This window comes from Tiliqua scincoides, chromosome 1, assembly GCF_035046505.1.
Source record: "Tiliqua scincoides isolate rTilSci1 chromosome 1, rTilSci1.hap2, whole genome shotgun sequence".
NCBI classification, from domain to species: domain Eukaryota; kingdom Metazoa; phylum Chordata; class Lepidosauria; order Squamata; family Scincidae; genus Tiliqua; species Tiliqua scincoides.
Window position 1 is genome coordinate 159,783,674 of NC_089821.1, and position 288,358 is coordinate 160,072,031.

A 288,358-nucleotide genomic window follows, 5' to 3' on the forward strand; every position below is an offset into this window, starting at 1 on the left:
TTTGTAAGAGAAAGTGGAACGGACAATGAAGCCTCTCTGAATGCAGACTTGCTTTCTTTAACCCTTAGTTTTCCAAGACATCAGATGGAATGCTTAAAGTAGCAGAACAGAGTGAACCCCCTCCCCCAGTCTTATTTTTGCAGGTTTCCCCCCCTTGCTATTTTTTCCCCCATTTCCCAAATTCTACAAACATATGGAATCCAAGGAAGAGCCAGAAACCTCCTTTTTCTCTGTTGATGGCCCCATTTTGGCTGCAATCATCTTGACATGCAAGCTAAGAGTTGGCTAATACAGGCAGAGATGGTTATATTCCAGTTTTCCATCAAATATTGAAATCTCACAGTAGATTACAATGAAAAATTAAAAGGAGTAACAAAACAGTGATTCACATACAATAAAACATCACAGAAAGCAAAGACTATATACGTGACAAACAACTGACAATGATTGCAGTTATGAGCGATATTTTAGCTTAGGTATAACGGACCAAATCACACATTACTAGGAATACATAACATGTGCCTTTTGTATCCTGTTGTTTTCCTAAATAATGTGCTGGATGGACCCTGAAATAGCATAAAGCACTGTTTCTCAAACTGTGGGTTGGAACTCACTAGGTGGGTTGCAAGTCAATTTCAGGTGGATCTCCATTCATTTCAATATTTTATTATTAGCATATTAGACTTGATGGTATGTGGTCACATGGTATGTGACTGCATTTGGGGAGATGTGTACTTTTAACAGGCTACAATTTAAATGCTTTTAACAATGATAGTCAATAGGGCTTACTGGGTAAGTGTGAATAGGATTGTAGCCTAGGATAAGGTTAATGACATCACTTTCAGGGAGTCCCGACAGATTGTCATTCTGAAAAAGTGGGTCCTGGGCTAAAAAGTTTGAGAATCACTGGCATAAAGCCACAGTGGTGGAGATAAGAAGGTGGTAGACGATACAGAACTATTAGAACACGCACCACACCATTCTTTTTATCCTCCAGCTATAATTACATTGAATAAGGAACTTAAAATTACCACCAAAGAGGTGACATAATTTGTTATCATGCTCCTGGGCAATATGGATTTGTTTAATATTGTTTTTATATTATATGATGCATGTTTTATTGAATGTGTGGGTGAGTGTGCGGAGTGTGACTGATGTGATTGTTGTATATAGCTTTTTTATGTCCGTATCTCATTGGTGCATCAGATTTTGTTGTGCATTAAGCACAATGACAATAATCTAATCTAATAAGGAGTAAACTTTTTCTTTACCCTGCCATGGTTCCCCCCTCAGTTGCAGTCCCCTGCATGCTATTTTTATGGGGTGGGAGGCATCAACTGAAAGTCAATTGAAAGTTGTTATAAGCCCTCTTGTGTGTAAACATTTGTGAAGGTAGAAAGAGCTAAACAAATTCAGCTTAGTGTCTGAACTATTCATATATAGAACCTAAGAGGACCAGTTTATACTTCAGAATGAAGAGGGATTATATGTTTCATAATATTTCCCACAAAAATAATCCCCCTGAGCAAAAAAAAAAAAAAAAAAAAAAAAGACCATCAAGGAGCAGAGTTCAGCCTGAAAGTTTACTGATGCATATGAAATATGCATAAATAAAAATCATATTAAGGTTTTTTTTAGCAAACTGACTCCACAGAAACTTGTATGCATGTCTATAAAATGGGATGTGTTACAATGGGAATATTATTTCTTTTTCTTAAATATTGAGTTACTTCAAGAAGAGGTAATGAATTACTTTGAGAAACTGAGAGTGAGGAGAGAGGGAGGGCAAACATAAATCATTTCTACCTCATTTTTGCTTGATACATAGTTACACACAAACATACTTCAGTGAAATTCATGGGACTTCCAAAGAAGACTTCCAGAGGGGTTGCTGTATTAGTTTGTAGCAGCAAAAACAACAAAGAGCCTTTTCGCACCTTGAGGACAAACACATTTATTTCAGTACGAGCTTTCTTGGATGGGTCTGCTTCAACAGCTGCACGGTGTAAATAAGCCTGTAATTCTATGTACATTCACTTGGGAGCTGACCTTATTCACTGGGATATATTTCTGATTCAACATGTACAATATAGAGACGCACATGTATTTAGAAATTCACTAAATGTGTTTGGGATTGGAGTATAATAAAACACACATATTGTGCTTTAGAGTAGGCCCTGAAACATCATATATTCTGTTATACCAGAATCCTAAACACATTCAGGTTGCAATCATATACAAGAATACCCAAGAGTAGGTCCCATTGAACTCAGTGGGACTTACTTCTAAGTAGACATGCATAGGCTGCCAGTACACTTCAGTTTTAGGGAATGAAATGACTGCACTCTAGTGGAGAATAAGAAAACAAATCAGGTTTAAATTACAGTATCATTATGACATATGAATGCAGGTTGACCTGCCTCAATGTGTTATATCACACAGCAGTAGGCTGAGTGAATACTTTCTGCATTAACTCAGAACTGTGCTGAATAATTGCAATCTTCTGTTGGTATTATGACCATGACAAACCATTGTCAGGGAGATTTTTTTTTTTAATATGGAGCTCACAATGTCCTTTAATTGTCATTTAGTTATTAAAAAGCAACAGAAATGGGGTATCAAGCATTTTACTTGTAGGTTAATTATACTTTAATTTTCAAGAAATATATTTTGTTTTATAAACGGATTTAGACTGGATCCAGGCTCTTTTTGTTATGTATATGATACTCATACCATCCTCGGCATCACCTGGCAGGACAAAGTTCCAAACAACACAGTCCTGGAACGTGCTGGAATCCCTAGTATGTATGCACTGCTGAAACAGAGACACCTGCGTTGGCTCGGTCATGTCATGAGAATGGATGTCGTGAGAATGGATCCCAAAGGATCTCCTCTATGGTGAACTTGTGCAAGGAAAGCGCCCTACAGGTAGACCACAGCTGCGATACAAGGACATCTGCAAGAGAGATCTGAAGGCCTTAGGAGTGGACCTCAACAGGTGGGAAACCCTGGCCTCTGAGCGGCCTGCTTGGAGGCAGGCTGTGCAGCATGGCCTTTCCCAGTTTGAAGAGACACTTGGCCAACAGTCTGAGGCTAAGAGGCAAAGAAGGAAGGCCCATAGCCAGGGAGACAGACCAGGGACAGACTGCACTTGCTCCCGGTGTGGAAGGGACTGTCACTCCCGAATCGGCCTTTTCAGTAACACTAGACCAGGGGTGCTCACACTTTTTTGGCTCGAGAGCTACTTTGAAACCCAGCAAGGCCCGGAGATCTACCAGAGTTTTTTTTACAATGTTCGCGCCATCATAACATAATTTTTATGTGTACAATGTATGTTGGTGTACCTTGAGCCCCACTGAGTATAACAGGACTTACTCCTGAGTAGACTTGCCTAGGATTAGGCTGTGAGGCTGCAATCCTAGCCACACTTACCTGGGAGTAAGCCCCATTGAGTACAATGGGCCTTACTCCCGGCGTTTCCTCCCAGAGGCACCTGAGGGGGGGGGTCGGCACCGCGCAATCTACTCATTTTGCCTTGAGATCTACCGGTAGATCGCGATCCACCTATTGAGCACCCCTGCACTAGACGCTGTTCCAGAACCACCTTTCAGAGTGCGATACCATAGTCTTTCGAGACTGAAGGTTGCCAACATGAGGATGACCGCAGTTCGGGCATCACGATGCAAAACCAAAAGTGGTCGCAATTTCAATTTTGAGAATTTCTGCAGTGTGGGGAGCCCTGTGGAGGCTGGGGGGGCTCCCCACACCCCTGGGAGGCTGCTGCAGACTCTGGTAAGTGGCAGCAAGCCCCTGCGCCCCTCCAAAGCAGCACAATCCAGCGGGTCATGTCGCTGCCTTCCTCCACCCCCTTACACACTTACTGCAGCTCAAACTCTCCCTGAGAGTTTGAGAACCACTGTCACACCGTCTTGAGTCTTCAAGGAATGTTGACCTAGAAACTTCACCTTTAATTTCTCCATGCATGTGGTGACTTTTGTGGTGACTTTTGTATGAGTCTTCCCAACTGCACAGAGAGTATCCTAGTTAGATGTGTATGAGAACACCTACCACTGGCATGGAAATGTTTCATCTGGCTTTGCCACATTTAGGCCACAATCCTAACCAACTTTCCAGCACTGACTTAAGGGCAATGCAACTCCGAGGTAAGGAAACAAATATTGTCTTACCTTGAAGAGGCCTCCTTGACTGCCCCCCAACTGCAGGATGAAGTACATGGCCCAGTGGCACAGCCACGCCAGTACTGGAAAGTTGGTTAGGTTTGTGCCCTTAGCCATGCAAAGGTTTCTTGCTTTCTTAAATTCATTCTTCCCTGCTGCCCCTTCCCAGAGAACCTAGGTAGTACAACATCCAGCTTATTTCAAATACTTTGAAACTGCTTTGGCTTAACCCTTGACTTTAGAGTTCACACTCGGCTGAAATAAAGACTAAGGACATGCACCCGCATTTTCTTCTCATTCTTTATGACCTTTGCTGCTTCAGTGCTTCTTTTACCATTTTCCACTGCTGAAATTTAGATTGCAAACTCCTTGAGCTTTTTTGCCTATGTTACTCTGGAAATATGTTACCTTCATATTGTATTGTATTGGCAACCTTCAGTCTTGAAAGACTATGGTATCGCGCTCTGAAAGGTGGTTCTGGCACAGCGTCTAGTGTGGCTGAAAAGGCCAATCCGGGAGTGACAATCCTTTCCACACCGGGAGCAAGTGCAGTCTGTCCCTGGTCTGTCTCCCTGGCTATGGGCCTTCCTTCTTTGCCTCTTAGCCTCAGACTGTTGGCAAAGTGTCTCTTCAAACTGGGAAAGGCCATGCTGCACAGCCTGCCTCCAAGCGGGCTGCTCAGAGGCCAGGGTTTCCCACTTGTTGAGGTCCATCCCTAAGGCCTTCAGATCTCTCTTGCAGATGTCCTTGTATCGCAGCTGTGGTCTACCTGTAGGGCGCTTTCCTTGCACGAGTTCTCCATAGAGGAGATCCTTTGGGATCCGGCCATCATCCATTCTCACAACATGACCGAGCCAACGCAGGCATCTCTGTTTCAGCAGTGAATACATGCTAGGGATTCCAGCACGTTCCAGGACTGTGTTGTTTGGAACTTTGTCCTGCCAGGTGATGCCGAGGATGCGTCGGAGGCAGCGCATGTGGAAAGCGTTCAGTTTCCTCTCCTGTTGTGAGCGAAGAGTCCATGACTCGCTGCAGTACAGAAGTGTACTCAGGACGCAAGCTCTGTAGACCTGGATCTTGGTATGTTCCGTCAGCTTCTTGTTGGACCAGACTCTCTTTGTGAGTCTGGAAAACGTGGTAGCTGCTTTACCGATGCGCTTGTTTAGCTTGGTATCGAGAGAATGAGTGTCGGAGATCGTTGAGCCAAGGTACACAAAGTCATGGACAACCTCCAGTTCATGCTCAGAGATTGTAATGCAGGGAGGTGAGTCCACATCCTGAACCATGACCTGTGTTTTCTTCAGGCTGATTGTCAGTCCAAAATCTTGGCAGGCCTTGCTAAAATGATCCATGAGCTGCTGGAGATCTTTGGCAGAGTGGGTAGTGACAGCTGCATCGTCGGCAAAGAGGAAGTCACGCAGACATTTCAGCTGGACTTTGGATTTTGCTCTCAGTCTGGAGAGGTTGAAGAGCTTTCCGTCTGATCTGGTCCGGAGATAGATGCCTTCTGTTGCAGTTCCAAAGGCCTGCTTCAGCAGGACAGCGAAGAAAATCCCAAACAAGGTTGGTGCAAGAACACAGCCCTGCTTCACTCCGCTTCGGATGTCAAAAGGGTCTGATGTGGAGCCATCGAAGACAACAGTGCCCTTCATGTCCTTGTGGAAAGATCTGATGATGCTGAGGAGCCTGGGTGGACATCCAATCTTGGGGAGAATCTTGAAGAGGCCGTCTCTGCTGACCAGGTCGAAAGCCTTTGTGAGATCTATGAAGGCTATAAAGAGTGGCTGTCGTTGTTCCCTGCATTTCTCCTGCAGTTGTCTAAGGGAGAATACCATATCAGTGGTGGACCTGTTGGCTCGGAATCCACACTGCGATTCTGGATAGACGCTCTCTGCAAGTACCTGGAGCCTCTTTAGTACAACTCGGGCAAACAGCTTTCCTACAACGCTAAGGAGAGAGATGCCGCGGTAGTTGTTGCAGTCACCCCTGTCACCTTTGTTCTTGTACAGCGTGATGATGTTTGCATCCCTCATGTCTTGAGGTACTCCACCTTCTCTCCAGCAGAGACAGAGGATTTCATGCAGCTCAGTGACGATGATCTCTTTGCAGCATTTTAGGACTTCAGCAGGGATGCTGTCTTTTCCAGGTGCCTTGCCAAAGGCAAGGGAGTCCAGGGCCACGTGAAGTTCTTCTAGGGTTGGTTCACTGTCAAGCTCTTCCAGCACAGGCAGGCACTCAATGTTGTTCAGTGCTTCTTCGGTGACTACATTTTCTCTGGAATATAGCTCAGAGTAGTGCTGCACCCAGCGTTCCATCTGCTGCGCCCGATCCTGGATGACCTCGCCTGTGGCAGACTTCAGAGGGGCAATTTTCCTCTGTGTTGGACCTAGGGCCTGCTTGATACCATCATACATCCCCTTGATGTTGCCCGTGTCAGCTGCTATCTGTATCTCGGAACAGAGCTGGAGCCAGTAGTCGTTAGCACATCTCCTGGCAGTCTGTTGGACTTTGCTGCGAGCAGTTCGGAGGACCTGCAGGTTGCGCTCACTGGGACAGGCCTTGTATGCTGCTTGAGCTCTCCTGTTTTCCTCAATGACTGGTGTCAACTCCTCAGAGTGGGCTTCAAACCAGTCTGCCGCCTTGTTGGTCTTCTTGCCGAATATGGACAAGGCGGTGTTGTAAACGGTATTCTTGAAATGTTCCCATCTGTTGGATGCGTTTGCGTCGGCCGGGCCTGGAAGAGATTCCTCAAGCGCTTGTGCAAATTCCTCCACTTTTCTCTGATCCTGGGTCTTGCTGGTATCAATGCGAGGTCTTCCTTCCTTTTTCGTGTGATACAGTCGCTTTGTTTGCAGTTTCACTCTGCTGCACACCAGGGAGTGGTCAGTGTCGCAGGCAGCACCATAACTGCGTGTGATCTTGATGCTGGGAAGGCTGGAGTGTCTGGTGAGGATCAGGTCGAGCTGGTGCCAATGCTTTGATCTTGGATGTCTCCAAGAGACTCTATGTTGGGGCTTCTATGTTACCTTCATATACAGTGACAATAATCTGTAGCAAGCTGGTGTAATGTAGTCACAGAGTTTGCACTGTGATCAGGATCTCCCTGGTTTGAAGCTTCCTTCTGCTATGAACTTATGAGGTGGCCTGAAGCAAGTCACTCCCTCACAACTTCAGCTGCAATATGTGAACAGCAATATCTACTTATCATACACAGTTGTTGTAAGGATCACAAGATAATAAATGAGAAACAGGAAGAGAAGTGCAAATGTTAAGTACAGTACTGTTAAATAAATGAATTGACCATTTGTTTGATTGTCGCTACCATTGCCAGAGGAGTGTACCCAATGGTTGAGGGTTGGGGTTTGCATTTATGATTGTAATGGACATTGTGGGTTCCAATCCAGTATTGTATCAGCTAAGAAGGGGCAGATCTTGGCTTCTTGGATATGCCATTTATTTCTCTCTCTACATGTAGTTGCTTGTGTGAACAGAATGGACAAAGCAAGCTCTAGTCCAGTGTTTCTCAACGTTTGTCCACCGTACCACTTCACATGGTCCATCGATTCGAAGTACCACCAGAAGTAACTGGTGATGGCATCATTACCTGTTACTTCTGGTTGGGAAGCCAGATATTACATGACAAAGACCAGTAAGAAGCTCAGGATGAATGGGAAGGCTTTTTCAAGCATGGTGCTCTGCCGGCCAAGCCAAGCCTCCTACCGCTGTTTGTTGTGTTGCATTCCTGGCCTCACTGCCAGGTGTCCAGAGGTCCCACAAGTACCACCAGACACCACCTCAAGTACCACTGGTGGTGAAACACTGCTCTAGTCCAAAGGACCAGCACACCACACTCTGTTGCTAGCTTGTTGTTTTCTCCACTGAGGGCCCAATTCTATCAAATTTTCCAGTGCTGGTGCAGTTGCGCCAGTTGGGTGTGCACTGCATCCTGTGGCGGAGGGCAGTCACTGGGACATTCTTAAGGTATGGAAACATGTATTCTCGTACCACAGGGCTGCACTGTGTCTACACCAGAGCTGGAAAGTTGAATAGGACTGGGCCCTAAGGCTGTAATCCTATCCACGCTTCCCTGGGAGTAAACTCCATTGCCTCTAATGGGGCTTACTTCTGAGTAGACAGCCATAGGAGTGGGCTCTGAGGCTGCAGTTCTAGCCACACTTTCCTGGGAGTCAGCCCCATTGACTCTAACGGGGCTTACTTCTGAGTAGAAAGGCATAGGAGAGGGCTTTGAGGCTGCAATCCTAGCCACACTTCCCTGGGAGGAAGCCCCACTGACTACAAGAGGTCTTCCTTCTGAGTAGGCAGGCACAGCCTGGGCTCTGAGGCTGCCGCCCTCTCCACACTTTCCTGGGAGTAGGCTCCATTGACTGTAATGGGGCTTACTTCTGAGTAGACAGGCACAGGCCTGGGCCTTGTGGAAGCGAAGGGGGCTGCGGAAGGTGCGACTCCAGCAGCAGAGCAGGACCCAGAAGCAACCGCACAGCTCCCGAGGGAGAACCTCCCTCACTACTAGTGGGAGGCCCAGCCTCAGCCAGGGCGTGGTGGAGGCGAGGCCCTTGGTGGGCGTGGCCGAGGGCTGCACGCGGTTCCGATTGGCTGCGGGAGGGCCGGGGCGGGATTTGGGCGCGAGCACCGGGAGCGGATTGGCCTCTCGGAGGGAGGGCGGCGCCCGTTCTCCGCCTTCGCCTCGGCGGCGTCAACATGGAGCCGCTGCTGCGGGGCGCCTGAGGCGGCCTGTTGCGGACCAGGCCGCGGCGGTGGCTGGCCGGCCGGCCCCTCCTCTGGGCAGGGGGATCGGCTAAGATGGCCGCGCCCGGCTTGGGGCAGAGCCCGGAAGCGCCGCCGCTCGTCCTGCTCCCGCCGCTCCCCATTGACTTGCTGCAAGTGAGTGGCGGGGGGCGAAGCAGCGGCGGGGGAGGGAAGCCAAGCCGGCCCGGCCCGCGGCTTGCTGGGGAGTCGGTCAGCCCCGCCGCTGCGCTCGCGGGCACTGACTGCGCTGCCAGGGACGTCTCCCCGCTCTACTTCAGCGTCCCCGGCCTCGCAGCGAAGGCGAGAGGAGGACGCCCGGGGAGGGAAGCCCGCCCGCCCGCGGTGGGGTCTCCCCGGGCTGAGGCTGCAGTCCTGTCCGCACTTCCGTGGGAGGAAGCCCCGTTGGCTATGATGGGACTTGCTTCTGAGCAGACGCGCGTAGGAGCGGGCTCTCTGGCTGCACTCCTAACCACACTTTCCTGGGAGGAAGCCCCGTTGACTACAACGGGGTTTACTTGTGAGTAGACAGGCACAGGGCTGGGCTCTGAGGCTGCAGTCCTGTCCATGCTTTCCTGGGAGTCAGCTCCACTGACTACAATGGGACTTACTGCTGAGTAGACGGGCATAGGATTGGGCTCTGAGGCTGCAGTGCTACCCACACTTACCTGAGAGTAAGCGCCATCAAACACAATAGGACTTACTGCTGAGTAAACAGTAGATTGTGATCTAAGCAGCAGCAAGTACCGCTAGTAGCAGCATGTGTGGCGGCTGGTGCTGCTGCTGGTAAATAACAGGAAGGCACGTGAGGTGAGCAGAGAGAGAGCCCTGGAGGGAGGAAGGCTGTGGACAGTTCATGGCTGATATGGGGGGAGGACATCTGGGCTCATGTTAGCCTCTCTTGCTCTTCTCTTTATATTTATTTATTTGCCACATGAAAATACTTGCCCTGTATTTGACAGGTCAAGTACTCTTAGATGAACTTTGGTGTACTTGAACTGTTACACAGAGATTATTATTATTATTATTATTATTATTATTATTATTATTATTATTAAACAGTATTTATATACCACTTTTCAACAGAAAGTTCACAAAGCGGTTTACAGAGAAAATCAAACAAACAACTAATGGCTCCCTGTCCCAAAAGGGCTCACAATCTAAAAGGATGCAAAAGAACACCAGCCAACAGCCACTAGAAGAGACAGTGCTGGGGTGAGGAGCGCCAGTTACTCTCCCCCCAATAATAAAGGAAGAGCACCCACTTAAAAAGTGCCTCTTACCCAGTTTGTCAGTGCATGCCTCTTAAACTCTCTGTACCAATTTGTACTGCCACGCTTTTGTTTCATGCAAGCTGTCATAGATCAGCAGTATCGACACAAGAATTTGCCTGTTATCTGAATGTGTGAGTTGCCATTGTCTTTTCCCAAAACGGGTAACAGCCCAGTTGACCCCGTTCTCTTTTCTTTATAGGCACACATTAAAATTGAAAATGAAGATGATGTCCAGTTTGTGTCCATTAATCAGAAAGAGGTTGATGAGGATGAGCCTTTTGTGACTGTTAGAAGTAAGTTCTTGACTTGTGTTTTTCCATGAACACTCAATTGACCTTCTCTTGGTAAAATAAAAATCCTTTCAGAGGATTTAAACTTCAAAATGTTTAGGAGAAAAATCAAAAGATTTTTGGTTGACACCTAAAACTGCTGCTCTGTAACTGACATTCCTAAACTTTTCATTTCAAAATTAATGTTTGCTAAAGTAATGATTGCTGTCTGAAAGAAGCAATTGTCTGTTGCTGTCAGAACTTAATGATAAATGACTGAGTGCCAAATCCTATCCAATTTTCCAGTGCCTGTGCAACTGTGCCAATGGGACATGCACTGTGCCAATGGGACATGTGACTGCATGAAAGCAGTCACAGAGGTTTCCTCAAGGTATGGGAACATTTGTTCCCTTACTTTGGGGCTGCATTGCAGCTGCACTGGTGCTGGAAAGTTGGATAGGATTGGGCCCTCAGTGGCTGTCTCCCAATTCTTGGTATTTCCCAGTAGAGGTCATGGTTGTGAATTCAGGTTACAGATTTGCCTTTCCATCTCATTTGTGAAGGAGAATTTAACTATGGTCACCCAAACAAGTTGATGGAACACCTATTCTGTGACGCAAGATTATATAATTTGGGATTTTTAGTTTAGAGAAAAACGCAGCTGAGGGGGCAGGGAAAAGAATAACACATACAAACATGAGCTTTTTGTCTGCAAAGCTCAGGGCACCTATTTAAATAGATTAAAGGGAGGGCAGGACATACTGCATAATGGTTTGTAGTACTTTGTAGTGGTTTAGGGCAATGGATTAGTGGCCCCCTGACAATGAGATCAGGAATACAACACAAAAAACAGCAATAGGAAGCTCCAAAGCATGCCTTTCTGTGGTTGAAAAAGCCCTCCTGTCCACCCTTGAGGCTCTTACTGGTGTTTGTTGCATCACATCTGGCCTCCCAATCCAGAAGTAACAGGCAATTATGTCATATTTTGGGGGTACTTCGAATGGATGGACCATGTGAAATGGTATGGAAGAGGACAAATGTTGAGAAACGCTGGTTTAGGGGATTAGACAAACTCATGATATTGTTTGACACTATTCTTAATAGTAATTCTTAACAGCCAAATGTTATGTGCTAATAACAGTTCATCATTTTTGTAGGCACATGCATATCAATTGTGCTTTAAGGCAGAATAAAAAGCTGCTCTGAGGACAATCTTAAAGCAAACAAATATAAATCTACTTTGTTGCTTTACATTACTCATTTCTACAAAGCAGCTTAATTGATTGCTAAGTTGGCTTGATTCATCAGCACTTGATAGTAGGCATGAGAAGTTTCTTGCCTGTTTTTGACATTGACTGATGAAACTAATCTATCTTCTTGAACCTACACAGAATCTATGAAAAGCAGAAAGCCCCGATATGATGGGTCTCTGGTTCAGCTGACCAGGAGATTCATGGATCTTGTCAGAGATGCTCCAGAAGGTGTTCTTGACTTAAATGAGGTCTCTCGTACACTGGGAGTTCGAAAACGAAGAGTATATGATATCACTAATGTGTTGGATGGAATTCATCTTATTCAGAAAAGATCCAAGAACCTTATCCAATGGGTGTAAGTAGAAATGAAAATCAAAATGGTTAAACAATACCTGAGTCTTTGGGCTGATTCAGTTGATACTCTAAACTGGCAGTTCTCAAATGTTTTGGTCTCCAGAGCCCTTTGCACTTCTGAAAGCGGTCTTGGGGAGCCCTTCTACTACATGCATTGTGTCTCTCGGTGCCCCAGAACACCATTGCATGTGTGATGTGGTGCAGCACTGAACCCAACACCAATCGCCATTGAAGAATTGGAACAGGAGGGGGATGAGGAAGGAGAGCCTTGAAAAGGGAGGCGGCAGGGACAGATGGTAGACACTTATGGGGTGATGGTAGTGCCCCTGAGTTCCTAGGAGCATGCTCTGAGAAGTACTGCTCTAAACTAACCCCTGCTAATTGGGTAAGAGGCACTTTTTCAAGTGGGTGCTCCTCTTTTTAGCAGGGGGAGAGTAACTGGCCCACCTCACCCCAGCACTGTCTGTTTTAGTGGCTGTCTGCTGGTATTCTTTTTGCATCTTTTTGGATTGTGAGCCCTTTTGGGACAGGGAGCCATTTAGTTATTTGATTTTTCTCTGTAAACCCCTTTGTGAACATTTAGTTGAAAAGCGGTATATTAATACTGTTATTATTGTTATTATTATTATTATTATTATTATTAAACTGTGAATTTACCATGATAGATGACTTCACTGAAGACTGGCATGCTTTCCTTGTTGAGAAGGCTTGGAAACTTCCATTTAGAACTATGTTGGATATTAACTTGGAACAATGATTTATTTTAACCATTGTATTTTTAAGTTAACAGGCTACATAATAAACAGTGCTCCTAAGTTCTTGCATTATGCAGAACTGAGGTTTGTTCTACAGTGGAAACTTTTAATATTTCTCTGAATGTTCAGAGTGAGAGCCTGTTCATAGCCCCACAAAGAGGCTTGTTGATAATTTAAACTGCTCCAATCCTATCCTGCACTGGAACAGGCATGCTGACTGGCCTGTGCTGTATCCAGTGCAGGGTAGAAGGTGGCTGCTGTGCAACTTGGCAGCCACCCCAGTGGGGATCTACTACTTAGATCTGTAGTAGCCTTGTGTAATGGTCGGCTGGCTGGGAGGGGGTAGGCCTAGGTTGCCCAGGGTAATCTTACCCCATTTCTAGGCTCAGTCCACCCATCAGACCACCCTCCCCTTCCCCCTGCGCCAGCTGCCCTTGGTTGGCACATTCTTACCTTGGTCCAGCAGTGTGGAGACTGGATGCGGCTTCTGCAAATCAGCACACATTTGTGGGCTGGCTTAGCCTGTTCTCCTGAAGCCGCAAATGTGCTTTATGACATGTTCATGGCATTCCTGAGCCAGCATGTAAGGGTCTTAAATCCTGTATAATTAAAGCATAACATGGCTCTTATGACAAGGGTGCCTAGTCTCAGAACACTTGTTAGAAGAAGTATGATGCATATGAGTTAAGAGCTGATAGGCCCTACCTTCTGATCTTGGTTGGCCTGCAAACTTGGTAAGCTGCTGTCTCTTAGCACTGGCCTCCAATCTGTAATATGGCTGTTGTCAGACTGGTCTACTTTAAAAGGTTGTTGTAAGGATCAGTATAATGTATGTGAAAACTTTGGATTCTGATGAAAGAGAAGACTGGTATATCAGTGTGAGGCCGTTGTCTTCCAACTCCCAAGGGAAAAGGTTACAAACTTCTCTTGCGACAATCCTCTGTATGTATTTACTTATAAAGAAGCCCTATTAAATTAAAACAGCCATTTTTAACCACTGTACCGTGGCACATTGGTGTGCTGCGACTAGTCCCCAGGTGTGCCACAGGAATTTGGGAGAGGGTCATTTATTAGTAGAGCCAGTGGGGGATGTGAGTCCCCCACTAGCAGCATGGTGTGCCTTGTCAGTTGTCAAAAAACTGATGGTGTGCCTTGACCATTTTAGTGCCTTGTCAGTGTGCCATGAGATGAAAAAGGTTGAAAATCACTGAATTAAAAAATGCTTGTTGTTGTACATCCTATTATGTCATTGCACAAAAGTTTATGTGTAATAGCCTGATCCTGTGCAGATTGATTTCAATGACTATGAAATCTATAGCTTCCTGAGCTGGCAACAGCTTTAAGCAAGTTTCGTTCTTCCAAAAATTCAGTTAGTCATTGATAAGTCTAGCAATACTTTAGTGAAAGTATCCGCAGTCTGTCTGAAAACATTTTGTGTTCTATCTTAGTGGATCAGATATTAAACAGATTACTAAAAGGACACCAGAGCAGCAAAAGTTGAGAGATGAACTTTATGACTTAACAGCGATGGAAGAGGCACTGGATGAATTAATAAAGGATTGTGCTCACCAGCTATTTGACCTAACAGATGACAAAGAAAATGCGAAATATCCTTTCTTCTTACAGATTTAATGTTGACAAACTTCTTGATTTGCTGAAGGTGAACAGCTAGGCTTTATTGTTTTGCATTGCATAACTGAAACCTTGCACATTTGTATATTCCTTCAGATAAAGCATGTATTCTACTAAGGGCTACTATCAACCTTCCTTGACCATTGTTAAACACTAGCTTATGTAACCTATCAAGATATTCTTAGCATTCAAACTTTTCAAGAACAGATAGTTATTGCAATCAAGGCTCCTGAAGAAACCAAAATGGAGGTGCCAGCTCCTAAAGAAGTAAGCTCTACTTTTGACAAATTCCTTTGAATTTAAAAGGTGTAATGGAATAAATTTGTGTATTGCAGTATGTACAATCTATTTATAATCAGTGTTGGTGTTTCCATTCGTTTTTCAGGTTTCATAAAGAGCTTTCTTAAAAAGCTTTTTAAAAAATTGGTTAAGCATGTCTCAACATCAGAATACTGGCTGAACTTGTAACAAATATTTACAATAGTTTAGTAGATTTTCCCCTTCTTAGAAATGAGAGGTAGTTGAAATATGTACTAACAACTGAGTCTCACACACCTTACTTAGAACGAAATCACAGTGATGTAAGTGGGTCATATTATTGGGTAACTTATTCAGGACCAACTTGTAAGGCAGTGGTTCTCAAACTACCTGAGTTTGAGAGCCTGTAAGTTCTTATGGGGGCAGAGGGGGGCAGCAATAGGATCCCCAGGATCTCCAAAATGTACTCACCAGTCTCTGCAGCAGTGTCCTGGGGGTGCGGGGAGCCCTGCATGACCATCTGCAGGGCTCCCCAGCCTACTAAAAGTGAAAGTGCAGTGATTGTGCTCCACCTCTGCAAAACTGGAAGTGGAGAACGATCGCTGTGCTTTCACTTTTAGAAGGTTGGGGAGCCCTGCGGAGAGTCACGCAGGGCTCCCCGCACCCGCCGGAGGCTGCTGCAGGGATTGATAAGTACATCCCAGTTCCTGAAACCCCCTTAGCAACACAATCCTGGGGATCATGTTGCTGCCTGCCGCTGCCCCTTAGGGGGCAGAGGCCAGGGCCATCAGGCTGGGGCATCACAATGCCCCAGTTTGAAAAGCCCTGTTGTAAGGCATACAGACTTGTGGGGGATATGAATGGGAAAAAACCCATCTGCAGCATGATTCCAAGTTTTGTTTGCAAATAAGCACACAAGATGGAGGTCGGCAACTAGTGGCCCTAGTTGCAAACCTGTCCTGACTGGTATATATACATTCTCTCACATTTGGCAAAAGGGAGTTCCTGGGGGAACATAGATGATGGGTATCTGTAGTAATGAGAGTTGTCACAGCAAATTGCTTTAAAATGAACTTAGCAACATGTGACTGAAGCATGCATTGCTGTGTTAAGATCTCCCTTCTGTGAGAAGGGCTGCAGCTGGACAAAAGCATTTCTGACCACCAATGTGACCTGGGAATCCAGAAACAATGCCAGGTCTAGGAGCACACCCAAGTTGTAAACCTGCTCCTTCAAGGGAAGTATAGCCTTGTCCAGAACAGGCTGTGAACCCATCACAGAATCAGCTTTCCTACTGATTTATGTCAAAGTCTTGCAGTCTGGATTATGACTGTCTCGTATCTATACCCAATTTATTATTTTCTTTGCTTACTATGCTGTTAACAAACTTTGGTGTCTTGCAGAACCACATAGAAGTACGAATAAAGAGCACAAAGGGACCCATAGATGTCTATTTATGTGATGTGCCATTGGATAATCCAGATGCTGATACTTTGAAAAATTCGGGGAGCGTTTCATCTGAGACTAAATAATGGATGGAGGTAAAAGGCTTGATGCAGTTGTTTCCAAATTTTGAACCATGGCTCCTCAGGAAGCCACAGAAACCAGTCAGGGGAACTGCAGAATCCTCTCAAAAAACCACTGCTTGTACAATGTATAGGATTATAGCCCTAATGAGCATTGGCCCAGTAGGTCAAGGGAGCTGCCAATTGAAAAAGTTTGGGAACTCCTGGCTTAAGGGAATGAAGGTTGGATGTGTAAAAACATGGCAGTTGCTTTCTCTGATCTTCAGAAACTGAGCATAATGTATGTAGCCCCAACAACTGCCAGTTCCCTGTTGGTCTGCAGACACCGCATACCTAGACTGTTGGGAGACTAGTTGCAATGCGGCATAGAATGTTCTTGACTTTGAAGTTTTCAGGGCAAGCGTGTCTTGTTGGATGAGTGAGGTGGACAGTTTGGCTAAGGACAAAACCTTTGTGTGGTAGGTAAGGAGAGGCTGAGGGCTTGAAAACACTGTAGAAAGAGGGCTCTGAAAGTAGGGGAGCTAAAAGATGCGTCCTTTCTAGGACTAGTCAAACCAGGTTATGTTTACTCATGTATGAGTAATCTTAAACTTAGACTACTATAGCACTCTACATGGGGCTGCCCACAAAGACTGTTTGGAAGTTGTTTGAGAATATAGCTGCCATGTTGCTGATCAGGTTGTTGATGTGTGACCTTGTTATACTTGTTATACTAAACTGGCTGCCTGGATGTTTCCAGGTACAATTTAAAGTGCTGGTAATGACCTGAAAAGCCCTTAATGCAGCAGTTCTCAAACTCACAGGGAGTCTGAGCATGGCTATCTAGCAGAGGGGGGTGGAGGCAGCAGTGCAATCACCAGAATTGCGTTACTTTCAAGGGGCGCAGGGGCTTGCTTTGACTTACCAGTGCCTGCAGCAGGCTCCGGAGGGCATGGGGAGTCCTGTGCAAGCCTCTGCAGGGCTCTTCAGCATGTGGAGGCACTCAAAATAACGATCACAGCCCATTTTTTATTTGTGATTGCAAAACCGGAAGTGGGTCGCGATAGTTATTTTTACATTCTCTGCATGTTGGGGAGTCAGTCCTGCAGAGGCTCACATGGGCTCCCCATACCCCCTGATCTCTGGAATTGGCTCCCTTTGGAAATCAAAGCTGCTTCATGTTTGTAGTTTGGAGGTGGTTTAAGCTTTATTTTGTCTAGCTGCATTTGTGCGAGTTATACTTTATAATGCAGTTGATTTTATTAGGTTCTGTTTGACCTGCTGTTCTCCTGGGTGTGTTTATATCGTATGTGTTAACCTTTAACCCATTTTTGCCTGGCTCACAGGTGTACACTTTTGGTCCCTGTTGTGTATATGTAACATTGGGCAGAAATGGATTAAGCCACCTTGAGCTTCCCTGCTGGAGTAGAAAAAGTGGGATATAAATGTTTTAAGAATATGTAAGAGGAAGATGGGATAACTGTCTCAGAAAAGGAGACAGAATATGCATTGAACTGAGTTGTAAGAGCTCAGAGACATGTAGGGCAGAATCGGGAAGTTTAGTGCCAGAAAGAAAAGGAGGCCTACAAGTAGCCTTGGGGAAAAGAGGGGCTGAGAGCAAAGGGTTTGGCAAGGGAGTTTTTGGAGGCTGGGGAACTAAGGCAGGGAGTCAAAAGGACACAAGGAGTAGGGATTTGACTTCTACTGGTTAGTTTAAAAGAGAGTTTGGTGGAAGGTCATATGTACGTATTTCTCTATTATGTGCCACTTATATTACTGTCCTACAGTTTTGATATTTCTGCAATGTGAAAGACCTTGCTTTTCCAGTTGATTGTGGGTTCGCCATTCATGACCTTGGAACAAGGTACAGAAGTACAGTCCCAATTCAGTCGCCTCATGACAAGATACTGTTAATGTAATGTTGTCTTCAAAGGGCTAAAGCAGGAGCAGGCAGCATGTTCAACAGTGGTGTTCTTGCAATGTGGAATAGGGCTTTTCAGCACACCCAGCGACATTCCTTCTTCTATACTACTTTAGTCAAAACTGGGGCTCCAGTTCCTTTTAAATATTGTCCATTATCTATGAAACTAAACTTTTAGACCAGGGATGAAATGCTGAAGTTGAACTCTGTTTGGTTAGACTTGAGTGTGTACATGCATCCCACTTTTGTTCAGTGGAATTTACAGTAATAGTTTACAATCCCTAGAACTCTATCACTACTTCCGATTATCTTTAGGCTGGGGTTCTCAAACTTCTCAGGAGTAAAACTCCCAAGATACGTTTGTGTGAGGGTGAGCAATCCCCAGGATTATGCAGCTGCAATGGAAGGGGGGGCATTTTAAACAGACCTTACCTGCTGCCAGGGTCCTGGGGTGTGGGGAGCCCCATAGAGCTTTTTGCAAGGCTCCCTACAGGTTATAGAACATTAAAAAAAAATTACGACCCACTTCTGGCTTGCGATCATTAAACTGGAAGTGGGTTGTGATCAGGTTTTTTTTACATTCTACAACCTGCAGGAGCACTACAGAAGGCTGTGCATGACTCCCTGGACCCCAACAGGAGGTAAGTTCAGTTAAAGCCCTCCTTCCCCTGCAGCAGTGTGATCCTGGGGATCAGGTCGCTGCTTTCTCCCTTCCCTTACGAGGCTAGAGCCTGAGATCGGGGCGTTGTGACACCCCAGTTTGAAAACCTCAGCTTTAGGCTATTATATTACTGCAGCTTGTTTCTTCAGTGTATATACCTGCCCTAAAATAGTTTGCCTTCTGTTTTTTAGTTCTACAGTGAGCAACATGAAGACTATGGAAATGGCTATATTACAACAAGCATTTGATTTCTGAACTTCAGCTTCATGGACTTCCATGGATTTACTTCATTATGGGCCAATGGAGATGTATCGGGGAATGTCTTGACTACCTTGAAGAGATCAGGAGCAGCTTGAAGAGTTGAGACCTGCCCTCCCGGGAAGAAATATCCAAGTTTTCCATTTGGAATAGACATTATGTTAAAGAGAGAGGGAATGATGCTCAATTAGCCATATGTCCTTGCCATTGGATATTGAATTCCCAACTAAATGAGAAAATGAACATGGTCTGTAATGAATTATTTTAAAAAATGTAGTTCTTCAGAATTGAACTGAACAAAATGTGATCAGTAAATCATTTTTGAAGAAATGCACTTGTAACCCTCAAGCTGTCAAATGGAACAATCTGACCAATATTGATGTGTAAAAGAATTTGGAAGAAATATGACATTGCACAAGAAGAGTACAACAAATAACATTTTGAAAAATGCACCGTATGATGTCCATGTGATGCACATTGAGTTCAGTATGAATTATAGCTGTAAATCCTGAAAAAAAGCAAATTGCTTGACCCACATGTATATATGTGTATCATGTTTAAATAGTCACTAATGGAAACTTTTGCAGGACAAGGAAACTTTATGCATCTGTACAGCAAAATGGAAATAAACTTGTAAATATGAAAAATACCCAGCCTATGACCTAGTTTTATATAAAACTGTTCTAACTTACAGCAGGTGTGTAGCATTCATATATGAAGCTGTGCCTTGCAAACTTAAAATATAACAAGAGATATTTTGTCATACATGCAGCATTATGTATGCATGCACCTATGTATTGTTGTTGGCAACCTTCAGTCTCGAGAGACTATGGTATCGCGCTCTGAAAGGTGGTTTTGGAACATTGTCTAGTGTGGCTGAAAAGGCCAATTCGGGAGTGACAATCCCTTCCACAACGGGAGCAAGTGCAGTCTGTCCCTGGTCTGTCTCCCTGGCTATGGGCCTTCCTTCTTTGCCTCTTAGCCTCAGACCGTTGGCCAAGTGTCTCTTCAAACTGGGAAAGGCCATGCTGCACAGCCTGCCTCCAAGCGGGCTGCTCAGAGGCCAGGGTTTCCCACTTGTTGAGGTCCATCCCTAAGGCCTTCAGATCCCTCTTGCAGATGTCCTTGTATCGCAGCTGTGGTCTACCTGTAGGGCGCTTTCCTTGCACGAGTTCTCCATAGAGGAGATCCTTTGGGATCCGGCCATCATCCATTCTCACAACATGACCAAGCCAACGCAGGCGTCTCTGTTTCAGCAGTGCATACATGCTAGGGATTCCAGCACGTTCCAGGACTGTGTTGTTTGGAACTTTGTCCTGCCAGGTGATGCCGAGAATGCGTCAGAGGCAGCGCATGTGGAAAGCGTTCAGTTTCCTCTCCTGTTGTGAGTGAAGAGTCCATGACTCGCTGCAGTACAGAAGTGTACTCAGGACGCAAGCTCTGTAGACCTGGATCTTGGTATGTTTCGTCAGCTTCTTGTTGGACCAGGCTCTCTTTGTGAGTCTGGAAAACGTGGTAGCTGCTTTACCAATGCGTTTGTTTAGTTCGGTATCGGGAGAAAGAGTGTCGGAGATCGTTGAGCCAAGGTACACAAAGTCATGGACAACCTCCAGTTCATGTGCAGAGATTGTAATGCAGGGAGGTGAGTCCACATCCTGAACCATGACCTGTGTTTTCTTCAGGCTGATTGTCAGTCCAAAATCTTGGCAGGCCTTGCTAAAACGATCCATGAGCTGCTGGAGATCTTTGGCAGAGTGGGTAGTGACAGCTGCATCGTCGGCAAAGAGGAAGTCACGCAGACATTTCAGCTGGACTTTGGACTTTACTCTCAGTCTGGAGAGGTTGAAGAGCTTTCCGTCTGATCTGGTCCAGAGATAGATGCCTTCTGTTGCGGTTCCAAAGGCATGCTTTAGCAGGACAGCGAAGAAGATCCCAAACAAGGTTGGTGCAAGAACACAGCCCTGCTTCACGCCGCTTCGGATGTCAAAGGGGTCTGATGTGGAGCCATCGAAGACAACAGTGCCCTTCATGTGGAACGATCTGATGATGCTGAGGAGCCTGGGTGGACATCCGATCTTGGGGAGAATCTTGAAGAGGTCATCCCTGCTGACCAGGTCGAAAGCCTTCGTGAGATCTGTGACGGCTATAAAGAGTGGCTGTCACTGTTCCCTGCATTTCTCCTGCAGTTGTCTAAGGGAGAATACCATATCAGTGGTGGACCTGTTGGCTCGGAATCCGCACTGTGATTCTGGATAAACGCTCTCTGCAAGTACCTGGAGCCTCTTTAGTGCCTGGAGCCTCTTTAGTCCTATGTATATTTACTTGGTAATAAGCTGTTTCTTTTGCATACACTGCTGCATAGACAGGCTTTTATTTTTTCTAATTTAGATCCTAACAGATTACATTACATTCCAATCTGATTTTATGTTAAGAAATTATGGTAACTGACTAGTACTACAATGGGAATGTTTTATCCAGGTTTTGTGAGCATAAGTTTAGCATCACATTCATTGCAGTGTAGAACATATGTATGCTGAAACAGGTAACAAGTAGAGTTTTGTTGGCATTTTCAGGAAAATAGTATTGATTTGTATAATCACCTTCAAGTGCATGGGGTAAACAGCGAAGTGGTCTAGCGAATATTATTTTGTCCTAAGGCTTGGAAATTCCTGAAGGAAAAGACTGGGTCCCTTTTGTGTGTGTGTGTGTGTGTGTGTGTGTGTGTGTATGTGTTTTTTTACAATTTCGGAATCTGTTTTATGACCAAAGAGTTGTCACTTATTGTACTAGAGATTTTTTAAATTGCTGCTGCTAACTGGCACCATCAGCTATTTAAATAGGCTCTAACATACTAACAGCCCAGTCCAAAGCTGTGCTGGTGCATTGGGGCCACATGGCCTCCACTGTATCCAGCACTCGTTAAGAGCAGGCTGGAGGTCTCCTCGGAGGTAAGGGAATATTTCCCCCCACCCCAAGTAATGCCCCAGCCTGCCCTATAGGGCTACTCAGACCTTAAACAAATCTTGCCAGATTGCAATCTAGAGAACGGTCCTATCTCCAACATTGCGACTCTGAAAGAGAATGGGACTGTGAAGAGTGCTACCTTGCTCCACAGTCCCATTGCTTGTCTTTCCTTCCACTTGCTGGAGCAAACAATCTTATTTACCTAAGCATGGGAAATGGAGGCAATAGGTAGAGCAGGGCAAGAAAAACTGACTGCATCTTTCAGAGTTTCAAAGCTACTGGGGATAAAGTTGTTTGGGTTGCAACCTGGCAACCACTGCCTTCAGTAGATTAATGCAAGTGTATAATAGCACTCATGCAGTTTTTGATTACAACCTTATCTGTCCTAATTCAGAAGGGTTAGAAGTAGTGATTAAAATTCTGCCTCCTAGCTCTTCTCTTGATCCTCTAGGATTCAAATGTGCCATGCCCTATTTAGATTAATCATATTTCAAATGGATGAAATAAGTAGGACCTGAATCCAGAGAGAAGAGAGGTGTTGATGGTGATTGTGATGCTTTGGAGGGAACTATGCTCTGTCTGTGGTTGAACAGATGTGGAAGCTGATGGTTCTGCTTTTGAATGTGCTAGTAGTAACTAGCAGTATGTGTTCTTTAATCAAATGACTTTTTACAGACTTTGTACATTTGTACCTTTTAACTAGCAAGATCTATTTTCTATACCTCCCATTAGGAGAGAAGTAGGGCAGTCATTTTTGGAATATGATACTTCACAAAGTCTGATGTATACTGATTATGCTATAGAAATCATCAACGTATGAGAATGCAGCTGCATCGAAAGAAGCTTGTCTCACTCCAGGTGGCAGCCTTGTGCTTTTGAGAGAAATAAGTGAGGTAAGTCTAGTTTTTCGTGCCCTGAACTTAGTGGGGCTTGTATGATACATTTTCGTTTAGATAGCCAAATGCTGATTTTGATCATTTATTACATTTATGGCCTAATCCAACAAACTGAGGCAAAGAAGGAAGACCCATAACCAGGGAGACAGACCAGGGACAGACTGCACTTGCTCCCAGTGTGGAAGGGTTTGTCACTCCCGAATCAGCCTTTTCAGCCACACTAGATGCTGTTCCAGAACCACCATTCAGAGCGCGATACTATAGTCTTCCGAGACAAGGTTGCCAACAAATATGGCCTAATCCTATCCTCCCTCCCCCTGCACTGGTTCAGCAGGGGACAGATTGGGAGGTTTCAGAGTAAAAAAGCATTTAACCCCTTACCCCTCCATAAGCCTCCCACTCTGCAATGGGTCTTCTCGGACTGTGCCAGCTCTTTAGCTAGCCCAAGACCAAGGCGAGAAAGGGGGCTGGGAGGCTGTCAAATGGGATAGGATCCAGTACATGCCATTGCACCCATCCTGCTTCCACCACTTCCTTATCTGCTCTGGCTGGTCCCAGGGGATCTACCACCTCATGTGGCAGGCATTTTACTACAGCAGATCTCTGTAGTAAATGGATACAAGAGTGAGTCCATTTCCATTTTTCCTCCAAGCGTATGAAGTCCCCTGTCACTTATTCTCACAACCCCATGAGGTCACTTAGGTGGAGAAGACTGGCTCAGGGTCATTCATCGTGTTCCATGGTTAAGTGGGCATTTGAACCCTGGCCCATTCCTAGTCAGGTACTCTAACCATACTGCAAGAGTTTCTCCAAGTAAAATGTTAATCATCACAATCGAATTATTTGAGCCAACACACTGATCAGTGTGGAATTGTGTTAAAAGTGGCAATAAGATTAATATAGAAATAAAATCTGAACATATTGTACAATAATTGTGCAATCTTGATGATGCAGTTTGTAACTGCAAAATTTAACATAGATAAATACCCTTTTCCAATTAAAAAATAGAATATTTCTAGTTGGGAGAAGGCACATTTAACTTTGATTTTTGGCTACAATTCTGCACACGGTTGGCAGCCTACCACTGTGCAGGAGTATATCTGAACTTGTATTCAAGAAAAAATACTCATCTTAGCCCATACTATGAAGAACAAACAGTTATTTATAACAGTTTGAAAAGCCAGAATAACATGTCTGACAGCCCAATCCTATCCACACTTTCCTGGGAGTAAGCCCCATTGACTCAAATGCAACTTAATTCTGAGTAGACATGCATAGGATTGGGCTGCGAGCCTACAAAATAGCTATCTACTGCAAATGGTAGTTTTAAATGCATAAAACTCCTCTTATATTATAAAATGTTGCATTTTCTAGTGAGAGTTTTCTGGGCTTAGATTTCAGCCATGTTCTCAGAGTTGTAAGAATGCCGTGGCAAGGAGACAGGGATATGTCCAAATGTTCTCTAACTTCTAAAGATATCTAATTTTCTGGGTATCTTGTTGCCTGGAAATGAACACAGGACAACAAAAGTGGCTTGTGTACAGCTTAGCAGAATTTGGGTGTTTGGTGCTGCAGAGCCAGCAGAGGGAGCAATGAGTAGATAATTATTTCCAAAGCATAAGATAGGAGATAAGTTGGGATTTGTCTGCTTTTTCCTTCTGAAGGTAGGGGACTAAAAGCCAACAGTGTGTGATATCCAGTTGCCCATGAAGTTATCTTATGCTGCTTTACAGTGCAATCCTATACTTACCCTCAGCCAGCACAGCAATCCCTGTACCAGCCTAGAGCAGTGGGTTCCAAAGTGGTGGTTCATAACCCACCATAGGGAACCAAAACTAGGCCTTGGGGAGGGTCCGGGAGGCCTGCAACACCCTCTGGGCCTCCCAAATGCTAGAAATTTCTACCTTTGACACAAAGTCCAGAAATGTGCTCCAATTCCACAGTGATTTCTAGCATCAGGGAGGCCCATGGAGGGGGCTGTGGTTCTCCTAGACCCTCCCCAAGGCCAGCAGGACCCTGCAGGTAAGGAGAAAAACCTCTGAGTCCCCACAACATGGAAATTGCTGTGGTGCCATTTGGACACCCCCCACCTCCGGCCCAGCCCCTGCAAATACTTACTTTCGATTCCAAAGTCCAAGTAGAACTTTAGAGACACTCTATACCAGTAGTTCCCAATGTTTGTAGTACATTTGAGACAAACTCCAGAATAAGCAGTACTGGCAGGATGACCTGGCTCATCACTACTACATCCAGGCCTCCCAGGCATGGTGGATGTGGAATTTGCATTGACTGGCACAGGTTGGGAGAGGGTGGTGGGAGGGCTTTGTGGAGGTGGGGAAGAGTGTTTTTAGGCTGGGGAGAGCAGAAGGGGGGTTGGATCAGACCCAGAAGGGGGGTAGGATTGACAGAGGTCTCCTCTGCTATATCCTATTCTTTCTCCCAGGTCAGCCAGCCTTGCATGGGGCTGCTAAATACCTCACAGAGATCCAAGTAGCCCCATAGGGCAAGCTGGGGTATTACTTGGGGTAAGGGGAAGAATATCGCCTTACCCCATTAAGATCTCCAGCTGCCTTCTAACATACACTGAATATGGTGCAGGCCCTATGGCCTTGCTGTGCCAGTGCCAGTTAGGACTGGGCTGCCAGGGTGTTAGTCCATCTAGGTCAGTGTTGCTGACAAGAGGCTCACCTGGCAGGGTTTTTACCCAAGCACTGCTGGTTCCAGGGATTGAAAACAAGAACTTCTGCCTACAAAGCTGTCAGGAAAGAGACTCCTAGGAGAAGACAAAGAAGAGTAGTAGTCACTAATGATTAGTGTGCATACTCCCTTCCTGCTCCCTGCTTTCCCTTTCCTGAATAGGCTGATCAAAGTTTGTGATCTGAAACTCTGTAGCCACCATCCCAGGCAGCATAGACTAGGCGGGGGGGGGGGGGCATTGGAAAAAAATCTCCCCTCCCAGGAGAACACTGAACCCCAGGGGTTCTTATTAAAAATCAAGCCTACAGTAGCATCTGAAGTGCAAAAATTAGAGAATAAGCACAGAAATGGTGGTGGGATTGAGGGTATGTATCACAAAAGCAACAGCTCAAAGTCTAGTGATAGTACTGAAAGGTTTGTTTAAATAAAAAGGAATAAAAATTTAAAAAGCAGCAATTGTTCTTTTAAATGCAAATAGAATTCTACAGTTAGTAGTACCCTCTTTTCTGTGCACACCACCTTGGCTTTTAAGTGAATTCAGCATTCCTCAAGCCTTGCATCTGTTTGCAGCAGGTTCCCATTGAGATCTGGTTCAGCACTCAGAGGCTAAAACCAGGAGCAGAAGTTCACATGTAGATGTACCAAAAAACCTTGCTGGAGAAGCTTCCGTGGGTGGGAGGAAGGCATTTTTAAACTCAGATTCGGGCCTAGAGATATTTTTGTCTCAGCAAGTGTGATCCAACTAGCACATTTTGGCAGCTTTCAAGGCACAATTATTTGGCTTGGGTACTAGTTTGATTGCTTTTTCTGGCATTGCTGCCAAAGCTTGTTTTCCAAACGTTTATCTGGAATGGAATTATAGCAGCCTGCCTGTCCTGAGCGACCTTGAACAAATCAGGTAGTAGCTGACCCCACAATGCACAACACATGCCAATTAGACAGCACCATGCATCTTTTGATCAGTTTTTTTAATTTTTAAAAAATTTTTATCAATACGCACAAACATACACTACAAACACATACTCCACAAACAATAGAGGTTGCAAGACATCATCTACCAAATTATTTAATACATCATTCTACATTCCTAATCTGCTATTCTTCTATTTTTAACCTTATTAACCTAAAAAATAAGGGAGAAAATTAAATAATTAAGTATTTTCTATTTTTTGTTTATCTCTACATACCCTATATTATACTTATATACTATATATACTTATACTTTCTATATCATCATTTCTACCGTTCCTGTTTATAGCAACCTTCTAGACTCCTTCCAATACCTAACATACAAAATGTTTTATATGTTGCTTTATATTATATATAACATCCTTCTTATCTACCTTTCCCTTTCTAAAAATTAAACACTTATTATTTTACCACACTAATAACCATTTTTACTATCTCTAAACTTAACATCCCCAAGTATATTTTCAATTACATATATATTTTTAACATACAAATTTAACCATTTTTACTATCATATCATTCCAAAACAATCTCAAACTTTAATTCCAATTTTAATTTAACCTATAAAATACTAACATATCTCTTATCTCAAATATAAAAATATCTACCAAATCATTACTCTATTTTGAATATCAGTTCTTCTCCTTATCTCAAATTCTGTCCACTCATCTTAATATTTTACATTTCTTCCATCTCTTTTTCCTAGTAAACTTCACATAAATCTTTCTGCACAATTGGTGCTTTAATAAATGTCCTCTTCTTGCTACTTCGATCAAATCCAAATTCTGGCAGATCCTCTCCTTCTCTTGATCCATTTCTATGCCTGTCAGTCCAATTGTTTCTTCCCGCTCTGATCCGATAACATCTGAATTCTTGTTTTCTGAGCTGTTCCATCAGTCTGCAACTCTATCAAAGTTCCTCTTCCAGGTTGTTGATCAATAATCCTCTCCTGCATTATGCTTTTTTCTTTTGTGTCACTCAGTTTATTTATCTTTTGATTTAAGATTTCCACACTGATTTGAATTTGTAAAAATTGAATTCCTTGCTGACGACTCAATAGAATTAAAGTTTGTAATTTTTCTTCCATGAGGTTTCCCCATTCTTCCTCACATTTTTCCCTTTGCAACTCTCTTTTAATCCACTAGATGTCATAAGCAGCTCTTTTTACTGTGGAATGTGTAATGTGAAATACAAGACCTTCAGACTAAACAAAGTCAATTTGCTGCTCCGTATCCTTCCGCATATTTAAATAGTCCAAAATAGTTCAAGATAAAGTCTAGTAAAATTTGTATCCAATACCAATTTGCAAAATTTGTAAAGTTATATCAATCAGATCATAGTCCATATAATATCAAAATTGCACCATATCGTCTCAGGTTTAAAAAAAACACCAGTAAGTCAAGGGAATATCCCCCCTTTCTCCTTTTTCTCCAGAAATTAACCAAATCTACACAAATCAACTCAAATTTGATTAATACAGAAATTAACCCAAATCTACACAAATCAATCATTTGAAGCCGAGATTTGCATAATACAGTCAGCACTTACTTTGATCTCCCAATTTCCTTCTTTCGTAGATGGTATCACTGCGGAGGTTTTCACAGCTTAGTGGCGAATTTCGCCATTTCTCCTTATCTGCCTCAATGGCTATATCCTGGGAGGAAAGCCTCCCAGCCAGGCTCTGACCTTCTCGAGACATTTTATACCATCAGGTTGATAAAACCTCTCCTGGCTGTGTCCTCGGATTTCCTTGAATCCGCAAAAAATAAGGAGAAAAACAGACGAATTCCAAGAGCTCTGGAATCTGCTGCTCATGCATTGCTTGGCCCCGCCTCCTCATCTTTTGATCAGAGCTTTTGTGAGGCCTCATTACATTTTAAACTGCTTTTGTTTTTTTATTTTACTCCTTAGAAAGGGTGGCCACATTAATCAATCTCTAATTGCACAAGACTTTAGGTTTCAGTCACAAAACAAGCATATGGGCATGTCTGTGTGTGCCAGGCGTCTCTACCATCTGACATTGGTTAATGCCAAAACTGTCAATGATTGCTTTTGCAGCCCACTCTTTTATCCTCTAAGGTCTCAGGTTAGTATGTATGGGGCCATTTCATTTTATCCGTTCAGAAGCCCTGGGACAAAAACTTCCTAAGATTGCTCTAAATAAGTGTTTTGTTACTTTTTACATAAACTGCTCAAAATTGTAGAGGGAACTTCAGGGGCAAAAGACTTGCATTCTGGAACTTAACTGCTGGTGGATGACACACAGTGGCTGGGAATAATACACATCAAAACTCCCCAAGATCCCTGCTGCACATATTCACTGAAGGAAGGAACTACTGTTTCTGTTCTCTGGTGCAAGATTTTTTTATACAGTACATTATACAGTAAAGTACTTGATATCTATATAGGAGTAAAGGTTAAAAACAAGTGTGTCTTCCTCCCCAGCAAAAGGCCTTCCAAAAGTCTGCAAGCCTGTGTCTTGCTTCAAAGACCCTACCTCTTTCTGCATGTAATCATAGACCTGGGAAAACTGAGAATATCCTTACTCTCTTGAATGTTTGTGTACCCTTTCATTGGTCACCCCCTGTGACGTCCATGGCTGGCGGAGACCCCGCCCCTTTGGGTGTGCCCAAGCACGGGGGGGCTTACCCGGACGATGCGTGTCGGTCGTCGGCGAAAAGAAGACCGTGAGGCAGATATAGTGGATTTACACAGTCGGTTTACTCGGGTTAAGTTCTTCACACTCATGGGGCCTGTTACGTCACAGGCCCCTTTGTTTTACATAGACTGGTGGCGTCGGCGCATGCCCGGCCCGTTCCCCACGACGGCCTGACCCCTTGAGGCTTCAGGCCTGGCTCTCCCGCTGCTGTCTGTCGGCCAGGGGTATGGGTGCCCGAGAACTGCAGTACCTTGGCTGGGGGTCTGCTCAGCTGTCCTCAGGAGGGCCCCTTGTATCTCCGGTCTTGCCCCTCGAATCCCTGGCCTCCAATGGGGTTTGTTGAGAGGGGGTCCTGGCTGTTGTAGACTCGCCTCTCTGATTTCTACCCCAGGACCCCAGGCATGACTAGGGTCTGGAGGCTCCCAGCCCCTGGCCCTTCTCTCCAGGGCTGAGGTCTGCCAACTTTCCTGAGAAGCCTCAGTTGTCTGGATGAGGCCGGGGTGGCTACCCCCTTTCGCCTCCTCTGGGATCCCTCTCCCGACTGGAGAGGAGTGACCTCTCCCTAGGCCTCCCAGCCTCCTTATGAGGCTCCCCTTGTTCTGCTCCAGCCCCGCCCTTTCCACCCACGTGCCTGCTGCCTGCTCCCAGGAGGCACCAGGGCCTGCTCCCTGGGAAGGGACTTGGCTGGGGTCCCAGTCCTGATAGTAGTCCTGTTTTACTCCGGAGGAGGCCCTTACCCCTGAGGAGGACCCTGCTCCAGGTTGATTCCAAGCCACCTGGGCTGGGCCTAGGTGACAAACCCCCCCCATCAAGACCGGGGCCACGGAGTCAAGGGGCCACGGGTTCAGGGTGTCCTGCCGAGAAAGAAAGTCAGCGTTAGCATGCATCTTTCCCCTTCTATACTGCACCTTAAAGGCGTAGGGCTGTAGGGCCATGTACCACCGAGTTAGACGGGGGTTCGTGTCCTTCATACGGTGTAGCCAGGCCAGAGGGGCATGATCGGTGATCAGGGTAAAGGGAGCTCCCAATAGGTAATACTTGAGGGTTTGTAGGGCCCATTTGACGGCCAAGGCTTCCCTCTCGATCACCGAATATTGGCGTTCTGCTGGGGTGAGTTTCCTACTGAGGTACATCACGGGGTGTTCGTGCGGGGGATCCCCTTGGGCCAGTACTGCTCCCAATCCCACTCCTGAGGCATCTGTTTGCACCAGGAAGGGTTTGTCAAAATCAGGGGCTTGCAAGACTGGCTCGGCACATAACGCTGCCTTGATGCTCTGGAAGGCCCTTTCACAGTGCTCGGTCCATTCCAGCCTCCCTCCTGGTTTCCCCTTTAGCAAATCAGTGAGGGGGGCTGCCTTCGAGGCATAGTTGGGGATAAAAGCACGGTAGTACCCCGAGAGCCCCAGGAACCGACGCACCTCCCGCCGGTTTCGTGGCCTGGCCTGCCCTTGCAGCACTCGGACCTTGTCCATTACGGGCCGCACTTGGCCTCCTCCTACGATATGTCCCAGGTACTGGGTCTGTCTTAGCCCGACGGCACACTTGGCAGGGTTGGCTGTCAGCCCTGCCTGCCTCAATGCCTCTAAGACCGCCTCCAGGTCCCTCAGGTGTTGCCCCCAGTCTCTGCTGAAAACAATAATGTCATCGATATAAGCGGCCGCGTAGGCTTGGTGGTCCTGCAGCACCTGGTCCATTAGCCGCTGGAACGTGGCCGCTGCCCCATGCAACCCGAAGGGCATGCGTGTGAATTGAAACAACCCTTGGGGGGCGGCAAACGCCGTCTTTTCCCGGGAGGAAGGAGTCAAGGGGATTTGCCAGTATCCCTTGGTTAGGTCGAGTTTAGACAAGTATTGGGCACCCCCTAAACGTTCGAGCATTCCTGGGACGGCGGGCATGGGGTAGGCGTCGAAACGCGACACCTCATTGACCTGTCGGAAGTCGATGCAGACCCTGGTAGAGCCATCCGGCTTGGGAACCATGACGGGATGGCTTCTCCAGGGGCTGTGCGAGGGTTCAATCACCTCCAGGCGCCTCATCGCCTCTACCTCCTGGCGGAGGTTCTCTTCGAGATGTTTCGGCCACCTCCGTGCGGGCACCCGCACCACCCGCCCTTCCTGGGTCTCAATATGGTGGGTTGCTAGGTGGGTGCGCCCGGGGAGGGTTGAAAACACGTCCCCAAACTTGTTCTCGAGGTCCCTTACCTGTTCAACTTGGCTAGGCGTTAGTTCTCCCCCTGTGCCCACGGGGTGGACATTCCCTGCTTCTGTTCCCGAAGGCCCAAATTCCTCCTCCTCTCCTAGGAGGCATTCTTGTGCCCGCCAGGCCTTTAATAAATTGACATGGTATACTTGTAATTCGGGGTGGTGGTCTGGTCGGCGCAGCTCGTAATCAACAGGGCCCACTTGCCTTGTCACCTCGTAAGGCCCCTGCCACTGGGCTAATAGTTTGGAGTCAGTGGTGGGTAGCAGTAGCAACACCTGGTCCCCGGGGTGGAAGGACCGGGGCCTGACCCGGCGGTCATACTGGCCCTTTTGCACAAGTTGGGCTTCCCTCATATGTAGCCCCGCCCAGTCAGCTAACTGGGTCAGTCTCTCCCTCAACTCGGTCACATACTGGATGTAGGACTTGGGTTGCCCTCGTGGCCGCTCCCAGTCCTCCCTCACTAGGTCCAGTATGCCCTTGGGCTTGCGCCCAAACACCAGTTCAAACGGGGAGAACCCTGTCGATGCCTGGGGTACCTCCCGAACTGCAAACAACAAGGGGTCTAATAACTGGGCCCAACTGCCTGGTTGTTCTTGCACAAACCGGCGCAACATCCCCTTTAGGGTCTGGTTAAAACGCTCCACCAGCCCATTTGTCTGGGGGTGGTACACCGAGGTCCGCAATGGCCGTACCCGGAGGAGGTCCCACAGTTCTCTAAAAACGCGGCTCATAAAGTTGGTGCCTTGGTCAGTCACTACTTCACTTGGGAACCCTACCCGGGAAAATACCCGCAATAGCTCGCGGGCCACGGTCTGGGCCCCGGTTTTTCGTAGCGGGACGGCCTCTGGGTATCGGGTGGCATAGTCCACGATCACCAGGATGTGAGTAAAGCCGCCCCGGGCAGCCGGCAGTGGCCCTACCAGGTCTATGCCCACTCTCTCAAAGGGTACTCCTACCACCGGCAGAGGGATCAACCCCCCTCCGGGAGGGCCACGGGGTTGTACCCGTTGGCATTCCGGGCAACTCTCGCAGTACCGCTGCACTTGGCTGCGGATGCCAGGCCAGTAGAACCTCTGCGTTAGTCTCTGTAGTGTATTGCCTGCCGCTAGGTGCCCGGCGGTGGGGACACTATGTGCGATCCTGAGCGCATATGCACGCAAGGGTTGAGGTAGTACCAATTGGTCTACCTCCCGGTCTGCCTGAGGGTCACGGCCTACCCTGTACAGGACGTCCTGTTTGAACACGAATTTGATCCCCTCATCTCCCTGGGGAGGGTTGGCCGCCTGGTCTAATGCGGGACCCAGTGTGGGGTCCTCCCTCTGTAAGTCCCGCAAGTCTCTTTCCGGGGGGAAAGGGGCCTCGGCGTCCCCAGCCGCACCGTCCCTCACCTCTTCCCCAAGAGCCCCTTCTTGGGCCTCCGCCTGCACCAGAAGCGTGTTAAAGTGAGGCCAATCCCTCCCTATCACGGCCCCATAGTTAAGCTGGGGTACCACCCCAACCTGCAGGAACTGGCACGTCCCCTTGACCTGGACCTTGGCCCACCTCAGGCTATAGGGTCGGATGTCCCCATGGATACACCGGACGAACAGCGTGGCATCCAGGGGTTTGCCCCGGGCCTGTTGGACCAAGGTCCTGGTGCACCCCGAGTCCAACAAAGCCCACACGGGGCGTCCATCTACCCAGGCCTGCACCAGTGGGCGTGTTTCCTCCCGGGCCCCCCTTACCTGGGCAGCGGCCCACGTGTCTACGTGGGAACACTCCATGACCGGACAGTCCCTCCGGATATGGCCCGGCTGACCACAGGTAAAGCAAACGATAGGAGTGGTCCGGGCAGGTGGGAGGGTTGCTGTTCCTCCGAACCCTTGATCCGGTCGGTTTCTCGCATAGGGTGGCCGCGTCTTTGGTTCTGGGGGCGGATCTACTGGCCGGTGTGCCAGTCGCTCCTCACGGACCCTGCTGCGTATTGTAGGTGGTGCATTGGCGGCTCGCCCGCGGCCCGGCCTCGAGGTGGCTCCGGGGTTCAGTCCCTGCACGCCGCTGGCAAAGCTGGTGCTGGTAGCCGCGTCATAGGTCTCCATGAGGGTGATGGCCTTTTCCAATGTGGTTGGCTGGTTACAAAGGACCCAATTCCGGGCTGCTTGTGGCAGAATAGAAAGGAAGTGCTCAATCAAAACGAGCTCGGCGACTTCCTGAGCTGATCGGACGGCTGGCTTGAGCCATCGCAGTCCGTTGCTGCGGATTCGGTTCCCCGCCAACCGAGCGCTGCTCCCCTGTGGTAGGTCGATTTCTCGCAGCCTCCTCCTGTACGTCTCTTCTGAGATGTTCAGGGTCCCCAGTATGGTTGCCTTTACGGTGGCGTACGAGGCCGCCTCGTCGGGGGTAAGGGTGTCTACGGCCTCTTGGGCCACCCCCGTGAGGCATGGCGTCAAGATCGCCGCCCATTGCGCGGGGGGCCATGCTGCTGCTGTCGCAATACGCTCGAAGGTGTTCAGATATGCCTCGGGGTCGTCCTCGGGCCCCATCTTCATCAAGCGGATGGGAGGGGTGCGATCCGGCCCTCCGACGGGGATCGCCGACCCAGCCGTGTGGGGTCCATGCTGGGGTACTGCCGTGGCCAGACTGTGCAATAAAGTCTGTTGCTGGTCTGCCAGTGTGACGAGCAACTGCTGTTGCCCTTCTGCCAGTTTTTGTTGCTGGACCATCCACCACCGTATCCATTCCGGTGGTCCCTCCCCTGCAGGCGCCCCCGGTCCCGCGGAGGGAGTGCCCGCATTCTCCACCATTGTGACGTCCATGGCTGGCGGAGACCCCGCCCCTTTGGGTGTGCCCAAGCACGGGGGGGCTTACCCGGACGATGCGTGTCGGTCGTCGGCGAAAAGAAGACCGTGAGGCAGATATAGTGGATTTACACAGTCGGTTTACTCGGGTTAAGTTCTTCACACTCATGGGGCCTGTTACGTCACAGGCCCCTTTGTTTTACATAGACTGGTGGCGTCGGCGCATGCCCGGCCCGTTCCCCACGACGGCCTGACCCCTTGAGGCTTCAGGCCTGGCTCTCCCGCTGCTGTCTGTCGGCCAGGGGTATGGGTGCCCGAGAACTGCAGTACCTTGGCTGGGGGTCTGCTCAGCTGTCCTCAGGAGGGCCCCTTGTATCTCCGGTCTTGCCCCTCGAATCCCTGGCCTCCAATGGGGTTTGTTGAGAGGGGGTCCTGGCTGTTGTAGACTCGCCTCTCTGATTTCTACCCCAGGACCCCAGGCATGACTAGGGTCTGGAGGCTCCCAGCCCCTGGCCCTTCTCTCCAGGGCTGAGGTCTGCCAACTTTCCTGAGAAGCCTCAGTTGTCTGGATGAGGCCGGGGTGGCTACCCCCTTTCGCCTCCTCTGGGATCCCTCTCCCGACTGGAGAGGAGTGACCTCTCCCTAGGCCTCCCAGCCTCCTTATGAGGCTCCCCTTGTTCTGCTCCAGCCCCGCCCTTTCCACCCACGTGCCTGCTGCCTGCTCCCAGGAGGCACCAGGGCCTGCTCCCTGGGAAGGGACTTGGCTGGGGTCCCAGTCCTGATAGTAGTCCTGTTTTACTCCGGAGGAGGCCCTTACCCCTGAGGAGGACCCTGCTCCAGGTTGATTCCAAGCCACCTGGGCTGGGCCTAGGTGACACCCCCATATAGATATTTTCAAAGATTATATGCAAGAAAACTCCAATCTCTCCTTTGAACTTAATTTGAGATTGTAAGCAAACCATTTTTGAGGAAAATCTCCAGTGACAGAAGTTCTTTTCTAGAGTTCCATGCTTTCAGGGTGTATGGCATGTATGGCAATCTTTTCTCCATCTAGATAAATGTACTGAGTGGTATGTCTGGAATCTGATCCTGTTTTAGTCGGACCAGCAATGCTTTCCTTCAGCTCCTGCCTCCCATTAAATCAGGCGAGCTAGCTGGGCTGCTAGCTCCTGTATACAAGGATGGCAAAGAGGACACATTGATCTCTGGAGGTCAATGCTGACACAGAAACTCCCAATCTTTGGAACAGATTAGATTCTAGCAGTCTGTTAAGTTATTTTGTTTGTAAATATAGTAAAGCTTGTCTCTGTTGCTATAGCAACGGCACTGTCAATTTCACTGGACCCTGTTAGTGATGCCAGTTTCACTCCAAATGTTGTCAGTTTCACTAGAGGCAACAACAGTGTTGTCACTGGCACTTGGAATGTTGTTAATTTCACAACAGAGCTGCTTGGAATCCTCCTGAGTGGTATTTTTAGAGGTATAGCATTTGGCTATAAAAATGATGATACGAGAAGCACTACATATCAGGATCTGTGGTTTGTTTCTAAGGAATGGTAATTAGCTACATGAACATAGGTTCAACTGATTTCAGTGCCACTTTGGCTTAACACAGAATCCTTATAAATGTACAGGGAAATTTAATTTAGGGCTGGCCCGTTCATGAGGTAGACTGAGATGGTCACTTCAAGCAGCAGATTAGTGTGTGCATGGGGGGGGGCACCCATCTGCTTCCCCTGCTTCTCCTAATCCCAATCCCTGCTATGGAAAAGAGAGAAATAAATGTTAAGTCACACACATTGGGGCAAAAAAAAAATCCCACCTTCACATATACAATGATGGGATATGAGCTGTTTGTGGCTAACTGGGAAAGTGCTCTTAGAGTCATGTTGAATAGTTCACTGAAAATGTTGACCCAGTGCAATAGCTATGAAAAAGGCAAATCCTCACTAGAGATCTTTCAGAAAGATTAATTTAAACTGCTAATACAGTATGATTAGTATAAAATTACTAAGATCCTTATGGTCTTGTACAAATCAATGGTTTGGTCACAGTTGTATGCACTGTACACTTTTACATTACATCTTAAAAAGGGTATTGTAAACCTGGAAAAGGTGCAGAAAAAAATCAACCAAACTGATCAGGGGGCTTAACAAAGAAAGGCTACACCATTAGAGACATTTTTAGTTTAGAAAAAAATGGTAATGGAGAGTGGCTGAGGCTTATGCAATTATGACTGATGTGAAGACATTTGTCTCCCTCTCACAGAACACTAAAACCAGGAGATCATCCCAAGGAACTCTCGAGGAGAGTTCTCCTTTGCTGCAATGGGGTAGGAACCTATAAATGTTAAAATGACCAGTGCCCGGAAGGAGGACAGACCCCTGCAGCACTTGATCCTTCCTATCACCAAGTAAACAAGAAGATGCAGTGGAATGGTGAGGAATGGCATGGCACAGAATAATATGCATATACTGCTGTTGGCCAAATTTTGTAGGGAGGTAGGTAGGTAGGTCCTCTTGAGGCCTAATGAGGGTTTGTATGGCTGGAGAGGTGTGCAGGCAAAACAAAGGAGGCAGGAGATCAAAGTATGATCAACACAACAGGAGGTTTATTAGTTAAGGTACACACATATACAAGAACCTACAGTAATGACCAAGTTCACCCTGGGACAGCCCTCAAAGGACCAATCTCTGAATTATCAGCTCTTGGAACCTAGCTAGCCTCCAAAGGCTCTTAGACTGAGACCCTTAGCTTATCAGGAGTCTGGTCTAGAGGGAAGAGCCACCCAAAGATCACTGGAAGCTTCCATGAATGGCGAGACTTCAAGAAGCTGACAAGAGAAGTTGACTATTGGGTGAGGGACAAGAAGTTGGCTGCAGCTGTTGTCAGCATGGGAGGCAACATGGCCAGAGTGATTCCCAGACTGAAAAGAGTCACCTGAAATGTAGTTTGTTCTTGAAAGACAGAACTTCTTTGTTTATTGTAAAAAAACCTTCGGGAGTTTAGAGAAAGACTGCCTATATGAACCACCTTGAATTAAAGTCAAAGGAGTAATTCCAAGAAAGGCAGTATATAAATACCATTTATTGTTTTATACTCTGCCCTCAGAAGTATCTAGCAGCATGTCCAAATACAGGCATTCTGATAGTTGACTTTTGGCGGGAAAACTTCATGAAGCAGATTAGCCCTTTTACATACCAGTAACTCCCTGTACTCTGAGGGACTCCGAGGAGACTTTAACTATAAAGCCTGAGAAGACTTTAACTTCTGAATGTACTGTATACAGATAATATTTATAACATTATATTCTGCTATAATTTATCTCAGGTTTCCTCAGCACGGGAGCTCAAAATCCTAACACTGCTTTTCAAAACGAAGAAAAAGTTCATGTTGTTTTATTATTATTAATACATATTTATATACCACTGTTCAACAAAAAGTAATTCACAAACTGGGTTACATAGCAAAATGAATCAATAAATGCCAGGCTCCCTGTCCCCAAAGGGCTCACAATCTAAATAGAGATGGAAAAGAGACACCAGCATACAAACAATGGCCACTGGAAAAGAAGCCATACTGAGGAGAAAAGAGAAACCCCTCCACATCCCAAAAGGGACATGATTCCATGTCTCAAAAGGGCTCACTGACTAAAAAGAAATGCAAAGGAGACATTAGCAGCAGCCACTGGAAAGGACAATATGCTGGGATAGACAGGGACAGTTACTTTCTCCTACTTAATTGAGAAGAGGAGCACTACTTTAAAAGGGATTCTGTGCCAAGTTAACGGGCTATCCCTATGAAGTGCTGCCATTGTAAACATATTATAATATATTCTGTCAATTATCAATATGTGGAGAATCTCTTCATAATGTTCAAAAGAGATCTCCTCACCTTAACTTGGAAAGAAGAAGTAAATTAGGAAAAAAATTAAGTGAGAAAAACTAAATGTAGGAGAGCTGGGTAATCATTCATTCTGCCTGACACAAAAGTCCTTGTAACTCACAAAATTGCATCTGCATCTATCTAGATACATTCCAGAGATACCATATTTACCTACTGCAGCAAAGCAATAATGTATCTCCCAGCATCTTAAAGACTCACAAATCTTATTAGGACAGAAGCTTTTGTGGTTTTCAGCCCAATTGGCCAGAGCCATGATTAGCTGAGCTCTGGCCCACAATGTTCGTGCCAAATAAACCTGTGAATCTTTCAGAAGCACAAGACACTTCACTGTGTTCATTCAGATGCAGAGTTTACAGACGGAGGGTGCAATCCTAACCCCTTATGTCAGTGCTTTCCAGCACTGGCATAGCTGTGCCAATGGGATGTATGCTGCATCCTGCAGTTGGGTGTCACTCACAGAGGCCTCCTCAAAGTAAGGGAATGTTTGTTCCCTTACCTCAGAGCTGCATTGCCCTTACATTTTTTTAGCGGGGCCTAATACTATGCCTCTAAAAGTAATGTGCTGTCAAGCGAAGAGCAGCAATCATGTCCTTGCCAGGAACAAGCTTCAACAGTGATTTTTTGCAGATCAAACTGTATTAAACACGCAGGAGATTAATGTTTTGGGTTCCATTTCCCCCACAAATCGTTAACCCTAACCTTTTTTAGAGATTAGAAGTGTTGCTGACTCCTGCTAAGAAGCAGCGATTGGGATATGATCATATAATACTTGCCAAGAGCCTTCTAAGCCAGTATCATCAAGTCAGTACACTATCTTTCCTCCCTGCCAGTGGTGTATGAAGTTCATTTGGCACCCAGGGCCCATAAATTTTTGGCACTTTCCCCATGACAAAAATATTTTCAGCACTAGGTATGATGTGAAATGAATAAGAAAAATGGCCAGAGAAGAAGCTCAGACAGTGAACATTTTCTTGTACTGAACTTGTATATAATAGGGTTCACATATGTACTGAACATTAGCCATCATAATCCAGAACAAAACAGGGAAGGAATGCCCATCAAGATAATACACAGTGAGCTTATGGTCTATCATACATACATACTAAGGCAAAACATCATTTATGTTTTACCTTAGAACAGTGTTTCTCAAACTCTGGGTCAAGACCCACTAAGTGGGGCACAAGCCAATTTCAGATGGGTACCCATTCATTTTAAATGTGTATTTTATTTGTTAATATATTAGACTTGATGCTACCATGGTATGTGACTGCATTTGGAGAAAGGTTACAGATCAGTACTTTCAACAGGCTACTAAGTGTATGTTTTTAACCATGATAGTCAACAGGGTTTACTCCTGGATAAGTGTGAATAGGATTGCAGCCTTTGAGATGTTTGGGGAATTTTTTTAAACCGATCAGCAACTGCTTGGGAAGGTTAGGAGGGTTCTTTATTTTAAATAAATTTTTAAACTTCTGTAAACTTTTAATTTAGTTGATTTTATTTTGTCATAGGAGGGATGTTAAAAATTTTCCTGCTTGATTATGTCATTTCTTGTCATGACATCACTTCCAGGTTAATGAAATCTTTTCCAGTGGGTCCCAACAGGCAGGCAAACAGCCCTTCTAATGTGACTTCTTTTGGTGTCGTAAACCATACCAATGTTACAATATACCATTTAAAATCTTCCAGATACTGTACAAGACACAAATTCAAGAACTTAAAAAAGAATGTGAAGAAAAAATCAAACTTTGTGAAGAAATACAACAAAAGATACAAGAGCTGCAAGATGAGAGGTGAGAATTTGCAATTTTGTTCACATCCACACATATCAAAATGCCTGACGTTCAGAATCTCCAGGAAGACCTTCTTCAGTTCTGATGCTTTGTTGTGTTTATCTTGTAGGGATTCCTTGGCAGCAGAACTTGAGATGGCCCTAACCAAAACAGACTCAGACCAGTTGGCTAATTCCACTGCTGAGGAACAGTATTCCCATTTGGAAAAAGAAAAGATCATGAAAGAACTTCAAGACCAGCTGGAAGCTGAACAGTACTTTTTGGTATGTAACTGTAACTTTATTCCATTCCTGAAGTCCAATACAGACATTTTGCATCTTGGTCTTGGAGACCTATTACATATGTGTAAAGACCACTGTTCTCAGCAGTTAGAAGGCTACCAATTTGTTGAATGTGGCTGTACCACAGTTTTAAAAATGCTTCATAATTTGAGTGTTAACACAATGCAGTTTTTATGAAGTAAAAGGTAAATTACTACCCTTTTAAACAATAAGGAAAGGCAGTGGTTCTTAAACTCTCAGGGAGAGTTGCGTTTGCAAAATCAGAAGTGGTCGCGATTGTGATTTTGATTATCTCCGCCTGTTGGGGAGCCCTGTGGAGGCCAGTGCAGGGGCCCCCTGTACCCCCAGGAGGCTGCTGCAGGCTATGGTAAGTGGTAGCAAGCCCCTGCGCCCCTCCAAAGTGGTGCGATCTAGCATATTGTGTCACTGCCCCTCTTAAGGGGGCAGAGGCCAAGGCCCTCTAGTTGGGGCATTGCGACACCCTTGTTCAAGAACCACTGAGTAAAGGCAAAGGCAGAACATCATGAGTGGCTCTCCAGGGGCACATGGAAAGAATATAAGAGAAGGATGAAGTGTAGTATGTGGTATCTTAAATGCAAGGCTCACACTGAATAGGCTTTTTTGCAGTCCCACTCGTGATTGTGCCGGGAAGTGATCTGTGTATGCTCAATATGAAGGCTTGTTTCTGGCCTGTCAGAGACAAGAAACTATGAAGATTCTACAATGTGAGCAAGTCAATGCAGGCAAACAGCCCTTCTAATGTGACTTTTTTTGGTACCATTAAAAAACTTCCAGACACTGTACAAGGCACATGTTCAAGAACTTATAGAAGAATGTGAAGAAAAGACCAAACTTTGTGAAGTCTGAGCTGCAAGATGAGAGGTGAGAATTTGCAGTTTTGTTCACATGTAATTAAATGCCTGACATTCAGAAACTCTGGGAAAAAGCATCTTCATCCATGATTCTTTGTTGTGTTTGTCACTTAGGGATTCCTTGGCAGCACAACTTGGGATGACCTTAACCAAAGCAGACTCAGAACAGTTGGCTTGCTCCACTGCTAAGGAATCGTATTCTGATTTGGAAAAAGAAAAGATCATGGAAGAGTTGGAGATAAAGGAAATGATGGCCTTATGCATACAGGAACAAAGTGAAAAAGATGCCACAATTGCCTCCATTAAGTCTCTCACTTCAAACTATTATTGCAGATTGGTTGTGCCTATTTGCCTATAAAGCATTTATTTATCAAGTACAAGAAGACCCTCAGCATAGTGAGTTTGTCCTTAACAGTGTGAAACAATATTGAGTGGCTGAGTAATGCTGTTGTAAACAACTGGATATCTATTAGGATGAGAGAGAGGAACCTTAAGTGTTCAGAGAAGTTTCCTAGGATTGAAAGACTATATCTTAGTCAAAACCTAAAGCAACCCTTCTCTGCTTTGTAAAGATGCACCAGGTAGACATTCACAACCTACTTCCAGTTTCACAATGAACAACAGATCATAGTCTCTTCAGGGAGCTGTTCTGAAGTGTGGGGAGACTTCTCTTACACTTAGGGTGCAGTCCTAACTCACTTTCCAGCACCAACATAAGGGTAATGCAACTTCGAGGTAAGGGAACACACATTGCCATACCTTGAGGAGGCCTCCGTGACTGCCCCCCAATTGCAGGATGCAGCACCTGCCCAATAGCACATCTATGCCAGAGCTGGAAAATTGGTTAGGATTGCACCCTTAGAGGTTCTTTTACACTTAGGTAAAGGTTGGGAAAAACAGAGGTCTCTGAATAAACTGTCCTCCTTTCTTCTTGGGATCAATGGGAAAAATGTAAGTGACAAAACACTCTGCCAGGAACTAAGCAGTTTGGGATTGCATAATAAAACATTGAACGGGCCATACTCAGTAACCAGGTTACTGTAGAGATGCATCTTGGCCTCAAAACTGAGTTTGACAGAGGAGGTAGAGTGAGTCTCACTATTGGTTGGTTTAGAACAGGTGTCTCTAAACTTTTCAGCCAAAGGGCTGTATCAAATATCTGGCACAGTGTTGAGGGCCGGGGAAAAAAATTAAATATAAAATTTAAATACATTAGAGATGGAACTTCTCTAACTGCTCTGCTAACCTCTGCTGAGTAAGAGGCACTTTTTCAAGTGGGTGCTCCTTTTTTTTTTTTTTAGCAAGGGGAGAGTAACTGGCCCTCCTCACCCCAGCAGTGTCTTTTCTAGTGGCTGTCTGCTGGTGTTCTTTTGCATCTTTTTAGATTGTGAGCCATATTGGGACAGGGAGCCATTTGTTATTTGATTTTTCTCTGTAAACCGCTTTGTGAACTTTTTGTTGAAAAGCGGTATATAAATACTGTTAATTAATAATAATAATAATAATAATAATAATAATAATAACAATAATAACAACAACAACAACAACTTAGATGAATGAATGAATGAATGGGCTCAAATGTCCAGGATTTCTCCAAGCACTGACACAGCCCAAGAAATAAAGCATACACTTAAATGGACCCCCATTCCCCTACCCCACAAGTGCAACTCTGGTTGTGTTTGGTCAACTGGGCCAGAGGCTCTCAGGGGATCAGAAGCTGGCTGTGGGCTGGATAGAGGCTCTCTGCGGGTCGCATGTGGTCCCCAGGCTGGGGTTTGGAGACCCCTGGTTTAGAATAAGCATAGAGAGAAGACATACAGGCTTTCTTTCTGGGAGCTACTACTTCAGGCTCACTTCCTCCCTCACAGGTTGCTGACTGGTTGCTGTATTAACCCACGGCCAGGTCCCTAGGCTTTCGGTTATTTCCGGTCCTCCACTGGCTGGTCCCAACAGCCCAAGGGAATGTTCGAGCACACAATATCAAGGTCATTACTAGACTGTACTGTTCATGGAATAAGGGAGGAGGCGGCATGACGTCACAACCCTGATGCTAGTGCGCTACTGGTCTGCTGTCTCTCCCCCATAGTCTTAAAACAAACTTCAGCTGACTACAAGTGTACCTTGCAACTTCTCAGTTTTTTTTACATAATGACTGCTTGTTCAGCATATGGCTGTACAAAATGGGATCATAGGGATTTTATAACGTTCCACAGTTAAGTGGAGAAGTTTATAAAAATAAATATTTCATAGAAATGAACTAAAATAGGTGGAAGAGTGAAACATCTCCCATCTTTAATTACTCTCACCTGAATATTGGAATAGAGATATAGATGAAAAAGGAAGTAGTAAGAAATAACGCATTAAAGTAATGCACATAAAAATATATATAGTGCAGGTGTGTGCCCCTTAGCGATGTTGCCGCTAACACCGGGATCGCATATCTGATGACCTGATCTGCTCCCCTCACCTCCGGAGGGTTGTCTGAGCCTCCCAGAGCTAGCGCATGTTTGAGCGCTGCCTCTGCATGTCTCTTTCATGATTTCCAGTTTCCTCTATAAAACCGGAAGTTGCGCAAGAGATGCAGTTTCCCTCAGACAACCCTCGGAAGTGAGGGAGGTAAGGCATCGCCTTTCTTGCGGAGGTTCCGCATTGAGTCAAGCACTGCTAGACAATGGGGATTGCAATCCCGATCCCTGTCTTTGGGTGGCACACGACTGTATGTTATGTGAAAAGCCCCTTTTTCCTTAGTTGTGATTTTATATCTGGTTATGTTAGTAAAACATCATGCAGGCCACCCTTCTCCCAGCACACTTTTCCAAAAACCCTGGTCAAGCTACAAGCTCATGGATTACACAACCTCCATTTCCATGTGGTCACTGCATTCCTTGTATTGTTTAACCCAATCACTGTTTATGCAAAAGTGTCTCCTAATCCAATCACTGTTATGCAAACACATTAAACCTCAACACACAGGTCACAATCAGGTCAAGTCACCTCCACTTCCCTGTGGTTATAGGCATCTTAAATCCACCTCCCTGATCATACATTATAGGAAGAAGTCTGGCATAGTATCTCCTATTCATTGTATTGTCTTAACTCAATCACTGCTTAAGTACCATATGCAAAATTGAACTGCCTTCCGGGATTGCCAGAGTTCCCCCACCTAGGAAGCCAGCCATTGCTGATAACTGACTTCCTGATCCTTTCATTGTTTTACCTATTCCAAGTACCCCACTGTGTGTAGTAAGCAAGCACATCCAGGTCAGCTCTAGGTCGCATCCAGGTCAGCTCCAGGTCAGCAAAAACCCTTTTTAAGAGAGAGGCTGGCACATGCTCGCTCTCTGACTCTCCCCCCCAAGGCAGAAGGCCCTCCTCCCAGGACTCTTCCCCCCCCTCCCATCCAAATGCTTTGCAAGAAAGGTAACTATCTGCATCTGGAACCTTTTCCCTTCTCCCCCCCCCTTTTTCTCCCCATCTTTAGTCAGCAACTGGGTTTGGCAGATCAGGGACCCCTAAAATCCTTCCCTACAATCTTTCCCTTTTTCTAATCTTCTCGGATGCACCAAATACTTTTCACATGCAACCACCATAAAGCTAGGTACACTAGATGCAAGTACTAGAAACATATACTTATTTTTCCATGTGCATTATGTTTACCTGTGTGCTTTTGTAATAAAAATATAATCTTTTATTAAAAGTTATCTTTCTCTCAGTCTCCTCCTTAAGCTAAAAGGGAATTTCTCTGCATTATGCATCTTGTTATCCAGCCTATAGTCCTGAAATTTCCAATAAAGGCAGTGTAATTATTCCCCTATATAAAGCAGCCCTTTTGGTAACATGTATACTTATGAGAATATATATATGAATAAATATATATGTACAAATATTCCTACAGCGCAGAGTGCAAAATGCCTTTAACCATTAGAGTCCGAGGATGCAGGTAACAGTGCCTCAGCAAAAAAAGAAAAAGAAAAAAAGATGGACCCCTACTCCCTGCGGGGCCCTTAGGTTTCAGCCTAGTCAGCCTTATGAATAATATGGCCTTGACCAAAACCTCAGTTAATTCTGCTGAAGTAGGGTGCAGAAGCGTTGAAGTTCAGAAACAACCTTCTCTTTCAGTACACTGGTCTTTTCTTTGTGGTTGCTAATTTTCTGTAGCCACCAAAAGTGGCTGAAAGTTTCAGTCCAACATGGCAGCAATATGCTGTTGTAAAACTTCAAAGGTTTATCCCCCTGGCCTTGTGGCATAGGCAGCAAACCAGCAATTGTCAAAATGCCAGGGAATCTGCTTCTCTTCAGAACCAAAACTATATGGATGAAATGGACAGGCTGCAGATTGCAGACATGGTGATACAGTCCAACAGCCAATGGCACAAGAGCTGAAATGGTCACCTCCTTTTCCACTTGCACAGGATTGGTGGCCTCTAAAAATTGCTGCAGAACTTTGCTCAATTCTTTTGAGCTGGGAGTACTCCCTGACAGAAGGTTTCAAACTGGGCTGGTTCATTTCCTCCAGCACTGTCCTCAGCTGTTCTTTGTTGAGATCAAGAAAGGAATTGATATGGTGCAGGATACTGTTCGATCTCATGGTTTGTCAGTACCTTCTGTTACAGACACCCTCTTTCCCCAAACACCTGTCCAGTTTAAACTAACTCCATCTTGGTTTCAGAGTTGGGCAGGCCTCCCTGAAGTGAAAAGATGAGATTTTGCTGGCTCCCAAGGAAAGGTTCCTCTAAATCTGGGTGTTTGAGGTCTGAGAAAAGGTAGCGAGCAGGAACAAGTCCTGCCTGAATGTTAAACTGAATTATAGTTGCCCAACTGGGTAGTTCCTTTCCAGACTCTAGGCCAAGAAATCTTTCCACCTGAGATAACACACCCTGCCACACTATTGCTCAGCAGGAACTTCCTGGATGGGCCATCAAGCTCTTTTGTGTCCTCCTGGAAAACTCAATCTAGGCCAAGAAGCTCAGGAAGAAGCTACCTTTGTCCTGCAGATATTCCTTTGTTTCCTTTGTGAAAAGTCCTATAACTTCCCTGCTCTAGAAAATGGTCAGACCTTAGAGAGAGTTCTTCCACTCCAGAGGCAGTTGGGGAGTACAGCCTGGCATTTCACTTTGGAAGAACCTGGGAACTTTGCAGTCCTGCCTTGCTGTTCAAGAAGGACTTAACACTCAAGCAAACCAGCAGACTAGGATAGGTGATTCCCCCCCTTTTTTGATCTCTCTCTCCCTCCCCCCCAAAGATTGGTTGGCAACCTTCAGTCTCGAAAGACTATGGTGTAAGCCTACAGCACCCGGTATTCCCAGGTGGTCTCCCATCCAAGTACTAACTAGGCCTGATGCTGCCTAGCTTCCGAGATCAGACAAGATCGGGCATTTCTTTAATAAACTCCTTATCTTCTTCGAAAAGCTGTCTTGTGATTACTGTTAGCCTAATTTTGAGGTACTTTGAGATTGGTTGCACTGCTCATTGACGTCAACGATCCCAAACCCTGTCACATTGCTAGATTTGACCTCTCGCTTGCTCATTTCCCCATCATTGGCATCCTTCAGTCTTGGGAGACTATGGTATCGCGCTCTGAAAAGTGGTTCTGGAACAGCATCTAGTGTGGCTGAAGAGGCCAATTTGGGAGTGACAATACCTTCCACACTGGGAGCAAATGTATACTGCTGCTTCCTGTGTTGTTCCGACACCGTATGGCGAAGTTGGAGTTTCCTCTCCAGTGCGAGAAGCCTGGGTAAAGAAGGTATGGAGGATAGGCTGTTACCCATGCAGCAAATCCACCCACTCCACGTCGCTGAAATGGCCCAATGGAAAGGCAGAAGCCAATACGGTTGGTTCCAGCGGCGTCACAGGAGTTGCCAGAACATGACTGTATACAGCCGCAAACTGCCTCAGGGACTCCGGCTCCTGATTTTGCCTTGAGGTTGACTCCTGAAGCCTTTTCCATAACTGGATATAGCCACAAGGCAGTGGAGGTTTGAGATCAGAGTTTTCCTTCTCTTAGATGAGCTGCCTTCCTTGGCTAATGAGTCCCACCTACCCAGTGGCTGTTAGTCGCCTCTTACGACAAGTGTCATCCACTTGTCATCCAATTGCCTCTTTAGTCGCCTCTTACGACAAGTGTCATCCACTTGCCATACTGCAATTTCAGGTATTTGCGTATGTGCACGTGACACATGTAGGTCACATGCATACATGTGAAGAAGCAGTGTTGGTAACACTTCATAACCTCCAGGGTTTACGTTGCATATATACGAATGCACAGAGTATGGGAAATAAATAGGATGAGCTTGAACGTCTAGCAAATGAAGGTCAATTTGATAGGAATAACCGAAACCTATGGGATGACTCTCATGATTGGAATGCACAAATGGAAGGCTATCAGATATTAAGGAAGAACAGATGTGGTAAATGGGGAGGAGGGTGGCATTATACGCCAAAAATTTATACACCAGCTCAGAAATCCAACAAAATGGGCCAGGTAGCCCCATGGAGAGCATCTGGGTGAACGTTAGGGGGGAAAGCAACAAACACAACACTGTGGTGGTTGTCTACTATAAACTGCCAGGCCAAGGGGAGGAGGTGGATGATGTTTAAGTATGTGGAACTCCTTGCCACAGGATGTGGTGATGGCATCTGGCACAGATGCCTTTAAAAGGGGATTGGACAAATTTCTGGAGGAAAAGTTTGTCACAGGTTACAAGCCATGATGTGTATGAGTAACATCCTGATTTTAGAAATGGGCTATGTCAGAATGCCAGATGCAAGGGGCACCAGGATGCAGGTCTCTTGTTGTCTTGTATGCTCCCTGGGGCATTTAGTGGGCCACTGTGAAATATAAGAAGCTGGACTAGATGGACCTATGGCCTGATCCAGTAGGGCTGTTCTTATGTTTTCTTGAAACAACTGGCAGACACTGCAAGGAAATATGAAGTACTTGTAATGGTGGAATTTAACTATCTGGATATATGTTGGGAGACTAACTTGGCCAACCATGGGAGCTCCAATAAATTCCTGTTGTGCCTGGAGAATAACTGCATCTTCTAGAAAGTGAAGAAAGGAACAAGGGAAAGGGTCATCCTTAACCTGATCTTAACCAAAAAAGAGGAATTAGTTGATGAGTTCAAAGTAATAGGAAACTTAGGGAAAAGTGATCATGAACAGCTGGACTTCTCAATCTTATGGGGAACAAAAGGAATATGCAGTGAAACCTGTACTCTGTATTTCAGGAAGGCTGATTTTAATAAGCTCTGAGAAATGATAGGTAGGATCCCATGGGTTCATGAACTAATGGGAAAAGCAACCCAAGATGGGTGGGAGCTCCTTAAGAAACAACTTCTACAGGCACAGTCTGAAACAATTCCTATGAAAAAGAAAAGGGGAGGACTCCTCAAAAAGCCTGGATAGCTGCACAAGTATCTTAGTAGCAAGTTAAAGATTTAAAAGGACATGTATAGGAAATGGAAGATGGGACTGCGATCACCAGGGAGGAGTATAGATAGGTAGCTCAGTCTTGTAGGACAAGAGTCAGGAATGCTAAAGCTCAGTATGAGCTGAGGCTGGCCAGGGATGTCAAGAACAACAAAAAGCGTGTTTTTTTTTAAGATATGCCCAAAGGAAGAGAAAGAGAAATGAAAGGGTGGGATTGCTCCTTGATAAAGATGGCCAATTGGGGTCTGGAGACAAAGAAAAGGTAGAGCTGCTCAACTCCTACTTTTCACCTGTCTTTTCTCAGGAGGATTGTGCAGATGTGGATGCTGGATCCTTGACTGACGGAGGAATATGCCTCCATCCCCACAGAGGTAATGAAAACCTGGAAGATACAAGTCTGATTAGGATTGACAGGGAATTAGTTAGAAACCATGTAACTGGCCTAAATGAAGTTATTTGGATCAGATGAACTGCATCCTAAATAAACTTGTAGACGTACTTCCAGAGCCTCTATCAATTATCTTTAAGAAATCCTGAAGGGTGGGGGAGGTGCAGCTAGACTTGAAGAGGGCTAATGTGATCCTAGTCTTTAAAAAGGGGAAAAAAGAAGACCTGGGAAATTACAGATGTTTCAGTCTAACTTCAGTACTGGGAAAGATATTAGAACAAATTATAAAACACACAGTCTGCACGCATCTAGACAACAACTCAGTGATCAATATAACTCAGCATGGATTTGTCAAAAATCTTGCCAGACAAATCTCCTTTTTTGATTGGGTTACTAGCTTACTGGATACTGGGAATGTTGTGGATGTAATTTATCTGGACTTCAGTAAAACATTTGAAAACGTTCCATATGACATTCTAATCAGCAAGTTGGTAAAATATGGGCTAGATCAGGGGTGTCAAACATAAGGCCCAGGGGCCGGATGCGGCCCACGGAAGCTTTTTATATGGCCCTCAGGCTTTCAGCTGCTGAGTAGTGCTGAGGTGTTACTGCTGAAAGGGCAGCCCGCATGAAAATTGGGCTCTCCCATATCTTGAAATATGATCAAGATTCATATATTTTCTCTTTTGTTATTTGCAGCTAATGAGTTCCTAAGTGAGAGAAAAGTGTTTATTTTTGGTTATGGCCTGTTTAACGACATCATTTCTTGCCTAATGACATCACTTCCAGCCCTCAGCAAGCATCATGAATACTATGCGGCCCTCTGTATGAAATGAGTTTGACACCCCTGGACTAGATGATTTTGCCCTTAGGTGGATTCACATCTGGCTAGATGGCTGTACACAAAGGGTTTTGTCAATGGCTTCACATCAACCTGGAAGGTGGTTTCGAGTGGGGTACCCCAGGGCTATGTCTTGGGCCCGGTTCTCTTTAACATCTGATTTAAGACAGAGGTTCTAACAGCTTGGAAATCAGAAAACATAACCCAGTATATAGCTTTTCACTACATGCTTAGGATAAGTAGGCAAGGTGACATGGCTTTTGTGCAGGCCCCAGAGTCTTGCTCTTTTGAAGGGAAGTACCACCTAAAGATGCCAGAGATCAGTCTTGTTTCTCTTTGCTGTGTGTTGTTGCCAAAACAGGCTTCAATCAACCCAAGGAGGGGAAAAAATGGTAAATTTCCATAATTCCAGATCTAAAATGGATATCCCTGATTTCTAACAGCAGGGCTTGAAGAAAAAAATAGCCTTTATGAAACACTGAATTGCCCCTAACCTGCCTGGTCAAATCACTGCACCCAGGTCCTGTGTAACCCTCAAGCCCCTTATTCTGGGATAGTTTTATGGCAGTAGTTTGTACATGTGACAGCCTTAGGATGCACTCCTATACACATGTACCTAGGATTAAGCCCCACTGAAGTCAAATGAGACTTACCTCCAAGTAGACATGCTCAAGACTGTGCTGTTAAGCCCCCTTGTGCTTGTGGGTGTGCAAGCAAAAACCATTACTGCTTCCCCTTCCCGCGCTGTCAAGAATAAATACTGACACCAGTTTTGCTGACTCCAGTGAAGGGACACATGCAGCATTGCCATCTTCCCCAAATTTCCTTTATATGGTTTGTTTGCCATAATGCAAGCATTATTCAAGGGACAATGGCACCCGGGGCTAACATCTCTTGTGTCCCTCTGTCCAGTTGTTCATCCCCTCTACTTTTTATGGGGAGCCAATGTCCTGAAAAGAACTTAAATGTCCTTCATTGTTTGTTGTTGTGTATTTGTTGGCTGTTAACTATGTGTTTATGCCAATAAAGGTTCCATGTACATACACATAGGTGGAGCCTCATTATTCCTGTTCCAAGCACTCATACCAGGGGTGCCCAAACCCTGGCCTTGGGGCCACTTGCAGCCCTCGAGGCCTCGCAATGCAGCCCTCAGGGAGCCCCCAGTATCCAATGAGCCTCTGGCCCTCCAGAGATTTGTTGGAGCCCACACTGGCCTGACGCAACCACTCTCCCTGTGAGGGTGACTGTTTGACCTCTCGCATGAGCTGTGGGATGAGGGCTCCCTCCACTGCTTGTTATTTCACATCTGTGATGCAGTAGCAGCAGCAAAGGAAAGGCCAGCCTTGCTTTGTGTAAGGCCTTTTATAGGTCTTGAGCTATTGCAAGACCTTCATTCATTCATATAAGTTCATCTTTAATATATTCATTTATGTAAACTTATGTGAATTTATTCAAATTTTAAATGTAAATTAATTCTTCCCCCCCAGCCCCCAACACAGTGTCAGAGAGATGATGTGGCCCTCCTGCCAAAAACTTTGGACACCCCTGACTCATATGGATGGCAAAAAATGCACTATAGCAAACCAATTTAAAAAACAAAGTTTCTTTGCTCCAGTGATTTAAAAACAGCCTTGCTGACCTTTGTGATGTTAAGATAGAGTCAATGACAATCCTTCAATCAGTCTTTCTTAAGATTCTTAGAAAGGCTTCACTCCAACCCCTTCCTTCACCAATGCAAAGTGATCACCTTTCTTTCACATGCTCAGGGGGAAAGGAAGGGTCACCTGGAGAGAGAAGGATTGATGGATTGTCAGCCAGCTGCCCCCTCTCTCTCTCTCTCATTAAGGAGGCTACTGTTAAAGGACTGTTCAGTTTTTTAACCTGATTTTAAAGGGGTGCATTTTTCCCCTTCTCCAGGGATCAGCGCATTCTTTGCAGGGGCCATTCGTGTTGAGTCAAATCCATGTATAAAAAGGCTGGACCTGTACTTAAATGTCTTCCTGTTCCCTGTGAGCAGGCCTCTGCACGCAGTGCATAGCCTTCTTGTAATTAATAAATTATTAATATGTAATAAATTGTATGTAATATAGTTTTAAATGTAGTAAGTAATACAGTGTTTAAATTAACCACATTAAGTCCATATACAAGTGTTCTAGCCTTTCTTGGATGTCCCACATTTTGGGGTGCTTTGTCCTCTTCTGAAGTTATGAAATCTGGTCACCCTGGAATTACTCCCAGGAAAGTATGGATAGGATTGCAGCCCAATTCTATGCATGTCTACTCAGGAGTAAGTCTCATTATAGTCAATGTGGGGCACAGGATTGTAGCCACAGGGCCCAATCCTATCCAATTTTTCAGCTCTGGTGTAGCTACACTGCAGCCTTTTGGTAAGGAAACAAATGTTCCCATACCTTGAGAAGGCCCCAGTGACTGCCCCTCCACTAAGGATGCAGCACCCACCCCACTGGCACAACTGCACCAGTACTGAAAACCTGGATAGGATTGGGCCCTCAGTCAGCTGGAGGAGGAGGAGCCATCCTCTCCAGTGATAGAGGGAGGTAGGGAGTCACCTTGTGATTTAAGCTGGCCTGAGGGCAGCTTCTCTGTGTAGCAGCCACAGGTAGATAGATGTATAAGGTGACTCCTCCTGGGCCATTCTAGGCACGAGGTGTGGGCGTAGGACAAGGTCTGAACAACACTAATGGCACACAAGGCAGTTCTGTTCACACAGAGCGAGTCAAGGGGGAGTGGAAGTGGGATGGGGAGGAAACCCTGCGCCATAGCTGAGCGAAAGGAGCCCCACTCTCACAAGCAATGCATTGCCTATTAAGGCTGCCATCCCATGCACACTTACCTAGGAGTAAGTCCTAGAAGTAAGGAAGGACTCTAACGGGACCTGCTTCCGAGTAGACATGCACAGGCTTGCACTCTAAGGCTGCAGTCCTAGGCACTGACACTTACCTGGGAGTAAGTCCCGCTGCCTCTAACGGGAACTACTTCCGAGTAGACATGCCTGGTGAGCGCTGAGAGCGAGTCAGCCTCCGAGAACAGTCCTTCTTCCTCCGGGGAAGCCCCACAGCCTGCCCTGGGGAGACGAGCCCCCCCACAGCCAGCCCCCCGCCTTCCTCCGCGGTGGCGGCCGCCCTCAGGCTGCGAGCGAGCGGGGCTCGGGGAGGGTGGAGGCTTGTGGGTAGCGGGAAGCCATCGCGGCAGCCCGGTGGCGACAGGGAGCCTCTGTGAGGCGGGGGGGGACCAGAAATCCCCCGGGACGGGCGCGCCCCTCAAGCACCCCGGAGGGAGGGGAGAGGCGAGGCGGCCCTCCCCACACTGGGGGAGGGCGGGAGGAAGCCCGGGACTGGCCCGCCGCAAGATGGCCGAGGCGGCGGCGTAGGCTCGCTCTGGCTCCTTTTCCCGCCCAGTGCAGGCGGCGGAGGAGGGCGACGCTTCCCGCGGCGGCTCCCTGGGCTGGCCGTCGCCGCCCACCTTCCTTTCCCCCCTTTCATGCCTGGGAAGGGGGGCGCCCAGCGGGCGGGTGGAGCAGCGGCAGCCGCAGCGCCCGCCCCACTCGGGAGGCGACGCGCAGCAGGAGGGCGGAGGGCCGCCGTTCCCCGAGCCCCCTCTCCAGCCTCCTGAGGCAGGCCCGGCCCGGCCCGGCCCTCCAGACCGGGGCTCAGCGGCCCTTTCCCAGCCGGTTCCTCAGCAGCCGCCCCGCAGGCCCTGAAGCGGGCGCTGTCGGCGGGAGGTAGCGCTCTGCCGCCGCGCTCTTCCCTCGCCCGCCGAGCCTGCCTCGGTGCCCGGGCGAGGAGAGCAGGAAGGGTCCGGGGGGCAGAGGCCCGCCCGGGGCGGGAGGATGAACCACCAGCAGCAGCAGCAGGAGGGGAAGGGGGTGAAAATGTCCGCCTCGGAGCAGGGACTCGGGCTCATCACGGGGCGCCAGAGGAAGTTGGAGTCCATGATCCGCGACCCCCGATCGCTCATCAACGTGGAAAGTTTGTTGGTGAGTTCCGCTGACTGATGGGGTGGTGCCTGGGCTGGGGATGGAGCTGAGTGAGCGGCCCTGCAACCCCGTCCTGGGCATGTCTACTCGGAAGCAAGTTCCGGTGGGTTCAGTGGGGTTTCCTGGGGGTTGCCAGAATTGCAGCCTTCCTTGCCTTGCAGCCCTGCATGTACTGGGAGAGGAGACAGTGAGCCCAAGCCTGTGCCTGTCTATTCAGAAGTAAGTCCCATTAGAGTCAATGGATCTTACTCCCTAGAAAGTGTGGATAGGAGGGCAGCCTCGCAGCCCAATCCTATGCCTGTCTACTCAGAAGTTCCATTGTAGTCGGTGAAGCTTACTCCCAGGAAAGTGTGGATAGAATTGCAGCCATAGAGCCCAAGCCTATGCCTGTCTACTCAGAAGTAAGTCCCATTAGAGTCAATGGAGCTTATTCCCAAAAAAGTATGGTTAGGATTGCAGCCATAGAGCCTAAGCCTGTGTGTGTCTACTCAGAAGTGAGTTCCATTAGAGTTAATGGGGCGTACGCCCAAGAATGTGTGGGTAGGACTGGGCTGTGAGAGAGTTCAACTCAGTTTTTAGTGGTTGGGAAAAAGGAGGGAACGGCTGGATGCCTTGGAATGGTGTTGGGAAGGAGTGGAGCTGCTCCCACTTTTGCTTTGATTTGAAAGGGAGAATGGAACCAGTACAACTTCTTGGTTGGTATGGATGGGATTTGGAAAGGGTATGTGTTTAAAAAAAACACACAAATTCCACCCTGTATAAAAACACACACACACAAATCCCACCCTGTATTCACTCCCCCACCCGAAAATTCTTAAGAGTGAGAGATTTTTTTGGTTGGACTTGGTTGGATGGAGGATGCAATTAAGTGAACACCCTTTTTGAGAGGGTGCTTAAGGGAACTTCGGAGAGCAGCTGACATGTTCAAAGATTACTGAAGATTTTATTTTTCTTGGAAAATTGTAGGGGAGCAGGAGAGAAAAATGTGTAATCAAGTGTGTAAGTAAGTTAGAAGCAGAGAAAATTGTCTATGCCAGGAGTGCCCAAACCCCGGCCCTGGGGCCACTTGCGGCCCTCCAGGACTCTCAATGCGGCCCTCAGGGAGCCCCCAGTCTCCATTGAGCCTCTGGCCCTCTGGAGATTTGTTGGAGCCCTCACTGGCCTGACGCAACTGCTCTCAGAGTGAGGACGACTGTTTGACCCTCGCATGAGCTGTAGGATGAGGGCTCTGTCCACTGCTTGCTGTTTCACTTCTGTGATGCAGTAGTGGCAGCAAAGGAAAGGCCAGCCTTACTTTGTGAAAGGCCTTTTATAGGTCTTGTGCTATTGCAAGACCTTCATTCATTCATATAAGTTCATCTTTAATATATTCATTTATGTAAACTTATGTGAATTTATTCAAATTTTAAATGTAAATTAATCCCCCCCCACACACACACAGTGTCAGAGAGATGATGTGGCCCTCCTGCCAAAAACTTTGGACACCCCTGGTCTATGCTATAAAACACATTTTGTATTCTCTCATGGTAGAGAGTGTAGACTTTCATACCATTCTTTGAGTATGTGTAGTGTGTGTGTGTGTGGGGAGTTCTAGTGGAACTTGCTTTGAGTGCACATAGAGTTGCCACCTTACATTCTGATTCTAAAGCATTGATCTTGAAAAATCCATTGAATGGATTGGAAACCATCAAATTTAAATCAATTAAGGTCAATATGTTAGTCCCTGTCAGTAACTTTTCAATGTCATCTTTGATCTTTTTGTCTTTGGTCCTGTAGTGAACTTGGTTTTCTGTTAATGGGAAACTAATATTTACTTTCTGCTTGCAAACACTCTGTAGAGTGTTCAGAAACTACAGACATGCTCAGGGAGGAAAAAGATCATGGGTAGGTAGTGGTGTAGTAGGAATGATTAACTTTGTTAGTTTCACAAATAAGATGAAGTGTCTCTTTTATGCATGTGTGTATGATGTAAAGTCTCTGATGTTAAAAATGAAAAGTTGGACTGAGATTTTCCTAGGTCTGCGTATGAGATTGTGAAGGGTACAATTGGATAGATGCATGTATAGAAAAATAACTTTTGGGATAGCAGAGATATTATGCTTACTCTTGGAGAGAGAGGAATGGGATTTTTGTTTCTGTTCCAAGAGTTTCCCCTGCAGGCATGGGGAGTGGGGGAGGGAAGAGAAGCAGCTGGAGTCATTTGCAAAAAATGACTCAGTCTTGCTTGGCCTTAGCGCAGGAACTGACTAAACAGTCTGTGTGTCTGTCTCTGCTGGAGAGTCTAAGGATCTATGCTTGTTAGAGACGCACCACGGCATCATGATGATATTAATGACACATGAAGTATTGCAGCATATTTCAATGGGCTATGCTTGCTTTCAGCAAAAAGAGCTCTTGACTCCAATGTCCATTTATAGGATTCTTGTGTTGTACTTCAAATAATGAAGCTTTTGGCCAAAAAGCAGTTAACTATAATGCAGCAGTTAAACACAATGTTCAGATATAAATAATTTTGGGCTGAAGTGCTCCTCCCCCCCACAACACCTAACTTCTTTTACAATTTATTAGATTGTTGGGCTGTTGTAAAAATGGGCCTATGCAGTTGCATTCAAGGGAAGTTCTTTCAGCAAAAGAAAAGTTAACTTGCAGCCTACCACTAATTTATGTGCATGAATATGTCATGTAATTGTACTGTAGGAACTGTTTAGGTAAGGGGTTCTTCTGCAACCAGAAAGGACCGAACCCCTGTCATTCTTTGGTAGGATAGGATACAACCAATACTGTGTATTTATCTGATTTCAGCAGTTATCACTAAGTAATGAGATTCAGTGAGTATGCCTTCCTGTATCCTGCTTGTGTTTGTGATGTTGAATGGTCCCTGTCCCAGTAAAATATTCAAACTAGAGATTTTTGTTTGTAATGACTGTTCTTTGGATGAACAAGATGCTGATACCTTCAGGTTAAACATTTGAGACTTGGATATGTTCCATTATTTTGGTGGAACATTCAAGCAGGTGCATTAGGATTGCAGTGTTGTACACAGAAAAATAGTCACTTTAAGACAACCGTACTAAATACATAATAACAGTTATTATGTATCTTAACAGATACCTGATATGGTATGAGACTAGAAATTGAATAAAATTACCTGTATTATAAACTGCAGTTGATAAAGTTGCAACTAAATTGCAACACCAAGTTGTATTCCTTGTCTAAAATAGGAAACATCTCTCTTAAAGTGAATGTCAAATGATATTTGAAGTATATTTTCAGACTTTCCCCCTAACTTTTATTACGTTTGAGCACTTTTGAAATCCCATATAATATTACACACACGTACAGTATTTCCCATTGAAATAAATCGGACTTAATGTGCATAATTAGAAATGCAGTTATGTTAATTAACATTCCCAGTTTTAAAAAACACTTAGTCTAGGCAAGGATCTAGGGTCTATTATCTGTGCTAATAAAGGTTTACTTACTTACCAACCATGTTTTAATCTCGCCATTCTGCCCTAAGGGAACTGATTTAAATAGAACTGTAACAGAGACAACTTATTAATAGCAGAAAACCAAATTAACATTTGTTGTAATGAAACCATGAAACCTCTAAACATTGTACTATTGTGCTATTGTATCTGATGATAGTGTACAGTATTTATATATTGGTATGTGACTGCTGAACAGTAGGATGTCTAGTATCTGTATCCCGCTTCTCAAAGTGGCTAGTACTTCTAGGATTTTGTCCAAGATAAACCCAGCCATGGCAAAATTTCATTAAATGAAATTAAACAAAGGGCATATAGCTACTATAAAAGACAAAAGTCACTTTTGGGTGCAGTTATGGCAATGATGTAATGTGTGTGTATATGCACTACTGAAGCATATGTCTAAACCCATCTCCTGAAAAGAAGTGAGGGCTCCTCAACTTAGTCTTTCAGCTAGACCTGTGATGAAAAACTAGATTGTGATTGCAGATTCAACAACACTCCCCTCAGGAAACAATGTCATTTTTACTACTTGACTGTGATTATTATATCATAGTTGGGCTAGTCAATTGACCAAAGTTCTGTAGATGTTGTACAAGTTGAAACCTAAGTTTTACTTCTGTTAGTAGTTTGTATAATGATGGGTATTTATGTGATTGCAACTACTATCTTTATTTTATAGTTAAATGCAATTCAGTTTTATTCTTACTAACATGCAACAACACTGACTGCTGTAAGAAGTCATTTCTGCAGAAGCACTGGCCTTTGGCGCAGCATATGTATATTGAAGATGTGTCATGTATTGGGAATTGTGAAGGATGAGTTCTTTTGTCTATAGTTATCTCCTTAGTGAAATAAGTGTTATCAGTTTTCTCCAGCTGTCCTAACAGGATCCAGTTCTCATGTGTTTGCATTTTTGTCCTGAGCCCTAAGAGAGCTAAGAAGAATAAAGAACTGGTATGTGAGCACATTAATATTCTGCATTTCACTTGCATTTTTTAATGGGAAAGTAACTCACTGTTTATGAATATATCAGGATGATAAAATACCTACATAAGTTTGGCCTTTTACAACACAGTGGATGCTGAATGTGTGTAGCCAGGTGTTCATGACAATGTACTTTTGTAAATATGTTGTAGTTTGAAAGTTACAATATGTTGAAATAGGTTTTGCCACTTTTAGGGCTAGTGCAGATGTAACAGTTCAGGCACTTATCTAAGATTGAGTGATTTGAAGTGGGTTACGAACTGATCTCTGTACCTTTGTGTATGATGCTCTGTGTAGTGATCTGTGGTTAAAATATTAAAGTACTTAATAAATGAGTGTTGAACCTTGCTTCTTGCAAGGAAAGATGAGATGTTCATTTTCAAATCATAAAAGGCCAGTATAGTGTCACTTAGGGATAAATATGCTGTTTTGGCAAAAGAAGGCGTAATTTGAATCGGATAAACAAGGATTTCAGTGCTTAGTGCATATAACAATGTGATATACATAGATCTCTTTAAGTGACTTCAGAATTTTGTATCACCCATACAAGGTTCATTTTCCCTAGTATTGAGACTTCTAGGAGAGTTTAATAGTTACATCTTGCCTACCTCATTTCACTTGTATGGCAGATCAGTGGATAGGAGTGTGTTGATTCGATGTTAAGAAGTAAGTAAGTAGGTGTGCTTTTTTTGTGGGAGTTGTGGGAATTGGACCTTTCTGTCACCTCAGATGCTTTAGCAGGAGCCATGTTTGCACTTTTGTGTTTGAGCATCATCTTCCACAGATGACAGGTAAACAAAGAACTTGGCTTCAGCCAGCTCATTGGACTGTGAAGCCAACCTGATATCCAGGGGTGGGAAATCCTGGGGCTTGGTTGACTCGTCCAGTACCCAATCCCACAGCTGAAGCCTAATTATTAATGTCCACAGGTTATAAAAAACTGGGTCATGCAGTTCTCTTCTCATTTGCCTAAGTCCAGCAGGAGAAGCTGATGCTTCATGGTTGCTTGTCTGCCCATCCTGTCAGAGTGTGAGTAGGTAGGGTAGGAGAAGTGTCCAGAAAAGTTGCATCAACTTTTGTTTTCTGTCTCCAGTGACTCAGCAACATGCAAACAAAATACTTCCCACCAATAGTCTTGCATGGTGTAAAAAACGAAATGAAACACTTGTAAAGCAATCAGATATACATTGATTGAATTTGCTTTCTGTTGTATATTGATGCATTTAATGCATTTACAGATATACATTGATATACATTGATGCATTTGAATTTGAATTCAAATGCATTTGAATTTGCTTTCTGTTACTTATGTGTTTTTTCTGAGCACTGGATTAGGGTGTTAATTAAAATAAAAGCAAGATTAGGCACGGAGTCTGAAGTAACATTTATAAGTTAAGGGTGAACTTCTGAATCAGTAGTCAAATGACCATTTAAATGCCTCAGTAACTATACATGTGTATTAGCGTGATGAAATTACTGCCACATCAATGGAACTTATAGATTATTGACTCTTTTCTGTTTATCCTACTATTTGTACAATGGGTGAATGAATATGACTCTGACATGACAGCAGGAGGGTGCTGACAGTTTAGTTTCATGTTGTGTTGATTTATTTAAGTAGTTCACACCTTTCTGTTCTCCTGGGAACTACATACATATGATTATTATGAATGTAATTTTGAGCTACACCTTTACTAATATTCTATATCAGCGGTTCTTAAACTCCCAGGGAACTCAAGAACTGCTGTAAGTGTGTGCAGGGGAGTGGGGAAGGGGACAGGGGTGGAAGGAAGGGGCTGAGGGTTGTGCAGGGGCTGGCATGCACTTACCAGTCCTGCAGCAGCTTCCTGGGGGTGCGGGAAGACCTGTGCGACCCTCTGCAGGGCTCCCCAAACATCAGAAAATGAAAGTGGAGCGATCGCACCCCACCTTTGTTTTGTGATTGCAAACCGGGTCCTGGGTATAGTGTTGCTGCCTGTCCCCTACCCCAGTTTGAGAACCACTCTTCTATATGCTTGAAAAGACACCATACAAGTAAGGAGAGTAGCAAGAAGCAGTTATCTGTATTCTTGAATATCGGTGCCTGGACAATGTTGGTGCCTGGACATTGGAATTGTACAGAGTCAAATATTGTAAAACCATTTTGTATGAACTCCTTTTCAAGGGTTCTATAGAAAGTGCTGATGTGGAGAATCTTAATTTTGAGGTGTACCTTTTTACTAATCACAGGTGGTAGTTTAATTGTAATTACAGTATAATTGTGTTTGGATACTTTTATTTTTTTAAGTCTGCAAAAGTCACTATTATGTCATAGGAATGATAATAGATCTTGCTGTAAAACCATCATTTATGACCCAATCCTACCCAAAGGCAGCACAGCTCTTGCGTGCATTGCCCAGGAGGCTGCCAATGTGAAAGTGCTGTAAAGCACTTCATGGTGACCAGAACAAGGGAGGCACCAGCACAGAGGCTAGTGCAGGCAGTCTTTGAACCTACACGCTGGTTGGAGGAACCCGGGAGCTGTCACCAGTAAGTCTCCCACTGAACAGTGTGGGAGAGTTCTGGGGCGGGGAGGGGGTGAAACTTGGTAGGGGAGAGCAAGGAGGAGGGTGGTTCTGGCCTGGGATGGGGTGGGGTTAGCAGAGGCTGCTGCCGGATCCTATCTCCTGTCCCAGTCCTGAAAGCCCTGCATTGGGCTATTTGGTTTTGTGCCAACAATTGAGCTGATCCAGATCCAAGTAGACTCGTAGAGGCTTACAGTGTAAGGGAACAAATTTTCCTTTTCCTGAGGAGACCTCCTGTTGCCTCCCTGGTCATGAACGATATAGCGGTGGCTGTTTTGGCTCTGTTAAATCACTGTGCAGGCAGCCCCAATAGGATTGGTCTGTTAACCTCTTCTGGAATCAGTCTAGAATTAACAGATGTTCCTTATTTGAAGGAAATGTTCCTTCTTCTGATGCAGGGGTGCCCAAACATTTTGGCGGGGGGGGGGCACATCATCTCTCTGACAGTGTGGTGGGGGCTGGGGAAAAATTAATTTACATTTAAAATTTGAATAAATTTACACAAATGAATTTACTAGAGATGGAACTTATATGAATGAATGAAGGTCTTGGCAGTAGCTCAAGGTCTATAAAAGCCCTTGCACAAAGTAAGTCCAGCCTTTCCTTTGCTGTCACTGCTGCATCACAGATGCGAAACAGCAAGTAGCAGAGGGAGCCCTCATTCCACAGCTCAGGTGAAAGGTTGAACAGTTGTCCTCATGCTGAAAGCAGTTGTGTCGGGCCAGCACGGGTTCCAGCAAATTTCCAGAGGGCCAGAGGCTTATTGCAGACTGGGAGCTCCCCACGGGCCTGACTGGAAACCCCCGAGGGCTACAAGTGGCCCCCGGGCCAGTATTTGGGCACCCCTGTTCTGAGGGAAGGTGTTGCTATACAGCAAAGTAAAACTTTTTGTCTAGGAAATGCATCAACTTTAAAACACTTGAGAGTTGATAACGTGCAATCAGGAACCTTCTTCTATTGGATTTGGCCACTATCATTTTGCTTGTTCTTGACTGAATTACATAGCCAACGCTTAAATTGCATTTTATCAAAACTTTATTGCATAATCTTATTGCATTTTTGCGTTATGGATGGTCTAGTGTCAAGCAAAATTTGTTACCTAATTCTCAATGTGTTCTTCCACACATAAGTTGTGACTGTTTGAAGGATGTATTTTGTAGTCCATGTAACATGTGAATCTTCTGTCGCAAATAACAGCTGGCAACAATTCCCAGGATTGTGATGACTGGAAAAAGTGTACTGTGATTCTAGAAATCACTGCCATCTGTTACTTGTGATTGTTGATTCACATTTTGTTTGTCCATGCAAGTACATTCCCAGTAGCTGTTTTTCATATCTGGCAACCCTTAGCTTTCAGAAAAATCAGTGAGGTTCTTTTTAAGTTATAGAATATTGATATCTTGTTGTAACTCATGGGTAAATGACGATTTTTGTTCCAATCAATCCTTGTGCTGCATAGAAAGGATATTGACTGTTAGGCAATATTCAAACTATGGGACTTCTTCCAACTGCAGTTGGAAGAAGTCTGAGAGAATCCAAAAGCCTTATTTGTTCATTCTGCTTCAGGATGTGCCTTTTTTTTCCTCTCTGCCCCCCTCCCTCCCCTCTTGCTCATTCCTGATTCTTATGGCAGAAAACACTAATAAACTGCTTGTAGCCGCCTTCTTTTTTCCTCTGGAAATAATTTTTCCTTTTTTAAGTAAATCAGATATGAGTCTATGATGTTGGCTTTCTCTAGGAAATTAATTGTATTTTAAAAGATAACTTGTATAATCTAAGTGAACACTACTATTTTTATGCAGGTCAGAAAATTTTGATAGCATTGAAATATTAGAAAGCTGTTAAAACTGTGAAGATATGGTAGTTTTAGTAAGTGTTCTCTATTTGTATGTTTTAAAATATGGAGTTCATTTAAAAGCAATATAAAGTTACACTATAAAAAATCTGCTTGGTTTTAGTTGAGAGGTGCTATTTATTGAATTTCAAGCTAGGTGTATTGGTTCTTTCCTGCCTGGGATCCAGTTCTCACAGCCATTTCTTTGCTTTCTTTCTTCCCTGCATGGACTTTTTCTCCTTCCCTCTTCTACAAGTAGAGCAGTGTTTTTCAGAATGTGGGTCGGGACCCACTAGGTGGCTAGTGAGTCAATTTCAGGTGAATCCCCATTCATTTCAATATTTTATTTTTAATATATTAGACCTGATGCTCCCATGGTATATGACTGCATTTGGAGAAATTTTACAGACCTGTAACTATGTATATTCTTTTAACAATGATAGTAAATGATACTTACTCCTGGGTAAGTGTGGGTAGGATTGTGAAAAATTTCCTTGCTTGATGATGTCACTTCTGGCCATGACATCACTTCCAGTGGGTCCTGACAGATTCTTATTCTAAAAAGCGGGTCCTGGTGTTAAATGTGTGAGAACCACTGCTCCAGATACTGGATGCCAGACTCATGAACCAAACACGACAGGATTGCAGTGCTCCAGTACAGCCCCTACATGTTAAGGCAGGTCTTTTACTCTCCATCAGTCAATGTCATTCTAGCACAACAGAGAACAGTTACCCACACAGACTCAGAAGACTATACTAATTTGCCTTTTAATATTCTTAACAAAGATGAAAAGACAACTGCTCTAGAAAAGTGATTCCATTCAATTACAATTTGTGCTCCATAAAAATACCTTTATCCATCACTGAACCAAAATCTATGCCCCTTGACTTCTGAACTTAGCAATGCCACATACATATGCTGTGTGAAAGAATGCAGATGCAGAAAGGGCAATCGCTACCCAAAAGATTCTTCAATTTACATACAACCTACAATAAATTGTAACCTACACTGAATAAAGAGGAAACATAAATACATTATTTTCATTAATTTGCTTGACTTAACAATTCATTAGGTATATATTTAAAATTTGGGTATTATTTATTGAAAGAATTGTGCCCTGAGAAAAGCATTTGGAATGCCATTGGTCACAACATTTTACGTGGTTATCCATACATGCTATTTAAATGATGAGAAAAAATATACTGATTACATATTCTCACAATATCTTGGTACTGCAAAACCATAACGATGCACAATGACTGAGTGATACATCTGTTAAAGCAAAAACTTGCATAATAACAGGAACCCCATAAGCTTCTACTGAGGAACAAATTCAAGGGGCACTTTATATGCAAGAGCCCTTCTGTGTAGGAAATGGCATGCAACCTGTATGTTGATCAAACATGCCTGCATCCTACTCCCTTCTGATGGATCATGTCCCTCATAAGATTTCCATGAAGAAATCATGTGACTTCTGAAGTAGTCACAAGAAACTACACAATTAGTAGGCTGCTTTAAATCTGAGCATATTTTGGTGTCAGAAGACAGCTCTCACAGGGCGCAATCCTAACCCCTTATGTCAGTGCTTTCCAGCACTGATATAAGGGCAGTGCTGCTCCGAGGTAAGGGAATAAACATTCCCTGACTTTGAGGAGGCCTCCGTGAGTGACACCCAACTGCAGGATGCAGCACACGTCCCATTGGCACTGCTAAACCAGTGCTGGAAAGCACTGACATAAGTGGTTAGGATTGCGCCCATGGTTGTTCAATGCTAAGTTGCAAAAAGAAAAGTGGTTAACCTGAAACAGATTGCTAAAAGCTGAAAACAGAATTTATCCTAAATGTAATATAAATAGTAGCTTGTTCAAAGTACAGATCCATAACATTTCTTCAAATGCAGTCACATACCATGGTAGCATCAAGTCTAATATATTAAAAGTATTGAAATGAATGGGGACCCACCTGAAATTGGCTTGCGACCCACTTTGTGGGTCCTGACCCATAATTTGAGAAACACTGATCTATTCTAGAGGCTTCTTTGACCACCTTTCATGAAACTCCTTAATGATTTTAACATGTACTGTATCTTTTTGGTTGGACCATCTTGAGTAGCTTATTAAATTTAGAAATGGAATCAGTTTGGACAGTTTTATAACAGAATAATGGTTTCCATTAAGGTAGTAAATTGCCACACTGCATATTCTTTGGTCTCGGGAATATAATATTGTCACCCCCTCCCCAGAATACTGTTAGCATTAAATTGACATACAAAGCCTCAAGACTGAAAGTGCATGTGTTGTAGAATTTCAAGACTGCTTGCATGTTCTGTTAATTGGTAGCAAAAGAGGTTCCTGAGTCTCATGTAGATTTTTGCTGAGTGGATAACACAGACAACATGCTGGTTGGAAAACAAGACAATGTTTATGTAACCCTTTTCAGGTTGAGCCTTGTCAGGAAATGCAGTGCTGTGAATGTCCTTTTTTTTCTGTTGGGTGCGAACTAATTACAGTTCCTTGCAGTGTGGAATATTAAATGGCTTCTGTAAATTCTTTTTTTACTTCTATCTTTTTGCAAGGGGGTGTGTGTGTGTGTGTGTGTAAAAAGCTTCTAGGCTACACTGAGAAACCATTTATATAACAGGTGGCCCTGATCCATGCAAATAGTTTCTCATGTGAGCAGCATACTCATGAACTGTGTAATGTGAGGTAAGAATGCATACAGAAGATTGGTGAGCAGGGCATTTATCGTTCCAAGAACAGAATTTTACTGGAATTGTAAGCTACTTTAGTGATTCCTTTATTAAAGAAAAAAAGGGGTCTATAAACTGTTTAAATATGTAACTTACAGCAGTGGCTACTGACTCAGTGATTCATAAGCTTGCCTGTTGTTACTTAATAATAAGTACAAGGGGTTATGCAGCAAAACTGCATTTTTTTGAAATTTCTTTTAGATCTCCTTTTAGAAACACTTTTTAGGTGTTCCTCAACCAGTGGTACCTCAGCATGGTATCTGGAGGTACTCGTAGGACATGCAAACCCTCATTGTCTGGCAGTGAGACCAGCAACGCAATGTGATAAGAAGCAGTAGAAGGCCGAGCTTGGTGGGCAGAGCTCCAGTGCGTGCTTTTCACACACTCGAAAAAACCCTTCTGTTTGCCCTGAAACTCCTCCTGGGGTTTTTCTTGTTGCATCTGACCTTCCAGTCTGGAAGTAACTGGTGGTGACATCATCATCAGTTACTTCTAGTGGTACTTTCAATGGGTGGTAGATGTGAAGTGGTAATAGCAGTGGACAGAGGTTCAGAAACACTGTTGTAGATTATGATACTGAACAGCTGAAGACTCATATCACAGGTGGACTAGTTGTTCAGAATGACAGACACTGCTGCAGAAGTATCCTGAACAGGAAGACAAGGGGCTGTATGTTTTGTTGCATTATTCAACACAGTCCACATATTGCTTCTAAAAATGTGTTTGCGACACTGTCACAAACATGCCATACGGCCTGTTTGTGGCCCTCCGCGCCAGTGCTAGTTCAGCGCTGGCTGGTGCTGGGCTAGCAGCGGTGGAACACTGGTGCTCCACCACTCAGTGATCGTGCAGACCGCCAGGCAGTGGAGAGGTAGGTGGGAGCATGGGGGGAGACGGGAAGTAGGCATTCTGGGGCAGGGAGGAGGTATACCGGGGGAGGGAGGGCAGTGGGACCAGTGGAGCTTTGCTTCTCCGTAGACTTTTAATTCTATGCTGACCCTTGGGTTGCTGTAGAATAGAGTAGCCCTTTTGCAGGGCTACGCGCCTTACCTGGGGGAAGGCGACAAAAGTCCCTTTCTTCTGAGGAGCTGCCAGCACTGTCTGCTGAGTGCATAGGATGCAGCAGCAACCATTTTTGATGCTGCTGTAGCCCCGCGTGCTGGGAAGCTCAGGATTGGGCTGCCCGTCTCTGAATTATAGCCGAAACAGGAAAGGAAATGTGCTTAAGTGATGACTAGTCAAGCAAAAGACTCTAAGTGACATGTTTTTGTAGAGCAAGAAGGTAGATTTTTTTTAATATGCTATAAGGCAAGGCATTTAAAAGTAAGAAAACTTATTTCAGTGGGACTTAATATCAAGAAAATCAGTACATCTTCTGAGAAAACTGTTAGGATTGGGTATAAGACTTTTAAAGCTTAATATAAAAGTTGATTAGTTAGATGTCCACAACCATAAATGTATCTGTAAAAGCATCATGATGGAGATTGGTGTGTGTGTGTGTGTGTGTGTGTGTGTGTGTGAGAGAGAGAGAGAGAGAGAGAGAGAGAGAGAGAGAGAGACTGATTGGGCTGTGTCAAAAGTGTTGGTATGACAAGCTTCCTTTTTGGAATTTGAAGCATGAGTTAACTTTGTTCTGTATCTAATTCAAAAAATATTTTCCATTGCGTAGCTCTATTTCTGAAAGGTTGGGAACTTCAGGCTCGTTTCCTAGTATGTTAAAAGTTTTGGGAAGAAATCTCCATGGTGCTCTGAGTTTGAAAACTGCTAGCAATTTATCAGAGATTTCTCTATTTAAAAGTACTGTATTCAAGATACCAGATTCCATTTATGAAAGTTTGAACGTTCAGGGCTTTATTCAGAAATGTTTAAAAGTTCTCATCTGGTGTCATGTTTGTAGTAAATGCTGCATTTTATTCCAAGAACAGTGCTGTTTTCAGAGGGAGTCTTAATTTTTGTTTTGTTGATGGAAAAATATGGTGTAAAGGGACTTTGGTACTTAATGAATACCCAAGCTGCATTACTAAATAAAGCTTTGTTGTACTTCTGACATCACCAACCAGTTTGAAATTACTTTTGCTTTACAGAATCTGCTGCGTTGATTCATTCACATAGCCATTGCTGTCATGTCATATTTTTGTTAATTCTCAACGCTCTTGGCACTTTTGGATCTTAAGTTCATTTTTCTCTCTAGCTGGATGTGCTTGTCTGATTTAAAATGGTCTTATAAATTTCATCTTAGAATGTTCATATCAAGGGTCACATGCTTATCCTGAATTTGTTAAGCATGGTTGCATCCATTTAAGCTAGGGTTCATTTCCTATCCCTGTACGTACAGTAGAATAGTCCCAGCTTCTTCCATTATATATGAAGCAGGGATATATCTTGCTGTGCCTGGTAAAAATAAAGCATTAACATATAAAAGGAATATACCCCTTTTCCTCTAAGAGACTTTCTGTTCAGAAACATTTTCAATGCAGCAAGGTCATTTGACCTATTCCAGGCAATTTGACATGTTCTTTTTCAAAGGTAAGTATACTCTGAGAACTAATGCGCACATTCAGTAGTACACAGTCTACAGTCCTTGATGGCAGTGAATCCTGAGATGGTCTTGTGGGATTACATTTTCAATTTTTCTCCATGTTAAATCTTGTGCAAGACTGTGTTGTTTGCCCCATCCCATGCCCTTATGGAGTCTCCCAACCTTTGACTTGTCAGCAGGTACAGGGGACTGTTTTAGTGATGAGGGGCCAGGAACGCTCTATTGCATGAGTGAATTTCCACTTGCATATCTTAAGATCTGAGCCATAGATAACTAATTTGCAATTTGCAATTGCTTTATGAAATGCTATAATAGTTGCTTGAAATCTGCAAGAAACCGTGCTAATATTGTCTGTATTTCCTCTCTCTGTTTTCCCTCAATTTATCAACAGGGGAATAGTTGTAAATACTATCAAAGATGTTCAACCCGGGACTGGGCCAAATCTGGCCGAGTATTTCTTTGTGTTCTCTGTGCAGTTCCATAAATGAGTTCTATCCCTGCTTTGAGGCAGACAGGCTGGATGCGGCCCGCAGAAGCTTTTTATATGGCGCTCAGGCTTTCAGCTGCTGTGTAGTGCTGAGGTGTTCATGTAGGGCAGCCTACATGAAAATTGGGCTCTCCCATATCTTGAGGTACGATCAAGATTTGTATGTTTTCTCTTTTGTAATTTGCAGCTAATGAGTTCCTAAGTGAGAAAAAAAGTGTTTTTTGTTATGACTTGTTTAAGGGGCCTAATGACATCACTTCCGGCCCTCAGCAGGCATCATGACTGCTATGTGGCCCTCTGTATGAAATGAGTTTGACACCCCTGTTCTAGAGCTCTAGCTAGGGAGGTGGAGCTTGTACCCCCTATCCAAGCAGAGACTTGGAATGTCTCCTCAGGTCTTGTGGGATGGGACAAATGACACTTTGCTCAGTGTTCTTAAACTATTAAGCCTCCCAACCTAGAGTGGAGCATTTCCCTAGCACTCTGAAGAAATACCCAAACTGAGCCTATGCACTCTTGTAACTCAGGAAATTTTTCTAGTGGTTGTAATGCCTTACCAAAGCATAAACTGAGCGCTTTTTGCAGCACAATGTCCCTTGCAGGGTACGTGCATAAGGGCAAGGTTGTCTTCTGTCCAGACTTTGCTTTTTTCCATCATGGGATTAATCATCCAGTATGTCCTCCTTGCTCCTCTCTTCCCAATCACTAGGATGACCAGGAACATGCTGTATATTTTAGATGTATAGGAACCTTCATCTGGATTGGACAATGCACTTTGAAAAGGACAGCAATGTCTTTTTGTGCTATGGTGCACCAAAATGTTGTTATATGTGACTATTCCAACAATTGCTATCCTGTGAACTAGCTAAGCAGGCCATTCTGACTGTCATAGAGTGTCATTGCCTTGGAAACATGACCACCTCCTGCATTCTCTAGAGATGTTTGTTATGGGTTTGTATGAAGCTGCCCCATGGCCTTACCCTTTATCTATGCAGGGGTACATGCAGCTTTTGGAAGGAAATTTCTGTGTATCATGCTTTTCTTCAACAGGACACCAGCACCTTCTTCCAAGTGTATATGCTAGGTCAGTGTTTCTCAAACTGTGTGTCATGCAGGGCCTGCTCCGATGGCACAGCTGGATTGGGAGGGGGTAGTTAGGATTGGGCTGTCCATTACCCAGGTCAGATCTCTTAGGACAGTGTTTCTCAAATTGTGGGTAAGGATCCACTAGGTGGGTCACGAGCCAATTTCATGTAGGGTCCCTGTCCCGTCCAAATATTCCAACTCTCTTCTAATGCCTGCTTTTTGGCTAATTAATACTCTTTTAATGTTTTTATCTGCTATTTGTCTTAATTTATGTTTTTAAATGTGTTGTTTATATGTTGTTAGCTGCCCTGGGTCCCTTTAGGGAGAAGGGCGGGATATAAATAAAGTTGTTAATAATAATAATAATAATTATTATTATTATTATTATTTCCCCCCCAAGAACAGCAGCTGTGGTATGCAAAAAAATGAACATAGAACTTCTTATCTATAGCAATTAACCAAATTTATTGCTATAAACACAAATACTCCCTGCATTTCCTCTTGTCCAGAGGCTTCCCCCTCCCCAAAACTCCACTTAACTTAGTGGGTAAAGGTCTGAAGCCTCCAGTCCAAGTCCAGTGTCCAGAGCGTAGTCCAGTCTTCCCAGTCCAATCTTCTGCAGCGGAGTCCTCTGTATCCTCCCCAGCAGAGTCCTGGCAGTACCCTTCTCCCGTAGGTCGTGGTCTGTCCATGTCCTGTAGGTCTGGGTGTCCCTCTTGTTCAAGTCGCCCTGGGCTTCTTCTGAAGCTGCCTTTTATCCTTGGATGTCCCATAATCCAAAATGCAGCTCAGCTGTGAGCTACCTAGTTAGCCCCTTGTTAAGTCCAAGTTAGGCTCAGGTGAGCCATCTCTTCAGTTCATGTCCATTCAAAGTCCCATCAAGGTCAAATGCAGCTCAGGTGTCCATCAGACAGTCTCCATTGGCCTTGATTGATTACAGCTGTGGAGCTAGCCCTTCCCTTCCCAGAGCTGTCAAGCAGCTGTCAAAACATGAATCACTGTGAATACCACATCATCCACCTGATGATCTTCTGAGCTTCCATTACAGTCCCCATTCATTTCAATATTCTATTTTTAATATATTAGACTTGATGCTACCATGGTATGTGACTACGTTTGGGAAAATGTTACTGACCTGTACTTTTAACAAGCTACTATGTATATTCTTTTAACAATGATGGTAAATGAGACTTATTCCTGGGTAAGGGTGGGTAGGATTGTGAGAAATTTCTCTGCTTGATGATGTAACTTTTGGTCATGACGTCATTTCTGGTGGGTCCTGGCAGATTCTCATTCTAAAAAGTGGGTCCTGGTGCTAAATGTGTGAGAACCCCTGTGCTAGGTAGTCACCCATGGTTAGAGATACCTTTGCCATCATGAAGAAAACCAGGTGGTATGACTTCAACTGGAGTTTTTATTTAAATAGCTACCTGTGCACTCTGATGGCTTTCCTTGCTTCAGGGAACTCACAGATTTCTGCTGGCTTCTTTTTGCAAGGGTGCAAAGAAACTGAGACAGAAGGCATTTGTCTTGCCCCTTGACAGGCACAGGCACTCCAAACTTCTTAGAGGAAGAGGATCTAAAGATCAGCTACCTGACTAAAACTCTAGTCTATTCCTGGAGTTGATTCTGCACAAGTGCAGAATCTATATTGAAGACTGAACATCTTACCATGTTAAGCAACCTGCTTTTCTTTCCACATAGAGCAGCTCAACCCATTAGGGAGTGATGAGAGTACAGTACCTCAGTGTTAGGCACTTTCTGGATCATGTTTGTTACCCGAAATAAGAATGCATTAATCAAGCCATCAGCCTCATTCATTGTGCTCTCTAGTCAGTAACCTGTATATAACAGCATTTCAATTATATAGATTTAAAACTGCTTCTCCTTTTTTTAGTATGAACTTAACAGCAAAGCATGCATACAGCAGAATGTCGTAACATTTGCAGTTCAGAAGAATTTCATAATGTTCCTTTGTAATAATCTTTGTAATGTAGTAATATTTCTTTGTTGGAGTGGCTTCTTAATTTTATGGAATTAAGTAGAAAGAAATGCTAATACTTTGGAGGAATGTAAGAGGTTATAATTGCCCTTATTTAGTTCCATCCTTATACATGGCACTTTACATACAGTAAAAAGACAGGTTCCTACCCCTAGGGAATTAAAATTTGGAAATTGGCAAACTATGAACAATGGAGGCAGGGTAAACAGGAGAAGTATATATTATTGTTTAAATTATACATACAGTACTTAACAATATGGGATAGGGATTAAGGCATAGTGCCAACTGCTTCACAGAAAAGGTGACTTGCAAATTTTATAGTATGAAATACGTGAGACAGATTTTTAAAGAGACTTGAGTCTTTTTAATAAAAATCAAAGTTTTGAATCTTCAGCAAGTTGATGAGATAGATATGTTTCCAAAGCAGTATGGGTTGTATTTTCAGATTGTGTGTCAGTTCAAAGAGAGATTAATATTCTTAGAAATCCTATTTAAGTATCGAACTAGATGGTTTCCAGTGAGGATACCTTCCTTATGAGGAAAGGCTACGGCGTTTGGGCCTCTTCAGCCTAGAAAAGAGACGCTTGAGGGGGGACATGATTGAGACATACAAAATTATGCAGGGGATGGACAGAGTAGATAGGGAGATGCTCTTTACACTCTCACATAATACCAGAACCAGGGGACATCCACTAAAATTGAGTGTTGGGCGGGTTAGGACAGACAAAAGAAAATATTTCTTTACTCAGCGTGTGGTCGGTCTGTGGAACTCCTTGCCACAGGATGTGGTGCTGGCGTCTAGCCTAGACGCCTTTAAAAGGGGATTGGACGAGTTTCTGGAGGAAAAATCCATTATGGGGTACAAGCCATGATGTGTATGCGCAACCTCCTGATTTTAGGAATGGGTTAAGTCAGAATGCCAGATGTAGGGGAGAGCACCAGGACGAGGTCTCTTGTTATCTGGTGTGCTCCCTGGGGCATTTGGTGGGCCGCTGTGAGATACAGGAAGCTGGACTAGATGGGCCTATGGCCTGATCCAGTGGGGCTGTTCTTATGTTCTTATGTTCTTATGATACGAGGTCAAAAATACCAGATTGCATATAATGCTGCTAACATATGCTATGACATCTCAAATACCAGGGTATACCTATTGTCATATTTTTAGCACCGATGAGTACATTGATTTTATATATAGTAGTAAGCTCAGCTTTAATTTTGTAAGCATCAATGTGCTCTTGGCTCCTTATGCAAATACCTTGTTCCTCAGTCCCAGAATGGTTTAAGTGTGCAAAGCTGCTACTTTCATACCCTTCCAAATGACCTGGTCATGTTCTCATTGCAACTTCTCCTTGTTCTTTCACTTTTTCTTTAAAAAAAGTGCCAGTTGGGTAAGAGAAGCATTATGGGAAATAATTATATAAGTATTAAAGAATACCCTGCTTGCTTCAGAATTACTGTGCGCAGAATTTCTTTAACAAATACTATAAGGCAGAAGCTCCCAAACTAGGGCATTGCAATGCCCCAACCAGGGAAGTTCTGTCTTTGCCCCCCTTAAAGGGCAGGGCAGTGGCAAAGGCAGCTACACAGTTGCACTGCTGCCAGGCACAAAGATGTGCTTTAAACTTACCCCTGGCAGCACTGGCCTTCCTGTGGGTACGGGAGCCCACGAACCCCACTGCAGGGCTCCCTAAGTATCAAAACAGCTAAAAATAGCTATTGCGACCCACTTCTGGTTTGTGGTCACCTTTGCACTCCTTGCTTCTTATGGGACTTCTCACCAATGTTTGGCCTGTCCCACAAAGCTGTTCCTGGGGCTATGTCAGTTGTATTTCCAGCCAAGATAGCACCTTTCCCTTCTCACAGAATTTGGATTGCAAACATGATGTTACCTTTGCCCTTTGAGTGTGTTAATCAGAGGTGTGGTTGAGTCAGCCTGCCTGTTGGTTTGTATGCAAAACAGGTCCACCCACCACCCACCAAGTGTCTTCTACATACTTGTGGGACTTCATAGTATAAGATGAAGAGAAAGCTGAATAGCCACCCTAACCCCATGCTGGGTGAAAGACCTATAGGGAGAACCTGGACCACATCCCAGAAAGTCATAGGGGCACAATGCCAGCCTCCCTGGTTTTCCCTGTGCCTACTGAATGAGGAACTTGCAAGGGAGGTGAGGGAAGAGAAGAGTGTTGTTCCTTTTGGTTCTTAATCTTTCCCTGCTATGACTTTCATGCAGATCCCGCTTTATACAGATATATTTTAAAATTTGAGCTAAGTTGAGCCATGTATGCGACTGGTGATTAGTCATGGTATTTTAGAGTGCAGCATTGCCATTCTCTGTTCTGTTGAGGAAGGTGCTGTGACTTGGTTTTTTTGTCTCTATTGTTAGTAGCTTGCTTTTTCTTCTCAGTTACACTGTGTGGGTTACTTAGGCTTGCACGAAACCATCTGAGCTTTCTGACTGAGCAGTAATTTGAATTTTAATCTGCTGTACCCTAACTATTTTCATCAAATGTTGAGCATCACCTAAGAACATAAGAACAGCCCCACTGGATTAGGCCATAGGCCCATCTAGTCCAGCTTCCTGTATCTCACAGCAGCCCACCAAATGCCCCAGGGAGCACACCTGATAACAAGAGACCTGCATCCTGGTGCCCTCCCTTGCATCTGGCATGACCCATTTCTAAAATCAGGAGGTTGCACATACACATCATGGCTTGTAACCCATAATGGATTTTTCCTCCAGAAACTTGTCCAATTCCCTTTTAAAGGCATCCAGGCCAGATACTGTCACCACATCCTGTGTCAAGGAGTTCCACAGACCAACCGCATGCTGAGTAAAGAAATATTTTCTTTTGTCCTAACTCTCCCAACACTCAATTTTAATGGATGTCCCCTGGTTCTGGTGTTATGTGAGCATGTAAAGAGCAACTCTCTATCCACTTTATCCTTCCCTTGCATAATTTTGTATGTCTCAATCATGTCCCCCCTCAGGTGTCTCTTTTCTAGGCTGAAGAGGCCCAAACGCCATAGCCTTTCCTCATAAGGAAGGTGACCCAGCCCAGCAATCATCTTAGTTGCCCTCTTTTGCACCTTTTCCATTTCCACGATATCCTTTTTGAGATGTGGCGACCAGAACTGGACACAATACTCCAGGTGTGGCCTTACCATAGATTTGTACAATGGCATTATAATATTAGCCGTTTTGTTCTCAATACCTTTTCTAATGATCCCAAGCATAGAATTGGCCTTCTTTACTGCAGCTGCACATTAGGTCGACACTTTCATCAACCTGTCCACCACCACCCCAAGATGTCTCTCCTGATCTGTCACAGACAACTCAGAACCCATTAGTCTATATGTGAAGTTTTGATTTTTTGCCCCAGTGTGCATGACTTTGCACTTACTTACATTGAAACGCATCTGCCATTTTGCTGCCCATTCTGCCAGTTTGGAGAGCTCCTTCTGGAGCTCCTCACAATCACTTCTGGTCTTCACCACTTGGAAAGTTTGGTGTCTGCAAACCTAGCCACCTCACTGCTCAACCCTGCCTCTAGGTCATTTATGAAGAGGTTGAAGAGCACCAGTCCCATGACAGATCCTTGGGGCACACCGCTTTTCACCTCTCTTCATTGTGAAAATTGCCCATTGACACCCACTCTCTGTTTCCTGGTCTTCAACCGGCTCTCAAGTCCAGGAGAGGACCTGCCCTCTAATTCCCTGACTGTGGAGTTTTTTCAGTAGCCTTTGGTGAGGGATGGCGTCGAACACCTTCTGAAAGACCAGATATATAATGTCCACGGGTTCTCCCACATCCACATGGCTGTTGACCTTTTCAAAGAATTCTATAAGGTTTGTGAGGCAAGACTTACCCTTACAGAAGCCATGCTGATTCTCCCTCAGCAAGGCTTGTTTGTCTATGTGTTTTGAGATTCTATCTTTGATGAGGCATTCCACCATCTTACCTGGTATAGATGTTAGGCTGACTGGTCTATAGTTTCCTGGGTCCCCCCTCTTTCCCTTTTTAAAGATTGGCGTGACATTTGCTGTACTCCAATCCTCTGGCACTGTGGCCATTTCGAGGGACAAGTTGCATATTTTAGTCAAGAGATCAGCAACTTCATTCTTCAATTCCTGAATAACTCTAGGGTGGATGCCATCAGGGCCTGGTGACTTATTGATCTTTAATTTATCAATGTGGTCTGAAATATCTTCTCCTTTACCCTCTATCTGACTTAATTCCTTGGTTAGGAGGGGCCTTGGTTAGGAGGGTATCTGCCCGAGGTCTTCTGGTCTAGAGGGTTGAGGTCTGGTCTAGAGGGTTGAGCCTCCATTTGCCTGAAGATAACATCCACAAGGTCACCAGTTCGAGGCCACCGGCACCGTGCGACCTTGAAGCAGCTGACAAGCTAAAGCCAAGCCTATTCCATCTGCTCTGAGCCTGGGAGGATGGAGGCCAGAATGTGAAACCAGATCTGAGTGAAACATCTGGACTGCTGTGGTTCTTGAAAGATAGAACCTTCTTTCAATTGTAAAAATCCCTGTGGGGATTTAATCAGCCTGCCTATGTAAACCACCTTGAATAAAGTCTTGAATAAAGACCAAGAAAGGCGGTATATAAATACCTGTATTATTATTACTATTATTATTATTCTGCCGTGAAGACAGATGCAAAGAACTCATTTAATTTCTCTGCCATCTCTAAGTCTCCTTTTATCTCCCCTTTCCCTCCCTCACCATCCAGAGGGCCAACCGCTTCTCTGGCGGGTTTCCTGCTTCTAACATATTTGAAGAAGCTTTTATTATTCCCCTTAATGCTGCTGGCCATGTGTTCCTCGTAGTCTCTCTTGGCCTCCCGTATCACCTTCTTACATTTCTTTTGCCACAGTTTATGTTCCTTTTTATTCTCCTCATTAGGGCAAGACTTCCATTTATGGAAGGAAGCTTCTTTGCCCTTTACGGCCTCTCTAACTTGGCTGGTTAGCCATGCGGGCACCCTCCTGGACTTAGTGGAGCCCTTCTTCCTTTGTGGTATACACTTCCGCTGTGCCTCTATTACTGTTGTTTTGAGCTACCTCCATGCAGTCTGTAGAGACTGGACTCTTTTTACCTTCCCTTTCAACCTCCTTCTAACCAGCCTCCTCATTCGAGGGAAGTCCGCTCGTTGGAAGTCAAGGGTTTTTGTGAGTAATGAAAGATTACCTCATTAATTTTTTTCCAGTGAACTATATATTGAAGTGTGCATCATTTTCTACTGTCCATGGTAAAATTTCTTTGCACATTTAAAACTAGAATGTGTGTGTGTGGGGGGAGGGGGCACGGATTCTTACTGGGTCTTCCTCCCAGGTTTTTCACAGATAGTTTAAATTTTTGCTGTGAGGTGTTCAAAGGTGTGAGTTGTGCTTAGTTGGACAGGCCTTAGTAGGCCTTATCCACATTAACAAGGCTGCAATTTTTTTTATGAAGGAAAGCCTAGGAGAGACTGAGAAATTACCCTCTTCAAAGTGTACACAGTCTCTATATGAATTCTGTATATTTTATTGGTAGTATTGACAGTAATGGAAAGTCATAAACTATGAAGCAGCATCTCTTCAAAAATGTTGTTGAAAATAGACTGAAATTCTGTCTTGTTTCCTGGTATCCATCTCCTGTTAAGTAAATAGAAGTAACCTTGGTTCAGCTGATGGTGGGAAACCTTGAGGCCAAATTTAAAAGCCAGTGCTTTTGAAGGGGATCTTGGAGAAAGAGAGAGCAGAAATAAACCCTTGGGAATTCAGCTCTACTCAGAACTATAATCAACCCAATAGGAGTGTGGCTTGAAACCACTCTCTATTGAGAGGATATGCAAGATCTATGATGGGCATTGGATTTTCTCTCAAACATCCCACTCTTTCACTCACCAATAGTAGGCAGAGGACCCTGAATCTTGGATAGTTGTTTTCCCTCTGCATGTGCAGGAACTTTAGGCATCAAATTAGTATCTTTTTCCCTAAAGCTTTATTGAAGGAAGGGTGAAGAGCTGTCCAGAAGATGTCTTTGCCCCCCACCTGATAAAATGCAACTTCAGAGCGCTAAGGAATGCACACCTTAATGAAATGTGCATTAAAAAGAAAAACTCCATGTTCTCTCTTACGACTCTTTAGACTCCACCATTCAAAAATAGTTATTAATCTACTCTGTTGTATGGAGAGTTATGTAATTTTTTTAAAACTTTAATATCTTTGTAATGGTATCTTCTAAGATTCATTTCTCCTTGCTAATTTTCTGCAGTAAGGTTAGAAACTCAAACCAGCTAAAGAATTTGTAAATGAAATCCAGCATCTGTTTAGAACAGATTATTTTAGATAACAGTCTTTATGACTGAATTGCTGCAACAGAAATAGTCAGGATTTATAATATACTGCTTGACTGTGAGAAGAATGAAGCAGCAGATGAACAGTGGGAAGTAACAACTGAAGAAACTGAAAATGCTGAAAATTATTTTTACTTGCATACATAACTGTATCAAGGTAGTGTTAGTAATATGATCCTATGTAAGAGTGTGGTTTTATTTTATTTCTTAAAAGCTGACTAGAGTTTAATTTGTAGTACATAAAATTTGGTTTGACTATTTTTCAGCTTGCCTGTTCCTCACAAGGACCAAAGGATTGATGATTATTTCCTACCTGAGATATTTAGAAATTCAAAGCTTTTGTTTAATTTCTAATTATATTTTAATCTGTTTATATTGCTATTCACTCATATGCAAGCTGTCCACATCCCACTGCAGCTAACATTCACATTTTTATGAATTGATATATTTATAGCATATTTTCTGTGTTTTAAACTTCAGTATTGCTCCCATGTGAGTCTCCTTTTCTTGTATATTGTGGCTAAAGTTTGAGAGAGTACTATTTTGAAAACATTTTATAAGTTAGCAAATTAGTATTTCATAGGCCTTTTGTAGGAGATCCGATTCTGAACTCTAGTTCTCTCCGTTGAACAACTTATCCTATCGTGTTGCAATTGTTGTTTGATTATTCAGTTTTCCTTTATGACAAGTGCCAACATTATTTTAGGTTGGTGTGCTATGTTGAGATGGTCATGTTCATTGGGTTTGTTTTGTATTTCTTACTGGATAATAACTATATATTGTGTAATTTTATACAGGCAGTACCTAAGTGGGCAGTTTTTTTTCCTGCTTTTTAGAAAAAATTCCTGCTGAAACACAATTCCCCAAGGAATTTTGTCTCATTCGTGACCTAACATTCCTTCCAATAGTTCAGGTTGGCATACATTTTTGTTGTGATTTTATCCTCACCAGAATCCTGTTAGGTAAAATTAGACTACGGCGGGCTCCCGAATCCATGGATTCACTTATCTGCAGTTTGGGTTTATGCCCCCTCTGTGCATCCCCTCTGGAGGAGAGAGGGGCTCTGCTCACCTCACCTTGGGAGCGTCCTCTGAGCCTAGCAAAGGCCATACGTGTCTGTCCGTTGCATGTCTGTCCGTGGCCTTTCAGGCTCAGACTGAGCCTTATAGTAAAAAAAAAAAAAGAGACTTCCGGTTTCATGAAAGAGACCAGAGGTCACTTTTTTTACTATAAGGTTCAGTCTGAGCCCAGCAGAGACCACAGACAGTTGTGTGGCCTCTGCTAGGCTCAGAGGACCCTCTGCTCGCCTTGCCTCCAGAGGATGGAGGGGGGGAACCTTCCCTGGTATCAGTGGTTTCAGTTGACTGTGCCAGGGGAGGGGGGTTCTGGAACGGAACCCCCACAGATCATAATACATTGACCAGCCTAGCATCTCCTCCTGAATTTAGTCATTTGGTGAGGTTCCAATGCTATAATGACCTAAATGTATGCATAAAAGAATACCATTTTGGATCTTCCATACATTTTGGCTTTTTTTTTTTTTACAAAAAGTTAAAAAGACATTACAAATTGTTTGCCAAGTGCAGAGATCTCAACCTACGCTTCTTTGTTCTACTACAAAATCATACAAAAAATTATCAAATCCTAAAGATTCTATGCTTATTAAAGAATATTTTGCACACACAAAGAAAAATGAGAAAAACATAAAAGTTAACTCCCCTATCTATTCATCAAATCCATAGGTCAGTGGTTCATCAGACATTTAGCACCGGGACCCACTTTTTAGAATGACAATCTGTCAGGACCCACCAGAAGTGATGTCATGGCCAGAAGTGACATAATCAAGCACGAGACTTTAACAATCCTTGGCTGTAATCCTACCCATGCTTACCCAGGAGTAAGTCCCATTGACTATCATTGTTAAAAAAATATACATAGTAGCTTGTTAAAAGTACAGGTCTGTAGCATTTCCCCAAATGCAGTCACATACCATGGTAGCATCAAGTCTAATATATTAAAGATAAAATACTGAAATGAATGGTGACCCACCAGAAATTTTCTCATGACCCACCTAGTGGGTCCCAACCCACAGTTTGAAAAACACTGCCAAAGGTTATTTGGCCCATTTTTCCCTCGATGTGCAGGAAGTCCATTCATGAATGGTTTCTAATTGTCCATAAAAGTTTTTACTGACTTCTCTTTAAGAAGAATTGTAAATTTATCCATTGTCCATCAAAACTTCCTCCACCTGACATTGGTCCTGTTACACATCTTCTGATCTTCCCTCTTGTCCTCTTAAGTCCTCCTGTTCTTTAAATTTCTGCATAAAATGTCTTACAATGAATTGTTCACCTGTTTGCAAATACTTCCATACATTTTGTTCACTCTGGCATGCTGTGGCTCTTGTGTTTGCAAAATATGGAGGATTTATTAGTTTGTTTCTGCAGAATATAGTAAATGTTGTAAACATGATCATTTATAAAGTTGGGTGATGGCTCCAACAGCTGCTCCTTCTCATTACACCTCTCCCTGACTTTTCAAATGAGAAGGCATTGGAAGTAAGAAGGAAACTAGTGAGAGCAGTGGAGACTGGTGTGTTAGATAGCCCACCAAACCTACCCTCTATTGCTCTCCTTGGTTTCTTCCTTCTGTCCTTTGAAAAGGCAGGACAGATGGGAAGATGCCTGGAAAGGAGCAGAAAGTGGAATGCTCCCCTTACTGATGCAATGGAACTAGGCATTTTTCTGATGCTGGTGTTAAGTAAGCCATTTCTCAGTTGAAGCTGCAATACCACCAGTGTCTTCCCCGGCCAGGGAGATATCAATTTTCTGGAACCTACAACCTTCTGTCACCACTAGAGGAATTCCGCCCCCACCGCCCTATTTCCTCAAGTATACAGGACTATGTATTTCATTTCTGCTTCTCCATGGGGTTTGACTTGCAAGCTGCCCTATTGAGGCAATTGTTTCACTGTATTTGAAACCGTAACAATATAACTCAACCAAGAGGTTGATTTGAAATACAAGTTTCAATAAAACTCCTGAACCAGTGTATCCTCTTTCCATACTTCAGGCAGTTGTTCAGGAAGCATTTTCACACAGTTCCCTCCCTTTATACGGTTCCTTACTTCCCCCCCCTTTTCATTCTCCTCTAGAGAATGATTGCTCTTACTAGCAGTCACTGACCACCAGTCAAATTCTAATTGATCCCTCCTGCTCTCAACAAATCCTTCCCTTCATCACCTCTATAAACTAATCACTTGCCTAATGTCACCAGTACTAAAGGAGTTCTTCATAGCCAATAAGAATAGTTTGTGTTATATTCCTTCCACCTCCCATAACCCTCCTCTTATAGATGGGTTTACCTTCCATATAAATATTGCAGAGAAAACACTGCAGATTCATAGTTAAGTTGTTTAATAACTTAACTATGAGTCTATGTTAATATGTAATAGAGTTAACCACATGCTTTCTTTTCATAGCAGGTTCCAGAGAATTTACACCTGTGCAAATGCAGAGAGAATTTCAACATTGTACTTTCCATCTACAGTATTACTACGTAGGCAAATGTGTTCCTTGTGTGGTCAACAGGTAGAAACATGGCAGTATAGTTTGGCCAGTAAGGCCACACCAAAGATCCAGAAAGTCATTTTGAGCACATTAATACAGGTTGATATACTGCTCAGTTTTACTGTGATCTAAATGTCAAGACACACTTTCTATCATAACTTTCCTATTCCGAGCTGAGCCATCCCCAAAATGTACAATTTATAGACAGAGAGGTAGCTACATAGTGACCTGAGAAACTTTGACTGTTGGCTCTGCCATGGCATCCACCTGTACTATTATATCAGTCTGTTAAGCTGGTGTAAACGTTTTGCTCTAGTGTGTATGCCTGGAAAGTCTTCTAGAACCCTGGGAGAATTACACAAACACAAAGCAATAGTGTTCTATAGTTCAGAAAGTTATGTTTAAAACATTAGTTTGTCTCATTTTAAGCTTCTGTGCAAATATAGTTGTGCTGTGTTTGCCTTTGCCTTGGATGTATTTGGTTAGATAATGCTATTTTTAGTATTGTTTGGCTTTAACTTTTTGTAAAAGGGAAGAGAGGAAGTGAATAGTGAAATAACTTTAATAACACATTTCCTGCTTGAATTTTTTTTAATCTGTGAGGCCTAGACAGAAGACATGTCATTTCCTGAATTTCTTATCTTTTGTATGGATGTTGTTCTGCCAGATTCCCAATCCAAGCCTCACTTAGGGAACTTATGCCCACTCTAAGCTAATTAGCTCCCCTTTCATTCCTCAATAATGGCCCCAGTTCTCTATTGCAGTACTGCTAGACTCCACCACCAGGGTAGCTTGCCTTTTTAAACTGCAGGGGCCCAGTTCCTAAGGCAGCAGTCCTTCCAGGCATAGCAGCACACCTCAGCTCCCTAGCTTTCCACAGCCTGTTTGAGTAGTCCATTAGTCAGTGAGTCAGATAATCAATTAGCCAGAAGGTCAGTCCACAAGGCAGAGCCCTAAGTCAACAGTCCAATAGGTTCATTAGCTACAAAGTCAGTCAGAGTATCCAGGCCAAAGTCCAGAGTCAATAAGCCGAGTCACAGTCTGAGGTCAGATTCCAGGTAAGTCAGTCAGAGTTGCCAAGCCAAAGTCCAGCGTCAATAAGCCCAGCCAGTCCATCTCATCCAACCTGCACTCCTTCTACAACCCACAAACCCTTCCTGCCTTAGGTGCTCCTTATATCCTTAGGGACCTCATTGCCTCTAGTGGCTGCAGCTGTGCAGCACACCCTTTGCTGAAAGCCCAGGCCTTAACTCTTAAAGGGGCCACTGCAGACACCACATTCTATCTCCTCGCCAGATCTTCCCTGATTCCAATACAGATGGCCTGATGTACTACTATGTAAGCTCTTGACACCCCCTGCACCAAAACATTCATCAGAATTCATAACTGTTAGTACAGATATAGGCCAATGGCTTCAAACTTTTTCCTTACCAATTGTCCTCTTAAAATTTATCTTAGGCAGTACTTTTTAGCACACATTTATGCAGACCTAAATACCATTGAAACCAGAGGGACATTCTTCTAAAAAAGCAGGATTAGAGTAGTGGTACACATTCAACAGCAGGGTATTGGTAGGGTACAGTATTATCAAAAATCTAAAATGTTGCAAGATTAAATATAATGACTTTCTATGTTGATGGTGGTAATATTGTTGATTTGATTTTATATACTGTATCAGTTTTAAGTGCAAAGTGTTTTAAAGCTATTCATCTGCATAATGACTAGTGAAGCATGTCCCCAACACCTTGATTTGTAGTGGGTGTGGCCAGTACAAATTTACCTAATTTTTTTTAATATCTGAAGATAATTGACAGTGCTTTTGAGCCTGAGTTTGGGCTCCATTATACTTTCAGGGACATCATCACCTGGTAGATGATGGGATTAGACTTCTCCACTGGGTCTACTTCTAGTCTTAGTGACATGGAAAGTCCACTTAACCATTTTGATTAGCCTTTAACAATGACTGTATCTATTTAAAAAAATCTGTTGTAATATTGGCTCTTATGTTAATTATACATTATACAAAGAATTATTTCCTTTTTGTTTTTTGAACCTATACTGCATCAAATCTTGCTGCTGTTTTCCATATCTTGGCTGTCTTCCAACTGGACTATTGCTACATGCAATGTGTAGTGCTGCCCTTGAAAATTACTAGGAGTTGTAGCCGGTGCTGACTTCTTCAACTTGTCTCCTGACAGAAATGGAATGTAGAGAGCTCTAATTCCAGCGTATCTACAGGGACTCAGGGCAGGGCTTTTTGGTGATAGTTACCACCACCATCTACAGGGACTCAGGGCAGGGCTTCTTCAACTTGTCTCCTGACAGAAACGGAATGTAGAGAGCTCTAATTCCAGCGTATCTACAGGGACTCAGGGCAGGGCTTTTTGGTGATAGTTGTGGAACTCCATTTTTTGAGATCTTCATAGCTCTCTCAGTTTATTCAGGTATAAGTAGAAGAGTTTCAGAGACATGAGAGACAAAAATGACAATGAATTTCAGAGTTCCCAGTGCCACCTATTTTATGGTTTGGAGCAGGAAACTGGGTACCTTTTTGTCAATAGTCTTGTCAGCTGTTGAATGGCAGGTATAGTGCCAGATTCTTATGTTGAGAAACAAAAAAGCATATGCACTTTTGGCAAAAAAAATTTTCATTCATATTATTTCAGCATACCCATGTAAAATCTCAGTCTATTGTAGCAATTATAGATCAACATAAGTGTAATTTTCTTGTTGCTTTAGTCCAAATTAGTCTCATTGACCACATAAGAATCAGATTGCACTTGAAACTCATCTACACATTTTTTAAAAATGACTTCTTGGCTATTCAGTGCTTTGAAGAAGCATCAGTGAAAACTCTACAAATGCAAGGCCCTCTCTGCTCACTAAAGGAACTTTCACCAAGGTCCACTGCTATGCAAAGCTTTCTTTTGAACAGAAGTATAAACACCTTAAATATAAATTAAGAATGGTTCTTCAGCATCTCAGTTCTACTTTGTACAGTATCGGTTGTGTGTGAACTTATTATTTAGGTATAGAAATTGTTGTGTGAACTACTTTTTGTTGAAATGTATGTATAGCTGTTCAAGGGAGGGCACCAGGATGCAGGTCTCTTGTTATCTGGTGTGCTCCCTGGGGCATTTGGTGGGCTGCTGTGAGATACAGGAAGCTGGACTAGATGGACCTATGGCCTGATCCAGTGGGGCTGTTCTTATGTTCTTAATAATAAACTGTATGTTATGGAAACCTTTTGTAGTCTGCTTGAGATTTCATGGTACTTGCAGAATGGGGGGGGGGAAGATGTCTATAAGGTATGATTACAATTAACTTTCTTTAAAAAATCTTTTCTAGGATAGTTTGAACTCTTTAGTTCTTGATCTGGATTATCCAGCACTCAGGAAGAACAAGAACATAGACAATTTCTTAAACCGATGTAAGTTTCACTTATGCAATGCCTGCCTATTGATGCTGAATGTTTTGAGAAGTTGTATTGTCATGAAGATCAAGGGGGGCTTCCAAGGACCACCTGCTGATCTAGGGCACTACTGCTTTCCATTCCATTCCCCGCTCTCCTTTTCCATTCCCCACTCTTACACCGGATTTGGATGCGCAGCTTGTTCAGGAAAAGACTGGGTAGTTTTAGTCTGCTGTCACCAACCCAAGAGATTCAGTTCTCAGAGGGGTTCCTTAGGCAAAACCTCTCCCAAGAATAGTATTCAGGGTTTTTATTGCACTCACTCTGACAGTAGTGCCTGCAAAGCAGGGGAGGCTACAAATCCACTGACCTTAGAACATGGCAAAGGTTTTAAACAAAGAGGTTTTATTAACAGATGAGAAAAAAATATATAGGCTTGGTTGGTCACAATATAAACATCCACTAAAGGGGGGTGGCCCTGCAGAAAGGTCCCACATATTCAGGCCCTGCTGAACTCTAGGCCGAGAACCTGAATCACAACTCGCCTAGCCTGAGCTGTGGGAACCGAGAGCTTCTAATGCTAGTAATAGAAGGACAGACCAAGATAAACATAAGCTAAGTCTCGGGCTATTTATTACTGGGTCCCTTTCTATGTACTTGGGGGGGGGCTATCCCCAGTAGCCTTCCCTTCCACTCTGATCCTCAGAGAGTGGGCTCTGTCTGTCTTGCTTGGTCAGAAGCACGCAGGAAAAAGAGCAAGAGAGAGTCTTTAGGTCGTGATCTTTTTCTAGCCCTGCCTCCCCAGCTCTCTAATTGGCTGGGCCCCTTGTAACATGAAGCATCTCTAAGTTGCTCTCTAGCCAGAGACCAAAAAATCCCCCACAATGAAATACAACTGTATAAATGCTTCATCACATGTATATTGTTCATTTTTGCTTTGCTAATATGATTAAACTAGACTTCTAAAAAGAAGGTTATGTTGTCACATATCTGACTCCAAAATCTCTCCACCCTTTAATGTTAAGACTAAATTAAATTGTTCAGTGTATTATAAAACTATTATTGATTTCTATGCAGTCTACAGTAACTTCACAAGTCAAATGAATTATTTGCAGTGCAAAATATAAAACTTGGAGCTTTGTGTATTAATTGGGGGCCTACTACATTGTGAGGGGGCCTCATGATTCAAAGTGTGAAACCTATTTTGTAATTGTATGTGCAGTTTTATTAAGGGCCTTGGGTTTGCTGATTCCAATGGTTTAGCAAAAATTTGAGAACCAAGGCATTCCAGAGATCCTTCATGTAGTTTAATTTTTTATTTTTTGTTTACTAAGAAATACTCAGCCCAAGATACTTTCTTCCCCTTTTGTGGTGTGTCCTTGATTTATGGCTATGTTTTCTTTGTCCACAGTGAGATAAATATTGAAAGAGAGTTGACTTTGTTTAGAAGCCTTGGCTGTCTGGCTTTCAACTGTAGCATTTTGACTGCATTGTTAAAGTGAACACTTGCTATATTGGTAACATGCTTAATATGAGGATGTATTAAGGGACTTGTAATTTCTGTTACTAAAGGACAGAATAATGTGTGAAAATGTTGCTTCTTTTGAAAGCAAACAAATGACTGCATTATTTTCCTTGGTTCTACATATGCATAGTAATGACCTTCTTTCAAATTGTTTTAGATGAGAAAGTTGTGGAAAATATTCGTGGTCTGCAAATGAAAGCAGAAGACTATGAAGTTGTTAAAGTGATTGGAAGAGGTGCATTTGGTGAAGTACAGCTGGTAAGAATTTTGTCTCCAGAAGGCCTCTGAACTTACATCCTGTAATGGCAACAGCTCTTGCTGTTAAAGAGCAATAACTAGTTTATTTTGCCTTAAATGCCTCTGGCATCATAAGGATCAAGCTTCTTCATATTGCACAGAACGTTTAGGAATATGTTTTGTTAATCTTCAAGTACTTAATAACGTGGAATATGGCTTTGTGTACAGATTTTGGCCTCTTGAAATTCTCTTCTTAGGGTTTCTGAGTTTGTCACTTCAGTTTTTGACGGACCTTTTATACCTAATTTAGATTTCTTGGTTGGTGCCTCCCAACCACGCAAAAGTAGCAATGCTCATAGCTCCACCCCAGCTGCGTGAGCATGATAAGCAAGACGATTGACAGTCTTCACCTAGTTAAAGGAGTTAGAAATCATTTGAGGTCTTACCAATTAAATCTGTCTAAATGTGCATGTGACTAAAACAGTAGTTCTAAGGGGGAAAGTTTGTTCTTAGCTTTTAGATGTGCAGGCACCCCACATTACCTGTGAATTTGATCATCCATGAGTTCCAAACCTGCAGGTGGGTCCATCTTGTACCCTCCGGAGGTGATGGGAGCTGTGTTTCTGTCACCTCTGGAAGACCTTCTGAGGTTCAGGGATGCCTCTAGAACCTTCTGAAGACCTTCTGAGACCCTCAGAAGGCTGAAAATTGCAACTTCAGTCAGGTTCATAATGTTTGAGTCCCCAAAATCCACAGATTCAAATCTGAACCCCTGTGGATACCAAGTGCTGCCCTGTATTTAATATGTGTGGTACCAGTATTCTAAATTACAATCTGCATGAAACAGTTCACAGTAAAAACTTAAGAGTAGAAAATAATAAAGAGCAAAGAGAAGACAAACACAGCAGTATAAAACCAGCTAATTTTATAACATCAGCTAAAATGAATTTATAGGCTAAAACAAGAAATTGATCAGCAATAAAGGTCATGTCCCAGTAAAACATCACTAAAATTCATTTTTTTAAAAAGGTGAAACATGTATTTTTAAGGCACACTTAAAAACAGGCACTGTGGGGTGCCTAGCAGATTTCTTCTGGCTAAACATTTCATAAGTGTAGCACCACCATTGAAAGGGACTTATCTCTGGTCACTGCTGACTGAATTTGAATTGCTGGGGGGCAGGATTGCAGGGACAGAAGATGACCTAAGCTCTGGGCAGGGTCTTATGAACAGAGGCAATCCTTCAGATAGTGTGGTTTTGATCATATAGGGCAGGGGTCTCCAAACTTTTTGGCTGAAGGGCCACATCAAATATCTGGCACGGTGTTGAGGGTCCAAAAAAAAAAATTAAATATAAAATTTAAATAAATACATTAGAGATGGAACTTAGATGAATGACTGAAATGAATGAATGGGCTCAAATGTCCAGGATTTCTCCAAGCATCAACACAGCCCAAGAAATAAAGCACATACACTTAAATGGACCCCCATTCCCCCACCCCACAAGCACAACTCTGGTTGTGTTTGGTGAACTGGGCCAGAGGCTCTCAGGGGATCTGAGGCTGACCTTGGGCCAGATAGAGGCTCTCCGTGGGCCGCATCTGGCCCCCAGGCCAGGGTTTGGAGACCCCTGATATAGGGTTTATAGGCAATAATAGCACCTTAAATTGGGCTCAGAAGCAAACTGGTAGTCAGTGCTGAACCACCCTTACCGTCAATAATTTTTTTCCTGTTTTCCAATTGAAATATCTTCTCTTGCAGTTTATAGCTCTTGGATCTAGTTCTACTTTCAGAGGCAGTTGATAGATTGCTGTCATATCCCCTCTCAGCCTTCTCTTCTCCACACTAAACATACCAAGTTCCGTTAGCCTTTCCTTGTAGGACTTGTTCTACAGACCTCTAATCATCCTTGTTGTAACTACTCAAAAGACAAGAAGCAGGAGAAAGAAACCAGGGAAACACACAGAGAGTCATCACATTTTTGTGTGCAACTCTGCTCTTTTTAACCCATGAGCATTAACCAGGTTTCACTTGTGGGATTGGGGAGGGGGAAATTGCCTGAGCTCCTGAAGTTCTTACTCCTGGAAATTGCTTTCTAGTCCAGTGTCCTAGTGCAAAGCAAAGTCCTTTGTTTTCCAGTTAGTTGCGGAAGAAGTATAAGATGCTCAAATGATAAACACCACCACAATAGGGTAAAGACAGCTACTCTCTTCAAATGACTTGGTGACCCTTTCAGGATGTTGAGGCATCACAGAAGCCTCTGAGAAGATGGAAAGGTCCAAACTAGATGAAAAACAGCCAAAAAAAGCTAGGGGGGAACAGTCTGCTTTGTGTTCGCTTATCACATTTCTTGCCGACAAACTCGGCTATGCTTGAACGTAAACATTTTGCCTAGAAATTACTCTTCTGAATATCGCTTAATTTGAGAGACAGCTGTAGGAAGGTAGTTCAGCAGAGAGAGTGCTCTGAGTTCTCCCCAATGCTCTTTTAACCTATTCAGTGATAGCTGCTGAAAGGGACTATGAAGGCAAAAGGAGATGCATTACTTAGAGCAGGGTTTCTCAAACTGGTATGACCCACCAACCTGAGAAGCCCTTCTCTGGCAAAGGATGGGAAGACAACACCATGATCCCCAGGATCACACTGCTGCCAGAGACAAGGGTTTTTTCCCCCAACAACCTTCAACCAGCAGCAGCTCCCTGGGGGATCCAGGGAGACTGAGAACCCTTTTGCAGGGCTCTACAAGCCTCTAAACATCTTGAAAAAGTACAAAAAAAATTACCCACTTTCGGTTTTGCAACGAAAACAGAAAATGGGTGGGTTTTTTGTTTTTTTACATTTTCCAGATGTTTGGAGGCTTGGAGAGCCCTACAGAAGGGTCCGCAGGCTCCCCAGATCCCCCAGGACGCTGCCTCTGTCTGTCGGTAAGTGGAAACTCCCCCCCATCCCTGGCAGCAGCATGATACTGGGGTTTGTGTCACTGCCTTCCCCAGCAACAACTTACCTCGGTTCTCAAACTCCCTGAACCGCTGACCTAGAATATTGCCATATTACATCAGTGCTACTGCTGCTGCTGCAACGTGGATTTTTCTAGCCAACATGTCTCATATTGCTTAGGTCAGTCAGCAGTGCTGCTCACTTTACCCTCTACCACAGTGTTTCTCAAACTGTGGGTTGGGACCCACTAGGTTGGTCGCAAGCCAGTTTCATCTGGGTCCCCATTCATTTCAATGTGTATTTTATTTTTGAAATGTGGATAGGATTGCAGCCTTTGGGATGTTTGGGAAATATTTTTAAAGAGATTAGCAACTGATTGGGAACGTTAAGAGGGTTCTCTTTATTTTAAATACGTTATTAAACTTATAATTATTATAAACTTTTAATTTACCTTCTTACTTAATTGATTTGATTTGATTTGGTTGTATGGGGATGATAAAAATTTTCTGCTTGAAGAAGTCACTTCCAACCATGACATCACTCTTAGGTTAATGACATCACTTACAGCAGGTCCCAACATATTGTCATTCAAAACAGTGGGTCACAGTGCTAACATGTTTGAGAACCAGACCAGTTTGAATTATGTGGTTTTGGCACTAATGGGGGGGGGGGGATGAAAGAGGGAGCAGTCAGGGAAAGTGCTGTATCTGTTTGTGCTCAGCACACAGAGCTGCCTCTTATCACACATGCAGTTTTATTATGTTGAACTGTGATGGAAGTTAATGATTTGCTACTCTTGATGTCTGTGTACATAAATATAATTAGCATTAAGCACTTCTGTTTATTTCTTCATCTTAAAAGCAGCCAGTTAATGTTATTTATGTATGTCTGTTTGATGCATCTACTGAATCAACCACTTAATTAAGTGCCTGAATATTTGATGACGCAAACCTATTGAAGGTAGTTCAGGATTTTCATTTAATCAGTTCTCCTCAAGGGACCGTGTTCGGACTTCTAGTGGAGATTAATTCTGGCTGTAGGTGTGCAGAAGAAAGTTTCCCTGGTATAAAGATGGTTTCAGTATTTGCATACATTCTACGTAATTGCCGTGGGAACATGTAACAATTTCCCATAGACATTGGTGTGACCCTACTTTGACTCTTTTCTAATGTGTAATATGCATACAGTGGATTTAGAAATAACATGCACAAGTTCAGAAGAAATCCATAATCAAGGAGGTTGTGAAAGGCAAGAGGATTTTGTGACTGAAATGAATAAAAAATTTTAAAAGCAAAAACTTTGGCATGGCTACAAGTCAAGTCAGCAAACCTCTGAAGAGCTAGTTAATAAACTAAAAATTTCTTAGATTCGGATTGGGCTGTAATAATACTTTCTTTATAGAAAGTATTATTTTCTACAGAAAGTAGCAAAGTAGTCTTTGCTACAGAAAAGGTTGAAGCAAGACTCATATCTGATCCTTTTTTTGTGACTGTGCTTCTGAAGTTTACAAAATATCCTCTTTTCATCTCCACTTGACAAATCTATTTATTTATTGAATTTATATTTTACCTTTCCATTGCTGAAGTAAATACCCAAGGTTCCACAATAAATTGTGCAATGAATTCAAACAATGGGTGAAATCATGAATAAAAACAATAAAATGGCGGGGGGGGGGGGGAGAACTATTTGGTCCAGAAAGAGGCAGCAGAACCAAAACACTACTACAAAGACACAGGGGGGCAGACATCAACACATCACCCAAACAAAGACCAGATGGAAAAGAAACATTTTGAGCCCTCACCAAAAAGCCATGAGGGAGTGGGTAGATTTAATTCCCCCAGTAGGGAATTCCATAATTGTGGCACCACTATAGAAAAGGCTAACCCTTATGCCCCATCCCTCTAACGTGGGGAAAAAAAGGAGAACTTGTAGGAGAGTCCCTAAGAGGGTGGGCTGGAATGTGTGTTGGAAGGTGGTGCCTCAGATAACCTGGGCCCATACTGTGAAGAATTTTAAAAGTCACTACCTGCACATTGAATTGGGCCTAGAAACAAATAGGTAGCCAGTGCAGTCACCAAAGCAGTGGTTTAACAGAATTAAACCACTTAGATCTAGTAACCACCAGACCGCTACATTCTGCACTAATTGCATCTCCTGAACCACTTTTGAGCCTCACATAGAATCCATCATAGCAGTCTTGAATCCACTAACAAAGTGGTCTCCAAACTTTGGGACTGTTGTGTAAAGAAAATGCTGTCCAGATCGTGAACGGAGCTTCCTGTTCTGCTTGGCTCCATGTTATCGTCCAAGTCACTCCAGCATCTGCTTCTGTTGCCTGTTATCCCAGCAGGCTCTGTGTCCCATTTTTGGGCTGCCTGGAGTGACTTTGTACAGAGATTGGAAAATAAGATGGAGCTGCATGGAATAGTAAGCTCTGTTCATGACACGGAGTGAGATGGTAAGAAGAGAGTTCGTGTCATCAGCATATTGAACTCCATTTCTAGGGAGAGCGTAGCAAATGTCTGCACACTCATACTATATGTATGGTCTTAGCAGCCTCAGGAGCACAGGATTAATACTTTATTAATAATATTATTTCTTTTAAAAATCGTATTTCTATATCACTTTTTGTTTATTTAGTAAAGCTATATGGGTCCTAAAAATTATGGTTTTAAAAAGGTGGGTCCCGGTACTAAAATGTTTGGGAAGCACTTGGCTAGATTATCTGGTTACTAATCAGCCAGCCTGTATTTTTGAGAGATCTGCAATTAACTATTAATATTTGCACTTGAATATGTCTGAGTTTTCTAGGAAACTTATCCTGTTCCTTGAGAATGATGTCTGGTAGCATTCAGATGAATTTAGAAAAATGTCATGCTTGCATGGAAGGAATTGTTTTGAATAACTAGAGTTTGTATAAACTTGGGTACAACCTGTGCTTCTGCTGGGGTTCTGTTCCCAGAACCCCCATGGAACCCCCAAAACCTGCAAATAAACAAATCCATGGGTCAGGGCCTTCTAGACCTTTGAATGTGACTGGAGGTGCCCTTGGGTCACGATTGGATGGAACAGGTCGGTCCTCAATGCGGGTCGGGGATCCATGTTGAGTCCACATGGATTTTGAATCCACAGATTCAAAATCTGCAGATGCAAAGGCAGGACATGTACTCTGGCTTTTTATTATTGATAGTTACGAAGGAAAAAATATACAATTAAAATTATTTTTATGATTTTGCTGAAGACAGTAACCTAACCATTTTTTGTTTATCAACAGGTTCGCCATAAAACAACACAGAAAGCATATGCAATGAAACTTCTTAGTAAATTTGAAATGCTGAAAAGATCAGATTCGGCCTTTTTCTGGGAAGAAAGAGATATAATGGCCTTTGCCAACAGTCCATGGGTAGTTCAGGTAAGGATAGTTTTTGTGTTTAAAAATTACATAGTGTTTTGGGGTTGAATTTTAAAGAAGCACGAAACTGTGTATGAGTTGAGTAGCATCCTTTATAGTGAATTTAGCTCATGGATATCAGTCCATGGGCTGGCATCAATGGATTTGGAATCGGCTTCTGTCTTTGTGTTGGTTTTCTCCTTGTTAAGATGAACTGATCATGTGTGACTGTTTCAGGTATATTTGCTAGATTTTAAATATTTCAGTCATTGTAAAACGTTGTGGCGTACTGTGGGAGCCAGTGATACTGAAAGTTATCCCTCTGCCTTGACAAAAGTTTAATTCTGCAATATGTGCAAAATACTGTACATTTGGCTTCTCAAGCCCTCTTTTCATAAACCCTGTGTTCTGCTCCTGCTGGATGCAGGACTCTGCTTACTGGCACAGCTTCCTAACTCCAATGTGCCTTCTGACCACATCCCTCCAAGGATTGTGCTTTTGGTGTTCATGAGAAAGGGGTGATACCACCATGACCACACTGACAAGAACTCTGATTATCCAGGATACCCATCAGCATAGTGCACAGAACAACTGTCCCCTTTCTCGAGAATACTGAATAAATGGTTCCAGGAGATGTGGCTGGCCGATCGGGGCAAAGCCAGTGGACATGGTCCAGGCTCCCAAACTGAATGTGCAGAGAGGGCTCATGAGAAGAGGGCTTATGTCTTCATTGTGTATAAGGTAACAAGTGTGTCAAACTGCTTTGTATCAAATAGGTTTAAATTAGTTGAAATAACTTTTTTTTAACTTGAAGAGTAATGTTTGTTACAGCAGTGTATGTGCTATTGATCTTAGTGACAATGTGTACTAAGAGTGTTACTATTATTTAGTTTCTTTTCTTATTTTTTCCGCTGGTAACATACAGTACTGTATTTGGGTCTGTGGCGTTTACATGATAAAAAAAAAAAAGAGTGATGGAATTTCATAATTCTGACCCTTTTCAGAGTTTGCTGGGGTGAAACTAATTACACTGTGTCAAAAACAAGCTCTGTGTCAACAACAAGCCCCCCCCCCTCCCGCGAAGGAAGGAAAAATATAAACTTCTGATAATAGTTTTGAATACTTTATTTTTGTGGCCAAATATGAAAACTGTGGCTTGTTCAGATTATACTCAGTTCAGAAACCTGGCTTATGAATTAGAATCAAACCATAGTTTGAAGTAAACTAATGGTAGTTTGAGCAAGCCATTCCCCATGTTCATAGATAATAAGAAACTGTAGCACGTTCCCCCCACCCCCAATAAAAATTGAGAGATGAAGCGGTCAGTTTCCTGTTGGGGAAGTGTGTAAGTTCAAGGCTTCTGCTGTTGCATACTCCTCAGAACAAACCATACTTTAATTGAGCACAGACTTTATCCGCTGCCAAGTATCTGGGACTTAGGACCACTACAACAGTTATACTGGATAGTTTAAAGAGCTACTTGCAGTAGCTTCGTCCTTTGAGAATGCCTACCAAAGTAGTAGGCAAAATGTTAGGTAAGAACAGCTTTGTTCAGCTGTGGCCTGTCAGTGTGAACACTGTTAATTTCAATTTCACAAACATTGAGCTTACTAACGGCCTTAGTATTTATATTAAACTGTAGTTTGTTCTGGTGTCTGAAAGCAGTCACTGTTTACTTTCTTGAAACACAATAATGCTACCTTTGCCTTGGAGTGTCTTTCCTTTTTCCCTGAGGTATGAACTTAACTATGTCCTATAATGTCTCAGAACCTGTAGTGTAAACGTTAATACCTTTGAAACTGAACAATAAAATCTACAGACTATAATATGAAACTTCACTGTTTTATTTTCAAAACAAAGCATGAAAGGTAGAATCAAAGTGTGTCCAGTTTTGCTGATGATAAATTTAACGTGTTGATGATCGAATTACCTCTGTGACTGCAGCCAGCAAGCCATTCAAGCCTTGTGAAGAAGTTGCAAACAGGAAATACTGTGTGGCCCTGTTCAGAAGTAATTGTGCTCCCTTGGGTTGACCTCCTTACCCATTCCAACAGGGTAATAATACAAAGTGTGTTTGCAGCTTTTTAGTGCCTTTCAAGATGACCGATACCTATATATGGTAATGGAATACATGCCAGGTGGAGATCTGGTCAACCTGATGAGCAATTATGATGTGCCTGAGAAGTGGGCCAAATTTTACACAGCTGAAGTGGTCCTTGCTCTTGATGCAATTCATTCCTTGGGCTTGATACACAGAGATGTGAAACCTGACAACATGCTTTTGGATAAACATGGACATCTAAAGCTTGCAGATTTTGGAACTTGTATGAAAATGGATGAAGTAAGTATTGGTTGTTTGTTATAAAATACCATATGTGTACAATACATGGAGGTTTATTTTAACAGTCCTAATTAACAGTGAATCTAATGTAGTGGTGAAGAGGTGGAGCTATGAAAGTTTCCAGTTCATTCTTCCCATTGCCATGAACTCACTTGATGACCTCAGCCAAGTCACTCTTTTCTCAGCACCAACCTTCACTCCCCATCTACAATCTCCCCATCTACACTCCCCCTACTCTGTGGGATTGTTTGAAAGGACAATCCAACATTTTTAGCTGAGTTTCTTTGAGGGCTTTTAAAATACTCATCCATGAGAAGTAGGCCAAGGAAAAGTAAACTGTTGGGCATTTAATTTATTTTATGGTGTTTGCAACCTTGAAATTTTTGAATGAATTTGGTGTGCATGTTCACAGCAGAATTCTTCATTTCAAGTTCAAGTATTAGTTTGTCCACCAGACCATTTTCAAAAGGAAGAAAATGCGAAATAAAATGTCTTAATATGAACATTGAAAGAGAATGAAAAATTTTGTAAGGAGAGCAAGCTCCTTTTCCCTAAAAAGGACTATTTCCCCATGCTTTGCCTTTTTTTATGTCAGCAGCAACCTCTTATTTCTTAGCCCACGCTCTTAGGGAGCAACTGCAACTCTTTTCCAGTGGCTACTATTTTACTACTTTATCCAATCACTCAAGTCCAACCCTTGGCTATAAATGAGAGCTGTCCATGCACCCTGTTGAAAGAAGCTGCACAGCTTCTTTCAATTGTTGGATGTTCATCTTTGTATCTGTTCTGATGGTGTCGAACCAGCGTCTTCTTTGTCTGCCCCTTCTTGTTCCGCTAACACTTCCTAGCATCATTACCTTCTGTAGTGAATTTAAATGCATGTCATGGCCAAAGTGAGGGCCCAATCCTATCCAGTTTTCCTGTGCCGGTGCTGCTGTGCCAATGGGTTATGCACTGCTTCCTATGTTGGGGAGGCAATCACAGTGGCCTCCTCAAGGTATGGGAACATTTGTTCCCCTACCTCGGGGCTGCAGTGCGACTGCACCGGTGCTGAAAAGTTGGATAGGATTGGGCCCTAAGTCAGTTGTATTCTCAGAATTTTGACTTCTATTTGGTTTTGTATGATCCAGCACTTCTCTGTTGGTTACAGTCCGTGGTGTATATAGAACAATTTTCGCCAGTACCACAAATCAAATGCATCAATTCTTCTTTGGTCAACTATTCTTATCATCCAACTCTCACACCCATACATCATTACAGGAAAGATTATTGCTCTAGTGAGTTCTTATACATTAAAAGTAAAAAAACCTTTCTGTGCTTTGTAAAGATGCACCTGTTAGACATTCAGTAGGTGCATCTCTAGCAAATATTGGGGATCTTTATTGGTTGGATATCTGCCTGAATGTATTCATCCTCATCTTGGTGTTGAACTGAAAGATCATGCACAATATGAGTGCATACTGCAATAATGGGCTTGGATCCTATCCAATAATGGTACTGCCTTATCAAAACTGAGCTCTTGATAGAATCCTGCACTGCCTCTTTTAGCTGTTTTGCCCTGCAGCTCCTAAGGCTGGCCTTGCTCAGGTTGCTACCTCACAGGTTTTTGTGAAGACCCAAGAGGTAGGGAGAAACAGGGCAGGTGGAATGGGTTTCAGAAGAGGGGTTGGTTTAGTGGTGGGTCCCAAGCTTCATACTTTATTTTATTTTTTCTGTTTATTGGGGTTGTGGCACTAAAAGGTTGAAGACCACTTGTCTAAACAAAGTGTGCCTGTATTCTTCTGCAGTTTTAGGACCATCTTTTTTTTGCAAATCTTATAAATCTTTTTTGCAATTTATTCCAGAGTCTCTTAATAGATTCTGTGGCTCATGGTTTGATCAATTATGTGCATTCTCAACTTTTGCTTTCTCTGTCAGCTTCCTAGATAGATAGTTATCCCTTTAAGTTTCCTTAACAAGATTTCTTTATACTCATGGCATAGGCTTTGTAAAAGAACTTGGATGGGTTCATTGTACTGTTGTAGAATAATTGCATATGTACTGTGTAGGATAACTAAAGTTGGTAGCTTTACATTCTTATTTAAAATATGTATTTTAGCAGAATATTTCTTAAATTAACATACCAAATGTTTAACTGTCTTCATATGTGATTTTGTAGTCAGGGATGGTGCATTGTGACACAGCAGTTGGAACACCAGACTACATTTCACCTGAAGTATTAAAGTCACAAGGTGGTGATGGTTATTATGGACGGGAATGCGATTGGTGGTCTGTAGGAGTTTTTCTCTTTGAAATGCTGGTTGGTGAGTAGTGAATTCCTCTTATATACCCACTTGTTAATGTTCTGTTTATTGCTGTGCTACAACAGAGCCATGTGGTTTATTGATGCAATAAGAGCATGATGATGATATTGGTCCCTAAATGAATTTTCTTTTAATGATGCTTTTTATGTCATAACAAGGGTTCTCAGAGTGTTAGTGTTGTATTTAGGCAGAGAGAGTTGGGAGAAATGTGAATTCTCCCCTACCCTAAAAAAAAAACCATCATCTGCTCTGCAGCCATTGATTGTGCTATGGAGGCAGTGGGATAAGATGCCATTCACCGCATCGGTTCATGTACCGTGATTAGTGTTGCACCTTCTGTATCGTAATATAAAGGGTGATGGGCCAATTTAATTTTAGGGTTTCCCTTGAAAAGAATTTAATTTGCTTTCCTAAAACAGTCTTTGGGCTCACATACCATTGTCTTTCCTTTGATTGGCAATCATGGTGATAGTGAAGTCCCTTCTCAAATGCCCCTTCTTCAGTAGTGGCGTTTCCCAACCTGGGGGTTGTGACCCTATTTTCCTTTAAGGTGAGTGGTTATGGATGGTGATGGTGGCCACTGCTTCCAGGATCGTCCTGCTGCCAGGACAAAAGGGGTTTCTTTTACATACCTGAGGGTCGCTATGGCCATCTGGAGGGTACAGGAGCCCACAGCCCCCTCTGTGGGCCTCCTCGAGATTCAGAATGACTCCCTGAAGCAACTGTGGTGCACTTCTGGTTTCACAATGAAAACAAGATCCCAGAAGTGTCATTGCCACCTGCCACTACCCTTACTGGCTCCTACACATTTAGTGTAAGGTTGCAACCACTTGTGTAAAGGTTGGGAACCACTGCGCTATAGTAAACATACACACTTGGGTGTTGTTTCTGTTTAAAACATATGCATAAAAATTGGATATACTTTAATTGGTTTCCCAGACAATATACCATTTCGGCATACATACAGTTATAGCCCAGTTATTATATGGTTCACAACTGGGGCCTTTCCCCAACATCAAGACATTAGAGTGTGTACAATCTAAATTTCTGAGGGCAGCTTTGGGAGTCCCCAGAGATGTCCCCAATGTCAAGCTACGTCTGGGTACTGGCCAGATTAAAATTGAGTCTAGGGTGTGGATTGCTATTCTTGTATACTGGCTTAGACTACATTATCAGCCAGTTGGTCTTGCCCCACTAATACTGCAAGATGTCCACAATTCCAGGTGGACTGTTAATTGAGCTGAAAATAGCCACATTGGGCCTCTCTTCATCAATCTTATTATCCATGGGCTTTGAACAGGCCAGGAGAACCATCAAGCAGCGTATTGTGGACACAGAAATACAGAACGACCTCAATAAGGCCACAGAATTTTTTATTAAGGAAGACCTCAGATATATTGCAGTTGCAGCCCCTTATCTTATCCAGCTGGTTGTGCATAAACATAGAAGGGCATTCACACTGGCTCGTTTTAGTGCACTGCCCTCAGCAGTGTTGGAGGGGGGTTATAAAAATATTCCCTTTTTGGAGCCGCTCTGCCCATGTAGACTGGAGCAAGTTGAAACCATGGAGCATGTTCTGCTGCAGTGTACGCTCTACAGAGACATTCGTGCTGATCTTATTTCTCCATTGCTGAGCTGTTTCCCGGGTCAGATGTGCCAACAACATACTTATCAACTGCTTTCTGATTCTAACTCAGCTGTCATGTATTGTGTTGCAAAATTTTTTGCTTCCGCTATGAGCATTTGGAAAACCATGGTGAAAGATCTTGGATCATTTTATCCAGACTAAGGACATTGTTTGGATATAGTTGTGCGATATGATCCAATATATAAGAGCATAATTTAATTAGCAGATTGCTGGATAAAGCTTATTAATCCTTTTGGCTATTTAGCATAATTTAGCATAATAGAGGTAATACAGTTGTAGTGATGTATGGGTGATAGGGCCCTTTCAAATTTGGATTTTAAACTGTTTATGATATTAATTTTCTTCTTATGTTATAATTGTGTTGATTTTATTTTGGGCTGGTCCGTGACCGTAATAATCAATCAATCATTTGGGCTCAATCCTAACCAGCTTTCCAGCACTGACATAGCTGTGCCAGTGGGGCATGTACTGCATCCTGCAGTTGGGGGGCAGTCATGGAGGCCTCCTCAAGGTAAGGCAATGTTTGTTCCCTTATCTTGGAGCTGCATTGCCCTTACCTCAGTTCTGGAAAACTGGTTAGGATTGCATCCTTAGTTGGTTTCCCAGGAAGTGGTTTTCTTCCTGACATAGGAAGGAAAAAATTAATTCCATGGGCAACTGAAGAGATTCTTGCCAAATACGTGATGTAATTTATGTGCGTGGGGTGTGACAAGTTTTGTATTTAATTGGACTGATAGTTTTGTGTGTACTGAAAATTGTAAAATCAGAGGACATAGTTTATTGTCAGTAGGTATAGGTCAGGGTTTTTTTCTTTTGAACAAAACATTAGGCTGCTTTGTTTTTTCTCAAGTTATTTTTATTTGTTGTTTTCACCTTTGGTATTTGGCTTACAGTAGTATGTATTTTTGCATTGTTTTATTTTAGGAGATACTCCATTTTATGCTGATTCACTAGTTGGAACATACAGTAAAATAATGGATCATAAGAACTCGTTGCACTTCCCAGATGATGTAGAAATCTCTAAGCATGCAAAGGATCTTATTTGTGCCTTTTTAACAGACAGGTATGTAGACATAGAATTTTTCTCATAATAAGGTTCTTTTCCATAAACTGTCCTATAAAAAATGTGCTTTCAGAAGGATTATTTTTCTTCTCCTGCCTTGTTGGATACAAGCCAATGAATGGTAATTAATGGAACTAATTTCATAAGAAATCTGAGTAAACTGAAGGCCAAGTGGAAAATAAAATGACATTCCTGAACATTACTGACTGGCTATTACTTTATCTTTTGTTACTCACAGTTTAGGAGAAGGGGAGAGTCTAGCTTTGATACAGTGCTTCAAATAATGAACCATAGATAACAACCCAGGACATCTCTGTGCTATGAACTTAAAAAATCTAGCTATGTTGATGTCATAGGGTCAGCTGATTAGGAGCCCAATCCTGTGGTCGGCGCCATGCCTCCGTGGCGCAGACCACAGTCGCAAACGTGCTGTAAGGCACATTTGTGGGGCTTACCGCCAGGCTCCTGCCCGGGCGCTGAATCTGGCGGGAGCCCTTTGTGGAGACACCAGTCCTGGCAGCTCAGGATTGGGCTGTAAATGAGTTAGAAAGTTAGAACTACCTAAGCATCTTAGCTCACCTTTTTGCTTAATAACTGGGCTTCGCTGCCCAATCAATGCGCACATGCCAGTCTTTGCAGGTGGGTTGGTTTCTGAATGTTTCTGAAGAACTCCAGACATGAAGACAATGGATCTGTGTTCTGACTTGTGACTCTTCAGAATTGACTTTGAATTAAAAAAGGATACTGCTTGGTATTGCAGGAAGATTCCTTGGGGACAGGGTAAAAAAATTCAAAAAAGTGATCATCCAGAATTTTTGCTGCAGGTGAAGTCAGCTAAGTATACTCAACATTGCTGCCTTCTGGAACCTATTGTGAGGACTTGGTTTGGGCTCAGAAAAACAGCAGGCAAGGATAAGCCCTCAGGAACAAATTTGGTTAGGTCATCACTTTCTGAATTAGAGTAGCAATAAAAATTGAAATAATAATTTGACTACAGACCTGAATGTTGCACTTCATACGGAGATTATGTTGTTTGCCAAGCAACCATTGAGGCAGAACAATAAATTGCATTCATTGGCTTGTACTGCCAATGTTTAAGATCAAGGAGTGGAAGAAGGGTGGAGAAAGGAGATGCCCAAGAAGAGCTTTGAATTATTTAAAGGAATACTTTCACTTTGGCCCATCCCCCCTTGTGTATGCCTTCCTGTTTTTATGAAATGTGATATTCAGTGGATTTATTTAAAACAGAGCACCTTTTAGTATATACAAATGACACTGAAGCACTTAAAATAACATGGAATGAACCTCTGTCATGTGACATTAGTCCTCAGATGCAGGTTTGTTCTTGTGAGAGTAATTAACAGTAGAAAAGGCCGTTTCATAAAGAGTTTTCATTATACATCTGAAGGAAAGTGTACGTGTTTGTTTTTTGGTTTGGAAAGAGAGGCTATAAATTTGGTAATATTTTAGTAGGATCTGAATACCCGTTCTGTACTTGAAAACCCAGTCTTCTGTGGCTTTGCATTCAAATGTTTATACTGTGGTTTGGCAGACTTTGGAGGTTGACATTCCTTTAAAAAAAAAATTCTCCCTGCATTGCTTTCTACACAGTCCTGTTGGAAATACATTTTACTCTACACGTGGCAGACTGAGATTTCCAACCATTTCATTCTCTGACGTGAGAGTCTGAGAAACTTAGTGACACATGCAAAAGGAAGATTAAAATTACAAATATTTTAATGAAAAGCTGCCATAAATTACCATGTATCTTCAGTGTTAGAGAATCTTTGGCACTTAAATAGAATACTATCTGATTATATTTAATTTTATTATGTTCAGGGAGGTGCGTCTTGGGAGAAATGGAGTAGAAGAAATCAAATCTCACCAGTTCTTTAAGAATGATCAGTGGAACTGGGATAACATTCGAGAGAGTAAGTACCTTTTTAGTATGAAAAATGTATTTTCCTTTTTTTTAGAAAAAAGCAGTTTAAAGTGCAGGAGCTTACAAATGTTCTCTTATAGAAATTTCTGTTTTGTAAATTACATTTTTATCCAGAGGTTGAGGCTTTACAGTTGTCCCCACTTTTCTGGCTAAATGTCTGCAGAACTGTGAACCCAGTTCATACGTCCCTAGCAGAAACTTAGGCTGTAGTCCTATACTCATGTTCTGGGAGTAAGCACCACTGAACACAGTGGGACTTCTGAATAGACATGCATAGGATTGTGCTTTTATATGTTCTGTGTGTGTGTCTTTCAAGAATAAACAATAAATAATATAAAATACGTATAATAAATACATTCTGTAATACAGAGCTCATCTGTGAGCAGTTTGATGCTTGTGCAGGCTTCCCCTGTCCAGTTTAGGGGCAGTTATGCCCTGAAGGGTTTCTAGGGTTTCTGCCTGGAGCTTCTCTTGCTGTTAAGGAAACACTTCCATGTACGTGCTTGAGCTCATGCCAGGATGCTCCAGGTTGGTTGCATTGTTAAGAAATTTGACCATATTTAGATTTAATCTTCAAATTTGATTACAGTATCTGTTTGAAGGCCAAATGCTATATTGTGTATTTCATGATCACTTGGACTTAAGCTTAGCATTATTAATTCACTTAATTTGGTTGAATAAATTTAATTTTTTAGTTTAATCTTATCCTTGATATTTAGGTGCATGATAAGGTGTTACATATGTATGAAAATAAGTGAATTAATCTTAATTATCTTGTTGAAGAAAATTTAAAACTTGAATAAAATAGAATTCTTTTTCTAAAAATACATTATGAGTTGATCAAATACTATGTCAATGTTTTTGGGTTTAGTTATGATGAAGTCATTGTGGCTTGGTTCTGATGCAGTCCAGTAGAGGTTTGATAACTGGTTTGAAAAACACCATTGAGCCATTCCAGATATTATTCACATTACAGTGTGGATGTGCAAAATGGGTTGTAGTTCCTGGGTGATTAAAAGGCATCCTTTCTCTTGTTCGTTCATTTACCAGTCACCTCAGTACAGCCAGAATCCCTTTTCTTTGTGTCCTCAAACTTCCTCTCTTAGAGTGCGAATAATGGGGGTCTGCTGCATTCTGCAGGCCTATCTGCCACAGATTCAGCCTGCTTATAATTGGGCTTGCTGATCAGCTACTGTAGTTATATGTCCAGAAATCCACAATTCTAGTCTAAAGTGTATGCTGACAAGCTGCTTGAAAGCAAAATATTTTTGAGTTGGTCGTTGATTTAAAAAGAGTATGTTTAGCTTGATTTTTTTAAAATTTTTGAACTATTTGATTCCTGCACAAAATGCAGCACAACAGTATGCATTGTGGCCCTCCAGTTTGCCTCCATGAGTAAAATACTTGTGCTAGCTCACCACCTGTTGGGTGGGTGTTTTAAAACTTAGCACTCTGCAGAATGTGGTTGCCATACTGCATATGTCCCGCAGTGGCAAGCTGACAGGCCAAAACTTTGTCATGACAGGACAAAGTTGTTGGTGAAGTGAGTATTGTCCTCATACAGTTATTTTTTCTATTTTTAGCTGCTGCACCAGTTGTACCTGAGCTGAGTAGTGACATTGATAGCAGCAATTTTGATGACATTGAAGATGATAAAGGAGAAGTTGAAACCTTTCCAGTCCCAAAAGCCTTTGTTGGAAACCAGTTGCCTTTTATAGGATTTACCTATTTTAGAGAAAACCTGTATGTAATATATTTGAAGATGTGCATGATAATTTTTCTGTCTTCAACAGTCAAGATTTTATTAAAATAAGTTTGATTAATTTTCATAGCTTACAAAATTAAGCTTTGTATTGTATATTCTGTCATTTTCCATAGACACTGTTTTCAGTACAACTATTTTTAGAAGGGAAGAGATGCACATACAGAATATTTTAATGCTTGGGACATTTTATTTTGTAGACATATTTTATATGCATAAATGTTGTTATTGCTCACAAATGAATTTTCATTTGCACTGGGTGTTTTCAAACTAAAAACTATGGGTTTGGGGAAAAAACTCTCAGTCTCTTCTTCCTTTAAGGGAAAGCCGTTTTGGTTAAGATAAAATGAAAAAGAAGGTAACTTGTACTGAATAAAACTGCCTCCGTTCTGAGAACAGTGAAGTTGATATTAAAACTAGCATGATTTCTAGAGTTTTTGATAACTTAAGGTTTTTTTTATAGGTTGCTAAGTGACTTGTCTGAGCTCTGTAGAGAAGTTGAATCTTGTAAGAACAATGGGTCAAGGAAAAATGAGGCAAGTACTCTCTTTAATAAGTATGAAAAATATATTAAATATTTGTTATGCGGAATAAATTCCTGCACTTAAATTTGCATGTCAGAGATTGAGAATCAGCATTACTTGCATAAATCTGGAACTACTTATGAGTAGTTCCCTTAAAGTAGAAGGAGATTTTGGCCATTTCATGACTTGCAGTTGTTCTTTGAAGAAGAAGACGAGCAGTTGTTCTTTGAAGAAGTCATAATGATCAATGTGCAATACTAAGATAGTGAGGCTGTATAGGCTATTGTAAAATATAGTCTTGGGGACTTGTTTAAAAAACAACATATTAATCTGGTTTTTTTTCTGTCTTATTTTTACAGGACAACGAAGATGTAAGCACGTTATTTTAATCTGTAGAAGAAACGAAAATATTTTTCTTTTAGTACATAGTGATTTTTCAGAAATCTGTTCAAGTAGTTTTTTGATGCTAGGGAATCATTTTTTGAATATACACTTTAAAAATTTTGAAGAAACTACAGTATAGACAACAATAAATGGTTGACCATATATGAAAATAAATTTTCATGCGTAGGTAGTCATTGGTGCTCAGGCTTGATGTCATTGCCCACAAATTTGGACTTAATAGGAGATGAGAACAATCTCTGTGGTGAATTATTTGAATACCTTCCAGATACTACTGCAGTGCATTTGGGAATGAGGCCCAAGTGAATGCGGTGGGAGAGGTGCAGGCACTTCCTCCCCTTCATGTCCTGTTACTGGAGGTGAAGAAATGCCCCTTGAATTTAGAGTGTGGATTAAGAGTGAGGGTGTGCAGGAAATCAGCCTAGCACAGCAGCTTCCACCAGCCTTCACTTTGGGTGGTAAATGCTTCTATTGTTCAGGCCACTAGAGGGCTCCCCCATACAAGAAAAGACTATTCTCAGTCCAGCTCCAATAGATCAGCTGTCTCTATAAGTAAAACATAATTTTTAAAAAAAAATCTAAGGTGTTCTTTGGTGGATAGGTGTTCTTCCAGTGGCTTAGGAAAGGAATCCCCACATTCCATGTCCCTTTTCATAATGAATAGATCTTCAGCATTTACTGATAAATCTCCATATCCTCAGTAACTTGAGCCTTAGAGTTGCCTTCCTTGCCCAGACAGTAAATCATGTTCCAGTCTTCTCAGCCTCATGCGTCACAAGGAATAATATCCTTCAGAAGACGTGGCTATTTATTTCTGATAGGGACAAGAAACTCTGAGTGACTGACTTGACTGCACTGCATTTTCAACCACTTCAGTCCTCCCAGCATGTGTTGGTTCTGAAGGAAAGCACAATGGTGAAGCTCACATCAAAATGGAGGATAAAATCTCACACCCTCATGAATGAAGCCTGTCTTTTTTTACTCTGGGCCCAAATGCATCTGCAGTCCATCCCAGCAGCATGCATCAGGGAAGAATGCACTAACAGTGCACTGGCTCAGTTGCCAAGACCTAGAACAAGCCAAATGGAGCATGCTCCTGGAAGTGTTCCAGTGTGTCTCAGCTTACCTAGGCCACTGCAGCTGCAGCTCTCTTTGCCTGCCAATGAACAAGTAGCTTTCCAGATTCTTTGCACAGTCCCAGGGCTAAGAAATGCAAGGAATGGACACTGTCTGCCTTCACTGGCTGAAGGAGCTTTGGTATGCCTTTCCCCCTATAGCTGTTTTGAGTGGAGTTTTTGCAAAAGCTATGCACAGAGTGGGCAGATACCATATTCATAGTGCTCCATTGACCTTAGTCAGCTTGGGTTTTGGTCCTAGTGCAAGGGATCATCAACCCTCCCATCCGCATGTCTTCCTCCTCAACCAGAACTGCTGACCCAGCGTTCTCAGTATTGCCCATATGCAAAATATTTCCAATTCTGCAAATTGAGGTGGAGCAGCCGCTCCTGGTGAAGCATTAGTACAGCAATAAACTGTTAGATGATGTTATGGCCTGTAGGAACTGTCTACTATATGGACTCATGAAACTACGTGACTTGCCTTTTCTAAATGATTCAGGCACAAGCATCTCACTCCAACTTCACCGTCCATGCCTGAAATACTACCCTTTTTTCAGGATGGGTTGGATCAGAGCCTGAGTCCTAATGCTCTTTAAAGGTGGTTTTCTTGGTAGCTATCACCTAAGCTTGCAGTTTGTCAGAGCTAGGAGTCCTTTTGACAGACCCAGCATTCCTCTCAACATAAGATGCCCATCTCCAATTCACTGGAAAGAAAAAGACTACCTCACACTGGTTGTGCATAGGACCATCAAATGCTGTCTGCATGTGACCAAAGTCTTCATGTCATTGGAGTTGCTGATAATATCTATCTGGCCATCATGGGGGGGGGAGGGGGGGAGGAAGCATCCAGAGCCACATTGGCCACTTTTAATCATAGCCATGACTTGCTTCCTTGCTCCTGTTTGAAGCTCATAGTCTGCAGTAGTTCCCTCACCTCAGACATTTCCAACCCATCTGAGACATTGACTCACAACCGCAGTGGATAAACCTTTACCAAACTGCACAACAAGACCACTCAACTTTCATCACCAACTCCATAAGAACCACAGTGGGTGAGCTTTTTGAAGCTCCAAAAAGTTCACCTTGCTGGCACCAACAGGAGATGTTTCAGTTACCTCAGGCCTCCAGGGCCAGTAGAAAGTTGGTGTTAAATGCTGCTCCTAACCATTGCTTTAGGGCTGGTTAGAGTTGGTTGAAATCTACTCCACAGTGATCAGGGAGGCCTGTCAGCTCCCCCAATAGCTCTTTGCTGCTGCTGTGAGAAGAGGCATGGGTAAGCACAACTTTAATGGTGATCGGCAACCATGATAAGCTCTGCATGCCTATAAAGTGGTCTGACCTTGCAGCCTGTCGGACAGAATTGGGCAATGCACCAACACTGTGCAACTCCAATCGCAAAAGTGATTTGCCCTTGGAGCTTGTGTCAAAGACCTTCTCCCTGCTGAGGGCCTGTGCCTTGACTAAAGATCACAGGGAAAGAGTCTATTGCACTAAGATTCCTGCCACCCAAAAAACTTACACTCAATCTCAGTAAGGCGGCACAACTCTAGCTGACATCCTCACTGTAGAGAGGGCCAGCACAGATAAATTTTTTTTAATTTTACGCATTTAAAAGATATTTGCTGCTTTTCAAAAACTCAACCCTTGTGTAGAACGAAAGGTGTTTTATTGCACTTGACTATGAATCACTGTCTCAGAATTCTGAAGGGATCGCTGTATGTTCTGTTCCAGTGTGGCCACCTCTGCTGCTTTCAGTACAAATGTATCCCTGGTAGAGATAAGCAGAATTTCCATTTGGAAGTTGGGTAATCTGTTTATTATGCATTGTAGGTTGCACATACGTATCGGCAGATGCCATCTTTGCAGACAGCTTTTTGAGCAAGTAGTTCACCAGTGGTACCAGAGTCAAAGATTCTTTCCCTTTTCTGGACTAGGAAAGTGACTTTTAGGAATCAAGTCTGCCTTCCTTCATTCTGAGAGATATGTTGAACTTACCATGATAAGTGATTTCTTCAGTGGATAGATGGTGCCCTACCCATTCTCTAGGTGGAGCTGCTGATCAGTGTTTTCATCAGCTGGTTCTCAATCTGTGTATCTATACTACAACTTTTTCAAATAACATAACAAGAGAGTCACCTGCATCTGCTAGTCCCAAACTGGTGATGGTGGCTTCTCCTTCAGCATTTAAAGAGCAACTAATTTGGATAGCCTTTCTCTGTACCCCAAATAGTAGGAGCTATCTTGTCTGAGAGTGCTATCTACTCACTGTGATAAAAGTACTCACAGGTGCAAAAGAGCGACTAAGATGATTACTGGGCTGGGGCACCTTTTGAGGAAAGGCTACGGTGTTTGGGCCTCTTCAGTCTAGAAAGGAGACGCCTGAGGGGGAACATGATTGAGACATACAAAATTATGCATGGGAAGGATAAAGTGGATAGAGAGATGCTCTTTACACTCTGACATAACACCAGAACCAGGGGACATCCATTAAAATTGAGAGTTGGAAGGGTTAGGACAGACAAAAGAAAATATTTCTTTACTCAACGTGTGGTTGGTCTGTGGAACTCCTTGCTGCAAGGTGTGGTGATGGCATCTGGCCTGGATGCCTTTAAAAGGGGATTGGACAAGTTTCTGGAGGAAAAATCCATTACGGGTTACAAGCCATGATGTGTATGTCCAACCTGATTTTAGAAATGGGCTATGTCAGAATGCCAGATGCAAGGGAGGGCATCAGGTTGCAGGTCTCTTGTTCTCTGGTGTGCTCCCTGGGGCATTTGGTGGGCCGCTGTGAGATACAGGAAGCTGGACTAGATGGGCCTATGGCCTGATCCAGTGGGGCTGTTGTTATGTCCAACATTTTTCTATAATGTGACATACCACTAGGTATTTTCAAGAAATTTTGAGTATCTCCCAAATAAAACTTGGGGCCTAATCCTATCCAATTTTCCAGTGTTGATGCAGCCATGCCAACCGGGTGTGCACTGCATCCTTTGGGGCTGGGGAGCAGTCACAGAGGCACCCTTGGGGCTGCATTGCGGCTGCATCGACACTGGAGAGTTTATCTTTAATTTCCAACTGCATGGTGGATCTTGCTTATAGGATTTACCAGTGAGCTAACTTTCTAAGTGTGCTGTTTAATAACCATTTAATGACAGGTTTTTCTTCTATCAGTTTGCACAGTTTCAGGAAAAAGTAAGCAAATTGGAAGATCAGCTTCGTAATGAAATACAAACCAAAGATGAACTTGAGCAGAAATACAGGTAGGATTTTTCCTTATGCACTGAATAGCTCTTCAAAAAATGTGTAATGGAATAAAAATGAAGAATAATGCCTATATAAGTAACTGTAATACAAAGAGGTAAATCGATAAATTTGGAGTAATTCCAGAATCCTGGACCAGATCAATCTTGGTCCCTGTTTTCAAAAAAGGAAATAAGAACCTTCCCTCTAGTTACAGGCCGATAAGCCTTTTCGATGTCACAGGGAAAATGTACGCATCCCACTTGTTGAGGAAACTTTCTTCCTGGATATCTGATTATAACATCATAGTTCCAGAGCAAGCACGTTTCAGACCAAACAAGTCCACAGTCGACCGCTGTGTGATTTGTCCCATTTAATTTTCAAACAGGTGACTCAAAAGAAATCTCGACTCTATGTGGCATTCCTGGATTTAAAGTCTGCCTTTGACTCTATTGATAGGGACAGACTCTGGGAAAAACTTGAGAAGTTGGGACTTGACAAAAGATTATTAGAATTAATTTGTGTTCTCCACCTAAACACTTCCTGTCAAGTGAAATTATCCCCACAAGGTGACTTTTCGCCTCCAATCCTGATCAATAAGGGGGTTAAGCAGGGTTTTGTGCTGGCACCCATTTTGTTCATCCTTTTCATCAGTGATTTGGCCCCCTTCTTAACAAAGTTTGACACGCATTGCCCCAAACTGGGATCGGTGGACGTCCCTTTACTTTTATATGCTGACGACATGGCTCTGATCTCATGTACAAAAATAGGCTTACGAAGACTGGTCAAAGCCTGCATTGAATATTTTACAATAAATGCTTTGCAGTTAAATTATGAAAAGTCTAAAATTGTGGTATTTGGGAACTCATGGAAACCACAATCTTGGCTTTTCAGTGGAAAATAATACAGCAGGTCAAGGAATTCCAGTACCTTGGTCTTCGCTTTCATTACAAGCATTCCTGGTCCTCTCATCGGTCAATTGCAATTAATTCATCCAAACCAGTGGTTCAAGCCATAACTCGCTTTTTCTTCTCCTGGGGAAACCAGTTTGTACCAGCTGCTTTACAAGCTTTCAATGCTAAGGTCATACCACAAATTTTTTACGGCATCCCAGTATGGATGCCGGCATTAAACTACATGATTGAAAGGGTTCAATCTAAATTTCTTGGGGCTGTTGACTGATTCAACGTTAACTCCTTGCCTAGTACTATTTTATAAAACAACTCAACAGATGGGCCTTGAGGCCGATCTACAAGGGGCCCCCTCTCCTGAGGCTGTCACCAGGCTTTTGACAACCAGACTATGTGATATAGAAAGGCAAGAGATTCTAGGCACAGCATGGAAAAAATGTTCCCCTTTGAATTTTCAAATTAAAATTACAACTGTGTCATGAATGTGTACAGTTTAGGCCTAGGTTAGCATGTGAAGCCTGAACCAAACTAAGTCAGTAATGGAGAAGTGGCTAGCAGTTCCTAGCTACCAGAATGTGAGTAAACAAACAAAAAGATTGTTGCCTCTCCTTTGCTGGCCAGAAAGGACAGACAACAAGAATTTCAACCCATTGGAATGTTTAACACCTCAGTAGACTGAGGGGCACCTGATCAAGCAGAATGGAATGCAGCTATGGATCTCCAGTTGGGAGGGGTAAGTATACTAATAAGTGCCCCAAGGGGTGTGTCCAGTTCTTCTTGGGCAGAGCTTTTGGGTGCAACTTCTTATGCTAATAGTACTGAGGTGACTTCATACTTAAGACTGTACAATCAGAACTTTTGAGGACAGAACCTTCTCAGAGTGGGTCTGATTGCTAGCCCTCCTAGTCCTTACCCCTCCGAACTGGAGATCCATAGCTGCATTCCATTCCGCTTGATCAGGCGCCCCTCAGTCTACTGAGGTGTTAAACATTCCAATGGGTTGAAATTCTTGTTGTCTGTCCTTTCTGGCCAGCAAAGGAGATACAACAATCTTTTTGTTTGTTTACTGGTCAACAACCAAAATATCTGTCCCTCCTAACACACCCCCTGGAGAGAAGGGTCTTTTCCTTGGCACGTTGTAATGTGATCCCCTCTAATAACTTACTTGGCAGATTCAGAAACGCCTCCTGGGAAGATCGTTTATGTAGCTGCAATTTAGGTGAAGTAGACTCATCCATACACATTATGTTGCGCTGTCCCAGATATCAAGTGCTAAGACAGCAATTTCTCTCCCCCTTGCTCAATGCTAAATCAGGGCATTCTGAGAACACTATAATTCAATTCCTTCTGGCGGGTGACGTCAAGCATACAACCCTCTCAGTCACACAGTTCTTAAATTTGAGTAATCTGAATCGAGCCAAACTTTCTGTACCAAGCAACCGCTGAGTAGATTACATCTTGGCAATATCTGTAGAGTAACTGATTGTTTTCAGTCTTTTAAATAATTCATGTGTGTATGTATAATGTAATGTATGTTTGTATCTGTGTGTACATGTAGGTGCGCACATATACATACATTTGTGTGCTGCTTAGGTTTCTATTCTCTCTACGGTTTCTGTACAGTCTTCACACATCAAATGTTTATGCCTAATGAAGGTTTTGTTGACTGTTGTTGACTACAGAGGTAGTATATATTTGACGCGCCTAATTGATTATGGTACTTTGTGATTTCTAATTTTCTTGATTTCAATGTGGAGGATTTCTGTAGCATACTAGAGCCATATTTCCATCCCCTTCGTACTTATGAGGTAGTTTGACTGGCTGTTAATTACAGTGGGCCCTTGGTATCCTTGGGGATCTCATTCCTGGAACCCCCACAGATGCCAAAACCCACAGATCATCAAATCCACAGGTCTGGTTTCCTGTAATCCTCAGAAGTTGCGATTTTCTGCCTTCCAGAGACCTAAGAAGGCCTTCTGAGGGTTGGGGAGGCCATCCCAGCCCTTGGGAGGACCTCTGGACATGTTCAGAGGCAGGTCCAACCTCCACCAGGTCCCGGACCTAGACCTGTAGTATACAAAAACATCACACCCCTAGTTATACGTTTGTGTGATTTCTGAACCATCTCTTTCATGTGCATTTTCATTCATCCCTCTTGTCCAGTATCAGCTCTTAAACTCAGCAAAAAATAATTTTTATTAGTTCTGTTTTGGATGCAAGTTTTTCTCCGTTCTACTTTTCTTTGCTTTGTTATCCTGCAGCGCACATTTGAATTGATATGGTTGTGGACTAGCGAATGGATGCTTGTTTTGAAAAGTGTGGTAAAATAGGACCCATGTATCCAAAGAGGAGTTATTTTGTGAGAGTTTTTCTGACTAGACTTGCTCAGTTTTCGCATGATTATCTAATCCCAGCACTTATGCATCCAGTGTGAAATGGTTGAAGAATTTGGAGAATGTAACATGGGGTCAAAATGCACATGACTTTTAATTCATGTTGGAACCCTGCAGTACTCCTTTCATTATGGTAAATGCAAGGGGAGAAACAGGATTGGAACTTCCACATCAGATAAGAACTAATTCTTTGCCCCGGTGTGGTTTTGATTCAGTTTCTGTGTGTATCCATTCCATACATGCCATTTACTGAAATAATAGGAAAACTTTGGGGTCAGAACGCTTACGAAAAGTAACATGTATTTTGACTCTTACAGATGCTAAGAAATGTATGGGTGATTTGCTTTTGCTGTCTTGAAGGTTTAAAAAAAAAAAATTGAAATGATTCAGTTCTAGATTGACAGCTGTAGTTCAGAGCACATACTTTGCAGGTAGATGGTCTCGGTTTCAGTCCCTGACATCTTTAGTTAAGAGCTGAGACAGAATCCTATTTGAAACCATGGTGTGCTGCTGCTAATCAGTGCAGTCAGTACTAAGCTAGATTAATCAGTAGTCTGGCAAAGTGTAAAGCAGCTTCACATACGGTACATTAATTATTCTGTGCTTGCCCTAATATCATTTTTAATATTTTCCCAGAGCTATTAATAATCGTTTAGAGAAGATTACTAAAGAATATGATGAAGAAGTAAGTAGTATCTATTTTATATGTTCCATTACTTATACAAGTGTGTGTCACTTAATGACGGGGATGCATTCTCCAATCCCTGTTGTTATACGACTAGGTCGTTAAGCGAACATTCAGCACAGTCTAGTGCCTTTGTTATGTAAACACACTCCTTGCCAGACACTAGCTGGCTGCACAGGCTACTAGAGATTTATATTGAAATACTTCAATCTGTTTTGTTTTGTTTTTTTGTCTTTTTTGTTGAGAAGATGTATCCTCAGACACTTCAGTAGAATTGCAACTTAGCAGTGTCAGTTGCTATTTTAATATTAATTGGAATAAAAATAGAGATATTGGGCCAAAATGTACAGCAATTGTTGTATCATGAACATAGCTCTTATTAACCCTCCCTTAGGCACACAATCTTCCCTTAACTTCACTTGTGCATGTCAGGGGTGTCCTAATTTGTTAAACCCCCATCTCTGTGGCTCACCCAGATGCAGAGCCTTGTATAACTACAGCTTACCGATTTATTTATTTACTCATTCATCCATTAATTTGTCCGTTCGTTCATTCAAATAAATAAAATATCCTGATACAGGATACTGATGTCTGTAGGTGGTGGACCTGCTCATAAAGTAAGTTCACTGTAATTCCTTAGTTCCAATTTTCAGGAGTCACCTCTAAATACATATATAGTTTATGACGTGCATACAAAAGAAATGTAGCTTATTCATTGGGTATCTATTAAGAACTTAATGTAAGGTCACACTTTAGGCAATACTTGTCTATAGATTTTTATAAAATCTATATAAAACTTATATTATAGATTAACAACGTTTTGTCAGAGAAGACCAGACATTAATTCAGGTTCATAAGACTATTGGGAGTTTTGTTATTATGGTATGAATTGCATCTTAAATATGGGCACTGCAGCTAGATTTTTAATTTTTTTTTTAATTTAGGGCCCAATCCTATGCTGCTTGTCTGCCCCATGGTACAGTGGCACTGAAACGGTCTCTGCTGTATTCTGCGGGGCAGGAAAAGCAGCTGTAGGTCTGTTCAAGGTAAGGGAATATTGGTTCCCTTACCCTTTGTATGCCCACTTAGCCTTGATGTATCTCCTCAGATCTGCTCCAGCTCAATCACTAGCACAGAACTGAGAAGACCTGTGTTGGGCACTGAGGCTCAGGAGGGTGGATAGAATTTGCAACCTCTGCCGCCATCCCCTCCCACCACTCCCAGGTGTGACCCTTCCTTCCTCTGCCCATCTTTGCCCACCCTCTTCCCCACCCAGAAATGCCTTCCTGCCATCTGGTGGGGAGCTTACCAATTGCAGCTCCTGCTGCTCTTGTTGCCACCAGCAAAGGCCCAGAGCTGAGTGGCTTGAGCCTTTCCAACAGTGCCTCGCTCCTCCCAGCTTGTGTTATGAAATGTTTACAACAGCCATTGCCTGGCGTAGTGAGCAAGCAAGCAGCACTGCCTGGACGCTGGATTGGACTGCCTGACACTTTAACATAGACCTAAACATCCTGTAGACTTAAAATTGGTATAATTTTGCAACTTCTTCACTGTTTGAAAGCCTTGTCACTACCTGCCGTTTTACATGAGCATGTTTGGTGACCGGTTGTATAGTTCAGCGGTTCTCAAACTGTGGGTCTGAGATCCACCAGGGGTTGTGACCCAATTTTTGGTAGTTCATGAAACTGACAGGGCAGATTAGGCTATATGCAACAAAGCTGTTACTGGGTGGGGCACTGCTGCCCAAACACAATTTTGACCATACCCCTTGTTATTTAGAAATCAGGTAGCAGCATAGGGCCTCTGAGAACCACGGGTGTAGTATGTTGATCGCAGCCAAATCAGAATTTTTAACTTACTGCTTTAACTTCATTAGCTTTAGAAGAATGCCATCATTCTTCAGACATTAAAAGAAATAAGCTTTCTACTAATACATATTTTTAGGTCACCTTAAGAAAGAATCTGGAATCTGCCATACGACACTTGGAAAGGGAGAAAGCTCTTCTCCAGCATAAAAATGCAGAATATCAGCGGAAAGGAGAACATGAGGCAGATAAAAAACGCAATTTGGAAAATGATGGTATGTAGATCAGAAACCTAAAGAGATGTTGCTTTAATGCATAGAGGAGGTCCACAAAATTGTTTTCCTCTTGTTCAAAATTTGTCAAAGGCCACTGTGAATGATGGAACTAATACTATTGTCATTTTTATTACAGTTAACAGTTTGAAAGACCAGCTTGAAGATTTAAAAAGGAGGAATCAGAATTCTCAAGTATCAAATGAAAAAATTGGTCAGCTGCAAAGACAGGCAAGATGTATTTCTGTTTGTAAATTAGACTGTCTAACTATGTCAGAGCCTGAAATGGAGGCCTTCCATTGGACTGTGGCATATGTGTGTCTTGAATTCTGTTTCACTTTGCAAAAAGAGATGGTATCAAACATTTTCATAACCAGTGATACAGCAGAAAGTTGACCTTAGACACTAAGTTTGTTTGTAAAAGGTTTTTCAAAACTAGAGGTGTCTCTGAAATACAGAGTGACCATATTTGGATACCAAGGCATGTTTCAGTTTTAACTACTAGATAATGTAGACTTTAATTTACTTAAAATAGACTGAGTAAAGGACATATAATTGTGCTCAATGGTTGGCTACTCATGATTTTTATACCTTTATCTCATGATAGTGCCAAATTGTGGCTGTAAGGATCAAATTGAAATTGAACCAGGGTCCACCAGGCATCATGTACTGATGGTAATAGTAGGAAGATTGCCATGCTGTGTGTGTATTTAGAGCCAAGAATGGTCCAGTCAGTCAACTGTGAGAGAAAGAAAGCCCTAAGCTTTTTTTTCGGGACAAAATGGGACAAAGATGAAGGATTGATGATACCCCGTGGAAACCGAACTGTGTTAAGAGCTAATAATATATGGGTATTTTAAAACAGAATTTTATTTGAGATTAAATACTTGAGAGTTCCATATCTTTCATAATTGGGGAAAAAAAGAACCAGACATACCTGTAGAGGAGCATTCTTGGTTTCATATTTGGTGGTATGGTTTGAGGGTTTTCATTTGTAATAATCTTGTATTTTTCAAGGTGGTTTTTTAACCTGTGGAAGCTTATGAGAATAGCAGGTTAAGGAACCGTTCCTATTGGAAAGGTTTTGATTTTAGGGATATATACGTTTATCTGTGATGGAGGTATCCTAGACTGAGAAATCAATTGGCAGGAAGTCTTCCATGTTATAATGCTAATGATAGAATATGATATACTGGATGCCCCTAAAATCTTACTGTTGAGATACTTTCACGCTCCGATTCCATTAGTCAGTGAAAAATTAGTTTGCAGTATATTGATGGTTTCAAGAAGTTGTTTTGCACAAGTGTGGAGAAGGAAGATTGCTCTGGATGTGAAAGACTGTTTGCTTAAGTTCTTGCTACACTAGAGAGGTTATTCTCTTATGTTAAATGAAGGAAGTTAATACTCAGGTAGATACTTTTCTTCAAGGATGGTCTTTTTCATGATTTTTTAAAAAAGGATGTTTGTTGTATGGTTTAGAAATGCCAGTGGAAAATGTACAAAATCTGTTTTGGTCAAGAGACTTTTTTTGTATTTTAAAATTATTAAGTCATGAGAGTACAGTATTTTTGTATAAATTTAAATACTAATAAATACAGTGATGATAGTTTGACAATGGTGTTTTAAAGGTTTTTGTTGTGGGTTGATATTAATTATCTGTAACTTCTTCATGTCTGAATAGCTGGATGAAGCCAATGCTTTGCTGAGGACAGAGTCTGAAACAGCAGCCAGGTTGAGAAAGAACCATACAGAAAGTACAAAGCAGATTCAGCAGCTGGAAGCCAACAACAGAGAACTACAAGATAAAAACTGCACGTTGGAAAATACAAAGCTCAGGCTTGAGAAGGACTTCCTCAATTTGCAGTCAGCATTAGATGCTGAAAGAAGAGATAAAACTCATGGGTCGGAGATGATAAGTGATCTACAGGGTATGAACACCAGTAGACCGGAAGCTCACATGTGTGTTAGAAAATAGACCCTGTTGTATGCTTTATTTGAACTGGGATTTGCATAGTATACCCTGTAAATATTCACTTGGGTCAATAATTGTAATTGATGTTCCCGCTAACTAACCTGGCACTACCTCTACTTCTTTTTTAAATCATTGTTCGTATCATATAAAATTTTAATTCTAGGACTAGTTAAACTTCTTTTGATCTTTCTTTTTTTTTTTTAGGCCGAGTAACTAGTTTGGAAGAAGAAGTAAAACAGGGAAAGAACATGTTAGCTGCATCGGAGACAGAGATAAGACAATTACAGGAAAAACTTTCAGACTTGGAAAAGGTAAGTGGGTTAAACAACATAGTATATCACTTACTGGTTTCATGTAGCAAATTACCAGTCAATTACTCTTGACAAGTTGATTTCAGTATTCTGTGGTAGCAGTGTTCATATTAATGAATTCGATTCAAACTTCTTTTACATGAGCACTGTCTTGCGTTTGAACAAGAGAGAATGAGCACAATGATTTTCCCTTTTGCTCTTGAAGTTCCATCTTGCTTGAAAGTCCCAGTCCTCAAGAGCAGATGGGGTTATGAGACTGAGAAGAGAAAGGGGAGGTGCTGAAAATCATGCCTCTCCTTGTCTTGTACAAAATAGTTTGGATTCTACCCAGAGTTTATGGACAATACAATTGTTGAATTTAGTGCTATTTTTAATCAATTAATTTTGATCTGTTCCCACAATATTTTGTTACGTTTAAGGGATCACAAACTAAAGCACATAACAAGAGTTCTGGTAGATCAGACCAGGGGCCCACTGTATCTCACAGTGGCCGACCAGATGCCTCAGGAAGCACACAAGATAACACCTGTATCCTGTACTCCCTTTCATCTGGCACTCAGACAGCTACTTGTAGAACCAGGAGATTGATATACCTATCATGGTTTGTAAACCGTGATGGACTTTTCCTCCATAAACCTGTCAAATTCCCTTTTAAAGCCATCGAGGCCAGGAAGAAATTAAGATATACTTTTCCTGTAACTGTCCAGTGGGCACATTTCGGAAGACTAGTAGTCCAAACTGGAGTCTAGTTAGGGGTATAATCTTGTTCTTCTGTTTATAATCAAGCCTGGATTCTTCTCCATAGCAGACTTTTCTTCTATCAGTTTGTGCTCCTTGCTCCCTTCTTCATACACTTATGATGAGGGAGAATATCTAGTTTATATTGCCTCTATATTTATTTTTCACAGCCTTTAAGACCATTTCTTGCAGCTTTTCTCTTTTCTCTCTAAGCAACTTTGAAGAATATAAAGGATATATTTGGATATTTAAATATATATCATTTGAAGGAATTTAATATACGTTAATAAGGAAGTTAGCATACTGGAGACTCTAGTGGAGAAGAAGATGGGAGTTGATGAATGCTATAGGTTAGAGCAGGGGTGCTCAATAGGTGGATCGCGATCTACCGGTAGATTGCGAGACAAAATGAGTAGATCGCGGAGTGCTGACCCCCCCCTTCAGGTGCCTCTGGGAGGAAACGCCAGGAGTAAGGCCCATTGTACTCAATGGGGCTTACTCCCAGGTAAGTGTGGCTAGGATTGCAGCCTCACAGCCCAATCCTAGGCATGTCTACTCAGGAGTAAGTGCTGTTATACTCAGTGGGGCTCAAGGTACACCAACATACATTGTACACATAAATGTTATATGTTATTATGGCACGAACATTGTAAAAAAACTCTGGTAGATCTCCGGGCCTTGCTGGGTTTCAAAATAGCTCTCGAGCCAAAAAAGTGTGAGCACCCCTGGGTTAGAGCAAGCATGGTAAATTGGTTAGAGTGAACAATCTAATGAAAGTTAAGAAACTGGGAAGGTATAGGAAAGGGATATGGAATTTGGTTTGCACTTACCATATACCCAGATACTAAGCACACCAGATAGATTTGCTAACCAGCTAAAGACTGAAGAATCAGACTGCGGTTCTGAGGTTTTCCTTGTGCTTCAACTCAAGTTTCAGTTGAACTCTGTAATAGGGGTATATGACACTTCTGGAAATCTTCAAAATAACAGTAAATGTAGGTCATAATTATTCTTTGCCTTATAAAGACTAATAAGACTAAAGCCAAACTAAAAATATGTCCGTTTATCGTTTTCTCTTGTCACTGGACTGACATGCTCATTAAACTTTAAAAACATTAAAAAGTTATTGAGATCCAGAGTAACACTTCTATTACCAGAAGTGTGGTCCGTGAATGCAGGTTCCCTTCAAGAATGGAAGAAGCACTCTGCTTGTGCAAAGGTCCCTTCTGCAAGTGGAGTGCTGCTTCTTTTCTCAGAGAGAACTTGCACTCCCTGAGTGCACATCCATTAGTGGAAGCATTACTCTGGATTTCACCCCATATTTTTTTAGTTTAAAGCAATAGTTCCCAAGCTTACCAAAGCTGTGACCCACCTCAGCCTCTAGTGTTGCTATCACGACCCGAAATGGGTTTCCGGATGCAAACCTGAAGTGACACAAAAGTCACTTCCAGAAGTGTTCTGAGGCCTCTGGAGGCAATCCTGGGCCCAGTGCGACATGGAAGCAACTTCTGGAGGTGGGTTGCAACCTGGAAGTGACCTCCAGTTTTGTCTGTTTGGCTCTAATTTGGAGCCAGGCAGGCGGACCTAACTCAAAACCCACCTGGCTCCAGGTCACAACCCACCAAGTCACAACCCACCAAGTGGGTTGTGACCCACAGTTTGAGAAAGGCTAATTTAGAATATTAGCAGGATTAAATTCAAACAATTGCGTGTTTTGTGTGTGTGTATATTTGCAGGAGAAGAGCAACATGGAAATAGATATGACTTACAAACTTAAAGTCATGCAGCAGAACTTGGAGCAAGAACAAGCCGAACATAAGGCAACAAAAGCCCGGCTAGCAGACAAAAATAAAATCTACAAGTCTATTGAGGAAGCAAAGTCTGAAGCCATGAAAGGTAAGTTTGTAATGTTAGACACTCATAACTTTATATTTTATTTGTACCTTACCCTCTTGCTGAACAATACACAGCAGGACTACAGCCTCACAATAATGTTGAAGTCGGTGAGTATGAGGGATAATGGCAAGCTTAAGGATAGTCAAGTTCTTGTTTTAGTGAGGATTTGGACTGAATCCCTCACATCCGAGCCTAACACTGCAGGGGCTTGGCTGGACTTACCAGAGTCTCCTTCAACCTCCCAGGGGTGCGGAGAGCCCTGCGCAACCCTCCGCAGGGCTCCCCAGATCTTAAAAAGTGAAAGTGCAGTGGTCATGCTCCACTTCCAGTTTTGCAGAGGCGGAGCGTGATTACTGCACTTTCTCTTTTTAAGACAAGGACTTACTACAGGGCTTGAATTCCTTTGGAGTTTGAGAACCACTGGGCTAGCCCAATCACAGAGTGGTAAAATTAAAATGGTAGGCTTTGCAAACAAAAGATAAGGAGATGGAGGGCACGGTCTCAACTTCTTCGCATGAGAATGTATAGGCAGTTCAGAATATCAGAACCTATCAAGCTGACTGGGAAAAATGTGAAAACATTTCACGTGTTCTAACTTAATATTTTATTTCAGACAATTGTAGCTATGCAGGTATTTCAATAGCTGCATTTTCAATTTAAGTCAGAATTGTTGAAGGAAAGTGAAAAACGCTTGGCTTTAGTTAGGAAGTTGGCCATTTGTTGAGCGCTCAGGACAGAGTTCCCAGGTGGTAGGGAAGTCTGACAAACTAGTGTACAGAATGCATGACTTTTATAGGGGTTGGGGGTGAGATCATACAGTCTCTCATAAACAAAATCATCATATAGAAAAGTTACTCACACCCAAATGAAATTAGTGTGGCTCTGCATACAAGAACACAACGCAGTAATAGCAAAGGAAGACATAAATTGGTTATGAAGGGGGGCATGAAAGTAATAAAAGTTACTGGTATAAACAGCAAATTGAGGAGGAAGTACCATAAATGACATCTGTACAGATAGACAGCTGAAGAGCATATGTGTGAGAGCAGGATGTATTAATTAATGCTGAAAGGCTACTTTGCCCTCTGTCCAAGGTCTGATCTCAACAGCAGTCTCTTATGAGGTCATTCACCGAAGTTCATAGTTTCTAACTCTCAACATGACAATCTGAGCTTGACACACAGAGAAATAAGAAATCAAACTTAATATAAGAAATCGAACAATTTATCCAACACCATATATTTCTTTTCTTCCTGGGTATCCTTTATGTTTGTTGATGTGCCAGGTGTAATCATGTAAGTGCCAAGATTTTTTTAAAAAAGTGATACACAGACTTTGAATAGACGGATAATGCCTTTTTTTTTTTTTACTTCATAGAAATGGAAAAGAAGCTCTCAGAGGAGAGAATTTCAAAGCAAAAAGTAGAAAACTGCTTGTTGGATGTTGAAAAACGATGTTCTATGTTGGACTGTGATCTAAAACAATCTCAGCAGAAAATAAATGAGTTGCTTAAGCAGAAGGATAAATTGAATGAGGATGTAAGTATGTATAGGAAACTTGGAACACAGTAATGGTTACTTCTACTTAGAGCTGTTTTCTTTTCAATATATGTAATAAAGTAGCTACTTATTATTTGTGGACATAACTAACTTTCTATTTAGCTTTCTTACCTCATATTACCATTATTTCTTTTTCAAAGACTAATGGGAGTATAAGGTGAGAGAGTCAGTTTGGAGTCAACTGCAAGCTGGATTTGGCCTGCAAGAATCTCTGATCTGGCCCTCTGACTTGTCTACCTTATAGTCAGCATTATGGCATCTGGCTTGTTGTGGTGCTTCCCTTCCCCCTTGCTCAGAGCATATGTGCATGCATGCTGCTGATAGCACCAGAGTGCATGTGACTGATGTCAAGTGAAAAGCACCTGCCCGCTTGCTTTTTTTCTTCCTATCCTAACATGCTTTTAAACTCAGTGAACGAAATCACATTGGTTTGGCTTTCTCCTCTCTTACTCCAGCCAGCATTGTCCCTTCTCCTACCTTCCCTGCCATTTGAAAACCAAGCCCAATTTGCCTGCAAACCTCTTTTGGGGTTGTGAATGTTTCCTCTGGAAATGACACGTGCAGGTTGGGATGTGCTAGCACTGGGATCTGTCTGATAAAAAAGCATGAATAATTTGTGTGCCAATAGAGAAGGGAGGAACCTCATTATGAGAAATGTAGATTTATGTTAATTGTTAATCAGCTTGAGTGCACTTCATTTTCAGAAGGGGACAGGCAGGATATAAATAAACATGCATTATGGTCTTCTGTGCAATTTCCATACATCAGTGTGACCCTTGAGCCAAAATGTTTGCCCACCCCTACCTTAGAGAGTTCTTGCCACTTTGTTGCCTATAAAGATGGATCAAATAAGTGGATTACAGTATAAGACAGGCTGTAGAATGACAAATAGAATATGTGAATAGATCTTTAACCTCCTAATAAGGTGATGTGCACCATATATTAGTGTTATGTTACAACACAAATGTTTGATTTGTAATTGTGCTTAGTTTTTATCATTCTGTGTTCACTACATTCTCGTCAAATAGATTATTCCAGCCAGGTAGATTATTCCTCCTCGAACTTTGGGCCTGCAATAAGCAGTTGTGCGGGCAGGTTGGAGGGAAGCCCCAACGGTGCTGCAGCAATTGCGATGCCACTGGGAGCAAGCCGATTTTAAGCTTACCTGGAGTGTTATGCTGGCCTCTGTGAGGGTCCTGGAGGCTCGCAGCCCCCTCTACAGGCCTCTGTGCTGCATCAAACAGCTCTGATCACTGATCAGTGCTGACTTCCAGTTCTTGTGCAAATTTTAAGCATGGTTTAGGCCTTAAAAGCTATAGTCATCTTCTTCGCTTGTAAGTGTTGGAATATGTTATAGCAGATAACTTTCTTCCAGGGGCATTAAGGTTCTCGAAAGTTTCTGGGCCAATTTCTTTTTCTAGTGGCCATTCTTGATTGAAGAAACATAGTTAGACAACATGAGCATGATATTTGTTGTTATGTGCATATACACATAAAATGTTTGCATTTACAAAAGCAATCATTTTGTTTTCCAGATTGAAAATTTGTCATTAAAAATAGAACAGGAAACACAAAAACGCTGCCTCACACAGAATGACCTCAAAATGCAAGCACAACACGTCAATGCACTGAAAGTAACGGAGAAACAACTAAAACAGGAGAATAACCATCTTATTGAAATCAAGCTAAGTTTGGAAAAGCAAAACAATGAACTCCGCAAGTAAGACAATTCAGCAATAAGAGTGCTTTATCATTTCTGTTTTATATTTCATTGTAGCTGATAATAGTTCACAATGAGAAGGGCAGTGCTGAATAAAATGGCATGCTGACTGTGAAGAACAGGTTCAAAATCACTGACTTGGGTCTGACTTCATCTTGTAAGCTTGCAGCCACTTTGTAGCAGCTGTGGGAACAGGGCTTGTTAGTGGACTGGGAAAGAAGCTCCTTGTCTTGACTCTCACTTTGGCTGGGTGGGAGGCTTGATAACGGGCTGATCCTCAAAGTTCCCTAATTGGGAACTGGTGCAGCTGTGATTTTCCAGTTGGGAGCAGTCAGAGTGAGCGACAATAGTCTCAGGAGGTGAGATTATTTTCCCAAAGCTTTGGCAGGTCTGAATCTCTGCTTGGCTGAGAGCTTAAGGTATAAAAAACCCATAGTTTGGAGGGGATGAGCTGCTGTTGCCATTCCATCATGGATCTCTGTTCATATCAGTCATGGTATGACAGGAAGAAGAGCTGCCCATTGCTTATGCTCAAGTTGGAAAGATCCAGGTGAGCGTTTGGAACAAGTTAGCTCAGGAGTTTCATTTTGTTTTAGCATTTTGGTTGTAATGTATTTATTCTCTTTACCTCAGGGGTGCCCAAACTCCAGCCCTGGGGCCACTTGCAGCCCTCGAGGCTTCTCAGTGCGGCCCTCAGGGAGCCCCCAGTCTCCAATGAGCCTCTGGCCATCCAGGGATTTGTTGGAGCCCACACTGGCCCGATGCAACTGCTGTCAGCGTGAGGGTGACTGACCACTCGTGTGAGATGTGGGATGAGGGCTCCCTCCACTGCTTGTTGTTTCACATCTGTGATGCAGTAGCAGCCGCAAAGGAAAGATCAGCCTTGCTTTGTTCAAGGCCTATTGTAGGCCTTGAGCTATTGCAAGACCTTCATTCATTCATATAAGTTCATCTTTAATATATTCATTTATGTAAACTTATGTAAATTTATTCAAACTTTAAATGTAAATTAATTCTCCCCCCCCCCCTGGCCCCTGACACAGTGTCAGAGAGACGATGTGGCCCTCCTGCCAAAAACTTTGGACACCCCTGCTTTACCTGAATGCCATTCAGTGTAACGTATAACCTTTTCTTCAAATAAACCATTACAAATAAACAACATTAACAATAAACAATTAACAATAAACAATAAAAAAAATTACAAATAAACTTCAAATAAAACATTACAGGCTTATAGAGTCAGAGAGGCCCTATATAATGACACTGCCACATGGAAAGCCACAGATTGCATACTTTATTCTAAGCCAGGGGTGTCAAACATAAGGCCCGGGGGCCGGACTCTCAGCTGCTGAGCAATGCTGAGGTGACACTATTGAAAGGGTGGCCCACATGATAATTGGGCTCTCCCATATATTGAAATATGATCAAGATTTGTGCATTTTCTTTCCTGATTAGCAGCTAATGGGTTCCTACATGGGAACAGAGTGTTTATTTCTGGTTTTGACCTGTTTAATGACATCAGTTCCTGTGTAATGACATCACCTCCCGTCCTCAGCAGGCATCATGAATGCTGTTCGGCCCTCTGTATGACATGAGTTTGACACCCCTGTTCTAAGCGGACAAAGGACTGCTAAGGAATCAAGAGGCAAAATGAAGTGGATTATTTTGTTGTTCTCTGGGTCATCCCCAATACTTGAGATGTTTCAGAACTTCCATGAAAATCCAGATATTTGCCATTTCAGTGCCCTTCAGTTCCAATTTGAATGTGCCTTCAGCAGTTTAGTTACGGCTAAACTCACTTTGATATTGAGTCCTCCCCGTGCCAGAGCAGTTTTTGGCAGCAACCACTGTGTGCACATGCCTGTTGTCATATGCCTACAGGCATAATTCTCTCAAAATGAAGGAGAGCCTGGTCCTGTTTTGCCCTATTCTGTAACAAAAGGCCCTGTCTGATATTGTGGACTACAAGGAAAGGTGTACTAATGAATAGTAGAAAATACTCAAATCAGTGTGTATGTTCAACCAGTGTATTAGAAAGGTATTGTTCTTAAAATACACCTGCATATTTCTTCTAACAGGGAACGTCAGGATTCTGATGGGCAGATGAAAGAACTTCAAGACCAACTGGAAGCTGAACAGTACTTTTCAGTATGTAACTGTCCTGGCATCTTTATTCCATTCTATTCCTTAAGTTCAATACAGACATTTGGCATGTCCCTCTTGGTCTTGGAGCCATATTATGTATGTGTAAAGACCACTGTTCTTCTCAGAATCTGGAGGCCTTTGAATGTGGCTATACCACAGTTGCAAATATACTTCATAATAGGAGTGTTAACACAATGCAGTTTTTAAGAAGTCAAGGGTAAATTGCCACTCCTGAGTGATAAGGAAAGGCAAAGGCAGAACCTCGTGAGTGGCTGTCCTGGAATCTGTGGGAAGAATGTAAGAGAGAGATGAACTGTAGTATGTAGTATCTTAAATGTAGAGTTTGCACTGAGTAAACTTTTCTGCAGTCCCACTTGTGATTGTGCCAGGAACCGATCTGTGTATGCTCAATGTAGACGCTTGTTTCTGGCATGACAGTGACAAGAAACTGAAGATTCTACACTGTGAGCAAATCAATACAGGCAAACAGCTCTTCTAATGTGACTTTTTTTGTGCCATGGACCACAACAATGTTAAAATATACTATTTTAAAAATTCCAGACACTGTACAAAACTCAAGTTCGAGAACTTAAAGAGGAATGTGAAGAAAAGACCAAACTTTGTAAAGAAATACAACAAAAGATACAAGAGCTGCAAGATGAGAGGTGAGAATTTGCAGTTTTGTTCACATGCACACATAACAAAATGCCTGAAGTTCAGAATCTCCAGGAAGAGCTTCTTCAGTCCTGATGCTTTGTTGTGTTTGTCTTGTAGGGATTCTTTGGCAGCACAACTTGAGATTACTCTAACCAAAGCAGACTCAGAACAGTTGGCTCGCTCCATTGCTGAGGAACAGTATTCCGATCTGGAAAAAGAAAAGATCATGAAAGAGTTGGAGATAAAGGAAATGATGGCTAGGCATAAACAGGAACTAAGTGAAAAAGACGCCACGATTGCCTCTGTAAGTCTTACTTCAAACTCGTATGGCAGATTGATGGTGCCTGCTAGTATTTCTGTATCCAAGTACAAGACGTCCCTCAGCATGATGAGTTTGGGCCAAATCCTATCCAACTTTCCAACATCAATTCAGCCATGACAGTGGGGTGTATGTTGCATCCTGTGGTTGTGGGGACAGTCACAGAGGGCTCCTTAAGGTAAGGAAACATTTGTTCCCTTACCTTGGGGATGCATTGAGACTGTATCAGCACTAGAAAATTGGATGGGATTGAGTCCTTTGTCCTTAACAGTGTGAAACAATATTGAGCGGCTGAATGATGCAGGCTGTGAGAGAATGTCTCCCGGCTTCTTTCATCCCTTTCCTGCTTCATCGTTGCAACATCGATGTTGTTCCCCACTGTTCCTGGTGCCATAGTGGACTAAGCGGAACAAACTCAATTCCTCCACCCCAAAATACACTCAACAGTTGTTTGCTAGGACTGAGAGTCCATATCTTTTTTTCGTCTTGGGGTGAAAAATTCAATTAAAGCACTTCTTGGAGCCTTCTGGATTTACTCAGTCTTGGAGCCACTAAATTCATTGATCATTTTATTATGTTGTAGTCACAGGTGTTTCAGCACTGAATTTTTAGAGGTATATGATCTGGGTATAACATTTGTGGAAGAAGTACTACATACCAGGATCTTTTATTTGTTGAACTAAGGAGTGTTGGCTGCTACTATAAAATATAGTAGAGTGAGCTGCCTAATCGCACAAACATAGATTACATTGATCTCAGTTCATGTGCAGCCTAATAAAGAATTGTTGTGAGTAGAGGTGTTTAAAGCAGTGTTATTTATTTTACTCAGAAATAGGTTTCCTGATTTGTGATGTGCAATCTCTTGATTTTAGAAGTAGGCTACCTTAGAATGCCAGTTGCAAGGGAGGGCACCAAGATACAGGTCTCTTGCTGTCTTGTGTGCTCCCTGAGGCATTTGATGGATCACTGAGATATGATCTGATACAGTGTGGCTCTTGTGTTCTTAAACCCATTGTGTTCAGAGCCCAGTCTTACGCCTGGCCATGCCACTGTGGTACATCGGTACTTAAGCAGCCACTGCTGTATCCTGCGGGGTTGGGGAAGCAGCCTGAGGTCTCCTTGAAGAAAGGGAGCATTGGTTTCCTTACCCTGTGTAGAGTCCTGGCAGTCCTGATGGGTCTCCTCAGAACTGTACCAGCTATTTAGTTGGCACAGAACCGAGGAGACATGTGTCAGGCTCCGAGGCCTGGGAGGAGAGGGAGGATCTAGCGGCAGCCATGGCTGTACTCACCACCATGGGTACCTGCTGTTCATTCTGCCAGCATAGAGGCCCAGCACCTCAGTGGTGCTCGCTTGTTAGCTGGTGCTGTTTGTCTGCTGACCGCTGCAATGTGCCTTATGTGACACGGGCCACCAGCACTGCCCCAGCATAGGATCAGGCCACCTGACTGTAATTCCATCTTACTCACTGGAAACAAACATCTCTAGTTATGAATGTATGTGTTAGGATGTACCACAAAACTTTACTTAAAGGATTGGGAGGTAGGAGTTTAATACTTTATTAAACTTAAATAAGAATCATAAATAACAGAGCAGGTCCTCTTACGGAGTAAGAATTAGTTCTGACCAGGAAACAAAGATTAGGTGTCAATGGGCAATTTTCACAATGGAGAGAGGTGAAAAGCGGTGTGCTCTAAGGATCTGTCCTGGGACTGGTACTTTTCAACTTATTCATCAATGACCTGGAGACAGGGATAAGAAGCAAGGTGGCCAAGTTTGTGAATAACACTAAACTTTTCTGGGTGGTGAAGACCAGAAGGGTTTATGAAGAGCTCCAGAAGGATCTCACCAAAGTGGGAGAATGGGCAGCAAAATGGCAGATGCGTTTCAATGTAAGTAAGTGTAAAGTAATGTATATTAGGGGGAAAAAATCAAAACTTCATGTTAAGGCTAATGAGTTCTGATTGTGACGGATCAGGAGAGAGACTTTGGGGTGCTAGTGGATAGCTAGATGAAAGTGTCAGCCCAGTGTGTGGCGGCTGTGAAGAAGGCCAATTCCATGCGTGGGATAATTAATAAGGGAATTGAGAATAAATGATCAATATTATTATGCCATTGTACAAATCAATGGTAAGGCCACACTTGAAGTATTGCATCCAATTCTGGTTGCCACATCTCAAAAAAGACATAGTGGAACTAGAAAAGGTGCAGAAGACAGCAACCAAAATGGGATGAGGCACCTCTCTTATGTGGAAGGGCTACCGCATTTGAGGCTCTTCTTAAAAAAAATTTTTTTAGAGTAAAGTTGACTGGATGGGCATGACTGAGACATACAAAATTATGCAAGGGATTGATGGAGAGAGTAAAGGGATGTCATTCTTCCTCTCACACAACACCAGAATCAGGGGACATCCATTAAAATTGGATGTCAGAAGTGTTAGAACAGACAAAAGAAAATATTTCTTTACCCAACGTTTAATTAGACTGTGGAACTTCTTGCCACAAGATGTGGTGATGGCATCTGGTCTAGATGCCTTTAAAAGGGGAGTGGACAGTTTTCTAGAAGAAAAGTCAATCACAGGTTACAAAGCAGTGATGGGCTTGTGCAACCTCCTGGTTTTAGAAATATGCTACCTCAGAAGGCCAGGTGCAAGAGAGTGGCAACAGGATACAGTTACCTTATTGTCTTGTGTGCTCTGTGAGGCACCTGGTAAGCCACTGTTAGGTATAGGAAGCTGGATTAGACAGGTGTTTGGTAGGACTTTAGCAGCGCTCTTCTTATGTACTTTCTAGCTCTTAAATGTTGCCTGCTATTTAACTTCTGCTTCAAATTACATTCACCTCTGACCTAGTCTATGACTTTCTAGTCCAATATCTTAATTCTTAGGGCCAAAGCAGATATAAACATATTGTGCAATTGGACTCTGCATGTATGCGCTTTTAATGTAAATAGCAGCCATGGGAGCTTCCGACCCTAAATGTTTCATGGTGGACTTTAACCCTTTGTACTGCCACAATCTCTTTTTGGGTAGTAAGGCACCTGTAGCTACTGTTGGTGTTTTTAAAAATTTAAAGACCCCAGTCATGGTATCTACATATTGTCTAGCTTGGTCCTTAGCCTGGTTTTTGAATAATAATCTGTGAATGTCACTAACATTTCTGCTGTTGGTTGATTTTTTTTTTTGTATTGCCAAGCTTGCTCTTTGTTTTATCATGTATTCCCTGACAAAGCCAATCTTAATTTGATTAGTAAGGGTTTTTTTTAAGCCTGCAAGTAGCATTTTTCTCTTTTTAATTTTTATAGTTAGAAGAGGCAAATCACACTCTGACCAATGATGTAGCAAATCTAACACAAGAAAAAGAGGAAATGAATAATAAATTAAAAGAAATACAAGATCGTGAGTATTCTTTCTTGAAAAATAATTTTATTTGAACCATAGTTATTTTAAAGTTTCTTTTTCTGAAAACCAACAATTCTGTTTTCTTGTAGAACTATCCAGCATTAATGAAGAAGACAGGGAAATATTAAAAATACAGTTTGAAAAACAATTGGCCTATGAGCGAACAATGAAGACCCAGGTAAAATATAAAAGAGAATTGTGGGGAGAGGGAATGCTTATTGCTTATTGCAGTATTTCATGTGTAAGAGAGAGAATAGATGTTAAGAGTGTACTTGGCTGGTGATGCCATAAAAGAAGCCCTGTAAATGTGCACTTTAAAAAAAATAACTTGAATATAAATACATGGACCTACAAAATATCTTCAGTATTGTTGTTTTAAAATGATAAGGAAACATTGCCATTTGATTCTATCTTAAGAGGCACATATGGAAATAAGGCTAAGTGTTCTGTTTATTTGGAGGGAATGATGGAATATAAATTCTATAAATATATCTTGTGCTATTTTGCAACTGTTTGCAAAAAGATTGCATAATAATGAAATACTGGGCGCCCTGATATCCATGGAGGATGCATTCCTGGCCCCCGTGGATCCCGTAAACCACAGGAACCTCCCTGCACAAACCTCCCACGCACGCTCATTTAATAATTTACAAGCTTACCTCCGGTAAGTTTTTCTTAAACCAAGCACTGTAAGCCTATGGTCTTACAACGCTTTTCAAGCTGCCTCCTGGCAGCTAGCAAACTTAAAAAAAAAACACACACTCCAAGGAGGTTAACATGAAGCGACATTGGCACTTCCTGTTGACCCCCTTGGAGTTTTTTTTAAGTGTTCTGGCTGCTAGGAGGTAGCTTGGAAAGTATTGTAAGTCCATAGGCTTACAGCGCTTAAATGAAACTCTCTGGCAGTAAGCTTTTAAATTACTAAATGGGTGTGTGGGAGGTCCTGTATCCTTGGATAAGTGAAACCATGAATATAGGGTCTGTGGATATGGGGTGGGGGGGCATGTACTAACCATTTGTTTGACACCTTGTGCAATGTTGTATAAGTTCAAAGCCATGCCAAAATTCTGTTTAGATTTCTGCACAATTGCTTCTGTGTGCACGAGCCCCATTATACAAATAGGAGGATAGCTTGGGAAACAACCCGTTGTTTCTTAGAAAATGACTATCTTATTGTGGGATAGGCAGCTCTGGATAATGCGTAATCAGAATTTAATGCATAAAGTGAACAACAGAGTTGCAATAAGAGCTTGGTAGCACTTCTGAGCAAGTTATTTGTTTAAGTAGGAACTCAGACATTGCATTATCAGGAGAATGGCTTTTAGGTACATGAAGAATTAGCTAGTTAAATGAATAACAGCCCAATCCTATTGGGATTTAGTGCTGGTGGAATGAGTGTTCCACCAACACTAACTGCTGGAAAAGTGTTGTAAAGCACTTTCTGGCAGCATGCTCAGTATTTTATCCTCCTTCCCTACAGCCTCCCTACTCCCTTTCTCTCCTCGGGCTTACACTAGTGAAGTTGGTAAACCAGAACTGAAGGTACCCATTATGGAGTGGGAGGCTAACAGAGGTGTAAGGGGATTTAAATCCCCTTTTGCCACTAAAGCCTCTTATTACCCCCCCCCCAATACAACATGCCCGTTTTTGGCGTGGCTGCATCACGGGGGGGGGGGGGGAGATAGAATTGGGCTCAAAATCTGTGCCAGTTTTAAACACATGGTCATGCTTCTGCATACAGTATTGTAAAATTGTACATGAACGGTAGATAACGATGTCAACCCTTAAGAGAAACCCTTTATCCTTTGTCAGCTAGCTTGTGTATAAATCTTGCTATTTCTTTTCTCTTGCTCAAATTAGTGGAACTATCATTGGGCAGATGAAATTCTGTATGGTTTTCCCTGTCAGAGTTACCCATGCAGATTCATTTCTAAATTCTTTTTTCAAACTGTTGTTAATATCCCCTCTACTAAATTTTGATGTAGAAGATGCTATAAGAAAAAGTCAATTCTGCCTAATTGTGGATTGAAGAAACATAGTCCTAATATGGCACTTTTATTCTCCTTCCCCCACGCTAGGCTGTCAATAAGCTAGCAGAGGTCATGAACAGGAAGCAATTTGTGCAGCGAGGTGCTGACACCGATGTCAGACGAAAAGAAAAAGAAAATAGAAAACTCCACATGGAGTTAAAATCGGAACGGGAAAAATTAACGCAAATGATGATAAAATATCAGAGAGAAATAAATGAAATGCAGGCGGTAAGTACCTGTATGTAAACATGCATGGCAACAACAACAAACATTACTGCATAACTTAATGAAAGAGAACTTGTTCCAGAATAATGCTTCAGATTTTTCCAGACTTTGTAGGCAATTGAATAATTCAGATAGTCAGATCTACCCTAATACAGCTCCTGGTGGTTCTCTTGTAGAGTGTATGTCACAAAAATGTTGTAAGCAAGATTTTACATTATTCCATACTATTAAAGTAGTATAACTATTTCATGGTAAGTTGAGGTGTGATTGTGCTTCTTTAAATATCATAGCAAATAGCAGATGAGTCAGTTACCAATAGAACTATAAATGCCTCAGGACAGCAAGGATAGGCAGGGGGAGGGCAACCTGGTGGTGGAGGAGAAGAGGTTTTGCCCTTGTCATGGGCACAGCGTGAAAAATTAACATAATGGTGATCAGAGGGAGGTACAAGTAGTATTCAAAGGCAGGAGGTGTGGTCTGGAGGTTGAGCTGCTGCCTTACCTGAAGAAGCAAAGCAGGATCAACTTCAGTCTGGCCTTGGATGAGCGACTAGAATGCCACTGATGGAGCTTCATGCAGGAATATGGAGGAGTGTAGAGTATGGAGGAGTCGGCTGGCATGAAATGTATAACATCTTGAGAATCAGTCTGAGGCTTGATTTGCGGCTGCCTGTGAATGCTTAGAAGGCAGGAACTGTGGCAAAAACTGCACAGCGAGAATGATGACTGCACTATGAAGGGAAACATCTGGTGAACTGGAGGGTTCTATGGGGGTCTTTCATAGAATAACACTTGTAAAAACCCCATTTGAAAAAATGGAGTTTATGGTCAACCCTGCCTGTGTGAATTGCCTTGGATTTATGAGAAATTGTATTGTATTGGCAACCTTCAGTCTCGAAAGACTATGGTATCGCGCTCTGAAAGGTGGTTCTGGCACAGCGTCTAGTGTGGCTGAAAAGGCCAATCCGGGAGTGACAATCCCTTCCACACCGGGAGCAAGTGCAGTCTGTCCCTGGTCTGTCTCCCTGGCTATGGGCCTTCCTTCTTTGCCTCTTAGCCTCAGACTGTTGGCAAAGTGTCTCTTCAAACTGGGAAAGGCCATGCTGCACAGCCTGCCTCCAAGCGGGTCGCTCAGAGGCCAGGGTTTCCCACTTGTTGAGGTCCATCCCTAAGGCCTTCAGATCCCTCTTGCAGATGTCCTTGTATCGCAGCTGTGGTCTACCTGTAGGGCGCTTTCCTTGCACGAGTTCTCCATAGAGGAGATCCTTTGGGATCCGGCCATCATCCATTCTCACGACATGACCAAGCCAACGCAGGCGTCTCTGTTTCAGCAGTGAATACATGCTAGGGATTCCAGCACGTTCCAGGACTGTGTTGTTTGGAACTTTGTCCTGCCAGGTGATGCCGAGGATGCGTCGGAGGCAGCGCATGTGGAAAGCGCTCAGTTTCCTCTCCTGTTGTGAGCGAGGAGTCCATGACTCGCTGCAGTACAGAAGTGTACTCAGGACGCAAGCTCTGTAGACCTGGATCTTGGTATGTTCCGTCAGCTTCTTGTTGGACCAGACTCTCTTTGTGAGTCTGGAAAACGTGGTAGCTGCTTTACCGATGCGCTTGTTTAGCTCGGTATCGAGAGAATGAGTGTCGGAGATCGTTGAGCCAAGGTACACAAAGTCATGGACAACCTCCAGTTCATGCTCAGAGATTGTAATGCAGGGAGGTGAGTCCACATCCTGAACCATGACCTGTGTTTTCTTCAGGCTGATTGTCAGTCCAAAATCTTGGCAGGCCTTGCTAAAACGATCCATGAGCTGCTGGAGATCTTTGGCAGAGTGGGTAGTGACAGCTGCATCGTCGGCAAAGAGGAAGTCACGCAGACATTTCAGCTGGACTTTGGATTTTGCTCTCAGTCTGGAGAGGTTGAAGAGCTTTCCGTCTGATCTGGTCCGGAGATAGATGCCTTCTGTTGCAGTTCCAAAGGCATGCTTCAGCAGGACAGCAAAGAAAATCCCAAACAAGGTTGGTGCAAGAACACAGCCCTGCTTCACTCCGCTTCGGATGTCAAAAGGGTCTGATGTGGAGCCATCGAAGACAACAGTGCCCTTCATGTCCTTGTGGAAAGATCTGATGATGCTGAGGAGCCTGGGTGGACATCCAGTCTTGGGGAGAATCTTGAAGAGGCCGTCTCTGCTGACCAGGTCGAAAGCCTTTGTGAGATCTATGAAGGCTATAAAGAGTGGCTGTCGTTGTTCCCTGCATTTCTCCTGCAGTTGTCTAAGGGAGAATACCATATCAGTGGTGGACCTGTTGGCTCGGAATCCACACTGCGATTCTGGATAGACGCTCTCTGCAAGTACCTGGAGCCTCTTTAGTACAACTCGGGCAAACAGCTTTCCTACAACGCTAAGGAGAGAGATGCCGCGGTAGTTGTTGCAGTCACCCCTGTCACCTTTGTTCTTGTACAGCGTGATGATGTTTGCATCCCTCATGTCTTGAGGTACTCCACCTTCTCTCCAGCAGAGACAGAGGATTTCATGCAGCTCAGTGACGATGATCTCTTTGCAGCATTTTAGGACTTCAGCAGGGATGCTGTCTTTTCCAGGTGCCTTGCCAAAGGCAAGGGAGTCCAGGGCCACGTGAAGTTCTTCTAGGGTTGGTTCACTGTCAAGCTCCTCCAGCACAGGCAGGCACTCAATGTTGTTCAGTGCTTCTTCGGTGACTACATTTTCTCTGGAATATAGCTCAGAGTAGTGCTGCACCCAGCGTTCCATCTGCTGCGCCCGATCCTGGATGACCTCGCCTGTGGCAGACTTCAGAGGGGCAATTTTCTTCTGTGTTGGACCTAGGGCCTGCTTGATACCATCATACATCCCCTTGATGTTGCCCGTGTCAGCTGCTATCTGTATCTCGGAACAGAGCTGGAGCCAGTAGTCGTTAGCACATCTCCTGGCAGTCTGTTGGACTTTGCTGCGAACAGTTCGGAGGACCTGCAGGTTGCGCTCACTGGGACAAGCTTTGTATGCTGCTTGAGCTCTCCTCTTTTCCTCAATGACTGGTGTCAACTCCTCAGAGTGGGCTTCAAACCAGTCTGCCGCCTTGTTGGTCTTTTTGCCGAATATGGACAAGGCGGTGTTGTAAACGGTATTCTTGAAATGTTCCCATCTGTTGGATGCGTTTGCGTCGGCCGGGCCTGGAAGAGATTCCTCAAGCGCTTGTGCAAATTCCTCCACTTTTCTCTGATCCCGGGTCTTGCTGGTATCAATGCGAGGTCTTCCTTCCTTTTTCGTGTGATACAGTTGCTTTGTTTGCAGTTTCACTCTGCTGCACACCAGGGAGTGGTCAGTGTCGCAGGCAGCACCATGATAACTGCGTGTGATCTTGATGCTGGGAAGGCTGGAGCGTCTGGTGAGGATCAGGTCGAGCTGGTGCCAGTGCTTTGATCTTGGGTGTCTCCAAGAGACTCTATGTTGGGGCTTTGTGTTGAAGAACGTGTTGCTGACACAGAGACCGTGATGACAGCAAAACTCTAGCAGGCGTTGGCCATTTTCGTTCATCCTCCCAGTGCCAAACTGACCTAAGCAAGTGGGCCATGAACTGTTATCAGCACCAACTCTAGCATTGAAATCGCCGAGGATGAACAATGGCTCTTTTACAGGGATTTTCTTGACAGTGGTGGCCAGGTCATCATAGAATTTGTCTTTGGCTTCTGCTGGAGACGACAGAGTCGGTGCATAAGCACTGATGAGAGTGATAGGTCCTGCTGATGACTGGAGCTGCAGGGACAAAATTCTTTCACTTCCCACAGTAGGTGGGATGATGGATTTCAGCAGGGTATTTCTGACCGCAAAGCCAACGCCATGTTCCCTGGTTTCGTTTGGTGGTTTTCCCTGCCAGAAAAATGAGAAATTTCTCTCCTTGACAGATCCGGAATCTGGCAGCCTAGTCTCTTGAAGGGCGACGATGTCCATCTGCAGTCTGCTCAGCTCCATGTCGATGACAGCTGTTTTGCGTGCGTCGTCTATTTCTTGCAGGTCATCAGAGAAGCCAGGTGTCATTGTCCTAACATTCCAGGTGCCCAGCTTTAGGGCAGTAGTTTTCTGTTTTCTGTTGCATGGTGCAGAGTTGTTGATCCGCTTGTCGGTTTTCACCCTAAACCCCACGCACCCCATGAGGTTAACGGACCGTGGCGAGGCAACACCTTACTGGCTGGGGACTGCCCAGCTTAAGGCGGGCGGTAGCTGCCCAATGAGATGCAATGATCTCTCCCACCGTCGGAAGCAGCCCCTGGCGTCATGCTCTACGCCAATCGAGCAAAGACTTATAACCGGTAAACTGCTGCTTCCCGTGTTGTGCCGACGCCGTATGGCGAAGTTGGAGTGTCCTCTCCAGTGCGCGAAGCCTGGGTAAAGAAGGTATGGAGGATAGGCTGTTACCCATGCAGCAAATCCCCCCTCTCCACGTCGCTGGAATGGTCCAATGGAAAGGCAGAAGCCAATACGGTTGGTTCCAGCGGCGTCGCAGGAGTTGCCAGAACGTGATTGTGTTCAGCCATGAACTGCCTAAGGGACTCCGGCTCCTGATTTTGCCTCGAGGTTGACTCCTGAAGCCTTTTCCAGAACTGGATGTAGCCACAAGGCAGTGGAGGTTTGAGGTCAGAGTTTCCTTCTCTTAGATGAGCTGCCTTCCTAGGCTGACGAGTCCCATCTACCCGGTGGCTGTTTAGTCGCCTCTTACGACAAGTACAGCCAAACTGAGGGCCTATTCTTAGCTCCCAGCCCCCAGGGGAACATATCCCCCATGGATATAGGGCTGCCAGGAAGTCTCCCATCGCTCTGGATCCATCCAAGATCCAGACCGATCCTCAGCAAGGTTGCTCTTTCGTGTACTTTCAGAGCAGGCATTCAACCAACAGGGTGCACACAAACCTGGCAATATTCCACAACCCGAAAAAGTGCGAGCAGCAGGTGAGCAAGCCAGTCAACCAGTAGCGCACAAAGCTTCAGTGAAAAGTAACTAAACAGCTTTGTCATTTTAATTGTATTACAGCCAGTCCCTTTTGAGTGTGGTTCATTAACCACACATCCACTGCTCCCACCCTCCACCACAACTTTATGCCAGTCTGTCCAGATGGCGCCAATTCATTCAAGCACATTTCTTGGCTCATCAATTCAGGCAGACAGCCTAGGGAGAGTAGGGTAGGAAGCAACATCCATTTAAATGACATGATCTAGGTCAGCTGGGAGAGTGGGGTAGGAAGCAACATCCATTTAAATGACAGGATCTAGGTCAGCTGGAGCACTTGCCTAGATAAATATTGAACTATTGATGACAGCATGACACAGTGAAAGCAACCCACAGGCATGTGTCCTCTTCACAGATCAGCTCCTATCACTGCGACTTTTTTTTCCCTTCAAAATACTGTTGAACCACAACAGTTGAACCACAACAGTGGAACATGTTCAGGATTTGTTTAGGAACATCCTTCTTAAAACCCCAACATCTCAAGCTATGGGATACTCAAGTAACAAAGTTGGGTAGGAGCTGGCTTCGAATACCTGCTGCAAGTCAAGATTGGTAATATTAGACAAGAGAAACCATTAGTCTGATGAGACAGTGATATATATTTGTATGATACACTGTTTTAATATCAGTGGTGATCATATTCATGTTTTCCTGGAACTCCTGAATTTGCCCTAAGCTCAATGAGGAATGTGGGGATAAATATTTTGTACTGGGCTTCAACTGTGTTATAGTTGAGTTTTTTTGCCTGAGTTTGCCTATGAGAAAGGTGTTATATAAATACCTATACTATAAATACCTATACCTATACTATATAAATAATATCACATACTATTAAAATAGTATAAGTATTTCATGCCAAGTTGAGTTTGATTGTGCTTCTTTAAATATCTTTATAGCTGCTGGGTAAAATGGAATAACAACATTAATATGAAAATACGTGAGCTGGGCCTATAGTCACTAGAAAAATTCAGTGGAAGAAGCCATTCGCTGCTTGTTGAAAAGCTATTATTTCAAGATTGGGATTGCCTTCTAAGGGAGGCTAAGCATAAATGCTCCCCTTCTTATTTCAGAATTAAATTTCCCACTAAATTTTCTTTACCCATTTATTTTTATGTACTGACAGTTCCCAAGTTGAGGCGTGCTTATATGATTGCACGATGTAATGCTTTACCAATGGCACAAATTAAGGGCTGTTTTCAAAGGATCCCTCCCGAGCAGCATTATTGTGATTGTCCCTTAACTGAATTAGACACCTCGGTGCATATCTTTTTCCGATGCCCAAAATATACAGCAGGGAGAGGTCGATTCTTAAAGAAATGGATACATAAATTTTCTGTTTTTGGATTGAAATTACTGTTAAGTAGCCTTTGCAAAGAGTGAATGTAGCCAAATTCTGTTTCTTTGTGGTTTTAAACTCTGGTTTTAATGTTTTAGATAAATAGGTGTATGGCTTATGTGCTGATCAACCTAATAAACTTGACTTGACTTTTTATAGCAAATAGCAGATGAGAGCCAGATCCGAATAGAGCTGCAAATGGCCTTGGACAGCAAGGATAGTGACATTGAGCAGCTTCGCTCCCAGCTTCGATCCATAAACTTTGGTTTAGATGGTGCTAGCAGTTCGGCGGAAGCAGACGCTGATGACGGATTTCCTGGTAAGATTCATCTTTCTTTAGAGCACTTCTGTTTCATCACAGAAGTAAAGATGCTTAAAACAAATTCTTTTCCATAACTTCCCAAAGTGAATGGCAGTGGATTCTTTTTGTCTTTTCTTCATCAACACTTTCATCTTTGAAAGCCATTTGTTAATTTATAAAGACATGAGTTATAGTTCTGACTCATATTTTTCTTTTAATGCATCTGTTTTTTCTGTTACATAATCACTGAGGAAGCAAATGTTATTTTTTAACTACTCTTCATTAATTCTTTCTGCACTTTCCCTCCTCCTTTTTATGTTGGATACTCAGTTCGTATCACTCAGTCCCACACTACGGAATCTATGTCTTTTACCTACCAACGTTCTTCTACCTCTGTCAGTATTGCCACTAAGCCTTCCAGTTCTCATGCGTTTCTCCACTCTGATTCTGACTCAGAGGAAGAACTGTTGCCTTCCACACAAGTCCCTTCAGAACCTGACAGTCCAGGTGACATTCCTGAAAACCATTTAGTGATGGAATGCTGTTGCTTGAAGGCTAGGTCTTTAATTTTCATTACTAACATTGAAAGCAGTTGAAATAAAAGAGAAATATGCTGCATGAGGAAAGGAGGAGCCCTTTATGTCTAATAACCACTACTTACAGCCTTGATTAGGCACTGTTAGTGCTATCGGGAAGGGCATGCATGCAACACACACACTTCCCCCATACCGTCAATTTCCACTCTTGCCACAAGAGCTGCTGCTATGAAAATTATGACTGCAAACTTTAATTGTTTAATTGAAATCATTAATTATTCAGTGAGGGAGAATTGTTAATTAGGAACAGTGAGTGAAGGATCCACTTCAGAATTATGACTTTTGCTTGTTACACTATATGCTATTTCACCTTCTTCAATAGTTCTTTTAAAAAGACTTCTGTTGAGGTTTGGATTCTGTTCAGATGTATTTAAATTTGATCATTTTAAGTCTGTTTATCTGACACTTATCATTATTTAGTTCAGAACTGTAAAGAAAAGACACTGAGCTTTTTTCTGCCAGAAAGAGCTGCTGATAGGGAAGTACTCTAAAACAAATATTGTGTACACTTCTAAACTGTGCTCTTTGTGAAATGCTGAAGAAGCTGTGCATTCAAAAAGGCTCTTCAAGCCAGGGAACTAGAAATATTTCTAACCCAAGAGATTCTCTCTGGCCCCATGAGAAATCCATCCCATAGCATATGAACTTGCTATTTCCCTACATTTATCTACTGGCAGTACAGGTGTGTGAGCTTGTGTATAAATTCTCATTGTCAACTCTCCACACAGGGCACTTCATTTATCATTTGCTTTAGCACTGCTTTTGTGGCTCAGTTAGGCAGCCCTTTTTCTTCTGTGGCATATTAGGAGAGAGCAGCATGGCTTCCTGGCTTCCATGATGGTGTCATCAGGAGTTAGAGACACAGTCAATTTGGAGCATTCAAAACTGATAGAGAAACATGTTCCCTATAAAGATGTGGGTGCCTTTATCATGATTCCCTGCTTGTTTCATAACTATTTCAGTGAACATTGAAAAGCTGGTCTGAGACTCTAAACATGTAGAGACCCTTTTTATAAAGCTTATTTTAAGTTGTTTTTCTTTGATGGGATAGGAATACAGATAACCCTAAAACTGGGATGGCAATCATAAATATATTAAAATGTTGCTTGTCTTTGTGGACCCATTCTGACATTTTGGGTCAGCAAATGGCAGTGCTTAAAAATAATGGAATTAGTGACTCTTCTAATGACAAAATACAGAATTTCTCTTCAGTAATGAAAAACTACTAGAATGAGATTTCCCAAGGGGAAAATGTTCATCCTTCCTTCAACCGTATGTGTGCGTGTGAGAAGCTCTACTGAGGCATTAAAAAATTATTCTGGATACTGTTTTTCCCATATGTGTGCTCTGGATCAATTAATTCATGAGTAAACAATTAAGTTTAGAAGAAGCTACTTAAGTTACTAAAGTTTCAGATGTTGTATTGGAGTACAAACCCCTCAGTACATTTTGCAACAGAGTTGCATTACTATAGCTCTCTTAACAGTATAGGTACAACCACAGAAGAACTTGATGCGTGTGATCTATTAATATCTCTGCAAAAAGGAAACTAAATGGATGGCAGTAGACATTGCCTTAAATAGCAATAAATGCTTTATATGTTATTGCTGTGGGATGTAAAGCTTTTACTAATAGGAATGTGTTGTGACACAATTGTATGAATAGAACTTTGCTTGTTTTTTTCTCTGAATTTTAGCTGCTTGAGATGCAGTGTTTGCTTGTAGCAGGTTGTAGTTTAACATAGCTTTGAAAAAGGCATTGTTCTTAATGTGATTTTTTTTTTTAAGGGGCGGCCTAAATATTTGTTCTAAATTTTTATTCATTTCAATCCTTTTCAGAGTCACGTCTGGAGGGTTGGCTATCTCTGCCTGCACGAAACAACACAAAGAAATTTGGATGGGTTAAAAAGGTGAGAGAGATCATTCTTTGACATGGTTCTATGATGTGATATGCAGCAACTTATGAACGTCAACATAGCAGTGAAATGATACAGACAAAAAATACGGATTTTTCCAGATGTGTTGCTGCTACTACACAGTACGCTCAGTACGTGATAACTGCCAATTCTGAATGCTCTCCCATCAACTGCAGAGATAGCTGAATAGGATAGAACAGGGGTCGGCAACCTGCTGCTCTAGAGCCGCATGTGGCTCTTTCAGCTGCCTGCTGTGGCTCCTCCAGGTGAAAGTGGCAAAGAGTGTGACAGGAGGCACCTGTGTTGGGAGGGCAGGCTGCTTCCCTCCACCCCCTGAGCTCACTGCCCTCCTCTCCCTTCACCCTCACCTGCCCCGCATTGGTTTCCCTTTTCAATTTTCCCCGCTCTGCAGGCTTAAGCTCCCTGTTTTTCCCTTCCCCAACTCTCCAGCAGGCTCAGCCAATCAGCATCCAGCAGGCTCCTGGCTTTTTCTGTTGGAATGCCTCAGGGCCCTTCACTGGCTGACCACCAGCCAATGCCTTCCTCCTCAGCCATTGTGAGCCCTTGCAGCCCGCCTTTCCCTGAGCAGGTCCCCACTCAGTGCAAGGAGAGGCTTTTCCTCCACAGCAGAGGAGACATCCTGTGTGTCTACTCAGTAGTAAGCCCCATTACAGTGGATGAAGCTTGCTCCCAGGAAAGGGTGCCTGGGATTGCAGCCGTGGAGCCTGCTCCTATGCGTGTCTACTCAGTTGTAAGCCCCAGTACAGTGGATGAAGCTTACTCCCAGGAAAGGGTGCCTGGGATGGCAGCCTTGGCACCTGCTCCTATGCGTGTCTACTCAGTTGTAAGCCCCATTACAGAGGATGAAGCTTACTCCCAGGAAAGGGTGCCTGGGATGGCAGCCTTGGCACCTGCTCCTATGCGTGTCTACTCAGTTGTAAGCCCCATTACAGAGGATGAAGCTTACTCCCAGGAAAGGGTGCCTGGGATGGCAGCCTTGAAGCCTGCTTAAGGCCAAGTGCAAGGACGGGTGAGTGGGAGCCCGCACAGGTCTGTTCCAGTGTAAGCCCTGATATAGTCCCTGGGCTACTCCCAGGAAGGTGTGGAGGGCTGTATCCTCAGCCTCCTCCTGTGCATGTCTACTCACAAGTAAGCCCCACTGTAGTCAGTGGGGCTTCCACCCAGGAAGGTGTGAAGGGCTGCAGCCTCAGCCTTCTCCTATGCAAGTCTACTCACAAGTAGTCAGTGAGGCTTCCTCCCAGGAAAGTGGAGAGGACTGCAGCCTGAGAGCTCCAACCAACTTGTCTGCTCAGAAGTCCCATTGTAGCCAATGGGGCTTACTCCCAGGATAGTGTGGAGAGGGTTGCAGCCTGAGGGAGGGAGGGCGGGCGGGCGGGCAGGCAGGGCAGAAGCTGGCCTGTGGTTGCCCCCCCCCACCTTCCCCCCCCAGCTCTGGCTTCTTCTCTTCCCCACCTCTGGAGTCTGTGTCCTTTTTTCCTTCCAGCAGGGTGCCTCTGGAAGGTGGGGGGAGTTCTTTAGTATCCATGTAAGATAAGCAGATGTCATAACCGCCATATGTACTGGAATCCTGGAAGATCTGGTGAGGAGGTAGATGTGGTGTCAGCAGTGGCCCCTTTAAGGGTAAGGCCTGGGCATTCAGCAGAGTGTGCTGCACAGCTGCAGCCACTTGAAGGCAGTAGGGCCCTCAGGGATATAAGGAGCACCTGAGGCAGGAAAAGGGGTGTGGGTTGGAGAGGAGACTGACTGGGCTTATTGTCTTTGACTTGGATACTCTGACTGACTTTGGAATCTGACCTTGGACTGTGACTTGACTTATTCACTTTGGACTCTGCCCTGGATACTCTGACTGACTTTGTGACTAAGGGACTGCTGGAGACACTGGAGTCTGAAGTGTGGCTGCTGTGCCCAAGACCTGCTGAGGACCCAGGGTCTGCTGTAGTGGTGGGAGGCTGCTGGCAGGAGAGAGGACCTCTGCAGGTTGAACAGGCGAGCTACCCTGGAGGTGGGGTCCAGCAGGAGTGCAGGGCAGAACCAGGGTCATTTGTTGGGGGAAAGAAGGGGAGCTAATTTGCTTAAAGTGGGCCTAATTCTCCAGGCAGAGAATGGCCTTGGAATCAGGCAAAACAGCATAGAGGACCAGTCATCTGAAAACACAGGACAAGAATGTATGACAAAACTAACTAAAAGCTACAAGAGCTACATTATAAAAATGGGACCTATAAGAGCATAAAGGTGAAAAAAGCTACTAAAAGCTACATTATAAAAATGGGACCTATAAGAGCATAAAGGTGAAAAAAAAACTATATATGCAGTGTTATCTTCATTTTAGATGTCAAAAGGGTTTTGTGGCTCCTGAGGTTCTTTTTCCTCCGGAAAAAGGGTCCAAATGGCTCTTTGAGTGTTTAAGGTTGCCGACCCCTGGGATAGAAGTTGAGCACACAAAAGCAAAAGACAAACTGCTGGTTCCCTTTCTCCATGGATCATTTGTCCTCCCCATGTGTCTCTTTTTAGTGGATAATTTCTCCCAATAGTTAGGAAGGAAAGAAGCAGAAAAAATTTGTAGACAGTGCTCTTACAAGGTGGGACTGCTGTCAAGTGATGAGTGCAATTTGTATCCTGGCTCTAAGTCAGCCATTTTCAACCTTTTTCAGCTCACAATGACAAGGCACTAAAATTGTCAAGGCACACTACCAGTTTTTTACTTACATTAAATTACTATATTACAGTTAATCTTGAACTAATAAAATTAATACAATTAAATCATTACACGACAAAAAATCGACAAGAAGCATAGAGAGGGAAGTATATGTGGTTTTTGAAAAGGAGGAAAAATCCTATGTTCAAATTCTTATCAAAAGTGCCAGAATGTGTTGGCAAAGATAGAGCAGGTTGATCACATAGTGGGTGAGGGGCAGTGAGGAGACATGATTGAAACAAGTGGAGGATTAAACCGGGGGAGAGAGAGAGAATGTGAGGCAGTGATTCTGTTTCTTTGGAAGGTGCTGACAAGTGAGGGGAGGGACAGTAAGAGAGTTGCTAACTGTGATTGTGAGATTTGGGAAGGGGGAATATGCCTGGGGAAGGGGGTGGGGGAGGAGAGAGAAGTGCCAATTGCCTGCTTGTGTATTTGAGAAAAAAGAGTGCAACCAAAAGTCCAATCCTATGCATGCCTGCTCAGAAGAAAGTCCCATTATAGTCAATGGGGCTTAACTCCCAGGTAAGTGTGGATAGGATTGTGGTCCAGCACCCTTCCTCTAAAAGCCCCAAAGTGCAGGGAGGGTCACTTGGGGGAATTGCAGGGAAACTGGCAAGGAAAGGGGACTTTCAGGAACCCTTTTCACTGCCAGCCTAAGGCAGCCTGACTGCCCTATGCATGTCTACTCAGAAGTAAGCCCCATAGTAGCCAATGGGGCTTACTCCCAGGAAAGTGAGGATCAGGCTGCAACCTGAGTCATGCTTAGTAGCAGGAGCAAGCTCCAAGCGGACTCTTCAGCTGCTGCATGGGATGCAAAGCAGCTGCAACCAGCCCTTTCCCTGGCTGCTCTCTTGCTTGTTCTCCCTGTGCTTGTGCTCAGTCTCCCTGCAAAGCTTGTTCTCCCTCAAAGTAGCCGCTTCCTGCCTCCTCTGATCCCACGGCACACCTGAGACAGCCTCTAGTCTCTAGCTTCTAGTGAAAGTCACTAGAGTCACTAGCTTCTAGTGAAAACTCATCGAATTTTCACAGTGGTTGAAAACTGCTACTCTAAATAAACAAACGTAACAGAAATGCATGAAACTATGTTTTGCATCTACTAGGCTAGTCTATTTACTGCTACAGACTGGGGTGAACTGTGTTTGGGGGAGAATTTATTTCTGCACATTTTAGCTATTGAGCAACAAAACATTTGTTTGCAATCACAAACCTACAAAAATAATCCATGGAGCAGGTGCTTTGGCATATACCTCAACGTGGTCCAGCTGATATGTACCCTTTAAAAAATTATGTCAAAAGTACTAGTGGTTTATCCAAACAACTTTTAATGTAAATTCATTTTGTGTAAGAATATTATCATGTAAGAAAGATGACAAAATTCAAAATGAATATTTGTGACACAGCCTATGCTTTCATCTTTTGACAGTATATTATTGTAAGCAGCAAGAAGATACTATTCTATCACAGTGAACAAGATAAAGAGCAATCAAACCCTTACATGGTCTTAGACATAGAGTAAGTATTACTATGTCACTTAATTATATTAATATACAGTACATTGTAGAATGTTCAGTCCCAAAGTTCTTAGAATGAAAACTATTTTGAGCTAGTAGAAAAACCATAAATTATTTAAGAATGTCAGCTAGTGCTGTGTGGATATGATAATGATGTAAAAGTCTGAGTACTCAACAGTAGAGTAGGCTTTGTCAGTTCATAGTGTTTTCAATCCTTTTTGGCTATAGTTAAGAAAACAGACATAATCTCATCTACCCCAGTCCTGGCCTTATATTTGATGCTTTATATTGGCACTCATCTATTCCAGTCAATTTCTCCAGGGTTTGCTGTTAACCATTAGCTAATGCCACATGCTATTACATGTCTTCCAAACTGTGGTTATTGTTAGCAATGGTTAATCTGTGGTTTCTGCGGGCAGAACTAGAACTAGAACTAGACTAATTTTAACTAGAGTTAAAAATATAGGGGAGGTTTAGTCTGGAAATGAGTAAGAATTTCCTAACTGTAAGAGCTATTTGATTCTGGAATAGTCTGCTTCATGCAGTGTTGGAGATTTTTAAGAGGAACCTTGGGCAAGATGACCTCAAAAGTCACTTCCAACTCTAATTTTCTATTATTAGATGTGGCAAGTAGTATTTGCACAGGCTAGACAAGTTGAGTAGAGGGAGAGTGAAGAGACCAGTGTCCTAACTAAGGATCAGGGGTGTGATATATACACCACCCCCAACTGAGACAAATATCTAGTTCCAATGTATTTGTAAATCAAAATTAGGAGCATGAAATATTCACTTCACCATTGAACAAGCTGTTGTGCAACTATTATTTTGTTTGGTGACTGCCTCCACTACCTTGCTTTAAGTAAAAATGCAGTAAAACCACATCTTTTAAATTGGTAAAGAACGTGCTAAAGTAAACTATTTTGGGTCCTCTAAAGGCAACTAGATAGAACATCTTCAGGACATATTTTAAAGGGAGCAAGTTTTAGACTGAAAGCTTCACCATAGCAATGTGCTGAGGGCCCACCAACTTAAGATAGGCTGCCCAATAAGTGGTTTTGTCTGACCATAGCTTGAGGTTTCTAAAACAAATATACCCAGCATGTTAGTTGTTCAGGGTGTTTAAACATCAACAATACTCTTTGCCATTCTATATGCAACCCATGTAAATAATATAGCGCAGGCACAAATAGTTGCCAGAATCAGTGACAATCCATGCAGCTGCTGGAGCAACTGCTTCTTCAAGCCATGTCAAATATGTGAGTTCATGGGAAACAGTCTATGTTCCCTGGTATAGGAAAAGAAGCATTCCTAACAGAATGGGAATGCCCTCATGCCCCTGATGAGATAGGATTAACTGAGGAGCAAAGTCTCCTAGCACAGAGGGCTAACAATTAGCTTCAGTTTGACCCCATCTCATAGGAGATAGGACATCAGCTGAGCGAGCACCCCCTAAAGCCCTTACATTTTGATGAAGGAGTGTGCTTTGCAGTGAAGATGTCTCCTAATTCCTTTTCCCACTTCCTCTGCCACTATTTCTCCACATGAGGGTTCTAGAAAAGAACAGCTAACCACCCCTCTCTGCTGGCATAATATCCTATTTCCTGGACCAAGTAGTTGTAACATGTCCAACTTCTGAACCTAGGTTGCAGTTCTTCAACCAAATGACGTTATGCACATGTATTTCCTCTTTCCTTTCTCATAAACAAAGACCATACATATTGCATCCATTTCTTCTTACTATTTGGACTTAATTGCCACCACTTGTTTTGAAGACTGCGTAGGGGAAGAGTAATTTGTCTGCAAGTTTTAAAATGCACTGATTGCAAAATCCGTATTGGTAGAGGTTTAGAATAAAAATTATGTGTTTACATAGATATATTTATCTATGCATTCAAGTGACGTAGGTGGGAAAACTTCCCCAGACATTGGTGGTTTAGATTTGAAGTGTTTCATATTTTGCATAGTTTTGTTATTTTTCTGCATTTCTTCCTCCATAGCAAGTTGTTCCATGTCCGACCGGTCACACAAACTGATGTGTACAGAGCAGATTCCAAAGATATTCCCAGGATTTTCCAGGTAAACACTTCTGAAATTGAAAATTTTTAAGTAAAAAAATTAAAGGGGTGGTGGTGGAGACGATGAGGTACCCTTGTCTTGTGTAAATAGAATATGCTATTCTTCTAATTGTGTTAAAACTATTTTTAAAGAATGGCTGTTTCTCTCAGTGTAGTTCCTCTCAAAATATAGATTCTCAGTGTTTGACCTGATTATCATTTCTTGACTCAAGAGAGAAACTGTTGAAGCCACTCTAACTAAAAAAAAAATCAGGTCAAAATTATGTAGCTTGCTTATGTTTAAATGTTTATGACATATATAATACAATATAAAATATGTGTTTTAAAAATATGAACAAGGATATATCAACATACACAGTTTGTAGTTTACTTATATTTAGATTTTTTAAAATTATGGACAGTTTAGCCAAAATAAGTTCTTGTATAAGCACTCTAGAATCACCTCAAATCACTTCCATGTAGATTTGTGGGAGGTGAAATTGAGCTTGTTTTACTAAAGGGGGTGTGGAAAGTGTTTTGTGTGTTTCTAGTCTAATTCAGATGAAGTTCCAAGTGTATAGGGCAGTGATTTTCTATCTTTTTCATCTCATGGCACACTAACAAGGTACTAAAATTGTCAAGGCACACCATCAGTTTTTGGACAGTTGACAAGGCACACCATGCTGTTGGTAGGGGGCTCATATCCCCCAATGGTCCTATTAATAAATGACCCTCCACCAAACTCCCGCAGCACACCTGGGGACCATTCGCAGCACACCAGTGTGCCATGACACAGTGGTTGAAAATGGCTGGTATAGGGGCTTCACATTACCAGGAAGTGAAAACGTCTACTCCAGCTATCATGCATGTTGTCCTTCCTTCAGTTTAGTGAGATCTATCATATAAATTTAAGTGCCCATAGGCCTGACCCACACAATTTTAACCTACAAAAATATAATGCAGTTTTTGGTCTTTTTGGGAGAAAAGCTGGGTGATAGTTTTTAATGAATTATATGTGGAGATCAGGTCAGTACATTTTACGTCTTGTCTGAATTTCCACTGTGTTATTTTTCTTTCTTCCAGGCTTTTTCCACCCTCCTTACTTGGTTATATCTGTCTTTGCCTCTGCTTGCAGACATGTTTGGTTTGTTTGGGAAATATGCCTTGTGTATCAAGAATTATTGGCATGGTTCTTTCTGTTCGGTTGTAGATCCTGTATGATAATGAAGGAGAAAGCAAGAAAGAACTAGAATTTCCTGCAGAGTCTGCAGGGGAGAAGTCAAATTATATTTGCCACAAGGGACATGAATTCATACCTACTCTGTATCACTTTCCAACCAACTGTGAGGCTTGTATGAAGCCCTTGTGGCACATGTTCAAACCTCCTCCTGCTTTGGAATGCCGTCGCTGCCATATCAAATGTCATAAAGATCACATGGATAGAAAAGAAGAAATTATAGCACCTTGCAAAGGTATCTAGGATATGTTTCATGTAACTGGGCTGGTCTGTTAGGACTGATAGATGCAATTCTGTCTTATGAAGTACTACTACAAAGCTGCTTCTAACAAAAAGTTATTTTCTATTTTGGAGAGGGAGAAGAATATCCTATGCTTTCTTTGTGACTAAAAAGGTCTATTCTTCTGCTGCTTCTGAATATAATTGGGACAAAAAGATGTGATGTTCAGAATATATGCTGGTATAATAACATTCTTAGCTACTTCTATGTCCAGGGAGTTTTTTGAACTATTGATGTTCTCTTTCGAGGACTAGAATTTTGTGTGTTGTAGAAGAAGATGGAATTTTGTGCTTTGTGCATAGTCAGTTCACACAGACTGCTGGAAAGACATGTTGGATCTCTTTGTTCTCCTGTATGAACTGAGAGTGTACCCTAGAATGCTGCTCTCTGTCTGCATGTTACAGGTGAAGATTGGTGGCTAACTCTCCTTCAGAGAAATGTGTGTGCAACCATTGTTTTTCAAATTCTGGAACCTCAAATAAGCTCCAGGCAATCCCAGGGGAAGTCCAAATAATGTTTTGTTTTTAGGATTTTCCTATCATTTGACTGTTGTTAGTAAGATTTTTCATCTTGTTAACATTAGAAATGATCCTATCAAAATTAAGTTCTGGAACCCCTAGTGGATTAAAAAAAATCAGTGGATTAAAAAGCAGTGGAAAAATAGATTTAAAGACGCATTTCCAGGTTTCTTGCCCCTCCATTGCTCCTCCTGGAATAAGGTCTTGCCTCAATAACTGCAGGAGTTTGATTCTGGGACTCCCTGCTGATACCATAAAATGTGTTAAATAAGAGCAGTTTAAAAAAATTAAGTGTGTCCTTTTACAATTGTGGTTTAAAAACAGCTTCTCCAGTGGGATCTCCATGTTCGGATTAGTCCATGGATGGGTAGCTCCTCCCTCTCAGGGGGGCAGAGTTCAGAACTTCCTGAGGGGGAGGGGCTGCCTGGACTTCCCCAGTCTGGCCTTAGCCTTCTGGCAAGCAGGACAGAGTTGGATGAGCTCTGCTGACCCCCCCACTGGAGAATGCAAGGGGGGGGGGCTCTATTTTTTTCCTGGGAGTATCTTTGCTCCCCCCCCCCCACCTCTCCACCTTTTGCAGCCAGGAGCTTTCTGGCTCTCACCTGCCTGGTTTTTTATTCTGGGCTGCCTGCCAAGGGCAGAGCAGCCATCATTTAAACTTGGCGCTCTTTCACACCTTGGCCCTGCACCTCCCCTTGCATGACTGTCTGCAACAGTAAGAAAAGCAGTTTTCTTTAAACTGTTATTTTAAAGGAATGCATTTTTCCCCACCTTCAGGGATCAGCATATTCTTTCTCATTTGCAGTGTTTATGTTGAGTCAAATCCATGTATAAAAAATCTGTGTATATCAAGGTTGGACCTGTATTTTTCATATAAATACAATGAAATGAATTTTTTCCCATGCATGAATTCTGAGATGTTGACTTTATATTTTAGTAAATTATGATATTTCGACGGCAAAAAATCTACTTCTGCTGGCCAGTTCTACAGAAGAACAACAGAAATGGGTGAGCCGCCTGGGGAAAAAGATTCCCAAGAAGCCTCCAACACCAGACCCTTTTGCCCGATCTTCCCCAAGAACATCCATGAAGGTGCAGCCAAACCAGTCGATGAGACGGCCAAGCAGACAGCTTCCTGCAAATAAACCAAGGTACAAAGTAACCAGGGTAATAGTTTAATATGGTTGATTATTGGTACTTTTATAGGACTATATTGCACAGTTTGCATAGACCATTTTAGATATTTCCATATCTCTGAAAGTGGTTGAAGTCTTGCATCCACTTCAGCAGTGTTTTTTATTATTTGTACTACAGTGTATTTATTAGTTTTTCCTATTGGATTCCTCTTTTCTAATCTTTTTGAAGGTATTCAGAAGAGGGAGTAGGGTGAAATTGTAAGCTACACATTGCAAGAGCTGATAGTTGAAATCCATGGCTAAAGTAGAAGTCAAATCCATTTACTTCACAAACACAAAAGGTTTTTGGAATTGCGTTTATGGAAGCACTAAAGCAGTGTTTCCCAACCTTTGTTTGAGAGGCTACCCCCCTTAAGGAGTGCTGCTTCTGGGTTTTGCTGCCACCGACTAAAGCATGTAAGTTAAAATAAAAACCCTTTATTTACATGTGTTTGGCGGCGACAGAGGCAGAAAAACTTGAAAGTGCTTCTCTGACGGCAGCTATGGGTCCCTGCTTGGGTTACTGCCCTCCTTAAGGGACTAGTGTCCCAAAGGAAGGTTTGGTACATTTGCCCCAGGGGTCATGATCCCCAGGTTGGGAAACACGGCACTGAAGCAATGGAGTGCTTTGCTTTTAATTTTTTCCCACACTAATTACTGATGTGTCTTCTGTTGATGTCCATCAGCAATTGTAAGGTGAACTATGCTTGAAGGTGAGGCTTTGCTCTGCTTCAAAGCTTCCAGAAATCAGAACGACTATATTTGTACCATATTTGATTTAGAACATACCCAGAACAAAGAGGATCGGGCAATTTGCTGCATCATTGCCACAGGAGCAGATATACTTTGATAATCCACACTGATTAGCTGAGCCAGATTTTGTGCTAGCTGTTTCCTCTGAATAATCTTCAATATTATATGTCATAAGAACAAAAGAACAGCCCCACTGGATCAGGCCATAGGCCCATCTAGTCCAGCTTCCTGTATCTCACAGCGGCCCACCAAATGCCCCTGGGAGCACACCAGATAACAGGAGACCTGCATCCTGGTGCCCTCCCTTGCATCTGGCATTCTGACATAGCCCATTTCTAAAATCAGGAGGTTGCACATACATATCATGGCTTGTAACCCATAATGGATTTTTCCTCCAGAAACTTGTCCAATTCCCTTTTAAAGGCATCCAGGCCAGATGCCGTCACCACTTCCTGCGGCAAGGAGTTCCACAGACCAACCGCACGCTGAGTAAAGAAATGTTTTCTTTTGTCTGTCCTAACCCTCCCAACACTCAATTTTAATGGATGTCCCCTGGTTCTGGTGTTATGTGAGAGTGTAAAGTGTAATGTGTAATGTAAAGTGTAATGTTATGTGAGAGTGTAAATGAGAGTGTCATTTAGATGATATTGGGCTTGCTCTGCCTAGAAGTTATAAAAGGCATAACTTTCTAAATGTGATGCTGAGAGTGATGCTTTCTAAATCAGAAAGTTGAAGCTTTTTTAATGTCATGAAGTTTGAATGAGCACAATATGTACCATGTTTTTGGCTCATTTTTTTTTAATCATATTTTCTTTTTGTAGTTCTGGGCCTGTCCTTCGAATTATTCTTCACTGATTTTTTTTCTGTACTCGTGCGTGTGTGTGTGTAACATTTCAATAGTAAGTAATAGGAACCTGTGTCTCAAGCACAAAGGCACACTAACTGGAAGAATTCAGCTATAAAGCCTAAATGACAATATTTTTTAAAATATCTGTATAATAATTAGTTTAGTACTTGTAGGTTTGGGGAATAAATTGATGTGAACAATAATGGGCATTTCCTTAACCTTAAATGTGTAGATTCTTCATAGTTTAACAGAGTTCATAAATGTTACAATCCCTGCTCTGTTATATAGGTAATTCTTGAAAACAGTTTCCTGTAAGGCAAAAGCAATATAGTCATTTAGCAATGTTTGAGTATCTCAGAAAGGTTTGAAGGGCAGTTGTGTGCATTTCATGCTTTGCCCTCTTTGTTGATTGTGATATGTATAAAATAATTATCATCACTGACTTATGGGTAATACTGATGTCAAAGTGACCATTGAAAGATCATATAAAGATAAGTATATTAAGTATTTCTGGTCCAATCCAGAGAAAGGTGGTTGCACTTTTGAAATAAATGGAAAATATAAATTACACCTTAATGAACTTAAGTGCAGCTACTTTTGTTCTGATTGGAACCCATAATTCTTACTAAAGCAGACCTCCAATTTTAGTATAACAATTAGTATAACAATAAAGTTATTGTTTGTTAGAACACTTAGGAAAGAAAGGGTCAAACCCTCTGTTTGGATAAAGACCATGGATACAGGGAGACAGGAGCATGCCAGGAAATATTCCCATCAATGCTCTCTATTGCGTTACTCCCTCACTTACCCTGAGGACAGCTTTTAACTGCAAAGGTAAATGCTGTATCCAGGGGGAAAATACTCAGTGCCATACAGAACATTTAACATGTTACAATGGTTTTCTTTTCTGTATTACCCAGAGGAAGGGATTTTCCCCTCAAAACATATTGGAAGTTAGAAATCCAATCAAAGTTATACTTTGACCTTTTTCTCTATTAGTAAATAACAAAAATTTTTAGAAAAGAATACATAACAAATGAATTGCATAAAAATTAAAAAAAATTAATAAACAATAAGCAATCTATGCTATAATTCAGTTTTTCCCAAACAATTTACTACCAGGATCCACTTTTTAAAATAATAGTCTGTCGGGACCCACTGGAAGTAGGATCATTAACCTGGAAGTGATGCCATCATCGGAAGTGTCATCAAGCAGGAAAAGTTTTTAACACCCCCCACACAAAAAAATAAAATAATAATATAATAATATACAGTATTTATATACCGCCTTTCTTGGTCTTTATTCAAGACTTTATTCAAGGCGGTTTACATAGGCAGGCTTATTAAATCCACGCAGGGATTTTTACAAATTGAAAGAAGGTTCTTTCTTTCAAGAACCACTACATTCAAGATGTTACACTCCGATCTGGTTTAACATTCTGGCCTCCATCCTCCCACGCTCCGAGCAGATGGAACAGCTCAGCTGCAGCTTGCCAGCTGCTTCAAGGTCGCACGGTGCCGGTGGCCTCGAACTGGCGACCTTGTGGATGTTAATCTTCAGGCAAATGGAGGCTCTACCCTCTAGACCAGACCTCCTGCCCCATAATAAGGGCCCAATCCTCAAGACAGTTGGCACTGGGTGTTGTAAATATGCTTTAAGGCACATTTACGGCACTCTCAGAATAGGGAGTGCCGGTGCCAGACTAGCACCAATCAGCACTGAGCCCAGCGCCAAGAGGAGAACACTGCCCAGAGATAAGTGGGACCGCCAGGCAGTGGTACGGTCTTTTGGGCAGGGGAGCTGTTGCGGAATGCGGAGAGGAACTGACCCGGGAAGGGGTAGGGAGGCTGCCTCCACCAGATCCTACCTTTCATGTTGGACTGCAAAGCCCAACACAAAGGTTCTCAATTCTGTGCTGGTGACAGCACAGATAAATAGTCAGCACAAACTTGAGAAGCCCCATTGTGGAGCCTGGGGCTTTCCTTGGGGGGATGAAAGTCTCTTTTCCCCTAGGAGACCTCGAGTGGCTTCCCCACACCTGCAGGACACAGCGGTTGTATTTGGCACCACTGTTCCTCTGGGCACCAGGAAGCTTAGGATTGGGCTGCCTGAAAATCAAAAGTTTACAATAAGTATAAATTAAAAAATTTACTTAAAGAAAACCTCCTGACTCTCCCAAGCAGTTGCTGATCTGTTTTTAAAAAATTCCCCAAATACCCCAAAGGCTGCAATCCTATCTACACTTACCCAGGAGTAAGCCCCATTGACTATCTTTGTTAAAAACATATACATAGTCACCTATTAAAAGTACAGGTCTGTAACATTTCCCCAAATGCAGTCACAAACCAAGTGTAATATATTAAAAATAAAATGCACATTGAAATAAATGGGGACCCACCTGAAATTGGTTCATGACACACCTAGTGGGTCCTAATCCAATATTTGAGAAACACTGCTATAAATGATAAGCTATAAACAATCTATACATAGATATCTTTAAAAGGCTTCTAAATATTCAAAATATGACGATGCATAGTTGTCATCTATGAGCCATATGCTCAAATGTTGACAGGACTTTAATTCATTAAGTAATAGTTGGGGGGACATATCCAGTATTTTAATATAAATCCTTTTGCTACAGTAAGGGCACGCAGAGTATATTTCCACTGTCCCCCAGTTAAATTCTATGAAATAGGCAAGTAGTTCAAAAGAACATGTATCAACAAATATCAATGTTTGTTGTAATATAAAGTTAACACAACTTCCCAAAAGAATAGTATCGCAGTGCACAACCACATTATTATGTATTAGGCAAATTACAATGCCAACAATTAGATTCCTTAGCTAACCCCTTAATATAAAGATGTGGTGTTCAATAGACTCTAAATAATTTTTTGTTGTAATTGCAATTTAGGATCCTTAGATATTGCAGTTATAGTAGTTAACAGAGTTATCTTTTGTCAACAAAACTGCTGCCATGTATTTATTTTTATTGAAAATGTTTGATTTGACTTTCCATTCTGACTGTCCTCCTGTTTCTGAGCTGGCTACGAGCTTGTCTCTGACAAAAAAAAAATCAAAACCCTCTCTTTTGTTAGTAAATTGAATAATGTATTATTGCCACTGGTATTGCAATTAGTGCAAGATTTATAAGAATGGCCTTCATATTTTTTAGAGAATGTAATCTTTTAAAGAACTCCAAAATTTTACATTTATTTTTGGTGTAAGCCTTTCAACATTGAGACTTCAGTATTTCTGAAATTGTTGGTTGCTTACATAGGCCAACACACATTTTGCTTCCTTAAACATTACACTAATTCCTGGGTATATTTGGGGTGCTGATTCAAAAAATGGCATCCATTTTGTCCTATCGCGTCTAGTTTTGGAGACATGGTATAGCCTCTTTAGTGAAGTTCAAGCAGCTTCCTCATGAGGAAGCTGCTTGAACCATTCACTAATTAGGCTACACTATATCTCCAAAGCTAGATGTGATCGGGCAAAACGGATGTCATTTTTGGAATCAGAACCCCAAATTCATATCAAACCACCATAAAGTTTGGGAAAAACTTTTCTGACCCTCAATTTTGTAGGCCTGTGTTATCAGAGGTGCTGTTGTGAGTCTAGTCTTAAGCCTGGAAAGAGTTACAGGACCAAGGAAGGGGGGATAAAAAATACAGCAAAGCTAATTAAATTGCTGAGCTTAAGAAGAGAAGGGGGTTGAAGAGAAGATTAATGGGCGTTAGAAAGCATTCTTTTAGAAAGCCGCGGAGTCCACCGAGAAGGGGAATTCACAGTAAACTGAAATCTCCCTGTTTATATCTTCTGTCAACACATTGCTGATTCTACTGAATGAAGTAAGCATTTTTATAGTGTTCAGCAATAAGTTAGTTCTGTGACTACTTTTTCTATTCTGTGTTTGATGAATAGTGTTAATAGTAGTGCTGCACTGTTTTAGTTCATATGATGAACTTTGGTAGGCTCAGAATTTGGAAGTAATTGGCGGTGACATCATCACGTCATCGCCAATTACTTCCGGGTTGGACCAGCCAGGGGTATCGTAAGGGTCATGTTGCCCATGTTGCCTGGTTGTCCAAAGCTAAACTGCCCTATCTTAGATTGTCTGCTGCAGTAATTATATTTTGTTTAAGGCATTGATTTTTTTAATTTTATTTCATTTTTTTGAAGTATCAAATTTTGTCATTGGGGGTCTAAATTTCCTAAATTAAAGTTTAATTTTGTATGAGGTACATATATACAAATAAATGCATACTTCAAAACGTGTTCTGTCTAGAATGATACATGGGAGAGATAAGTAAGCTTAGATCATTCTTAAATTGTTCTTCCGGCTCAACTTTCACCTTCAAGAGATGTCTCAATCCAGAACTTGGTGTGAAAGCAACTCTTGAGTTCTCACAACTCAAAAATGACTTTTGGACTGCCAAACAAGCTATGCCCACACCCTGGAGTTTCAAAAGGAGCTTTTGAAGCATTCAAAGAAGATACTTTCAGAAATGGCCCATGGAGTGGAATGGAATATTCCAGGTTCCTTAAGCACCTTGGCCTCTGGACCACTGCCATGGCCACTGACAATAAATTCTAGTTCCTTGCCATTTCTGGTAGGAAGCACCTCCTGCATACATTGACATGCTGTGTTCAGTACACAGTGCTTCTTCTCATGGACCAAGTAGCATTAATGAATCAAGACATGTGAAATTAGCATTTAAATTCACTAAGAAAAAGGGGCCAATTTTAAAACATTTACTTAAATTTGCTAACTAGAAGCAAGAACTCATGAGAGTTACTTGTTGAATTAGTGTTCTTCACCAGATGGACATCTAGCACCGTCTCCTATTGGTTGTAATCCTGTTTAGTCTTAACTTAAAAGGTGCTAGGGAAGATTCTTCCTTCAAGGGACCACAGCACATTCTCTCCAGGGAGGGGGAGGGGGCCTTTTGAGGTCATTCTTCACTGGATGAGATCTGTAGGCTGGCAACTTGATCTTTGGTGCTTGCCTTCACTCATCACTACAACATAGATACATTTTCCTCAGCTAATGTGGTTTTTGGGAGGTGGGTGCTGCAGAGGGTCCTGGAGACATAATGTCTCACCTACTGTCTGAGGACCCACCTTTTAAACCTACTGCTCTGTTATAGCCTGAAGTATAAAACATTATTCCCTTTCTCTGCAACAAAAATACAGGAAACTCCTATCTTAAATTCCTGTTGTGAAATGAAAAGCATTCTACTCATTGCTTGTTCAGATTCCAGTGACATGGTTCTGGATCTGTATTACCGCAGATACTCACCTATAAGTTGATCCCACAGATAAGTCGAGGGCAGGTTTTGAGCCAACAATCATGGAATTTTCTATGACCCTCAGATAAGTTGGGGGTTAAACTTAGGGGGGTGTCTGACTATAGTTTTGTCTGATTTTACTCGAGGCCAGATCCTGAAAAATAACCCACCACTAATTGTTACCTAAGAACTGTAGCCTCTAATTTATTAAAAACATAGTAAAAGATCATCAGATACATTTTTATTCTTTTTAAATTCTGGTCTTCATCACCTTTTTGTAAGCGCTGTCAGAGTAAGTGCACTGTAAACAACATACCAGTAAAACAGTGGTTCGCAACCTGGTATTCATGTACTCCCAGTACACTCAACAGGACCTTTAAGGGGTACTTGAAAAAGAATGGAATAATGGTAGAAAAAGGCAGGTCATGCTCCAGAATGCCTTGCAAGACAGGAATGCCTTGCAAGGACCAGCAAGGCGGGAAGGGAGGTAGCTAGTTGGATGTGAAAGCCCACCAATAGCTAGTTTTGGTCATCAATTCATGTATGAACCAGTAATTGAAAACCAGCACAGTAAAAAAGCTGAAACATAATATGGAAAGTGATCAATCACCCAGAATTTCTCAGCACACTTCTAGTGCAAAACAGTGCAAAGGCAGAGTCTTCTGTTCTTCAAACAGATAAAAAGAGAAAACACTGTGATGAATACATGAAGCCTGGGCTTTCATAGAGAGGAGATGAGGGCTTGTATTATTAATTACAAACATTTTGCTAATAGAAAGGGTACAATTTATGGAAATGGGCTGCCAAGGGATATGCAAGTGAAAAAAGTTGGCAACCACTGCAGGAGAACCAGGAATCAAATCCACCTTTAAGGTGTCTGGTGTGTTAAGCCAGAAGCTCTATGTACAACATACAACCCATAACACGTAACTGGGAGTGTGCAATTCAATTCACAGCAGAGAGATGCAGCTGCATATATTTGCAACCCTTTTTACTCATTCATTTCATAAACCTTTATTGGCATTTAAAACAATTAAATACACAAGGTAGAAAAAATAACATTTTTTTAACTTCATGTAGAGCTTGCCTTCATTAACACATCCCAAATAATAATTCACAAGTGACTACATTTTTTGATAACAGCCACCAGGAAATCTGCTACCAAGTTGGTAGTTACTTCTGAGCTATCCTCAAGGAGGAAGCTCACACGTCCTTCAGAGGGGCCAATAAAGTTAGATAGAATTGGCTCTAATAGGCGTTTGCGAAGGTAACTATGAGTGGAGCAGTGACATAAAATATGGGCGACTGTATCGGGTTCCAGCTGGCAAAATTTGCGAATTCTACACTCGTGGGATATTTTGAAACCTTCCAGAGAGGACCGAAGAAGGGAAAATATTAAATCTTGCAAGCATAAAGGCTCGTCTCTTGCCAGGATTCACTAACTTTCGAAAATAGTTGAGACCATGACCAAAAGAAGGAGTCCGGCCAAATAACACAGGGAGCAGGTGGGGTTAAGGTTACGAATAAGTAACTGAGTTTCTTCCTCCCATAATTTTGTCCTTAAACCCTTTTTACTCAGAAGTAGACACACTGCTTTCCATGGGTGTTATTCTTCAACCTCTGCAGACTGAGAGCAAAGTCCAGCTGAAATGTCTGCATGACTTCCTCTTTGCTGACGATGCAGCTGTCACTACCCACTCTGCCAAAGATCTCCAGCAGCTCATGGATCGTTTTAGCAAGGCCTGCCAAGATTTTGGACTGACAATCAGCCTGAAGAAAACACAGGTCATGGTTCAGGATGTGGACTCACCTCCCTGCATTACAATCTCTGCACATGAACTGGAGGTTGTCCATGACTTTGTGTACCTTGGTTCAACGATCTCTGACACTCTTTCTCTCGATACCGAACTAAACAAACACATCGGTAAAGCAGCTACCACGTTTTCCAGAGTCACAAAGAGAGTCTAATCCAACAAGAAGCTGACAGAACATACCAAGATCCAGGTCAACAGAGCTTGCGTCCTGAGTACACTTCTGTACTGCAGCGAGTCATGGACTCTTCACTCACAACAGGAGAGGAAACTGAACGCTTTCCACATGCGCTGCCTCCGACGCATTCTCGGCATCACCTGGCAGGACAAAGTTCCAAACAACACAGTCCTGGAACGCGCTGGAATCCCTAGCATGTATGCACTGCTGAAACAGAGACGCCTGCGTTGGCTCGGTCATGTCGTGAGAATGGATGATGGCCGGATCCCAAAGGATCTCCTCTATGGAGAACTCGTGCAAGGGAAGCGCCCTATAGGTAGACCACAGCTGCGATACAAGGACATCTGCAAGAGGGATCTGAAGGCCTTAGGAGTGGACCTCAACAAGTGGGAAACCCTGGCCTCTGAGCGGCCCGCTTGGAGGCAGGCTGTGCAGCATGGCCTTTCCCAGTTTGAAGAGACACTTGGCCAACAGTCTGAGGCTAAGAGGCAAAGAAGGAAGGCCCATAGCCAGGGAGACAGACCAGGGACAGACTGCACTTGCTCCCGTTGTGGAAGGGATTGTCTCTCCCAAATTGGCCTTTTCAGCCACACTAGACGATGTTCCAAAACCTCCTTTCAGAGCGCCATACCATAGTCTCTCAAGACTGAAGGTTGCCAACACAACTATTCTTAAGTAAGGGTGCATTGAATTGTAGCCTACTTCAGATGGAAAGGAGGATTCCCATCCTGGAGTTTCAAAAAACAGACCTGCTTTGCAAAGCAGAACCAGGCTGCAGCAGAAGAACGGAGAATAAAAGGTTAACAAATTGCTTCTAAGGAGCTGTGCCTGCCTGCGGCTTGAGAAGCATGGTGCCTGCCTGCCCTTGAGAAAGGAAACTTTTCAGAGTTGAAGGGCTCTGCCCTCTGATTGACCCAGAGATCAGGGAAAGTGAGAATTAGAGCTTGATTACTTAGCAAAAATTTCACATACTATAGGCGAGTATCTACGGTAAATATAATAATTAAATAAATAAATTAGAGATGGAACTTAGATAAGTGAATAAATGAATGAATAGGCTCATTCCTTTAACCTCTCTGGCTCTCAAAACACCTTCCAGACACAATCAGAGCACAGTTCTGGTCTTGTTCAGTTGAATGGGCCAGAGGCTTTCAGGGGAGAAGAGGTTGGCCGTGGGCCGGAAAGAGACTTGCTGTGGGCCACATCTGGCCCCCGGGCTGGGGTTTAGAGACCCCTCTTCTGGACGATAGGCTGTGTCGGTGTGTTAGCTAAGGCTTCCTGGGGGATGATTCTGTATTCGTTGTGTTGCCTTTAATCTCTGTTAAGGGGATTTGTTTAGGTTTTTTTCTCTTTAAAGTTTGGCTGTGTGGGTTTAGGGGCTGTGTTTGGAAACACATGGAAGGTGTTTCTTCAACTTTTCCAGTTCTGGTCTCGGGGGTTGGATGTCCCTCTGCAGAGGAGAAGCCAATTTACCAACTTGACCTGCTTCCAGTTTTATGGGAGGGGCAATCCCAAAGAATCAGGAATGTCTCCCTTTCTCTGCCAGAGAAACCACATACATAGGTCCTGTCTATCACAGTGCATAAAACTTGATGGTTTTAAGAATAATTGTTAGAAGCATTTTAGCTACAGGATGTTTCTTTACTAAAAGTAACTTGGTTTCCCAGAACAGGAATGGACAGTAAGGAATTTCTATTTTCTAGACTGCAACCAATGGGTTTTGTCTTAGATAGCACAAGTGCAACAGCATGAATGCAAGCAGACTATCTTGCCCCCCTCCTCCCCCGGGACAGCTCCCTGAGTCCTCTGAAAAGCTGCTCATGGGCTTGGAGTCTATTGAGAAAATTGTAGAATTTTGCCAGGGAGGCTGCAATGGAAGGGGGTTCCCCAGAAACATGGTATAGGTAACTTCTGCAAGCGGGGTCTCTTGCACTAGTGTTGTTGCACTCATGCTTCTGAAATGGGTTGTGTCTTGGGGGAAATTCATATTGCAGTGTTGCCAGCCATGTTAAGAATGTTTTTAGTAGACTGTGGCTCAAACTTTAAAACCTCCTTTTGCAGATTGCTTGATTTGGCATGTAAAGACTGGGATTGGTCATTTGCTGATGTTGATTTTGATGATGTTGATGTTTTTGATGACGGTGAAAGCGATGATGACGATGTATTTGTTCTGAAGAGGTAAATAGGGTGAATTTCCATAGGAAGAATGCATTTACTTTCTTAAAGTAAAGCATGCTGTTTTGGATTTTTATTTTTTTTTTGGCAAAAGAAGCATGTGAGCGCAATTTCCTTCAAAAGCAATTTCAAAAGTTCAACATATGCATCTGAGTTTTGAAGTTTTGAATATAGTGGTTTTCAAAATCCATATTTCCAAGTGTTTGTCATAACATGCTTTTAAGTTTATATTGCTAACTTTTGACACAAGTAATAATTTTTTGGACCTTTTAAACAGTCAAATTTGTGATTTGTATATGTTTCTGCAAGCTGAAATACAGGCAGCAACATATATCTCTTTTAAAGTTTGGTGCAGCTTTTCTTTTAGCTGGTGATGTGTGCACTGCTTTTCTTGATGGTGCTGTGAAATCTTAATATGACTTGGCTTTCTTTGCAGTGGTATGTCTTTTATCCCCCCCCTTCTCCTCTTTACAATTTATTTGTGAAAGGCATAACAATCCTATACACATCTACCTAGAAATGAGTCCCAGTATGTTCAGTGGGGTTTACAGGTAAGTGTGCATAGAATTGCAGCCTAAGTTGCTCTGCAAGTGAGCTGCTGGTCATAAGGAACGAATTCTGTGTTTCACTAAGTGAAGGCCCCTTGAATCTGAAGGGAGAGGAAAGCTTGGAAAGCCACTCCCTTCCCCTTTGCCCTTTCCTGCATATATCATTGAGACCATCACCTGAGTCTGGTCCAAATCTGGTCCTGTCTCCTGTTTTCCCAAACCAAATATGACTTCTTTGCTCTGAGAAAGCTGTCAGTAATGCCTTTTACCCTTCCCCCCCCCCACACACACACCAAAAAACCCCCAGCGGTATGCATTTTCCTGTTCCTGACAATCCTCATGTTCCCTTTCATCAGGGTGGTGGGTGTGTTTTGCCTCACACTTTCTCTCCCAAGCAAGCATACATGGTGTAAGTACCCATCCAGGTCCTGGTTGCAAGAGTGCTTTGTTGTATGTTAATGAAATTGGGAATGCCATGTGCTTATTGATGCTTTATTTCAGATTTGTGTATATTAAACCAGTGGGATCTGTGGTTTGCAGGCCATAAAATGAATGTCATTGCTTTTAAACAAACATATAACACAATTAACCAGATCTTTCTCTCTTTTTCAGCTAACTGCCTTCTGTGAATGCAGTGATTTTTGAAGGCGATTTTCTTCCTTGAAATAAGACTGAAACATCGGATCCCAAAACATATGCGAAATATATATATGTGTGTTCCTGAAAGACAGTTATATATAAATATATATATAAGAGGTTTACAGGGAGATGTGTGTTTTTGCTGCAATACATCTTACTAATAATTCCAGTGTTGTTTTTTCAATATAATAGCCTGAGTCCCTGTGGGGGTGGGGGGGTGGTTGAAGCCTGAACCCGGAAGAGGACAGTAGTTGTAAAACCTGAGCCCCAGTGAAGGGGTGGTGGTTTTAAAGCTTGAGATTAGGGGAGGGGAGGGTTGGGAAGCCTGAACACTGAGAGAGAAGGGTGATGATGAAGGTTGATGGGGCAGAGCTGAGATGCCCAGTTCTTGTGACCTGGATCCTTAGAAGGTTGATAGTTTACTTTTGTATGAGCAATCTTTGTGGGTGAACTATCTCATTGGCTGCTGTGCTGGATGGTTAGATAGACTGGTCTCAGGGGGTGGGCCCTGCTGTTATAGTATGTGCTTTCAAAAGGGAGCTTGGTGAAGGGGAGGGGTGCCACTATTAAGAGAGTAACGGGCCATGGAAGTTATGGCGATAAGGATCAGAAGGTGGCAGAAGACTTGTGCTGAACTGAACACAGGCTAAGCTCACTGTACAGCCTATTCTGTGGCAGTGATGGCAGTGAAGCTACTTTTCTCTGCCACCATTGCATCTGCAGAGAATTGTCCAGCAGAATTGTTACATGTTGTGCGAGGCCTGCTCCATCAGGCCTCTCTGATAGATCAGAAGGAACACATTAGTCGCCCACTGTGACATGTTTGCAAAGCATTCTGCAGATAAAATTGTGCATATTCATCATGACTTGGATGCCACATGTCCCCTTAAGTGACTACTAGACCAGTTTAATGGGATTCTCTTCAGGTTGAGGATGTGGACAGGCTCCTTTGGAGTGTGAGGCCATCAGCCTGCATGCTTGATTATTGCCCAGCATAACTCATTAGATCTACCCAGGAGCATCTGGTTGTGTGGACAGTGGGTTAATTCGTCTCTGCTTGAGGGGGTGCTGCCGTGAGCTTTAAAGTGGATGGTGGTTCACTCCCTTCTGAAAAAGCCCTCCCTAGATTCCACTGATAAATCTCCTGTTTCTGGGCAAGGTGGCTAAGCAGGTGGTGGCGTCGCAAGTCCAGAGGATCTTGGATGAAGCGGATCTGAATCCCTTTCAATCTGGCTTCACACCAGCCTTTGGGACAGGGACAGTCTTGGTGGATGACCTACACTGGTGACTGGAGTGGGGGAGTGCATCCCTTTTGGTCCAGCTGGACCGCTCACTGGCTTTTGACACCATTTATCATGGTCTCCTCCTGGGCGCGATTGGCCATGTTGGGGGCACTGACTTGCTTAACAGACAGGTCCTGGATGGTGGTGTTGGGAGGTGCCTGTTTGAGACCCTGGCCCTTGAGGTGTGGGATGCCACAGGGTTCAATCCTGTCTTCCATGCTATTTAATATCTACAAGAAACTGCTGGGACAGGTCATGGGAATTTGGAGTGGGGTGCTATTAGTATGCTGATGACACCCAGCACTATCTCTCCTTTCCGCCAGATACCAGACTGGCTGTTGGAGCTCTGAAGCTCTGCCTGGAATTGGTTGGGACCGGAATGAGGGCTAAGAAACTGAGATTAAATTCAGATGGTCCATCAATCCATGATGCAGGTGCTAGAGTATTGCTATGCTCTGAATGGGGTTGTACTCCCTCTGAAGGAGCGGGTCCACAGCCTGGGAGTTTACCTGGATTCGCAGCTGCTCGTGGATTCTCAGGTGGTGGCTGTGACCAGAGGGGCCATTGCCCAACTTTGGCTGGTGTGTCAGCTGCGACTATACTTGGATCATGTGCACCTGGCCACGGTGATCCATGCCATGGTGACACTGAGGCTAAGAATATTGTGATACGTTTTATGTGAGGCTACCCTTAATCCATTTTTGCCCAACCCACAGGTGTACACATTTGATCCCTGTTGCAATTGTGCAATGTTGGGCACTTCAGAAACTACAATTAGTGCAGAATGTGGCAGCCCTTGTGATCACTGGAGGTAGATAGTTTGACTGTTGGGCTGCTGCTCTGGTGGCTGCACTGGCTGCCAATGCATTTCTGGACCCAGTTCAAGGGGCTGGTTTTGACCTTTAAAGCCCTATATGGTTTGAGGCCAGGGTATTTGAGAGACCACCTGCTTCTATATAATCCAACTCATCCCCTCAATTCATCAGGGAAGGCCCTTTTACAAGTGTCATCACCTATGGAGGTAGGACGGATGGTGGCAAGAAACAGGGCCTTCTCATAGTGGCACCAACCTCATGGAATCCTCTCCCTCTGTTTATAAGCTGCTCCCTCTATAGAGGTTTTCCAGCAGGGCCTAAAGACATTTCTTTTTAAACAAGCCTTCTGAGTTCACGGCCTTCTTAATAATGGGCATTGGGATTCTACAGGTTTTGCCCTTTCTTAAAAGGTGTCTGCTGTTGGTTTGGTGTTTTATTGCAATTTTTATGGCAATTTTTATGTTTTAGGATATTTTAATGATATAGTATTATGATTATTTTAAATGTGGTTTTATGATTTTTTTTTTGTAAGCCGCTTTGGATGCCCTCTGGGGAGAAAAACGGGATAAAAATTCAGTAAAATAGAATCCCTCTGGATGACTGATAAGATTAGGAATGGTTGATAATAGTACATGGATGCGTCTACCTTCTATTCCACAAAATCTCACCTGGAAAGACTTACACTACATTTCAAAAAAGGAATGGAACAAGCAGGAAAATGTGAAGAATCCCACCCCTGTTCAGTTTTTGTAAAGAAATGCCACCAGCAAGTTTTGCTAGAAGACTGAATGCAGGGAGGATTTGTCGTACTGATGAAGATTGCATCTTAAAGAAGTAATCATTATTACTTTGTGTGTCTGTGTGTGTGTGTGTGTGCTTGCTGAGATGTGTGTGTATATATGTATATTGTACTGTAATGCTGCAAGAGGGTTTAAAAAAAAAAAGGAACTTTCCACTTTATTTTTATACCTATTATTCATATTCCATTAACTGCAGTTGCAACTATGCACTTGTATAAAGCCATACTGTTGAAGTTTATATCATTCACACCTGTATATCTAAAGCTGCATGTCTGTGTTCAACAGCTAAGTAGAATAAGAAGTTCCAAGTATAGGCTTGTTTAGTTCTTCCTGGGCAGTCCTGTTTTACCATCCTTGAATGCCTTAAATTAATTATATTCCCTTAAATTTTATGCCCATTCTAAATATTCAAGGGGGTGCAGAGGTTTACCTACCCTTAGGATGCAATTTTGCTTTGTGGCAAAACAATATAGTGCACTGTGTTTACATATAATAACTTCTGTCCATGTCAGTCTCTTCTGAATGTAAATCTCATGGGTTTAGAAGGGGGAGAGGGTGGTCAGTTTAACATGGATTCAGACCACCATGAACTGGTCAGATTAGAATTGCTAGGTAGCTGACAACAAGGGACATAGCTTCCTATCCAACCCTTTCTACAAGCCTCAATCCTGACTTAAACCCTTACTAAGTGCTACTACATTTCAGTCTGCCTTCCTTTTTTGCATACTATCCTTGGTGTGTTTTTTATTTCTGGAAAAGTACCGATTAACTATTTTTACATTTTCATTGCACAGTATCTAAGAACTGTTACAAACCCTTAAGAACTGAAACATACTGTAGGTGTATCTTAAACGTTTTGAATCCTGTTCTCTTAGCACATAGCTTTAGAAATAGGAACATTATTTCAGTTGTGTGTTTTTGAGAACATGTCGCTGGGAGCAAAAGGCCTTGGAGGCACTTAATCAGATTAATTTAAATTTTGTATAAGACATATTTTATGTGACCTCATTCATGCCATGTCCATTATTTATCCCAGAAATTGCATGTTTTATACAACTACAGTATGCTATAATGTTAAACATGTTGGCAGTAAAAATGAAATATAGCTTCTTCCTTGGTCTCTTCTTTTTCCTGCTTATACACTATTGTGTGATAGTGTGCTCTTGAAATACAAAATCTAACATTTAAGTTAATGAAATGAAACATTTCACTAAGTGGTTTTCTATAGTAATAGGAACTAGGTGTTTGGAAGAGGACAAGAATTAGTTTGTACGTGACCACCATGAAAATTCAACTTTGACCCAGTAGAGTCCTATCAGGCACAATTCACTAAGCAAGACACCTGTGCAAATCCCATTTGCTTCAACAGGGTTTGTATCTTAGAGTAGTATGCAGTTAAGTTAGAACTCATGGCACACTGGGATCTTCTCCCATTAAAATCCTATTGAAATTAACAGGAATGTATTTCAGTGGGTCTTGCAATAGGAGCAAATTCCAGTGGACTGGACCTAATAAACACCTCTTTCTACTAATACACTGGGTCTTACCCACAATATATTTATACTGTTTATACACACATGGTCTAAAAAAAAAAAAAAGCTGTGCATTACACAAATTTAAATTGTTCCATATCGATGACGCAGCAAAGGATTATTTATCATTTTTCCTTTTTGCTTTGAAGAGTTGGAATACAACATACTTATAAGAAATGCATATTTTGCATACAAAACTTATTTTCTAATCATGTATACAATAAAACTGTTTCCATTCACTGAAGGGATACATATTTTATATAAAAATGTTTGTGAGAAGTTCTGAATTGGAAATATATATATATATTTTTAAATAAACGATTTGAGTAAGATAAAAATTTCTGATGTTGACAACTTGATATCATTTTAGGATTTAGAATGACAAAGATGGTTTTTATATGGTTTAGGGGAAAATGCCTTTCACTTAGCTCTTGGAAGCTCTCTGATACTGTTGGGGTCAGGAAAAAAAGAATTGATTTACATTTTAAATTTACATAAATTAATATATTTGGACTTGAATGAATGAATGAATTTTACTGAGGCAATGATACACATGGGACAGTCAGGGAAGTGCTTTTACCCAAAGTACAGACCAGGCCAGAAAAGGGGGGGGGGTAACATAACTCCTGACCACACACCTCTTGCACGGAAATAAAACACATGGACACATAAATTGTTCACAGGCAAAGATGCACATGGTGGTTAAAATAATGTCCATCAGGAATGTGCTTCAAGACTAGTGAGACTCACTGTTCTCCAGAGGTAGGGTTAAGATGTTGAGCACACGGATGGCCCTGGAGAGCCCGAAGATCTCACAATAGCTCAAGGCCTATAAAAGGCCTTGTGCAAAGCAAGGGCAGCTTTTCCTTCACTGCCACTGCTGCTTCACAGATGTGAAGCAGCAATCAGTGGAGAGAAAACTTGGCTTGCGTCGGGGAGTTGTATTGGGCCAGCATGGGCTCCAGCAGGTCTTCAGTGGGCCAGAGGGTGGGGCCCCCGAGGGCTGCAATGGCCCCTGGACTGGGAATTGGGCATCCTTGCTCTAAAGGAACATATATGTAAACTGCAGGTGCACCTAGATCTGTTGTTGACCGTGGACAACTGGGTATCTTCATTTGCCAGGAATACTTTTTACAAGCTTCAGCTGGTATGCTGTTACAACCCCTATCTAGAGAAGGCTGGGCTGGCTCCAATTGTACATATGCTAATTGCAGCTAATGTAGATTACTGTATTGTGTTCTGTGTGGGGCTGCCATTGAAGACAGCTTAGAAACTTCAACTGGTCCAAACTAGAGCTGCTAGATTGTTGGGAAAGGTATCATAGATGACCCATTACTAGGGGCAGTCCAAAATGGTAATTGTGAAATAACACTGCTATAACATGAAATTGGGTTCTTCAAGTCACAAAATGTGATATTCTGCTGAATCCACAAAATAACCCAAAATTGACCTTTTAAACTGCCTGCTAATCATCTGCAAAGCATGTCCGAAGGAACATTTTGAGTGCTTTCAGGAAGTTTTCAAGCAACTATTTAAAGCTGCAATGCTATACATACTTACCTGGGAGTAAGCTCCACTGACTATAATGAGACCTACTTCCAAGAACACATGCATAGGATTGGGCTCTAACACTCTTTGTTCTCCATTTCTTTGTTTACATACCAGCAGCAGGGAAGTGTGCTGCTATCTTGAGTGTCTTTATAGTCTCCTGAGCATGCTTGTAAACTCCCAAACCTGAAGAGCCTTTTGAAACCTCAGGCTGCAGTGAACAGAAAAGAATCAGAACAGAAGCTAGTTTACAGTGCTCCTGTGTTAATCTTAAAGGTATTTAAGCCATTTCTGTCCAACAATGCATATATGCAACAGGGATCAAATGTATACACCTGTGGGCTGGGTAGAAATGGGTTAAAGTGCGCATTTTTTGGTCTGCAGTTTTTTTCCAAAGCAGTTCAGTACTAGGTTAAGTTCTGTTGCATTAAATGGATATGCCAGAGTTCAAATTTGCTATGCCAACAAGGGAGGAAGGAGCTCTCCTTTGCCACTGTGCTAAGTACCGGGGTTTGGGGGTGGGGATGGGGGGGAAGGCTGTTGAGGAAAGCTGGGAAGCCAAGACTGAGATTCTTTGAGCTCTGGTTCTGAAGTGGAGTTTTGCATTTATTTTGGAAGGTTTTTAAAAGTCCAAATGCTTTTCAGCAGTTTCAAACTTGGTTTTTTAAATTATTTTTTAGCAATTCAACACAATGTTCAATTTTGTTGCTTTAACATGCTATGGTTCCCCCCCCCCCCGCCATTTCAAACATTTTTTTTTAAAGCAATTCAGTGCAATGTTCAATTCTATTGCTTTATCCCATTCTTACCCGGCCCATAGGTGTACACATTTGGTCCCTGTTGCGTATATGCAACGCTGTGCAGAAATGGCTTAAATTGCACTTAACTGGCATGGTATACTGTGAAACTGGTCACTGTAGACTGGTTAGCCAGTTGCCTTGAACCTTAAGTTTCAATAAAGTGGCCCATTTTACCTACCCATCTGTCTTATGTCATTATTCTGTGTGTGTGTGGGGGGGGGAGGGTATTTATGGTTGTTATGTCTGTGGCTATGTCTGCTGATAGAATATTACCTATATTACATTGATTAGAATTGAAAAAGTGCTTGAAAATTGATTAAAATGTAATTTTTGAATAAAAACCACTTTTTTTGGAGATCCCTGCAAAAATAGACTGCCTATACACATTACAAACCAATACTGTTCTAAGCACATTGGCTGCCACTATGTTTTCAGGTACAATTTTCTGAATTCAAAGTGCTGGTATTGATCAATAAAGCCTGGGATCAGGTTACCTTAGGAACTGCCTTTGCTTGTATGTTTAGTGAGAGGATTAAGATATTCTTACCTGTTTGCTGCTGAAGCATGTTTGGCAGGTATTGGAAATGAAATTTTTTCAGTGCCAGACTATGGTTGTCCAGGTCTTTAACTTAGGATGTCCAAGCCCCCCTCATTTACCTTCAGGCACCTATTGAAGATTTTGCTCTTCAGTAGAGCATTTGGGGGAAACCTTGACTCTTTCTTGCTATCAAACTGCATTGCACTTTGTTCTTTCACTTTCTTAAATGTCTTCTTTAAAAGTGTTGTTCCTATTGCAGTTTTAGCATTGGTAGCCATTGTCCTCACCAAGGTATCTTGAAATAGAGAATATAATTTTGGCAATCAGCTAAATTGCAGAATATACTTGTAACTAGGACTCTGATAATACTATTATAGGGAAATCCAGTGGCCTGCTATAACTCCAGTGTCCTTGGATTCGTGGTTTAGTATCTATCCACCACTCATAAAGAGGTGCGCAAGTGCTCACTGCTCACTCATAAAGAGCGCACTGCTCACTCATAAAGAGGTGCGCAAGTCATTAACCAGAAGCACATCCCCTTTGTTGACTGGCAAGGTTTATCAACAAGGATGCTGCCAAGTGCAGGGACTTGCTCCTGACATGGCTTGTATCTGAGGAGTTAAGCTTCTGAAGTAAAATTCAAACATCATCTTATTTCTTTTCTGGGAGAGAGGCACTATTTGAGTCAAGGACTCAGTCCCGTTGGTTTATTGTGCACTGACTCCAAAGCTTGTGGAAAACAAGACATACTGAGAAGGTCTGTTCATCCCAACTTGGCTTCTTATGCTTCATTTATGGTATTTGTATCCCACTTTTCTGCCTCTGTCGAGGTGGTATTAAAAATGTTTCAGAGCACAAAAGCACAATTGTTTCAGGCCAAGGAGGGTCTTCCAAGGTAAAAAGATGGCTGTTTTGCTAGGAGCTGCTAAGAGCTCCCTGGTCTGGGGAATCCTTTCTTGTTTTACCTCAAGGCACACAGAAGTGTCCAGAAGCTGTCCAGGGAAGGGGCTGTCCCAGTGATTCCCTCAGGCTCTTGATGTGTGATTAAAGCACCCTTACCTGACTGTACCAGTTGCAGTTGCTTTAGCTTTCACCTTGTCCATTTTTACACATACACACAACTATGTGGTACCAGTTGCTGTGAGAACTGGTCTAGTCCAGCAGTTGGTGTGGCAGTTAGAAACTACCTGATTCAAATTGCACTGCTCACTCATAAAGAGGTGCCTTTTGAAGTGATGGTTCTCCTATTTATCAGCAAAAGAACTATTCATATTAATTAAGCCATTTCTGCCCAATGTTGCATATATGCAACAGGGATCAAATGTGTACACCTGTGGGCTGGGCAGAAATGGGTTAATCCCAGCATAACAGACCTTTCAGTGGCTGTTGCAGCCCATATATATGTTCTTAGATTGTGACAGGAACCGGATCATTTTTTCTTAGCAACATAAGCCACAAAATAAATCCTGATGTACATCATTTGGTCATTAATAACTGATCCTCCACAAAAGTCTGCAGTAGGGTAACAGAAACATGAACAAATGCTATGAAAGAAAATGTCAGGCTATTTTTTGCAAATACAGTATAGCTATATCAGTATAGCCGCCCTGGGTCCCTTTTAGGGAGAAGGGCGGGATATAAATAAATAAAGTTTATTATTATCACAAAATAGGCACAGCATTCACTATAAAACTTTTTCGCTTCATGGAATCCTAACTAAAAAGTTTCATTGCTTGCTTTAAAGCAGAGCCGCTTAAACCACGGCCCGTGGACTGGATTCGCCATTCGCACCGATCCATCTGCCCAATGAGCGAACTTTTCAGTTCTCCAGTGGGAACTCCATGTCCGTCTTAGTCCTTACAAGTGGGTAGCTCCTCCCTCTCAGGTAGTCAGGCCAGAGTCTTTTGGTCATCCTGAGGGGAGGGGCTGCCTGGACCCCCCAGACTGGCCTAGCCTTTCGGCAAAGCAGGACAGAGCTGGGTTCAGCTCCACTGAACCCCCCCCCCCCACTGGAGAAGCTAAGAGGGTATTTTATTTTTTTTACCTTTTCCCTAACTCCAGCCTTCAGCAGGCAAGAACAGCTCTGTTGCTTAAGAAATTTTTCCTTTGTTTTACCAGCAGCCTGCCTGGAGGCTCCTGCTTTAGCCAAATCTGTTTTTGAACTTCGCGCCCTTCCACACCTGAGCTCTCTGCCGCTGCAGAGTGCCTCTGTGGGTGCCTCTGCACAGAGGCAGCAGCTAACTGGGCCCGCCCTCATCTGACCCCAGGGCAGCCTCCCCCCCTTAGCTGACAACAACTGTTCAAGCGACAGGCGCTCCCATGTCTCCAGCCGCTCGCCCCCCCGCACCTGGCAGGGGCAAGACAGGCTTGCCCACGAGTGCTCCGGCCGCAGCCAGCAGCAGCGGGGGCACGGAGCTTCCTCCTCCCCTCCCCATTGTTCCAGGGCGCCACGCAGTCAGCGGGTGCCATCTTGGATTAGCGCCCGAAGAGTGCGAAGACCAGCCCCCCCAAGCAGGGCAGGGGTGGCAGAGGCAGGCTTGCACCGGCAGCAGGAGCTGTCCAGCCGCTTGAGCCGCCTCCAGCTGCAGCAGGAGAGCAGCAGAGGAGAGGACCACGTGCGCGGGTGCCATCTTGGCCACGTGCCAGCCCGGGACTGGACCGGACTTTGGAAAAGTGGTGAGCCCCCCCCCGAACTGGTGGACACCCCCCCTCATACATGGCCACCCCCAGCAAGGTCCCTGATGCGCACACTCCCTGCGCGGGGCTCAGCACCTTAGACTGGGGAGAGCTCTCCAGGGCCATCCAGGACATGGTCCAGGCCAGCATCAACGCTGCCATGGAGGCACACCAGCAACCACGGGGTGGGGCACCCCAGAGCATCCACCCACGGGGCTCCCAGCTTCCTCCCCAGAGGAGGAAGTAGAGGGGGAGGACGAAGATGAACCCACACTCCCTCCCTCCAAGAGGCGCCAGACATCATCCGTGTGCAATGCCACCCCCGAACACACCCACCTACAGGAGCAGGGCAAAGGCAGCTCCCACGCCTCATCCACTGAGGAGGGAGAAATATCGAGGGACGAGGTTGAGACACACAAGCCCCACCTCGTCTACGCTGAGCAGTTTAACAAGCTAGTCTCGGGTGGTTCAGGTGCTAGACCTGCAGCCCGAGCACCACAAGGATACGGGTCCCAAGACCAAGTGGGGGTCCCCAACAGTCTTCCCAAACCAGCAAGAAACCCCCCACTGGTTTCCTTTCCCTCCTTTCTTCCAACAACTGGTGGACAAGGAGAACCCAAATAGGACTTCATCGTCTCCAAAAGGAGCAAGTGTGTCAGACTGGACTCCCTCACTCTCAAGGACCTTCGATGGTGGAGGTGGCCGCACAGACTGGACCAGGGCTCACCCATCCAAATACACCACAGAGCCGTCCTGTTCACTGACGTGAGTCTCTAGGGATGGGGGGCTCATACCCCCGAGGATATAACACAGGGCCGCTGGTCCCCAAGCGAGAGGACAGCCCCCATCAACCTGCTAGAGTTGAGGACCATTAGACTGGCCCTGCTGGCCCTCCGCCAGCTCAGGGACCAAGACGTCCTAGTTTACACTGACATCGCACCAAGGGCCTACGTAAACTGGCAAGGGGGCACCAGGTCAGCAGCGCTGCAGATGGAGGCATGCAGACTGATGCTGTGGGTGGAAAAGAACCTCAAGTCCATCAAAGCCGAGCACATCTCCGGACTGGAAAACACAGCAGCAGACTGGCTGAGTCGCCAGGACCTCGACCATTCAGAATGGAAGCTTCACCCGCAGGTCTTTGCATGGATCAACTGTCAGTTCGGTCCCATGACCTTAGACCTGTTCGCCAGCAGCCACAACCACCAGCTGCCGAAGTTCTTCTCCCGAGGACGCTGTCCGGAAGCAGAGGGGATGGACGCACTCCACCAATGGTGGCCCCGAGGGGTAACGTATGCCTTTCCCCCCACAAAGCTCCTTCAGTGGGTCCTCACAAAGGTCAGGCTAGAGCAGGCCGAGGTCCTCCTCTTAGCCCCAGACTGGCCCCACCGGCCCTGGTATCTGGACCTGCAGAAGCTGGCCATCTCCCCATCCATTCCCCTCCCCCAGCGCCCGGCGCTTCTGTCACAGGGCCCAATCCGTCACCCATAGATGGCCAAACTCCATCTAGCTGCCTGGAGTTTGAGCAGAAAAGACTAGCCAAGTCAGGCTACTCCCCCACCGTCCTGGCTACTCTCATCTCCGACTGGAGAGGATCCACCAACCGGATTTACAGCAGAACCTGGAGGGTCCTAACCGAATGGTGCCAATTCCAAAATCTTTACCCAGAGAGGATCAGGGTCAAGGACTTCCTGAGCTTCCTCCAGGCAGGCCTTGACAAGGGCCTCAGCACGGCCACCCTCAAGAGACAGGTCTCAGCAGTCGCCTCCATTCTGGGGTCCAAGGAAAGGGCCCTGGCAGCACACCCGCACGTCAGAAAATTCCTCAAGGGTGTGAGTCTCCTCAACCCGCCCCCCATGACCAGGGCTCCCATGTGGGACCTGACACTGGTGCTGAGGGCGTTGACATGGCCTCCTTTTGAACCTATGGCAACATGCTCACTAAAGCTATTATCGCAGAAGACCGCCTTCCTGGTGGGCATGACTTCCGCCACAAGGGTGTCAGAGCTGGCAGCCCTCTCCGTAGCCAAGGAACTCTGGCAGATCAAGGACAGGATTGTCCTCTGCACCGACCCTACCTTCCTACCCGAGGTGAACTCCGTTTCACCACTCGCAGGAGGTGGTGCTACCCACCTTCTGCCCCAACCCTTCTCATCCCAGAGCAGGAATGGCATGCCCTCGACGTGTGTCGGGCGGTGAGCTTTGATCTCTCCAGGACCTCAGCCCACCGGCGTTCAGAGGCCCCGCGCCACCTGGGCCCATTCTGCACTCATCCCCCGAGCTAACACACAACGCAGCACGTGGCACCAGATGACCGCCACTACAGATGGACACGAGACATCTGGCATCAGGCGCAGGGCTCTTCAAGCTTGGACAGTCTGGGGAGTCCAGGCAGCCCCTCCCCTCAGGCTACAGTACGCACTATGTTGACACAGCTGCATTGCCGCATGGGGAGTTACGTTGGATTGGGCTGCCCATGACATGCCTGAAATGCTACCAATCTTCATGTTTGAAATATCTTTCAAAACTCAACTGATCAAACATTTTTCACTTTGAAGTCTAGGCCTCTTGCTTCATCAGTATGGAACTGTGAAAAAATCTTGATGAGTCTCTCATTTTTTTCATACATCCGTTCATACTCGGATACAATCACCACTCCATAGCTGCACAAATGTTGGTAGCAATCAATGTACACCTTATGAAACTAGTCCTGGCAGCAGCTCTTGAAAACAGCCAGTGCAGCCAATGTTTACAAATGGGATAACTATTCATGAAGCACATGCTTTGATACATTAATCTGAAGTAAGAATAAAGACTGAAGTGGCTTCTGGTTCATATACCAAACACTTCTACAAGAAGGATGCATGATTTTATATACTTTTATTTCAACAGGAAACAAACTCATCTTTGGAGCTGAATAACAGACAATGAATTAATCCCCTGATCCAGACTCTTAGCTACACTGAAGTCCCATTAATAGAACAGGACAGGAGACAAGTCAGACTTCTAGGAAAGCCTATTTAGCTTTACTGACAAGACTGTCCATACAGTGCAAGCTATGAGTGAATGTTTAACTGCGAACTTATAACTATGAACTGTGAATTTATAGCACTTTGGGTAGAGAAGGACTCAATGGCAACTAAAATAATTATGGATGCTGAACCTTCTCTACAGGGTGGAAGAAAGTATTTAAGGCATTGGAGATGGTATTATTGGAACATGACAAATGGGATGAGTTGCAGGACACAGTTATAAGAATGGTTACCGATGGAATCAGAAATGGAGTTCTGAAGTTGATCAAACACCACATAAGGAAACACCTACTATGTGGGTACCATCCTAAACTATAGCCCATTTGAATTTCTTAGAAAACAGTATGCCCATTAAGTATTTGCATTCTAAGGGGCCTATGGAATGTTGCTTCAGATATTGCCTTCAGTCTAGACTTCAATGGCATAAATGGAATGCTAGGCTGAAGATGCGTTGTGGTCCTCAATAGTCTCTTGTGTTGGTCCCGGCTATTTAAAATAGACAAAGCAGCTTCCATCTTAGTCAGTCTTCTTCGCTGTCTTTCTGTAATGCAGTATAGTTGCTATGACCCATAAGTTAAGAGCCAACATGACTATGAAACGGACAAGAACTGAAACAGGAATTAAAACAGGTTTAGTTAACCAAGCTGTCTTGTTTCTCCATTTTACGGCATACAGTCTAAAAACATACAATTCCACTCAGAACTATAAAAACCTCATTGCATAACGCTTATTCAAGTACACGGCAATACCAAACCCTGTGTTCCTTTGCTCCCGTCGTACAAGGGAAGTTCGCACATATAAGCAGACTTCTGTGCACAGATTCCGTTACTGGAACAGAAGCAAATGTGATGCAGCAGCGATGTGCAACCAGATGCGCATTGGTCCTGAATGCCAAAATGCCAATGCAGATTGCATTGGATTCTTTGCAGCTGTGGGGTGTGCCTTTTAATTTGCCCTCTCATCCATCCTGCAAATATTTAACCCCCTTGTTTTCCTACATGAATACATGTGACACTGCTTAAAGCCCTTACATAGCACAATTCATTTTCAGAGTGTTTACTATCAAATGTCCATGATAGCCATTCTATTCCTCCTAACCATCCGTTTTTAAATACACAAATAGGGAACAGATGCCAGGTCAGAAACCATTCCAAAAATATTTTCCCTTGATAAGTTCTTGAGAAACACAGGCACTTGCAAAATTCCATTTTTTCTCTTCCAAATAGCAGCAGCTGTCTACACCAAACTAAGTGCTGTTACTTATTTTGTTATTTTTTGGAGTAAATAGTACCAAAAAATGTGTAACTTGCTTAGATCAAGTAGGCAAGCTCTAGATTTCAGGTACAGAATTCAAGGCTGATTACAATGCCAACTGGAGTGACTCAACATTTGTAACCAACCCTGGTGGTTTTCTCACCAATTCTCCTTCTATTCTGATCCTGAATTAGAGGTCTGATCTTCTCTCTTGCACCAACAAAAATGTGATCCAGTGACAGAGTCTTTCACCCATTTTGTTCTCGTTCAATTATTTCTATCAGTTACTTTTATGTAATTTCACAGCATAAAGTGCTTGGCAATACTGCATCCAATGGAAAGCAGCAGTGTAACCATGCTCAATACATAAGAACCCACATTCAGATTATTCTTAGTAGAAATTAAAGTTGCACACACACATGCAGACCACCAAGCTATTCTTTGGTATGCTGCAGTATAAATTTAGTGAATAGATGAAAGCAATACAATATTACCTGCAATATCATTTGTGGTCATTAACGTTGTAAATATTCTTGCTGTGATTTTGAGAGAGAAAGAGAGAGAGAGAGAGAGAGCATGCTTGAAATATCCAAAAGCTAGTATTTTCCATGCAAATATATTCTAAGTTTCATATGACCACTTGCCCCAAGATAACCAGGCAACTGCATGTCTGCTTTACTCAAGTAGTACAATTCAGTACAGAGATGCAAAAATCACACACACCCTTAAGAAACCCTTTTCCTCCTCTTGAAATTTTTGTGTGTTTATCCTGCCTTATTTGTTTTGAAATTTTTCTGCCCCAGCCTAAGATCAATTTTGCCCATCATCTGGAGAGTTCACACAGCTCCTAACAAAACAATCAGCACTGGTGAAAGGCAGATAACAACCACAAAGCACTGTGATCATTATTTTCCCTGGGGAGAGATGTGCGGAATCCCCTGAGAACTCTCACTATTTTGGCAAACCCTTGATCTTCCCTTGAACACCTTAGGTGAAGCAAGAACCTCCACATTTATCTCAGAGTTCTGCTACAGACAATTTTTGGCACTCACACTACTTGAGTCATGATAGCTCTGACTTACAGCAACACCTTCCATAACATGTTACTGGAAAGTTGAGCAAGGAGTGAAATTGCATCACAGGGGGCATTGGTAAATATAAGGCAGGAAATTGGCAATGATTGACCCTGCATTTCCTAGAATGCTACAATGCTATTGGCTAGAATAGCTGTTAATCATGCAAAAACAGAGGACTGTAACCAACCAGCACTAAAGGAAGCTGCATTATGGGAGGTATTACTGCAGTTCAAATAACAGGTTGGACTAATTCTGAAATGTTAAAAAAGCATTTGCTAATTAAATATAAACTGTCATTTAGGTTTGCATCCAAACTATGCACTGGTGTTCATCTCAGTTTACACAAATTACCTTTGCCTCAAATAGGTCCTGGGATTATTTGGTATGCCGTACTCTGAATGAAATTAACTGTTTTATTTCCAACAAGACTCTCAGATTATGCAAGGTTATTATTATTTTGCTACTGTTTTCCAGTTACAAATTTAAGGAACTTGCCATTCTCTTAAGGATAATCATAAAACCAGACAGTTAACTTTCCACTGATAGCTCCATTTAGATTAATTAAGGGGCAAGGCAATTTTCAGTGGCAGGGCTGCAAAGTTAAAGGCACACATTCCAGTTTTCTTGAGGCTACTTAGATTCTGGTATATTACTCCTTTCCATAAAATTCTAACACAAAGAAACAGAGAAAAGAAAAGGAGAGGGAGGTGCACCACTAGGAGAGAGGTACATCTGTAACCCTTTAATAATAAATTCTGATATGCTTCAAGATAATCTCAGTTTTCTTTTCAGGTGTTTGAGGCAGACCCAGGTTTATGGTATACTGCCCTCTCATTAAGCATGCCCTACTCCCACTATAATGTGCAATGGTAGCTTCAGATAGCTAGCTGGACTGTGATTTCAAAACAGGCAGCTGAATATTCTCACAGGTTGAATCCATGCTTTTTTAGGGAGGGGGGAATGGAAGAGAGGCCCAACACACAATGCAACAGGCAATGTTATAATAGAAACATTAATGTCACGTTCTGTTTTGCATTTAGATATACATTAGACGACATATCCAAAGAAAGTTATTCACGATGACTAGCGCCAAGTGAATTAATGAGACAAGTTAGCTGTTTTCAATGTTATTTAGTCATGACTAGCTTTCTTTGGCTGCAATCCACTAGAATCAAGTCAAAGTTTTCTTAACATTAAGGAAAAAGAGAAGGGAGTAATGCTGCTTACTTGCACAGGTGTATACTGCTATACCCCAAGTCAAGGCACTCACTTGTCCAGAATCTCTAGTCTGCCAGAGATACTTGAGCTGAGCATACTTACTTGCTGTACTGACTAGAGTACTCATGTTCTGCAGAGAAGTGAGAGAAAAAGCACAAATGTTAAAGCTGAGAACGGCCATATGGATTCTGAAGGGTCAAGGCTCTGCAAGAGAGTACGTATTTTGCATGTAAGTAAGTAGCACCTCCATGCTCTGGACACTACACTGACAGACACAGCAAACCTTCTTGCCACAGCTCGCATTGATGTGCCATCCTGGATGAGCTGCACTACCTGAGCCACTTGTGTGGATTGCAGACTCCACCTCATGCTGCCACTAGAGTGACAGCACCGCCCGCTACTTCAAAGGTCACCCAAACATCAGCCAGAAAGCATAGGGACTGCGAAGTGGTCTGTGGTCACCACCTGCAGAACCACTCCTTTATTGGGGGTGTCTTGTTACTTGCCTATGATTTCCACCTGTTGTCTACTCCATTTGTGCAAGCATGTGAACTTGATTGTCAATCGGTGTGGCTTCCTAGGTGGACAGTTTGATTTCACAGAAGTGTGATTGACTTGGAGTGACATTGTGTTGTTTAAGTGTTCCCTTTATTGTTTTGAGCAGTGTGTATTAAATCAGATCTTTGATCCATTAAGTTAGTATTGTCTGCACACAGACTGGCAGCTGCTTTCAATGATGGAGTCTTTCCCAGATCTGGGTTTGAACTTCCACATGCAAAGTGTATGTTTCTACCAGTGAGCCAGTCCTTTGAGAGGCTGTATGTATGGGTTTAATGGTGGGGGGAGGGGAACAGGGCTCAAGTCTGTCTGGATGTCTTGTCTTTGTTTTGAAGCTGCTCCCACTAATCCCAAATGTTGTGGACTGCTTAGGCTTATTGGGGGGGGGGCGGGGGGGGCGGTGCAATTCTGCACAAACTCTCAACACAAACATACTTTGTTCATACTTTCTGGGAATTCGTCCAATTCAATTTAAATACGAGGCTTCTCTGATCAGTGACCTCAGAAATTTTTCTTAAAATTAATGATGCTCCTGATATACCTTAATGAAGGTGAAAAGAATGGCTCATTTTCAGACACTTGAACCCATTTCTACTTTTTCAAAGCCACGGATTCCCACAGCATAATGAACGGTGTCGTCCCAACCAGCAAACCAAAAACGAGACAGAGAAGCACAGTCTTCCAGCTACTCACCATAGCCAGGTCAATTATCCATTTCTGCAGGGTCATCAGGTACCATCCTGCCACAAACCTAATCTTAAGTGTTAAGTTGCATAAAGATCATGTTAATCAGGTGGACATTTGGTACAGATTTTGTTGAAAAGTGGTATAAAAATACTGTTAATAATAGTAATAAATAATACTACACTATTTTTTACATTCGCATATTCACATTGTCATACATTGAGGAATACATTGTAATATACACAGAGTTGTAAAACAAAAAACCTCAGTGCCAACATTTCTTGTTGTGCAGTGCAGAAATAGCAGTTCACACCAATCCTACTATAGTCCCTGCCACTACATAAACAGCTAGGTTCAGTTCCATACACAATCAATTTGCATGGAACCTTTCCACAGAACTTTGCCCAACGATTAAATTTAAAGCATGCCCTCTGAGCGCGTCTGATCCCTGAAGAGCATAGGAAGCAGCCCTATACAAAGCCAGACCAGTGAACCATCTAGTTCAATATTGCCAAAACTGACTGGCAGTGGCTTACTTGAGAGTTCCAGGCAAGGCTCTTTTCCAGCCATGCTGCCAGGGATTGAAGAAGATATGCCCTAGTTTGGCTGGCAATGATCAAGTCAAGTTCTGCATTCGTAGATGTGGAGTATAAACCAGGGCTATGTCTGTTTTTCTGATTCTGTAAGCATTGAGTTGGCAATAGGCACAAAACTAAGCACCTCAGGGCCCAACCCTAACCTCAGCCATCCTGCACAATGCTGAGCCACTGATACAGCCTCCACTGCATCCTGTGGGCTGGCTGGGGACCAGGCAGCCCAGAAGAGGCAAGTTAAGAAACTTTTTACTTGCCTCCTCTGCCATTCCCCGGACCCGAATGGGCCTACTCAAATCTACTCCAGCTATTTTGTAGGTGTAAATCTGTTAGGTCCAAGGAGGCATGTTGGGCCCAGGATGGGGGCTCTGGATCTAGTGGATGCTGCTTCTGCCAAGTTTTAGCCCAGCCCCGCTCCCAACTTGATCTGCCCCCACTGCCACCTTACCTGCTCAAGCAGCTGGTCACAGCTGCCAGTGCAGGGCACACCAGGTTCTGCACCACCAGCAGCGAGCTGTCTGCAATTAGAGCAGCTTGGGTAATGGTGGCCCACAAGTCTGCCATCTCATCACAAAGATAGGATTGGCCTATTGAATTTTCATTTCATTCACAGAAGGGATGGTGAAAAGAATTTCCTGAAAGGAGATGGAGCTTGGTTGTCCCTCCCTACAGTAACTATATAGAATAATGTATATATTTTTTAAGCCCAGTGTATATATAACCTAAACATAAAGGAATCTTGTGCATTAAAACAAGGACATTCAAATTATGCCTTGAAATGTCTTATATAGGTCTCTTGTTCAGATTACTTTGGCACAATGAAATCAATTGCAAATACATGCAAATACAGCATCTTAATGCATGAGTAAACTTTCTACTGAGATGCAAGAATTGAGACTATCAAAAGTATACTCACACACACAACTAATATTGATGGTGACTGAAGATGGAATACAGTTGTTAAAAATATTGTACAAGTGGAAATGACAAGTTATATAATTAAAGGATACATGACTGTGTAAGACAAAGCATGCTTCATTTTGCCACTGTAATGCAGGACAAAGAGCAAAAGAATAACATCTGAAACAAACAAAATTAGCATTATCATATGATCTAAGAACAAAAAAATGAAGTAATAACAAAAGGTGGGATGAGAAGCTATGTATTACCTTGTATAATGATGATGGGATATTCTACATATGTTGGTAAAGGATAATCGTAGTAACTCATGTACCGTAAGCATACAAGGAAGCTGAAAAACAAAGGTATAACAACTTCAACACAATCCTAAGTGCGCCTAAATGAGAATAAGATATATTTGATATCCGTGTGCCAGTCTGTCTAGGATCATGGTAAAAGGCTATTGCAAACACTGTAATAAGATCTCCCGGTATTAATCCTTCTCAATAGACTGATCTTGATCACATTAAGAGAGTGGGTTGCAGTGGCATTTCTGTGGCTGCAAAAATGACTTTAGCATCAATGCAGAAATATTTTTATTGCCTACTAAAGGTCATAGGTATAAAAAAAAATAATCTTCAATTTGCAGATACATTTGCAACAGAAAAAGTAATGTGCCAACTTAAAGTAACCAATGATATGGTAAAATATGCTGTTTTCCTCCAAAGTAACTCTTCCTACTGCATTTTGTTCTGCAGTAGGCATGCACTCCTGATCAGCAATTGTGGAAGGCAGACACTGACTGAAGCCCCTTTAATTCATCCCATAAACATCTAAGAGAAAATTAGGAAAAGAAAAAAAATCAACATAAAACTAAAATAAGACTAAGGGAGAAAATATGACCTACCATTCAGGTGGGCATTTTGCCATTTTTGTTCTAACTTGTGTGCCAAGTGAAATAATGCCTTTTCAAACAACACAGTGCCAATCACAAGAAGTCCCAGCACATCTTATTTGATGGAAACATCTGACTATGTGCCTTAATACTAAGTATGTCCACCTTTCTAGTCCTATTCAAACATATTATGTAGATTCTTTCTGTGATGCTGCTCCCCCCCCCAAAACGTGCCCCAAGCACCTGCACAAGTACAGCATCTGCACTGAGAAAGGGTGTACCCAAGGAGCCTCTCTCCCTATTATCTGGAATGCTGGAAGGAAGGGGGGGGGGGTTTAGTAGGCACATTGGTGCAAGGCCCTCCAAAAACTTGTGGACAGTCTCCACATGATGTCTGTCCAAATGGGGCTTCTATCATCTTTACTTCTGAATCATGATAGACTGCTAAGCAGTGCTGACATGAGACCTAAAGTACTTCATGGTAAACTCTCCCTCACTATTTACATGCTTAACACATAGATAATTGTCAGGCTAAGCTTTTATTCCAAGGCTTGTTGCCTGTCCCAGACCCCACCACTTTCTCTCATTTCTGTAGGTAGGCTAATTAATCGCTTAGGCTAAACTTTTTAATAGACCACCTTGACTGTTGTAATGGAAATGCACAAAATCCTCAAGGAGATAAGGCAGTGATTTTCAACCCTTTTCATCTCCTGGCACACTGACAAAGCACTAAAATTGTCAAGGCACACCATCAGTTTTTTTACCATTGACAAGGCACACCATGCTGCTGGTAGGGGGCTCAAATCCTTCAATTGCCCTACTAATAAATGACCCTCCCCAAAATCCAGTGACATACCTGAGGACCATCTGCGGCACACCAGTGTGCCATGGCACAGTGGTTGAAAATAGCTGAAGTGTGGTGTGAATAGTGGCCCCTTGCTCTGACAGGCACCAGGGCCACCAGGGCAGGATTGCAGTGAGTGTACTACACAGCTGCAGTCACTTGGCAGTCAAAAGGCCCTCAGGGTTAAAAGTAGCACCTGCAGGAAGGAAAAAGGGTGTTGGTAGTAGAAGGGGGAAAGCTTGGAGAAGGAAGGCGAGCAAGTGAGAGTTAAACTGTGGGATTAATGGACTGAGAAACTAATGGACTAGCTGACCTGTTGACTGAGGGATTAATGGACTAATGGACAGACGGGCAAATGGACTTCTAAGGTTTGCTGAAACAAGGACTGCTGAAACAGAGGCTGCTGGAGGCACTGCAGATTGGTGTGTGGCTGCCATGCCTGAGATATTGCTGTAGTGGCTGAAGAAGCTGCTGGCAGGAGAGGGGAGGAAAGAGCAACTCTGCAGGTCGAACAGGCATGCTACCCTGGTGGTGGGGTAAAGCAGTGCTACAGTGTAGAACTAGGGCCATTGTTGTGGAATGAAGGGGAGCTAATTAACTTAAAGGGGCATAAGTTCTCTAATTGAAGCCTGGACTGGGAATGTGGCAGAACAACTATGTAGGGTGCTTCACTTGCATTATCTTGTTGCAATCCTTACAACTGTATAAGGTTGGTGAGTACCACTATCCTCCTACTGCAGATGGGGAGTTGAGGAGGAAAGGGAATGGCTTGCCCAGAGCCACCTAGCAAGTTCATGGCAGAGGTAGATCTGAACCAGGGAAGCTTGGTCTCTTTGTCATTACAACACAGAATCACAGTGGTTGACTCCAGGAGTTTAACCCAAGGGTCGGCTGCAAGTAGGGTCTGCAGCAGTCATCAGGAACTGGGTATAGACTAGACGTAAAAATTCAGGGGTAGGACCAGCTGGTGTGATCTGCAACCCCATTACAGATTTGCTGAAAGTGAGATTAGATCTGTGGTGACCCTGTGGTGGTGTTTTATCCCTATTCTGTCACAGATCCTCAGTTTTGTATTTTGAGATAAACTCATATGTTTTGTATGCTGTACAAATTTTTAATCTTTTGGTCAATTTTCTTATTTCATCCCTGCTACTTTCAAAGTACAGGTTGAGTCTCATTATTTGCGAGGGTTCCATTCCAAGAACTCATGTGGATGGGAAAAAAACACACTATGGCAAATCAATTTAAAAAACAAAGTCTCTTTGCTCTGGTGATTTGAAAACAGCCTTGCTAACCTTTTGAAATGCACATAGAGGCCATCAGTCTCTCTCCAGGTGCTTAGGCTTCACTAGAGGCAGCAATCCCTCCCTTCAGCAGGAGCCCAGCAAGGAGGAAGAATGGAGAAGGTGATAATGGCTGCCATTTTGCCTTTTTTTTCACATGCTCAGGGGGGAGGAGTGAAGCCTGCACAGAATGAATGGATTGTCAGACTCCTAACCCCTCTGGCATTACTAAATGACTGTTTTCCGTTAATTTAAAGGGCCCTTCTCATCAGCTTTGAGATAGAAGAATCTGTGGATACTTAGGTTATACCTGTAATCACTTGCATGACTGTCTCTCTGCAACAGTAAAAAGCAGTTTTTTAAACTGTGATTTTTAAAAGAGATGCATTTTTTCCCTTCTCCAGGGATCAGCACATTCCTTTTCATTTGCAGGGGCCATTTGTGTTGAGTCACATCCATGTATTAAAAAATCTGTGCATAACAAGGATGGATTTGTGGTTTCCTTAAATGTGTGTCTAAACAACGCCCCTATAAAGGCTGTTCCACCTTAACCTTCTTTAAAAGCCTAGGAACTCCCCACCTTTCACTTTCACCTGTACACTCCATAGGAGTGCAGAAGTAGAGGTAAAACTTGGCATTCTTGGCAAATCATGTACTCTAAAAATGGCTCTCAGCATTTTATTATTTTTGCTGTGGTTTCATGGTCCTGGCCAGAAGTTTATGAATCACTGAAGTAAAGTAACTTATTCCAACAACCCAATCCAGAAAAAGTCCCACATTATTAAATGGGGCCTGCTCCCAGGAACATATGACTGTGTTCATTTTTCAGCTTTTAGCACTAGAGAGTTGTTCTTTTTCCACCTTCCAGCTTACTTGAATTGTGTTCATTTTTCACTTTCTAGCATGCTCACCATGTTAGCAATCTGAATTGCAAACTTGGAGCTAGAAAATATGGCTGTCTCCATGTATGTGTTTCTACTGGCAGCCTCCATACATTATGGTTACAACATGGCAACCTCCATGCAGTTGATTTTAATGACTGGACACCATTTTGACATTTTAAAAATGAACTGGCCTAAGAAGCATGCTTGAAGTGTGCTAAAAACATCATTTCCTCCTATTTGCTATCTGAAAAATGAATGCAGCCTCTGTATACGATTGGAGTCTCAACTCCCTTTCTTAGAGCCAAACTGGACATTTCTTTTATTTAAAAAAAAAAGTTCAGGGTTCAAGATCAAAGTCAGACCCTCCAACCAGGAATCGTGTTCTATGATTCTATAATCCTAAAAGCCACCGCTGCCCAACATTGCATATACTCAACAGGGATCAGATGTGTACACCTGTGGGCTGGGCAGAAAGAGGCTGCCTACAATCTGTGAGACAAGCACTCTGTGCAGGCTCATTGGCATCACTTACTGATTCTAACAGACTGACTTGCGTTTTACACTAAACCTACACTAAGTGGCTCCCCTGTGAAAGCAACAGCCAGGGATTCCATTTGGAATGCCAGGGCTGGGCGCAGCAGAGTTGGAACTTGTGAAACCATCAAGCACTGGGCTGCAGGATGAGGGCACAGGAGGCAGCCACCTGGCTGAGGCAGGGCCTGACTGCCAGCTGCCCACCTCTGGGGAAGTTTGTGTTCACACGTCTGCGCTCCATCCTGGAAAAAGGCACCTATTAATGTACTAAATAAGGGCCCGATCCTATCCAATTTTCCAGTGCTGGAAAAACTCCAGTGGAATTTTCCTGTGGTGGAGGGGCAGTCACTGGAGTCTTCTCACGGCATGGGAACAACATGCTGCATTGTGGCTATGCCAGAGCTGAAAAGTTGAATAGGATGGGACCCTAAGTTAATAAAGGAGAGTGCCTCTGGACATGTGCTAAGTGCCTTTCCCTCGTCGTCACGTTAGTATTACGCAAGATCAAGCTTCGAGCTGTCGAAGTTGAACACTCAAAGGCGGAGCCCAACTCTATGCGTGTCTACTCAGAAGTCAGTCCATTACAGTCAGTGGGGCTTGCTCCCAGGAAAGTGTGGCAAGGATGGCAGCCTGTGCGGAGACCCCAGCAACAGAGAAAGAGAAAGGCGGCTGCTGCCCAGGAAGGAAGTCTCTTCTGCTCCTCGGCCGCCCTTACCCGCTGAGCTCCAGCACCAAACTCTCCAGGCTGATTCCCCGGGCGGACTTGGCAGCCAGCACGGCGGCTCCCTGCGGGACCTTGAGCACCGAGCACGCCAGGATGGTGCTCCAGTTGGCGAAGTCCAGCAGCAGCGCCGACCCCATCGCGCCGCCGCCCCGGGCTTGAAGACCCGCCCTGGCAGCGGAGAGCGGAGAGGCGGCAACGTGGTGCTGGCTGCTGGCGCCGCCTCCTCTTCCCCCCACGCAGGAGGCGGGCTGCAGCCCCAGCCAGCCTTTCCTGCGAGTAAGCCCCGCTGAACGCCTTGGGGCTCGCCTCGAAGTAGGCACGCAGAGGCTGGTTGGAATGTTGGCGTCTTTGCGCGCGCGGGGGTTTCAGTCCAGCCCCCCCCGCTGCTCAGCCATCGCCAGTCCAACCTGGGGGGTGCAAAGGCTGCTCCCGGCTTGCCAACTCTTTCCCTGCTCCTGTGTCTTTAACACAGGACCTTGATCCACCCACGTGAGCAAATGCTCCTCCTTGTATCCATGGCCGGAAAAGTTTCTCCTCCTAATTCCTGCGCATCCAGGGGCTGTTCAGGGCACCAAAGAAAGTTCAGTCTTCCCGATCGGTTGCAAATCCTACTGACTTTCTCCGCATCCCATGATGCAGTTCAGCCTCTGCTTCCTACCCGTAGTATATCCCCCATTTTCCCCCTCTCACTGGCGGAGCTACTAACAGTGCTACTAACTGTTTCATTGCGAGCAAACACTCCTCTGCTGAAGCTTTCACCATTGTGCGGCACTTGTTGATTGCTTGCCTGACATCAACTCTTAAAGGCTGCAATCCTATCCATCTGGGAGTAAGCTCCACTGACAGTGATGGAACTTCCTTCTGAGTAGACATGCATAGGATTAGGCTCAAAGCTACGTTGCCATCTTTACTTGGACCTCAGCTACTGGGAGCAAATTCATTGCAACTTTATTCTTAGTAGATGATGCACAAATGTAAGGGTAGCCAGACCAAAGATCCTATGTTCTAGTTTGCCAGAGTTGCACTGCCTTGCCAGGGGTTAATTTCTTTAGAAAGAGATACCGAGGCTCGTGAGTGTCTGGAATCCACTCTGTCCAACCCTGGAAGTCGTTGTCTTAATCTTAAATGTTTAAGGACAGCATGTGTGCATGTGATTCTGTACTTGCAAAGGGGAAATGCACTTTCTGCACATGCTTGGGAACCTTGTTCTTTCACACAGGCTAGGACTGAAAGCTGACATTCATCATGACTTTTGGGAATAAACCCATCCCTAACAGCGCAATCTTCTACTTGTCTACTCAGAAGTAGGTCCCATTTTAGTCCATGAGTCTTACTGCCAGGTAAGTGTGGATAGGATTGCTCTATTTTCTGATATTTGTTTTTTGGGTTGTCTTAAAATTGTGATTTTAAATTTAACATGTTTGCTAAATCAGCTCCTGATCTGAAACTGAGGGTTGCTTAAAATGATGCCATCTTTGACTGTAAGCGCTTTCCTGCATGCAGGTTTCTCATGTGCTGTTCAGTGCGCTCATAACTCACAATTTATGGAAACACCCTTGCACAAGCTATGATTCCATATCCAGGTTGATACTAGGAAAACAGCATGCATATGTTTACCCCTGCTGTCTACTCAATGGTGACATTTTATGTTCCCCTCACACACACAAAAGCATTTTACTGTAACCACAGAGCTGGATTACTCATAATATCTGTATGAATAATTTAAATATAAGAACAGTGATGGCTTTTTCTCAGCATCATTGGATTGGGCTGCCTGGCACTGTGTGATAGAGGAGCCTTCCACCTGATCTTGCAGCTAAGAGCAGTATTTAAACTGCTTCAGTTTAGCCTTTCCTTATAGCCTGCTTGTGTCAGATGGTCTGTAATACCTGTAATATGAAAAAGAGCAAAACACCAAGTCCAAATCTAAAAACTGAATTAACCTAATAGCTTGGTATTCTTATATTTCTTTGGCAGTTACCCTAGGATGACCTTAATCTATGACATGAAAATGATACCAAGATCACACTTCTTTTTTTTTTCAAAAAAAGTTTAAAAGTACTTATGTGGTTCAACTAAAAATTCTGACCTATTCTTAAGAATGGTTCCAGACATATTTTTTTTCTTCTCAAATGCTCAATCACATTTTACAAATCCATTACTCTTCAGTTAATGCTCTCGCTGGATTGAATTAGTACAGAGCAGGACTTCGTCCATGGGCTCTTGCTGAGAGGCACCACGGCAAGCTCTCAGTGTAGAAGTCCTGGAACGTGGCCAGGAGAGAATTGCAGAGTGCTGTTTATTATGACACAGTAGGCGAGATGTGGTTTCTTGGCACACATCCAGCTTTTATGATTCCTCATCCCACATTCTTTATATTAATTATGGGCTTTGTAAAAACTTATTTGCTTGTCTCTCCTAAGTTTCCTTCTAATCAGTTGCATTGGATGACCCCTAGTCCTAGTATTGAGGGATAAAGACTAATTACGTTGGATAGAAGTTCTTGTCCCTCTCTCACAAGCTAGATAGAACAATGAAACATAAACAAGGGGATACAGGTTGGGCTGCTAGTCACTGAACTTATAAATATTGAGTAGTGTCTTGTTATCAAGGATGATAGGATTAATGCAATATTTAGTCGAGATTTGGAATGCAGAGAAGTTCAGTCAGCTAAAAAGACTTCAGATGACACTCAAGGCTGACTTAAAAATAGCAAAAATGCTAGGAAACTCTTGTGCAACAAGGTTTTTATAAAATAAAAGATATTAATATAGAAAATGTTTCAGATTTTATCTGTGATCTCCTTGACGTTGGTAGAAATCAACTGATGAAACAGCAGTTCACCATGTTGGTGGGCCCTCATGAGCTTTCAAGGTGATGAGTAGCAACAGTGCTTTTCCTAGTGCTAGGCAGTCAGAGTTGCTATTTAATTCCTCCCACAGTGCCTCCAATGTAGAGTTTTTCCAGAGTGATGCTAAAGTTATTTTCCAGAGTCAGGCAGAATTTTTTTTTTTAAGGGCATCAGGTGATAGTGCAGGTATCAATGGCTGTTGGACCTCTCAGAATGCTGGTTCCCACATTTGCTAAAGGGTCCTGTATGGTGACACTGGGCCTGATTAAGCTATCTAAGGGCCAATCCTATCCAATTTTCCAGCACCAATGCAGCCATGGTGCAGCCCCAAACTGCTCCCTCACCACAGGATGCAGGGCACACCCCACTGGCATGGATACATCAGTGCTGGAAAGTTGTGTAGGATTTGGCCCTAAGTCCAACAGAAGACTGGAAATGGATTAGTCTGCAACCTAGTCTGGGTGTCTGGAATCCTGGCTAGGCTTAAGGAATATAGACCATCACAGTGAGAAAAAGAGTGCATACTTGGTATGCCCAAGAACTTAGTGTAAAATCCTGCCGTATCTCCAGTTCCAAAGTTTCTCAGGGCTCCAAAAGCCATTTGCTTGAGATTTGGGAGAGCTAATGTCATGTTCGTCAAGTAGACAGTACTAGAACAGATGGACCAATCATCTGATTCATCTTAAATGCAACCCCCCCAAAAAATCACATAGCAGAATGAAGAGAAAGCAGAGCCAGTAGGTGTAGTACAAGTTTATTTCAAGCTAATCTCTTTATTTTCCAACACGTTTCAAACACAAACCATCTCCATCAGAGGAAATTGTTTAACATGAAAATTAAGACATCAATATACATTAAAAAAAAAAATCAACATTCTTCAGCCCACATCAGACCACGTTCCTTAGTTCGGCAATTCTTCTAGTATTAATGAAAAACCTGCATTCTGTACATTTATCTCCACACTGAAGAGCACTGGGAAATCTGGATACCAGCTTGTAAAAAAAACTTCTCTAGCGTACATTGGCTTTGTCCTCAATTCTGACTGAATAGAAGGCAGTTTCATATGTTTTAACAAAACGATAGATGCAGGACTCTTCCCCTTCAAAAATAATTCAAGGTCTTAGATGAGAATATTTAAATAGAATAAAGAGCAGGGTCTTAGATGAGAATGTTTCCCTTGTGAGTTAGGAAACTCCCTCATGTCTGATGCTATTATACTTCAAAGAGGCTATATCACAGATGACAAGCTGTGTTGAGGTCTGAACCCAGGAAATCACTCAGGTCCTGTGCACAGGAGGGAATGTAACAAACGCTGTGGTGAACAGACAGTTTGTAGCAAGTAACGGAGCAGCTGTTCCTGATTGCTGACTCTGTGCAGCTGATTGTGGGTGTGCCTTGTGCATATAACAAGGCCGAAGACAAACACTCCTCGGTGAGTGAGGGGGTGAGTGAGAGTGAGCGTGTAGGGTGGTGAGTGTTAAGGAATAGGAATCAGGATGCCGTATATGTGTGTTGCTATATGACTGACCAGTGTTGCTGTAAGTATCCTTGTATATAATATATCTTGGTGATGGAACCTAACTCTCGTGTCAAGTGCCTCTTTGCCTTCTGAGAGTTTGCCTTGGACATCAGCTTAGAGTTTCTGTTGTGCTGCCCTTTGATTTTGCTCTGCTGGAGACTCCTACACTCCACCCCCAAACCTCCCACAACAGGTTATGGGCCCAGGCTGTTGATGTTTCCAAGGTCGTTCCTGTTTTCATTTGCTGCCTGGAAGCGTGAGTCTTATCTGCTGTTGCTGTAAGACAGAATGCAGGCTGATGGCACCGAGATGGCTTTGACAGGCTTTCCTATTGTAAAGCTCCATGAGACAAATTACCTCACCTGGGCTACCCATGTGGAAATGTTCCTACGTAAGGAGGGGCTATGGACTGTGGTGGAGAACCCCCCACCCCAACCGGACGCTGCTGAAAGGAGGTTGGTGGAACGTGCGCTGGCTACCATTGTGTTATGTGTGGGAGAGAGTCAGATTGTGCATATTCGTGGCATTGCCTCTGCAGCTGTGTGTTGGGAGACCTTGAGACAGATTCATATACAAACAACTGTGGCCTCAAAAATTGCTCTCACACAGCAGTTGTATCGTGCTCAGATGCGGGCAGGAGCCAGTGTTACAGAGCACATGCTCTACATGAAGAACTTGTTCCTGAGGTTGCAGGAGCAAAATATGACTTTTCCAGAGATGCAGAAAGCCTATATTGTGTTATCTTCCTTGGATCAGACCTTTGACCATTTGGTCACTGCCTTGGAATGTTTACCAGAGGCTCAATTGACTCTTGCTTACATCACTGGCCGGCTGCAGCAGGAGCAAGAGCGACGTCTGGAAAACAACTCCAGAGGAAGGACTACGTCTGCCCCTGTTTCTGCAGGTGCAACCTGCGGTATGGGTGTGTCCTCCTCCGTGCCTGCACTGCACTATGTGAGGAAGTGTTTTTCCTTTGGTGCGGAGGATCATTTACAAAGGGCCTGCCCTGCGAGGAGGGGCTCCAGGAAGCCTCGAAGGCAAGGGCCACCCAGCAGACATAGACCAGATATTTCTCTGGTACATGCAACTGAAAAGGAGTCAACCTCCATTGTATGGATATTGGACAGTGGTGCAACTGAGCATGTAGCAAATTCTAAGAGTGTTTTTTCCACTTTAGGATCACCTGATAAGTCTTACGTGGTATTGGCAGACCGGCTGTCCTCTCCTGTGGAAGGATGTGGGGTAGTTCGCTTGCCAGAACTGTGTGAACCTTTGGAGGGGGTCCTATATGCTCCGAATTTACAACACAGTTTGCTCAGTGTATCAGCGTTGTGCAAAAAGGGCTATCATGTTGTTTTTGCTGGGAAGCATTGCACAGTGTCCAAACAAGGGAAGAAATGTATGCTGGGAATTGAAAAAGATGGCCTGTTTGTTGTCCAGCCTAGGGCTGAGGCACATGTTACACATGCTATCCACCCTAAGCATCATGGTTGCATCCATGTCTTGCATAGGTCCTTAGGACATCCAAGCTTTAAGGCTGTTTTGCAAACTGTAAAGCATTCAAAGGGCTTGAATTTAACCCCTTGTAAAGAGTTCCTGGACTGTGCTGTTTGTAAAAAGGTTAATATAACAGCAGCTTCTGTGGCAAATAGGAGTGAGCGGGTAGCTAGTAAACCCCTAGAGCTTGTTGACTCAGATCTAATTGGACCCATGGATAAATCCATTGGTGGTGCCAGGTTCCTACTGCTTGTGCTTGACAGATATTCAAAATATATGTTCTGTTTTCCACTAAGGTCTAAAACACAGGTGTTTTCTACGTTTAAAAGATGGGCGGCTTATGCAGAACGTAGGTTTGGCCACAAGCTAATTAGTCTGCAAACAGATGGTGGCACTGAATATTTAAACGAACCTTTTATGACTTGGCTAGAGAGAAAAGGTGTGCACCATCGTTTGTCAAATCCTAATTGTCCTCAGGAGAATGGTGTTGCGGAAAGATATGGCAGAACGTTGCAGACCAAGATACGCGCTCTTCTAACAGATAGCCAACTTCCTTATGGCTATTGGGCGGAGGCTGCAAAATGTGCCTGCTATGTCTTTAATCGTACCTACTCCTCTGTAGTTGGAATGACTCCCTATCAAATGTTACATGGGGAACCTCCCTCTTTAAAACATTTATACCCATTTGGTACATGTGGGGAAGTACTGGTGCAGAGAAGACGCAGAAAGCGAGCTCCCAGAGCTCAGCCTGTTACACTGCTAGGTTATGAACCTGGAAGTAAGGGATATAGGTTAATGACCAAGACAGGCAAGTTAATAATATCCAGGTCTGTGAAATTTTATAACCCTAAGTGGGCTTCAGTAGAACACACTCCCTCTGTGTTTATACCTCTCGCACCTGGGATTGATGAAAGGGAGAGTGCTTCTCAATCGCCTAGAAGGGTGTCACCTAGACAACAGGTACAACAGAGTAGGAGAGAAGAGGGACTACGTGAACCCAAAATTGAAAGTAGGCAGGAAACTGAAATAACTACACAGGATCCTGTTTCACCTGTCTTACGCAGAACCACACGAGTGACAAAACCCCCTGAGCGGTATGTGCCCGAGTCAATTTCAATGTGTCAGACTGTAGGGCCGGAGCCCCGGGATTACTCCCAAGTTCAGAAGCTCCCTAGAGCTGAGAGGATATGCTGGAAGGAGGCCATGAAGGCTGAAATTGTACATAAAAGATCATGGAGAAAACCAGATACTTGTGACTGTGTTTGTGGATGATCTTATTGTTATGGCTAAGACTCCTCAGAAAATTGAGGAGGTATTAATAGAGTTAAGGAAACACCTCACTCTAAGAACCCTTGGTCCCATTAGTAAATATCTCGGAGTGAATGTAATACCCACTCCCGGAGGGTACAAATTGCACCAGGCACAGAAAATAGTAGAGTTGTTAGAGAGGTGCAATATGAATGAGTGCAAAGGTTGCAAAACACCTATGGTCCCTAATTTTATGCAAACTGCAAGTGCAGAAAGTCCACCTTGTGATCGAGAAATGTATCAATCAGTAGTGGGCAGCGTGCAGTATCTTTCTCAGTGAACTAGACCTGATGTTGCTTGTGCCATTAATATACTGAGCAGGTTTGTATCCGCTCCTACACAGCAACATTTCCAAGCACTAAAAAGACTGCTAAGATATCTGAAGGGTACTCTACATCATGGGCTAGTTCTTCATCCACAAGGTCCAGAAGAACTACTCATATATGCTGATGCAGACTGGGGCAATTGTCCAGACACAAGAAAGTCTATTTCTGGACTAGCTATATTGTTTGCAGGTGCTCTGATCGGCTGGTGTTGCGTAAAGCAGACCTACGTTGCGCTATCCTCATCAGAAGCAGAATATGGTAGTCTATCCTTGGCCTGTACCGAGGTAATATGGTACAAACAGTTGTTGATAGATCTAGGGCTTAACATGAGTGTACCAATCCAAATTCTGGAAGACAACGAAACTTGTATTGCCCTGGCTAACTCTGATAGAATTAAAAACAGAACGAAGCATATAGAGCTGAGACATGCTAATGTAAGGGAGGCAATACGAAACCATTTAATTGTATTAAACTATTGCCCTACAGAGGCACAGCTGGCAGATGTATTGACAAAACCATTGTCTGTAACAAAACATGAAAAACTCTGTTATCAGTTAAATGTAAAAGATTGTGCACTGGGACAGGACCAGAATGATTTGGAGGGGTGTTGAGGTCTGAACCCAGGAAATCACTCAGGTCCTGTGCACAGGAGGGAATGTAACAAACGCTGTGGTGAACAGACAGTTTGTAGCAAGTAACAGGGAGCAGCTGTTCCTGATTGCTGACTCTGTGCAGCTGATTGTGGGTGTGCCTTGTGCATATAACAAGGCCGAAGACAAACACTCCTCAGTGAGTGAGGGGGTGAGTGAGGGTGAGCGTGTAGGGTGGTGAGTGTTAAGGAATAGGAATCAGGATGCCGTATATGTGTGTTGCTGTATGACTGACCAGTGTTGCTGTAAATATCCTTGTATATAATATATCTTGGTGATGGAACCTAACTCTCGTGTCAAGTGCCTCTTTGCCTTCTGAGAGTTTGCCTTGGACATCAGCTTAGAGTTTCTGTTGTGCTGCCCTTTGATTTTGCTCTGCTGGAGACTCCTACACTCCACCCCCAAACCTCCCGCAACAAGCTGCATCTACTGAAATTCCCTCCTCTACACAATTGTTAAAGGTCTAGGAGCCCTAAAGTTGAAAGGTTTTCCACCCCTGATTTGAACAGGTATTGGAAATATGGATGCTTGCTGTCAGGGAGTCCAGAAATCTAGGACCAAGACTGAACAGCTCATTACATCAAACATGTGGTCTGGTTCTAATGTGCCTGGTTTGTTGCCACTGTTTTTAAATTGCAGCTATGGGAGCCCCCCCCCCCCCAAATCCAGATTAAGTCTATGGCATGGGGGAGAGAGGCTTAGTTTAACCCAGTGCCTCTGCTGTGGTGCTAATTTGGATCGGCCACTGCTACAGCTATTTGTTCCAGAACAGAAACTTTCACTTGGCACCAGTGAAGAGGAGTACAGACTGGGATCACAGTGGGGGCAAAGGTTTGAAGCCCCCCTTCCCACTATGCCATGATCTCAGTCTTGGCCAGGCCTCCCCATTGCTGCTATCCACTAGAACACACACACGCGTGCATTTACTGTAATGTGTAGTTTCAGTCTTAGCCTACTTGAATCACATAGGAGTGTGGATGCTCAGGCCTCAGAGCCCAGAAAGGAACAGAAGTGAGCAACACTGGCTCCTTCAATTAGCAGGCAATGTGAGCCCCTTGCACTGTCCAGGCTTAGTGTAGATAACAGAATCTTGGCCTTCTTCAAACAGGCCATTAATGTTTGCTTGTTGCACATCCTTCATCTACCAACTCAGGTTTTAGCCCCCATTTCCAGCTCCATACAGCAGGTTTAAGCCCCCATTTCCATCCACAGTGCTGGTTGGAAGCTTTTTCAAAACAAGAGGCATACCATTTGCATCATGAGAGTTTTATTGCAACTTGTTCTGTACTAGATCATTAAGAAAGATGGTGGCCTGGAGTGAGTTTGTAAATGAGCTAAAAATCCAGAACAAGGGAAGAATCCTGGTGTTTAAGGCAAAGTCTGTGGAGTGGAAGAGATGCACGTAGGAGCAGCTAATGCAATCTTTGTTTGATAGAAGCTTCCTGCCCTTTATTGTATTGTCAGCCTATCATGCTGAACCTCAACAGTCTCCTACCAGATCATTTGGCAGCTAAATCTTCTCAAAGGTCACCAGCAGCCAGGCTTTTTGCCAGCACAGTTTCCCAGGAGGTCATCCTAGCATTCTGTTGTCCCCTGCAGAGCCTTGTGTGGAGCATGAGGTCAACACTGAAATGAGTTGTAATCTTTCAGGGCCTTGACTGACGTTCTTTCCCTAGAGAAATTCTCATCTGCACAACAGTTACATTTTTAGGTCCTTTTGCAGAAACATGATGAAATGCAGTTTAAATTTTCATGTAGCAAACATAACCACCAAAGTGCTGTGGATTCAATAAATCAGGACCTCATGATTTAGCATAACCTTTTAGATTTAAGCCCTTGGATTGTGAAGCAACCCTGCTACTTTCTACATGTTGGAACAATGAAAAGTTCATATCAAATGCAAGCCACTCTGATATTCCCAGGATTTGGTGTGAACTTTAAAGCTTTTGTGTCAACTTTAAATCCCTAGATAACCAATTTGGAAAGCATTCAAATGATCAATGGTTATTGTTGTTTTGATCTGGAACTCTGCAGAAAACATTAATGAAATATTTTCTTTTGACAATGGGCAATGTCTGTTTAATTTTAGGAAGGCTGTAGTTCCTCTTCAAGTTTCTTTTTCCTCCTTCCACAGTAGAGGAAGTAATCCATTTTTACCAGTGTTTTGCCAAGATCAGTGTTCAGTCTGCTGCCAATAATGTGACTGTTAGTGTTGGGGATTTTGTCTGAAAAAACTGACACATAATCAGGAAGTTGTTTGTGTTCTTTTTTCTTGCCCTGGGTAAAAGAAATGACAAATTATTCATGTCAGCTTGCTTGGATCAAGTGAAAAAGATTTGTGCAGAAATGAATTAATCAGTTCAATTTTAGCTAAACTTGATATAAGCAGTTTCCAAGAAGGGACATGAGCATTGCTTTGCTGGAACAGCTAGTCTAGTTACTGTACTCTATATCTAGCAATGGCCAACTAGAGGCCTCTGGAAAGTTCACAGCCCTCTGCTGGTCCCAGATAACTGGTGATCAGAGTGTCTAAGAAGGTGGAGGTTCTTTTCAACCCCCTATCTTGCATGAATTTGTCTCATTATTTTAAGAAGCCAACTGAGGTAGTAGCCACCACCACAACTTGTGGCAACAAATTTAGTAAAATCATTAAGTTCTCATGTTGCAGAAAACAACTTCCTTTGTTCTGTCTCAAGTCTGTCATCAAAGCATTTCATTAGATGAGTCAGTGTGATGTTTCTAAGGGCCAAATTAGAATTGATGTGAGATATCTATGGTTAGATCTCCCAACGTTTTTTAAACACATGGGCAGCCCAATCCTATCTAACCTTCCCAACGCCGATTCAGTGCTGCCAGCATGGGCTACACTGCATCCTGTAGGTAAGTTCAGCAGGTGGAAAGTTTCCTCCAGGAAAAGGGACATTTGTCATCCAGGCCAGATAGAATTGTGCCAAAAAGCAGCCACTTCAGGAGGAACAGGATTCAGTCAGAGGTGGCATCAAGGGTCAGCCATCTTGGGCACTCACCAATATCCCATCTATATCATAGGGTCCCCTTTGCCAAGGGGATTTCTGAACCCTTGGTACCAAGGGTAGGAGTGCCCAGTGTGCCATTAATAGGAAGGCAGGGATCTCATAGGGAGTCTGGTGTGGGACTTAGCCCCAGGGCCTTAGCAACCTAGTACCGGCACTGAATAGTGCGTTCAACCCTTTCTCCTGTACATGGTTATTAATTATCCAATGCAGAAACAAAACACATTCCATCTGCTCATAAGAGAAATAGTTGGTATTTGACACTTCCAACCTCTCAGTCATACTTGCCTGCATTTATTAGGTAGATGATAGTTTTTTTAGAGACCTGAAAATAATACAGTTGTCCACAGCTACACATTTCAGGGCCCAATCCTATCCAATTTTCCACTGTCAGTGCAGCTGTGCCAATGGGGCATGCACTGCATCCTATGGTGGGGAGGCAGTCACAGAGGCCTCCTCAAGGAAAGGGAACATTTGTTCCCTTATCTTGGGGCTGCATTGCGGATGCACCAGTGCTAGAAAGTTGGATAGGATTAGGCCCTCAATTGTCACTGCCTTGTTATGGTCTTTGGTCAAACAGGCACTGCCTGTTTTTGCATTAAAAAAAAATAAACTTGAAAAACCTGCTTGTGCACAGGGGGTGTACAAATGCGTATACCAGAAGTGCACTGGCAGGAGCATTTTTATTCTTGAGAAATCACTGACTGTTTTCCTGAACATTGTTTGTTTGTTTTTTAACCCTCAAAACAAAGGAAATTGGCAGCCATACTTGATATCAGTCAGGGCTGGCCCATTCATGTGGCTAACTGAGGTAGTTGCCTCAGGCAACCAATTGGCATGGGGAGCTCCCTTTTATCTGCCCACTTGTCCCCACTGCTCCTCCTCCTCCTCCTCCCAATCCATGGATTGGAAAAGGAAGAGGGGGATGGAACAGGAGAGGAAGTTTGAAGGACAGTAGTGGGCTAGAATGGATGCACTTCCTGTTCTATCCCCCCCTCCCCGTTTTCAATCCATGAAGAACAAAGGTTGACTCATCAGGTTAAAGGAACAGCATCTTGTAAGTTACCATAAGGATCCCTGGGTAATCCCTGATACTAGTTACATTTGTTTGTGACCTACCAGTGGATCATAGTCCTTCAGGAAATTCCAGTTCTGGTACCTTTGAAATAAAAGCAAAACTAGTTATAATTTTGTTAACAAAATATAATACCTGTTTCTCAACATTAAGGGCCCAATCCTATCCTCTACCATCCCAGACTATGCAGCACTGCTGTTGGAGTGTACATTGCATGCTATGGATGTGTGTGTGTGGGGAGGGGATCCAGATGGCTCAGGATACATAGGTAAAAATCTTTTTTAGTTATCTTTATGTAGACTGCTTGGTCTCCAGTGGGTCTCCTTGGACCTACACCACCTATTTAGCTGGCGTAAGTCCAAGGAGACTCCAGGGGTGGGGTGGGGCTTGGCCAGGAAGGAAAAATAGAATCTCAGCATGCATGGGCTGCTTCCAAGATCCTTCCTTCCTTTCCCACTCCCTTCTGCCCCCGGTCTGGCCCACAGTCCTCCCCCAAAGTGCCCCTGCTGCAGACTTACTAGCAACCAAGGGGGATGGTGGAAGTTCTGTGCGCTGCTGGTGCCCATGTATGGTCTTTAGCCCTTGCCCTAGCAGCCATGCTTCACCAAATCACGGAGCAACTTTCCAGCCATCAGGACTTGCGCTGATAGTTTACAACAGGGGTGCTCAATAGGTGGATCGCGATCTACCGGTAGATCGCTAGGCAAAATGAGTAGATCGCGGAGTGCCGACCCCTCCCCTTCAGGTGCCTCTGGGAGGGAACGCCGGGAGTAAGGCCCATTGTACTCAATGGTGCTTACTCCCAGGTAAGTGTGGCTAGGATTGCAGCCTCACAGCCTAATCCTAGGCATGTCTACTCAGGAGTAAGTCCTGTTATACTCAGTGGGGCTCAAGGTACACCAACATACATTGTACACATAAATGTTATATGTTATGATGGTGCGAACATTGTAAAAAAAACTCTGGTAGATCTCCGGGCCTTGCTGGGTTTCAAAGTAGCTCTCGAGCCAAAAAAGTGTGAGCACCCCTGGTTTACAAGATTCATCAGGGTAAGCCCCAGATAGAATTTGGCCAGTGGTTTTCAAACTGGGGCGCCACAACGCCCCAGCCAGAGAGCCCTGGCCTCTGCCCCCTTAAGGGGTGGGGAGGAGGGGAGGAGGGGAGGCAATCGCCAGGATCGTGTCGCTTTGGAGGGGCACATGGGCTTGGCTGGACTTCACAGCCTGCTACAGCCTCCCGTGGTGTGGGGAGCCCCATGCCAGCCTCTGCAGGGCTACCCAACTTGCGGAGAATGCACAAATAACAATCACGACCCGTTTTGCAATAGCAAAACTTTAAATTAGCAGTTTCTGACATAGAATTAACTCCCTCTCTAGGAAAGGCTAGAAAACCACTCCTGAAATTTTCCTGCTGAACATCCCTCAATGTGCTACTGCATATTACAGGGGAAACTCGATAGCTGAGACCATGCTTGTCTCTCAGGGAATATATACTAATATTGTCTTTGAGCTACCCTCAGTTTGCTGTAAAGGAACTCCAAGGTTCCCCAGAACATGATTTCACTAACACCAGGGACCTGTGTGCTATTAAACTCAGATATTACTATGATTATTATTATTATCATCATCATAATTAATAATAATAATAATAATAATAATAATAATAATAAACAACTTTATTTCTATCCCACCCTTCTCCCTAAAGGGACCCAGGGCAGCTTACAACATATTAAAAACAGATTAAAACATAATTTAACAAACAGATAAAAACATATTAAAAACACATTAACGGAAACCATAAAAACAGTAGTCAGATAAAAGTCAGAATAAAAAAAGAGCATAAAACAGCAGTTCATAGAGGAATCAGGTCGGTAAAAAAACAACTAAAAGATGTTAAAAAGGCCATGAAGTCAGAAGGCTTGTTTAAACAGCAGGGTTTTCAGGCCTTGCTGAAAAGTCTCAAGATAATTATTACTCAAGATATTATTACTGATAATATATTTGTATTTATTTTTAAGGGCAGAACAGAAATGATGGATAGTTTCAGCGACTGCTAAAGTAGACCTTAAAAGCTTCCAGAGAGCTTTTGTTGTTTTTCAGATATCATAAAGAACACCTGTACTTCATGACAATCACATATGATGTCCCAGCATCTCAAAACATGTCCAAATGTATCACTAAGATGATAGTCTTTGCCCACCTCCCTCTGAATGCTCAGAATGTAATTGCAAGGGGCCAATCTTTATGCAACATTTTCCCAGCACGGAGTTATTTTTCATGTAGGGGAAAATCCATACACTGTTAGACCTCATCTGTGCTCTCATGTTCCTTTTTGACTTAGATATTATCTCATTGTAGGAAATGAGATAATCTCATATTTTATCAAATATTAATCTCAAATATTATCTTATTGTAGGAAAACTTTTGTGCATGAAGCAGCCCGAAGGACTGCGTTCACAACAGAGCTACGCGATGAACAAGGTAATCATGATTCAGAGAGTCCAGAATCATTCAAGTCAGACCATCCACCATCCGGCATTGAACTGATGAATGTGACAGTGCTGGTAAGAGGGGTATGCCAAATGGGACTGAGTTGCTTACCAATATTTTGTTGCCCTTCTTTCGGCCTCCACAAACTCTCTCCAGACCTTGTCCTGTCGGACCTGATCCCCCTTCAGGGCCTTCTGCTCTTCTTCCCAGATTTTGCTTCCAGTTTTTGCAAAACTCTGCGAAGCAGCTGGAGTCCTTCCAGATTGGCTGCTGTTGATGGAAAGAGATGAGGCTGAGGTGAAATCACTCACAGGGCTGGGTGCTGGCAGCCGGTACCCTGCTGATGCTGTTCTCCTGACTCCATTTGCTTTACTCCCCATCCTGTGTGTGCACTTTCTCTGCTATGTGATATTGGGTCACCGCTAGGGAGTGTGGATAGGTTGCTCGCGAAGATCCCAAATGTTCCCAGTTTTCTCTCCCAGCATTTTCTCTTAGCGGTTTAATGCATAAAACACATGGAAACTGCACAGCACACCCTGGGGTCCAGAAGGCAAAGTCTCCAACAAAGGCACGAAGGTTTCCTTGTGTTATTTTGGGGCACTCTGCTGGGTGGCTCAATCTTTTGTTAGGCAGCTGACTGCAGCATAATACAAATATTGTATTATGCTTTACAAGACAAAGAGGTTGTCCTTGGAAGTCTTGAGTTGTCAGCTGCCTGTAGTAAGCTTGTAATGCCTGATCCTGAAACACGAGCCACACTGCCAGGTGCTTTCTGACACCCACATTGCTGCAGGAGTCCCCAGGATGGCCACCGAACATGTAACAGGAGCCTGGTGTTGTGGGTAGTACTACAGGGAGTTTTTGGAACTACAGTAGCTTTTGTTTGGCTTGTGCAGCTGAAAGAAAACACCCAGAGAGCTGGGTTTTCCCTTTGTTTACTGTCTCCATTAGAAACCAGACAAGCTTCATCATAAATATTCATCGCAGACAGTAAAGGCGGCCACTGGAGAGCTTGGCTAGGTTTGGAGTGTACTGTCAGGAGTTGTTGCTTTTGTTTAAGGGTAGTGACATTCCCTTTTCTTCTGTCATGTTTTGTAAAGATGTATAATTTAATGCCTGACTAACAATCAATGCTGTGAAAGAGCAAGGGTTCCACCCATTTCTACCCAGGGACAAGTGACATTTCAATGCTCTCGGCTCTCCAGACAAGGCACTGACCCATGGGTAAATGCTTTGGAGAGAGGCTTAACTAGCAGCAGAACCAAACTAAGGAACTGCAATGGGTTGGATATGTGCTTATAATAAGCATGCGCTGAGATCACATTTATTAATAAATTTTGCACCTTTTTTCATTTTGTTTCCCCTTTGCTGCTATTTGGTGAAGTCAGGTTGCAATATATTCTCAAGTTACAGAGTCTTTATTCCTTTGTTTGAGAATATTTTTATTCCTGTGTTTGACAATATAAGTATACTTTTAGCTCTGTGAAGATTTCATAATAATAATAATACTAATAAACTTTATTTCTATCCTGCCCTTCTCCCTAAAGGGACCCAGGGCAGTTTACAACATATAAAAGCAGATTAAAACATAATTTAACAAACAGATAAAAACATATTAAAAACACATTAACAGAAACCATAAAAACAGTAGTCAGATAAAAGTCAGAATAAAAAAGAGCATAAAACAGCAGTTCATAGAGGAATCAGGTCTGTAAAAAAGCAACTAAAAGATGTATTGTATTGGCAACCTTCAGTCTCGAAAGACTATGGTATCGCGCTCTGAAAGGTGGTTCTGGCACAGTGTCTAGTGTGGCTGAAAAGGCCAATCCGGGAGTGACAATCCCTTCCACACCAGGAGCAAGTGCAGTCTGTCCCTGGTCTGTCTCCCTGGCTATGGGCCTTCCTTCTTTGCCTCTTAGCCTCAGACTGTTGGCAAAGTGTCTCTTCAAACTGGGAAAGGCCATGCTGCACAGCCTGCCTCCAAGCGGGCCGCTCAGAGGCCAGGGTTTCCCACTTGTTGAGGTCCATCCCTAAGGCCTTCAGATCCCTCTTGCAGATGTCCTTGTATCGCAGCTGTGGTCTACCTGTAATACCATATCAGTGGTGGACCTGTTGGCTCGGAATCCACACTGCGATTCTGGATAGACGCTCTCTGCAAGTACCTGGAGCCTCTTTAGTACAACTCGGGCAAACAGCTTTCAGCAGGGATGCTGTCTTTTCCAGGTGCCTTGCCAAAGGCAAGGGAGTCCAGGGCCACGTGAAGTTCTTCTAGGGTTGGTTCACTGTCAAGCTCTTCCAGCACAGGCAGGCACTCAATGTTGTTCAGTGCTTCTTCGGTGACTACATTTTCTCTGGAATATAGCTCAGAGTAGTGCTGCACCCAGCGTTCCATCTGCTGCGCCCGATCCTGGATGACCTCGCCTGTGGCAGACTTCAGAGGGGCAATTTTCTTCTGTGTTGGACCTAGGGCCTGCTTGATACCATCATACATCCCCTTGATGTTGCCCGTGTCAAAAGATGTATAAAAGATGTTAAAAAGGCCATGAAGTCAGAAGGCTTGTTTAAACAGCAAGGTCTTCAGGCCTCGCCGAAAAGTCTCAAGAGAGGGAGCCTTTCTCAAGTCAAGGGGAAGGGAGTTACATAACGTTGGTGCCACTACTGAGAAGGCCCAGTTTCTTGCCGCCGCCTGTCGTATACTTGGTCTTACACTCCCAGGGTCTTGGGTGCTCAGAGTTGTTGGTTCTGAACCCTAGAGCCCTCAAAGATCCCTGTTCGGTAGTACTGCCACCACCCTGTAAGAGCCAGTGCCTCAGTCCAGGGACACCGAGACCCTCTAGGCTTAACGATATCCCTTGTAGGCACTGAGCACTTTCTTTACTTAAAGTCTCAGTCCTCAAGTTACTAGTCCACAATGAGGATTTTTGGTAGCTTGTTGAATGGCTAGGCAGGATTCTGAACGTTTGTCCCCAACAGACAATGAACCAACATGGTAAAAAGATTTTTTACTTTATTAAGTACATAGGGTTACAAAACTTACAAAAGGCAGCAAATGCTAGAGGTATAAAAACTTCTAGGAACATATCAGCATAAAACAACAAAGCTAACTGGCTAACTCTATTATTCTCTCTCACCTTGGTCAGCTTCTTTTGTAGATCCTCAGGTCAGTTACCTAAGGCCACGTGGTCCTGGCGGGGCAGGATGTGCACCCACCACCTATCTCACCAAGAGACAAAGACCAAAAAACCCTGTCCTCCGGAAGTGGGGCTGGAAGCTGCCCTCTCAGCTCTTCCCTCCCCCCTGGAGATCTACAGCTGCATTCCATCCTTGATGGGGGTCTTTCTGGCTGCCTAGGTGCTACATAATCACATTCCATTGAGTTGTAAATTCTTAGCAGCTAGGACTGCAAGCCACTTCTGTGTTATTGTTTTAGCTTGGTTCAGGCTTTACATGTTACTAGGCCTAAACTGTACATATTCATGACACCGCCCCACGTACCCCCTTAGGCGGCGGCACTTGTAAAAAGGCCTTCTCTGATGACCTGAGAGGACGAGCCGGATTGTACGGGAGTAGGCGATCTCTAAGATACCCTGGCCCAGAGCAGTATAGGGCTTTAAAGATCAAAACCAGCACCTTGAATTGGGCCCGGAAAGGAATGGGCAGCCAATGTAGCCAATTTCATGATATGTAAGCTGAATTGCTGTCCTTGTTAACAAAGGCTTCTGTTTAGGCTTGCTGGTTCTTTGTATTACCTGCCTGCCAGCTTTAAGAGGACAGCTAATGTGTGGTTGAAAGAGTAGTTAATACTGTGGTTGACGGCATGATTCTACCCTTGTCTACTCTGAAGTAAGTCCCTTTATGTTCCATTGTGCTTACACCTGGGAAAGGATTGGAGCCTGAGTTGTAATTGGGACTTCCTTGGTTCACCTCTACCATGATTTCAGTAGGTGGTTTTAAGCAAGCTATTCCCTCTCAGCCTCAGCTGCAATGCAGGGATGATAATAAAATACTTACCTTTCTGGGTTATCATGAGGCTAATACATATGAAACAGATAGTAGACTCAGAAGTGGTGTACAAATGCTCTATTACTGAGAAACAGGGCAAATCTAAATGAGATTCCTCTTTATGTTGCCGTTCATTTAGAAGTAGCTTGAAATGGCTATGATTTGAAGTCAAAGGCTTCTTTACAATTCATATTACATGACTGGTTATGGATTGGTGTCAAGAGAAAGAACACCTCGACTATGGAATTGTCTCCAGTGATTTATGAGTGCTAATTCCTTTGTGGTTAACCAGTGAAGTGAAATGAACATATGGGAAGAGCATGCTGAGTTTAAGGTATGCATCACTTCTAAGAGGCTCAGTGAGTGGCAATTAATGTGATTCCCTGTTATGTTATGGAGGCAGAAAATCTCTCTGAGAAAACAACTGTTGGCCACAAGAGGGTGTTGCAGGGCAAAGTACATACTGGAGCAAGCTTCTCAAAGTAGAGTGAATATCTTTTTTCATTGAACAAATTAACATAAAAGACTAAGGACCAAATCCTATCCAAGTTTCCAGTGCGGCCACAATGCAGCCCTGAGGTAAGCGAACAAGTGTTCCCTTACCTTGAGTAGGTATCCATGAGTGCCCTATTGGCACAGCTACATCCTTGCTGGAATGTTGGATAGGAACTGGCTCTAAGTTAAATTGCATTTTGAAAGTGTATCTAAATCTGGTGGTTATTGCTTTTTCTGTTTGTTTGTTTTGACCTGGAAAACACAAATCATGAGTCAGTCATGGGCACCAGTTGTCCTTTACTTTTGATTTGGCAACCAGTCAACAAACCTGTACTCCACAAAAATTTGGTCTTCCTTCTCTGGAGGCTGTTTTATTTCTCATATTTAATCTCAATATTAATTTAATATTTAATCTCAATATTTATATACCATTTTTCCAAATTAAAATCTAAACACAGTGATTCACCTCCCCCCCAAAAGTAATTTTAAAAATCCACAGAAAAAGAAGGGTAACAATATGATATTGAACACTTAGTCTAGAGCAGCCCTACTGAATTGCTGGAAGTAAAGGATGTCTACAGCAAAATATAGATGGAACTGGAGTGTTTATAGCAAAGTAAATATGCCACACAGTAGCTGATGTTCTTCATTTTACAAAAAAAGAACTCTAAGCAGGAGTACCTAAGCAGCTTTATATTGTAAGTTATCTTTTAAGAAGTGCTGTCTTTAAAATGTATTTTGCTTTCAGCCGTTTTGTTTTAAAAATGTAATTTCGATAAAACCCTCTGAAATATGCTCATGTTGCTGAAATGCCTTTTCAGACATGTCATACAAGACTCAGTTCTAAAGAAAGCACCAGAAAATAATTAGATCAATAAGCAAGGAGTGAGAAGAGAATGACTCTTGTCAGATAGGCTCTGGAGGTTGAGTCTAACCTTCTATTAAGTCAAATTTAATTCTAATTTTCAGATCTATTAAACAGTATATTGACTAAATTGATAATCTTCCAAACAAAATTATCCTTGGCTCACTGCAGACTTGTGGTATTTTCACACATGCGTGCGTGCGCACACACACACACACACACACACATTTCTTCCCTCAGGAAATATTGTTATTATTATTAAGAATTCACGGGTGAATCTTATGTTGTGAATGTTTTGTGTGAAATAGTAAACTAGAAGCCATGACACAATAGACCTTTGCAGACATTTTATTTTCATGGAAGGCCAATGCTGGGGACAGAAGTGTGCCAGCTAGCTATCTCCTCCCCATCTGAGGCACATGCTGGTCACAACCCTGTGCATCTCCATTTCTGGAAAAACACTGAATGCAGGAATGCCTTGGTGAGGGTAGTCAGCAAGTATTGGTGCCAAGAGCATGACTAGCTGTCATGTTCCCATTTACCTCTTCCATATGTGCTGTTGTCCCTCAAGTCTGAAGAGGGCTACCGTATTATTGCTTGGAAGGGTGCCATCTCATTGGAGAATCTCCATGCCAGTGAAAACAGCCATCAGAGATGTCCACTGTGGACAAAGAGATTCTCAATGAAATAACAGCAATCCATGCAATACACTGTGGTGACTTTATTGGCTTCCCAGTGACAAACATTGGTATGAGTTCTGACCATGAGCAAGAGCACACAGGTCACTAATTACGTCTTGCAAGTTTCTAATTAATCTCCCTTCAGTCATTCATAGAGCTCTGAATAGTTTAAAAACACTTTAAAAGATTGAGAACTCTACCTTGCAACATCCCACAATCCATCTTTTAAAAATGCGAGCTGAATCCATGGTTATACATACCTCCTTTGGTGAATATGGGAATCCAAATCTGCTCTCCTATACAAAGGACTTTGAAGAGCCATCCTGAAGCATAATGACTTTGCTCTTCTGCTGTGGAGTTTGCATATGCCACCGGACATAATGTTGCCAACATAACCAAATGGCCTGTTGATAAAAGAATAAGCACACCATAGCAACCCCAGCTTCTGTTTACAGTTCAAATTCACTTCCATTGGTTGGATGAACTTGCAGTACCTTTACAAATGGCTTGTGATTAAGACTATACATCTTTCTAAAAAAACCATCTCTCCTGTCATAGCAGAGCTTTGCAATCAGAAGGAAATGCTGTTAAGAAAGGAGGCAGTTCATGATTGCATTCCAAGTATTTATGGGTTCCTGGGCATTTTCCTCCATGGGGTGAATAGCACCTCTATGCACGTGTGTGCATGTTTTATACTGGGCAAATGGCAAGAGAGGAGGCTTAGAACCCCTCCTGCAGTGTTGTGGCTCTGATTGAATTCACCACTGTCCCACACAGCTGCATTTGACCTTAAGGTATCTACAGTACTTCCTTTACAGAAGGCAGGGAAAGAGTTGACAGAAAGAGCAAGAAGTTGCAGGTCTTTCACATTTCATCTGCAAACAGTACCCTGGCAGGCAAATATCAGGTTTAGAAGGGAGATTTTCAGTGGGGAAATGGTGCAAGGGGGAAGGATTACACTCTTCCCTCATGCTTCAGGCCCAATCCAAATTATTCCCCACCCATGTCACACACGCCACTGTTTTTGGTGAGAAAAACACATATCAGGCATACTGAGTACTTGATTAATGTCCCAATACTATCTTGTGATCTGCCACCATAAGTCCTGGGCCAGTAGTTCAGCAGCCACTCCACTTCTTGGTGGATCACGGCTGCCAGAACAAACAGCCATAGGCTTCATGCAGGCAAAAGCATCCCACTGAACTTCCTCTCATCCCCATTGTTGCCAATAAGTTGGGAGTGCAGGAGGAACAGGGAGGATTGTGGGCAGAGTGAGGTGGGAAGCAGGCCAGGCCAGTGGCAGGAGGAGAAAGATCTTGGTGTGCATGGCTGCCACTGAGATCCTATGCCGTCCTCCTGCCCAGACCTGCCCTTAGGAGTCTTCTCAGACACATGCCAGCAAAAGAGCTGGCATAGGTCCAAGGAGACTCCTTAGAGGCTAGGAGGCCTACAGAGAGCTAAGTAAAAAAAGATTTTTACTTACCTCCTCTGGGCTATCTGATTTTCCCTCCCACTCCAACAGCAGTGCAGCATACTCTGGGCTGGCAGGGGAAAGGATTGGGCTTTAGTGACATGTTTTAATATCAACATCTAACTTGACCTATGTGAGTTATAGAGTCCTTATCTAAATCCTAAATCTTAGTTGAGCTGTCGGTTTACTGAGTTGCCATCGGTAAGGCAAGTCACACAGGCTCAGTGGGAGGAAATGGGGTGTTCTTGCTTTGTTTTGAACTAATGAGATGTTTGGAGCAGAGCTGCAGGGGTGTCATACAGCTGGGAACCCAGAACAAAGTGAGAGACCAACTTCTCTTCTGTGTCTGCAGAAGATGGGGAGCAGGCCAAGATTTCTCACTTCCTGATCTGTTGGGCCTAGCTATGATGCTGCATGAACTGAGTGCCTTGTATGACACACCTACCATATCTCTGCAGCTGTGCAATTGAGGAAGATCAGTAATAGTGTACCAGTTGTCTTTTGGGGGAACTTGTCCACTGTTAATCAACTTCTCATTGAGGAAACCCAATTCCTCATTCTGAGGAATCCCAAAGTTCTCTGGGATACTATTTGCAAAACATTACTATAGAGCAGGGGTGTCAAACTCTTTTCATACAATGGACTGAATAGAATTCATGATGCCTGCTGAGGGCCAGAAGTGACATCATTAAGGGCCAGAGGTGACATTTCTCAGTAGTGGCACCAACGCTATGGAATTCCCTTCCCCTTGACTTAAGAATGGCTCCCTCTCTTGAGACTTTTCGGCTAGGCCTGAAGACCCTTCTGATTAAACAAGCCTTCTGAGTTCTCGGCCTTTTTAACATCTTTCCAACATCTTTTAATATTTTTTACAGGCCTGATTCTTTTATGATTTGCTGCTCTATGCTCTTTTTACCTGACTGCTTTTATCTGACTGCTGTTTTTATGATATGTGTTAATATGCTTTTATCTGTTTTAAATTATGTTTTTAATCTGTTTTAACCTGTTGTAAGCCGCCTTGAGTCCCTTCGGGGAGAAAGGTGGGGTAAAAATAAAGCAGATGATGGCCAGAAATAAGCACTTAGTTCTCACATAGAAACTCATTAGCAGCAAATGACAGAAGAGAAAATGAGCAAACCTTGATCACATTTTCAAGATGGGGGAGAGCCCACATCATGCAGCAACCTTTTCAGCAATGACACTTCAGTACAGCTCAGCAGCTGATAGTGGTGCTGGGAGAGCCCAAGGGCTGAACAAGAGCATCCTGGGGCTGCATTCGGTTCGCAGATGTTTGATACCACTGCTATAGAGCAATAACAATGCAAGTTCTTTTCAGGGGTGTGCTACTAGTCTCAGAAGGGCATGTACTTTCACAATGTATATTGCAGTATCAAATATAAGGTTTTACAATAGTGCACTGACACAGCCGATCTGCCCACCCCTCCCTTCCACCACCCTGTTCACTTTCAGTCCAATCCTGAGCTGCCCAGCTTGCGGGGCTGCAGCAGTACCGAAAATGGCTGCCGCTGCATCCTGCGGGCTTTGCAGGCATCGCTGGCGGCTCCTTGGGAGAAGGGCACTTTTGTCCCCTTCCCTCGAGTAAGCAGAGTAGGCCCGCAATGGGGCTACTCGATTCCAAGCCAACCCTTGAGTCAGCATAGAATTTTGAGCCTCCATGTCTGGCCGGCAGCCCAAAACGGAGGCTCAGGATCTGATGGAGCAAAGCGCCACCGGTCCCACCTCCCTCCTGCCCTGCTCCTTCTGCCTGGCATGCCCTCTCCCTGTCCACCTCCCCCTGCCCCAGAACACCTCCTCCCTGCCTCCCCCCATGCCTCCACCTACCTTATCGCTGCTCGGTGGTCCGTACAACCGCCAAGCAGTGGAGCTCTGGCGCTCACCCAGCATTAGCCCACTGGCAGAGCGCTGGAGCTATGGCCTGCAAACGTGCCGTAGGGCACATTTGCAACAGTGCGCACCAGTGGTGAGCCAGCACACAGAGCTCAGGATTGGGCTCTTTGTTCCTTAAGCAGAGGTAGATGTATAGAGAGTTTGAGAACCAATGATGTAGAGAATTTAGGGCACAATCCTAACCAGTCTACTTGGAAGTAAGTCCTATTTTGTTCAGTGGGGCTTACTCTCAGGAAAGTGTGGTTAGGATTGCAGCCTTAGGACAATACTTGGTGTGGTCTCAGAAGAGACCAAATAGGAATATGTTCTTCAGATACTTGTTTATGTGCATGTACATTTAGTATTTAGTGAACTTAAACACAATAATCAATCATTGAATCTCAGTGCACATCATATTCCATCTTTGAAGACAGCTAAATAAGAGTCCTCTACAAAGACGTCACTTCATCTGTTCTATATCTACTAAACTGCTCTGTTCCCCCAGTGGAGAATTTGCTTCTTGTCCTCTTGTTGACTTGAATGATGAATGTTCTTCCCATTATGATATGATGACCCTTTGACAGAAGTCTGTCTTAAATAACTCTCCACAGTGCTACTATGACTGAGGTTTGTTGTAACTTGGGAAATGTACTTTTCCCAGGAAAGGCAGGTTGATAGAAACAGCTGAATGACCTTTAGGGAGTTGGAGGAGAAGGCAGGAGATCTATCACAAGGGCTTTGCACTGGAGTGCCTTGAATGTTTGTGCACTCAGCCTGATCTCCAGAGGCTGTTTGGGCTGTCACAGACTGAAAGGGAGCTCTGGCTGGGATTATCCATTTGGCAGTGAACCCCTGGGTACTGTAACTCTCCAAGGTCCACATGCACTGTTAAGCTCTTCAAAGGCAGCTAACTGAGTGAAGCAGGTGAAAATGCACTGGTTGCTTCTCCAAGAAAAGCTTTTTTTAACCCCTTAGTGTTAAAAAGAAAAAGTACGAAACAACAGACATGTCCATTTATAATTGTTATCTATAAGCCATTCATTGGAATGTTGATAGCATTAAAAGGTCCTCAATCCACAGGGTTATGACAGGAAAGTGCTTATCTTTCCAGTGTCTTCTAGCAATAGTGAGGGCACTGAGAGTTCATGTTAGTTAACTTCCACGCTGCAGGAGGATAATTAAGGAGATCATGTGTATCCACTAGTATCAGTGGTTGCAATTTTCCAGGAGAAGCTGACTGTTTAGCAATTTTTTGGCACCATCTTATTTGCGTGTAATGCACGTTGCAACAGCATGCGAGTTAGTAGTGCTGGTGGGAAGGCCAGAGCCTTCCTGTGGGTGCAGGCACAGTAGTGAACACACACACGAGCTGATAAGTTATGTGCTGTGCAGCACAGGAGTGAGGGGAGGGTGGGGGAGAGAGTGGAACAGGGCAGAGGAGGGTGGGGTGGGCGGAATGAGCCAAGGAGGAAGACAGGATTGGCGGTGCCAGTGTACACCATATCGCACCCCCCTTCCTGGTCCTGATCTGCCAACACAGGTCAACGTGGACTTGCACCAGTGATATCACTGATGGAGGCCCAAGTTGACCCATAGTTGTGGCTGGGGCTTTCCCTGGGGCAAGGGGACAAATGTCTCCTGGACGAGACCTTCTGCCTGTTAAATTCCCCACAGGATGAAGCATAGCCCATGCTGGTGCTGCTGCACTGGAGCGAGAGAACTTAGGTAGGATTGGGCTGTTTATGAAGACCTTTGTTGTGGTCCATTGTGCTTTATAAAACAGATAGGATAGTTAGGAAATTGGAAGAATTGCAAGGGAAGGAAATTGCTGGGAAGAACCATATAATTTTGTAATAAGTGTCCCTGTAAGGGGCTGCCTAACAGAAAGCAGAGGCCTTTGATTGAGACCGGCTTGGTGGCAACAGCAAACGTATAATAGCATGTAGGTATACTGAAGTGGCAATGTGAGCTTTCTTCCTTAAAGCCCCTCTGCCCCTTCCTATGGTTCTGATCAGGCTTAGTGCCTTCCCCTGATGGCTACTGACTAAAGACAAACTAAGCTCTGGTGCTAATTACATGTTAAATGTCACATGTAGTTGGTTCCAAGGTCATCTTCACACACTGGGTGACTTCATAATGTCCTTTCCCTACACTGAGATCATACGTACCTAGAGAAAAATATAGTTACTCCCACAAGACATAAAGTAATTTTGATGAGAAGGAATGGATAATTTAGGAACAATAGTATGGAAATTCACACACCAGGAGCTCCTGGAACCATCAATTCTAAAACAGAACTCACACAGGATACAGTTGGCCCTGTCTATTTTCCCATTGTCATGACTCCTGCTCAAGAATTAGACTGAATGGAAGAGAAAGGAAAGTGCTACTTAGCACAGAGTGTCAAACATCAGGCACCCAAGCTGAATAAGCCTCCCTGAAGCTCTTTATACAGCCCCCATGATAATTGGACTCTCTGCACCCCCCTTTCAGGAGTGCTGCTTCTGAAGAGTTGTCATTTTGCAAACCACCTCTCAGCTGCTAAGCTGCAAAGTGGACACCTCAGCAAAAGTGGCTCATCTGAAAGGGCGACCTGCATGATGTGAGCTCTCCCTTATCTTGAAAACGTGATCAAGGTTTGCACATTTTCTCTTTTCACTTTTGCTGCTAACGAGTTTCTAAGTGAGAATGAAGTGCTTATTTCTGGCCATCATCTGCTTAATGACTTCACTTCCTGCTTAATTATGTCCCTTCTGGCCCTCAGCAGGTGCCTTGAATGCTCTTTGGTCCACAAGATGACTTTACACCCCTGAGGTAGCAACTTTATTTTAGTTGCTACATGCCTCACTGCCAGCTCAGAGCTGTCAATCATGTCAATCCCTTGCCTGATCTCCCCTTCCTTCTCTCCACCTGAGAACCAACTTTTCCATATTGAAGGCTACAGGCAGATAGAGACAGATAAAGACAAGAGGGAGAGAAGTCAAAATAAGCAGCCCTTGATCTAAAAGGGGCTTTGCTTCAGGACCATGCTTTCCTTAGGGCCCTCACTTAAGTGACACCAAAGCAGGGGGATTCGGAATATGATTTTTTCTGAATCATCTCCACTTCTCTCATTTCAACAGGCAGAATCCAAGTAAAATTATTTACCCCCTTGGCTTTAGAAACAGCACAGGTGAGAATATTGGGAAGAAAATTATGATCAAAGAAAAACTTCTAGGGCTTTATGGCTGAGATAACTTTTCTGTGGGAGAGTGTACAACAATGCATTATTTTTTTCAGCGCTGTCATTCAATACAAAGAATACCATAATGGTTGACAGTGAAGTGCTCTTCTTTATTGATCCTCCCACAGGCAGCCTCCCACAACAGCACTTGATGTTCCAATCAGTTTCCCTTTGTGCAGCCCATCTACATGGTACAGGGGTGTCCAAACTTTTTGGCAGGAGGGCCACATCATCTCTCTGTCACTGTGCTGGGAAAAAAATTAATTTACATTTCAAATTTGAATAAATTTACGTAAATGAATATATTAGAGATGGCACTTATATGAATGAATGAAGGTCTTGCAATAGCTCAAGGCCTATAAAAGGCCTTGCACAAAGCAAGGCCTGCCTTTCCTACACTGCCACTGCTGCATCACACACATGAAACAGCAAGCAGTGGAGGGAGCCCTCGGCCCGCAGCTCGCACAAGAGGTTGAACGGTCACCCTCATGCTAAGAGCAGTTGTGTTGGGCCAGCATGGGCTGCAGCAAGTATCCAGAGGGCCAGAGGCTCATTGGAGACTGGGCACTCCCTGTGGGCTGGGTTGGGAGTCCCTGAGGGCCGCAAGTGGCCTCCAGGCCGGGGTTTGGGCACCCCTGATATAGTACACAGAATTGTCCATAAGTGAGGGGACATGGACAAAAAACCCTGAGAACACATATTCTGCCTATAGCTGGTGCACAAAGAATGGAAAAAGGAAACATCCCTCGGTGTCTTGACTGAGTATTCTTTCACAAATCTACTAAGAGCTTATTTGCACTACTGAGTTGGAACATCATGATCATCATCATCATGTTGTCACAGCCCACCAAATGGGCTGGGATTTTAGGTGCACAATAGTTTGAACTCTATCCAAGTGTTTAAGAACTGGTATCTGTATATAATGTTGGATGGTGAGGGAGGGAAGGTATATTCACTAGGTTTCATGCATTAAAGGTCACTGTGTTTAATAAAATAGCACAAGTTAAACCCAATTGTAATCTGGTGTCTTCGCTGGGGGGGAGGGCTGCGAGCATAGATAGAATGCGAGATGTAGGAAGGTGGCAGTGAGATGCAAGTGTCGTATGTGTGCTCCCTGAGGCATCTGGTGGGCTGCTGTGAGATATAGGAAGCTGGACTAGATGGGCTTTTGGCCTGATCCAGTGGGGCTCTTCTTATGTTCTTATGTTATCTTGTCTATTCCAATCTTGGCTAAGTATTTCTTAAGGGCCTTGTGGGTTGTGCGTAGTGCACAATGACAGTGAGTGTGGTTGTTTTCTTTCCCCAAAGGCACTGTATTCCAGTTTCCAGGTCTTTATATTCTGTGATCTTTTCCAGTTGTTTCTCATTGATTTGATTATCGCCTGGAAAGGACCACATTATCAATATCAATGTTTATTAATATGAACATACTACTTCTCAACAGAAAAAGTTCAGAAAGAGGTTCCCTGTCCCCAAAGGGCTCACCATCTAAGATGCAGAGTAACCTCAACTACCCTTCAATAGCCTTCATAAATTGTGCCTGCATTATTGGAAGGGGTTTCTTATTAATAGGTAAATATTTCACAGCCAAGCAGCCTTGCCTGGAAAACTATTTCTATATACATCAAAAGATGTTTTCTTTCAGTCCTTGGCAGTTTATGTAGCTATCACCAGAGGGCACCCTAAAGACTTGTAGGGATGGAAAATTAAACCCACCAACTTTAATTGAGACCTTCTTCTTCTTTGTCGTCTTCATCATTGTCATGTTTGTACAAAGTTTGCACAATGAACAAAGATGTATCAGCAAATACTTTTACAGTGATAGCTGTGCCCTTTCATGGATAACTCTATTCAACAAAGGAGTTCCGCATGCACAGTGAAAGGCACTGTTTCTAAAGGTGCATACCAGGAGTGGAGGAGCAGGACCACACTCATTTGTGACTTCTGACCATGCAAGAGTATTTGGCAGATAACCTCAAAGGGTTTATACACATATAAACTGTGTGTCCATAGGCACAGTATAGACCCTGCCTATGCAAGAGGTTATATACTTGTAGACAAAACCAATGTGTATACAGTTTATATGTATATAGGCTCTTACTGAATTCAGGCATTCTACAAAACATGTGTAGTTTGGCCCTCAGTGCAGTCAATCCATGGTTTCTTCATCAGTGCACCTCTTGGCTACATTCAATCCTATACACACTGTAATAAGAATCTGTCTTGTTGAATATAATGAAACTTACTTCTGAGTAGACATGCATAGACTTGTGCTGTAAATCTATATTTTCAGAGGGTCTGTTACCATTTTAGCAGAATACCTATCGTTTAGCAGATGGAGGATATTTTTGGTCAGTTTGGAATAGTGGAGCCAAATGGTCATGAAATATTGTATGTCATGTATGACAATTCTATATAAACATGCCACCTGATCGCTGTAGTTGTGACATATGAACAGTACCTCACTTATTGCCTAGAGCAGCCATTTTCAACCACTGTGCCGTGGCACACTGGTGTGCCGCAAGTGGTTCACAGGTGTGCCACAGGAATTTGGGAGAAGGTCATTTATTAATACGGCCAATGGGAGAGGTGAGCCCCACTGGCAGCATGGTGTGCCTTGTCAATTGTCAAAAACCTGGTGGTGTGCTTTGACCGTTTTCGTGCCTTGTCAGTGTGCCGTGAGATGAAAAAGTTTGAAAATCACTGGACTAGAATCAGACTGGCCATTGCCGGTTTTAAGATGGCACTGGTTATGTACTGCTCAGGTCATTAACTGCTTTGCATGATAGGGAAACACTGCTCAGCCGTGGTGTTACTGAAAGGGCAGCCCATAATGGGGTTCTCATATAACTTGAAAATATGAACAAGATTTGCATATTTTCTCTTTTGTCATTTGCACCAAATGAGTTCCTAGGTGAGAAGAAAGTGTTTATTTCTGATCATCACCTGTGCAATTACATCACTTCCTGCTAATGATGTTACTTCTTGCTTAATGACATCTCTTCCATCCCTCAGCAGTTGCCCTGAATGCTAACGTTGGCGCACTGTATGAAATGATTTTGACATCCCTGGTGTTGAGAAGGGAGTTTCTCCTTATCAGGCAGAGTAGCGGAATGTGGCTTCAAGGACGGAGCTTGCAACCCAGCAGAGAATACATAGACATGGAGGAAATCCACCACCAATTAAGTCTGTATTTACAAATATTCGTAGCAGGACAGGCGAAGCAGCACAGCACAGAAGATACAGCAAATAACACACCATACATTACTTTCCATGACCACCAATGACGGCTCTCACAGCCTTGCTTATAAGGAACTGTGAGCCAATCCGGATGGGTGTTGCAACATCCTCTTACCTCATCCTGTCTTGTGATTTATGATCTCATCCCTGTGATTGCATCAGCCAAGTGATTGCATTAGCCACATACATTTACATTACACTTACATTGCAGTGCATTGTAGACCCTTTGTCATGATGACTCAGCACTTTACATATAGGCTGCATGGAATACATTAGGCCCTGCCTTATTCAGGGGTGCAAATTCTGTCTGGGTTATGCTCCAACTCTGAGCATATGTCTTTGGCCTATGTCTTTAGGTGCACAGTGGAAATGTCTTAAGTGTATACTTAAAAAATATAATGTGTGAAGTGGCCCTGGGGCTGGGGGATAAGAATAGACCCTCGGTTTGGCTGTACTTGTCATAAGAGGCAACTAAACAGCCACCGGGTAGATGGGGCTCGTTAGCCTGGGAAGGCAGCTCGTCTGAGAGAAGGAAAACTCTGATCCCAAACCGCCACTGCCTTGTGGCTACATCCAGTTATGGAAAAGGCTTCAGGAGTCAACCTCGAGGCAAAATCCGGAGCCGGAGTCCCTGAGGCAGCTCATGGCTGAACACAGTCACGTTCTGGCAACTCCTGCGATGCCGCTGGAACCAACCGTACTAGCTTCTGCCTTTCCATTGGACCATTTCAGCGACGTGGAGAGGGGGGATTTGCTGCATGGGAAACAGTCTATCCTCCATATCTACTGGAGAGAGCACTCTGTTCCAGAACCAGTATTCAAAGCGCGATACCATAGTCTTCCGAGACTGAAGGATGCCAACATACAGAAGTGGCCCTGTTTAGCTACCCTTTAAACCAGGGCTTTTCAAACTGGGACATGGCGACGCTCTAGCCTGTGAGCCCTGGCCTCTGCCCCCTTAAGGGGCGGGGGCAGCCTGGAGGCAGGGAGGAGGCAGCGGCGCGATCCCTAGGATCGCGCCACCCAGGGGGGCTGCAGGGGCTTGGGTGCACTTACCCAAGCCTCCTGCAGCCTCCCCAGGCTGCGGGGAGCCCGGCGCGACCTGCAGCAGGGCTCCCCGCAGCAGTGAAAATAAATGCAGAGCAATCATGCTCCACTTCCGCTTTAGCACCCAAGCCCCTGCAGCTCCCTTGGGCGGCGTGATCCTGGGGATCACGCTTCTGCCTTCCCCTCGCCCCAGCTGCCTCTCCCCCTGCCCACACAAGTTGTTGAGGTCTGAACCCAGGAAATCACTCAGGTCCTGTGCACAGGAGGGAATGTAACAAACGCTGTGGTGAACACACAGCAATCGGCAGCAATTGTTACCCTGCACATCCCTGATCTTGTCTGATCTCGGAAGCTAAGCAGGGTCAGGCCTGGTTAGTACTTGGATGGGAGACCGCCTGGGAATACCGGGTGCTGTAGGCTTATACCATAGTCTTTCGAGACTGAAGGTTGCCAACCAATACAGGTTGTGGTGAACAGTTTGTAACTAGTAACAGGGAGCAGCTGTTCCTGATTGCTGACTCTGTGCAGCTGATTGTGGGTGTGCCTTGTGCATATACCAAGGCCGAAGACAAACACTCCTCGGTGAGTGAGGGTGAGCGTGTAGGGTGGTGAGTGTTAAGGAATAGGAATCAGGATGCCGTATATGTGTGTTGCTGTATGACTGACCAGTGTTGCTGTAAATATCCTTGTATATAATATATCTTGGTGATGGAACCTAACTCTCGTGTCAAGTGCCTCTTTGCCTTCTGAGAGATTGCCTTGGACATCAGCCTCGAGTTTCTGTTGTGCTGCCGTTTGATTTTGCTCTGCTGGAGACTCCTACACTCCACCCCAAACCTCCCCACAACACAAGTACTTAGTAAGACCTGCCCCTTAGAGACTCAAAGTCTCCCAGAGAGTTTGAGAACCACTACTTTAAACCCTTAAAGGAATTGTATTCTCTTTAAACTTACATTTTCATCATTGAGTGGGTAGCTAACCAGGGACTGAATTGCTGCTTCAAGCATTCCAGCTGTTGTCTTGGCTGTTATCACAGCATCTTGCTTGTGGTGACTCATTTAGTATTGGAGTGCTTGAAATATTCCTAGTATCTGCCCTCTAAGGCAAAGACAGTGGAGTAAATTATGTTTCTCAGCCATGCCAATATCAGGCTAAAAGACAGCTAATTATTGATTTCATTGCCAACTTGATGCCAGGAGTTCAAATGTTTACAGAATGTCTACTCTCACAGCCCTTCCATTATGGAAAGTAAGTGACGTGCCACTTAGAGCAGCTATAAATTAATGAGATGAAGAATCCAGGGGACTCACACAAATTATACAAAGAGTAGGATTATTTCAGGCATGCCAACACGGTCACAATTGAACAGTTCAATCTGGTTTTATACATGTTGGATTCTTTTTAAAAGAATTTCTACTCATCACGATACAATGAAAGCCATTTCATATTTTATTTATTTTAATAGTAATATTTCTGTTCACTGTGGAAGTGTAGGCAGATTTAATTTTTGGCAAACAAATCTTTGTCCCAAAAGGGAAAAGATCATACTGTTCTCTTTGAGCTACTGCAGAGTTTTATTCATGGTCTTCTCCAGCACTGCAATATGTAGATTTCATGATACACTCCAAACACAGAAAGAACACAGAATTTGGTTTCCAGCATCACAAGAACCCCAACATTAAATTAAAAAAAAAAAAAAATTCTAGACCCTATGGCTGCAGTGATAAGCTGTGCACAATGCCTGGTAAATTCTGCAAAGCCAAACTGTTGCGGCTTAACAGGTTTGCGAAGGTGGGGGGGGAAGCTTCACATCTCCCCCATGACTAGCAGCATCAGGATAAAGAGAGTATGCAAAATGAGCCCTTTGGTTTATACAAGACACAGAATACTTTCACATTTCCTTGTATTTCTGTCTTGCCAAGGAGCCCAGGGCCACTTATAGGAGTTTATCTCATTTTAGCCTTACAGCTACAGTGTGAGTTATGTTTGGCTGAGAGATAATGTCATCCAAGGCTTATCAATGTTCTGGGGTCTAAGCAACAGTTTGATCATGAGTGTCCCATGACCAAACGAATCACTTTAACCACAACGCCACGCTAATGTACATGTTTCTATGAAATTGAGTGTGTGTGGGTGTGTGCATATGCATATGTGTATATGTAGCTTTGAATATACAATTTACACTAGCAGGTGATCATTCTGCAATGCAGGTACCATTGCTGAAGATGTCCTACTCGTTCTGAACATTCTGTCTTTCAGACAGAGTAAGTGTCTGGAACAGGGTTTCATTTTTGAAGATCTTAATATGCAGGGAGGCTAGGGCTGCCACCTGTGACTGTTCTGGGAGATTTTCTTTTCTACCAATACACAATATTATTAAACCAATGCAGTCTTTTTCAAATCTCCAGGATTGCATCAGTAAACAACCTGAAGATAGATACTACTTCCAGGAGACTCCAGACCCACAACACACTACTTTGTCTGACTGGTTTGTCTAGTCAAACTAACCAGTTTGTCTCAGGATCTTCACAGAGTTTATGGCTACATTGAGATTTGAGCTGGACATGCCCCAACTCTTAGTTCATGATCTTAACACTATACTTGTACTATATTATGTCAGCTCTCTGTGCACATATTAGCAAGGGGTGAAGCATGCATAACAGTGTATGCAGCCCCAGGTGATTGTTTTCCCCCTCTGTCTCCCCCATGCAGCACCCTTTTGTTTGCTTTGGGCACAACCCATGTATTGCCATTTCTGGACTGGGACATGGAACAAGTCCTCTGCTGCCTTACAACAAGGGCTTATAGCAACCACATAGGAGCATAACTAAGACCTGGTAATGCTGACAACAAAGACCTGGCAGTTCTTTTACCCCTTGACCACTCCCTGTTCACAATGAACAGTGTTTGCTGTGTCTGACAGCTCTGTGACCTGGCAAAGAACAACCCTCTCCCACTCGCTCACACCCATTACACATACATCAGGACTGTGCACACCCAGTAACAGACCTGCCCCTCGCAGTGCCTTGGAGCAAAGGTCTGCAATGCCACTCCCTGTGTGATGCTGCCCTCCCCCACAAGATGCCTCCCGTAGTTACCCAGCAAAATGGAGCCTCGCGCAACGCTAGGAATGACTGGGAAAGCCTTCTGAGACTTCCCCACATTCTTAAACAGTACTTCTGGGAAATTGGAAGTACTGTTTAAGATGTGGTCTGGAGTGCAGCACAGAAGCAGCACTTGGAGCATTTGCCCCCCTGCTCCCCTCCAGGCCTGCCACTGTGAACACCGGTGTTGTTGCAGAAAAATATTGCACCGTTCTACTTGTTTTCTTGTTCCTGAAACTATTAGGTATTTGTGTGTACGGAAATGTCAAAGATGATGCAGGCCAAGTAGGAAAGAAATGGGGCATCATAACTAGGTAGTGAAGCTAACTAGAGGTGAGTCTAAGAATTCTGGCCTCTTTAGTTGGCAACCTTCAGTCTCGAAAGACTATGGTATCGCGCTCTGAAAGGTGGTTCTGGAACATCGTCTAGTGTGGCTGAAAAGGCCAATTCGGGAGTGACAATCCCTTCCACAACGGGAGCAAGTGCAGTCTGTCCCTGGTCTGTCTCCCTGGCGATGGGCCTTCCTTCTTTGCCTCTTAGCCTCAGACTGTTGGCCAAGTATCTCTTCAAACTGGGAAAGGCCATGCTGCACAGCCTGCCTCCAAGCGGGTCGCTCAGAGGCCAGGGTTTCCCACTTGTTGAGGTCCACTCCTAAGGCCTTCAGATCCCTCTTGCAGATGTCCTTGTATCGCAGCTGTGGTCTACCTGTAGGGCGTTTTCCTTGCACGAGTTCTCCATAGAGGAGATCCTTTGGGATCCGGCCATCATCCATTCTCACGACATGACCAAGCCAACACAGGCGACTCTGTTTCAGTAGTGCGTACATGCTAGGGATTCCAGCACGTTCCAGGACTGTGTTGTTTGGAACTTTGTCCTGCCAGGTGATGCCGAGAACGCGTCGGAGGCAGCGCATGTGGAAAGCGTTCAGTTTCCTCTCCTGTTGTGAGCGAAGAGTCCATGACTCGCTGCAGTACAGAAGTGTACTCAGGACGCAAGCTCTGTAGACCTGGATCTTGGTATGTTCCGTCAGCTTCTTGTTGGACCAGACTCTCTTTGTGAGTCTGGAAAACGTGGTAGCTGCTTTACCGATGCGTTTGTTTAGCTCGTTATCGAGAGAAAGAGTGTCAGAGATCGTTGAGCCAAGGTACACAAAGTCATGGACAACCTCCAGTTCATGTGCAGAGATTGTAATGCAGGGAGGTGAGTCCACATCCTGAACCATGACCTGTGTTTTCTTCAGGCTGATCTTTAAATGCATCAGTATTGTGCCAAGAGATGACAGGATTATACATTAATTTGAAAAGAAAGAAAAAATTCCTCCACCTCCAAGACGTGTTAGCAACAAATGATATCCGTGTAACATAACTCTAACCAGCTTTTCATCCTGAGGTATTTATTTCAGAGTTAACCTTCAATTGCCAGCAGAGCATGGAGATTGCAAATAAATGTGACAATGTTTTGTTCAGGGAGTGTAATTAAAAGGGCCTAGGATCACCAGTCCATAACCTTGGTCTTAAATTCAAATGTCAAGGGCAGATTACTTAGGAGATGGCAGGATGGAAGCAAAAATAAATTCTGGTCTTTGAAGCAGCATAATTAGATGGTGCCTCTGTTTTTGCAAGACTATTAAATCAGAGCAGTAATTAGTGTTTTCCAGCTTTTTAAAAATAAACTAATCAAACTTGGGAATTGCATCCATATACGTTCTAATTTCAATGTTAGTCATATGAGACAGATGTGTGTAGGTGGTGAGAACTAGGGTCATGTGAGATGAAGGGTCACCTTTAGACACGCAGCAAATGTGTGTCTAGTACAATCCAATAATGCCTTCAGTCAGAACTGATTTGCCTTTGCATGTCTGGTAGGGATGCCAACTCTGCCTGAAGTTATTCCTGGAGATTTTTTCCCCCAACATAATGCAATATCATCTGGCTAAGGAGGCCTGTTAAAATCTCGAAGAGTGCTTTCAGTAGTCTACTAGAGGCTGATGCTGGAGACTCAGGCCAGTCCTGAATGGATGTCAACCGTAGTGTCCAGTTTGGACATAAGGCTATAACCAGAGTTAGGCCACCATCTAACATCCATGATTCAGGAACTTACTTCTGAGTAAACATGCATAGGATTGTGCATTCTCATTCACTTGTTTTTTGAGATTGTTACTCTCATTCACCTTCCTTTCCTTGTAATAGACTGACTGGGTGGGTGGGTGTTCCAGTTCACTGGTTCCAGTTCAATGGTTTACTGAACACACTAGTCAAAGCGGCCACTTTGCCTGGCCTCATGTCTGGGCAGGCCCTGAGGTTGTAAAATCCTAGGGCTGTATATGAATTTTAATATGGCACCACAACTTATTGGTTTTTTTCCTTAGTTCTTACAGTACATAATAAAGAATATAGTTAATTAACACATATTTTAATAACTACAGTTAATAATAATAATAATAATAATAATAATAATAATAATAATAATAATAATAATAATAATAATAATAATAATACAGGTATTTATATACCGCCTTTCTTGGTCGTCAGATTTCTCCTCAGACTTTATTAAAGGCGGTTTACATGGGCAGGCTGTTCTAAATCCCCGTAGGGATTTTTACAATCAAAGAAAGGTTCTATCTTTCAAGAACTACAACATTTCAGATGGATCTCTTCGATCTGGTATCACATTCTGGCCTCCGGTTTCCTCCCACGCAATCTGACAAGCAGCTCCTTCATCTCTCACGTGGAGGGCAGCCAAGACGCTTCTTTGCTCACACCAAAGAGCAGGTGGAATAACTCGGCTCAGCTTGTCAGCTGCTTCAAGGTCTCACCACGGTGCCGGTGGCCTCGAACTGGCGACCTGCGGATGTTATCTTCAGGCAAACGGAGGCTCTACCCTCTAGACCAGACCTCCTGCTCTATAAATACCAATAAATACACCATTAAATTTTGAGAGCTACTTAAATTTTATAAAAATGTGTGTGTGTGTGTGTGTTTGTGTGTGTGTGTGTGTGTGTGACCACAGTAATGAGCTTCAATGAGTTTAGATGTTATGGAATTTGTTCTTGATTAAACTGTGACCAAGTCCAAGCAACAAAGAGCTTTATTTCCCATTGGTTGAGATATTTCACCAAATTGAAACCATCCCAATAATTAAAGAAAAGAAAAAAGCCTGTTATAACTTGTATAGGAGGCTTCTCATCACTATCCATTATCTGTTATTAAGGAAACAATTTTGTAAGGAAATGGATGGGTGAGAGATTAAGAATTTTAATTGTACTTCTACAATAAGAAAGAACTGGTAATGTGATAAGCAGTTCTAATTTTGTGCTTCATTGGCACAGCAAATGTTTGTCATACAATATAAAGCACAGGCACTCATACAGGGCTGGACAGCATGCCAAATGCTGCCCCCTTACCCAATGGTGTGCCAGCCTCTGTTCCTCCCACCCTCCTAGCCCAGCACTCTCCTCCCCTCCACATTTCCTCTTCCTCTGTCCCCGCTTCCATTTCCAATCCAGGGAGTAGGAGGCAGTGCATCTGTATAATGGGGTAATGATTTCTAGGCCCTTAATTCCTCATTTGTACGTATGGTTTCACTTGCAGTTTGTAGGTTGGCTCAGTTCCTTGAGTCATCTGCTCTACATATAAGTTATTTCCTGCTTTCTGATTACAGTACAATTGTAGTCTGAATTGCTTGTGTGTATGTGAGGGGATCACACATGCATGATATTGGTGGATGCCTGGAAGTTAGTAAGACCAGGCAATAGTGAACAGAAATAGTCTGACAGCAGCTGGCCCTTTATATAATTTAGAGAATCAGGAAAAAGTACTGATATCTGAGTGGCTATTCAAAGATGCTGGACAGTTACTGGACAATTCTTGTGGGCCACTTTAAGATACAGGAAGCTGAACTAGATGAGCTTTTGACCTGATCCAGTAGGGCTCTTGTTATGTTCTTATGCTCCCATTAGCCAAAATGGTGAGGTATTGCGGTTTGTTTTTTTTTAAATTCATCTCTCTTGAATAGGCATTGTTGATTTTAACAACACTAAACTGATTAATTAAGCCCAAACACTTTCTCCTGTAAAATGAAAAAGAAAAGATATCCCCAAAAGAGCAATTTAAATATCTTATAAATGGAGAAATGTTGCATGTTTTCTTTAGTCATTACATTCTCGATTAACCTGGATGCCGGTGTTCACAGGTTCCCCTCAGCCCTGCACCATCACTCATTTGCAACCCCAGTGTTTCTGATTCTGCTCATTCCAAATTTTTTTAAGCTGTACAAAGCCTAAACAGAGTCCTATTACCAGCAACATTTGTACATAACATGTGAAACAATCATTTATTTTCTAGAATATATTTGCCCAAGAATATTTGCTAGTAATTTAAACTTGTTTTTTCTAAGAAATGGGGTCTACGTTCCAGTGGCATGGAAGTTTGCACAAATTAAATTTTAGTCTGCAAGTAGAACAAAAATGAAAATTGAATGAGAAGTGCTTCAGGGGATGAGGGCTTTGCGTTTGTAGTTAATAGACTGATCTGCAGGAAATCTTCCTTCTGTTCAGTACTGATATGGGATAAGTGAGAGCAGCATAGCTGTATTTTTTTTTAAAGCAGGAATTGAGTTTGCAGTCAGTTTTTCTACAAAAACAATTCCTCAGTCCTCCTTCGCAGCAAAACTGAGGGCACAATCCTAACCAGGTCTACTCAGAAGAAAGTCCTATTTTGTTCAATGGGGCTTACTCTCAGGAAAGTGTGGTTAGGATTGCAGCCTGAGAATTAGATCCAGTTTTGTTATGATGGCCAAGATGTTGATCCAGTGTGGTCTAGTGAATATAGAATGCCTATGTAGGTATAGACAGACCTGGTATAAATCCCCTCTCAGCCAAGAAGCTCAGTGGGTGACCCTGGACCAGTTTCCCTCTCTCAACTTAATGTACCTCTCAGGGTTGTTTGAGGATAAAATGAGAGGAAAATCATGCCTGCCGTTCTGAACTCCTTGGGGAAAGAGTGGGATATAAATGAAAATTAAAAGAATTTACCAAGTTGGTCCCAAAGGTCCCAATTCAAGGCATAACTGGGGAATCTGGCACCACTCTGTCACAACTGCTGTGATGGTTGACTGTTACTTCCTGTGTACCTGTGTGGTTTACCAGAACAGGCATACAAGGATGGTAGGCATCCTGAGATCTGTTTTTTGGAATCCTTTCTGCCTTCCAGTCCACTTATATAGCAGATTTGTTGCCCCATTTACCAAGCATAGAGTATTGGTGTAGCTGGGGTGAGGAAAACAATGTATTTTCTCTGTGCTCACTGCAGCAATGGCACCAGGCCAAAGATATTCCTTTGCAGGCCCTTTAAAGGAATACCTGCCTGTTTGCTTTTGACCAATTCTAGTCAAGGAAATCACCCACATATATAGGGGTGTACCCTGTAGTTGCCTTGTTGCTATCTTGTTGTAATTCAATAAAGTGGCCCATTTTAATTCCATACCTGTTGTCAGCTGTATTTATTTGGGGAGTGCATGGTAAATGGAATTATGATAAAAGTTGCGATAAGGTGGGCCCTATTTATCTTAATAGGAATTCCATCTTCATGTATTTTTTTGTGGTTGGCAGTATGTGGTTAAATTGTCGTTTCTTTTTAGTACTTAAATAACCCATCAAGGAAGCCAGTAACAGTTAACAAGTCAATTCGGTTGCCTTAAAAGTCAACAGGAGTCCAAGTGTGGTCGCCAAGAGCAGCTGGGTTCTTCTACTTGATTTTCCCAGGAAAAAAAAACAAAACTAAAACCTGAGACTTATTAAATCCCGGATGACGAATTTTAAGTGTGTGCATCTCCATCTTTGCACCTTGGATTGACTTTGTCCCAACCAGCAAAGCATGCAGGCCTTCGGATGCCTTAAATGGCCTGTTCTGTTTTGCTTCAGCATGGCTATTATATCATAGAAGTAGTGTTCAGAACCAGACAGGGCCTATTTTGGGACACGTCTCCAGAAGAAGGCAAGGTAGAAATGCAGGCTTCCTTACCTAAAGTCAGTCACAATGAGTAGATAGATGCTTTCAGCTGTGACATGTTTATCTTTTGAATAGCAGTCCAGAAACTGGAATGAAAGATGTGTGCATTTGGTGCTGCAACACTTGGAATACTGTGGACTATTCTGGTCCCCCCACCCCAAAGTCATTATAGATCTGGAAATGGTATAGAAAAGGACAATTAAAATCATCAGGGGACTGGAGAAAGATCTCTGTGAGCTAATATGGGAACAGATAGTGGTTCCATTAGTGTAAATAGCTGTTAGTTGTTAGTTTTTATTGCTGCTTCTTATTGCTGGCTGCTTTATTTTATATTGTTTATTTTTATTGTCTTTTTATAGTTTTATCTGCATTTTTTGTATTTTATCTATTTGTTGTTAGCTGCCTTGGATACCCTTTAGGTTGAAAGGCAAATTACAAATCAAATAAATAAATAGGTAGGTAGGTAGGTTTATAAAATGAAAGGCTGGTTCAGAGAATACTTTACTGACTGGTGCATTTGCACTATTAATATGCGTGCCTTGCTGCCTTCCTGGCATGCTCAGGCTCAGCTGCTTATGACTCCTGGAATAGGATTGGACTGTTAATTTTATTGATCAGCTGCTAAATCCAATTCATATTTATGTTTTCTCTGCATGACCTATCAGAGAGTATCTCTTTCCATAAGATTGTGCCTCTCACTTATTAAATCATCAACACCCACTTTTCCTTGGATATAAACTGGTAATCTGAGGTCCTGTCTGGTGTTCTGGTGAGCACCTTGGTAGGAAAACCTTGGTGTCCTCCAGGGCCGGATGCGCAGCCCAATCCTATGATTCCCAGCACTCAGGGCTGCAGCAGCACTGAAATGGGGACTGCTGTACCCAGTGGGGCTGGGAAGCTGAGCCAGGTCTCCTTTGGGAAAGGTAGCTTACACTACCTTACCCTGTGTAGCGGCCAGGTGGCCCCAATGGGTCTTCTCAGATCTGTGCCTGTTATTGAGCAGGCACAGAATCGAGGAGACCCATGTCGGACCTCCTGGGCCAGGAGAGGGGTTAGGATATGGCAGCAGAGCCTACCACCATCTCTGCCCTGCTCCCATCCCCTGCCCCATCCCTCCTCCCTTCCCCACCCCAGAACACCACCCGCATTCCACCACCCCACAACTGCCTGGAGCTCCAGGCAGTGTTAGACCAGCCTCCACCCGGTGCTGGTTCTGCATGGGCTCGCACTGAATCGGCGCTGGCCTGGCGGTAAATGTCGCAGGCGTGCCTTACAGCATGTTTGCGACACTGAGTGCTGGTGCTGGGCCAGCGTAGGCCCGATAGGATCAGGCCCTAAGAATCTGTAGGGTCAGCTTTTCATGCCCTAGAACACAAATAACCTTTCACAAGAATGAAAAGGTCCACGTTAAATCACCTTACAAAGATATTGCTTCAATCTAGTTTTTAAAGGAACACTAATTCTACAGAAACTTCTAAAGACACTCTCTCAGTTAGGCATGAGTCCAACACCCTATTCAGGGTTGAATTGGATGGATTTATTTACAGAGAGAGAGAGAGAGAGAGAGAGAGAGAGACTGAATGAGCTACGTGATCTGATGTGGGATTAAAGTAGGATTGAATGAATAAGAAGGTGTGGAATATGAGGACCATGAATCAGGCCATGTAGGAAATTGTTTCCATTCATCTCTGTGATTTTGGAGACAGGTGCTCTTCCTTTTATAGTCCTCAGTACTGATGCCAGGTTGCAGGGGCCTCTGAGGCAAAACCCTGCATTGGTCGCTCTCATAGCACCTCCCACCCTCAATGGGGCATTCGACATTACCATTGCTCCTACTGCTGAAGAGTTAGGATCAGCCCAACCAGGTGGGCTCTCTATCCACCAGGGTCCAGCCTAATTGACCCTGGATGCCATTCCAATACCCCTGACTCCACCTTTTGCAAGGGTCTTTCTCCAATAAATATGAGGCAAAATTGCACCGTAACCCACTGGTATCAAAGAGAATTACAATTCAACTTGTCAGGGAATTTGCCTGTCAACACACTGACATTTTAAAGAAATCAGTAGCTGTGCCCCATAAAGAATGCAAATGCATTTGTTTAGCCTCAGGATTTCGACAAAGGACAAGGCATTATTTAATAATGCTTTCAATTATCCATAAGCTGCTCTATCTGCATTACCTGAGGCAGAATGCAGCAGAAGCATAAATGGCTTTTTCTTCCTATTGTTAGTGAAGAAAGCTTGTTTCATTTGTTCTCATATCATCCAGCTTCCTCACCCAGGCACTACCATCTGGATCCCTTCCAAGATAAGGAAATCAGGGCTATGGGAAATGGATGGGTTGTAAATGTCAGCCAAGAAATGTTGAGCCATAATGTTTGGGGTTTTATAGGAGACATTATTGCCTCCCCAAGGAAGCGTTCTTTCAGAAGCAGTGCTATTTTCCTCGAGGCACTGAACTGGACCATTTCAATTTCTTGGAGTTCTTCTCATTCCAAGCATGTCTGAGTGAATAACTGCGCACTAATTTTCTGTCTCAACATCCCATGGACCATTTCACGTATTATACAGCAAAAAACCCTCAAGTTTTCCACAACAAGTACACTCGACAAGAAGAAGCCGTTTTGGCTCTGTGTTGATCAAAAAGGCTAGGGCACCATGCTACTTTATTCTGATCCAGTAAAGTTCATCTTATGGATGTGTACCTGCATTCTATCCAGGTTTTCAAAATCTGTCAGTGGCATTCAGACATTATATTTTGATGTACAACGTATTTTGTTGAATTTTGAGGTATCTCAAACACATCTGAGGGCATTTAAATATATAGTATAAAGACATCATGTTCCTGTGAAATATTGGGCTTGTGTACTCTCCCTGCCAACTTTCCATCTTTTAATATGAACCAGAGCATAAGTACACATATTCCTAGATGGTCATACAGTATGGCGGCTGTGAAAAAGACCTGTAGACATTTCTGCTCACTAGTCACCATTCACAGGGATGGCATCACCTCCATTAAGCAAAGTGATGGGGGTTGCATCAGTGGTGGATTGCAGGGGAGTGAGAGGGTGGCAGACTTGAGGTGCTCTTCATCCTCAGTCTGCCACCACCACTTCTTCCTTCCAAGTTGCTTCCTTAGATTGCTTCCTTATGTGATCATTGGGTTTCCATTTTCTGTCCTTTAAATGCCTTTTTAGGATCCCTTAAGATATATTTTACCTAGAAATTGGCAGCCATAAGAGTTTTAGTTAATTGTTAGACAAAAAGAAAAAATCTCCACAAGTAAACAAGTGAATTAAGAAAGGTTTTGCAGAATGGCATCAAGAGGCAGAGTAATTAAAAAAAAAAAAAACCAACAGCCTTCCCTATTAGGTACAGAGGACATATTTTTAAGGCAGATGTTATGCTAACTGTAATCAAAATGTTCTGTGAATATGTGCATAGAAGGAGGCAGTTTTGGGAAACACCCGCAGAGACTTGACACCTTGGGCTGTGGCTGTTTTGAACTCTGAGCTCTGGTCAGTAAGAGTTACATAGTTGTTAATCTTGTTTCTTCCACACTTCAGTCTCCTGGGGCATCATTTTATGTTTGCAGCAGCCACTATTACGGAGAGCGCTCTTGCTTGTGGTCAGCAACTGAGCAGGGCAAGTAGTTTCCCAAAATCTGGTACTTCTCTCAAAGTGTCCTGAAGGTCTGAGAATTTATGGACCTTTTATGAAAAGGGGATTTGTGTATTTGTACTGCGTGGGGAAGATACCACTGTTAGCCAGTCAGTGGCTGGGCAGAAGTGTGTATGAATGGCAATGAATAGACATTTGTGAATCTTATCATGTATTTGCACATGTTTTGCTGCAGCTGGTGTTTGCCAAACCACCTTTCAAAATGTCATCCCCATCATTATTTTCAATATAATTAAATTCAGGGATACTCAAATAGAACACTCCTACCTGCATCCATTTTATTTCATTGTAGACTTCTTTTTTTAACCAGCTCTCTAGCTGGTGTAAGTTCAAGGAAAGGAAGGGGAGGGGCAGGCTAAAAAATTAGGAATCTGGCGTGTGCCTTTACTGCTGAGATTCACCCCTCCAGCCCTCCCCACTGATGACATCTCCCCTCCACTGCCTTACCTCCTGTGGTGCAGCCTTGGTGGGTTGTTGATGTGTACAGGGAACCGCCAGGTGCTTTCATTTGCAGCTCACTCATCTCAGTAGTGGCATGTCATTTACGGGCCATGCATCACCAATTACGACAGTGGAATAGGCATTCTGATGCCATAACTGAAGCATAAGATTGGGCTGTGAGTTATATATCGACTGGGCAGAATGATCACTGTAGGAGACAGTTTGGGGAGGAGATGAGTCAAGTGGCAGTGGCTCCTAGCCCAGCTATGGGAGGATCCCCTGCAGTCTCTCCTCTTCCTCAGAAGATGCTGATGGAGACAGATCTGGGAGGGGAGAAGCCAAATGGCAGTTGGTCTCAACTGATCAGATTGAGTAGGCATCACTGTTTCATCTGTCCCTCAGATGCAGTCAGATATACTCTCCAACAAGTGAAAACAAAGTGAGAGTTCAAAACAGAGACTTGCCCCTCCCCTTTCCAAGCTGACAGGTGATATGGTGACAGGAGCAGCATTTGGCTGCAGGAAATGGCAGCTACACAATTGAAGAAGGCATAGCTCAGGTCTAAACCAAATGTGCATTTACCCCATGGGAAAATACACCTGTAGGTTTTGACTCATGTGGGATTTGCAACCACAAGATCACCACAATTCAGTACTTTCTCTGTGGCACAAGGTATGCATTCCTTCTCCTATGCTGTCAGTCATCCCACAGCAGACTTCCTAGGTCTGCAGAAACCTCAGCAGCACTTGCTCATTGAAAGGGGTGGGGGTTTCCTTCTGAAGCTTGCCCTTCTCAGGGCCAGATACTTCCTGGTTCAGGTATACGGTGATTCTCTGCCCTTAATTTCTTGGGCATGGGATTTTTTCCACATGCCTTTCTCCCCATGATTTTTGCAGTTCTGCTCTTCAACCAAGGAAGCAGGGTTCCCTTGAAGGGAAACCCCTTTTGCAAAAAATGGTTTTACCTCCTTACTTCCAAGGAGAAAGTTTCTTCCAGAATCAGCCATGCTTCATTTTGTTTGGGAACTGATTGGATAGTTTTCCAAGGAACTTGTCCATTCAGAACATGGAAAGGGAACTCTTGGGTTTCTCCTGCAAGCAAGCCCAGTCAATCTCCCCAGTGCAATTCATTTGTACCCCCTGGTGGCAGGTCAAGTGCACCTCTGCCTCATCTCCCACCCTATAGCTTCTGGAGGCCACAGCAAAGGACTTCTCAATAGGAAAATGACCCATGGAAGGAAAGTGTTGCAAAAACCACACATTCCATACCCACCAATTTGGTGGGGAATTAATTGATTGAAGACCTTATAAAAATCTCCCTGCTTCATATGAAATGAATTCATATGAAGGCCTTCATAGAAGGCTAGAAAAGCTTTCAGCATGGAGAGATATCAACATGGGTATGTTTAGCATGCATTCTGAGATACAACCACAGAGAGGAAAATACCATAGGTGTTTGTGGATCCAGTCCTATCCAACTTACCAGAGCTGATGCAGCTGCAAAGCAGCCCCAAGGTAAGGGAACAAACTTTACCTGGCCCTTGAGGAGGCCTCTGTGACTACCCCCTCCCATCACAAGATGCAGTGCATGCCCCATTGGCACAGCTGCATCAGTGCTGGAAAGTTGGATAGGACTGGACCCTGCATATTTGAATGGGTTCTCTCTCCCTCCCTCCCTTCAAAAGGCAGGAGTAGATATTGGGAGCCTGAAGTATCATTTGGGAACAAGAAGTAGTGGCAGTGAGATTGTGGTTCTTATATCCTCCTCCTAGCCCATGGGACTTGGGTTAACTCTCTCCCATCTCTTTTTCTCTCCAAGCATTTCTAGTACTGCAGTTATTGCACAAATCCTGGCTCTCACAGGCTGTTTGTCAGTTTTTGCAGCATCCTGCTCTCTCTTACTGTGTTGTGCTGGTTCCAAGCACAACCCCACAACAGGCTCAAGAATACAGTGCGTTTGTCCCTCCATCACATTCAAAGATTCTGGGAAGCCAGCAATTATGACATAAAAGCCTTTCTGTTTTGGTTGGCATTGTGCAGAATGGCAGGAGCCTCAATTAACGTCTACATTGCTTGTATCAGGGTATTCAGAAACAGGAGGAAAAAGGAATAGATACAAAAGGTTGAACTCCTGCTCACCTCGCCCTTGGAACACTCTGCTCTTCCTTAGACCCCCACATCCACTTCTGTTTAGTTGCACCAGAAATAGAAATCTGAACAACATCATTTAAGTTACTGAGGTCAGTTGGGGGACTGGTACACCAGTGATGGAAGCCGAGTGTGTGTTCTCTTTGAATATTTATTTATTTTCTGAAAATGTTACACCAGAAAAAAAAAGGAGAAAAAGGCCAAATTACACATCAAGCTCAAAACTCCGCTTTTCTACCATTCTTTTCTGATTCCATTCACTTTGGTCATTGCTATGGTTTTCTTAAGCAGCTTCACACATTACATTTTAAGTCCCAGAGGAGAGGGAACCTTATGAGTCTGGTTCAGGAGAAGCAACAAGGAGTCTGATCTGGTGACACCTGAAGGAGGATCACATTTATAGCCTGCCTTGGGTCAGCATATAGCCCGCGCCACAGGCCAGAGATTCTTTTGAGGATTGGAGAAAGGAATATGCCAGGCCTGAGGTCAAGGTATTAGGATCCTTTATTTTCTAAAATAAAGCACACAAAGTAAAGCTAAGCAAGATTTACATGGTGCTGGATAAATGCGCTCATAAGTAGTAGTAGTAATAATAATAATAATAATAATAATAATAAACTTTATTTCTATCCTGCCCTTCTCCCTAAAGGGACCCAGGGCGGCTTACAACATATAAAAACAGATTAAAACATAATTTAACAAACAGATAAAAACATATTAAAAACACATTAACAGAGACCATAAAAACAGTAGTCAGATAAAAGTCAGAATAAAAAAGAGCATAAAACAGCAGTTCTTAGAGGAATCAGGCCTGTAAAAAAGCAACTAAAAGATGTTAAAAAGGTGATGAAATTCAAAGGCTTGTTTAAACAGCAAGGTCTTCAGGCGTCGCTGAAAAGTCTCGAGAGGGAGCCATTCTCAATTCAAGGGGAAGGGAGTTCCATAATGTTGGTGCCACTACTGAGAAGGCCCTGTTTCTTGCTGGTAGCATGGTGGTATGCAGGGATTGAAGGTCAAGTGTGAGAGTTGAGCTAAATTAGTGTGCGGTTATATCAAGGGGGCTTGGTGCTAACTGGCCAAAGTATACTGGCTGTCAGCCAATGATAGACGTGCCTGGGCAGTTGCAGGGGAGGGGGTGACTCTCCATCTTTTCAGGCCATATGCAACTGACAATGATTAGGATGATGTGGGAGAGAGCATCATGTCTTTAACACCAGGGAGAAGGGGTTGCACCACAGATGCAGCATAATTGAAGCCTGGACAGGGCTGTGGGTGGGAAGGATGGGCCTGGTCTTAGCATACTGTCAGCAGCACCTGAGGCTCCTGGGTTGTGTTCAAGTTCTTGCTACAGTGAAGCAAAAAGCAGGCAGCTTCCCAGGGTTGGGAGACCATACAAGGTGGAGGGCAGGTACGAGGCCATCACCCAGCTCAATGCTATGGAACTAGTGTTCCAGCAGCACAGGATGTTTTCCGGCAGAGTGAAAGCACTGCAGCAAACAGTGAGAACTGCAGTGCATGTGACAGCAGCTCCGAGAGGCTCTGCAGATGCCAGTGAGTTGCTGGTGAGGTGGGCAGTGGGGAAGGAGAGAGAGTAATGGGGCATTTCAGGAGAGGAACTAGGGAGCACAGTGGGAGCTGGAGAAGGTGGATTATAAAATAGTTTCAAAGAGCAGGCTGAATTCACCAGAGAATGTCAAGGCCTTGCTGCCTTATGGCAAGATACCGTATATTCAGATGGTTCTTCCTCTATCATTCACAGCAGCAAAAGCAAAGCATGAAAAGACATTGACAGCTTAATCCTAACTAATTATCTGTGCAGCAGTGCAGGAGCGCCAACACGGCACCTGTCTATTCTGTGGAGGAGTTTTGGCCTCCAGAGGCTTCCTTTGGGCAAAGGAACATTTTTTCCTGGCCCTGGGGCAAGCCCCTTTTGGGCCACCTAATCTACTCAGACCTGGTCCAGCTCCATAGCTGGTGCTAATCTTCATGGACCTGTGAAGCTGGATCAAGGCCAAGAAGGAGGTTTGGATTTGGTGGACTTGGCGTCTCCACCCCCCACCTCCCTCCCACCCCTTGCATTCACTTACTAGGGTCAGCATGCATCTGTTGGCTGCTAGCATGTAGAACTGGCTGCTTGCAGTGACAGCCAGGCTGCACATTCTGGGGTGTCACCTTTTGCAACAGCCGGAAAGCTGATGGAACATTTATTCTAGCAGTGTCGCATGCCCATAGGATTGGGCTGTAAGGCTACAATCCTAAACACAATTTCCTGGAAGTAAATTCCACTTAATAAAATGCTACTTACTTCTGAGTAGATATTCCTGGGGTTGTGCTGTTAGAATGTGAGTGGCGCAAGGAGCAGTATGCGATATAATATGCAGGACAACTGAGCAATGAAGGGATATACCTATGGTCAGGAAACTCAGTTGCATGAATGCAACACAGCAGGAGGTGATAATTTGCCTCAGTTGGGAATTGGGAAGAGGATTTTCTATGGACCCGATAAGGGCTGCCTTTGGGTCAGGGTAGTACTGGTGGTGTGATACAGGTGGCTGAGACCACCTGGGGAGTGCTAATTCTGCAAGACTTGGGCAACTGGTCCCACCCATGCAGCCAAAGTAGCTGTGAATGAATGTGTATCTCTGGGATGAGCCCATGAAAAAGCACCTCCAGAGGTGCTTCTGAACTGTTGACAGGGCACCTCACTTTCTAACATCAGCTTTCAAGTTAATGAGCACAGGAGGTGACAAATACCCCATTATCTAGGGTAGATCATTGCATAGGACTGCCATCTGGCTAATGCCTCTTAGATTTGAGTGGAATCTCTCCCATATAAGGGTGCTTGACACTGTGTCTTTAATCAGTTCTCTGAATTAGCAATGATATGCTCTCCTCTCAGCAGCAATGTCCTGTCATTGCTAGGATCAGTCACCTTTTGTCTGCTTTTGGTCTCCAAAGGCTGCACACTCCCCCTTTTCCAGAACCACAGTGCCTATCTCCCTGTGTGTTTTTACTCAGTGATCACAGCTCCTCTTTGCAGCAAGGCTGTCTCCACCCCATATTCAGGTGGGAGATAATAGCACAACAGGTGTTGAATCTGGCTAGTTAGAGGACAGCCCTGAGGAAAAATCATCTGCAAAGGTCCTCAGCCCCCACCCACTTCTTTGGAGACAGAAAAACAAGGAGCAAGGAAGATATTTCTGCTCAGGATTGTTAGTCAACATGACTGCTTCTTAACATGCTCTCACTATTTTTAAATCATTCTTACTTTTTCCCTTCAGATACTTATATCTTTACCCCCATGTGGGGGGGGGGGGGAGAAGACAGCTTGGAGAGGGCGGTTTCAAGTGCAAAAATGTTAAGCAAGTAAAGAATGAAGTTCCTTTTTGTTGCCTGATGTCTATAGTTCCACTAAACACATTAGAGCTTACTCCAAAGTAAGTGGGCAGAGGATAGTAGCACTTCTTGAGCGTGAGCTTTCAGTGAACTGACAGGAACTGGGGAGATACACTGTGTGTACTTGTGCATGACCTTCTCCCCACCATGCTTGTTCTAAAACACTTCCAAGCTGCTGGCTGTTAATTTATCTTTATAAAAAAGCATAGGAAAAAATCCCACAGTGTGAGCAGTTGAACCAACTGAAAATGGATAAAGCCAGTGTCACTCCTTTGCTGCCAAAAGCTTAAATAATTCATCAGTTATCTTTCAATTTGGGTATTTTGACTAAATCATATTATGTAGAAATAAAGCTAAGATACAGTTTTGTGCATATTGTTGTGGCAGTGGGATTTCCTTCTAAGTAAGGATGCATGAGCTTAGGTTTATTCTGCATTATCAGAAAGACTTTCATATTTGGGACTAAGGAAAGAAAAGGAGTTGTTTCCTGTTTCTCTTCAAGTCATCCTTTCTTCTGCATTATTTATTTGTTTGACTCATCTTCTCAGAAACTTGAATAAGGCAAGCCTCTGATCGTATAGCTACCCAAAGGGCAACTTCCCAAATGCCAGCCAGTAATTGTCTTATGTATTTTTTCCCCTGATGTTGTTACATTACATTCACTAACTTACTGTTATTCTTCAGCTGAGCTGTAGCTTGTCAAGTGTGAAAAGGGCAGACTGGGAAGGCAAATTTAGGAAAGACAAGAAAAAATGATGAAATGCACTTGCTCTTTAAAAGCACCTCATAAAACAGGTTCACAGTGCTTAATTCCTTAAAGTGACAAAGTTCAGGCCAGCCTGGAATTAAGTCCCTCATTGAATTACAGACTGGGAGGAGTCCTTGTAGGGCTTCTAGTCCAATCAGTCCCCTGCTCTGTGTAGGAAATCCAGAGTTAGAGCATCTCCAACAGATGACTATCTAGCCTTTGTCTGAAGACTTCTAGGGTGGAAAGCTGAATTCTCCCCTACCCATAGTTGGTTCCCTTGTCAAAATGCTCTTAACGTTAAATTCAGAATTCAAAGCAGGATAATGCTTTTATTAAAACCAACCAAAAAGTAACAAGACATAAAACAGCATACTGTCAGATCCTGTAGAGTTCCTCATCAGGCTGGATGACAAGGAAAGCATCAGGCTGGGGGGGGGGGGATTAGTGGAGCCCTGCTGTAGATTCCCCAATAGTCTGCAGTTTTCAAAAATGGAAGTAGGATGTTTTTTTAGGCAGACCTGAATCAGTCATTGAAAGCTGAAAGATAGTCGCAGATCACACACACATTGAGAGAGAGAGAGAGATTATAAATTAACAGTCCCGTCTTTTGTGCAAATGTGAAATTCACAGGTTCCTTCCAAGGTAGAGATCACCTAATCCTCAAGAAGTGTATCTTAATGTTCAACTGAAAGTGACTTTCCTGGAATTTAAGACCATTAGATCTAGATCTGTCCTCTGAAACCGGAGAGAACAAGTCTTTGCCCTCTTCTGTGTGACAGCTCTCCAGATATTTGAGGAGTTCTATCATGTCCCCCACCCCTCACAGTTATTGCTACTCTAGACTAAACACACCTAGTTCTTGTTTGCTATTTGTTGCAAATATTTCCTTCAGGGTAAACCACAGTTTTGGGTGGGCAGGAAAATGCTGTACCCAATGGTCCACTCCTCCCTTTCTGCATACTGTGTTTCCCATCTGAATTGGGGCTGGGCAGCTGCTCTTACTTAAAGAAGCAGCATTTCTGTGATCAAGCACAGCTCTATAAATCACAATTAGTTGCATGTTTAGCTATTTCACATGATCAGGAGCAAAGCTCTGACATTGAAAGCTGGTGGTTATGACCCGTACTCTGAGCTTAGTGTCCAATCCTAAGGTGAGGGAAGATGGTTGGATCTGAAGTCCAGGACCTTGACACTGGACTAGAATTTGGGCCTAACCCCACCAGCCAAGAGACCTCAGAACTGGAGGCTCTCACTGACTTAACTTCACAAAGAACTACCCCTCCCCCCCTACTCAGAATTTTGAGCTCCCCTAAGCCTGTGCATCAGCCCCAAGACCATTCCTTTAAATGTCTCCTGTCTTCTGGCAAGAGAGCAGAGACTGCCTGGGGTATTCTTGACCTGGAGGTATTTAAGAACTCTTTTCTTGTCTGGCCCTTGCTGGAGGAAGTTATACATGTGGAGCTCTCCAGGGTACTGCAACCTCACGATGTGTTTTTCACATCAGTGTCATGCAAATACCCAACTGTCCACTGGCAATCCTGGCCCCTGTGCCACTCAGGGTCAGTGTTGCCCCCTGCCAATTGCTGCCCCCTGTTTCATCTTAGTCGCTCTCTTTTGCACCTTTTCCATTTCCACTATGTCCTTTTTGAGATGTGGTGACCAGAACTGGATTCAATACTCCAGGTGTGGCCTTACCATCGATTTGTACAATGGCATTATAATATTAGCTGTTTTGTTCTCAATACCTTTTCTAATGATCCCAAGCATAGAATTGGCTTTCTTCACTGCTGCCGCACATTGGGTTGACACTTTCATCGACCTGTCCACCACCACCCCAAGATCTCTCTCCTGATCTGTCACAGACAGCTCAAAACCCATTAGCCTATATGTGAAGTTTTGATTTTTTGCTCCAATTTGCCTATAGGAAGGACCACTAGAAGTTTCTGGCAAGCATCACACATGGGGGGCCATTGCCTCAAATGGGTATGCACCATTAACTCCCGGAGGCTCCACCAGTCTCACTAAATTAGTGGAGGGGTGTGTTGTAGGTGTGATAGGGAGAGGGCAGGGGAAGTTTCAGGGCAGGGAGGGGGGCAGGGGGCAGTATGGGGAAGAGAGGGTATGGTAAGGGACAAAGCTGAGAAGCACTGCTTTAAGGCAATGCCAAATTGCAATCAGGAAGCATTTTTGGCTTGTCTCCACATCAGCTGGTCTCTTTTGAAAATGAGCCCAGATATTGTGGATGTTCGTGCCTCCTGAGCTGTTTACTCGTGAGTCTGTCCAGTGATTGGGCTGTGCTCCAGGCTGGAAATATTAGAGACCTTTCTTGCTTGCAGATCCACTGAAAGGGATAGGTCTATTCTGCTGTTTGATACCGAAGGCTGCCATGGATCCCCTGGAAGAGACAAGATGGGTTGTAGTGCTGCGTCCCCAAGTGAACGTGTGTCTGAGAACCAGTTCCAAGGAATGCGGGGCTTGGAGCTCTTCCTTGTGAAGAAGAGCCCCAGCCTTCCCCTGGCACAGGCAACCTTCCTTCCCCCAGGCAGATCCATTCACAGACAGAGGCCCCAGCCTGCGGAAAACCATTTGTTCAGCCATACACGTTTTGAGGAACTTTTCTGGAACAAAAAGTACCTTTTACTTCCTGGCATCAGTGGCATCACTGGAGTTTGCGTCACCCAGTGCAAGAGGCCAGCATGTCACCACTATAATGGTTGGTTGGTTTGGTTGGTTGGTTGGTTGGTTGGTTGGTTGGTTGGCAACCTTCAGTCTCGAAAGGCTCTGGTATCGCGCTCTGAATGGTGGTTCTGGAACAGCGTCTAGTGTGGCTGAAAAGGCCGATTCAGGAGTGACAATCCCTTCCACACCGGGAACAAGTGCAGTCTGCCCCTGGTCTGTCTCCTTGTCTGTGGGCCTTCCTTCTTTGCCTCTTTGCCTCAGTCTGTTGGCCAAGTGTCTCTTCAAACTGGGAAAGGCCATGCTGCACAGCCTGCCTCCAAGCGGGCCGCTCAGAGGCCAGGGTTTCCCACTTGTTGAGGTCCACTCCTAAGGCCTTCAGATCCCTCTTGCAGATGTCCTTGTATCACAGCTGTGGTCTACCTGTAGGTCGCTTTCCCTGCACTTGTTCTCCATAGAGGAGATCTTTGGGGATCCGGCGTTCATCCATTCTCATGACATGACCGAGCCAAAGCAGGTGTCTCTGTTTCAGCAGTGCACTAGAGATTCCAGCTCATTCCAGGACTGTGTTGTTTGGAACTTTGTCCTGCCAGGTGATGCCGAGGATGCGTCGGAGGCAGCACATGTCTCCATAACATGATGGTATTATTCAGAAATACCAAGATTTTAAAAATTTTGGTGTATAATGGTGTCATCCCCTGTGCGCTGCACCCGGTGCAGTTCACAGCCCCCTGCACCTCGCTAGCGACACCACTGCCTGGCAGCAAAACTCAGAATGGGATTTCCAATCAAGGACACCATACTGATCTGGAGTGACCCATCCATGAGGTGGGCTTACTAGCCAGTGTTGTGTGGTGGGTTGCTCAAGACCTTTGAAGAAAGTTCAGAAGTACACAATGCAGCACCAGGTGGTCGGAAGAGCTAGGTGGGTTTGATTAGCTAGTTAGGTTTGATTCTGTTGGATTGCTGCTCCCCTACTGCACTGGCTGCCTACTCATTTATGAGCCCAATTCAGGGTGCTGGTTTTGACTTATAAAGCCCTCCACAACCTTTTCTTGAACCTGGTGCAAACTCAAGTAATGAAATACTTGAAAAGTATTGAAAAGTGATGAAATAACCCCAGTTGTGTTTTTGTTTTCAAGTTATTTGGCCATATAACAAACAGGTATTTCAACAGTTGATTTCATTGAATTCTGCATTAAATGACCCACAGAATGATATATAACAGTGGTCTTTGAAAATACTAAGATTTTCACAATTATGTCCAGTAGTGGTATCACGCCTTTTGAGAGTCCCCTGGACTGAAAGGAGATCAAATCAGTCAATCCTACAGGTAATCAACCCTGACTGTAAAAACAAAAACCACAAAGCTGCCAACAGGTTCCTTATCAGTAAGTAATTAGGATTAAAATAAGAGTTCACTATAACTCCCAGAAGCAAGCCAAACTGGGAGATGTGGTGGGGAGGCAACAAAGAGGAGGCAGCGAATTTAGTTGATTGGTGGTCACTCTCGGGAGAGACAAAAGCAGTCCAGAGAGCTTTCTGTTGTGTACAGCTTGATCTTCAAATGCACGCTGGCTGCCGTAAACTATAGTCTCTTTGCGGTGATCTTAGGGTCATTCCAGGTCCTATCAGGAGTCCTCTGCTGTAATCTGGTGTCTGGTCGAGTCAGCAAATCCCGGGCTATGATCCGCAGGCTAAGAGCCATGGGCAAAGAGCCCTTTGGCTCTTGCCAAAGGCTCGCGCCTCTGGGCAAGCACAGGGTTTTAAAGGTACCTGGCAGGTGAAGCAGATGGGCAGGGGCAGCAGCAGGTCCCTCCCCCAGCTAATTCCCCCAGCTCCCCAGGCAGCACAGCTCCGGGTTAAAGCTCTCTGACCCGCCACAGCCCAGTCCATGGGGGCCCTGTTCCAACTGCTATGGACTAAAGGAAAACGAAGGCCACAGGAGCTCATAACTCTTCAATCATCACAGGTAACTCTTTGAACCTCAGCATGCTGAAGCTGTTTAAGAGGCTTACATTTAAGAGGGCTAACACTTCTCGCTGCTCCGTTCTTGCCGTTAAGTGGTGATGGATGCTTCACCATTGGTCACATTTTATAGATGGTGACCAAACTACACAATCAGTGGAATTGTGTGGTGCAGCTTTTGCTATACTGTGCCACCTGAAACTGCATGTGGCGGTCAGGGGGTTGTCCTCAAGTTTGGGACACGTTTCTGTGGAAAGGCAGCAAGTTAGATTGGAACTTGCTTGCTCTCTGAGATACTGGTTTATTCTACAAACCAGGGGAGACGTGGTCACCAGCAGGGGAGACCACAGGGGTTCATGCTAACTATATTCAAATGTTTTAAAAGGATGTCAGAGAAACATGAGAAGACAGCTGTTCACCTTCTTTACAAAAATGGACATGGCCTTGATCAAGCGGAAAGAATTCATGGCATAGGGCCAGAGAGCTGGGGCCAGTCATAAGGAGAGAAAAGGGGCACACCAAGTGGACCTACACTGCAAGGAAGAGGGGATGGTGATGTCAGCTGAAAGAGCAAGACTTTTAGGTCTCCAGGTTTAGCACTCCCTGTCACCAGGGCTCTTGACAACTGATGGGGGAGGCTACAGCTCAGTTTAACTCAGTGCATATCTGGGCTAAGTCAGTTCTCATGACAACTTAATGTACTGGATGAGAAGCTCTTCTCTCTCTTGAGTGACCCCTTAACATATTGTACTAGAGAAGTTTTTTAGTGTTCTGTGATGTAAAGGTAGGAACCTTCTAATAAGACAATGAACAAGCAATTGTAAAAAAAAAATCACTCTTTTTATTAAGATTTAATACAAGAGTTTGCATTTTAATCCACAGCACATTTGTTGACAGAGCCATTCGTTATTTGATTTTTTTTCATAAACCGCTTTGTGAAAGTTTTTTTTGTTGAAAAGCAGTATATAAATACTGTTAATAATAATAATAATAATAATAATAATAATAATAATAATAATAATAATATTAAAGTCAATTTTATCCAGAAACACTATTGCTGACTTTGTTAGATGGCCAACTTGAGAAGCAACAAGATGGTAGAATGTCACAACTGTTGTCCTTGCAGGAATAAAGACTCAGGAGGAATATGGTGTTGAAAGTGTCTTTTAACATATGGGTCAAACATCCTGAACAAATGGAAATGACAAGACTTCTATAATCCCTCCCTGATTTTCTTGAATGAGTCAATGTATGAGTCAATGTAATCACACAAACGTTGGTCACGCAGACAGGCTTGTGCTCTCTCTCTAGTCTCCTGTGCATGGACAAAGCTTTCCAAGACAGAGGTGAGGGTGGAAGCGGCCAGAGACTGCTCAGACTGCCATCCTTGACGTCATGCAGCTGGAGCAACGGTGGCCACCCTAGAAGAATGTTCTATTGCAGGCACGGGGGAGTTGGGCACGCAAGGCAAGAATCCGTAGGGCTGGCAGGCCTGGCTGTGTTTACCTCTGTCCAAGAAATGAGCCAGAGTCTAAATAGACACCAGCTTCTCCTCACCACTGCAGCAAGGACGCCACGGCAATAGCAGCACCCTCTGTCTCCACAAGATTACCCGAGGAAGTAGAGAAAATGGGAGACAAGATAGTAGTTTTCACAAGGCTCTAATTCTTGTGCTGTATTTGTTTATTCTCTCTCTTTTCTACTTTACTTTTTTGTGTGGAAAGAGTTGAAAATGTTGATTGTTTTCTCACTATCTTTCCTCCCCAGTTCAGCTTCAGATTATAAACAGATCTGAGTTTTTAAACCATTCTTCTGATCTCTGCCTCAGTTTCCCCAACTCCCTTTCCTTCCTTCCTTCCTGCTCTGCTCTCATCACCCCTTTCACAGTTTCTGACCATCTACCTCTGTTTTATTCCTTCCCTTCTATTTCCCACTATCCCTCTTTTATTTATTCTCCCTTCCAGGATCACACTTTTCTACCGCTTGGCTCTTTTACCCCCTTCCTCCGTTCCTTTCCAACATCCTCCCTAAATTCACCACCATCATTCTCTTTTATTCCTCCTTCTCTGTGGTGAACTTAATTTGGCCACACTGAGCTCAATTTAGTGCCACATGGCTCCATTTTCTATCTCTCATTACACAGGCCAACACACATTTTGCTTCCTTAAACGTTACACCAATTCCAGGCTATATGTGGAGTGCCAATTCCCAAAATGGCATCTGTTTTGCCCTATCACGTCTAGTTTTGGAGATATAGTATAGTATAGTGAATGGTTCAAGCAGCTTCCTCATGAGGAAGCCTACAATATGGCTTCCTCATGAGGAGGCTGCTTGAACCATTCACTAATGAGGGTATATTAAATCTCCAAAATAGATGTGATAGGGCGAAACGGATGCCATTTTTAGAATCGGCACCCCAAATTCATATCAAACCACCATAAAGTTTGGGAAAAACTTTTCTGACCCTCAGTTTTGTAGGCCTGTGTTATCAGGCTTAATTTGGTCACTATTTACCTGTGTCTTATTTCATTATTAGGATCAAAGTGGCCACACTGAGCTCTTTTTTTCCTTCCTTCCTTTTCACTATCAATCCCTGTTTGGACACTCATTATTTCTCATTGATTCCTTTTTTTCTTTCCCACCAGTTAGCTCTTTTATTGCTTTGTTTTCATAATTTCACTCTCAGGTTCTGTTGGGCCCCTGCTTAATTGTCCGCACAATCCTAACTGCACGTTAGGCTGGCGCAAGTCCCTTTTCACATGTGGGTCAAACTGATTCCTGATCAAATGGAAATGACCCGCCTTCATAATCACGCTTTTCTTGAATCGGACCAGATGAGTCCATGTAATCACATAAACGTTGGTCCCGTTGACGTGCTCTACGTTTTCTCTCTCTAGTCTCCAGTTAAGTCCCTTGCGCCAGCCTAGAATGGTCGCAAACGTGCCATAAAGCACGTTTGCGCCTCCTCAGGAGGAAGCTGCGCCAGCCCACGGAGTTGCGCCGGCACACAGAGGCTGCATCCAGCCTCCGTAGCAGCTTCCCCCAACAAGTTGCATCGGCCAAGCTCGGCTGACACAGGGGTCGGGGGGGCAGGGAGGAAGCGGGGAGGAGGTGGGTAGGAAGCAGGAGGGAGGCATTCTGGGGTGGGGGAGGGCAGGCAGAGGACGGTCCCGGAGATGGGTGGGGGAGCAGGAGATGGGGTTATGGCGGATCGCAGCCCCGTTCCCCGAGCCACAATTAGTTCTCTAATATTCTTCCTTTATCAGACTCAATTATCAGGCCACCACTTATCTGGGTCCAGTGGTGTACCAGGGGGAGGGCAGGGGGACAAATGCCAGAGGGAGCTACGCCTCCAGGGGTGCCACCACCTTTCTATGTCTGGGTGGCACTGGGACCAGCATCACCAGTGCCTGGGTCCTGTTTCTTTTATTTCCTACTTATTTTCTAGATCCTAATTCCACGTTGTCTCGTATGTTATGAGGCTCCAGTTCTCCACACTTTGGTCTCTTTTATTCATCTTGCATTATGAGGCTGTATTTGGCACCACTCAGCTCTCCCATTTCTCCTTTCCCACTGAAAGATCCCTTCTCTTTTCTCCTGCTTTACCTGGTTAAAATGGGCCATCTCTGATCTCTTTTGTATTCCTTCTTTCCTTTCTTACGTGATCTGGCTGAATTGGGTCACACTTTGCTTTCTTCTTTTCCTTCTTACTTTATCAGGCTCAGTTACTCTGAGCTCCAATTCCTAACCAACTTTCCAGTACTGGCATAGCGGTGCCAATGGGCTGTGTGCGGCGTCCTGCAGTTGGGTGGCACTCATGGAGGTCTCCTCAAGGTAAGGGAATGTTTGTTCCCTTACCTTAGAGCTGCATTGCCCTGATGTCAGTGCTGGAAACTGGGATAGGATTGTGCCCTTATTCATTTTTTCTCTTTACCACCAACCTCTCCCCCTCTTTGTTTTATGATATCAGGCTCAATTTGGCCACACTTAGTGCAACTGTATTTGTTTTCTTTCTTACATTTTCAGGCTGTACTTGGCCACTACTTACCTGTGTCCTACCCTGCACACGCCTGATCTTGTCTGATCTTGGAAGCTAAGCAGGGTCAGGCCTGGTTAGTACTTGGATGGGAGACCGCCTGGGAATACCGGGTGCTGTACCATAGACTGAAGGTTGCCAGCCTGTGTCCTATTCCTTTTTTCTCCTCCCCACTGAGCTCTCCCTTATTCCACCATCCCCCCCCCAACTTTATCAGGCTCAGTTTATATAAACTGGGCTCCCATTTCTCACATCTGGCCGTGGGCCCGACATGGAGGCTCTCAATTCTACAGCACCCCAAGGGCTGTCACAGAATGAAGTAGCCCCAGTGCAGAACCCCTTGCCTTACCCAGGGGAAGGGGTCAAATGTTCCCTTCCCCGAGGAGCTACTGGTGGCTGCGGTTGTGTATGGGATGCTGCGGCAACCATTTAAGTGCCACGGCAGACCCGGCGCAATGGGCAGCTCAGGACTGGGCTGTCAGCTCTCCTCTGTAGTTCCTTTTCTTCACTACATTCACAGGCTCCTTTTGGCCATGGCTTTCCTGTATCTTCCTGCTTTTTTTTCTTACATTATCAGGCTCTATTTGGCCACTTCTTCCCTGGGTGTTATTCCTTCCTTTTCCTCCCGTTGAGCTCTCATTTGTTCCTCTTGATAAAGTCAGTTACTGATAAAGTTTTTCCTTTTCAGGCTAACTTAGTCCCTGTACAGCTTCTTTGATAACTTCTAGTCTTCCTTCCTCTATAACAGTGGCTCCTAAACTGTGGGTTGCAACCCACCATTGAGTGTGTAAACTGGGCCATTCCCCCTTAAAGTGAGTGGTCCAGTAATAGGGTCCCCAACAGCATGGCAACAATTGCTGGGTCCCAGCAATATTTGAGTGTGCCTCAATATATGAGTGTACCTTGAGCTGCTGAAGCACCTCACTGTAATTTAGGGTGAAGCACATCTTCCCCCAACCATATAGAGCAGGGCTTCTCATGCCCTGCCAGCAGCCCCACTTTAAGGAAGGAGGGGGAAGCACATCTCCCCCCATTCAAATTGAGCAGTGTTTCTCATGCAATACTCTCACTGTAAGAAAGTAACTGAGGGGCAAGCACATCTCCGCCCATCCATTTAGAGAAGGGCTTCTCATTCCCTACCAGCAGCCCCTCTGTAAGGAAGTAACTTAGGGGGAAGCAAGATCTTTTCTTTTCTTTCTGACCCTATCACGCTCTGTTTGGCCACAGGTGGTTCTCTTTTATTCCATCTTTAATCTTCTTACATTTAAAGAGTTAATTCGGCCACCACTAACCTCTCATTCTGTTTTTTTCTTTTTCACTTAATTGTTATCAGCATCCATTTCCCCATACTTAAAATATTCTCTCTTTTTATTTATTTATTTAATAAAGATATGGGTATAGGAACCAAATATACATTGGGAATTTGCAGAGCTGTAGTTATTACCATTTTATATCACCATAAAAAACCCATTAAATTACTATTCCTCCATTCTATAATGTCAATACCAATTTAATAAATATTTCAATCTAATCTAATCTATAATTATCATGAACATTAATATATTTACTGTCGTCTATTTTGATTTTACTTAAATGACTCATAATCGTTTGTCTATCCATCTGTAAAATGGATTCTGTAATTGCTGTATTATTTCTATCTTATCATCCTTCAATTTTTCAGTTAAGACATCCATTTCAATAATTTCATATAATTTCTTAATCCACATATATAATGGGAATTTCTGAGCTTTTCCACATCTGAGCATAGATTAATCTTGCTGCAATAATTGTATACAACAGAATACAAGCAAAGAATATTTTAGAGGAATTATGATGAAATTTTCAGCAAGGAAAAAAATGAGGGATAATCAACGTATCAAACCCTAAAATTGAAGAAGAAGGAGCAGGATTTCCAAGAGAACCCATCTAGAGAAGAATTAAATGCTAAAATACAGAGACTTCAACATGAGATTAGAATTATACAAACGGAAGAAATTGAGAAAAAATTAAAACTAATTAAACAGAATTATTTTGAAAATGCAAATAAACCTGGATGATGGCTAGCACATAGACTGAAAAAAAGAATGACAGAGGATCTTTATAAGCAGTTTGATAGATGAAAATGGAATTGAGAAACATAAATCTTCAGAAGTTAAACTTATAATAGAAAAGTTCTATCAGCAATTATATAAGAAGAATAACATAGATCCTAACTTGCAAAAGGATTATCTATTTAAAAATAACATGCTAAAACTGACATTAGAACAGAAACAAATTCTGGATCAAAAAATTTCCATGCAAGAATTAACAGAAGCAATTAAAAGACAGAAAAATCAGAAATCTCCTGAACCAGATGCAATTCCTGCTGAATACTATAAGATATTTGAAGAGATTATACAATTATAATAATTGACAGAATATGGAGAAATGGCAGGACTGAAGATAAATTATGATAAAATGAAACTACTAGTGAAAAACATTAGAAAACAAGAGAAACAGCAATACAAGAATTTGGTATTAATAATACAAATAAAGTTAAATATCTGGGTATTATCTTAACAGATAAACCCAGTGCATTGATGGAAAATAACTATTTAAAGTTAATGATGGAGATTAAGAATGACTTAAAAAGATGGAATAGATTGAATTTATCATTGTTGGGGAGAATAGCAACAATAAAAACAAACATGTTACCGAAAATACTATTTTTATTCCAGACAATCCCAGTGATATTAAAGAAATCATTTTTCCAAGAATTGAATAAAGTTACGGCCAACTATTTGGCAAGGAAAAAAAGCAAGAGTGAAGATGAAACTATTGCAAGATGCTAAAGAGCGAGCTGGCCTTGGAATGCCTAATTGGGAAATTTATTAATATGCAGCAGCAATGAACTGGATAAAAGACTGGGCAGAATTGGAAAAATCTAGAGAGTTGAAACTAGAATTACATGATCTGCAGATTGGTTCCCATGCCTTTATGATTGATGATAACGCTAAATACCAGAGTTACTTTAAACAACATTTGTTAAGAAGGGCACTGTTATTTGCTTGGGAACAAATAAGATACAAAGTTTATGGGAAAATCCCGAGATGGGTCAAACCACTAGAAATTAATACAAAGCCAATGTGGATACGGGAATCACGAAATAAGAGATATGACGGCTTATTAGACGATAAAGCAGATCTTTATTCAAAAGAAGAGTTATTGGAGAAAGGGATTAAATTGGATTGGCTGACAGAATTACAAGTCAAAACAAGATGGATGGAAGATAAAAACAGAAGGAATTTACCCAGTGGAAACCGAATTTGATAAAATATTCTTATCAAATGAAGAACACTATATTAAGAAGATGTACCAATATTTGTTAAACATGAAAATGGAAGATGAGTCGGTAAAAGAGGTGATGATCCTGTGGGCAAAGAATATTGGACATAATATAACAATGAACAATTGGGAACGGATCAGGAAAAGAAATATGAAGATAATCAGAGCAACAATGATGAAAGAGATTATCTATAGAATCTTTTACCACAGGACAGGCTTGCAAAAATGTATCCTGGTACATGCAATAAATGCTGGAGATGTAAGGAGGCGAAAGGATCTTTTTACCACATGTGGTGGCTCTGTTCGAAGGCAAAAGAATTCTGGAGAAAAGTACCTATGAATATTCAAATTATTTTCAAATGTGTTATACCCTTTGAACCAGAGATATTCCTATTGAATATTTTTCCTGAAAGCTGTAATAATGATACAAGACATATTCTGTTGTATACAATTATTGCAGCAAGATTAATCTATGTTCAGATGTGGAAGAGCTCAGAAATTCCCATTATAGATATGTGGATTAAGAAATTATATGAAATTATTGAAATGGATGTCTTAAGGGTTGAAAGATTGAAGGATGGTAAGATAGAAATAATACAGCAATGATGGAATCCATTTTTCAGATGGATAGACAAAGGATTATGAGTCATTTAAGTAAAATCAAAATAGATGAGAGTAAATATATTAATGTTCATGATAATTATAAATATTTGTTAAATTGGTATTGACATTATAGAATGGAGGAAAGTACTAATTAATGGGTTTTTTGAGGGTGATGTAAAATAGTAATAACTACAGTTCTGCGAAATCCCTATGTTTTTCCCCTTTGTATTACCTTTAACCCATGTATATTTGTTTCCTGTACCCATATCTTTATTCAATAATAATAAAGAATATATATGAGTGTACCTTGAGCTGCTGAAGTGTCCACGAAGGTCCTGGAGGCTCACAACGCCCTCTGTGCAACTGCACGGTGCTCTGATTGCCGAATGCAGCAAACTGGATTTGAGCTCCATTTGGCAATCGGAGCTCTGTGCAGCTGTGTGGAGGGAGCTGCAAGGGGACTGGGAGCCTCCAGGAACCTGGGGACACTTCAGCAGCCCCCCCAGCTACACTCAAATATTGCTAGGACCCCACGGTGCCACGATTGCTGCAGTGCTGTCGGGTCTTCCCCCTCACTCCTGCCCCGCTCCACCCCTGCAGGGACTTACGAGGTTCCCTACTCCCTGGTAGCAGTTCGGGAACCTCTGCTCTATCAGGCTCAACTTGCCCACACACAGCTCTCCGATAGCCCCTTTTCTTTCTTACATTGCAAACTGATACTTTTCTGTATCTTATTCCATTCTTTTTTTTCAATTTTGGGATTTATTTTATTTCTTCTGCTCTGTCTTACAATATAGGTTGTATTTGGCCATCACTTACATGCCTCTTTTCTCCATTCCCACCATCAAGCTTTCCCTGATTCCTCCTTTTTTGGTACAGGCTCAGTTTGCTCTCTTTTTGTCCTTACTTTCCTTCTTACATCACCAGGCTCTGTTTCACTCCATGTAGCTCCCTTTAATGGCCTCTTTTCTTGATTATATAACCAAGTTCTATTTAGCCACTACTTACTTACGTCTTCCTCCTTTCCCCCCTTTTCCACCGAGATCTCACTTACTTCACCTTCCCCATCCCCCTACATTATCAGGGTCAACCTGACCAGACTCAGCTCTCTTTTGTACTTTCCTTTCTTACACTTTCAGGCTCTCTTTGGCCACCACTCACCTGTGTCTTACTCCTTGCTTTTCTTTCCCACTGAGCTCGCCATCATTCCTCCTTTATTCTCCAACATGATCAAGCTCAAGGTAGCCACACTTAGCTCACTCCTATTCCTTCTTTTCTTTCTGACCATATCATGCTCTGTTTGGTCACAGGTGGTTCTCTTTTATTCCATCTTTAATCTTCTTAGATTTTAAGGGTTAATTTGGCCACCACTCACCTCTCATTCCATTTTTTCTTTTTCACTTAATTGCTATCAGCATCCTTTTCCCCACACTTAAAATATTCTTTCTTCAATCATATTTTTTTCTCTCCCTCAAGACTCTCCCTTATCCTTCTTTTTGGTAAGATCAGACTCAATTTGATGACCACTTAACTCTGTCTGTTCTAGCTTACATTATCAGATGATATTTGGCCTGTACAAACCTGTGTGTCATTACTTTTTTCCCTTTCCCAATGAGTTCTCCATTATTCCAACTTTCATTCCCTAGGTCAGTGGTTCTCAAACTGGTGGGTCGCAACCCACCAATTCGTATTAAGTTCCCCTGTCCCTTTAAGGGGCTGGGGAAGGAGGAGGCAGCAACATGATCACCATGATCGCATCACTAAGGGAGTTGAGGGGGGTGATTTACTCATACAGGGCTTCAGGACCTGAAGAGGAGGAGATGTGGGGAGCCCTCTGCAGGGCAACCCGAGGCTTGGAACATTCAAAAAAAGCAAGTGCAAACCACTTCCTGTTTCCAGGAGGTTCTTTGCAATAGCTTGTTTAGAACATTTCAAACCTCGGGGAGCCCTGCAGAGGCTCAACTTCCTGCAACATCCTCCTGCACCTCCTGCAACATCCTGCAGCCCTGTGTGAGTAAAAGCACCCCCTCCCCCCCTTAGCAACACAATTCTGAGAATCCTGCCCTCGTCCCTCCCCTGCAAAAACTTACTTGGGAGTAAATGTCCCTAAAAGTTTGAGAAACACTGCCCTAGGTTATCAGGATCCTAGGTAATCAGGTCCTCCCCAGGTGGGGACAGGGCCTCCAGCAGGAACAGGAGGGAGCTCCAACACATTAATTCTCACACCTTTGCTTCTGCAGGAGCCAGGAGTGAGACAGTTGCCAGAGGGGGTGGGTCTTCCGCATCGGGCAGTGACCCTCAAAATGGAGAGATGGCCAAGTGTCGGGAGGAGCGGTTTAGATTAGGTGGCCACTGGGGAATGCTTTGGGACAAGCTGGCCTGTACAAGACGGAAGGGCTTCACCTGAACCAAAAATGGAACCAGACTGCTGGCACATAATAATGAAAAGGTGGCAGCCCATCTTGGGGGACTCCATATAAAAGTGCTTTTATGCCAATGCCTGAAGTCTCTGAGCAAAGATGGCAGAACAGGAATGTTTGGTGTCCAGGGAAAACATTGACATAGTGGGCATAAGAGAAACCTGCTGGAATGCAGAGAACAAGTGGGATACTGCAGTTCCAGGCTATAAATTCTCTAGGAGGGACGGGGGGCATGTTGGAGGTGAGGTGGAAGGGGTAGAATCCATGAAAGTAGAGAATGAACGCAGGTCCACAGAATCGCTGTGACTTAAATTACAAGGCTCGAGGAGCAATGTAATACGGGGGGCATGCTGTCACGCTCTGGACCCAAAACCTGAAGGAGAACATGAAATGGGGAAACAGAGCAGGGAAGTGTTGAGGAGAGACTGGGTTGTAATAATGGGAGACTTCAAGTACCCTCACATCGATTGGGTCAATTGGGGCTCTCATCATGAAAGAGAGACCGGATTTCATGACATACCAAATAACTGGGCATTAGAGCAGTTAGTCAAGCAGCACCCCAGAGGATAGATGAACTCTAAATTTAATCTTGTGTGGTGCTAATAGGAGGAAGGATGTTTCCCCCCATTCAAAAAGAGCAGGGCTTCACTTCCCCTGCCGGTGGACCCCCAGCAAAAAGGAACTTAAGAGGAAACCCAACCCCCCCCCATTCAAATAGAGGAGGGTTTCTTATTCCCTGCCAGGAGTACCCCTGTAATGACATAACTTAGGCTGAAGCATATCTCCCTCCACTCACTAGAGAAGGGCTTCTCGTCCCCTTGCTAGTAGCCCCAGTGAAAAACAAACTTAGGAGAAAATGCATCTCCCTCCATTCAAACAGAGCAGGGCTTCTCGTTCCATGCCAGCAGCCCCTCTGTAAGGAGGTAACTGAGGAGGAAGTATATCCCCCCCTTTCAAATAGAGGAGGGCTTCATACTCCATGCCAGGAGGGACCCCTGTAAGGACACAACTCAGGAGGAAGCACATCTCCCCCCATTCAAATAGAGCAGGGCTTCATATTCCCTTGCCAGCGCCCCTGTAAGGAAGTAACTTAGGAGGAAGCACATCTTCACCCATACAAATAGAGCAGGGATTCTTGTTCCCTGCCAGAAGTACTCCCCTAAGAAAGTAAGGAGAAGGTATATCTCCCCCCATTCAAATAGAGCAGGGCTTCATGTTCCCTGAAAGGAGCCCCCATGCAAGGAGGCAACTGAAGAGGAAGCACATTTCCTCCCATTCAAATAAAGCAGGGCATCTCATTCCCTGCCAGCAGCCCCCCTGTAACGAAGTAACTTAGTAGTAAGCACATCTTCCACCATTCAAATAGAGCATGTATTCATATTCCCTGCTCGGAGCCCCCTTGTAAGGGCGTAACTTAGGGAGAAGCATATCTCCCCATATTCAAATAGAGGAGGGCTTCTCCTTCTCTGTCAGCAACCCTCCATGTCAGGATATAACTTCTGAGGAAGCACATTTCCCCCTATTCAAATTGAGCAGGGCTTCTCCTTCTCTGCCAGCAGAACCCCTGTCAGGAAGTATCTTTGGAGGAAGAATATCTCCCCCATTCAAATAGAGCAGGGCTTCTTATTCCATGCCAGAAGCCCCCATGTATGGACGTAATGTAGGAGGAAGCACATCTACCCCCATTCAAATAAAGTAGGGCTTTACGTTCCCTGCCAGCAGCCCGCCCCCCCCCCCGTTAGAAAGTAATTAAGGAGGAAGCACATGTCCCCCCATCCAAATAGAGCAGGGCTTCTTATTCCCTACCCGCAGCCCCTCGGTGAGTAAGTAACATAGGAGGAGGCACATATCCCCCCACTCAAATAGAACAGGGCTTCTCTTCCCCTGCCAACAGCCCCTCTGTAAAGAAGTAACATAGGAGGAAGCACATCTCCACCCATTCAAATAGAGGTCGGCTCCATATTCCCTGCCTGGAGCCCCCCCTGTGAGGGCATAACTTAGGAGGAAGCACATCTTCCCCCATTCAAATAAAGCAGGGCTTCTCCTTTGATGCCAGCAGCCCCCCAGGAAGGAAGTAACTTATGGGGAAGCACATCTTTCCCCATTCAGAAAGAACAGGGCTTCTTATTCCCTGCCAGCACCCCACTGTAAGGAAGTAATTAAGAAGGAAGCAAATCTCCCCCAATTCAAATACATGAGGGCTTCTCATGCCCTGCCAGCATCCCCCATGTAAGGAAGTAACTTAGAAGGAAGCAGATCTCCCCCCATTCAAATAGAGCAGTGCTTCACGTTCCCTTTGAGCAGCAACCCTATCAGGAAGTAATTTAGGAGGAAGCACATCTCCCCCCAGGGCTACATATTCTCTGCCTTGAGCCCCTCCTGTAAAGGCATAACTTAGGAGGAAGCACATTTTTCCCCATTCAAATAAAGCAGGGCTTCTCTTCGGATGCCAGCAGCCACCCTGTAAGTAAGTTACTTATAGGGAAGCACAACTTGCCATATTCAAATACAGCAGGGCTTCTTATTCCCTGCCAGCAGCCCTTCTGTATGGAAGTAACTCAGGAAGAAGCACATTTCCCCCATTCAAATAGAAGAGGGCATCATATTCCCTAGGAGCCCCCCTGTAAGGACGTAACTTAGGAGGAAGCATATCGTCCCCCATTAAAATCAGGTAGGGCTTCTGATTTCCTGCCAGCAGCTCACCATTCAGGAAGAAACTTAGGAGGAAGCACATCTCCCCGCATTCAAATAGAGCAGGGCTTCGTATTCCCTTGCCAGTGCCCCTACAAGGAAGTAACTTAGGGGGAAGCAAACTTCCCCCCTTTTAAATACAGCAGGGCTTCTCTTTCCCCGCAAGAAGACCTTCTGTAAGGAAGTAACACCTCCCCCATTTAAATACAGCAGGCCTTTTCAATCCTGCTAGCAGCCCCTCTGTAAGAAAGTAACTTAGGTAGAAGCACATCTCCCCCCATCCAAATAGAGCAGGGCTTCTCATACCCTGCCAGCAGGAACACGCTAAGTAAGTAACTTAGGGGGAAGCACATATTCCCCCATCCAAATAAAGCAGGGCTTCTCATACCCTGCCAGCAGGAACATGCTAAGTAAGTAACTTAGGGGGAAGCACATATTCCCCCATCCAAATAGAGCACGGCATCTCATTCCGTGCAAGGAGTCTCTCTGTATGGTAGTAATTTAGGGGGAAGAACATCTCCCCCCATCCAAATTGAGCAGGGTTTCTCATTCCGTGCCAGCAGCCCCACTGCAAGGAAGTAAATTGGGGGAAGCACATCTCCCCACATCCAAATAGCACAGGGCTTCTCAATCCATGCCAGCAGCCCCTCTTTACAGATGTAATTTACGGGAAAGCACATCTTCCCCCCACTCAAATAGGGCAGGGCTTCTCATTCTCTGCCAGCAGCCCCACTGCAAGGAAGTAAATTTGGCGTAAGCATGTCTCCCAACTTCCAAATAGAACAGGGCTTCTCAAGACTTCGAGGAAGCGGCTCAGGGGGAAGCATATCTCCTCCCATCCAAACAGAGCAGGGTTTTTCAGTCCCTGTCAGCAGCCGCACTGTAAGGAAGGATCTTAGGGGGAAGCACATTTCCTCCTATCCAAATTGAACCTGGCTTCTCATTTCCTGCCAGCAGCCCCTCTGGAGGGAAGTAACTTAGGGGCAAGCATGTTTCCCCCCCCCATCCATATAGAGCAGGGCTTCTCATTCCCTGGCAGCAGCCCCTCTGGAAGGAAGTAACTTAGGGGGAAGCACACACCCCATTTCAATAAAGCAGGGCTTCTCAATCCCTCCCATCAGCCCCTCTGGAAGGATGGAACGTAGGGGGAAGCACACATCCCCCATTTATATAGAGCAGGGCATCTCATTCCCTGCCAGCTGCTCCGCTGTTAGGAAGTAACCCACCTGTTGCTCACTCACACACACACACACCCCACACACTCCCAACACACTCACTCAGTCACACTTACCCCCCACACCCACCCTCTCACACACATACCCCACACTCTCTCACACCCCCATACCCACTGCTCGCTCACTCATACACACACACCCTACACTCCCCCCACACTCACTAACACAGTCACACTTACCCACCCCCACCCTCTCACACTCACACCCTACACTTACTCCCACACCCCCACACCCACCACTCACTCACTTACACACACACAACCCACACACTCCCCCCACACTCACACAGCCACACTTACCCATCCCACCCTCTCCCAAACACACCCAACACTCACTATTACACCCCCCACACCCACCGCTCGCTCACTCTCACACACCCCACACACTCCCACAACACTCACTCACAGTCACACTTACCCACCCCCAACCTCTCTCACACACACCCCACACTCACTCTCAAACCCCACACCCACCGCTCGCTCACTCACACACACACCACACATGCCCCCCACACTCACTCATAATCACACTTACCCATCCCTACCCTCTCATACACACACCTCACACTCACTCTCACACCCCGACACCCACCGCTCGCTCACTCACATACACACCCCACACACTCCCCCACTCTCACTCACAATCACACTTACCCACCCCCACCCTCTCACACACACACCCCACACTCACTCTCACACCCCCACACCCACATCCCACACACTCCCCCCACTCACTCACAGTCACACTTACCCACCCCCACACCCACCCTCTCACACACACACCACACTCTCTCACACCCCCCACACCCACCACTCGCTCACACATACACACACACCCAACACTCTCCCCACACTCACTCACACAGTCACACTTACCCACCCCCAGCCCCACCCTCACACACACACCCCACACTTACTCCCACACCCCCCACACCCACCGCTCCCACACACACCCCCACACTCACTCACAGTCACACTTACCTATCTCCACCCCACCCTCTCACACACACCCCTCACACTCACCGCTCGCTCACTCACACACCCCACACACTCCCCCAACACTCACTCACAGTCACACTTACCCACCCCCACCCTCTCATACACACACCCCACACTCACTCTCACACCCCACACTCACCGCTCGCTCACTCACACACACACCCCACACATTCCCCCCACACTCACAGTCACACTTACCCACCCCCACCCTCTCTCACACACACACTCCACACTCACTCTCACACCCCCATACCCACCGCACGCTCACTCACACACACACACCCCACACACTCCTCCCACACTCACTCACACAGTCACACTTACCCACCCCCACACCCACCCTCTCACACACACACCCCACACTCACTCACTCACTCATTCACCCCACATTCACTCACACTCTCTCTCACACACACACATGCATACCTACTCACACACACTCTCATTCCATGCCAGCACCTTCACTGTAAGGAAGTAACTTAGGGGGAAGCAAACTTCCCCCCTTTTAAATACAGCAGGGCTTCTCTTTTCCTGCCAGCAGCCCCTTTGTAAGGAAGTAAATTAGGGGGAAGCACCTCTCCCCCCATCCAAATAGAGCAGGGCTTCTCATTCCATGCCAGCAGCCCTTCTGTTCGGAAGTAACTTGTGAGGAAGCTCATGTCCCCCCATCCTAATTGAACAGGACTTCTCATTCCCTGCCAGCACCCTGTCTGTAAGGAAGTAACTAAGGGGTAAGCACATTTCTCCCCGTCCAAATAGAGCAGGGCTTCTCATGCCCAGCCAGCAGCCCCACTGTATGGAAGTAACACTTGGGGAAGCACTTGTCCCCCTATGCAAATAGAGCAGGACTTCTTATTCCCTGCCAGCATCCCCACTGCAAGGAAGTAAATGAAAGGGAAGCACATCTGCCAGCAAGCCCACTGAAAGGAAGTAACGCCACATATCCCCCATCGCAACAGAGCAGGGCTTCTCATGCCCTGCCAGCAGCCGCACTGTAACGATGTAACTTAGGGAAAGCACCCTCTCCCCCCAACCAAATATTACAGGGAATCTCAATCTTTACCATCAGCCCCCTGTAAGTAAGTAACTTAGGGGGAAGCAAACTTCCCCCCTTTTAAATAGATCAGGGCTTCTCTTTCCCTGCCATCATCCCCTCTGTAAGGAAGTAACATAGCTGGAAGCACTTCTCCCCTCATCCAAATGGAGCAGGGTTTCTCATACCCTGCCAGCACAACACTCTAGGAAGTAACGTAGGGGGAAGCACATCTCCCCCCATTTAAGCAGGGCTTCTCATTCCCTGCCAGCAGCCACACTGTAACGATGTAACTTAGGGAAAGCACCCTCTCCCCCCAACCAAATATTACAGGGAATCTCAATCTTTACCATCAGCCCCCTGTAAGTAAGTAACTTAGGGGGAAGCAAACTTCCCCCCTTTTAAATAGATCAGGGCTTCTCTTTCCCTGCCATCAATCCCTCTGTAAGGAAGTGACATACACTTCCTTGCAGAAATGTTTCCCCTGTTTAATTACAGCAGTGTTTTTCAATACTGCTAGCAGCCCCTCTGTAAGGAAGTAACATAGGTGGAAACACTTCTCCCCTCATCCAAATGGAGCAGGGTTTCTCATGCCGTGCCAGCACAACACTCTAGGAAGTAACTTAGGGGGAAGCACATCTTCCCCCATTTAAGCAGGGCTTCTCAGTCAGTGTCAGCAGCCCCTCTGTATGGAAGTAAAGTATGGGGAAGTACATCTCCCCCCATCCTAATAGAGCAGGGCTTCTCATTCCCTGCCAGCACCTTCACTGTAAGCAAGTAACTTAGGGGGAAGTACATCTTCCCCCATCGAAACAGAGCAGGGTTTCTCATTCCCTGCCAGCAGCCCCACTGCAATGACATAAATTACGGTGAAGTACATCTCCCCCCATTTAAATAAAGCAGGGCTTCTCATTCTCTGCATGTAGCTCCTCTGTAAGGAAGTAACTTAGGGGGAAGAACATCTCCCCCCACCAAAATAGAGCTGGGTTTCTCACTCCCTGCCAGCAGCCCCACTGGAAGGAAGTAACTTAGGGGTAAGCACATTTCCCCCCATCCAAATAGGGCAGGGCTTCTCATTCCCTGCCAGCACCTTCACTGTAAGCAAGTAACTTAGGGGTAAGCACATTTCCCCCCATCCAAATAGGGCAGGGCTTCTCATTCCCTGCCAGCACCTTCACTGTAAGCAAGTAACTTAGGGGGAAGCACATCTCCCCCCATCGAAACAGAGCAGGGTTTCTCATTTCCTGCCAGCACCTTCCCTGTAAGGAAGTAACCAGTGGTGGGATTCAAATAAATTAACAACAGGTTCTATGTTCTAATGACCATTTTAAGACATATGAAAGGCAACGGGACTTCGAAGGTAAGTTATTGAAAGCAGGCAAGGCTGCAAAGGGGGTAGAGGGGGCCATGGGTGTCTGGATAATTGATGGGAATACTGGGGCCCGTCCCAGTATGGACCATGTGGTCAGCCACCCCCTCACTGGCCAGCAGAAGAAAAGGTGGGCATCACTTCTGATCATCCCCAGATTGAGGGCCCAATTCTCTTCAATTTTCCAGCACTGATGCAGCTGTGCCAAAGGGGTGGGTGCTGCGTTCTGTGGTGGGGAGGGCAGTCATGGAGGCCTCCAGAAGGTAAGGGAATGTTTGGTCTCTTACTTCAGGGCTGCATCAGTGCTTTCCATCCTCACAGCAGGAGGGAAAGAGGCGGCACACACACACACCCCACACTCACTCACACGCACTCAGACTTACCCACACCCACCCTTTCACACACACCCCCCCACACTCACACTTACACACCCCACACCCACCGCTCGCTCACTCACACACACACACACACCCCACACTCAGTCACCCACCGCCACACCCACCCTCTCACACTCACACTCTCACACCCCACACCTGCCACTCACACACACACCCAACACACTCCCCCCACTCTCACTCACACAGTCACACATACCCACCCCCACCCCTACCCTCTCACACACACAACCCACACTCACACTCTCTCACACCCCACACCCACCGCTCGCTCACTCACACACACCCCACACTCACTCAGTCACCCACCCCCACACCCACCCTCTCACACACAACCCACACTCACACTCTCACATCCCCCACACCCACTGCTCGCTCACACACACACACACAAACACCACACACACACACATTCACACTTACCCACCCCCACACCTACCCTCTCACACATACAACCCACACTCACACTCCACACACCCAACGCTCGCTCACACACACGCACCCCACACTCTCCCCCACTCACACACAGTCACATTTACTCACCCCCACACCCACCCTCACACATACATCCTGTTCAACCCCCCCAGACTCGCTCTCATACACACAGTCACATTTACCCACCGCCACACCCACCCTCCCACACACACCCCTCACTCACACTCTCACACCCCCACACCCACCACTCACACACACCCCACACACTCCCCCCACTCTCACTCACACAGTAACACTTACCCACTCCCTCACCTACCCTCTCACACACACAACCCACTCACACTCTCACACACCCCACACCCACCAATCTCTCACACACATGCACAATCCCCCACTCACTCACACGCAGTCACTTACCCAACCCCACGCCCACCCTATCACACACTCCCCACACTCACACCCCCACACCCACCACTCCCACACACTCCCCCCACTCACTCACACAGTCACACTAACCCTCTCACACCCCAAACTCACACTCTCACACCCCCACACCCACTGCTCGCTCACACACATGCATCCCAAACACTCCACCCACACTCACTCACACAGTCACTTACCCACTCCCACCCCCACCCTCTCACACACACACCCCACACTCACTCTCAAACCCCACACCCACCGCTCGCTCACTCACACACACCCCACACATTCTCTCCACATTCACTCACACACCCACCCCCACCCTCTCACACACACCCCACACTTACACTTTCACTCCCCCACACCCACCGCTCACTCTCACACACATACACACCCCACACACTCCCCCCACACTCACTCAGTCACACTTACCCACACCCACCCTCTCACACACACACCCCACACTCACTCTCAAACCCCACACCCACCGCTCATTCACTCACACACACACCCCACACTCTTCCCCCACACTCACTCACACAGTCACTTACCCACCCCTACCCTCTCACATGCACACCCCACACTCACTCTCAAACCCCACACCCACCGCTCACTCACTCACAGACACACACCCGACACATTTCCCCACACTCACTCACAGTCACACTTACCCAGCCCCACCCTCTCATACACACACCCCACACTCACTCTCAAACCCCACACCCACCGCTCATTCACTCACACACACACCCCACACTCTTCCCCCACACTCACTCACACAGTCACTTACCCACCCCTACCCTCTCACATGCACACCCCACACTCACTCTCAAACCCCACACCCACCACTCGCTCACTCACACACACAACCTACACATTCCCCCACACTCACTCACAGTCACACTTACCCACCCCCACACCCACCCTCTCACACTCACACCCCATATGCACACACTCACTCACTCGTTCGCCCCACATTCACTCACACTCTCTCTCACACACACACGCACATCCACTCACACACAATCACACCCAGAGGGAATGAATGAGGCGCTACCATGATGATGCTCCTCCTGCGAGGGGCGGCCTGGGCGGCTTCAAGGAGCCCCGCTTTGGGGTCTGCGGCGGTTGGAACTGCCAGGCTGCCGCCGCTGGGAAAGCACTCGGCGGCAGTGGCTCCAGCCTGCGAGACTCCGCTCCTGCGCTCGTGTCTCCTCCCCGCGGGCACCTCCGAGGCTCCGTCGCGCCATCGCCCAACAAAGCCCGGGCGCTGCAATTCTCTGAAGTGCATGCGTAGCCCCGCGCAACTTACTATAGGAGCAGGCTTCCAGTCGGAACCTCTGCGGCCAATGGACACCCTGCAGGGCATGGCCGTGAAGTTTGTCCTGTGAGCAGCTTAGCAAAAGTTTCGCAGAACCCTAGCTACATTAGGTACGGGTTCTACAGAAGCAGTGTAAACTGGCTGAATCCCACCACTGGAAGTAACTTAGGGGGAAGCACATCTCCCCCCATCCAAATAGAGCAGGGCTTCTCATGTCCTGCCAGCAGCCCCTCTGTAAAGAGGAAACTTAGAGGAAAGCACATCTCCCCCCCCATCCAGACAGAGCAGGCCCTCTCATTCCCTGCCTGCAGCCCCTCTGAAAGGAAGTAACTTAGGGGTAAGCACATTTTCCACCCATCCAAATAGGGCAGGGCTTCTCATTCCCTGCCTGAAAACCTCTGTAAGGAAGTAACTTAGGGAGAAGCACATCTCCCCCCCATCCAAATAGTGCAGGGCTCCTCATTTCCTGCCACCAGCCCCACTGTAAGGAAGTAACTTAGAGGGTAGCACATCTCCCCCCATTGCAATAGAGCAGGGCTTCGTCATTCCCTACCTGCAGCCCCTCTGTAAGGATGTAATTTAGGGGAGGCAAAGCTCCTGCAATCCAAATAGAGTAGGGTATCTCATTGCCTACCAGCAGCCCCACTGTAAGGACGTAACTTCGGGGGAAGCACATCTCCCCCCATCCTAACAGAGCAGCGGTTCTCATTCCCTACCAGCAGCCCCTCTGTATGGAAGTAGCTTAGGGGGAAGCACATCTCCCCCCATTCAAACAGAGCAGGGCTTCTCTTCCCCTGCCTGGAGCCCCCCAGCAAATAGGAAATTGGGAGGACACATGTCTTCAGCTAGAGCAGGGCTTCTTATTCTCTGCCAGCTGCCCTTTTGTAAGGATGTAACTTAGGAGGAAGCACATTTGCCCCTATGCAAATAGCACAGGACTTCTTATTTCTTGCCAGTAGGCTCCCTGTAAGGACGTAACTATGGAGGAAGCACTTCTCCCCCTATTCCAATTGAGCAGGTCTCCTCATCCCCTGCCAGCAGTCCCCCTGTAAGTGTGTATGTAAGGAGGAAGTATATCTTCCTCCCCCCATTGCAATAGAGCAGGGCTTCTTGACCCCTGCCAACAGCCGCCCTGCAGGAATGGAACTTAGGTCGCCGCACACCTGCTCTCATTCAAAAAGAGCAGGGCTTCTTATACCCTGTCAAATGTTCCCATGCAAGGAAGTAAATTAGGAGGAAGCACATCTTCCCCCATTCAATTAGAGCAGGGCTTCTGGTTCCCTGCCAGCAGCCCCCTTGCAAAACGGAACTTAGGAGGAAGCAGGTGTCATCCCATTCAGATAGTCCAGGCCTTCTCAAAGCACAAGATGTAGTGATGGCATCTGACCTAGATGCCTTTAATCGGGAATTGGACAAATTTCTGGAGGAAAAGTCCATCACCGGTTACACGCCATAATGAGTATGTGCAACCTCCTGATTTTAGAAGTGGGCTATGTCAGAATGCGAGGTGCAAGGGAGGGCACCAGGATGCAGATCTCTTGCTGGCTTGTGTGCTCCTTTAGGCATCTGGTGGACCACTGTGAGGTACAGGAAGCTGGACCAGATGGGTCTAAGGCCTGATGCAGTGGGGTTGTTCTTATGTTCTTATGCTGCATCATCAATGGGTTTATGGTACGTTCATGACAGCTGGCAGCTGGCACAAGGAACTTTTGCCAATTTGGGGGTTTGGATTGCCCTGTTTTATTCCTTCTTATATATCAACCTCAACTTGGCTTGCACATACCTTTGTTTTACTGGGTTTTTTCCCTTTCCCACTAGGCTCTGCCTTATTCCTCCTTTTTTGGTCTGTTACCAGGCTCATTTTGCCACTGCTTAGCTCTCTTGTATTTTCTTCCTTACATTATCAGGCTCTATTTGGTCAGTACTTCCCTGTTTCACTCTTACTCCATTTTATTTTTTTGCCTCCCACTGAGCTCTCCCATATTCCTCCATTTTTTTCCTTGCTTAGGGCACAATCCCATCCAACTTTTCAGCGCTGATGCACCTTCAGTGCAGCCCCATGATAAGGGAACAGCCCCATGATAAGGCCTCCTTCTCCATGACTGCCCCACCATCATGAGCCCAGTTGGCACAGCCGCAACAGCACTGGATAGGATTGGGCCCTTAATCAGACTAGTGTAGTCCATGTATAACTTCTTTAATAACTTTTCCTTGACTCTGTAAGGCTCAACTTGCCACGCTGAGCACTCTTCCTCCCCCCTTCTTTCTTACATTGCCAGGTCCAGTTTGCCCACCACTCATCTGTGTCATTCCCTTTTTTTCCTTTCCCACCACCGACCTCTTCCTTATTCCCCCCTTCATATTTTATCAGGCTCAACACAGTCACGCTTTGCTGTCTTCTATTGCTTTCCTTCCTTCTTACATCATCAGGCTCAATTTCGCCACATGTCGCTCCTTGTCATTCATTCTATTCTTTCTTATATGATCAAGCTCTGTTTGGCCTCCTTCCCACTGAGCTGTCTATCAGACTCAACTTGGCCTAACTTAGTTTTATTTGGAATTTCTTTCTTTCTCAGGCCTAAGTGGCTACCACTTACCTGTGCCTTTCCCACCTATTTTCCTACCCTACCACTGAGCTCTCCTTTATTACTCCTTTTCTCCCTATACCAGTGATACCCAAACTTTTTCAGTTGGTTGCTCCCTTGATCTACTGGGTCATTAGCTGAGAATCCCCATTAGGGCTACAATCATATACCTTGTATATGGTGGCAGGTTTTTCCCAAGGATTCAGTGGCTGCCCCGGCTGTTTTCCATGGCTCCCATGGCTCACAGCTTGGGAACCACTGCCCTATATTATCATACTCAGCTCTCTTTTATTCCACCTTTTCTTTCCTCCATGATCAGGTTCATTTTGCCACCACTTATCTGTGTCTTATTCCTTTTTGTTAAGTCCCAAAACTGACTTCTCCCTTATTCCTCCTCTTTTTTCCTCCTATTCCACATGGTTCAATTTGGCAACCTCTCAGCTCACACTAATACCTTAATTTCTTCCTTACACTCTCAGGCTCTGTTTGGTCACCACTTACCTGTGCTTTATTCTTTGTTTTTCTTTCCCACTGATCTCTCCATTATTCTTCCTTTATTCACCGGCATTATCAAACTCAAGCTGCCCCCACTCAGCTCACTCCTATTCCTTCTCTTCTTTCTTATTGTATCACACTCTATTTGGCCACAGGTGGCTCCCTTTTATTCTGTCTTTTCTTTCTTAATTGTCAGGGTTACTTGGCCACTACTTACCTCTCATTCCATTTTTTCCTCTTGCCCACATTTTCCCCATTTTATCAGGATCTATTTTGCCACACTTAACTCTCTTTTATATCATTAGGTTGTATTTGGTTACTACTTACTTGTGTCCTATAACTTTTTTCCTTCCCAACCGAACTCTTAAGCATTCCTTCTTTCTTTTTTACACTTTGCAGCCTCAATTTGACCTGTACGTACCTGGGTCTTATTACCCTTTTTTTTCCTGGGCTCTCCCTTATTCCTTTCTAAAATTTACTTTTTGTGTCTTATTAGACTCAGTTTGGCCACTACATATATCCTTTTATTTCTTTCCTAGTAAGTTCTCCCTTATTCCAAAGGTTTCCTTCCACAATCAGACTCAGGACACCAGGATGCAGGTCTCTTGTGGTCTTGTGTACTCCCTGAGGCATTTGGTGGGCTGCTGTGAGATACAGGAAGCTGGACTAGATGGGCCTATGGCTGATCCAGCGGGGCTGTTCTTATGTTCTTATCCTAACCAGTGCATGCTGGCTTACCGCCGGCACGCACTGTCACAAATGTGCCATTAGGCATGTCTGCAGCCCTTGGTGCTGGTCCAGCACCAGCACTGGGCTAGTGGCAATGGACTGCCACTGCACCGCTGCTCCACTGTTGTGCGGACCATCAGGCGGTGGAGAGGTAGGTGGGGGCATGGGGGGAGGTGGGGAGGAGGCAGTCTGGGGGGAGGCGGGGGGAGGGTGGGGACAGGCAAGCCAGGGAGTTAGTGGGGCGGGAAGGAGGTGGGACAGGTGGAGCTTTGCTCCACTGGATCCTGAGCCTCTGTGTTGGACCACTAGCCTGATATGGGGGCTCTCCATTGCGGGGCTACTCGCCTTACCTAGGGGAAAGGGACGAAAGGAGCCACCGGTGCTACCCAGGTTGCACTCAGGATGCAGCAACAGCCATTTTCAGCACTGCTGCTGTGCACTGGGCAGCTCAGGATTGGGCTGTCAGATTGACCATGCTTGGCTCTCTTCTATTCCTTACTTTCTTTCTTACAAACTCAAGCTGAATGTGGTCAAACACTTGTGGTCAAAGCTGAATTCCTTTATTTCCTAGGAGCTCTCCAATATTGCTCCATTTTCCCCTACATTATCAGGCTCAAATTTATCCATGCTTAGCTCCCTTCTACTCCTTTCTTGTTTCATACATTAGGGGCGCAATTCTAACCAAATTTCCAGCACTGGCATAGTTTTGCTCAGGGGGCGTGTGCTGCATCCTGCAGTTGGGAGGGCAGTCATGGAGGCCTCCTCAAGGAAAAGTAATGTTTGTTCCTTCACCTCGGAGTTGCATTGCCCTGACCTCGGTGCTGGAAAGTGGGTTAGGGTTGCGCCTTAAGAAGCTCATTTGGGCCACACTTATCTCTCTTTTATGCCTTCCTTTCTTTTTTACATTAGGAGGCTCTATTTGACCACCCCTGGCTCTCTTATTCTTTCTTTTCTGCCTCGCATAATCTGTCTCATTTTGTCCACTTCTTATTCCTTTCCCACTGAGCAATCTCATTCCTTGCTTCTTTCCTACATTATCAGGCTCAGTTGGGGCACACTGTCTTTTATTCCTTCCTTTCATTCTCACATTAACAGGCTAAAATTGACCACCACTAACTGATATTCTGTTTCCCCCCCCCCCATCAATGAGCTATTCCGCCTTTTCTGCCCTACATTATCGGGCTCAGTGTGAACACAATGAGGTCTCTTTAATGCCGTCATTTTTTTTTTAGATTATGAAGCTCTGTTTGGCCATTGAATTCTTGTGAATTCATCTTCTTTTCCCCTCTTCCAACAGAGTTCTTCCCTATTCCACCTTTTCTTTCCTGTGCTATCAACAATTTGGCCACACTAAGCTCTCTTTTCTTCCTCCTTTACTTTCCAGCATTGTCACTTCCAATTTGCCACCACTTATGTGTGCCTTATTCCTTTCTTGCGCTTCCAACTAGGCTCCCCATTATTCCATCTTTTTTCTCTACACTTTCCTACTCCAATTCCTTTGCTGCTTCCCACTGCTTAGCTCTTTTTTATTCCTTCCCCCCTTTCCTTCTTCAGTCCTGTTTCAACTTCCTGCCACCTGCCTCTCTTTTATTCTGTCTCACATGTTCAGGTTCAAGCTGGCCACAGATTGCCTCTGTGTCAACCCTGTTTCAATTTCCTACCATCTGCCTCCCTTTTATTCCTTCTTATTATGCATTTATTTAGTTGAAATATTTCTACCACAGCCTTGCAGCCCCATAAGAGACTACAGGGTGCCTTTCAGCAGATATTAAGCAAAAGAGCAGCATTTTGCCCATTTTCCCTATGAGTTTCATTTTTCCCTACCATCTATTGACCTCCTATCTCTGGCTTCCTTTCATTTCCTTTACATTGCCTCCATTTCACACCTCTGCCTCTTTCTCTTTTATTTTGTCTGCCCTTCTTTCTTCCATCCTGCCTGAATTTCCAATCTTCTACCTCATGAATTAATTTCATAGAATCGTAGAGTTGGAAGGGACCTATTAGGTCATCTAGTCCAATCTCCTGCCTTAGGCAAGAAATTTCTTTCTTTTTTCTTGCAAGTTTTGACTTGCTCTTTCTGAATTTTCTCCTATTTTTTTTTTTTTAGTTTCCCTCCTGTTCATTCAATGTTTTTGTGTGTGTTTTTTTTTAGTTTTTTTCTTACTTTTGGGGAGAGTTGGTTTCTTGGACAGAGGGAGAACAACACCTGAGCTTGCCATATCCAAGCTATGGGAATTCCCAATTTTCCCCAGGTTTTAGAAAATCTTCATTGCCTACTTGCTAGTTGGCAGACTTGAAGTATTCATATTTCTCCAGCTGGGAGATCTCACAGGTATGGCAATCAGGTTCTGAATGTTGGCTCATATCATCATCATCATCATCATCATCATCTTCTTCTTCTTCTTCTTCTTCTTCTTCTTCTTCTTCTTCTTCTTCAATATCTTTATATATAATGTCATCTGGAGAGAAGAGAATGGAAGAGTTGCTTATGCTTTTCTAAAACTTTATTTAGGAAAGGAGTTGGGAGAGTGGTCACCTGAGAAGCAGAGGAGACTGGACAAGGCTGAGTTTGATGGGTCAGGGTTGTGCTGGGTTTCCCCGAGCAAATGGTAATGGATACTTCTGTACTTGCCTTTTGGCTGTGAATTCTTCTCAGAAAGGGTCGTATTTGTTCTATGGCGCAGTTGGGATTTTTGGAGACAGTGATTTGGGACATTGATATCTGGACCCAATCAGGCATAGCTTTGATTATTTTATTGGCCCTTACATATTGGTATGTTTCTCCACCATAAATACCATGTGCACAATTCAGATAAGGGTTGCAGTGAAAGGCAAGTCAGGTTTTAAGCCTAATGTCTGTTGCAGTTTCAGCCAGGGCCTCCCTGTGCATGTTCCGTGTCCTGGGAAAAAACTTCTCTTGGCTTCAATAGTTAAATGGCATGCATAGAGCCCCCTGGTTTGGATCCGGATAACAGTAGTAAGTAAGGGCTAAAAGCTAGCCAGCCCCCTCCCACAGTCCCAGACGGGATCAGAAAATTAGAAGGTGGGGGTGAACCCTTCTCTTTGAATATCTTAGTAACTTGTGTCCAGAGGTTTCCATTTTAGGTCCTGAAATCTTCAGCTCTCTCCCTCTCTCTCCCTCTCTCAAGCTGTTCAAGCTGTTCTTCATGGACCTGGAGTTTGTGCTTTCTGCCACTCAGCACTAAAAGGCAAGAGATGTGGCATGATGGTGTTCCTACACCCTTAATTTACCTGCCAAGACAGAGAGCCCCAGAGGAGCCAAGTGGCAGATTCTGCTGATGACATGTGGCTGAAGGGCAATTGTCCCTGGGGAGGCTTTCTCCATCCCTGCTTGAAATGGAACACACATTTGCCACACCTTCTCCTTGGTGTGCTTACCTTGTCGGTTCCCACAAGGTGTCCTGTCATTGGGTCCTGCCGCAACTAGCCCAGCAGCAGAATGCTGAATGTTCCACAGAGGAAGCCGTCATGCAGCCTCTCCCTTCTCTTTCTGGGGCACAAATGCCACCTGGTATTTGTCCCAGTGTTGATGAGAATTGTCCTGGCTGAAGTCGGTCTTGGGTCTTGAGAGGACAGGAAGGCCCATCCTTAGAGTCGGTCTGAGGAGTGCAAGCTCTGTTCCCATTTGAGGGAAGGCTGGATGGAAGGAAAAAGAGAACACTGTGTGAGGAGGGACAACAATCCAGGGGCTAGTACATCCCGTTGTGTCAGGGGATTGTGAAACCCCACCAGCAGGAAGGCTACTCTTCGGTACAGACCTTTAGGTTCCAAACACCAACAAGTGGTTAGATCAGCAGTGAAGCTTCTTCCATTGCTGAGGATTCCCTGGTGATGAAAAGGGAACCATGTTGGATTCTTAGCTGCTCAGGAGCGGGAGAACTTAAATGCTTCTCTCTGATCCCTCTCAAAACCAACATTTCCCAATTCTTTTCACTATTACCATTAATTAGGGTGCAGTCCTAACCAGCTTTCCAAGGGCATTGCAACTCCAAGGTAAGAGAACAAACAGTGCCTTCCCTTGGGGAGGCCCCTGTGACTGCCCTCCAACTCAGGATGCAGCACCTGCCCCACTGTCCCAGCTCTGCCTGTGAGAACATTGGTTAGGATTGCGCCCTTGATTGAACTGCCTGTATCGAGGCCAGGGCAGTGAGACAGCCCTTCTTTTCTTATGGGGTGCTAGCTTCCTCCATGCCTTTTCCCATGGCTTGAACTGTTCCTTTGCTTGGCTGCACAATGAAGCATTCCTATGCTGGTTCTTCCTTTCATGCATCCTGATAGTGCCTACTTTGCTGTGAAGAGATATTCAATAGGGGCTTAGAGCCCCTGAGAGGCTGCACTCAGACTCCTCAGGGGGAACATCATGGTACAGGGCAGGCCAGCTGTGTGTCCCCCCGCCCGGTGGCCAGATAATGTTCCAGCTGCAGGCAACTCACCCTCCTCTACCGGAAAAGAACTCTGCTCTTACTTCCAATTGCCCTGTGACTGGCAAGGGGAATGCAACAGAGCCATAAGATCTGGCCTCTGTCATTGGTCAGAGGTCTAAGAGGCTCCTGGCTTGCTTTGTGTTATAAGCTTCCATAGGGATAATTTTGATCAAAAGGCCAGGGATAAAGCGAAAAATAACAAACTGCTCCCCAGCTGCTTTAGAAGAGATATTTCACCTCTGTTCATATGTGATGATCCTTGCAGCCCGGATGGCGGGTGCAGACTCAGATCTGCGCAGGGCGTCTTTCATCACTGCCTGAGAAAGACCAAGGGGCAAGACAGAGAAGATGAGAGTTGGTGCCCAGTGAAGTCCAGTAGGGTCTGTCCAGCCCCCCTCTCACACTTTTCTTTCCTCTAAATGTCACAATTCACTGGCTCTTTGTTAGTGACAACTCAGAACAGGAATTACCTCTCCACAGTATCTGTTTAATGTTTTTGAAATCAGATTCAGCAATTTTGTTAGAAATGGCTGCATGCTCCCTTCCTATGGCTGCAGTTTCAAACTTGGCTTCACTGGACTTTCATCTCTTCTACGGGGCGGTGCTATGGATTATAAAATACAATCAATAACCATCCTCGTCTTCTCTCCCAAGAATGTCTTGGAGGCATTCCAAGAGGCTTAGCCAGAGGCAAGGGGAAACTTGGGTAAGGGCTGCTGGCCCCTATGGGTCTCCTCAGACTTGTGCCCCCTCTTGAGGAGGCACAAGTCTGAGGAGAGAGGAGCAGCTTAAAGCCGCTCCGAATTCCCCAGGAATGGAGATTGGGATCTGGTATAACCGTCGGATCCCAGCCCTGCCTCCTGCTCCCCACCCACCTGCCCTCCCCTCGCCCAGGAACACCAAAATGCACTCCTGATCATTAGAACCAACATCATTACTAATACGTTACAATAACCAATAAGATCAATAATACTCTCTACATCCCTTCCTCTTCCTCTCTCAATCTCTTTATAATAGTAAAAATGAGAAATGTGAAATTAAAATAACCAAGAAAGTCTTACTGGTCTGGTTTTTCTGGTCTGGTGAGAGCAATGTTCTGACCAACTGACAGTTGAACCAAGGGATGATGATGTCAGAATGTGATGTCACAAGAAGGCCATCACGCTACCAGGAAACCCCTGTATAATGCAAACACATTACTCTAGCATCCCCTGTTTTGCACAGTGACTCGTCAAAGGCTTCTGGGGAAGCAAGTGGTGTCCTGTGGCCTCTGAACTAAGAGGTTCCACTTGGCAATCTTGATAGGCCTCTCCTCCATGAAATTGTGTCCTGTCCTTTTAAACTCATAAAATTAGTAGCCATCGCCGCTTTTTGTAGCAGCAAATTCCAGAAGTTAATTTTGTTCCTTGTCTTTTGTTTGTGTTACCTGTTACTTTCATTGCCTTGTATACTGACCTTTAGTACAAATAATCAGGACAGTTGGCAACACACTAAGAAACAAGCTACTGTACATTGTACAATAATGTACATTATTGTTCTCTCAACAATAAGTCTGGGAGCATAATGATCTTTGGTTAGTGCCAAAAAGACATTATATGTTGTGTGATGAACTCCTCTCTTCTGAATCAATGTCCATCAACTTCATTGTGTCACTCAGCATTATAGGAGACGGAGGAAGACTCTAGCCAGTTTCTTCATAGCATGTGTGGTGATTCCTGAGATTCTCGGGGGTCCCCACTTCTTTTCTGTGTCTTTTAGACTGTTTATCCATATTTGGAGCAAACTGAACGCACCAGCAGCTTCTCTGCATTCAGCTGCTGAGAGCATCACAGGTAGCTTCCATCCCTTTGTTTTGTAAGCACCATAAGTGCCTTCTCTTCTGTTTGGGTCAGAGTTCCTACCAAGGACAGGGATGTGCCTTCTAATTGGCTCACATTTCCATCTGTCTTACTCCAAGGGGGGGGGCAGACAGGTATCTGGGTAATCCCATTCCACTAATCAGGTAAACCAGTGACATCACAATAGACAAAACTTAAAACTTACAAGCCCACTGGGAACTGAGTGGTGTTCATTCCAAGAGCCCAAGAGCCCCCTCCATGGGTCTCAGAGAGAAGCGCCCACTGGCAGGGCAGCAAGAGAAAGTGGTCTGAGAGTTCCATCTTTCAGGTGATTAGGACAGGGGCACAGTGTAGCAGAGAGGATCTGTTTCATTTCAGTTTGATTTTTCCACTGGTTTACAAAACTTTTCTAACTGAGGCAAGCAGATTAGTGGCTGGTCTCCTTCTGCAGGCCATTTGCAGTTAACCTTTCACTAACCATTAGTATCACATATTTTTGTCCTTTTTCTACTTTGTTTTCTCCTCTTATTTAATCTTTTAATAAAACTGGTTACATTTGAACCCTTGGTCTGCCTGGTCCCTGGGTATGGGAAGTGCAGTGGATTGTCACATTCCCTCTTTTGCAGGCACTGCTGTGAGAGTGATTGTATTAGGAACCCCTGAGGTTCAGTATTCTGCTGGGGGGGGGTATTTTCCAGATGGCCCCCCTCTGCCCAGTTTGATAGTCTGGGCTGGTGGTAGCACAGCAGATACATTCTACCAGAACTTTTCCCTATTCAGCTGCCTGTCCAAAAAGGAAAAGAAAAGTACGGGAAGGGAGTGAGCATGCTAATCACTAGACACTGCGTCCCTGGGACAGCCTACAGACCCTTGGGGACTCCCCTCTTCTTCCTTGACAGTAAGCATAACTTTAAAGACCTCAGTCATGTTCCCTATACATGCAGATTCTTTTTTTCTAAATTAAGAGATCCGAAACAGCTTGATATCCTCAGAGACAAGGTGCTCCAACCCCTTGATTATTTTATTTGCCCTTCTCTGCATCTTCCCCAAGTCTACAATGATCCTTTGTGAGATGTGGTGCCCAGAACACTACACTGTATTCCAAACAGAGCTGCACCATAGTTTGTGTAAGGGTATTGCAATATTGGCAGTTTTGTTTTCAATGATTTTCCTGACAAATTCCCAGCTTGGAATGTGCCTTCTTCACAGCAGCCCTCGCACAGGATCAAAATGGTCATTGAGATATCCACCATGACCCCAAATTATTTTTCTTCCATAGTCATCACCAGTTTGGACCCCATCAGTGTTCACGCAGAGAGTTTGGATTTACTGCCCCAATGTCAGTCACTGGACTTACTCACAATGAACCTTCTTGGCCATTTTGTTGACCCTTCGCCCAGTCTGGAGAGGTTCGCCAGAGCTCATTGCAGTCAGCTTGAGACTTCTGTGGGAGAAGTGACAGCATGTGAGTAGATACACCAAGGTTGAGTTACAAAGGGTATGATTCGTTGTCCTTAACCTGTCTTGTTAGTTGGTTAGAATGTGTTGGTTGCTTCCCTTCCTAGATCTAATTAACCTCCTTGTCAGCTTTTGGTTTCCTGTTTGTATTACAAGCTGTGTAAAAATACCAGCAGTTTTCTTGTTATCTTAAAATAATCTCAAACTCAGCTTTGCTTTGTGTGGAACTGATCAACTGAGTCAGCTCTAATGGAGACAGCCCTAACAATTTCATTACCCCGAATAGTCTGAAGGGTCACTCGCAGTAACTTCTCTGAATTCCCTGTTAACAACTAACTTAATATACACTCACATTGTTAGCAGTAAATTGCAAGATAATACAAGCAAACAAAGAGTCCCTGTTTCAAGGGACTGCTTTGCTGCCTCACCTGATTCTAACTGACCCCTCTTCCCTGACACTCCTAACTGCCTCAGAATGCTCTTGTCCATCAGACACAGTTCTGCACCAACTGCTGAAGATGTGACAGGTTCTAATTCCAGCTCCATGATATCCTCCCAGCAGCCCTAAGAAATACATTTTCGCAGAGAACTAAATATACATGCCACTGTCCAGAGGGACATATGCTAAGTTCTGGTCCCAGCCCCTAGCTGGTCAACCAACCACTGGAGGATGCCTTGTTTAAGATCTCAGCTCAGCTGCAAGTTGTCCATCTCTCTTTTGACCTCATGCTTCCCCTGCTGTCCTGCAGTTAGGAAGCTCTGAAGCACCTTTCCGTTGCCCAACAGGCAAAGGGACTGTGAAATCACAGAAACCCCATCCCCAAGTCCCTCATTGAAAGGTCAGGGTGGCAGGGACTTTGTGTAAAGAGGAGGTTCAACTGTGTAAGCCAGGCAGCCTCTCCATTGGAGGAGAGGCTGATTTCTTCTAAGTGGAACTTTGTGCATGGACTATTGAGTTAAAAACTGGCTTTCTTTTCTTTGCCTGTAAACTCAAGTACTATATTTGATTTTTCTGGTGTTGTCCCATGCATGTTCTTTCAATCTTATAGTACATCTTCTCTATGTTTTGAAAGCTTCCTGCCTGTCTAGTAAAAGACAAGAGCCAAGAGTTGTTTGTCTCCTTGTTTGCCAATAGACTGTTTTGGCCAAATGCTACAGGATCTGAGTATGACCATTAGCAACTCTTGAAGGAAAGGAGTTGTTTACCAACCACCTGAGAAAGCGTTGCTCTTTTGGAGATCATTTATTTCACAACACTGTCAAATCTGGACAAGAAGCACATTGCTAGAGCAGTGCTCGTGCCTTCTGACTAAGTGTTTGGACCCCCTCTGCTTGCATCTGAACGGGCATATTCAGTATTGCCATCTTGTCAAGCTGAAAGGAGGAAAAATCCAGAGGTGCTCCACCATTCCAGAGGACATGACTCCAATTCCCATCGATTGGGGTTTCAGTGGTGTGAGCACCATAGCTCTTTTAAAAAGAGGGCAATTGAAACAATTTAGCCGGCTTTTCTACGGAATCTCCTTATCTGGCACTCTCCTGACACGAGCTGAGAGCATTTCATTGGTGTCTCCATGAACACCTTTGTGTTCATGAGCAGCCCTTGTGAGGTAGGAAGTGTAGCCTCCATTACACAGAGAAAGCTGAGACTTAGGTCATAATAGGGTTACCACTGAAATTTCACACAAACTGAAAATTAAAGTGAATTTCATGGAGAAATGCCAAGAACGTTCAAGGAAAGCCAAGTGAATTCCTAGAATACAACTTTTATATTTCTGAGGGGGTTACTTACAGCCTTATCTCTAAAATTAATCGCTGTTTTGTCCAGAAGGCAGCATCACATGTGAACAGAAGGAGCAATGGACACTCTAAGGGTCCTGGTCCCCTGACCACAGCATCCACAGTTTGGAAATGAGTAGAGACAGAATTTCCTCCTGTGCTCTCCCTCCCCGAGACCTAAATATTCACCTAGGGCTTTTGGAGACAGACCTGAGCAAGCTGTTTTGGGGCATTTCGTCCCATCTTGCCTCTTAGGAGGAACCTAAGGAGGTTCTGCAAACCAAGAAGAAGGGCTTGGATCTTTCCCTCAGGGCCAGACGCCCTGCTTCTAAGGTGCACACACACAATCACATGAAGTTGGCATGCTGGAGCATCCAACAAACCCTCACTGACTCTCTCTTTGATCCTCCACTCACACACGCACCCCAGTTTCAATCCGCAGATATCCAATGGCTTTTACCAGCAGGCTTCAGTGGGCAGACTTCCACCAGTTTTCCTTCGCTAACATCCACCTGCTTCGTTGCAACTCAGGCCACATATTCACACTTGGCTTCTGAAAGGAGATGGCCACCAGCTTCTGTCCACTCACGTCTGCCAGCTTCCACCAGGTCAGCTGGTTGATGTCCGCCAGCTTCAGGCATGGATAGCCGCCTGCTTCAGGCCACTTCCTTGCCCCTCACTCTGCAAGTTCACACGTGGACTGGCCTTCTCTCTCCAGCCACCGCTCAGATATCACTCCTGCTGCCTCCTCTCCTCCATGTGGTCTCCACCTTCTGGCAGAGCTGGCAGAGACACCCCTGTGCTCAAACGAGGTCACATTGGTTTCATGATGTCATAAAGTTGGCCATGTCATAGAGGCTCTTGCTTAGAGTAGGGGAGACACACTGGCCTTCCCATCCAACCTCTTCAGCTAGTCAGCCATGTTTGGCTGCCAGTATAAAAGTTGTAACCAGAAGCACCAGCTTTACATGCCAACACATCTGCATGCCTGTCTGGCACAATGAATTGTTTCACCCAGAACCCACACACACAAAATGCACATGAGGGCAGAGTTGTCCTGAGGGGACATGACACCCAGTGCAGCCATTGGCTGCCCCCACCCCTTCTGGGCTGTGCCTGTGCACCGATCACTTCTGCAGTGCACTAATTTAGGTTTGCAGACGACACCAAACTTTTCTGAGTGGTAAAGTCCAGAAGTGATTGTGAGGAGCTCCAGAAGATTCTCTCCGAACTGGCAGAATGGGCAGCAAATTGGCAGATGCGTTTCAATATCAATAAATGTAAAGTCATGCACATTGGGGCAAAAAAATCAAAACTTCACATATAGGCTGATGGGTTCAAAGTTGTCTGTGACAGATCAGGAGAGAGATCTTGGGGTGGAGGTGGACAGCTTGATGAAAGTGTCAACCCAATGTGCGGCAGCAGTGAAAAAGACTAATTCCATGCTGGGGATCATTAGAAAAGGCATTGGGAATAAAGCAGCTAATATTGTAATGCTGCTGTACAAATCGATGGTTAGGCCACACCGGGAGTATTGTGTCCAGTTCTGGTTGCCGCATCTCAAAAAGGATATAGTGGAAATGGAAAAGGTGCAAAAGAGGGCAACTAAGATCCATAGGCTATGTGTGTCTACTCATAAGAACATAAGAACAGCCCCACTGGATCAGGCCATAGGCCCATCTAGTCCAGCTTCCTGTATCTCACTGAGGCCCACCAAATGCCCCAGGGAGCACACCAGATAACAAGAGACCTGCATCCTGGTGCCCTCCCTTGCATCTGGCATAGCCCATTTCTAACATAAGAACATAAGAACAGCCCCACTGGATCAGGCCATAGGCCCATCTAGTCCAGCTTCCTGTATCTCACAGCGGCCCACCAAATGCCCCAGGGAGCACACCAGATAACAAGAGACCTCATCCTGGTGCTCTCCCCTACATCTGGCATTCTGACTTAACCCATTCCTAAAATCAGGAGGTTGCACATACACATCATGGCTTGTACCCCATAATGGATTTTTCCTCCAGAAACTCGTCCAATCCCCTTTTAAAGGCGTCTAGGCTAGACGCCAGCACCACATCCTGTGGCAAGGAGTTCCACAGACCGACCACGCGCTGAGTAAAGAAATATTTTCTTTTGTCTGTCCTAACCCGCCCAACACTCAATTTTAGTGGATGTCCCCTGGTTCTGGTATTATGTGAGAGTGTAAAGAGCATCTCCCTATCCACTCTGTCCATCCCCTGCATAATTTTGTATGTCTCAATCATGTCCCCCCTCAAGCGTCTCTTTTCTAGGCTGAAGAGGCCCAAACGCCATAGCCTTTCCTCATAAGGAAGGTGCCCCAGCCCCGTAATCATCTTAGTCGCATCTCTAATATCAGGAGGTTGCACATACAAATCATGGCTTGTAACCCATAATGGATTTTTCCTCCAGAAACTTGTCCAATCCCCTTTTAAAGGCATCCAGGCCAGATGCCGTCACCACATCCTGTGGCAAGGAGTTCCACAGACCAACCACACAAATATTTTCTTTAGTCTGTCCTAACTCTCCTAACACTCAATTTTAGTGGATGTCCCCTGGTTCTGGTGTTACGTGAGAGTGTAAAGAGCATCTTTCTATCCACTCTTTCCTTCCCATGCATAATTTTGAATGTCTCAATCATGTCCCCCCTCAGGCGCCTCTTTTCTAGGCTGAAGAGGCCCAAACGCCGTAGCCTTTCCTCATAGGGAAGGTGCCCCAGCCCAGCAGTCATCTTAGTTGTCCTCTTTTGCACCTTTTCCATTTCCACTATATCCTTTTTGAGGTGCTGCGACCAGAACTGGACTCTCTCCTGATCTGTCACAGACAACTCAGATCCCATTAGCTGTCCCATTGGAGTCAATGGGGCTTACTCCCAGGAAAGTGTGGATAGGACTGGGTCGTAAGGGAACGTGGTCAAAACGAGTGATCCCACTGATCCAATGCAGCATCTTCGTTTCCATGATGCCTAGGCAACATTTGGCGTCTCTTGTTGCCGGCCAGCATTCAGCTCCATAGAGTGCGATTGGCCGGATGACTGTCCAGCACATCTTTGACTTGAAACGGTCACTGATCTTCTGGTTGCAAAGGACACTGGTCATTGTGCGCAACTTTGTCCAGGCTGCATTTATTTGCACAGTGGTCTCGCAGTGTGCTTTACCACAGTTTGTTTCTCCCGTAAATTCCCCCATGGACTATGGAGCACAGATGACATGCAGTTATTTCACTTGCACCTGCATTTATTCACTCTCAAGTTGTTGGATGCACCAACTGCATACCCTCTTTCAATAAGGATCTGAACAAAAATGTGAAATTACCATTTACTGTAATCTAGCTCAGTCAAATACAACACACTATTTAATTACAACAACAGGAAGGAGTTACACTTATAACCCAAGCCTATCCCCTACCATTAACAACAATGCAACCGTTCTGATAGAGCTCACGCTGCATCCACTGGTGGTGGTGGGGAATCAGAGGAGGCTTCCTAGTAGCCTGTGAATCTCTTCAGAAATATGCCAGCTATATAGCTTGCATAAATCTAAGGTGAGAAAGGGGGCAGGGTGGATTTGAAAAGAAGGGATAGGATCCTGGCTCACTCTGGTGACTCACTCCTCCTCCTCCTCCTCCTCCTCCTCTCTGAATTGGAAAAAGAAGCATGTAAAAGCTTCAGTCCTACAGCCCATCCCATCCAGGGATCCAGCGCAGCCTTCAATGTCAAACAGCAGAATGGGTCCATCCCTGCCAGTGGATCTACATGCAAGGAAGGTCTCCAAAGAGTCCAGCCTGGAGTAGTCCAGCCTGGATTTCAGGTGTTCCTAAGAAAAACCACCATTCAGAGCGTGTTACCCTAGTCTTTCCAGAGATGTTTGCGACAGGGACTTGCACTGGCTCAGGGGCAAGCTGCGATTGCTCTGCCCATTCTTCCCAAAAGATTAAGATTTGTTTGAACAAATTTGGCAAAAAGTCAGGTAATTGTAGAGATTTCTGGAAGGCAAAACATGATGTTATTAATGGCCAAATCCTATCTGGGCCTCGTCAGAACCTGTGTTCCAGCAGTGTCAGGTCCTTCATGGTGGTGGCATGAAAGTCGGGCTAGCATCACGCACAGGCAATTATGGCATCACTAGTTACTTCCAGATGGAAGGCCAGATGCAACACAACAAACACCAGTAAGAGAGCTGGGCAGATGAGAGAGCATTTTCAAGAGGTCTCAGAAGGCCACACACACCCTACCCGGCTCTCTGAAGGCCCCTGGACAGGTGCAGGGGCGGTGGGGGGGCAAGGAAGGTGGCGCTGCTCTTGGAAGTGTGGCGCACTGGTGCATTTGCTCCCACGCCCAGGAATACCACTGCAACTATCTCTTTTTCTGCAGCAGCTCACATTTTTCTTAGACTTCCAAATAGTGGCAGTTTCTCTTCCATATAAGCTAACTGAGGTTTGGCTAGAATAATGTTTCCTCTTAATACATGGGGTCAGCATTTTTCTTTTCCAAGTTCAATGGAAGGCACACTTCCACTTGATATTTTGAAAGAATTTGGGTTGTGTTTTTTTTGGTTCTACTTGTTCTTTGAGTTGGATTCCAGAACAAAGTGCATGCATCTTCCTTTCCACTGTGATGGAACCCAGTAAATAGTGGGCATAGACTGGATCTGTACCATATAAGGCCTCCCTACTCTCTGTGGAGCACAGAGAGATAGAGGCATCCAGCAAGATTCCTTAATTTTTCAAGGCATGCTTCATCTCTTGAGTGCCCTGGCCTATAGTTTAGAGCAGTGTTTCTCTAACTGTGGGTTGGGACCCACTAGGTGGGTCATGAGCCAATTTCAGGTGGGTCCCCATTCATTTCAATATTTTATTTTGAATATATTAGACAAATTGCCCCTCTGAAGTCTGCCGCAGGCGAGGTCATCCAGGATCGGGCGCAGCAGATGGAACGCTGGGTGCAGCACTACTCTGAGCTATATTCCAGAGAAAATGTAGTCACCGAAGAAGCACTGAACAACATTGAGTGCCTGCCTGTGCTGGAGGAGCTTGACAGTGGACTAACCCTAGAAGAACTTCACGTGGCCCTGGACTCCCTTGCCTTTGGCAAGGCACCTGGAAAAGACAGCATCCCTGCTGAAGTCCTAAAGTGCTGCAAAGAGATCATCGTCACTGAGCTGCATGAAATCCTCTGTCTTTGCTGGAGAGAAGGTGGAGTACCTCAAGACATGAGGGGTGCAAACATCATCACGCTGTACAAGAACAAAGGTGACAGGTGACTGCAACAACTACTGCGGCATCTCTCTCCTTAGCGTTGTAGGAAAGCTGTTTGCCCGAGTTGCACTAAAGAGGCTCCAGGTACTTGCAGAGAGCATCTATCCAGAATCGCAGCCAACAGGTCCACCACTGATATGGTATTCTCCCTTAGACAACTGCAGGAGAAATGCAGGGAACAACAACAGCCACTCTTTATAGCCTTCATAGATCTCACGAAGGCTTTTGACCTGGTCAGCAGAGACGGCCTCTTCAAGATTCTCCCCAAGATTGGATGTCCACCCAGGCTCCTCAACATCATCAGATCTTTCCACAAGGACATGAAGGGCACTGTTGTCTTTGATGGCTCCACATCAGACGCCTTTGACATCCGAAGCGGAGTGAAGCAGGGCTGTGTTCTTGCGCCAACCTTGTTTGGGATTTTCTTCGCTGTCCTGCTGAAGCAGGCCTTTGGAAGTGCAACAGAAGGCATTTCCGGACCAGATCAGACGGAAAGCTCTTCAACCTCTCCAGACTGAGAGCAAAGTCCAAAGTCCAGCTGAAATGTCTGCGTGACTTCCTCTTTGCCGACGATGCAGCTGTCACTACCCACTCTGCCAAAGATCTCCAGCAGCTCATGGATCATTTTAGCAAGGCCTGCCAAGATTTTGGACTGACAATCAGCCTGAAGAAAACACAGGTCATGGTTCAGGATGTGGACTCACCTCCCTGCATTACAATCTCTGCGCATGAACTGGAGATTGTCCATGACTTTGTGTACCTTGGCTCAACGATCTCCGACACTCTTTCTCTCGATACCGAGCTAAACAAATGGATCGGTAAAGCAGCTACCACGTTTTCCAGACTCACAAAGAGAGTCTGGTCCAACAAGAAGCTGACGGAACATACCAAGATCCAGGTCTACAGAGCTTGTGTCCTGAGTACACTTCTGTACTGCAGCAAGTCATGGACTCTTCGCTCACAACAGGAGAGGAAACTGAACGCTTTCCAAGTGCGCTGCCTCTGTCGCATTCTCGGCATCACCTGGCAGGACAAAGTTCCAAACAACACAGTCCTGGAACGTGCTGGAATCCCTAGCATGTACGCACTGCTGAAACAGAGACGCTTGCGTTGGCTCGATCATGTCGTGAGAATGGATGATGGCCAGATCCCAAAGGATCTCCTCTATGGAGAACGCCCTACAGGTAAGACCACATGCAAGGAAAGCGCCCTACTGGTAGACCACAGCTGCGATACAAGGACATCTGCCAGAGGGATCTGAAGGCATTAGGAGTGGACCTCAACAAGTGGGAAGCCCTGGCCTCTGAGCAGCCCGCTTGGAGGCAGGCTGTGCAGCATTGCCTTTCCCAGTTTGAAGAGACACTTAGCCAACAGTCTGAGGCAAAGAGGCAAAGAGGCAAAGAAGGAAGGCCCATAGCCAGGGAGACAGACCAGGGACAGACTGCACTTGCTCCCAGTGTGGAAGGGATTGTCACTCCCGAACTGGCCTTTTCAGCCACACTAGACGCTGTTCCAGAACCACCTTTCAGAGCGTGATACCATAGTCTTTCGAGACTGAAGGTTGCCAACATGACTGCACTGGCTGCCTACTCATTTATGAGCCCAATTCAAGGTGCTGGTTTTGACTTATAAAGCCCTCCACAACCTTTTCTTGAACCTGGTGCAATGACTCAAGTAATGGGATACTTGAAAAGTATTGAAAAGTGATGAAATAACCCCAGTTGTGTTTTTGTTTTCAAGTTATTTGGCTATAACACTTGCCATATAACAAACAGGTATTTCAACAGTTGGTTTCACTGAATTCTGCATTAAATGACCCATAGAATGATATATAACAATGGTATTTGAAAATACTAAGATCTTCACAATTATGTCCAGTAGTGGTATCACGCCTTTTGAGAGTCCCCCGGACTGCAAGGAGATCAAATCAGTCAATCCTACAGGTAATCAACACTGACTGTTAAAACAAAAACCACAAAGCTGCCAGCAGGTTCCTTATCAGTAAGTAATTAGGATTAAAATAAGAGTTCACTATAACTCCCAGATGTGGGAGTTATAGTGAACAAAGGGCAAAGCCAAATTGGGAGATGTGGTGGGGAGGCAACAAAGAGGAGGCAGTGAAATTAGTTGATTGGTGGTCACTATCGGGAGAGACAAAAGCAGTCCAGAGAGCTTTCTGTTGTGTACAGCTTGATCTTCAAATGCACGCTGGCTGCCGTAAACTATAGTCTCTTTGCGGTGATCTTAGGGTTTTTCCAGGTCCTATCAGGAGTCCTCTGCTGTAATCTGGTGTCTGGTCGAGTCAGCAAATCCCGGGCTACGATCCGCAGGCTAAGAGCCATGGGTGAAGCCCAGGGTTTTAAAGATACCTGGCAGGTGAAGCGGATGGGCAGGGGCAGCAGCAGGTCCCTCCCCCAGCTAATTCCCCCAGCTCCCCAGGCAGCACAGCTCCGGGTTAAAGCTCTCTGACCCGCCACAGTCCAGTCCATGGGGGCCCTGTTCCAACTGCTATGGACTAAAGGAAAACGAAGGCCACTGGAGTTCATAACTCTTTCATCATCACAGGTAGTTTCAACCTCAGCATGCTGAAGCTGTTTAAGAGGGCTTACATTTAAGAGGGCTAACACTTCTCGCTGCTCCGTTCTTGCCGTTAAGTGGTACTGGATGCTTCACCATTGGTCACATTTTATAGATGGTGACCAAACTACACAATCAGTGGAATTGTGTGGTGCAGCTTTTGCTATACTGTGCCACCTGAAACTGCATGTGGCGGTCAGGGGGTTGACCTCAAGTTTGGGACACATTTCTGTGGAAAGGCAGCAAGTTAGATTGGAACTTGCTTGCTCTCTGAGATACTGGTTTATTCTACAAACCAGGGGAGACGTGGTCACCAGCAGGGGAGACCACAGGGGTTCATGCTAACTATATTCAAATGTTTTAAAAGGATTTAATGCTTCAAGAATCCTTTGGTTCAATCATCAGCCTTCAGGCAGAAAGCAGAGTTTGCTAGTGTTTTCTCCGGGTCTTACTCCATTTACCTCTATGGCCAGGGCTTTTGGGGATGAATAGCCTCAAGGGCAAAGGTCGGAAGCGTCAGTACACATCTTCCAAGCAAAGCAAGTCCACACAGCTCTCCTCCCTGCATCTGGGGCAAGTCAGTTCTCATGACAACTTAATGTACTGGATGAGAAGCTCTTCTCTCTTTTGAGTGACCTCTTAACATACTGTACTAGAGAAGTTATTTAGTGTTCTGTGATGTAAAGGTAGGAACCTTCTAATAAGACAATGAACAAGCAATTGTAAAAAAAAAAAATCACTATTTTTATTAAGATTTAATACAAGAGTTTGCATTTTAATCCACAGCACATTTGTTGACAGAGCCATTAGTTATTTTATTTTTCTCCGTAAACCGCTTTGTGAACGTTTTTTTTTAAAAGCGGTATATAAATACTGTTAATAACAATAATAATAATAACAATAATAAAGTCAATTTTATCCAGCAACACTATTGCTAACTTTGTTAGATGGCCAACTTGAGAAGCAACAAGATGGTGGAATGTCACAACTGTTGTCCTTGCAGGAATATGCTGGAGGAGGAATATGCTGTTGGAACTCAGGAGGAATATGCTGTTGAAAGTGTCTTTTAACATATGGGTCAAACATCCTGAACAAATGGAAATGACAAGACTTCTATAATCCCTCCATGCTTTTCTTGAATGAGTCAATGTATGAGTCAATGTAATCACACAAACGTTGGTCACGCAGACAGGCTTGTGCTCTCTCTTTAGTCTCCTGTGCATGGACAAAGCTTTCCAAGACAGAGGTGAGGGTGGAAGCGGCCAGAGACTGCTCAGACTGCCATCCTTGACGTCATGCAGCTGGAGCAACAGTGGCCACCCTAGAAGAATGTTATATTGCAGGCATGGGGGAGTTGGGCACGCAAGGCAAGAATCCGTAGGGCTGGCAGGCCTGGCTGTGTTTACCTCTGTCCAAGAAATGAGCCAGAGTCTAAATAGACACCAGCTTCTCCTCACCACTGCAGCAAGGATGCCACGACAATAGCAGCACCCTCTGTCTCCACAAGATTACCCGAGGAAGTAGAGAAAATGGGAGACAAGATAGTCGTTTTCACAAGGCTCTAATTCTTGTGCTGTATTTGTTTATTCTCTCTCTTTTCTACTTTACTTTTTTGTGTGGAAAGAGTTGAAAATGTTGATTGTTTTCTCACTATCTTTCCTCCCCAGTTCAGCTTCAGATTATAAACAGATCTGAGTTTTTAAACCATTCTTCTGATCTCTGCCTCAGTTTCCCCAACTCTCTTTCCTTCCTTCCTTGATGATGCTCTGCTCTCATCATCCCTTTCACAGTTTCTGACCATCTACCTCTGTTTTATTCCTTCTGTTCTATTTCCCACTATCCCTCTCTTATTCATTCTCCCTTCCAGGATCACACTTTTCTACCGCTTGGCTCTTTTACCCCCTTCCTCCTTTCCAACATCCTCCCTAAATTCACCACCATCATTCTCTTTTATTCCTCCTTCTCTGTGGGGAACTTAATTTGGCCACACTGAGCTCAATTTAGTGCCACATGGCTCCATTTTCTATCTCTCATTACACAGGCCAACACACATTTTGCTTCCTTAAACGTTACACCAATTCCTGGCTAAATGTGGGGTGCCAATTCCCAAAATGGCATCTGTTTTGCCCTATCATGTCTAGTTTTGGAGATATAGTATAGTATAGTGAATGGTTCAAGCAGCTTCCTCATGAGGAAGCCTACAATATGGCTTCCTCATGAGGAGGCTGCTTGAACCATTCACTAATGAGGGTATATTAAATCTCCAAAATAGATGTGATAGGGCGAAACGGATGCCATTTTTAGAATCGGCACCCCAAATTCATATCAAACCACCATAAAGTTTGGGAAAAACTTTTCTGACCCTCAATTTTGTAGGCCTGTGTTATCAGGCTTAATTTGGTCACTATTTACCTGTGTCTTATTTCATTATCAGGATCAAAGTGGCCACACTGAGCTCTTTTTTTCCTTCCTTCCTTTTCACTATCAATCCCTGTTTGGACACTCATTATTTCTCATTGATTTCTTTTTTTCTTTCCCACTAGTTAGCTCTTTTATTGCTTTGTTTTCATAATTTCACTCTCAGGTTCTGTTGGGCCCCTGCTTAATTGTCCGCACAATCCTAACTGCACGTTAGGCTGGCGCAAGTCCCTTTTCACATGTGGGTCAAACTGATTCCTGATCAAATGGAAATGACCCAACTTCATAATCCCTCCACGCTTTTCTTGAATCGGACCAGATGAGTCCATGTAATCACATAAACGTTGGTCCCGTTGACGTGCTCTACATTTTCTCTCTCTAGTCTCCAGTTAAGTCCCTTGCGCCAGCCTAGAATGGTCACAAACGTGCCATAAAGCACGTTTGCGCCTCCTCAGGAGGAAGCTGCACCAGCCCACGGAGGTGCGCCGGCACACAGAGGCTGCATCCAGCCTCCGTAGCAGCTTCCCCCAACAAGTTGCATCGGCCAAGCTCGGCTGACACAGGGGTCTGGGGGGCAGGGAGGAAGCAGGGAGGAGGTGGGTAGGAAGCAGGAGGGAGGCATTCCGGGGTGGGGGAGGGCAGGCAGAGGACAGTCCCGGAGATGGGTGGGGGGAGCAGGAGATGGGGCTATGCCGGATCCCAACCCTGTTCCCTGGGCAGTGCAGAGTGGCTTCAAACTGCTCCACTCTCCTCAGACTCATACAACCTCAGGAGGTGGCACAAGCCCGAGAAGACCCATAGGGGCTGCAGTGGCTTCCACAGAGGTAAGTGGAAGAGTTTCCCCTTACCTTACCCTTACCGAGTTGCATCGGCCAAGCTCAGCTGACACAGGGGTCTGGGGGGGGCAGGGAGGAAGTGGGGAGGAGGTGGGTAGGAAGCAGGAGGGAGGCATTCTGGGGTGTTGGAGGGCAGGCAGAGGACGGT

At 44.0% G+C, this 288,358-nt stretch overlaps 4 protein-coding genes and 1 pseudogene across 9 annotated transcripts; 3 read left to right on the forward strand and 2 right to left on the reverse strand.

Annotated features, from left to right (window-relative positions):
• Positions 1-8,878: 8,878 nt before the first annotated feature.
• E2F6 (E2F transcription factor 6) lies at positions 8,879-19,731 on the forward strand. The gene is made up of 7 exons (XM_066639938.1): positions 8,879-9,080; positions 10,416-10,509; positions 11,877-12,093; positions 14,296-14,454; positions 14,632-14,746; positions 16,141-16,278; positions 19,016-19,731. Exons 1-6 carry the CDS (start codon positions 9,000-9,002, stop codon positions 16,267-16,269), a joined length of 795 nt encoding a protein of 264 aa, XP_066496035.1. The 5' UTR covers positions 8,879-8,999; the 3' UTR covers positions 16,270-16,278; positions 19,016-19,731.
• A 33,673-nt stretch (positions 19,732-53,404) lies between these two features.
• On the forward strand, positions 53,405-167,207 carry ROCK2 (Rho associated coiled-coil containing protein kinase 2). 4 transcript variants are annotated; one of them, XM_066612004.1, is made up of 34 exons: positions 53,513-53,758; positions 84,762-84,843; positions 86,508-86,608; positions 92,799-92,936; positions 94,996-95,256; positions 97,415-97,559; positions 100,132-100,270; positions 102,110-102,201; positions 103,796-103,955; positions 104,438-104,510; positions 104,858-104,869; positions 109,190-109,278; positions 113,199-113,247; positions 115,192-115,327; positions 115,464-115,555; positions 117,006-117,252; positions 117,501-117,607; positions 120,082-120,241; positions 121,619-121,779; positions 123,336-123,520; positions 125,599-125,668; positions 126,227-126,330; positions 126,440-126,626; positions 129,946-130,039; positions 130,132-130,220; positions 132,121-132,300; positions 138,811-138,970; positions 139,283-139,459; positions 141,387-141,457; positions 145,603-145,691; positions 147,688-147,766; positions 148,955-149,216; positions 150,717-150,930; positions 163,174-167,207. In XM_066612004.1, exons 1-34 carry the CDS (start codon positions 53,612-53,614, stop codon positions 163,175-163,177), a joined length of 4,356 nt encoding a protein of 1,451 aa, XP_066468101.1. In that variant the 5' UTR covers positions 53,513-53,611; the 3' UTR covers positions 163,178-167,207. The 4 variants fall into 4 exon arrangements, with proteins under 4 accessions (XP_066468125.1, XP_066468101.1, XP_066468108.1 ...); XM_066612020.1 differs by having other exon boundaries at positions 53,688-53,758; positions 84,767-84,843; XM_066612028.1 differs by lacking the exon at positions 84,762-84,843 and having other exon boundaries at positions 53,405-53,758.
• Positions 167,208-176,071: 8,864 nt separating this feature from the next.
• On the reverse strand, positions 176,072-187,875 carry SLC66A3 (solute carrier family 66 member 3). Of its 3 annotated transcripts, XM_066639981.1 has the most exons (8): positions 187,659-187,742; positions 184,255-184,438; positions 182,773-182,855; positions 182,614-182,683; positions 181,020-181,077; positions 179,778-179,898; positions 177,969-178,010; positions 176,072-176,828 (listed from the first exon to the last, which is right to left on the reverse strand). In XM_066639981.1, the coding sequence occupies exons 2-8, from the start codon at positions 184,263-184,265 to the stop codon at positions 176,737-176,739; spliced, it is 477 nt and encodes a 158-aa protein (XP_066496078.1). In that variant the 5' UTR covers positions 184,266-184,438; positions 187,659-187,742; the 3' UTR covers positions 176,072-176,736. The 3 variants fall into 3 exon arrangements, with proteins under 3 accessions (XP_066496078.1, XP_066496068.1, XP_066496060.1); XM_066639971.1 differs by lacking the exon at positions 184,255-184,438 and having other exon boundaries at positions 179,871-179,898; positions 187,659-187,875; XM_066639963.1 differs by lacking the exon at positions 184,255-184,438 and having other exon boundaries at positions 187,659-187,873.
• Positions 187,876-197,903: 10,028 nt separating this feature from the next.
• On the reverse strand, positions 197,904-202,794 carry C1H2orf50 (chromosome 1 C2orf50 homolog). The gene is made up of 3 exons (XM_066610530.1): positions 202,526-202,794; positions 199,970-200,009; positions 197,904-198,095 (listed from the first exon to the last, which is right to left on the reverse strand). The coding sequence occupies exons 1-3, from the start codon at positions 202,792-202,794 to the stop codon at positions 197,904-197,906; spliced, it is 501 nt and encodes a 166-aa protein (XP_066466627.1).
• Positions 202,795-219,624: 16,830 nt separating this feature from the next.
• LOC136638454 (5S ribosomal RNA) lies at positions 219,625-219,744 on the forward strand (annotated as a pseudogene).
• Positions 219,745-288,358: the final 68,614 nt, after the last annotated feature.

What these genes read in the sequence shown, in the direction of transcription:
- E2F6 (XM_066639938.1), top strand. Translation starts at nt 9,000, where the DNA reads ATGGCCGCGCCCGGCTTGGGGCAGAGCCCGGAAGCGCCGCCGCTCGTC. An exon ending in AAGAACCTTATCCAATGGGT is followed by an intron (nt 12,094 to 14,295) that starts GTAAGTAGAAAT and finishes GTTCTATCTTAG; the next exon opens with TGGATCAGATATTAAACAGA. An exon ending in AGGTGCCAGCTCCTAAAGAA is followed by an intron (nt 14,747 to 16,140) that starts GTAAGCTCTACT and finishes GGTGTCTTGCAG; the next exon opens with AACCACATAGAAGTACGAAT.
- ROCK2 (XM_066612004.1), top strand. Translation starts at nt 53,612, where the DNA reads ATGAACCACCAGCAGCAGCAGCAGGAGGGGAAGGGGGTGAAAATGTCC. An exon ending in TTGGTCAGCTGCAAAGACAG is followed by an intron (nt 115,556 to 117,005) that starts GCAAGATGTATT and finishes ATGTCTGAATAG; the next exon opens with CTGGATGAAGCCAATGCTTT. An exon ending in GATGATAAGTGATCTACAGG is followed by an intron (nt 117,253 to 117,500) that starts GTATGAACACCA and finishes TTTTTTTTTTAG; the next exon opens with GCCGAGTAACTAGTTTGGAA.
- SLC66A3 (XM_066639963.1), bottom strand. Translation starts at nt 187,804, where the DNA reads ATGGGGTCGGCGCTGCTGCTGGACTTCGCCAACTGGAGCACCATCCTG. An exon ending in TTGGTGCTGGAGCTCAGCGG is followed by an intron (nt 182,856 to 187,658) that starts GTAAGGGCGGCC and finishes TTTGTTTTTCAG; the next exon opens with CTTCCTTGTATGCTTACGGT. An exon ending in TCCCATCATCATTATACAAG is followed by an intron (nt 182,684 to 182,772) that starts GTAATACATAGC and finishes TGTTTGTTTCAG; the next exon opens with ATGTTATTCTTTTGCTCTTT.
- C1H2orf50 (XM_066610530.1), bottom strand. Translation starts at nt 202,794, where the DNA reads ATGGGGAGTAAAGCAAATGGAGTCAGGAGAACAGCATCAGCAGGGTAC. An exon ending in AGAAGGGCAACAAAATATTG is followed by an intron (nt 200,010 to 202,525) that starts GTAAGCAACTCA and finishes TTTATTTCAAAG; the next exon opens with GTACCAGAACTGGAATTTCC. An exon ending in TGAAGGACTATGATCCACTG is followed by an intron (nt 198,096 to 199,969) that starts GTAGGTCACAAA and finishes TCTTTTACCCAG; the next exon opens with GGCAAGAAAAAAGAACACAA.